This window comes from Tripterygium wilfordii, chromosome 23, assembly GCF_013401445.1.
Source record: "Tripterygium wilfordii isolate XIE 37 chromosome 23, ASM1340144v1, whole genome shotgun sequence".
NCBI classification, from domain to species: Eukaryota; Viridiplantae; Streptophyta; class Magnoliopsida; order Celastrales; family Celastraceae; genus Tripterygium; species Tripterygium wilfordii.
In genome coordinates this window covers 1,011,571-1,231,053 of record NC_052254.1, presented here as the reverse complement: position 1 = coordinate 1,231,053, position 219,483 = coordinate 1,011,571, and the positions used below count along the sequence as shown (strand labels likewise).

The window sequence follows — 219,483 nt, the reverse complement described above, 5'->3', positions numbered from 1 at the left end:
TTTTTTTTTAATACCGTTGAGTAAATTGACATCTTTCCGATAATCATTGTAATAAAAGCATTGCATGATCGGATATAACTGAGTCTGCGGGCCCAAGAAATTGCTGTTGCCACTCACCATTCGCAAATTGTCCAGAACCTCCTTCACTAAACCAGCACTTGTGCTTCTCCTCCAAGTAAAACGATCAGCAATACAATCAACCTCCTGGAGTTCTGTTGCTTCAATACACCGGCGAAAATGATCCATTTGCCACTGTGCCCTCCGCGCTCCACCCTTCTTTTGTCTGACTGCCACATTATTTCATTAAAATCTCCTATACAAACCCAAGGGATAGAAGATTGATGACTTAGTCGCTTTAAAAGATCCCACAACTCCATCCTCCGCCCCACCTCAAAATCTCCATAAAACCCTGTAAATCTCCATTGACTTCTTTAAACCTTTGATTATTGGAAGTTGTTTATAATTGGCGAGAGTCTATTTGATAAATATTTGTCATGTATTACCAAATGAGCTTCAATCATGGTAAATCTTGGTTCATTCACTAATAAATGGGATTCAAAGTGTACTCTTGAATCTTGATGAGTGGTTTGTATGTTGGTTGGTGGTGAGTAACCTTGATCGATTCTCTCCAAATATGTAGAAGACAATGAATTCCTATTTTAGCAATCAAATATTGGGTTTTGTTTTCATTCCTTATTGGACGATAAGATCCAACTCATAAACACCTAATCCCCATTTAACCTAATTTCCAAATTTGGGCATTTCATGGAATTTGATACCAAACGGGCACAAATTTGCCTACATTTGCAATTAGGGTTCTTCGTTGGAAAAAGGTCCGAACTTTTAAATATATATAGGGCATGTCAATAATGCGAATACGTACATAAGTGGCTGCACACATATATACGTATATAGACGGTGTTCATACTTCATAGTTCATGGTGCTCCTGTAGTTTACTTTAAAGTGGATCTGAATCTTCCAATAGAGCGAAAGCGAGAAAGAGGGCAGACGATATATTGAGAGAAACCCAAAAAATAGAAGAAAGAGATAGACTTCACTCTCTCAGTCCCGCTTGTTCACTTCAAAACCCTACTAAAAATCACTTCTCTTTTGGCTTTTTTGTTTCTTTTGTGTGCAGAGGCGAAAAGGAACCGTCCATGGATCCTTATGAAGCAACGAATGTTTTGTTCTCCAAAATCAAGAACATAGACCCAGAACATGCCTCCAAAATCATGGGTTATTTTCTGATACAAGACCTCGCTGAAAGGGATTTGATACGCTTGGCATTTGGCCCGGAAATCATCCTTCGGACCATGATTCTCAAGGCCAAATCTCAGTTGGGACTTCCATCGAATACCTTCTCCACACCCACTGCACCGTCTCCGTTGAACCCCATTTCAAGACCCAACAGCCACAGCCCGTTCTCACAATCTTCTCCTCGAGTTGCGAGCACTGGTGGGCTTCCCTCTTCTCCTTCACCTAATTATTGGCCGCTTGGGTCTCCGAACAACGGCAATAGTGGTAACACCTTTAGCCCCAAATCAAGTCCCTTTCTTTCTTATGATAATATCCGTGCTGCTATGCAACACAGAAATGGTGTTGGCAAGGGGGAAGATGGTGGTAATAGCAGTGATTTCATTGACGAGCTTCAACTGAACGAGTATGTTTCATTCCTTGACGAATCTTCTTCGTCGATGAAGGATGAATTTGTTGATCCAAGGGGTCAGTTGGGTGGTTATGCGATGAATAATGGGGATACCCATTTGCATAGAAGGAGTTTTTCTGCGAGTGACGCGTATATTGGGCTTGAAGAAGCCGGATTTGATGTTGGTTATAAACCTTGCATGTACTTTGCCAGAGGGTTTTGCAAGAATGATGACAATTGCAAATTTATGCACAGTGGTTTTGGTGACATGCTTAATGGTATTGGAGGTGGTGTTTTTGGTTCGCCTAGCAAACTGGAGAATCTTTATCTTCAGCAGAAGCATGAGGAGATGATGAAATTGAAGGCCGCCCAGCAGCATAGATTAGCTGCACAATTTGCTGCTGGCGGCATGTCACCGTTGGCTTTCAGCAAGGACTTGAATTTTCTCTCGCAACAGCAAGATGTCTCCCCAAGGTGTACATTCTAGACGATACATTTAACCTTTCGGCTCACTACCATTAATATCTAGTAAATAGATTTTTTTTTTTCTTTCCATTTGGGTCTGTTATGTTGTCGGAGTTTTGTTCTTGGCCTGCTTATGTGAAGTATACGGTAATATTAATTTTTCCTGATATCAAGCATCCCTTTATTTTGGCATCTGTTGTGAAAGTCTTAGCTTTGAGTTGTTTTTTTGTTTTTGTTTTTGTTGTTGTTGCAAGTTTATGTATTGGATTGTTTAGGTGTTAATTTGGGAACATTTGATGCCTTGCAGATTGGGGGCAGCTGCTCTGATGATGGATGAAGAATTTCACAAGTTTGGCCGTTGCCGCTCTGAAAGGAATGATTTCTTAGCAATGGGTTTGGCAGAAAAGGCAAATGCAGCTTCTAGACAGATATACTTGACATTTCCAGCTGACAGCGCTTTTAGAGATGAAGATGTTTCAAATTATTTCAGGTAAGATACCAAAGTTCTAAAGTATATTTATTCACTAAGTGCATTGTATTTGTTGATCTCTTAGTTATTGAAAAATGTTTAGTTTAAATAACTGCTAATAAAGATTGAGTAGTGAACTATGATTGGTTTATAATGTTGAGGTACTACTAAAGCTTTCCAACTTGTTATGAACTCAAATTTAGAGCCGAAGAGGAATAGATTTTCTTTTTGGATGAATAAACAAGTAGATTTATAGACTTGCGGTTTCCACAACTACAATTTACTTGTAATATGATAACATGAAAATTTGGCAGCTTTTATGCCACCAATTTTTTTTTAAGGTTTCTGTGGTTTGAGAGCTCTCAACTGCTTCTAAGGCTTTTTTTTTTGTTTTTATTTTTTTTGCTTTCCTTAGGTGAGTTCTGATACTCATAGGGCTGTAAGTCTCAGTGTCTGACTGTTTCAAACAATTATCAAAGCCATTTTTTTTTTTCAAAGTACATCTTTCTAACACAAGGTTTTCGACATGCTCTGTGAAATTAGTAAGATTGATATTCGTTTCTTTCATTCAAAGGAAAAAATGTGTTTGTTGATGGATTTTGTGTAGAATATTTGGATTGCCTTTCATCTCAATGAGTGAATGATTAACTTTTTACCTTTTGCTACTTGCCTGATATGATTGACTCTAACCATGAAAATTTTCAGGCTATTTTCTATTGCTACCTCATAGTTGAAATTCTGACCTTGTAGGAGATATTGTACCTCATAGTCAATCGTTGCCAATTCTATAGTGAATTGAATCCTTTGACCACTAAACAAGTTGTCACTTGTCATGAGAAAATAGTCAGCAGTGATATACAGCTGTAGTTTACTTCATTTTATTGGTTAGTGATGGATGAGTGCCTTATTTACGTATATGTAGAAGATCCAATGTTTACACAATCTTTAAGCAAACTGAAAGGTTCATCTAGTATTGAATATTTAGGCACGTCGATTTGACATGTTGTAGTCGTGATACCTTCATTTGAAGATCACAATGGTTATGTACTGCTTTTATTACCACTGAAATATGCAATTCCTTGAAATTGTCCTATTTTTATACACAAAAACATGAGAAGCAGTGCCTATCCCTCAAGTGAGTCTTGTCCATGTTTTATTATTATTTAGAGAATAGAGACTAAAGCAGGATTAGGATGTGCTCTGACAATGATCACTCTGCTCTCAAACATGTGTTTGAAAGGGTAACGAGATTTACTTAACATTTTAAGGATTTCCCTTTATGTCTCATATCATTTCTTAAGTTTTTTGAGTATGAAGTTCAATTTCTAAACTTGGTTTTATTCACACATTCCGTTTTTTTTGAAGCAATTTTGGACCAGTACAAGATGTCAGGATTCCATACCAGCAGAAGCGAATGTTTGGCTTTGTTACCTTTGTTCACCCAGAGACTGTGAAGCTTATATTGGCCAGAGGGAACCCTCATTTTATATGTGATTCACGTGTCCTTGTCAAACCCTACAAGGAAAAGGGGAAAGTCCTGGACAAGTATGGCTCTTTTTTGGTTTTTATTTGGTTCATATGTTGTTGTTGATATTTTACATTATGGAAATTCACAGGAGGCAACAACATCTACAACAACATTTGGAAAGGGGGAGTATTTCCCCCCGCTCAAATCTTTCTGGGGTTGATTCTGCAGAGCTATATGACCTTCACCTTGGTAAGTGAATGAGAAAAATTTTCATTGCCTTTTTGGTAGTCTGAGAATGATGTGGAATTTCTTGAATCAACTCTATTATAAGATCTGATGTTTTTTTCCTCTTTTTCACCTGATATAAATTTTCTGCTTATCGTACCTCTCCATCCACCTACAGGAGCAAGAATGTACTATAATGCGCAGGAGATGGTGATGAGAAGGAAGTTAGAGGAGCAGGCTGAATTGCAGCGAGCTATTGAACTGCAAGGGAGAAGGTTGATAAATCTTCAACTTCCAGACTTGAATGGTGATTTGATTCGTAATCACCAGCGTAGTCTATCTGTTGGTGCTATGGTTTCATTACCTAATCATACGGAGATCAATAAAACAGTCAATCTTCCTTTTGATGGCATTGATAATGAAGTCCCAGAAGGTTAGATATCATTCGAAGTTGTTTAGATTGCGTTGTGGTTTCTGGTATATATGTATTTACTGAGGCAGTTTTCCATTGGTAAATTTTTCTCGTTCTTTTGTGGTGGGGGCAGCAGCAGGTGCTGTTGAGAAGGAGGTGGATATTAATGGCAACAATGGTGGCGGTGATGGCAAGGAGGAGAATTCCAACCGTGAAGGGTGTGATCAGCGTGAATGGTATGGAACAAGACTGACAGGAAAAAGTAGTGCTTTTCCTGGTTTAGCTACTGAAGTAATCTGGTTCTTATTCAAATTCTGTTGGATAATATTTCAGCACTAATTCCATCCTATTTCACCATCTTTGGTGTTTTTTCTCTCATTAATTATTTGTTTAGCTATATATTCATGACTGCAGCTCAGAGCATGTTCTCCCCGATACCCTTTTCATGTCTCCCACAAAATCAGCTGGGAATCAGCAATCTGACTTCACCGCTGCCTTGATGCATGCTAATGAAAGCACCAAATATTCAGTCACTTCGACTTCGACTTCAACTGAGAATAACCTTTCACTGGCCACCACCTCCACTGTTGATGTGGCTTCTCACTAATTAAATTTTTGTAAATGCAAAGGTGATACAGCTGTTCTGTGTTCATTATAGGTCTGCCACTAATCTGAGGCATAAAAGGTGGTCAATGCTGATCGATATTCATTTTCTGTCCCAGGTTTAATTGCAGGCATAAAGCTAGTGAATTGTAGGTAATAATGATGAGCATTCCCGCAGGATTTAATTTGCTTAGATGAGAGGGTTGTTTTCTATTTCTTGAACAATTACTTTTCTCCTCTTTTGCTATAGATCTCGAGCTTTTGAGTTTCCAGTGAAAAGGTTTCTTTTCTGATATCGGGTTGTTATGTTTGTCTTGCAGGAAATTAGTCTACGCAGGAAATAGAGAAGCTTATAAAAAGGGGAGGAAAGTTTTTCAGATGTATAGCAAATCGTATACCAGCACTGAAGAGTAGATCTGTAGACAATATCTGAACGAGATCGCTACCACCATCGTCAATACAAATACTACTGACAGCAAAGGGATATTACATACTTAATGAACAGACCAAATAATTTATAAGTCTGGTTTTTCTTTTTGTTTTTTTTTTAAGCTTGTGTAGGTGTGCTGGACCATAGAGACCAAATCATAACTAAGGAATTACAATCTTTACCATGTTTTCGTTTCTAAATTGTCTCTTATCTATATATATATATATATATGTATATTTCTTTTAGTCTTGAAATTGTAAAGATGATTTAGGGAAAAGATTGTGTAGCCTCTATGTGGGCAGCCCAAGATGGTTACTGAAATAGAGACTATAACCAGCCCACTCTTTCAGATGCCAAAACTAAATGCATTTGGAAGACTAGAATGGATGTGAAGCATGGTTGCTTGCTATTATTTCCTTAGGTTATGTTTATATTTATGTGTTAATAGTTTATGTAAAATCTCATTTTAGTTCATCTACATAGAAAACAGCACAGGCTCTGTAATATATATATATATATATATATGATTGAAAAGTCTACTTTGGGTTACTTTCTTTTTTTGTCGCATCTTGTGTTTGATTAGCTCCCCATGTGAAGGCAGGGCCATATAGTCACATGGGTGCTGACAATATATGAAGATGGTATTGGGGAATCAATATTCTCTCTTTAAGCTTATTGAAAAGGTGTTTTTTTTTTCCCCCTGATTCTGTTTGATATATTATTACTGCTTGAGTGCTTGTGTACTGCCATGTGCTACTCCTGCACTAACCTCTCTGAAGTAGAACAGTTTCAGACTTCTTAGAAGAAGGTGGTACTGGAGCTGGATTTTACTAGCTACACAGAATTGTTTGAGCTCTGTTAATGGGTGCATATGGAAACTTAAGCTCAAGCTTTTCTAGTTAGCTCAATCTGAATTTGAAGCTTGTTTTTATCGTGTCTTTGATAAGGACCAAGATCAAATTGGAACAAGTTTTAAATTGCTAAAATCAGATTATGCTAGTCTAATTGTTAAGACTTTATCCCACATTGAATTGACATAATCTAATGGAGTGACATAAAAATAAAGGTCTAATCGCTCTCACACACCAAATGTATTTTTTGGGCTTAAGATTCAATAGCAATGGCCTTAGAAAAGCAAAGCCGTGCGGGCCTTTGATCTTCAAAGTGAATAGTATTTGTTTATAGTGTATGGATTATATTTTCTAACATGGTATTAGAATAAAGACTCGGTCCATTTGAACATGACCTTTACCTGTTTATTTGTTAGGCCTGACATGACTCATTCCACAAGTACAAGAGAGTGTTAAGATTAAATTATATTTTCTAACATGGTATTAGAATAAAAACACGATCCATTTGGACATGACATTTATCTGTCTATTTGTTAGGTTTGACATAACTCATTCTAGAAGTACAAAAGAGTGTTACGACTTTATCCATATCGGATTAACATAATCCACCGAGTGACATATAAACAAAGGTCTAGCCCTTTACATAACCAAACAATATTAATTTGTAGCGGGTGAGCTAGATTTTCTCCATTCATCTAGCTTTTAACAAATCATTTGCAAATTGCAACCACATTGGTTTGTCTAACCCCCAATTTGGGCTTTGCAACTTGCATGATTGCTTGGCCAGACCTTTTTAGGTGAAGTATCTTTCAATGAAAGTAGGTTGATATTGGATTTTGTTTTGTAGTGTTTTGTCCAATACAGAGAAACATGAATGGACCACCATAGTTGACCGGTTGACATCAATGTCATACACATGGATTTTTGTGGCAGCATTGACTCCTGTCTTTATATATGGTTGTGACGTTAACTTCTCACTGCAATTGTAAACGTGCAGGCCAGGCCCATGTCGATCTGGCCCAATCCAAGCCCATCACTTATCAGTTAACCATGCTGCAACTTGATAGTCAAATCAAGAAAAGACTGGAGGGGAAGTCTGGCATGAAAAGCAATTTCCGACAGATGGGCTCATTCAAGGACCTAAAGTTACTATGCGGCCCAAAGCAGCCCAATAACATCCCAAATCATACTATAAATAGTGATAGGCCTAGAGCCTACCCTAAAAAGCAAGCAAGCCCATATCCACAGTATGGGCCCAAAACCAGTCCATAAAGAGAGAGACTTTTTTATATGCAAGCTGTATACTTCTTTGTTTGCATTAACACTTGAAGAAAAAGATACATACCCTTCAGTTTTCCTGCAAAAAATAAAAAATAAAAAAATCTGATACCAAAATTTCACATCAATGGACCAGCAAATCTTTGTGCAGGAATCTACGGCTGCGATTTTGTTTCCATCAAAAGGAAGATGCCGTGACCATGCCCTGATCTCCTGCATGATTTTTGGCATATATAAAGGTTATTGAATTCACAGTATTCACTCATTCAGATTTCACAACAGTTACACAGGTTCACAGTGAAAGGAAAGCCACAGGAAAAGCAAAAGAAGTGCATTGCCCTGGTAAAATTTATCTGTTTTTCTTTTGTTATTTTTGTCAGTTATGGTCAATTTGTAATGTGAAGGTCAAAGAAAAGGACAAAAAGAGGTTCATGTTAATTGTGACTAATGGAGGTTTCAAGATTGAAATGAAGGCTGATTATGTGTATAATAGGAGTCAACGAGGCATCCACGTAGGCAACATGCCTCGGCCACGTCAGTAAACCGGTCCGGTTTTCGAGAATAAGATCTCTATTTATCATAAGCAACCTAATTTCACTGTTTTCACATAAAAATTCCATAGATTTTTATACTGTCTTCAGCCATACGCATCCAGACTAGTCATGAAAGGTAATTCCATAACTTTGTCTCTTTTGAGTCGTGTAAAATTTTGGCACATATTCATTTAGATTGCACTTGACATCATCAAAGGAAAATCAGGAAGAGGATTACCTTAGATATTTGTTTCTCCCTCCCCATGAATTAGTCCAAATCCTTCAAACATTTCTTCCGGGATGGATTCATCACAATTGCTGCACAATAGAAAGAAATGCTAGTTATCAAATTACATGATCATTCGTGGATGAAATAAAGATGCAGGATTGATGATTAATTTGATTTACCAGCTTCATTTTCAAGGAACGAAGCAAAAGCATATAGAACTGGCAAATACTTTTGTCTGTCATTTATTGCTTTCTTTGTTTTCTTGTTGATAAGTAGTTTCAAGTTACGTGTAATTCTTCTAATGCATCCATTTCTTCAGGATTTCACAGAATCATGGAGAGCGGCAGCAGCAGTTCACACAATCCGCGAGGTATTATGCTGTTCTAGATTTCTGCTTCTTACGATCTTTGAAGTCCCTTATCTCATGAGTTAACATCCATCCTAGAATGTTATTAACATGACTCAATACCTTTCATATTAGACAACTCTAGCCAAAAAAACTAACATTACTGTAGTATAAATTGAAAAGAACTGTTGCTTTTTCTCACATGCATTCCAAACTATTAAAAGTAAGAAACTTGAGGGAAAATGATACTAAGAAGGATGGATTCTAGTCTAATAACAGTTGTGTCTGAACATTTTGTGACATTGTTTTCATAATTCTTTGGAGCAGCAGCCAGGAAGACGTCAGAGTTGGAAACACTTCAGAAGCGGCTTGAGGAGAAAGAACAAAGGATTCAAGAGCTCAAGACGCAGATTGAATCAGTGAAGTTTCAGCTAGAGGAGTTAAAGAATAAGAAAGAAGTTTCACAGGAGAAAAAGGAAGCTTTCAAGATCCTGAGTACACAATACAACAGCCTGAGAGATGAATATGTTGCATTGACAGCTGAAAAGACAAAGGATTTGAAGTGAATGATCTAATCCATTTCTGAACTACTAGGCTTATCTCATTATAGTTAGCTAAAGTACATTGAGCCAAGAAAAAAGAAGGTAATATGCCAGTTTAGAGGTTGGTCGTATTATATATCGTTTTCATTTCCAGTTGCAAATTTCAGTCGTATTAGGCCTCTCAACTCTCATTTCCAGTTGCAAAAGAAACTAAGGCAATAGGTATATATCAAAAAACAAAGGCTATAGGTAGTGATGAAAAACTGGAGTTCAGAAGATCCCTTATGAGAAGCACATTGTTTTTTTGTCTTCCATTATCATTTTCCATGAAAATGAAAACTGGGGGGAGACTTTCTTGCTATTGACAAAAGAAAACAAATTTTTCATCTCTGCTCAAAGCCACTCCATTGAAAGGTTTTTAGTAGTTATGCACACATTATACATTTCAAATACACTATAGGATACAAATAAGACATACAATTGACAAGAATAGCACAACACAACGCTCTATGTCAACTGCCAAAGCACTAAACAAAATTGCTGGTTATATCTATGGACATAAGCCGTAAAGAATCTCATCCAAGGTCGGAAGATCAATTATAAGGTGGCGCAGCTATTTCCAAGTGGTTTGCATTGAGCCTTGACCCATCTAACTTGTTGGACAGGATTGCGCATGCCTAACTTGGCATGAGTTTAGGCTTAGTAGGCTGTCCAAAGGACACGGCTGCTGAGTTCTTCTAGGTTACCCAAAAAAACTAAACAAAATAGTTGTTCATTCAGCCTTTGCGGTACCAATTACCATAATTTTGGGAATGAAAATTGAATTAAATGGACTCACAACTTACCTGCCTGGCTGCCACCATCAGTTGCTAGTATACAATCTAGCTAGCCATTCTGCGGATAACACTTGCACGGCAAAAGCACCCCATCCGGCTTCTGAATAGCCTGCATTAGCAAACCACGAACGAAGACAATTCCTTATTATCATGGGTTCATATAGCTGACCCTGACTATTTGGGATTAGGGCTTTGAGAGCAAAGCCACTTTTGAGGATTCTCTCCAACTAAGTTTTTTTTTGGATCAGCAATTTCAGCTAAACTGAGACCAATTTAATCAAAGCAATTTTATGACCCCAACAAAATATTAGCTGACAATGGATCATTCTCCACGAGTGTCTATGAGGCATAAGGTTCCCCCATTCATCCAAACGAAATATGAACAGATCTTGCATTTCATGAGTTTTGAATCTGTAATCCCTTAGAGAGTTGAGAGGTAGTTAACAAGGGGAAGATCGTTAAACTAATCAATTATAGAAGTACCCCATAACCTTTTTAATGTTTAAAACTATAACCCCTCAAGTTTTTTCTACTCCACATTTACCCAAAATGTTTCAGTATTCATACATGTACTTTTAGTATTTTAAGCCCACATACAAATCACAACAGATGATGAATTTTTTTTGTCTTTATTTTTTAAAGACTAGATGATAAGCTTTTATTGATTAGGCGAACAATCATATTACATAGTGGTGCCTGGTGATCGAGTGCAACTGACTCTTTTGGCACAATTATTTAGCTTAAGTATAAGACCCCCGTTATGTCTCACTCTCAACCAAAACTGATTTGGTATTTGGGCTGTCTATTAGGCAAAAAGAGACCAAAGTGTTGCTCAACTCCTTGGGCTTTCATGTTCTCATCAAACATTGCAAACAAGTATGCCTCTATAGCCCTTCCAGCTCTCCTGGGACTCCCTTGATTCACATGACCAATCAAGTTCTTATAGTAAGTCTCAGCATTACCCACTGTTGCTGCATTGCCTCCTTCAGATGGCCACCCACTCTCAGACACAACAATCACCAAATCAGCTGCTCCTGCCTTCTCAAGAGCAGCATAAACTGAATCCAAAAGTGCATCAAACAGGTTCTGGTATTGATACTGACCGTCAGTCACCACGACTCCCGGTGAAGTGAATAAGGCGTAGGCAAGTTCAATCTGTGCTGTGTTTCCAGTGTAGCTGAAATAAGGGTATATGTTAGCAAGAAGTGGTGCTCCATTGGCTTTTAAGAAGTCCAGAATCGGGCGTAGAAATGAACTAGCACTGTCGGTGAATACGCCATTCGATGGAGGGGAGGAATTGATAATCAAAGTTGTGTCGATTGCTGTTGAAACCTTGATTTGGTTCTGTAAATTTGCTGCCACAAGTGCATTCTGAATGTTCTGCATTACTGGTAAGATGAAACCAGCCTTGGCATCGGTCGGTGGCACTTCATTGCCAACGGCGATGTACTTGAATCTGACATTGGATGAGTAGGCTACAATGTTGTTTTGGACCCAAGTTGTTGCAGCTGAGGCAGCTGTGAGAGATTGAAGGTCGTCATTAGGGACTCCGAGAATGAGTTCGATGTTCGATCCCCTCAGAGCCTGGAGAGTCTCCGGATGTGGATCGTAGATTCTCATTCTTCGAATGTTGTTTGATTGATAGAGACTCACAACTTCTGCTGGAGACGGTAAGTTGTTTCCGTTGCGTCCATTGCAAACACCGATGGACTGTGCACCTGCACAAGATATAGCTGATATTTAGTGAACCATGAGGGAATCTATAGTCACAGTTTCAAACTAACAGAAGGAGATTAACTAAGAAACCTATAGTCAATATAGCATCAGTTACTCGATCGATTATTGTGAAATATAAAACAGTTAATTAGTGGAAACAGATCCACAAATTGATACAAGGGACTCAACTATGCCTATGCAAACAGAATTTGAGAGCAAGACAGACCTGTTAATCCAATGCTTGATATCAACAAGAATCCGAGCAGTAGAAACGTAGAAGCCATAAGTTTCTGAGAAGATGAATAAAGCTCAGCTTGTTCAATGAAATTCAGAATCCAATGACAGAAATATATACAGATCAAAGGTAGGCAAGAGCATTCCTTTGAATTTGACTAGTCTTTCTTATGTTGCAATATCATTATTTTCCTCGTCAAATACAAAAACTTCTTAGTTTTTGTCGAAATGTTATAATCTAGACAAAAACCCAGTTCCATTCATCTAATTTATGGCATAATTTTCCACAATATCTTTGTCTGCATTTCTATTTTCCACTTTGAACTTTCTTCAGGACTTGTTAAGTCCATTCCAAGCTGCCTAACCAGAAGACACCAGCCCAAAATTTAGGGGTCAAGTCATTAGTCCAAAATTTACGGGTCAAGTCATTATACTGACTGATCCAGTTCCTTAATGAGTCCAGTGGTTGAAACTGACCAAATGCCATCCAGTGATTGAAACTGACCAAATGCCATCTTTAGTCCTTGTTCTTATCTAGTTGACAGCCATGGCTGCCCATTGAGGAAGGATAATGCACTAAGAATATTCTGAGTTACTACTAACCAGTACATATGCCCTCTAGTAAGTTCAAGTTTGAAATGTCTTGGAAAATCTTGTCTTGTTAGGGAACCTAAAGATCTTGTCTTGTTTTGTTGTGAGGGTTGAACGGTTCAAGATTTTCAGAGGACTTGCTTTTGCTTAACGTTATTGTTGTGATTTTCGTGCCATCTCAACGCCGATGGCCAGCCCATACTAGTTTGGACTTAAGCAAATTGTTTGTCACTAATTAAAAAGTTTGGATTCAATTATATTCTCCAATCTCCATTGAGTTGCCACCAGCCCATATTAATTTGGGCCTAAAAAGTTAATATTTTATGTGGGCCATACAGAAACTCAAAAAGTTTGATTAACAATGATGATAGGTTAATATTCATCTACTTTTTCTTCGCGCGCTCTCTCTCCTTGCGAATTGCGATTCTCTCATATTCCTTTACCTCCTCGGAGAACACGATCCAGTTGTTCTCTCTACTCGTCCGCAACGAGAGGCCATGCGCGCAAAAAATGGCTCCATAATTCTTTGGTTGAAGTAGGATCTTCGAGTCCGAGTCGACGATCATCCATGGTTCCTCCCTACGTCTTTGGTTGAAGTATGCTTCTTCTGCCTTGTCTTGTAGTTCTCGTTTTTTCTCCTTGCGGCGTTAGAGTTTTTCGTTGTTTTACATTCCAACTCTAATGTATCGTTAAAACCTAGGATCGGAACTCTATTTTCGCTTTCACGAGCTCGCTTTCCTTCAGATTTGTTAGGTTTTTCTCCTTGTGTTGTTAGGTTTTTTCTTTGGTTGAATGAGGATCTTCGAGTCCGAGTCGACGATCATCTGGGCCTTGTAGCCGAACCAGAGTATCGTGGCCGTGGTTCCTCCCTACGTCCTCGATCACGGATTCTTTTTCGTGCGTATGCTTCTTCTGATTTGTCTTGTATTCCTCGTTTTTTTCTCCTTGTGTTGTAGGTTTTTCTTTGTCTTATATTCCAACTCTAATGTCTTGTTAAAACCTAGAATCAGAAGAACCCGATTTTTGCTTTTAGGAGATCGCTCTCCTTCAGATTCTCTTATCTCCATCTGCTCATCTGAGCAAGTTCTCTGTTCGACCAAGCAAGGAGAGGCAATAAGCTAAAGAATGGCTAGGTAATTATCTTGTTCAGCTAGGATCTCCGAGTCTTCTACTATCCTGGCCTTGTAGCCGGCAAGGCAATGCGCCGAGAGTTAGCTATAGAAGTTATTTTTGGCACACCTAGGGAGGTATCCGGTTCTTTGCTAGCTTTAGTTATATAATAAGATCTTTTAAATATCACCATCGTGAGAATATTTTCGTTAACTGCATAATTAAGTGTCTATATTGTTCTATGTTTTTTCTCTTTAACATGTCCTTCAACGTCTAGACAGACTTGTATACCACTCTTGGGCCTTTAGCGGATGCTGTTGGAGCAGAACCGGATCAGGTATATGCTTCTAGAATGGCCTATCCTGATTTATATATCCTCATTTCATTATGCTTTTTTTATGGCAACAACTTTATGTCACATTTGTTAATGTTAGTTCGTGAATGTTATGCCAAGTGCCAAGGCACACACCTAGTGTTATTTGTTTGTTGTTTGCTGTTTGGACCTTAAAGAAATAGCATGATGTACAAGGCCATGATCTTAATGTTCGAGAGCAACTGAGCATTTTATCACTTCAAATCACAGCCTCGACTGGGCTTGGAAGATGTAATTTCGAGCTGGCCCAGCTGAGATCTCTGTTCCTTAGAAATTAGAACAGAACATATACACTGCCAAAAATTCTTTAATATATGGCACATTTGTGTGAAATCCTAAAGTGGAAGCTCTGCAATTCTGCAGGGAAAGTTGGGGAGTGCTGGACCATTTTGTAGGGTGAGAAAAGAACACAGAAGATGGAAGAATGAAAATGCACACAGAGGTTTGCTTTAGATGGTTCAATTTTTTCATAAGTGATCTCATTCTTGATTTATTTGTTCGGGATAATTCATAGTTTTAATGTAAATTTTCCTGTTCTTTCTTTAATATAGTGGAGGAGGATTGCGCCTTGTGCCTTAAGTAGCCCTTGTGCTTTTAATTACACTGCTTGGAGATGAGCTTGGCTCTATAGATTATCATCTCTATGATCCTTGTAACTTTTCTTTAATTTAGGGTGTCTGACTATGAATTCTGAACTCTGCTTCTTGTTTTAGAAGCTGGACATCTCTTGATTCATGGCTGCTCTCCCCACCTCACCGCCAAATGTCTACAAGGTAATACTCCTATGCCAATACATGTATGTTTTTCACTATCTTGTTTTGTCATATATGGTTGACTGAACAATATGATCTGTGTGATGATAAAATAATCTGGTTTGTTTCTTTCAGGCACTGGTTTTAAATATCATCCAGACCTTATAATTGGCAAAGGTTTAACATAGACTTTTCTTGTTTATCCTTTTCTTCTAGCCATTTATCATTGCGTTTTAATTTTTTGCAGTTTTTTTTTCAACATAATTTGTATGTGATGTGATAGGATAAGAACCTGGATGATTCAATGTAGGATAGGGGTAGTGCCAATCAAATTAAGATGCAAGAAAATATGCTAAGATAGCTTTGGCATTACAATGTAGAAGAAATTATTGTGGTATTGCGTAGAGTTGAAAAGAATATAAGTAGGATGTACTGGTTATAAGAAAAGGCATGGACTCTATAGACTCTATAGAATAGATGAAATTGTATATCTTGATAAGAACAAATGGCAAAGGAAAACTCATGGCATGGATGGGTTCATGTAGCCTACCCTTCACATATTGATTATGAATTTATGATGGTTTGGGTTTGGGATAAGACTTTGATGATGATGAATGTGATTGCTGTTTGCAATGGAACTGCATTTGCATGATTATTTATCCATACCTTATGCCTCATTTATCTTTCAAAATTGCGCTGTACTCTGGTATCATCTCTTGGAACATTCTAGTGGTAACAGAAGGGTTGCGAAGTCATACAATAGTTTTGCAATGTTCGAGTCTGCATTGTTTGGGGGTCTGAAATTCATTTTTGGTGGATATAAGCATTGCCACACGGAATGCACATGTGTACTGTAAAAGAGAAAGTGCTATGTTTCCATTGTTTTGGGAAAAAGGTAAAAAAAGTATGGGTCTCTTGCTTTTTTCCCCTCATTGTTGAATTAGTTTGATTTTTTAACCAAAGCTTTGTCTCATTGTCTGCATTTTGGAGCTGATTTTGATTTCGTGGGTGCTATATTTGCACCTTTAGCAAATCAAATTCACTCTAGTAAGATGCTATTTGTCTTCTAACAATTTTGCCTGGTTTTAAGTTTTTGATTCTTGCAATGATTAAATGGCTAGTTAGCAACATCTTGTGTGGATGTATCTCGACTCCTGCAGTCTTTATATTCGAAGTCTTGTCTATGGTATTTTTTTTGGATTGAATTTTGTATGTATGTAAGTATATATATACACGCGTATATATTTGCATTTAAGTCATTATCATACCCCCAAACTTATATATACATACATATATATTTGCATTCAAGTCATTATCATACCCCCAAACTTTTATGAGGCAGCTTTCAAGCTTGTTCTTTCATCTCCTTGAAAAGCATCATATTATAATCTTCTTCGCCAACTTCATTGCACATTTTGCTTCAGGCATTACCCAATTAAAGATATTGGCTGGAAATTTACGCAGTTTGATTCTGTTTCTTCAATATGATAAAGGGCAATATTAATCTGCTTTCTGGACTTGCTGAGGCAATGGGATAGCGAGGTTGGTATATGAACAAGGTTGGTATTTCCCTAACTCTGAACATTATTTGATCATGGAAAAATATATGAGATCAGGCATATTAGCTGTCAAAATTTGTTTATGTTGAGTTGATAAAACTAAAGAATGATATGTGAACTTGCGAGACCGTGCCACATGTTTAAAAAGTTGTAAACAAAGTAACATCTAAGATTAACAAGGAACTGTTGGCACGGTATACTCATTAAGACTTGAATCAGTGATGTCATAAAAATTTGTTTGAAGACACTAGTTGTTCGGCACCATAAGGTCCATATTTATGATTTAAAAACCTAATCAAGATAGAATTTATATTTTTTTACTAATTTCGAGAAGATCTCACCAATATAACATGCCCTTCGTAACCTCTCAAGGATTTGTTAGGAATTTGGGAACTTGTGTTGCCAAGTGTTCTCTTAGTGAGATAATAATGCCCCCTCTTTGATCCATCCGTGCTCTAACCTTGCCAATCGAAACACATCATAAGATCTGTCCAGCCCAGTACCCTACTTAATGTTGATGCTGTTTTGAAATTGTTTCATTTTCTTTGCTAGTAGAGGGATTTCTGTAGTTTTTACTCAAAAGTTTTTCTTGAATTTGAAAATTATGTCTGTCTACAATTGTTTTATGGTGTACTTCATCTGCCATTGTAAAGAAATCTGTGTTCAAAAGTTTACTAGCAGAACTTTTAAAGGATTAGTAGACATAACCTACTGTTAAGCTATTACCCTTCCTGGCTTTTATTTATACACCTCGAAGGTTGAGTCGTCAATATATGTTCTGTTCGATGCTGTTTCTGTAATGGTTATCATGATCATTAGCCATGCTCCACATTAACACTATTGCATCCGTGATGTGCCATATGCTCTTATATAACTTCTTATGCTGGTTTCACAACGAAAAAGCTTGAAAGCTCCAGTTTTGCAATGTTGCATGGGATGCTTTCGCAGTAGGGTATTTTGCTAGAATAGATAGACCTGTGTAGGGGCACGTATTTTCACCATCCTTTTGAGCACTTGTGTTTAGGTTGCATGTTTCTGTGTAGTGTCATGTATCTAATGTGAATGGTGTCATCATAGTAACAAACTTAGCTTCTTCTGGCCGTATGTTTGGAGTGGCTTCGTATTTTGATACCAAGCACTGATTTGAGTGGCTGAGCATATTTAGAACTGCAATCTAGATATTAGCTTCTATTAAGAAAATAAATGTAAAGATTGGTAACACAGCTAAATTATTGGAGATGCAACAAAAATAGGCCTCGAAGTTCAGAGAGCCGAAATTAATAAGAGGCCATAGTAGTTGATCATAGTCCATTGAACAATCTAATTGTTTTTTTCTCTCACATAGGAAAAAAAGTGACGAATAAAGATGACTGGCGCCATGCCAAACTGAATATCAAATTGGCTCGCAGAGAACACGGTTTACCTGGGAAGAGATGAACTTGTCATGTTTTTTTGCGTCTGCTGTATATTTTGTCTTTTGGGTGAGTTTAATTGTGTTAATTTTTGGTTATTTAAGGTGTGGTTAAATATTTTTAAATTTATGTGGGGAGCAGATATGAAGATGAAAAATAATGGGGTGCTCACCTAAAACTTAAAGCCAATCAAGCCCATATAGGCTAGACTTCAGAAACTATCGGCCCAAGTAGAAAGGGCTTGAGAATAGACCCTTATCGGATGGGCTTAAGAAATTATGGGTCCATTTAAGAGATGGGCTTGAAATTGCGAACCATATATAATGGGCCCATTTATGATGGGCCTAAGATTCTGGGCCCATTTATAAATGGGCTTGATATTCTGGGGCCATTTGTTATGGGCTTTTTAGAAATTCCGGGCCCATTTATAGTGGGCCTAGAATTCATGGCCAATAACAATGGGCTTTAGAAATCTGGGCCCATATATGATGGGCTTTATAAATTCTTGGCCCATTTGTGATGGGCGTAAGAAATTCTGGGCCCATTTGTTATGGGCTTTAGAAATCCGGCCCCATTTATAGTGGGCCTATAATTTATGGCCCATAACATTGGGCTTTAGAAATTATGGGCTCATAATCTGGGCATATTTATAAGATGGGCTTATTTTCTGAGCCCATTTACTATGGGCCTGAAATTCTTGCCCATTTATGAGATGGGCGCGATGTTCCATTTATGATAGGTCTAAAAATTCTGGGCCCATTTGTGACGGGCTTTAAAAATATAATATGGGCCGGAATCTTAGGCCTATCATAAATGGGCCCAGAATATTATAGGCCTTATATTCTCTAGAAATTCTCTGCCCAATCAGTTATAGGGCCCTTAAATCCAATCAATTATGGGCGGGAGACTCGATGAATTATGTACCGCTAAATGTCTGGAGTCCTAATTATATCATTATCGTTAAGGCTATCAATTGTGTGCCTCAGGCCCATCAAAATATGATCGTCACGCACCAACAATTCTTAGGCCCAATAAGGTAAGGGCCAATAATTTGTACATCAGTTCAAAATAAACCTCATATCCAATTAAATATGGTCGTCAATTGTCAAGCCCAAACATAAACCAGCCCAATAATATAAGGGCCAATAATTAGTGCCTCAGATCCAATCAAATTCGGCCGATAATTAAGGGCCTCAGGCCCAATCAGATATGAACGTTAAACCAATCAAATGTGATCAATAAGCCCTCATGGACCACGTAAATTGACCATCTGGCCTAGCAAAGTTATTCATCAAGTACTATATAAGTATAATAACCAGGCTAGTCACTCCTTTACGAAATTCGTTGAGAGCATATAAATAAACGTTACTTCGACACAGGACTTTATTATGGCAACATTACCAATTATAATGATAATAAACACAATATTAACAGCCAATAAAAGGTCTAAAACTGGCCATACAACAAAAAATAATATAACCATAAGCAGAACAGAACCTAAAGAGCAGAACTTACCCATGGTTACTCCCCCATATCCCTCGAGCAACTAAAAGGTTGAGTCAACAATTAGACATTATAATAATAAGTAGAAGGATTATATCTACGACACTACACATACGCAACTTAAAAAACAGTTATGTAAAAAGACAGATTGCTGTTACGGGTAAAGTTCCAGATAACATCGGGTATATGGTGTGACTCATTTAGTTACGGAGATCAACCTCATAAAGATGGCCAATTCTTGGACATTCATTACTTCTCTAAGATGCTCTCCAACTAGAAAATGCATTTACTTCCGATGAATGCAATGAAATAAAGAAGGCAAACACAACGACTTGTACCAGAGGCCCTTTGAACAGTTCATAATTGGTAAATTTATAAAAAATAATAATAACTAAAAACTAAATAGCCTAGATCCATGGTCATCTTCCACAAGCAATCCCCTAAAGAATAGTGAAAAGCATTAATCTTACCTTGTCAGATTGCTGATAGTCTGATACTTCAGACATAATAATCTCCCTGTGACGTTATGCTGAAATGCAAATCACCTTACCGACGACCTTCAATAGGTGTGTATAGAAGTTCAAGTCATCCTTTACATGAAGTTAGTTACAAATTGCATTTGCGGAATGTAAGCACTAAGCACCTTATAAATTCTAATCTAGCAAAGGACAGTTGCACTGGCAATAGAGTACTTCGCTTATAGAATGCATGTACTCAAGATGAAGTTTTTTTGGCTTATAAGTGGTTAAAAATTTCTTAAGAAGAGGGAGGAAGGTTAAAAATTTCTTAATGGATGAGAACATATCAAGAGTCACTTTAAATAGAAAACATGGAGGCGAGCTTTGAAGTTAAAAGATTTTGAGACAGCTAGGACTAATACAAAATATATGAAATGTAAGTTCTTTGAAAATCGAAAGATTTACCTATCTGAATTGGTTCCCTCATCTTTCCCTCCATTTTAAGACGGGAAAGAAAAATACTTAAATTCCAGAATTTCACATATTTTTGGGTTTATAATTCAGAATGATGGAGATTAAGTGTGGAAAGATTCAGAAGGAACTCAGAATTCCTTGATAATTGTAAAATAAACCAAACCAAATAATCCTGCCTAAATTTAAATGGGGAAATATGAGTAACATGCTTTGCCTCGCCTGCAATTCCGCATATTGAGAACAATTAAATAAGAGAAACAAGCTAGGTTACCAGAAGGCAGAAACAAATCCCAAAATATCAATGCCTAAAGTTCTGAAACTGATTATTTTGAGTAAGTAATCTTCATTTCAAATAAAAAGGGGGGAAGGGGGAATAGAAGGTAATTAGTATATGCATATCTTACCATACGCTTGAACAAACAAACATGTGAAAAAACAGGAACGAACAATAAATCAGCTACCCAGGTAGCTGGTAGCTAGAAAGAATCATAGACGAAAATACATAGAGATAAGAGGTCCGAAGAAGCTAGCGTATGCTGGACAAAGAGAAGTTAACGCTCATTCCAAAAATAATCAATATGAATATTATATATATATATGATGGATGCATGGGAAACTTAATTGGGTATATAAAATAACCTGCCCTGGTTGTGTAAATAAAAATCAACATCAAATCAGAATATACAAAGGAAACAGTATATACTGATTGATTAGGTGTGTGTGATTAGATATATATCGATTCATCGAATAACTGAATTAGAGTTAATGGGATTATATACTTACTCCATGTGCAGCCAAAATACAGCCACATTAAAATGACATACTTGATCCGGTTTCTCTAATAGCACAAAAAGTAAAAAAAGAGATGCTTATTTTCTGAAACATGGCAATGGCGCTATCATCCTAAGGCCAAACAAAGTCAGACTTAATAAGAGAAATACCAGTGCAAAGATTAACTTCACCCTTTTCAAAGTCAATGTGCAGAGAATGAGCAAACATGTGAGCTTTGGTAGAAAGAAAATCACTATCTCACATTCTTGTGCCAATTCTCTGCCTGCATTGTATAATAATCCTGCATGTCAGCAGTAAAACATGCCAAAGTAATTTCGGGAAATAGCTAATGAGAATCCATAAGTTCGTACAGATAAAACTAAAATAGAAAATGGGCTCTAAAAACTGGAAAACAGAAAACTTGAGTAATCACAAGTTCTTCTTTCAGTGTATTTTTGGAGAATCATCAATCAAACAAACAAAAGGAGAAACATAAGTTATTAGCATGCACAATAATCACATAAATCAAAACTGTTAAAAGTAATTCATCTGAAAACAGAAAGGAAAAAAAAAACCACTAAAGGCTTAGCGAAAAATTAAATAGGAATTCAACCTTCTTTAAAAAGTTGTCATAACTTGCTTTCAGCTACAAACTCGGCTAAGTACAACTACCGCAAATCAGGGCATGGGATAAATGATCCATTTGGTATACGTAATTATTTACCTTGTGCCATCTCAACTAGGATGTTCAATCTCATCTATTCATTGGTTTTGCATTTTCTTAAAGAAAAAGTATAACGATTCCAGGATATTGAACTGTAGGACTCTCCTAATTATGCAATGACTGCCCACTGACAAAGTTATAATTAAGTGACAGGGCAGTAAAGCCTTGCTTCAATAAAATTCATTCAGCGATTCAGCCTTAGTTCAATCTAATTCTACTTTAAATTTACATTTTGATCCTGATAAACAAATCAGAGCCCATCAACCCCTTAGGCCCTTACAGACATTTTCTGCCAATTGCCAGGACAACAAAATCTCCTGTGCCAATTAGCCATGTAGATACATAGGAATGCACATTATATCGATCTTAAATAATAAGAAATATGTTTCTTTGTCACACAAACAAAAGTACTGATTGAGAGTCAAGACTACACAAAAAGCTAATGAGAGTAGTCACTTAACAATCACTGATATTCATTTTCACGGACTCTTTGCTAGCGCGACAAATTCCCCAGTACACAAACAAAACAGTACACTGACTTAGAAGACAATAACAGCAATAGTAATTGTTGATATGCACCCACACACATACATACTATTGAAAATGGAACTTATAAGCTCACTAAAAGAATGTCAACCTATCAGGATGTATATGCTTACAAAATTCCACAGAATCAACAACAGAACAGACCTACAAGACCAAATTGATCACTTCACTAACTACCGCATCTGAATTAATCAGTTTGCCAGAGTTGATGTAGCCAGTTCACCAGATCTAAAAAATTTTACATTCAAGAAGAAAAAAAGAATTGAAACAAAAGAAAACATCTATAAGAACCTGAGTTCCGTCTAGCTAACAAGAAATTCACGATAAGATTCTGATTAAGCTTCTAATCTATAAGCATGTTCAGTTCAGTTTAGTTGTGAAAAGTCGACAAATATTGAAGGATCTTCAATTTCAAGGTATTTAATAAAGATTTCTCAGTTACTGGTACCTTGACATGTTTTCGCAGCAGACGCAACGAAGCCCTTGAGAGTCTTCAAACGGTGAAAGCCGGTAATAGTTCCGTTCTGGAAGGCTCTGGCTCGAGAGTGAAATTGGCGGTCCCTAGATACATCCGAAACGGAATTTTGAACCAGAAGTTGGAGGCAGCGGAAACACTTCCGATTGCTCAGCGGCAGCGGCGATGATCCGCTGAGGTATGTAAAGAGCGTTCAAAGGAGTCTCCAGAACTGAAAGTATTCCTGTCTTTCACTTCTGAGGTAAGAGGAGAAAAGGAGAGGAAATGATGATGATTTAGTTGAAGAGAGAATAGATAGCGAGAAGGATACGAGATGCCAGAGTGATAGAGACACAGTATACAAACCCTAGATCTGAGCGCAGACGACAAAGTGTAGAAACCCTAACAAGTCGGGAGGTCCTGGAGACATTGAAAAAAATTAGACGAGATATCTAAAGCGGAGGTTAGAGGCGGTCCTGCGGATCAAACTTTCCATTGCTCGGCGGCAGCGGCGATGGCTCGCTGGAGCATGATTGAAGAAAGAGCTCGCTGCCTTCGCTTCTAAGGTTAGAGGAGCAGAGAAAGGGAAAGGAGGATCGTTTGATTGGAGGAGCGAACAGAGAGGAGAGGGGATGCGGGAAATGAAATAGTGAGAGAAACAAAAGTAATATAAAACCAAAAGTGGACTGGATCATCTCGGTGGACCAAGTTGAAACTAAATTAACGAGGCCCATCAACTCTAGGCCCAATCATTCGAGTCAGCAAAAAGCTTGAAAATATAATATTTCAGTGGGCCTATTTTTACATCTGGTTGGGCCTTCCAACTCAATCTTTGATATACAAACCTACTGTTGAAGAGAAGCAACCTACCAACCTCTGTGAAGTGTGAACCAACAAACAAACAGGAAAACATACACAAAGCTAATTTCATTAGCTCCCAAGCTACACAACCAACAAATAAAAGCAAACAAAGTGTGAACTCAAAGATATACATAAACCCAAATTTTCTATACAGATTCATCACTTCATAATTTAACCCATGAAAGCATATACATATATATTATATAATATTTAGATGTGTATATATATGTATATCAATCAAGAAAAACACAAACACATATACCCAGAAAGCTATAGAGATGGAAAAAAGCAGAGTCCTCATAGTTGGGGGAACTGGGTACCTAGGCCAGAGGTTGGTGAAGGCAAGTTTAGTCCTAGGACATGAAACATACATACTTCATAGGCCAGTGACTGGTGTTGATATTCAGAAAGTTCAGATGCTATTGTCATTCAAAGAACAAGGAGCACATCTTGTGCCTGGATCTTTCAATGACCACCAGAGCCTTGTCAATGCTGTGAAACTAGTTGATGTTGTTATTTGTGCAATATCTGGTGTCCATATAAGGAGCCACCAAATTCTTCTTCAACTCAAATTGGTTGAAGCCATTAGAGAGGCAGGAAATGTTAAGGTAAATTGATACAATTTCTGCTTCTATAAACAATTTCTAATAAGCAACCAGCATAATGAAATAAAATGTCCTTTTTTTCCAAAAAAATAAGTACTAAAATTCAAACTTACTATGGATATATGTCAGAGATTTTTGCCTTCGGAATTTGGCACTGATCCAGCAAGAATGGAGAATGCAAAGGAGCCTGGAAGAATTACATTCGACGACAAAATGGTTGTGAGGAAAGCTATTGAAGAAGCTGGCATCCCTTTCACATATGTTTCTGCTAATTGCTTTGCGGGTTACTTTCTTGGTGGTTTATGTCAACCTGGTGTGATCCTCCCTTCAAAGGATCGTGTGGTGTTGTATGGTGATGGCAACGTAAAAGGTACTTATGACATATAGAGAGCAGGAAAAAAAAAACACCCAAGAGACTGCACTTGCGTACTCTGAAAATTTTGAGAAAACAAAATTAAAATGAAATAGTACAATAACCGAATGATATCAATGTATAGAAAACTACTTCATAATTTACAAATAAAAGTTCAACATAATTAGGTACCTTATTTTTGTTTCCGATGTCTTGGCAGATTCTGATATTTCTTCTCAATTTGACAGCAATTTATGTTGATGAAGATGACATAGCCATGTACACTATCAAAACCATTGATGATCCACGGACGATCAATAAGACACTGTATATTAGGCCACTCAAAAACATTTTGTCTCAAAGAGAAGTTGTTGAGACTTGGGAAAAATTAATTGGGCAAGAGTTGCATAAGTCCTCAATTTCCGAGCAAGAGTTTCTAGCTTCAATGAAAGGTAATTACACATAATCCTTGATGAGACTGTATAAATATAAAGTAATTAACACCATGAGCCTCACTGTCATAGAAAAGATTTAAGCAAATGGTTAAAATGTTTAGCGAGATTTAACATCCATCATTTCTAATTTCTTTCACTTCTACACAAAAATAGGGCAAACTTATGCAGAGCAAGTTGGAATGACACATTACTATCATGTTTGCTTTGAGGGATGCCTTACAAATTTTGAGATTGGAGATGAGGGAAGGGAAGCAACTAAGCTTTACCCAGAAATTAAGTACACTACAGTCGAAGAGTACTTGAAGCGTTATCTATAACTGCAAATTAGCAAACAACCATGTTACACGGTTTGAACTCAACAACAAGTGCCTTTATTCATGTAATATCTTCAAGTAATATCTACTATATATATATACACATATATTTATTTATATATAAGAAAAGAGCGAGAAGATTCTGCTCTTGATTTTAATGCCTATGCATTTTATTTGTGAATGGTCTCAAATACCTGCTTGATATGTTTTGGATACAAATTATTTTGAAATGGAAAAACCAACTACATAATATGAATGACTCGCAATCTTCGTTTTCATCCAATGCTATGACTCGAGTTTTCATTTAGCCATTCTGTGTCTCCTCCACTTTGCAAGTTATCCTACACTGATTAGGAATATATAGGGATCTCTTGCTCTAAAGCTTATTTTGAGCAAGAGATCCCTATACACACGCATGTGTGCTTGCTAGAAGTGAGAGTATCACTGACTTTTATACCAGACTTGAAGAGCCAAGAGCTCCAAAGCTGACAGACTCTATTACCTCTGAGAAAACAAGTTTGGCTGTCACTAATGGCTTATGGAGAGGAAATTCAAGGTCGAGTAACTAAAAGTCTTGCCATTGGCACACCAAATCCAGCCAACTACATCTACCAAGCTGACTATCCTGACTACTATTTTCATATCACCAAAAGTGAGCACATGACTCATTTGAAGGAGAAGTGGGCACAAATGTAAGTAATCGTTTTTAAATGTAATGCAAAACCTCCATAACCCATCTACAGAGCGTGATATTGATTTTCACGTTAGACATTGGCATTATAGCATGCAGTTTTTAAACTAAATTTCAATACTCGAGCTTCATGAGATCATCACTCAATCATTTGTTCTTGCTAAATATAGGAAGAACTTGAACTTAAACATTGCGAGATGTCTAGTTTGATTACTGACCTGAAAATGGCGTGGCGGTTGAAAATTCAATGATCAATAAACGCCACTTCCACATAACCGAAGGGATCCTCAACAAAAACCAAAACATGTCGCCTATGATGTCCCATCTCTTGACGCCCATCAAGATATTTTTGTTGCAGAGATACCAAAATTCGGGAAGGAACTGTTAAAGGTTTGATTGAAAGTGTGTAGTTTATTCTCTCTCAATGAGGCAATATATATAAGTTACAATTAATCACCAATTAGTGATTCACGGGTATCAATTATCCTTTGATAAGGAAACTGGAAATCAATCATACAATAAGAGAATATTATGTTGACTTGTTTAACACCCCCTCTCAAGTTGGTGCGTAGATATCTACTAAGCCCAACTTGTCCAACGAGTCATGAAATACCCTTGTAGATACTGCATGAGTTAAAACATCTGCTAATTGTTGATCTGATTTTACGAATGGAACCTCCACCAACTTATCTTCTAGTTTCTCCTTGATGAAGTGTCGATCTACCTCAACATGTTTCGTACGGTCATGTTGTACTGGATTATCTGCTATCTCCCTCGCTGCTTGATTGTCACAATATAGGTGCATTGACGCTTTTGGCTTGAACCCAATTTCAGTGAGCAAAATCCTAAGCCACAAAAGTTCACAAATCCCTTGCACCATCCCCCTATACTCAGCTTCTGCAGAGGACCGAGCCACTACATTCTGCCTTTTGCTTCTCCATGTCACCAGGTTGCCTGCCACGAATGTAAAGTAACCAGACGTAGACCGTCGATTAACAATGTCACCAGCCCAGTCTGCATCCGTGTACCCTTCTACTTTCACATGACCATGCTTTCGGAAACTCCAATCTGCATCAGTGTACCCTTCTACTTTCATATGACCATGTTTTCGGAAACATAATCCTTTGCCCGGGATTCCCTTCAAATAACTCAGAATACGAGTAACTGCTTCCATGTGATCTTCGCTTGGTGCATGCATGAACTGACTGACAACACTTACCGCATATGCAATATCGGGTCTCGTCAATGATAAATAGATCAACTTTCCTACCAACTTCTGATATCTTTCTTTGTTTGTAGGAATTTGATCCTCGTAAATACCCAGATGATGATTTTGCACAATTGGAGTATCAGCCGGCTTGCATGCAAGCATACCAGTTTCGGACAGAAGGTCCAAAACATACTTCCGTTGTGATAGACAAATTTCCTTCGGAGAGCGTGCAACTTCAATACCCAAGAAGTACTTGAGTCCTCCTAGGTCTTTCATCTCAAACTCTGACGAAAGGTGCTTTTGCAATCTCTCAATTTCTTGTACATCATCTCCTGTGACGATCATATCATCAACATATATGATAAGCAAGGTTACTTTCTTACCATTATGTTTGATGAATAGTGTATGGTCTGAGTTTCCTTGCCGATATCCATATTTCTTCATAGCTTGTGTAAACCTCCCAAACCACGCTCTGGGCGATTGTTTGAGGCCATATAACGCCTTATGAAGCTTGCAAGCTTTTCCTTTTGAATCAGGAACACCGAATCCTGGTGGAAAATCCATGTATACTTCTTCTTGTAGGTCTCCATGTAGGAAGGCATTTTTTACATCAAACTGTTTAAGAGGCCAATCAAAATTAGCAGCCAAAGACAATAAAACTCGAATAGTATTCATTTTTGCAACAGGAGCAAAAGTTTCCTGATAATCGACTCCGAAAGTCTGTGTGTAGCCCTTAGCTACCAATCTGGCTTTGAACCGATCAACTGACCCATCTGCTTTGTGTTTAACTGTGAACACCCATTTGCAACCTACAGCTTGCTTACCCGAAGGAAGAGAAACTACACTCCAAGTTCTATTCTTCATTAAGGCCTCCATCTCTACTCTCATTGCTGCAGTCCATCGTGGGTCTTGTAAAGCTTCTTCCACTCTTGTAGGAATTTTTATTGCATCAATCAGGTGAACTAAAGCACAATACGATTGTGGTAACCGGTGAGTAGATACATAGTTTGTAATGGAATACTTTACTTTCTCCTCTGGAGAATACCTCTCAGGTGGTTTCCCACGATTTTTTCGAGGAGGTAACACATATGTACTTTCTACAGGACCACAATTGTAACTAGTTTCAGGGTCAGGGATACTTACCTCCGGGATATTGTTAGGACCAGCAGATCTTGGAGGTGATACTGGAGGAGGGGTTTTTTTTTCTTCATCTGCTGCACACGGCACTGCATGCAGAGTCCCTGATGCTGTAGTCTCCGCTTCATGCACTACATCAGGCACGGTCACTGCTTCAATCTCACTCTCGGATGTAATACGTTCCCCAACTTCACTTTCGGCTTCAATCTCAGTTGTGGGTTCTTCTAACACTGTATCGAACTGACTATAATCCTCATCATTACATTGAGGCTCCCCCTGAGGATCATGGTTGGTTCGGGTAGGAGGAAAAAATAATGAATCCTCGGAGAACGTAACATCCATTGAGACATACATGTGACGAGAGGAAGGATGATAGCATCGGTACCCCTTCTGTTGGGGACTAAATCCAAGGAATACACACCGCACTGCACAGGGATCTAGTTTACTTCGTTGATTCTTGGGTAAGTGCACATAAACAACGCAACCAAAAACCCGAGGTTCTAAAGTTAAAGAAGAGCAAATAGAGACATGATCAGCCAATGTTGCCAAAGGAGTTCGAAAATCTAGAACTTTGGAAGGCATCCGATTCATCAGGTAGACTGCGTAGGTGACGGCATAATTCCAATATGTTTGGGGAACACTTGCACCAATCAACAGTGCTCGTGTGGTTTCAAGGATATGCCGATTTTTCCGTTCAGCAATCCCGTTTTGCTGTGGGGTTTGAGGGCATATAGTCTTATGAAGTATGCCTTTGTCCTGGAAAAAATTAACAAGGTCACAATTTATATACTCACCACCATTATCGGAACGAAGCACCTTGATGGGGAGTGAATATTGGTTTTGAACCATGTAGTAGAAAGCTTTGAATATGCCACTGACATCGCTCTTATTTTTCATCGTATAGATCCAAGTCATCCTAGTGCAATCATCCACAAAAGTAATAAACCACCGAATTCCAGACAAAGTAGTAACCGGTGACGGTCCCCACACATCAGAGTGAATTAATTCAAAAGGAATAACTCGTTTATTAAAACTGATAGGATAATGAGTACGATGGCTCTTGGCCAACTTGCAGACATTACAATCTAAAGAAGACTCTGAAATATTCTGAAATAACTTAGGTAATAATTTCCGTAAATATCCAAAGGATGCATGACCCAACCTTCTATGCCAGAGCTGGATGGTTTTGACACCGGCATGATCACTACCTTGGACTTGATAAGCACGCCCTGAAGTAATATCCTCCACGTAATACAACCCCCTCCGTTTAGTACCACGCCCAATGATCTCCTGAGTCCGAATATCCTGGAGTAAGCAAACCTAGGAAACATCAGTACAACACAATTTAACTGAGTAGTAACTTGTCCTACAGACAACAAATTACTGGATAATGCAGGTACAAGTAAGCAATTGTGTAGAGAAAGAGTATGAGTAAGGGCTACAGAACCCGCTGCAGTGACAGGGATAACACTGCCACTTGCTGTAATAATACTATCTCGAGGAGGATGAATTGTGGAATCCAAAAAAGCCGGATTATATGTCACGTGGTCCGTAGCACCAGAGTCAATAATCCATCCTGTATCACGGGCTGCAGAGATAGTTAGGGCAGTGCCCATATTACCTGTATCACGGTTGTCATCTCCTTCGGAAATCATACTGAGGAGAGATAATTCAGAATTGAGACCATCTATCTCGACAGCTGTTGAATTTGAGTGGCCGGTTGCTATGGCTGCCACTCCTGAGCTATTTTTTGCCGGATTTGTTCGCTTGTTACCCTTCCCTCGATTTTGCTTTCTTCGTTCGAGGAACCAATCTGGGTACCCATGGATTTCAAAGCAGGTTTCTTTAGTATGTCGAGTTCCATGGTAGTGGCTACACTTAAGCTTGTCCTTCTCGGCTTCTTCTGAGTCACGTAGAGGCCGAGAGGTGTCTTTAGGAAAAGACTTGGTAACCATGGCCACGGATGAACTACTCTCTTTACCTCCAAGCATAGTTATCTGTCTTTGTGCTTCTCGTCGGACTGTATTGAAGCACTCCTCAATCTTCGGGATTGGCTTCATCCGGAGAAGATCACTCCGGATCGAGTCAAAGCCATCATCTAGTCCTGCAGGGAAATCATATACTCGTTCTTGTTGGATCTCTTCTTTCCGGGTTTTTATGTCTACTGCACACACCATGTTGTTGGGACGTCTCTTATCAATTTCCTGCCAGACTCCCTTTAATTCTGCAAAATAGAGATTTACCTGGCGGCCCGTTTGTCGTGTCCTTGTTGCTTTACAACGTAGTTCATAGTATTGAGATTCATCCTCACCATCATAGAACATCTGAGAGACGCTATCCCATATCTCTTTTGCTGTTGGAAGTTCAATAAACAACCCAAGTATGTGTTGTTCCATGGTCCTCAATAACCATCCACGTACAAGGGCATCCTCTGTTCGCCATCGCAAATAGTCAGGGTCCTTCCCGTCAACCGGTTTTGTATGACCAGTGAGATACCCAAGCTTGTTTTGGCTTGCTGCATGGACCTCCATCATCCTCGACCAGATTTTGAAGTTTGTATCACCTAATCTGAAGCCGAACGCAATCATGTTGGTGGATTCAAGAGGCCCGTTTGAATTACTCATTGTTTCATTAGAACCACTCATCGTGGTAGTTGGAATGGTTAGTGGAAGTACTCCACTGTCATCTGTCATGTCTCTTGTCTTGAGACACTACAGACTATTGTGGTTTGGGTTAAGAAGAATGAAGAAGACGAAGTGGACGGTGAGGGTTAAAGGAAGGCTTCGATACCATGTTAAAGGTTTGATTGAAAGTGTGTAGTTTATTCTCTCTCAATGAGACAATATATATAAGTTACAATTAATCACCAATTAGTGATTCACGGGTATCAATTATCCTTTGATAAGGAAACTGGAAATCAATCATACAATAAGAGAATATTATGTTGACTTGTTTAACAGGAATCTGCCTCAAAGGCCATTGAAGAGTGGGGACAACAGTTATCCAAGATAACCCACCTCATACTCACTGACATTGTTGGCGTAGATATGCCTGATGCGGATTATCAACTAACCAAGCTTCTTTTTGATTCAACCAACCGTCAAGAGATCCATGTCACATCACTAAGGCTGCTACGTCGGAGGCACTGTCCTTCGATTGGCCAAAGACATTGTAGAAAACATTGCCGGTGCCCGAGTCCTTGTCGTGTGCTCCGACATAACTTCCGCAGGAATTTTCGTGGGCCTTCTGACGAACAGGTGGAGGACATGATATCTACTTGACGGCTAAGCAACAGTGGGCGACGGGGCCGCAGCTCTAATCATTGGCACCGATGATGAGCCAGAGGAACTCCGTTGTTCCAGATTCTGTCCACAACGGAGACCATCGTTCCCAACTCAGATGGGGCAATTACCGGACATTTACGCGAAATGGGTCTCACCATTCACTTGTCAAGGAACGGGCCCGCCTTGATTTCTGACCACATAGAGAAGTGCTTGGTCGACGGATTTGAAAGCATCAGACTGGAATTCATCAAAAAATTCAATGCAAAATAAGTTCTTTTCAGTTTTCACTAATATTTTTATTTTGAAGGCTTCAAGAAATCTTTGGACCTTTGATGAATGAATGCAGAATCCTATCGGCTACGATAAATGGCATCCTGTGAGTTCCATAAATGAACTTTTATGAATGAGAACTAAAACGAAATCATCATTACATATTCAAACGTGCTTCACTGCTGCCAAACAATTAAAAGAGGGACAATACATTTCAAGCTAACAAACACGCCCTTAAGATACAAAGACTTAGCTAAACTTCTGTCTGAAATAGCATCCCCTCCCCATGCACAGGAATATTTTTCACTGTAAGGGTTGGACGATTTTTCTGGGTCTCCTACGGCATATCAAGTAGTGGATTATCGAATTTAAATCTTGTACGTTCAGTCTCCAGTTTCTCTAGTTTAGCTCTCAAGTTCTCCACCTCTTGAGAGGCCTCAAGAATCTCTTCTTCACTTTTAGCCTCCTTTAGCTCCTCCAGTCTGGTTTTCATTTTCTGCAAATCATCGTTGGCCTCCTCAATATCATCATCGAATCTAACAAGCTCAGGAGCACGAGTGAGGTGCATCAGTGCATGGTCCCTTTTTCTTCTGGCGGATCACTTTCTTGGTCCAGTTGAGCCTGAGAAATCCCTCCATTTGATGAACCCAACACCTGAATATATTAATTTGTTTGTCAAAATGAAGCGAATAAAAACAAGCTATTAATTCTCATCAAACGTTAAATCTAGAAAAACAACGGGGGAATCCACCAGATAGGATTAATTTCTTCAAATATCAAGGATATTAGGACGGCTACGACCCCGATGAATGGAAAAAAAAAAAAATGTGAAATGTCCCTACGAATCTTAAAAAGCTCATTTGAGGTCGTAGTAGTAGAATTCAACAAAAATAGAGTGGAACTAACGGCTGGTCTTATCAATCACGTCGAAATGAGCTTCGCGGACGTCGGTTTCTTTCTAATTACTCTTACTCCTACATCACAAACAAGGAAAATACTTGCTGATTTTTTCAAACAAGTAAAATCATACCTCAGATAGAACGCATTCAATATGAACTGCAAAATCGCATTCTTCACAATAATACACCAACTGATTTGGGATTCTTCTTTCCTCACAAGCATCACAATAGTGATCCTCTGTTTCATCTTCACCTTCCAATTTCTTAAGGGTCAGGGGATCTATATGACATTCGTGCTTGATGGTTCGCAAGATCGGAGCACAACTGAAATGGAGATTAAAATTGCACTTAACACAACGAAAAATCTGGGCCTTGCAGCGATTTCCACACGCACTGCACTTCATTCCACGAACTTTCTTTTCGAAGTAAGTGAGACTGTGCTTGTGCTGTTCAACCTTCAGACTAGGCTTCAGAAAAGAACAATCAATACCAACTTCCATACCACCTGACTGTCTCATGTACGTGAATCCATGGAAATCTTCTTTGCAGGCACTGCAAATGATTGCAGGTTCAAGACAAGCTAGGAGGCCGAACGTAGTCGCCGTGTCGAAGTGGTGCTTGATCTCTTCGGGCAACTCCACACAAGATTTATGAAGGAAAAATTTGCATCCTCTACAGACATAGGCCTCGCCATCGATATCTAACTTGCACCCAGAGCACCGAATACCTTCAAACCTCCTGAAATTAGCCGGGGTCAAGTGATGGCGGTGGCTACTATGTTTAATATTCTCTTCAGTACCATAGCTAATGAGTGGATGATCATCTTCTGTAGCACATTCAATGTCCAAGACAAAGTTGCATTGTGAACATTGGTACCTGAACCCATAACAGGATTGGTTGCAGCTATGGCATATAAATACTCCTAATCCGTCCTGTGACTTGCGGAGCAAAGTGAGAGGGTGAGATGGGTGAAGAGGGCTTTGTTGGATCTCCATTGGCACTTGAGAGCATGATTTGTGGAGACAAAAATTGCACGAAGAACACTCGTAGGCTGGACCACGGAGAGGCAGATCACAGCCAGCGCACTTGGAGTTGTGAATTCTCTTCTTGTTGCACAGCAACAGTGGGTGTTCGTGGCTGAAATGGACCATACTCTCCTCCATTTCGCTTTAATTGTGTTTGTAACTGATGATCTATCTGTTTATCCTCTGTCTATTTATCTTTGGTGGATGCTCTGTTTCAACTTTCAACCGAGAATTTTATTTTATACACACTTGCATATTTTATGGGAAACAAGAAACGTAGTATAAAATTTAATCTATTTTTCGACATAAGCAAACTTATTTTTATATATGCATCCACGTCAGGATTAGCTGGCGGTTTGTCTATTTTATGCTCGTAACGTATACTGCCAGTTGCCCTGCATTTTAAAAAAAAAAAAATATTATGAATGATGCAGGGGATTGACTTTTGAGGTCTTGATGGATTCCTTTTACTCATTAAATTTCTCCGAGTGAATGATTACTCTGCTTTTGGCTAAAAAAACTTGGCTCGTCTATCCCTCTCTCTGTTTGTCACTTTGTCCCATTTCTTTTAGGGTCACATTGCCAATTATGTTCCAGTATCGCCATCGGTTTCTGGGCTGGGCATTTGGTCGAGTGCTTGGCGAACAAGCAGCAAGCACAACCAAGTATTGTGGGTGAGAGGAAAATATTGTGAGTCTGGTTATAACAATTTTTCAAAAATGATAATTGTGAAACCCCGAGTTTTCATAGGGGTTAAATTGAAATTTCAGTAAGGATTATATTGTACGTATAAATTGTTGAGGGGTGGTATCGAGACTTCTAGAAAACATCTAGAACTTGAAAGAGTTGAGTCTAAAGATATATATAAAATAAAACCACTTTTGCCAAAGTGGGAATCAAGTGGGCTACATATTGAGTGATATTAGGTGTAAAAGATAGGGAAACGGGTATTTTATTAGTTAATGAAATTAGTGGGATAGTGAATAATAATGGAAGATTAGGGGAGTAGATAGCTATTGAGATGGCAGAATGGTAAATAAGTGGTGACTAAATAGTAATTGATTGAAATAAATCATTGTAGGGACACCAGTGGGAGGTTGTGCAACGACTAAATGAAGAAATAATGCGAGTATGGACCCACAAAAATTGTTGGTCAAACTGAACTCCCCAATCCTCACCTAAAAATGCTACATATATATAATATTTATTTTATCGTAAGTCCCACCTATACCGGGGTAATAGCACTTTTGGGTACTGAATAATCTGGCCCAGTTCAACTCGGGAACTCATTTTTGAAACGTTTCAAAGTGGGAACCCAATTTTCATATTTGTTTCGAAACACACACACGGGCAGCTTTCAGCCTATTCGGGCAGTCAACTATCCTAGCTGGCATTTTGACCCAACGGAAAACGTTAAATTCGCACGACGTCTCTTAACAGTGCTTATGTGGGTTAATGGTGCTGACGTGGCTTCGTTTTAGGCGGGCAAAATTAATCCCGTAAACCTCACTCCCGCATATATGTACGAAACCCTAATCAGAAATCTCATTCTCACTCACCCATTCTCAGTCGCTCAAAATCTTCATCTCTTTGCGAGGTTCAACACTTAGGTGAGTTCGATTCAAGGCTTTTTGTGGTGACTGATTACGTTTTTGATGTGTTGGGTATAGTGATGGATGGGTTTTTATATTGTTTGGTTCTCTGTATGTCAACTGTCTTCCACTCACATAAGATTATAGGTAGATGTTCTTGTTTGAATAATCTATGTGATCCCATTTCTTTTCTTTTTTTATTCTTGTTGTGGTCCCATTTTTTTTTGTTTTGTTTTTTATATAGTGTTCATGCCGTTAATCTGGGTTGAATAATCTATGTGGTCCCATTTTTGCAGTTAAGATGAAGCCTACTACAAAGAGACCAGTGACTAGATCAAATTCTGTTAGATTGAACGATGTGGAGGAAGGTGTTAATAATATGGGCAGCCAGTCAGTTAATGATATTGGAATAGTGACTCAGTTGAGTCAGAATGTTTCACCAAATGCTGATTTAACTCTAGATGATGGAGATGATGAAGTTCTAGATGCATATATGTCAAGTTTGGAAAATAATATCAATGTAGGGGGAGTGGATAGTGATGGGAATGAATATAGTGAAGGAGATTTGGAAGGGGATATGGATGGATATAGTGATGGGGCTGGAGATAGTGATAGGGCTGGAGATAATGATGAGGTTGGAGATAGTGATAGGGCTAGAAAAGCTGGGGAACTAAATACCAATAGAAGGGGCAGGGGTGATGCTGATGTAAATGACCCAGAATTGGTCTATGAGTCAGATGATTATGATTGTTTGTTGTATGACAGAGACAGTGATGATGAAGTGAGAATGCGTACAAAGGCTAATCCAAAATTTGATCCTAAGGTTACTCAACAAGAATTTATATTCCAACTTGGAATGGAGTTCACTACTTTGCAGGAATTTAAGGATGCAATTAGAGGTTATGCTGTGGATGGGGGGTATCAAATAAAAATTAAGAGGAATGACCCAATTAGGGTTCAGGCCAAATGTGATAATGGTTGCCCATGGATGATATGGTGCTCTAGGGTCAATAAGGAGGCCACATTTCAAATTAAGACATATGTTCAGAATCATATGTGTAATAGAACACTGTCAAACAAGCAAGCAAGTAGCTCATGGCTTGCTCTGAGATTAGTTGACAAGATTAGAGTTGAGCCCAAAATTAGTGCTGGTCAGATTTGTACATATGTCAAAGAAAACATGCAACTTGCAATATCAAGAACTAATGCATACAGAGCTAAGAAAAAGGCATTAGAAATGGTTCATGGTAAGCATATGGAGCAATATGGTCAACTTAGAAGTTACGTGGCTGAATTATTGAGGACAAACAGGGGCAGTACTTGCAACATAATGGTTGATAGGGAGAGGCCAGAGGACCCTGTTGTATTCAAGAGAGTGTATGTATGCTTGGCAGCATTGAAGAAAGGGTTCATTGAGGGTTGTAGGCCTCTTATTGGGCTTGATGGGTGCTTTTTGAAAACTGTATACTGTTGTTGGGAGGGGCAGAGGTTCTGTGAGGGGCAGAGGTTCTGTGAGGGGTAGAGACGGAGATGGTCATGCTGGTGCAAGCAACCCCTGGATTGGAACTGGCAGTATATTGGAGATTACACGCCATGGCTCAAGTTTCCTTCCTAGAAGACAACTTCGGACATTTGATCCACAACCAACAACCAGCATTGGAAAGAGGACCAAGGAGAGTGCTAGGAGGCTTCCAGACACAAATTTCACACTCCAAGCCACTACATCCACTGCCAGGTACAAGGAAATGATAAACTCAACTCAGGAAAGTGCCACAAACAATGGAAAATAATCTATATAACAATTATTATATAACAGTTGCAGTTAGGATGCAAACTGCTTTTTGTATGTATTTTGGACAACTTTGTTATATTGATGCATTAAAGCTATGTTTTGAGTAATGGATTGATGCTCGATGATTTGGCTTTATTCTATATAAGATTTGGTATTTTGTGACCTATATGGTCCAATTTCACAATTTCAGTGAGTATTTTGGAACAATTGAATTAGTTTGAGGTTGTTAATAATTGATATACAGGTGTATGATGTAGATTTCATCTTCATTTACTTGAACTTAAAAAATACAATATTTTATTCCATGTCAACAACTGTCAGGCCATGTGTGCAACATTTGACAATATTTTGCCAGCTAGGATAGTTGACTGCCCGAATAGGCTGAAAGCTGCCCGTGTCTGTGTTTTGAAACAAATATGAAAATTGGGTTCCCACTTTGAAACGTTTCAAAAATGAGTTCCCGAGTTGAACTGGACCAGATTATTCAATACCCAAAAGTGCTATTACCCCCACCTATACCATATATTGAAATATCATCCATGTGAACTTATGTGTTTCACATGTTATTCATTTGAAATTATGTACATCCATCTCAATCTTTAAAATAATTGAGACAAAAAATACTTGGATTCATAAATCTTTTCATCATCACCATTAGCAAGCAAAAGATAAATCCTTCAAAAAATTGTTTATCTATTTGCGGACTGTAAATAGATATAAGTATATGACATGTAGTATTTATTTGGCTTAAATCTTTTAACTATTTTTTTAACATTAGGGGTATCATACAAGAATTTTGTGAATTTAGGGACTCAAACACAAAAATCAGAAGTTAAAAGGTTCATAGAGAAAATCTGTATTAATTATGAGAGCAGAATGTGTTTATGGACATTCCTTCCCATAGTTTCTTTCCTCCACCAGTGGCTTAAGATGCCGTTATCCAATAGCATCGCAATTGGCGCCAAGGTTCCAATCGCCATTACTTCGCCACCAAATGTGACGGTAAGAAACAATCTTCAAATCTTTCATCCTCAAACACTCTCTTTTTTGCTGTTTGGTTTCCGAGAATATGAAATTGCCGGAAAGAAAACGCGTTTATCTCAATTTGTTCCCCAATTGATTCACATTGTTTAGTGAAATCAACTTGATGTATGCTGCATGCAGTTTCGCTATCAATTTTAGATCGCGTCCTTATGATAGATACAATTAATTAGTTCCTTTATTTTACTGATTTGCTGTCTCAAATTATAGGCTGTCAATTGCAAGATTCCTTCTGTCAAAACAATCAGATTCGCAAAGTTCAAGAGACTCGGATTGTTCACTTGTTCGGCATCGAGTGACGATAGTTCCTTGGTTCAATTGGGCATGCCATTTCCCAGGGATTATTCAGAGCTACTCGAGCAAGTAAGTTTAGGTATTTTTTGAAAGTTATGCAAGCTTTGAGCATTCACATACACATAATTGTCTAGTTCAAAATTTGAATTTCATGGTTGTGTTAATGAATGTGGTTAGTATTGTTTTTGTTCCCGTTTGCATCAGATGGAATAGTATTGCAGCTAACTGGTTTTGTGGTGAAATGGTTTTAGGTTGAGATTTGAATTGGAGCATTTGTGTAGACTGTTTGTTTCTGTGGATTGACTTGGTCTCATTGCTGATGAGAAGGATTTCATTTGTGTCTGTTCTTGATGGAAACTAGAAGAAAATGATGACTCTGAAAGATTTAGATGGTAGTTGAGATTTGTGAAGCATGTAATTGGAAGAAAAACTCCTCCTTCCCAAGTGAAGGTCAAAAAGTTGGTTCAGAAACACCACTTACATGTCTTTGATTTATCATATTAGACTTCCACGCCTTAGATTTGTTGTACTTCAACTCAACCTTTCATTTAGAGAAGTTGTGGTCAAATAATGCTGTCAAAAGTTGCGGTTGTTCTCTCATATACTATCGATATTATGCCTAAAGCATTTATGTGTGCCACCTTTTCTGTTAACGGCTATTTCAGTGTTAAAATCTGCTTATTCTGTGCTTATAACCACTAACAGGCCAAAACAGCAACTGAGTTGGCTCTGAAAGATGACAAAAAGTTAATGGTGAGTCATCTGACTCATCTCAGCTGGTTGATAGTTGGAAAATTATTAGTATGCCGTAACTTTACCTATCAAAATAATTTTGCTAATAATAATTTTAAGAAATGGAAACAGCCTCTTCACGAGATGGTTTCTGATTCTGACTGACAAGTATCCACTGCAGGAAATTGAATTTCCACCATCTGGTCTTGAATCTGTACCAGGTTTAATGAAATTGCCTTCTGGTTTGCTATCTTTTTTTCCGAACTGCATATTTTCACTTACTTAGGTAAATACATATAACTATATCAGGTGATGGTGAAGGAGGAACAGAAATGACTGAAAGCATGCAGCTTATTCGTGAATTTTGTGATCGGCTCATAAGTCCTGAGAAAGCTGCACGAACTAGAATAGTAAGTCTCCTTGCAGCACGTCTTACCATCTTTTTATTTCCTGCTTCCCTCCTCCTTTTCCCCAATCTCTCAGTCGCTCCTTATTCAATTGAACACTCCATTTTGGTGGGTTTCTGTTTGTGGAATTCTTACCACGTAATGTCCCCAAATATGGACCTTCTGTTCTTATCCTCTGTAATCTAGCTAGACTCATGGCTCATATGATGCTTTCGGTATCTATTTCTTTTTCCTTTCTTCTTCCTGGAATGTTTTTTGCACAATCCTTTACAAGTTTGCATCAGTTTTTCCCAGAGGCAAGTGAAGTTAAATTTGCAAGGAATTCAGCTTTTGAAGGAGCCTCCCTTAAGTTGGACTATCTGACAAAGCCATCGTTTTTTGAAGATTTTGGATTTTCTGAAAAGGTCAAGATGTCAGACCGTGTGAAACCAGAAGATGAGCTTTTCTTAGTTGCCTATCCGTATTTCAATGTGAATGGTAGTTTCAAGTTTCAAGTTTCTGTTTCTTGTTGATTCACACAGCATAAGCTTTATGCCTGCTTTTTTTTTTTTTTCTTCTCTCTTCCAGAGATGCTTGTGGTGGAAGAGCTCTATAGAGAAGCTGTTGCAAACACTGCTCGAAAATTGATTATATTTAATGGAGAACTTGACCGCATAAGATCCGGGTGTATCCTTTGCCAAGTATTATCAATATAGCAAAGAAAAAACAAAATGGAGTTTTCAGAAAAAGAAATATGTGTTGCTCTGACCCTAGTTTTCCTTCAACAAACAAAAGATTATCCACCATTCTTCTATCCTAAGCTGGCTAATCTCTCCAAAACCCTCCTGCCTATGATGGAGACTGTCTACTACATTCACAACTTTAAGGGTCGCAATGGAGGCACCCTTTTCAGGTTTGGTTTCTAATGAGTTGATGATCATCTCAAATACAAAAGGAGTTCATTTTTGTTGTTTTCTGATAGTGTCTCTACTCTCTACAAATAGGTGGTTTAGCTTTAAACCAACTTTAACTGCTTAGTGAATTTTATTTTCATTACTATTAGGAGCTACCCTGGTCCTTGGAAAGTCCTTAGGAAAGTGGGGAACAAATATATTTGTCTCCACCACCAGGAAGTTATGCCATCGCTTAAGGAAGTTGCGTTGGATATCCTGCCATCAGGTTGAGGTTTGATAAAGGTTCTGGTAAGCAAAGTCAGTCTCCTATAATGATTGTTGTTGACAAAATGTGCATTTCAATCTATGAACTATGCTCCCATTTGACAAATTAATGCCTCTGAGATGTTTGATTTTACTAGTTGACTTTGCATTATTCTTTCCATGATTTGGCTATATTAGCTATCTCTAAAAGCTGTATCTTGTCATATGCTGAACTTGTTGTGAGACTAACTGATTATTGTCTCGGTTGATGCTCTGTCCATGACATTATCAGTGAAATTGAAATCATTGTTGCGCTTAACGACGAAGATGAGACGGGAGAGTATTATTGTGATGCTTGCAAGACCAGAAGAAGCCCTAACCATTTCATGTATTATTGTGCAGAATGTGACTTTGCAGCTCATATAGTCATATGGATTGTGTATTGTCTGAGGTATGCATGATTCAACGTGTGCTTCTCCTTTTCTGGACGCATGCATGGAATCCTTTCCTATACTTCAAACAGACACAAAATTATGTTGAATGATGTTCAGTCGATGATTTTTAAGTTTATACTGCTTTATTTTGAAATACTCGACTCTTTTTTATCGACTCATTTGTATTTTCAGGTTTATGGGTTTAATGGACACTATCTGTGATTCTTTTGTGGACGTATCTTTATATCCTCATTAGGCTTGCATAGTTTTGGTTTATTCTTGCAGACCTTTGCTGCTAAATGCCCATTTTAGGTTGTAATTTCCTTAACTATGTGGTGCCTCATGCAAATGGAATCATATCCCAGGCTCAACTGGATAAAGGAAGTGACCTGCCATATCCACCAGGGACTAATCCGTCATGACCCTTACCTCACCAGATTCAATGACACTATTGGAGAGGTGATCGAGGATATTCAGAAACTGACTGCCAAACTAGAGGGACTCAAGGAGGCCAATTGCCTAGTCAAGTGGGTCTTGAATCCACACTTTGTACGTATTCCACCATCTCCACTGAACCAGATAAGTAGATTGCCGTGGTCTCCCAGGAATTGCTGATGCTGATGGATAAACTAAAGAAACTTAGGTGGGAACGTTAGTTTTATGAAAACAATTAACTATTGTTCTTTAATAGTAAGATATCATATGAGATATCCCATGGAAGATGGGCGACTCAATTGTGTGTGGCATTGGAAAATAATATGTGTGTGTGTGTGCGCGCTCTCTGTATAAACTGGCTGAATGTTATTGAATAATGGCTGAATGTTATTGACTAATGGTGGCTCAGGATTTTGGCTCGTCTTGTGTTATCTGATGCCTAAAGCTTCAGATATCGGAGCACCTTCTCAAAAGGGTCAAGTCATAGCTTTCCTCTGCCGACGTCCACAAGACGTGTGCTTTAATGGTACTTTTGACGTTGTATAGCAGAACAACAAACAAATTTTATTTTTTTTGTGTGTATCGTACGAAGTTGGTAACCTCTCCAAGCGAATTTCCCTACGCGGAATAAGGAATGACCTACACCTACCAAAGCGAATTTCTCTACACGGGATCAGGGAAGGATCATCAGGGTGCTTTCGTTAATATTTTATCAGGATATAACCTTAAAATGTTGGTTAGAGATTTCGAACCTAAAAAATCATCAAAACTGAAACTGACCGTAATTGAATTGATTGGTCGTTTTTTTTAATTAATCAAAACCAAAACTGCCAAAATCAAAACCGATTATGAAGAGCCTAATGTAAACTGAGGCATTGTGGGTTTACATGGAATGTCGGGAACCAATCCGGTTAACATTTCGTAGTTAAAAAAAGTAATAAAAAATTAATTTTATAGGCACTCAAGCTTCATCAAGTAATGAAAGTCCACGGGCATTTGTTCTGTAAAGTCTGTCGGCAAAATGGAGCATCAATCCCTCAACGGTGATGACACTAATGTTTTAGGCAGAGGTTTCTAAACAGGAATTTCGGTTTTTCTCAACTAACAGTCAACACCCTTGTGCGGCTCTTTCAACGTCACTTCCTTCTAGACTAAGATTTCTTGCTTGTTCTTCTTTAAATAACGGCTTCCGATGCGATACATCAATCCCAAACCCAAAGAAACCTAAATATGGCTTCAGAGATGTCAAGTATTGAAGTATGGGTAGTTCCATTTATTGGGCAAGGCCATCTCTTCCCGTCCATGGAACTCTGCAAGCACTTGGCCTCCGTCCACCTCAAAACCACCCTTGTAATTCCCTCCACTCTTTCCTCCTCCATCCCCTCCTCCTTCCGCCAATACTCTCTCATCGATATCGCTGAGCTACCTTCACCACCTCCACCGCCTCCGTCGCATCCAGGATCGCAGTCACCTCATCACTTCCACGCAGAAAACAACTCAATGGCTGGTTGCCTTGAAAATCTCCTTTCGACTCGATCTGATTTGCACCGACACGTTTTTGCTGTTGTGGATGTCATGATGAGCTGGACCGGCGAAATTTTCAAGAAATCCGGTGTTCCCGTTATTGGGTTTTTCACTTCCGGCGCGGCCTCCGCCGCTATGGAGTATGCTATGTGGAAGGAGCAGGCGAAAGATATCAAACCCGGCGAGGTTCGTCTACTACCCGGATTACCCGAGGAAATGGGTCTTACTGACTCGGATCTAAAACAACGTCCTCATGGGCCTCCCGGTGGTCCTCCCGATGGTCCTCCCGGTGGTCCTCCTGGTGGTAGAGGCAGTCCACCTGGCCTACCACCACCGTTTGCTGGAAAAAAGAGAAAGGGCCCACCTACACCTGGTGGGCCACCACCGTGGCTAGAGGAAACAGAAGGCTTCATCGGCTTAATGATCAATACGTGTCATGAACTTGAGGGTCCATTTCTTGATTACATCGCTAATCAAGTTGGGAAACCGGTTTGGGGTGTGGGCCCTCTTCTGCCTGAACAGTTCTGGAGCTCATCTGGCTCGCTTGTACACGATCATGACATCCGAACCAACAGCAGACCATCCAATGTCACCGAGGATCAGGTGATTGAATGGCTGGATTCAAAGCCACGTGGGTCAACACTCTACGTATCATTCGGCAGTGAAGTGGGTCCCAGTTTAGAAGAATTCCAGCAACTTGCTGATGCACTCGAAGCATCAAACCGTCCATTTATTTGGGTCCTACAACCCGGTTCAGGTAGACAGGGTCCACCACGCCCATTCTCAGAGGACGAACCCGAAGCCGGATACTTTCCTCACGGTTTGAACCAGAAAGTTGGTGAAAAAGGCTTGATAATATGTGGGTGGGCACCACAATTGCTTATACTGAGCCATGAATCAACGGGTGGATTTTTATCACATTGTGGTTGGAATTCAACTGTGGAGGCCATTGGTCGAGGGGTCCCACTTTTGGCATGGCCCATTAGAGGTGACCAATACCACAATGCCAAGTTGGTTGTGAAGCATCTGAAGGCGGGGTACATGATTTGTGAAGATCAGTCTCAAATTGTTGAGAAGGATGACATAGTAAAGGGAATTGAGAAACTAATGGAGGATGAAGACATCAAGAGGAGAGTAACAGTGTTGAGTAATAAGTTCGAGCATCGATTCCCGACAAGTTCAGTGGCTTCTTTCGATGCTTTTAAAGCCTTCGTCAATCAGAAAGTTGCATAAGCTGTTTAACATTTGAATGATTTATCGTTTTTGTATTTTTTTGCTTGATCTGCTATTAAACAATGATGCTTTGCTGCTAAGCAAATTCAATTTCATCCTTATTCACCCAAAATGCTAGTGATAACAATGGAGGGGAAAATGCAATCACTAATCGCAGAGTAATGCAACAATAAAATATACAGTAATTTTTTGGACATATTTTGTGAAGAAATTTAACTACAAAACGGAGACCCAAACTCAACTTAAAATGAGATGAGAAAGAATTTGGGAATCAAATATGTGCATATCTAAAAGAATAACTCGTACAAAATCAGTGTACGGGTTAATGGTTCCCGTAGTCAAGATGGATCTGGTTCGAGTTTGGGAACAATAGCAGAGGACAGCTCTAGATGAGAAACTCGGACAGCACCAATCAGCCGTTCCGGCAATTCATCCACAGCATTTGCCTGTGTGAGAACGACAAAAGGAAGATTAAATACTCTTATAAACTGCCCGTAGTCATAGCGCAGTTCAGAAATCATGCGAGTTCAACCACTTTCCTTGCGTGGCCTTAGACTAGACTCTGGCATACAATTCCATTCCCATTTAAATAGCAGTGCTTGCTCACAACGGAGGGAGCAGTGTCCCTGAATAGTGCTTCTGTCCTATAAATTGAAGACATACCTGTACAAGGAAAGCCATCTCAACCACCAACGATGTTACTACGCCAACTACAAGTCCCAAAACTCCATTAGCCACGGTGGAAGAACCAATGTCAACGTCAACCTACAGAAAGATGAATAAGGTAAACCATATTAATGCAATCATGTATGAATATTCCTACTGATATCAGGTATCAACGACGAGTTTTTACCTCCAAGTACTTAGGACCACGTATGTAGTTGCAATCAACTGCTTTTCCCAATAAACAGGGAGTACTTCCAACACTCTGGCGCACAATCCAAGATCCCTACAATTCATGAGAAACGCAGAAGACTAAATAAAACCAGACTTGGAAAATTTTCCACTGACCCCTATCAGAACTCGATATATTTCAATGTCGCATCCAGTAAGAGTTAAATTCTTCAAGTACTGATAATCAATTCCAAGCATGCAACACATACATGATACGGCAATCTGTCACCACAGTATGAAAATGTCTTTGGTGGCAAACAAGCATTTAGATCCTTGATACAATCAAGACCAGTGGAACACTATCTGGCTTGACTTGGATTGGCAGCAGAAGCATTCTAGCCTGCCAGATCCCTACTAAAGGCTGACATAGCCCAATATTTATGACAACGTGAGACTATTTAACTGGCTGTCTAAAAATAACAATTTTACTAATTCTAAAGGATATCAACAGATAGCACACTACTATCTTATTCAATGACTCTAATGAAAATTTACTATCTGCATACAAGAAACAAGTACTAAATACGCAACTGAAATTTCACACTGCTATTTCCATGTTGTGTAGTTTGTATGCTTCCCAACAACAGGAAAAAAAAAAAACTTTGCCATGTGATAGCAAAGTAACCATTATCATTTATTGTGCTTCACTCATTCCATAACATTCCACCTTTTCAAAGCAAAATTTATGAATCATGAGTCCATTTCTTGCAAGAAGGTAACACCAAGAATAAATTCCCTTACATAGAGTATCTACAATCCAAAGTGTCTGCCACATCCAGCTAACACATTCACATCAACATCTCTAATCACTATACCACCTACAAAGAAAACATCCGATCATTCTTGCTCTACACAAAACCCAAATGTGGGATAGCCTGTTTCCACTTCATGGTTATTTAGTGTCACTATGCCTTAGGGGCAATATTTTTATTGGTTTTCTTTGTTCAAGCTAAAACATAGCAAAGGGTAGTGGTTACAAGTGACTCAAGAAAAAAAGTCCCCGGAGGCTGGAGATGAAATTGAAAGTTGAAACACAAACCATTTTATTACGAAACCTTGTTGCAGTGGAAGATATAAACTCTACTCAGGTGAAGTTTAAACACCCTAGTTTTCTTACTTGAGGTCCACAAATGCCATTGGAAGATAATTCCAGTGCCCAATTTCAAATTGCATGGCACTAGACAACTCCACATTTAATTTAAACCGGAGAGACAAATGGAGAACAAAGCAAGCTGGCACACTTACATGAAATGTAAGTGGAATCCTCTTGTTGCAATGGAAGATATAAACTCTACTCAGGTGAAGATTAAACACCCTAGTTTTCTTACTTGAGGTCCACAAATGCCATTGGAAGACAATTCCAGTGCCCAATTTCCAATTGCATGGCACTAGACAACTCCTCATTTAATTTAAACCGGAGAGACAAATGGAGAACAAAGCAAGCGGGCACACTTACATGAAATGTACCCTGGGTAGCATAATAAATACAACAGGGTGATTTGTGATGTTTTCGGCTAAGAAAACAAACTCCACCCACAAATACGAAGGAAAGCAGGGGGTGGATGGAGATAACTACTCATTCAAATACATTTCATACAGCATAGTATTTGCAATATCATTCACAATTTCTCTCAAACAAGCAAGGCTAGTTATAGATGGAAAAACCAAGTAAAAGAAGCCAAAACTAGATTTGGACCAAAAAAAAATCGTTCAAACTTCAGTGCATGTTCTAAGATGGCTACAACCAAAAAAAAAAATCCGTATGTAAGTCAGTAACTAATATAAAACTAGCTAAACAGTAGATGCCCATGGAAATAAATCAAGTGATTGCTTATTCCTTCTCCAATCGCCATGAACACTCGATTGTCTAATTTAAAACTGATAACATAAGAAAACAATTTAGTTTATATCCACTTTTTTCACCTTCTCAACTCGCAATACAAAATCATATGAAGGGATGATACAATTATCAGTAGGACAACAAAGAGAGGCATAACTCATTTCCACTAAACACCACAAAGATTGCCAACCAGCTTATGGATATAAAGTGGCTGGCCATTGTATCAGGATATTAAATCCTCAATTTTCTGTGTGATGCCTTGCCACATACAAAAAACTTAATTGTTTCACACGCAACCCTTGTAATTCAGGAGATTCACACACGGATTATAAAATTAATAAATGACAGAAGAGATCTAGATGCATGCACCAAGCCCCGAAATCCTATGGGACTGGCAACCTTTTTTTGTGAGCAAATCATGTTGCTTGCTACACAGTAACAAAGAATTATACCTTGGGAACTGATGGGATGAGCTTAAGTCTACTATTACGGAATTCATCATCACCATCCACAAATCGCTGCAAGAGGGATCCAGGCACTAATTCCTTTGTCACAAAATAGAATACCATGCTGTAGTGTGTTGAACCAGGCACCTGAAAGAGAACAGTATCGCTTGTATCCAAACCACATGATGCATCAAGTTTAAATTTCATAATGGAAAATCAGATAAACTTACTTGCAAATTAAAAACCACAGAAAAGAACCCTTTCTCTGAGGCAACCTACACGGACATTCATAAATAAGAGTCACGGAAAGTTGTGGCTTTAAATTCATGAATCACAAATCATATACATTGGTAAATTTTAATTTTAAATAAGAAATACAATTTATCAGGTTATCTCAGTTGAATGTTTCTGATCCAACTGCAAACAAAATTTCTGTTAACTTGATCCTGAATTGGACGGCTCAGAGTACATGAGCAAGCTTACGAACAGGAAAAAAAACTCGCGATCTAAACAAGCTACATTTTGATAAAATCATTGTCAAATGTTCCATGTACTTCCTAAACAGGTAGATAAATGAATGTTGGCATGTCAAAAATGTGGGCTAACATTAAGATGGTTGGGTCAGCGGATCGAAGTAGACTGATCTTCCAACATCTAAGTCTGTCAAGATGGGTCCCATTATCTGTTAAGTTTTTGGCTATAGCCAGACTCTCACTGCCTGAACAGAGTCACAGACTAGTCTATGCTCAAATATGATTCCAACCTTGTCTCAATACTGAGTTCAGTGGATGGGCAGAGAGAAAAAGGAAAAGTAGTTCCGAAGGATACTCACCTAGCTTTAAGATCATCACATCAATACTATACTATTGGCAGTTATAACTAAACCGCTTCAGGAGGGAAGCTACATATTCACTACCTGCAATCACCCTGACGGGCAGACCTGAGTGTATCAAGGGACTTACTGACTGAACCAGTTCACCATTACTATATAACTGAGGCAGAAGAGTCCATCAAAAAAGGTTTGATTTAGATTTAAGTCATGCTTTCGTATTCGATATAACCCCATAATCACAGATTTTCAGGTCTAACGCGTATAAAACAAAACGAAAACACTAACAAAATGTTATCAACAGCAAATAAAAACACTAAGTGGAATCAGAGAGTATCTGATACTCACTTGCGCTGCACATCCTTGACGCCTGGCTACATGGTCCATTCTTTTGGTGTCCTTGAACCAATCTACCGCAACAAGATCCATCAAATGTTTCCCAGCAGGGATCTTCAAATAATACCACACAATATGGACAAGCTCAATAAGATCATAAGGAATAACCTAAAACACTAAGGAACTTATCAAAAATAAACAAGTAAAAGATCCTGGAACCTTTGTTTTGTCATAACAGAAATGCTTGCCGCGAACTCTAAAGTTGTTCCCCTCGGCAATTCTCCAGCAGTCACGAGCAGTATCACGGTCATCATGGCGTAGATTACTCGAAAAACAGGATAAATCGATTTGATCAATTGGTTCTTCTTCTAATGCTTCAATATATTAGCAAGATTGTGATTAGATTCTACAATGACTTCATGAAAGAAGTTTGTTTATTTATACTTTTAGGTACACAATCGCTATCACCCACCTGTTCTCTTAACTTCATTCTCAGTCTTGATTCCCTCAGCCTGAAAAAAAGTTGCAAACCAATGTTTATAAAGAAGACTACAAAGCATGAGAAAAAATGGTGCGGATCAGACCTCTTGCTCTGATTCAGCAATTTGAAATTCTTCATCCTCATCAGAATATTCATCCATCATGGCAGAGTTTCTGCTAGCATTATTAATTTGATCAAGATATGGGGTAGGATGAATAGAAGACTCATGTGACTTTTGACTCTTCTTTGAAGAAACAGAAGCTGAGGCCATGTTGACCATAACAGGGATTCGAGGGGGAGCGCCCCTTTCATCTGTCTGCGCAAACCATTCACGCAGCCCTGTCGTAAAAAAGAAACAAGAAGACTCAATATAAAAGGGAAAGCATTCACTTTGAAAGAGTGGAAACACAATAAAACAAACTAGCTCGTGTCTCATTGTTTCTGTCCATCCTCTCACCAACTAACTTCCCAAATATAAGAATGTATCAATAAAAGGTTAAACAGGTTCCGAGCCGAAGTTTTGATTTTTCAAATTTTTTTCTTTTGGATTTTTACCAATTTCTTTTTTGGTATGGAATTTTTTTTTTTGAAAGCACTAAGAAGGTACAAGCCAGAACTACAGAGTTGATAAGAACAATTTTCACTAAATATAATATGTAAGAAAACTTTTCTTCCCCTGTTTGTTAGATGATGAACATAATCAACAACAATTCTTATTTTCTTCATGAGTACCCTCACGACATCACATTTTTCTGGTTCTACATTATAACGGAGTTGGTGTCTCAAACTCAGTAAAGACCAATTCAGGTGTTATAATTCTATGAGTATAGATGTAAACTATATATGAAGGTCAAATTAAATAAAGATGCAATTCTCTACCCATTTCCCAACTGTTTCTCATCAAAACTGAATAATCAAGATCTTAGAAAATCAAATATAAGAAAAACGACTATGAAGCAAAATGCAGAACTTAACACTAATGAAAAAATTCAGCAAGCAATCACACAAAATTTTAGGCTGGTCGTACCAACTTAGCAGAATTTGTTTTCCCCTTCAAATGTAACTTATTTCCTAAAGAAAAACGATATAGCATTTAATCTGACTCTGCCACTTATGCTTTGCATATAAAACTACAATTCACACATTTGGAATCAACACTGCTTGACAAGTTCCGATTCTCAAGCCTTAGTACAGCTGTACAAGGAATTCTATGTTCATAATGCAAGGAACATATCAATATACAATGCTACAGCTAATCCAAGTAAATACCAAAACGATTTTTCAAATGCAGAAACTCCGGGCCACTTTTTCATTCTCTTGGATAGCTGAGAACTCACAAGAGCCTCAGAGCACAAGAGTCTGTAATCTGTATTATGCAAAGATACACACAAGCGCACAAGGGAGAAAACCATCCAACATTCCGAAGACCAAAGAAGTGGGACGAGAAAAAAATTTGAAGGAAAAGAGCAAGCAAATAACCAAAAACAGGGCATGGTCTTCACTCTTAAAGCACAAGAAAACATCCACATAACAAATTTGACTAAATTTAGAAGTGGGGGATATAGGAACCCACCAGCAACATTGTTTAACATCTGAAGAAGACAATGTTGCTGAAACGATGGCATATAACCTACGCCCCACCCTTTTAGATCAATCTGCATAAGATGCTGCACCTGTGTCCTAGGTCGGCCATTTCGAGGTTTGAGAGGGGAAATGTTGTATCCTCCACCTAAAATTGGTATACCAAATGTTAATTAGATGGCTTACCTTTAATGAAACCAACAAACATAACCTTTAAAATAGGTTTTTAGTCCCGTGCTCTGCAAAAAACCTAAGTGAAAATATGAAACTCACTTTCAACATGAGCTCGCACATATCCAGGTTGTGGACCACAGTTTTCATGCTCTCTAGAACGAAATAGCACAACTGCAAGATGAAGAAAACAAAAACAAAAAATAAAAATAGAAAGGTTACAGTTTAAGAACGACTGAAAATTTTGTAAGTGGACAAACGAAAAAGCTTACCGTAGCTGCCATCATCATTTCGGCGCCAATAACGCACGTAGCAAAAGTCACGTGGCCAAACAAACCTGTAGCCGCTCAACATTGAGGGTATAATAAATATGCAATTAATTTAATTACTGAAAAAGAAAGGAAGAGAATTGCTGAGAAACTTACACAGGAAACCAGTCCAGCTGAAGTCTATGGTAGAGAATTGCTGTATGCCCGTCTACCTCTTCCACTAAGCTACCATACTGGAAACTGCAATCCCACCTGAACAAGAGGGTAAAAGTAGATTATAGAACTCCTGGAGCAAGCTATCATGATTACATCCTATCAATAACCACAAAGTATCTAAGAATCATTTAGTCCCAGTAATGTCAAGGCGCCTTTAATCAATGGATTAGAACTTAGAAGTTTCTAGAGGAATGCACAGGATGTTTAATGAAAAGTTGTGTAGAAAGTATAGAACTCAATGCTGCTATTAATACACTAGCAAATCAATATAAGCATGACAACAAGAGGAAAACAAAGCACTTTCAGAGACACTGGGGAAAAAAACATGGGAAGATAAGTCCAGCACACCATCACAGCAAACAGAAAAGTATCAGCATAAACAGGGCATCAGGGAGAAAACATGATCCATGCAGCCAACTCCAACCAGTTTGAGATTAAGCCTTCATTGAAATGTTGAATTGATCAGCAAAAGAGAAGTCCAATGTAATACAAGTCTTCAGTGAAAAACACTAAGAGTGTCTACCTATATAAATTACTTTCAAATACCATGTGAGAGAATATAGACCAACATCATGCCTTCCTCACAAAATTAGGAGATACAGAAACAAAGGAGGAGGTAGGGTGAGAGAAAATTCAAAGCTTAAACTGGCTAGACTCCATATTCGTATCCAAAATAGCAAGATTTACTTGTCTTAATTCATATTCCTGTAATTATAAAAGGAAACACCATAACACGCAACAGAAATAATTTCATAGTCATTGGCGCAAACCTAGAGAGTAAATAAGACAAAAAGCAGTTGGAGTAGGCCAAACAAGAGTAATTAAGCCAAAACTGACAACATTACATAGAAGTGAAACAATTAGTAAATGTTGAATTCTCATCACAGGACTGACTTGGATCTAAACTGATGGGGACCTTGAGTTACGAAAGGCAGTAATTTCAGTTAAGAGGCTAGCCTCCTACATGTGTAGAGGAAAGTACATACACACGAAGTGATAAGTGGAGACAGAAAGGGTACAAAATTTGGTGCCGAGAATGATGGTACTATATCTGAGATATAAGAATCGTTTAATTCAAAAGGATTGAGAAAAAAGAAAACCCTACTCAAATCGTGTTCCATCCATGCTCATTACAAGCTCAAATATTTCTTCACAGGAGGCTTCCACAACCCCAACAGCTTTCATTGCTCTACTACAGCTCCTCGGCTGAAACAAGAACAAAAAATCGAAATTCGTAACCTACAAGAACTTAATACATAGCAAGACCAAGTCATGCCAATTAAAAAAATAAAAAAGTAAACAGTTCCATACAAGGTAATCAACTTCAAGAAGTTCTTCAAAAATGCGAAGTCCTGCACATCAAAATTTCAAAAGAATTTAAAATGAAAACAACAAAATATGCAATTGTCTTTCATCTATGTCACTGCCAACAGTAAGATATTTTCTCAACTAAAAACTCAAAGAGCGTCCCCTACTATCACCTATATAGATGTATAAAATATAAATAATCCCCATCGTCAAAGCCTTTATCCCAGACTAAGTTGGAGTCGGCCAATGAATCCATATGAGAATAAGAATCCATCACATGAATTTCCTGTCGCCATTCATTCTTATCAAAAGCCTATAATTTTTAATATATATGTATGTATACATGCGTATATAAGTATTTATGCGCACACACTACCATTTTGACACTGAAGAAGACGCCAATGCCTTCTAGAAAATGCTTGATTGATGGCATTTTGGTTAGATACATCTGAGTTGAATTCCCGTGTCCAATCAAATATCAAATCTGGAGGACCTGCCATTAAAAGAAGATGATGAGATCCAAAGGTAAATGGAGCCAAATTAACTCAATCATGAAAGAGGAAAACTAAAGAAAACCATTTCCAATTGTCGTTCTACGTAACAAATTAGGGCGAGCATCATCTTCATCTTCATTTGCACTAAACCTGCAGACAAGTCATAAGTTAAAGCAGCACAAAAGGAAATTGCAGATCTATAGCATAATCTAAATCAGCCACCAAGTAAAATGATGCACATGCGCAATAAATTCCAAAAAGCAAAAGAAAGGACTTTCAAAATTCTTCCCTGTTCAAGTTGCATTTGTGATTTTTAGGTAGCACCCATGCAACTCCATGAATTGGCCACATGTACACTTGTGGACGTCATGAAGATGCAACTCCAAAAAAAAATACGCATAACAAAGAACTAGCACCCTACAGCAATGCAATAAAAGAAGAATCGCAGAATCATATTTATGTTGCATATATCCAGTCTACAAAAGTCCTTGCCAAACCATCCGTAATTCAACGCCAAACAGAAATCTTCAGGAATCACATCTATATCGCAGCATATCCTGGAAACATTAGCACTTAGCACTTTGCTGACAATCAAGCGCAAGCAGTCCTACTGATGAAAGGCACAAAACTAATAAATAAAACAAAATCAATAGTCTTTCAACAATTTCTTTTTCCAAAATTAGCCTTGATTAGAAGCTAAAGTTCAAGCAATTTGTCACTTGCTATTAAGGACCACGACCACATAAAGAAACGAATAAATTTCACACTAAATTCTAACCACAGTTGGTATTACTCAAAAAGTTACACCATAACAAAAGTCAAAACCTGTATGCACAGACTTTAAAATGCCATTGTATCTGCTATTTTCTTATTCTAATTTAGAGATAAATAGGGGAGAAAGAGACTAAATTACATCTCGCCGTTAATATATTTCACATTATGTGCCATAAGGAACAAAAATCAGAGAGGAATACTTATGAAACTTAAGAAAGCATAAAACATATCCTCTACATTTGCTCAATTCAAACCAACACAAGCAGACAAATAATGACTGACAGGTACTTACTGAGCTTCGTGGTCTGATGAGGAAGCAGTCCTGCCACAATCCATCCCAGATTTATACTCAAAAGATACATATTTGTTACCATTTGCAACTTGTGACTCTTGATGCTGCACAGGTTGACATGGGACATCACTCTCGCATCATCTAGATGCAGATAATCATACAGAAGTTGAAAACAATATAAAGAAGAGAGTCAAAATGCACATATTATGTTTCAAGAGTGATGTCTTTCTGGCAATAAATGATTTAATGAATCTAACGAAGCTACAACTTCGTGAAGCATATTGAAAAAATATATATGGCACCCCCACCTCTATGATTGGTGCCTCAGTTCAAGAAAGAGTGCATAAGATAAACAGGTTGAATGATATCAAGTGTGGAACAAGTGCAAGTTCTGCACAATTAGAAGTAAACAAACCTGATCAATCACAAACTCAATCTTTTCCTTCCAGATTAGAGCTTCCTGTATGTTAAAAGCTGCCATCTGAAAACGAAAAACAGCCCATATGACACTTTTATCCACAAAAATTTCATACCAACGAGGAGGGTGTGATACTCATACAACCATTGAATAAGATAAATGAACTCTGCATGACTGCATGTCATTACAGTGTCGAGGCAAGGCCAGTAATATCACCATGGCAATAATCATTACTAATGTCGTTCCAAGAAAAAGGCACTCTTAGAAGTTATGCAAATGAGAAAAATACAAAATTAATTAACAGAAATCTAAAGTGACTTGATTGGTGGCGGAACAAAAAAGAGAGATTCACTGCTTGGAAGTCCAACATGGTAAATCAGGAGAATTTCCAATAAATAATCAAGTAAACAAGTATTTTGGCACCAAGCAGAGGAAGTTGACTGGTTAGGCAGTCATATAACCTCCAAATACTTTTTACATAGTTATTGTAAGCAAATTTTAGCAACAAAAAAGTAACAGTATCATATGAATAGGTAATAAAGTTTACGAAGTGCTTAACTTTTCTAGCCATGAACAGATATACACTCATGACTAAGAGAGCATCAGTGCTTATTATTTGATGGGACGAAATCAGTTTAAGATCCACAATCAAAATTACATTAATAATCTCCTACAGTAATATCGATTTCGAAACACCTACTCTCCTAAATTAACATGAAGAAAATGCATCAAATGAGTATGTCATAACGTTGGAGGCTGAGCATTCATTTCAATGCTTAGGAAATGTAAGCACGGAACACGCACCGTGATTCTGTGGTACTTATCTTTCTTGTTGTAAAGAGACAAAACATATACCATCTGCAGAAACACAAAAAAAAAAATGAATGCTGCAATATTATGTGAGATGATAATAGATATTACAATTCCACATAAAACAATATTATTATTGACCATACTACCACTCTTTGCCCAAAATTGGATTTAAAAGAAAAACAAAATCAACAACTTCCTAGAAATAGTTAAGGTGTGAAGAGCATGTTTAAAAAAGAAGACAAGGAACAGGCATTTGCCAAAACCACACTTTGATACACACACCAGTATTATGACATTGCATGGAATTCATAGAAAACTGTGTTACAATAACCCACATAAGCAGAAAACCTTTCCCTGAAATATAATAGATATTGTGCCCTATTAATGTAAATTGGAATGATAAATTTGATCAAAAGCCCCATTCAGATAAATGATGATGGATAAAAGGATTTTTTTATTACATAATAATTGTTTATAACTTTATATTTATAGTGTTACCAACGTGGCCATTGCAAAAGCTGACACACTTTAGCAGACAACTTAGTATTAGCAATTTTTTACTATATCTGTGCACTAATTGCATAAATAAACTATGGCAATAAATTTTCCAATCACTCATCCGTCAGTAATTACCTACACTCAATATTTTGACCACAGTTCCCATGAAGAGTTAATATACCACATCCAGACGTTCCTCATTAAAAATTATAACTCAAGAATACAAGTCCGATACACAAAAGAGTAAGAATGAAATATTGAAATACTTTTTTTTAGAACTCGTCATCTAGAAAATATACAAAATAGACTAACGCAATGCAGATATTCATGCATCAATCATTCCTGTGTTTATGCATCAATGGTTTCTGTGTTTAAAAAAAATGGAGAAAACTTACGCGTCCATGGTGAGTCTTCAATCCTCTATCCTCAACCCTACAATTTCCATCGATCAACAAGGTCTTGATTGGGACCTAATTAAGCATAACAAACAACTTTAGAGTCACGGTTGCTTATTTACCATAAATTAAACGCTTTGTCTATCAGAGTAGCTATGGATTCTTTAAAACAATTATTCCCAACAAAGATGCTCTACTTTTGCTACAAGCTCATTCCCAAAACATTAACTAGCAAACATTTAGAATCACTCAGAAATAGAATTCAATATTCCTTTTAAGGAGGAAACAAAATTTACCTGATTATCTTGAGGCTTCCTCTTGTAATAAGCGAGAAGCCGCGACTCGAGCACGAAATACCGCATGTGAAGGAAGGATCGGCCGATCTTCCTCCTCCCGTACCGCACCATCCATCCTTCGTACACGACTTTCGACATTTCTCGCCTCCCTCGACAATCCACAAAATTGCACCTAGAATGAAATTCCAAAGAAACAGATATATGTCTCGCACAATAGGAAGCTCAGATTGAGAGAACCTTTCCGCTTCCTGCGAGATCAGGCTATATATAACTATGTCACTTGATCGCTCATGACTGAAACTGAAACCGGCCAGTAAATCCGCGAGTCCAGAATTCGAATTCTCATCCGCAAACACTCTGATTTCTCTCCCTAGAATTCGAGTTTCCGCATTGCGATTATAATCCAAGAATCCAAACAACAAATCCTTTCAATTCAACTGCCAGACAAAACAAATCTAATATGCAAATAGAAAAAGAGAAATGTCTCAGAGAAGATGTGAGAAAATCAAGAAAGTTGAACAGAGAACAAAAAAATTTTGAAGATATTTTTTATGTCTTTCAAAAAGGGAAGAGAGATTTTATTTCTCTTTTCAGTCTATAGTGGTGTAGATGTCAAAGGGAATAAATCTTCAACGAGTGACGAAACGACGTCGTGTGAGAGTGGCACGTGGAAGGCCGTGATTGAATTGTGGCCGAAGCCAAACTTCGTAAAAATGAGGCGGCGTTTGTTATTACGTTCCGGGCTGGCCGCGCAAAATGGCATAAATGACCTCACAGCCCATCACGGTTGCTTGGAACTCGTTCAGGTAATTACATTTGAGTCCACAGATTTCCGAATTTTCTCTACGTTAGGCCCATATGCGTGGTTGCTCGGAACTCTGAACCCAAATAAAAAGTTATGGCATACCAGGGTTAGGCTGCGACCCATGTAGGCCCAAGCCCATACACAGAAAAACAATAAGAGAAACCTTAGAAACTTCCAAACAATTTCATTATTCTCTTCGGCAAAAAATCTTCAACTCAAACAACTCGTATATGTATTGTCTGCTTTGGAGTTCAAAGCCCGCATGATTTTATTCTTAAAAGAGTCATCTTCAATCCAGAGTAGACTCATGAAACATTTTACTTTTCTCTGACTTTTCAATGTGTGACATTTTATCTTTAACACTATGATATTTTAGGGTTTACTTAATACACTTGTATACTCGATTATGTTAAGCCCAACAAATGAACGATATGGGTTAATAATAACCCGGCGTTCAATTCACAAGTAGTTGCAAAATTTGCTGTAATTGCAGCTGGTAGATAATTTCCAAGGCCCTCCATTCACACATTAACAATAGCAATCCCATTTGCTCAATTACGCAAAATATATGCGCAACTTGGGGTGGTCTTCCACAAAAACGCTGAAAGTTGAAATAGTCGACAATAAACCAATGCCCAAGTAGCTTCTACGATCTGACTGGGCTCCATGAATCAATTACTGACGCAGAGCTTCCCCAAGAAAAACTCTCGGCAAGATCTGATTCACATTTCCACCACTCGGTTTTCACAATTGGATTATAATTGGATTATATAAACTGGATCAAGTATACAAAGCTCATAGCAAACCAAACCAAACAAAGTTCAAGAGGGCTCCAAGTCAGTAAAATTACAACATGCATGAACCACCTATACTTGGTCCAAGTTACTGAATTTTTTCTCCGAATTACACGCTGATGGAAGGCGTACACTGCTGTAATAAGGTCAAGATCCAATGGTCCCCTAAGCCACTATCAAGTTCATAAACCACCTCCCAAGTACCAATGCTTCAAGATTGCTACTCTTTCTTTGACGATGCACGGGGAAAAGCCATGGAAAGTGAAGACAAATTTCAGAAATTCAAAACAAGGCAAATTCACAGGAACTTATATTATGAAACAACTAGGAATTCGGTGGAATCAACTACTGATTATAAGTACTTTTGTTTCTCTCTTGATTTATCATGCATTCCCTACTATAAAGTTGTTACGACTTACGTCAACCCCATTCAGTAAGGAATAACAATGGATTCCACAAGCTCTTGAAGCGGCGCAAGCTCTTTTTTGTCAATTAGCCCAAATTCCTGCACAAAATCAGGAATGATCAGAAAAATTCAGCAACCAATTACAGAAATCCTGCATCAATGAAACATCGTGGATACGATATTTTAGAATTGTATCATGCCAGATGGTACATATAAATAATTTAGTTTTAACATACACTGATGTGCTGCTAATGTATTCTAAGATCTTGAATAGTTTTAGAACCATTCAGCAATAAATCCTAAGCATCCATAGAGTAGTACTGTAGTAGTAGTACTTGACACAAGTATCAAATCAAATCTACATGACGCCCTCACAGAACTATCTATTGCTAAAAAGGTTCAGAATTAGGAAGATAACTACCACATCTACCATATGATCATAGTTACACAACGGAATACAGCTGTGAACGTATGATAAATAATGCATCTCGAATGATAGATCAAATAAAATAAATGAGTCCATATTGAAAAGACTTACACAAGTAAAAAGTATGAAGTGTTTAAAGCATGTGTTCAGATGGGCTTCCTCTTTGAGGCTCACAATTTTTTGAAAGTGAGAATGGTAAATGTGGGCATATACACGAAACAATCTTTTGAAGATTGTCTTCACAACCTCCTTGAAGTTGGGAGGAAATGGCGCACCTGCATAATTCGAAATGACCAATTAATATATACATAGAAAAGATACGAGTTAACACTCAATTCAGGTCAAGTGGAGAGTAACAGCACTTCTAAGACTTGTATATATCATCATCAACATGGAGAGAATCCGATCACTTTTTCTCGGACCTTACATACTATGATAGGGAAACATGTAAATATGTATATTACCTAGCCTTTGAGGAAATATGGATTCGTCATCAAGCTGAGATTCAATCCAGTCCATTAGATATTCAACATACTTTGGAGCAGAAACCTCTATAGGTTTCTTGATTTGCACACCATCTGCCCATCTATACTCATACCTGTAAAATTTCATCTGCATCAGTTTAGCAACTCTACAACAACTAAAACTAGAACAGCAACTGATTAGTATGCCATACTTGGGGCCTGCGGTCATTGTTGGACAAGTCTCAGGGGTACAGAACTCTGTTAGGGTGCCATGGAGCAGATTCACTTGATTGAAGAAATCCACAGCTGAAACAGAAAATTTCAACAACCATATTTCAGAACTAGTTTCCATTCACGCATTCAAATCAAAATGGGAGGAAAATATATTACTAACTTAAGTAAAATGAGCTAGAAAAAGTGTTGGTACTTAAATTATCACTAATAAGTAAATATGTTATGCACTAAACTTATACTAAAGATAAAGAGTTCAAACAAAGCGGAAGCTCTAAAATACTCAACAGAAAAATAAAAATGAAAACGGGGAGAAGGGGGAGAGAGGGAGTGTAACTGTTGACAGCGAGCCACTCATTTAAGTCCTCTCCGGGAGGAAGTCTTACTGCTTCCCTCAGGTTTCCACTACCTAGGGTGGCATCAATATGCTTTCTAAGCTGCGCACCCTGCATAAGGACAAGTTAAGAAATTATAAAAGAAATAAAAATAAACTATACATTGAAGTTCAGTTAAAACAAAATTTCCCAAATTTTAGATTTCTAGGTTGACCACCATGCTATTATGAAATTCAAGTATAGTTAAAACAATTTACTGAATGATCATCGAACAAGTAAGAGAATAAGTGAACGAATGACTACTAAAATAAAAACGAAAAAGAACAAGAAACAACCTTACTCCCTGAGGGTGCACTCTTCTTTGGCCGGAATGTCCTTTGGTTTCTGCTTTTATATACCAATTCAAAAGGAGTTCATCAATAAAATGGCCCAAAAAAACCAAGGCATAATAATAAAAATGACATACTACAGTCGCAGTGACAGCTAAGAATGCTAAAATAGCAATTTACACCATGCATATATCTATCCATGCAATAGAAAATATACAACGTAGACAGAAATGGTAGTCACGGAATAGAGTCGCAAAGATTCTGATAAAACGGTATTATCAACCTTCCAAATCCTTAACACTGTTTATGACTTTATGTCATATAACCCTAACTTTTCCTTTGACATACCCAGAAGACAGGCTATGTTTCCTCAGGCGCCACTGTGCGTAACTGATGGACCTGAATTTCATCGTTCAAAATTTACTAATCCCCAAGCATGATCATGTCATATCACAGATTCACTATTTTCCTTGGACTAAATTCACCTATCTTAATTTCTGCAGAATACAAAATCATAATCAAGCATCTATCATAAAATTTGATAGTCGCGAACTTCTTGATGACCAAAGCTATAGTTTCTGCCCTTCATTTCCAAAAACCAAATCTGGTACCCAAATGATAAATCCTTTACATTTTGACACATAAGTTATTCTTTTACATCTTTACCACCTGATCTTTAAACCTGAAGTTCTGAGCCCTCTCAAAGGGACAACAAATTATATGAGACTGAATGGGAGATCATATATCATCATCGTTAGAGTTGTTATATTTAGGGATACATTCATTTGGGTAACCTTTACTTTACCTTCTTTGTGTGTGGAGTAAGGGGAGTATATGTGAGGGGCAACAAAATAAGACACACACACTTCCTCTCTCCTCTTTCACGCCTGTTTCTTTTCCATCTCTCTTCTTGATATTCAACCATCATGATTGATTATCATCATATCTATGTCTCCAAGTCGTCCTTACAGGTGCAATGATACTTGAACATTCTGGTTCTAACGAAACTTACAAACAACTCAAAGGTGTAAGTTGTGTAACTAATAACTATACACATTATGTGTGAAATCAACGGCCAAAGATGTTCTCATCATTCTTGAAAACAAGATAAGCCGTCATTATTTCATCGTCATCATTAAGCTGTCATTATCTTAACCTAAAAATCATCCAAAGTCAAAAGGTCATAATTACATATGTCATCTGCCACTACCAATTCACCCTTGATGCTTTTGTACCCAAGAAAGTCTGTCTCATAACAACCTTGTATATCAACAATAAATGTTTTCAACAGAAACAATATATTCCTCCATATACTCTGTTACCTAAGTATTTGGGTTTCATAAGGACATATTTAATGTCTAACGTATTGTGCTTAGAACCTAAGAAACACTGTTTCAAAACATTGTAGCAAGTGAAGTACAGCTGATTGACCAAAGATGCTTATATCAAATAAAACAGATGCTAAGCCCCAGGAGAGTCTGAAAGCTGCTCAATCACAACATCAACATCACATGCTCAAAAAGCATAAGGCCTTCCTAGATCCACTTGCAGAGTTAGCAGAACTTATGCAATGGGTTTGACAATATACTCAGATCAAACAAGTGGAATATTTCAACAAGTATTAATACAATCCTTAAACTCAACTTTGAAAATTTACCTAAATTCTCACATAAACTTTGACCGAACCACATCACAGTAATGAACCAAAACCTTGATCAGAAACAACACAGACACCCACAAAAATGATTTACACTCATGCTGTAACTAACAACATAAATTCCACAATCAATTAAGCAAGTGACAACAACTTATGAAATTCTCGAAACCTAAATTGTGGCCGAAGGAATATATTCCATATATATCCCCAGAAGATCATTTGATGCCGATAAGTGTTACTCAGAAGATCAGATCTAAAATAAACGATCTAAACGAATATCCAGAAAAGCAGGCTAAACGACGATCGAATTATACAATAAAAAACATGAGCAAAAGAAAGAGATCAACGACGAAGCTTTCACCAACCTGCCAAGTCCGAAGAGACTCATAGCTTATGAGAGCGCGAGAGGACGTCTTTTTCTGGGTTTTTTCTTTTTTAAACGAGTCGGCATAAGGGAGTTTTTCGATATTTTATAGGGTGTTGGTGGGCCCAACATAAACCGAATTGACGTGGCTCCTTCTGATACGTGAACTATAATGGTAATTATGCAATTAGACCCCTTAAACAATTGGACAGTTTACATAAATACCCCTTAAAATTGAGATTGCTGGTGGTAGCTGCGAACTGAATCCTTCAATATTCATATCCATGAGTGGAATCAGAAGCCAAAATGAGCAGTGACTTATCGGCGACAGTGGCGCCGCCCAGATTGTTCGCGGTGGTGCAATGGCAGGAACTTGAGCGGCAGGCTTTCATCTTCAAGTACTTGAAGGCTGGAGTCCCCGTCCCTTATGACCTCCGCACCAGCATCATTTTGCCCAGCTTCCTCTCCCAACAAAATGGTATAACAGTCTTAAAGATTCAATCTGTTGTTTCTTTCTTTTAGAAATTTTGTATATTTTCCCCCATTTTTAGTTGATGTACAAATTACACTATGATCTTTTTTGTTGCTGTTGTTTATGGATTTTCTGTACTTTTAGGAGATTCTGTTGCTTTGGTCTAATTGTTGTAGTAAGTGCTACCCATGGTTTTAGATAACCTGGGTAGCTGTTTAGTGAAATATACGAGAACTGGTAGATGGGTTTGATTAAAAATAGCATCTTTCAATTATGAAGTGCAATGCAGTTCTAAAGAATCCATGATTTGGGACTTTTGGAATGGTGCCATTTCAGGTTTTTTTTAGTCCTCCATTTGTTGTGGATTCGCTCTCTGCTGTTGCTTTGGGTTCTGACATTTTATTTTTGGGAAAGTAGAATTGAATAAGTTTGTTTATTGGACCCTCCAATTGATTCATGGTTCTATTAAAATGCATAAGTGGCACCAATTGAAGACAGAAATGAATGCAATATGACTCTACAGACTTGCAATGTAGACCTACCGATGTACTACCGTGGAGGTCTCACTAGTACTTAAACATAGCAAAAAAAAGCATGTGATAAGTCCCAAAATGACGTGGATATGAAGGATATAAATTATCTTGGGGTTGAAAAAAGGGATTTGTCTCAAGATTAGTGAAATGCTGCAAAATTCCTTGAGTGAGTGCCCATATAGAGTTGGGTTTTGGTTATTGTTAAGTTGAGAGCAAACTTTCTGCTGATCTTCTATGTAATTTATATGAAAATCATAGAGTGGGTTGATTGTTTGCAGACCGCCTTATCAGAAATGGGGGCAGAATTATTTTTTTTTCCTTCTCTCAAAAGTACCGTAGCATGTCAGTCTTTGAGAGTTCTGTGTACTGGCCCATATTTATTTGTCAAAGATTCCATTGAGAACCCAATAAAATTTGTCTTCTTGTTTTCTTTTTGAACATGTTTTTGTGGAAGTTTAAGTGCTTAGCATGTATAGATTCTTGTGTTATTAGTCACATTGTTTTTGCTTGCAGTGGGATATTGTTCCTATTATGGAAAGAGGACAGACCCAGAGCCCGGCAGGTGCAGGAGGACCGATGGCAAGAAGTGGAGGTGCTCCAAAGATGCATGTCCAAATACTGTGAGCAGCACATGAACAAGGGCCGCAACCGTTCAAGAAAGCCTGTGGAATTACAAAATACCTCTCAGTCCTTACCCACTGTGGCATCAAATATTGCTATTGCAAGCAGCAGTGGCACTGGGAGCTTTCAACCCACTCTTGAGCAATAACTTTCAAGCTCTGTGCTTCGGAAGCAATCTGCCACAGTTGCAAATGGAGCCTACACCATATGAAATTTATGCTAAGGAATGCAGGTATAGCATTCCTATTGGATATTGTTTAAACTTCCTGTGGAGTATATGCTGTTTTATTCATGACTGGGTTCATGCTCTAATTCAACCCCATTTCTCCCCTTCATTTTGGTCTTTTGAGATCTGACGTGAAGTATCTACTGAAAAATCTTAGGATACTGATACTGATACTGATACTGATACTGATACTGATACTGATACACCTTCTATATTGGAAATCTTTGAGCAATTTTATTGCTGTAGAAAACTGTACTTTTTTTTACAAATAATTTGTTGTTGCATAGTTTAGATATGTAGGGTGTCTAAAATAACTTCAAGTCTAGAGGTTACGGAGTTCATCATGCCACTAGTTCTTAGATGTTCAATGAATGCACAAAAGATGTGCAAATATTCTTTCATTTGAGGCCAAGACAAAATTCTTTTGTCTTTTTTTCTTTTTTTATTTTCTATCAACATAAGTAAAACATGTTTTTATATTTACAAATTTTGTTGAGTTTGTAAGTAAAAGGTTAACCCAAGTTGTATGTGTTTCTTTACCTGTGATCTTTGTGGGTTGCCTGAGGGAGTCATTGTTATTTAGTTTCTTTCTTGCTTTCCTCTGGTGTGAAAAATGAAGAGAATTCTAGTTGGAGATACTAGAAATAGAGGGAGGCAAAAGAAAAAGACATGGATGGATATGATAAAAAGAATGTGGACTGGAAAATGGCTAAGGAGAATCGGAGAATCCTCTTATTTTGTGCAACTAAATTTTCATAGAGATTCATGTAGCCATCTCCAAATTGTTTGTGATCATCATAGATTTGATGATGATGATGATTTTCTTTACAAGTTTGAGGGGTTGAATGGGTGTTTCTTGGTAGATTATGCTCTACTACTTAGATTTCTCACAGAGTTCGATCCATATTCTCCGTTGGGAATTATTTCACGAGTAGTGAAGTTCAACATAATGCCCCTCATAATTGATAGAATGCGGGCAACATATAGGTATCCTCTCTTTTACGTATTGAAAATGCAGCTTTCTCTATGGACTGCAGCCTGAAGAAGAAATGAGCAATGGAGAAGCTATGGCGGGTCTAGGTTATAGAGACGACAAAAAATTCACAGAAAGTACATGGAACTTGGTGACATCTCCAATTCCATCGCCTTCCTTAGGAGAGCCAAGAAGTGATGCTTTTCCGCAAAATGACCACACCCAACTGCAGATGCTGCAAGATATTGAGCCACTGACTACGTCCGCCGCAATGTCAAAGCAACAGCACCAGCATTGTCTTTTTGGTAGAGATTTCAGCTCTGTTTCGTCTACGAAGCAAGTTCTACAATCACTTGAGCCATATCTTGATTCGTGGCCAATAAATAGGGATTTTGTTTCACATGTTGATGATTCAATCACAACAAAGCTATCAATCTCTACTCCAATGTATGGCTGCCAATCTAATATGAGGAGCGGTCCTCCTTCAAGGGGTGAGTTATTTCCCTCCCCCCCCCCCCTCTGTAGCAGTTTTTTTTGGAACCTTTGGATCAATTTGGACTAAACAGGTTTTAGTTGAGAGTCTTGGGACAAGTAAAAGGACCCTAATCCTCTACATTTCAATGCAGATGGTTGAAAGAAGTATGTACATACAGCAACTTGCTTGGTTTGAATTTGGCATCCACATCTATGAATCTCACCTGCCTGTGCGCGCAGCCGACTTGTTCGTTACTTACGTTTCTGCATGTTCAAAATGAATGTTAAACTTCTCATAACGGGCAGCCTTTTATTCTGCCATCTAGATTCTTCTGTCCATCATAGCAATCTGTAGAAAGTTATCATGCTTAAAGTTGGGGCCCTTGACTAGTCAGCTAGGCAAAAGGGAAATGCCAACGTACATTGATTAAGTTTTATCTTTGTTTTTAGCTTTTCTTATACATCCCTTTCATTTAAGAACAATCACAGCTTCCATGGGTGAGCACCAAGTGGCCACCAGCCTCTGCGTACATTATAGTATACTATCTATGCTCCCGTCTACAGCGGGATCCTCTTGCACAGGCGCTAAAACTTGTTAAGTATAACCACCCTCTGGCTCGAAATGCCTATCCCCGACACCCGGCTTACTGGGACCTCATTACTAGACAAATAGTGAGAAAACCCAGCACAAGGCAAAACAAGCTTCTGCATCTCTTCCATATCAGTGTTCTCTTCTCTTTACCATTTGAATCTTGAACTCCTCGGAGTCAACCGCACCCCCCTGCGAAGTCTTCTTTCTTTATTATCTGGGCTGGTCCCCCTCTTCTTGTAGAGTTAAAATATAAAATAAAACCCACAAAATGAAATAAAGGAAAATTGTCGGAAATTCATTCTCACGGCTGAAGGAGTTAAACGGAATCTTTCACTTGCTCTCTCGTTGTCCAAGTGGAAAGGAATAGACAGTGTTTGTTCAGAGCAAAAGCAGAGGAGGGCCAGAGGCAAAGGGCAAGTTCTGGATGTCCAAAGCTCAGGGGGTCGCTGGTGATCTTTCATCGTAAGTAGTAAGTCCATTTCTTTCTGATGTATTTTTCCTGACAATTGTGTGATTTTTTCCCTGCTTTTTGTCTGCTTCCATGGCTTTTTCTATGAGCTTTTCTTCCCCATTTCTTCAAGAAAAAGAAAAAACAGTCTCCTTACCAAACAAAATAGTATCTTTTAATCATGTGTAGCAAAAACCCATTTGTGAAATATGTAAAGTTGACTAATCCTATTCTGGTCTAGTTAATACTGATCTTTTGAAAGCAAATTAGGTTTGGAAGAAAGTATTGTCCTTTTGTAAGAATGCGTGTTCATCTCCAGATACCATTATTAATAATTAACAATAATGAGAGTATGGGCTGTTTGCTCGTGTTCACATTTCTCAACTACCCATAAAATAGAAAATGACCAAGACTTGCCGCATGTCCCATTAAATTAATCAGTCAACGATTACTGGTATAATACAGCCAAATCCTGCTTTAAAATTGAAAACTGACCAAGACATTACTTTAAGGTCATCTTCATTGCTTTGTAGATCTAGAATAACTGATCAGTGAATAGATCTTCCCCAGGCTATGTACTATTCTTGTTTCAATCTTCAGCAACTACAATACATAAGCAGCTAAACTGTTAAGCTAGGCAAAGGAGAAGGAAAGATATGGTTGCCATCCCAGAAAGCGTCCAGAGGCTATGGGATGCATGGAATATCAGGGGAGTTATCCTAGTGAGTCTCTTCCTTCAGACAACATTGGTTTTGTGTGCTCCAGTTCGGAAACGGTCGGTGCACAAGTTTGTGGTCGCCTTGTTGTGGTCAGCATACCTACTTGCAGACTGGGCTGCAAGCTTTGCTGTTGGACTCATCTCCAGTAGCAAAGGCAACTCTTCAAGCTCCTCTGCATCTCCGGAAAATGAAGCACTTCTGGCATTCTGGGCTCCTTTTCTTTTGTTGCACCTTGGTGGTCCGGACACCATAACTGCTTTCTCTCTCGAGGATAATGAGCTCTGGCTTCGGCACTTACTTGGGCTTGTTACTCAGGCTGTTGCTACTGGATATGTTTTCATTCAAACGGTTCCCGGAGAAAACAATGTATGGATTCCAACAATCCTCATGTTTGTTGCTGGTATCATCAAGTATGCTGAGAGGTCCAGGGCATTGTTTCTCGCAAGCTTGGATCAATTCCGTGATTCCATGATCAAAGATCCCGACGCTGGGCCCAATTATGCCAAACTCATGGAGGAATATGCTTCAAAGAAAGAGGCAAAACTTCCAACGCAAATAATCATGATTCCGGAGCCTGATAAAGATGCCAAGGCTGCTCGTATTGAGGTAAAGAAAGGTGAACTAAGTGATCTTGAGGTGGTACAGTATGCTTATGACTATTTCAATATTTTCAAAGGGCTCATCGTTGATCTCATCTTCAGCTTTAAAGAGCGTGATGAGAGCCGGAAGTTTTTTGATGAGAGAACACCAGAGGATGCTTTCCAAATGATAGAGGTTGAACTAAATTTCATCTATGGAGTTCTCTATACCAAGGTCCAAATTGTGCATTCTAGGTTGTGGTCTTCCTTACGGACGATATCCTTTGGTGCAGTTGTGTCAGCCCTGGTAATCTTCCATTACCGAGTGAAGAAACGTGTTTTTGAGGATATTGATGTTAAAGTCACCTACACTTTGCTAGGGGGTGCCATAGCCCTGGATTTCATAGCCTTGTTCATGGCCGTATTCTCCGATCGGACAGCAGGTTCTCTCAAGAAGCGTGATGGAAAATCCGATAAGGGGAAATCATTCCTGGCTACCCTTCTCAGGCTTCCAGCTACTCTCCTCACTCGCTTTCTCAAGCTAAAGAAAACAAAGTGGAGCAAGTGTGAAACAACTTTTTCAGGTAGCCGTCAAGCATTGGCTACATCAATCTTCTTTCGCAGGTGGTGTGGATCTGTGTCAGGACATAGCTTGATAAGATATTGCCTTAAAGGACGTCCACGAAGGATCTACAAGGTCAAGCATTTTTCAGACCATGTAACTGATGCTATCTTTCAAATTTTGCACATTGATAAAGCTCTCTTCACCAAAGCAGTGAGTGATTTTTTTCATAAAGTCATCAAATCACTCACTTATTTGCCTTTTATCGGCGGTGTTGTTCGCTTCATCAAAACAATCATTCACCTTGTTGGAAGGGGAATCAAAGCAGTTCTTGATTTCATCATCGAATTTTTAGGCCTCACAGATTTGGTTGATGAGATATTATACAAGTCTAGCGAGCCATTGACTAAAGAATTATGGGACTTTATATTCCACGAAGTGAAAAATAAATCCAAGTTTGCGGATGATCCAGAAACCGCCAAGAGGATAAGCTCTGCCAAGGGTGATTGGGTTCTGCAGTATAGCAGTTCAAATGAAGAATACCAAAATCTAATCCGTTATGTTACTGATGTTGCTTATGATCAGAGCATCCTGCTGTGGCACATTGCCACTGATCTCTGCTACCAATCCGATCTCCAGAACAACTTTAAAGGATACGAGGACACCCATTACCTTCATCTAGAATTCAGTAAGATTCTCTCGGATTACTTAGTTTATCTTTTAGTCATGCAACCGACCATGATGTCTGCAGTAGCTGGTATTGGGAAGATAAGATTTCGTGATACTTGTGCCGAGGCTGAAAGATTTTTCAGGAGAAGGAATTTTGGACCAAACGACGAAACAGATGCCTGCAAAAGCATTCTTGAGATCAATACAGATGTATCGCCTATTGCTGTGAAAGGAGATAGAAGCAAATCTGTGTTGTTTGATGCAAGCATCCTGGCCAAAGAGCTGCAAAAACTGAAGCAGGAGAAATGGAAGTTGATGAGCCGAGTGTGGGTGGAGATACTTTCCTACGCTGCAGGTCACTGCGTTGCAAAAACGCATGCTGAACAAGTAAGTAGAGGCGGGGAGCTTATAACATTTGTTTGGTTATTGATGGCTCATTTTGGGATTGGAGAACAGTTCCAAATCAATGAAGGCCATGCAAGAGCAAAGCTGATGGTTGGCAAGTAGCTGAAGCCGAATCTTTCTGTGCCTGATTTGTATTTGGATTTGTGTTAGTATTTCTGGTGTTGTAACGTTGCAGATTTAAAACATGTATTGCATCTTGTAATCTCGCAGAATTGTCTTTGAATTTGTATATGTCTCAACAGACGTCACGGACATATAGACCTCAAAATGACCTTCCTGATATTGGCTTCATAGTAGTATGTATGCAAATACTTTTATTTTTGGTAACCGAGAATTCCCGAGTTCAAAATATTGGAACCAATTCTAAACTCTGACTGCCACCAACTCTGCTCATTCCACGCTGACAACACTCTGACCGCCAACTCTATTTGTTCCACGCTAGCAACAGGCATGTATGCAATTACGAGTTCAAATAGGTTTTTCGGTTTGTTGGAAGGGTAAGCCACCTTACCAAATAATCTTCATTCGCTTGAGACTCATTACAAAGCAGCAGAACTGCACTAAGCCTCTATTGAGTCTAATAGGAGGCTGAGCTCTGTGCTTGATCCTAGCCTATAATTGCTGGCTACCAATCATTATATCAAAGAAGCACCCTACTGTCCAAATTTTGCGACCACCTCCACCAGGGAGCCATCTCTTAATTTCTATGCAATACAAGCAACCCCATGACTCAAATGGTGTTAACATTACCACTTCACTAATCCTATAGTTAATTGTCAACATTTTTAAAGGAAGATAAGTCATCTCTTTCTTTCCAGAAAGCAAGTATTGAAAGGCAAGAAAGAAAATTCAGCAGAAATTATTACTCAAACTCACAATTCACCACTGAAATATATCCTCAACAAGCTTTGGATTGAGTAGTACTATTCAACTGCCAGAACACAATCATAATAATTGTTACAAATTTCCAGAGATTATAGAAGCACTATCAACCATGATACGCTTACCACTTCCAAATGAGCATTGAATGGACGAAATTATCGAGTTAACATATCTCAAAATTGAAGAATGCTCAAAACCACAACTTTCCACAGATAACATCCATTATATAGAGAAAGAAACTAAGAATACCGGAACTGTCATTAAAAAAGGAATCACATCCAAAATTCCAAATCACTAGTCCAATTGAAAGGTTTCCAACAATTCAAACAAACAGAAATAAAAAAACCAAGAGAAATCACGCCTAATAGCCACCCTTGAGATCATTAACAACATCATAAGGAATGGGCGTAACAGTTTCCAATGTTGCACCTTCCACCATAAAACCGGGTTTAGGGCCCTCTGGCTGTCTCTTTGTGCTTATGACCTCACCTCTTGCCTTAGCCTCAGCTTTCAGCTGATCATTCTTCTGCTTCCTCAATTTAAATTCCTCCGTGCACCTTGAAGGCTGCACGTGCTCCACACGAACATGGATTCTCTTTCTGATTATCCTGTTACCCACCTGTGCATTCAAGGATGTTTTACATATCAGATCCAAAATAGCTGTCACATACACATAAAGCAATGCAGCATATCGCCACAGGACTCACACCTAGAGTGACTGGGTCTGATAAAGCATTTTTGGTCTAAGCCAGCAAAAACAGCTTGTGGGCAATGAAACACAATGCTTTAGCTGTAGCTCGCTTAACAATTGCATTTATACATAAACATGACAATAGAAAATTAGGCCTCCCCTGATCAGAAACCAGGAGATCAGCAATCCAATCTGTATCTAATTCTATATTATATACATGCTAATCAGATTATGTTGGTACAGATGAACAAACAATGAAAGGATGACAGTTTATAGAACATAAACTGACCATAGATTGATTACTATAAGGCCTCTCCTGATGAGAAAAACAAAGAGATCAGCAATCCAATCTGTATCTAATTCTTTATACATGCTAATCTGATATTCAGATTATGTTGCTTCAAACAAACAACAAAAGGATGATAGGTTACAGAACATAAACTGATCGGTTCTGGGTGTGTCTCACAAGTCTCTATTTTAGTGCAGTATCCCCAAATATGTAAATTCCAGACATATACTATCCTATATATATCAACCAGAACTTCATGGCCCCTAGTTCACAGATCATTCAGCTTAATTAACTCGAGAAAACAAACAGATCAACAGAATAATCATCCAAAGCGTCAACTAAAGCAACAATAATAGAAGCAGGAAAATAAACCAGAAAAATACTAAGCAGCAAAACACAGTAACACAAACGAAACCCACATAAGCAAATGGAAATGAGAACCAATAGAAGAATTTATACCTGTTTGTTGACCTCGACACCTAGGGCACGCTTGGTGACATTCCAGACGCGGCCAGTGCGACCATGATAGAACTTATGGGGCATACCCTTGTGGATCGCTCCATTGACCTTGACATCAACATGGTCTCCAATCTTGTAGGTCCTCAGGTACGTTGTCAGAGGTATATACCCCTTCTTCCTGAAGGGCCTGGAGAACAGATCCCTAGTCCTCGCTCTCACACCGTGACCCGCCGGCATCTTTTCACTCTCCCTCTCTCTCTGCGGCTCGCGACTGGGGCGAATGGATGCTAGGAAAACCCTAGGTAACGTATTTGAACTCCTCCATTGGACTCCATATCGTTTGGGCCCAATAACGTCTCTTACTCTCTCTTAGTTACTCCATTATTGGGCTTGAACTGCTTTTATTGATGGACCCTATACCATAGGCAATAGCGCAAGCTGTGATATCAATTGGGCCCAACACCTTGCCAACTCCTTCATTGGGCTCAATCTGAAAGTGCTTTTCTTGAGCCCAGTTTTATTTTCCTCCTCTAATTTTCTGGTTGCCAAAACTAAAAAAATATAGGGGTGTTTCGGTCAGTTTTTGGTTGATCCTTTAAAAAATTAAAAAATATGTAAAATTTTTAACCGAAAACCGACCGTGGTTTTGTTGGTAAATTTTTACAACCCTACTAACCAGGTAAATGTACCTTTCTTTACTCCGTCATATTAATTAACCTCTATGCCGAGGCTCATCCCCCGTTGCCTGCAATGGCAGAAAAAGACCATTGCCAAATCGCAGAACAGATATGATATTGGGAGACATGCAGTCCACTTTACAAAAACCAGTCTCTTTATATAATCTGGAAAGAAGGGGAAAAAAAAAAAAAAAAAACAAAAAGAGAAAGAAACAGGACCATAACACTTCCACTCCCGTTGCCTACTTCAATGAACATTGCTGATCATCACACAAGACTTCATAATGGTATCTAAACTTTTGCATTGATGGATAGAGTTCATCCTAAAGTCACAGAAACAGAATAACAGACTGTTTAAGCAAGTAAACTAGAGACTTAAAAGAGAATCAAGATGTAGTGAACTGAAATCTTATTCTGATTCACAAAATAAATTCACAACACACAAAAATTTGAAAGGAAGTTGATTCATCACAAGGATACAAATGTCTTTCTGTTCACATAGTCCAAGAAGAAACTGAGAAGCACAACACAGTTTTAACAGTCTTATCCGCAAATTGGAGTCATTCTTCAGACTTCAGCCACACTCCTTGGCCATCGCAAGGGCAGAGGGTGATCTTAGGACATTTGAATTTCTCCAAGTACTCCAAATGGGGAAACAATTCCTGCAATTGAGTCCAGGTCATCTTCATTTCTTCCAAATACTTCAAATGTAAGATCTTGACCTTCCATTTATCCTGTTCACTTTCCTGAACTTCACCTATACTTGCAAGGCTTCCTCCTCTGATGCAGAGTTTGTTTAGCTTATTCAGATGCTCAGGCATTAGCCAACTGGGTTTTGGTTTCAGAGGGTAACAGCGCAAGTCTAGTTTCTCTAGAGTTTTAGGAAGCACAATTGTTGGCTCTTCACTTTCCTTTGGTCCTGCTAAACCAACAACCCTCCTCATGGTTTCCAATTTTAATAGAGTTGGTCTTTTCGTCATTGAGCCTAATCTTGCTGGTGGTGGAGGACGACTTCCTTGTTGCATTTTGACATCTCTTGTTTCTGAATTTATGGTCTTCGGTTTCGCAGCACCACCATCTTGCTCTGCTTTTTCATCCGTACTCTTTGAATTCCTGGCATTCTGTTCTGTAGGAGCAATGTTTTGTCGCCCCTTCTCATCATCTCTTGTCTCCGGACTCTTGGCGACTTGACCTTCACCCTCTTTTGTCTCTAAAATTGCTACCTTCTTCTTTACATCACCACTCCCTTTTTGTTTCTTGCCCACATCAGTTTCTGCATTTGTGGCCTCTGTATCCGAAGGATGCTGTTCTGCAGCAACATTTTCTTGTTCTTTCTTATGTTCGTGAATCTCTGAACTTCTGGCCTTCTGTTTCTTACCATCTCCAGTTTCTGGCTGTTCTGTATCTTTCATCTCTGGCCTCTTCTTTACAGCACCACTCACTTTGTGCTTTTTTTCTTCTTTGTTCGCAGGATTTTTGACGCTTTGGATTGTTGAAGGCTTGCTTTGCTTTGAAGTGTTTTCTGCTCCCCAGGCTATTGACAGAGTCTTGAGCTCTTCCAAATTCTGAAGAGCATCAAATCCTTGTTCAATTGAGAAGTCCTTGTATACATAGATGCTGAGTTTCCTTAGCTTCTTCAGTTTAGCCAAATCCGCTAGGCTACATGCGTTTTCCTTTTTTTCATCACTGATCACAAACCCTTTAAGAACTTCGAGTTTCAAAAGGGAAACCAAGGCCTTGGGCATGCGATTAAGCAAGACACACTCGGATATATCCAGGTGGGTAAGATTTGTAAGGAACTGTAGCCAATCTGGAAGAACTTCTAAACTTTGACAGGCTCTTAGATCAAGAATTCTCAAGTTAGAGAGCTTGGCATTTGAGGAAACCAATCTGGGGAACTTGCTACTGGAACTTGGGAATTTCTCGAGTCTGGAGACTCCTTGAAGGCTAAGAAGTCTTAAGTTTCTCATATTGATCAACCCTTTTAAGAACTCTGTGCTTTCAACTTCAATATGCTGTTCTGTTGTCTTCTTGACATCCAATTTCTCCCACCTACCTAGGCAGAGAACACTGAGCTCCTTCATCTTTGAAAACAACTCAGATGGTATATCAGGGTATGGTTCATTGACATTGAACAATGTCTGCAATACTTCAGGGTTTTTGATAGACCCACTTCCCCAAATATTCCTTGAAGACTCTCCATTCACTAATGGGTTGCCTGAAGTTCCATCTGCAAGTTTTACCCAGCATGCCTTGTCACACGTTGATGAATCTGCAGTTGGATTCCCATTAGGGTCATAATCGAAGAACATATTTTTCTTCGCAAGCATAATCACCGCAGAGCGCACTAAAGGCTGCATTCTAAAGCTGTTTATAATCAACTCTCTCTTCTTGTTAACAGGCTCAATAAACCCTTTTCTCATCAGCACCTGAAGAACTTCATCCGCCCTTTGCTCCACCGGATGATCCAATAAACGCTCCCCAACCCACCAATACATCAAAAACCTCCTCTTAACAAGGGCATTTTCAGGGAAGACAGCGAAGCACAACAAGCACAGCTTCTCTTCAATCGTGAGCGTCTCAAACAATCTCTCCAGCTCTTCGTAACTAGGGCTGCTGCGAAAAGCTTCATCGAAGTGTAAATTAGGAACTCTTCGGGTTCCAGATCTGTCGCTAGATTGCAAGTACTGATGAGCTCCGACTCTACTGGAAGTCACTTTGCGAGCGGGTGGAATCTGGCTGTTCAAATTTCCTATATCTTTGAGAATTCGGTTAATCTTTTTGTGATCGATTTCCTTGCTTTCAAGGATGCTATCGAGATTGCGTTTCAGAGTCAGGATTGGTTTGCTGACCTCTTTCTCGTACTCTTTCAGATTCTCATAAGCGTATTTCATGTAATTGAGATCATTACATACCTTCTCCAATAATTGAGAGTCGGAGTCGCTGGCGATGTTGTTGTTGTCGGCGCTGATTGTGTTGCTGCCATTGTTGACAGGGAGAGAGCTCCTGAGAGCTGTGAGCGAGCTGGATATAATGTCAACGATTTCTTTGATGGTAAAGATTTCGTCCGGTTTGCTTCCTTGGGATGGATCTGTGGAGGAAGCCATGGTTGAACGAATGAATGAAAGAACAAATATGGGAAGGAAGGAGAATGATGGGGAAGAAAGAACTTTACAGTCGATCAGTTCCAAGAAAAGTGTTTGCTTTAAGGGACTTTTAATTAGGGTACTCTTAACATTATATGCACCCTAAATTCTACTAAGCACGCCCCAATCTTATTAAATCATAATAAAAAAATATAATATTATTTAGTACAACTCATTTAAGAGAGGTATGAACGTCACCATAACGAATGGAAAACTATCCAAATCTCAAATCATCTTATGAGAATGAAACCCTAAACCTCAAGGTTCTGGACAAACAACTTGACCAATCAACAGTGACGTACCTGAGTTTACAAGGGCCCCGGGCGAGCTCTAGAAAAGAGGCACATGTTTTCTTTTTTATTTATTTTAAAATCAATAAAAAAAAAATTTATAACTTTTGTAGTTGAAATATGTGGAGAATTGTTAGTTTTTAATTGATTTTTTGTATTTAGATTAATATAAAATCAATATTTTTTTCAAAAATTTGAGGCCCCAGAGATTTGGGGGTCTGGGGCGACCGCCCATGTCGTCCCACCCCAAGGCCGCCCCTGTCAATCAAATTATCTCACATTCTCCCCATTTATATTTTCTTAAAATGAAAGTCATGTCATATATATTCTTCGTCACATGAGCGTTTTTTAACAAAAAATTGGTATCAAATGCTCATCCAAAATCTAAAATGAAAAGTAGAGGAGTTTGTTTAATTCAAAAAATTGTGCATGACTTACTTAAATTTTTTTGAAAGTACAAGAACTTTTCTAAAATGATCATGTCAAAGGAAAATGTTATTTGTCTCAACACTTTTTGTCCCAAATCTTCCCAATTCCATGTGACATTGCCATTTAAACTTATTGATATGGAAAGCATGCTTACATGGATGAAACACATTTTGAAATTTTAAGTTTCCCTCTTCTCTCTCCACTTCTCTTTTATTCAAATTTTGAAAATCAAATCTCCTTCTTTTATCTCGATATTCTCTCATATGCTTTTATGCACATTGTTTTTTTGCATACAAAATTCGATTACATTGTTTTTGTTGCACACAAACGTTGCGATTACATTGTTTTTTTGCCAATAAATTGTCAAATTTATCAAAACAATATAATTTCCATAATAATTTGAATTGCCAAATTTATCAAAACAATGTAATTTTCAGCAATGTAAATTGTCAAATTTTTAGCACAATATAAATTATCAAATTTCCAGCACAGTGTAAATTGTCAAATTTTCAGAACAATGTAAATAGCTAAATTGATCAAAAACAATGTCATTTCCAGAATAGACATATATAAGATGGAGAAAATGTAAAGCATAAACTAGCAAAGAATAACAAGGTAGCTACATTATGCATATTCATTCAAATAGTTGTCAAACACAGTGCTACATTATTTTCCATAGTGTATCTTCCAAAATATGCAAAAAAAAGCAAGAAAAAAAATTACATTGTTGTTGGAGATGGCCAGAGACATTGTTGGAGGTGCAGATGACCGGAGACGACATTGGAGGTGGTTGGATGCTCGTGCACGACAAATTACATTGTTTTTGTGAACAATGTATTTTGCTAGGGTCGCTAGAGTTCGGTAGCTTTTCGACTGAAAAATGTGTGGGTAAGGTGCCCCTCGACGTGTGGAGTCCAAATATGGGATCAGTTGCCGAAGACGTCGTTGGAGGTGGTCGGATCGACGTGATTTGTGCCGCGATGACCTCTGTTCTTTGGGTTCTTTTTTCCGATGATACAAGCGACAATGGGTGGGATAGAGGGTCAAAGAATGATCGTGGGGGTCGGACGCTTTTGTTTGATGGATCGACAGGTCCAATTGATGGCCGGACGAGAGAGCTCTGGTTGGTGTTGATGGGTGGTATCCGTGAGAGTGAGAGAGAACAAAGAGAAGAGAGAGAAAATGGAAGGTAGAACAAAGAGAAAGTGATATGTAGTGCTTAAATAGGAGTGAAATGCTTATGTGGATTGATGATGTGGCATGCCACATGAGATTGGGAAGAATTGGGACCAATTTCATTGGGCTATTTAGCAGGATTGCATATCAAATGCTCATTCAAAATGAGGCCCACATCTCACACACACTTACATTTTTATCTTTAAATCAATAATGGGTCTTTATCTCTATTACACAAAAATAAGTCAGCGTATTTATATTATTGTACCAATACATTTTGTTGCCCTAACCACATCAACAAAACATATTTACCAATACAATCACATCAATAAAACACAAATCCTTAAACATCACCTATGCTCCAGCAAAAAACCATGATTGTGATTGCTCTTATTAATTAATTGGCACATTTGCAAATAATTAAATAAATAAATAGTATAAAACAAAAGCAGCAAAACTCGTCCAACAAAGACAGACAGATTGGCAAATGAATCTTCCCCGAATGGTGCCCGCATGGGATGACTCCGCAGGTCATTGATTCCCATTTTGCACTCTGACCAAGTCAACAACATTACAAGTAGCATCTGGTGATGAGAACCCACCACATGCAAAGACAAGCAAAAGGGGGAGGGGGGGGTGGGGGGGCTATAATAATGCAAGAGAGAAATGCAGTGTTTTAGTCCGCGTTTCTCATTAAGCATTCATAGAAGAAAATCATCATACATATGTGCATGCTGAACTAGCCATCAAATTAACATTTACATGATTTTATACCTTTGAACCATGGATCAATTCTATGCAGTACGTGAAGCGAAGTCCTGAACTCCTGATTATGAAAAAAAAAAAAAAAAAGTTGACATAGATAGATGGTGACAAGGCAAGTGCGACAATATGCATATGTCAGTCAAAATTATTGAAATTTTAATGAGTATCAAGTGGTTGGGATTAAAAAAGGCAGCAACTTGCTTTCACATGATCTGCTAAATAAGCACTAATCAAAATAAAATGCCAAGCTGCAGGCAAATGAAACCTCCAGAGATGGTGATGGGTTCCCATCTTCACATTGTAAATTCAATGCTCATATATATATATATATATATATCTCAAAATCATGCAATGATGAATGAACATTCCAGTGAAGGTTTTTAAAAAAAGACCAAGACAATTCAACAAGACTTGCCATATCCAACTAAAGCCGAACTCTATTTCCCTGATGGAACGTCTCTGTCTTAGTTAGGCGCATCTTCTGTGGACTAAAATAAACTGGAATAGCCTAAAGAATCAAGCAAAATCTAATGGGCTTGAAAGGCCACATGGTGTGAGCAAAATCTAGTGTGGAAACAGATCACAGGCCCAATTTCTGTAAGCCTAAGCTCGTGAGGCTAAACTCTTATAGACTATAGAGTCATAGACAACCAGACTAAAAGCCCAATATAAATGGGCCTTCAGCCCAAACTTACAGGATATGTAGGCCCAAAGAGATCATAAGGCCCAATATATGAGCCCAATTTCTCTGGGCCTAAGCACCACTTTAATGAGGCATAAAGCCCAAAATGCAGCCAGACTACAAACTTCTTTTTCCTCAAGAGTTTTGTGTTGGGCCGATGAGAAATTACCATTCAAGGTTATCACAAACTACAATATACAGAGAGATAGAGAGACGAACTTGAAGCGTTTGCTGCATGGGAGAAGTGAGGCTTTCTCAGCGTAACTGGTAGATAAGGCTTCCAAGCAAGACAACAGACCACAACGGAGACGGATCTTGAAAACTACGTTATGCTGAAGACGGCATTAGCACAGATCCATCAGCAAGAGCGACACCTAATATGTGGGATTTTGGCGTAGATGTTAGATTTGGGACAAGTATCCAAGGAGACTCGTAGATTACAGTCAATTGCCGCGATCAACAATCCGAAGTTTGTCCTCAAGTGGGCGATGGATCTTGTGAATTGTGATCCAAAATATTGGAGTCGGGCTGAATTGGAACGGATTTGCCCGATTTAGCAAAATGGGCCGATTTAGCAAGATGAGCCGCAAAAGAAATAGTCCGGCCTGGCCCAAATAGTGTGGCCATCACTCATCAGTTCTAGAAATCCAGTCTCAGCCCATCCAAATCGCCATTTACAACTGCGAAGGTGCAAAGGCATAAGCTGCAACCTTATCACTTTCCCAGTTGCGATGGCACTACAGGTCACCTCCAGTGGCTTCTCTTTCATGGGGTTTTAGGTTAGTCTCTGTTGAATCTTGTGATTATCTTGAAGCAAGAATGGCTGCAGTAGCAGGGATAGTGAAGCTATCTTCATCATCAATATCATTAGCATGGCACTACAGGCTGTATCAAGTACATTCGTCTTCCAAGGTGAAATTGCTCTCTCTCTCTCTCTCTCTATATATATATATATATATATATATATCTATTTGTGTGTCTGATTGTATGACGCGTTTGTGTATGCTCAAATTGTTTGAAAATGTATCATCTTGACCTTGATTTTGTGGAAGAATTATGAAGTTTGGAACCAACATCCCCTACAAAACATTTATAAGCTTTCTATAGTGCTTTGGGTATGGCAATTAGAGGCAGTATGTGGATAATATTCTATCAATATTAAGGTGAATTATGATTTATAATGTTATGAAGAAGAAATTTTAAAAAGAAACAAAATTCATGCTGGTTAGGAAATTTGAATCAACTTAGCTTATTTGCGAATCCTGGAAAGGGCAGTCTTTCTCCTTGCAGCAAACAAGAAATCCATTATATTCTAGTTTTCCTGTGTAGTACGGTTTTTTGGTAACGCTCAAATCTTTATACAAAATATTCGCTCAGATCTTTAAGACTATTAATTTGGAAAATGGACTTGTAAAAGGTTCAGCTCTGATAGAGGGATACTACTTGACATGTCATATGATTGTTTAGTTTGAACTTTTGAGCTTCTATTTAGACCACTGTGTTGGTGCTTCTACTTGAATTGCATTTCCATTGGGATTTTGAAGCTAAATTTAGCATTCTTTTATGGAAAATAGGTAGAACTAGCTTCAATTTTGTAGAATAGTTCTAACAAATGTCGCTTAGAGATGAGGAATGTTTAACGCCATGAAAATATCAAGATGCTTTTATTACACCAGAATTTGAAGTTCACTTCTTTGCTTAAACAACTTATGTCAGCTATGAATTATTTTGGCTTCTTACTTCAAATGTTTATTCTTATTAAAATGTCATCTACTGATTTGATATGTGTATGTCTTTGATGTTTATAATATTGAGCACTCACTCGCCTAAGGTGTTGCAGATTGAGTACAGACATGAACAACCATATGCGGATCAAAATTGTTGGACCCTCTACACCAGCAGTTGCTTGGAAAAACTTAGAAATGCCGGCTTCTCTAAATGTAAACCAAAAACCTTGAAGCCCTGCTTATGTTTTGCGCCAAATTACCCTGCTGATTTGCACCAAAATCAAACTCACTTGGCGCTCTTGACACCTCTGTATGCAAGCTTGAAAGGTCCAAGAGGCTTTGGACCAGCTCCTAAGAAAACCAAAAAGGAAAAGATGTCGAGGACTACCAGCATTGATGACGATGACTATGATGAAATGGAAGAACGGGATGGAGGCGTAATTCCAGAGATAGTGACTAACAGAATGATAAGTAGAATGGGTTTGTCGGTGGGGATTCCACTATTTATTGGCCTGCTGTTCTTCCCTTTCTTTTATTATCTGAAGGCGGTTCAAAAGATTGATATTCCTACATGGGTGCCTTTGATAGTGTCCTTCTTCTTCTTTGGAACAGCTCTGCTGGGTGTGAGTTATGGTATTGTGTCCTCCAGCTGGGATCCCATGAGAGAAGGCTCACTCTTGGGTTGGAATGAGGCTCAGAAGAATTGGCCTGTTTTTTGGCAGTCTTTTTGGGGAAGATCTGGCAGAAAGTAGCCTCACTTTTCTCTACCTTGCCTAATTAAAATTTAGCTGCTTCTTCTCATTTTTCATATTTCTTTTATTAGTTACTGACATGTTTATATTTTGCACCAGACATAAAAACTCGAATAGACGTGGGGATTTAAGTCTGTAATTTGTTTGGAAGAAGATCCAGGACCGACCATTCATGCACCCCAACCACATTGTGTATAGAGAGGGCCAAGGGCCCATGCAATAGAAGTAAATAATTGCAGTTTCCTTGTAGTTTTAATTACAGACACATTTTAGTCTATTTATCAGTATGTGTCCACATAATGTTTTGAAAATACACTAGACGTCTGTAATTAAAACTATACAGTGAATTCTAATGTAGGGGCCCTCGTCGGTGTAGGACATTCTCTCTCTCTATTTTCTTAGAATATTTCACTGTATTCATCATGGGATCTTCTACTAAAGCTCGTCACGAACAGAATAAGGCATGATATACTTGTCTGGGTCCAGCATGACTCTCCTAAATTCCTAATGTCGGACATGGTGAGTTTTTAAAAATCAGTTTTACGTTGAAAGACGCAGAGAAGAAAAAGAAGTAGCCGTTGAGACGGTCCAGGCTCCATACTGCTTTGCTTTGTCTCACATGATCAAGATTGTACGGATTTGATTTAAAAAGTTGTGTTAATCTCTGAAACAGGTGAAATCTAAAGAGAAAAAAAATCATCAAGCATTGGAAATGGTGAAAAAAAACACTTGGGAAGTGAGAGACATTGGAAGATCTGCTCAAGGAAGGAGTACATCGCTGAATGGGCTTTTCACAAATCAAACTTTTTCAAACTAGAAACAATTATCATTACTCAGGTCAAAACAGAAAAACAAGTGTATTGTCCATCATACCTTTCATGCTTCTTCATATCCCCACTTTGATTTTGCTCTCTCTTTTTTACTACTTTGGCAAAGATAAAACTCATTAATTAAACGTTCGTCTCTCAATTTGTTAATTTATAGTGTCTGTCTGGTAAAATCTTAGTCATGCATCAATGATGTGACCAAAAGGGAAAAAATCATTGTTCTAGCAAACCAAGAAACAAGAGTCAATTTTGATGGCTCAATACACAGGTAGTCTAGACCAACGAATTTAATTTCCAAGTATTGCCCTAGATTGTACTGTTAATATTTATCCCATATCATATTAGTATAATCCAGTTGAGTGTCATATGGGTAAGAGAATGAAGTCCAACGACGAAGAAGAGATGCATTTTATGAGTTTAAGACTTTGAATACCAACGACGACAGCCCAAGAAGAATGAAATCCGTTCAACTTCTGAATCTAAAAAAGTTATATTTTGAGGCAAATATGAATGGTATGTTAAGATTTGATTGTTTATGAGGAAAGTCCCCCAAGTATAGCTTTTATGTAATAGTTAAAAAGATTAGAGATTCAAATTCTAGTCATGGATTTATTCATCTATGATTTACACTTAGTTGGCTTCCCCAATTAGTGATTTTTCCCTTGCATTGCATAGAGAGATGTGAAAGACAATTATAAAAGTTGCAATTAAAGTGAATTAACAACCCAATAACCAACCAAAAAAAAAAAAAAAACTTAATTAATTGGTAGACCAATGAGGGAGAGGGAGGGAATGGCTTTGGACCTCTTGACTATGCTTTTCTTGCTTAAAACAAGATCTACTAACAACTTCTTTAGCAAAAGCTTCCACCTCCTTCTCTGGCCACGTGGCACAAACCCATATTAGAGAGAGAGAGGGAGAGAATGTGTGTGCATGCTTATATATATGTGTAAGAAATGGTGAGTTGTTTTATTGTTCCTTCATTCCAAGCATTCTTTGCTTAAAGCCGAGGACACAAACCAAAGGATTTGGTTAAAGTGAAAAGCAAAGCACATTCACACATTAGGGTAGATACATATATATGTATATTCGCACATGTATATACATGTATACATACGCACAAAGAGCAAAAATAGAGCAAAAAATAGTAAACAGTGGCAGCGCTGACAAATTTACAGTGGGCAGGCAGTAAACATGTAGCAGAGTATAGAACTCTGCCCAACAAAACCCTAACAATATTGACCATAGATAAGGTGTTTTTGAACTCCATTTATATATATGTATGTATATATATACATATATGTATGCATGGATGTAATGTGACTGTACATGGACACTTAGTGAGATGGCGATGAGACTGTGAGACATGATGGAGACAAATGAACCAGCTGCAGAGTCTAGAGAGAGTAACGAATGGGGCCTTTTTTTTGCTGCTTCTAGTACCTTTTGGTTAGGTTTGACAAGATTTAACATGTTCCAATTCTCCAATTTGGATTTCTACCACTGATTCTACTGTTTGATTCCCTCAGTACCTCCACTTACTAATCGTGCCACCACACCTTGGCATGCACACATATACACCCACAAACATAAAACATTTAACATACAAGTACTTGGCACTTTCTTTTATGCAAAGTCAATGTCGCTTTGGCTACAATGCCTTCATATTGGTCAAACAAACATGAAATGCTCCTTTTTAATTAATTCTAGCTTTGATTTTTATTATTTATTTTTTAACTACTGATCCTAGTACACGAGAATATCGAACACTTTTTTTATATATATAAATGTTCCCTTCTAAACTCATACATCAAACTCGTGCCCATAGGAAATCCCATATATATATATATAAAAGTTGGATCAAAATCTAATGTGTTTGAACACTTTTATATATCTATCCTTATGAAAAGTATGGGAAAGCATGGAGTTTGATTCTCAATGACTAGTACCCATGTCATTATCAACCAAACACATTTGAATGCTGACAAATATAAAACATGCACATAGATATGAATGGTAAGCAATTAAGATTGCACAAAGGTTATGATTTAATTAAGACAAATAACACATTTTCTAGAAAGAAGTGGAAAAAGGTTTGCCAACCATTGGCTTTGGAATCATTAATGGATCATTTATCTACACTACTAGCTAGTTTACCTTTATAATATACAACATTCAACACCTTTTTTAGACTTGTGATGCGGATGTAAGAATATTATTTATTTTTATACTTTTTGAGTGTTGAACTCAATAAAGAAAATAAGTAACAAGTTGATGTTCCATGGGTGTTGGAGTGAATTAACCACTTTAGCGATAGTCTAGTCGTGAATATTTCTAGAATTAAATTGTATGAATTCAGAAGGTCTTGAAATTCGATTTTCACTCAAATCAGTAGTACTCCTGTTATCGCGCACAACCTTAAATAACTCAACTTACCTTGTTGTCAGATGATAAATTTTTGTGCACAACTGCATACTGTTTTGACGGTCCATAGGCCTATATCAAATTTCGAAATGAAAATGTTATATGATGTGCTATGGAATAAAAAAAAAATGTAAGGCGTAAATTCAAAATTAGTTGGACATAGGTAAAATGTGTTTGATGTCAATATGTAAGGAATTACAACCATAATTGGCAATTTTAAGATATTGGAATGAATTTCCATGATCAAATTTTACATAATTGCTTTGCATGTAATTTCATTTTCAAGTGGTTGCACACCTTTATGCATACGGTACAAAACACAAAACCAGCGCGGGGCAATAATGCAATATAAATAATGGAATTTAATGCCTTTGAGCGAATACATCGCAAAATATATTAGCTGATATTTGGTGAATAATTATTTCAATTATTTTGTTTTTTATTTAATAAGGGCGTGCGAATATAACAAGTATTACATGTCCATCTCATATGTACCGAACAAATATCGATGAACTCTCAATCCTATAGCCACCCTAAGCTCGAGAATCTTCACTCAGGTGTAGGGTGACAAAATTTTATCCTGTCAAGATGACTTGAACGTATAATGATCACTACTAAGAATAGTCTAAATCAAGTGATCTATCTCTTGTTGGTTGATAATTAATTTAATCTCTTTTTTTTTTATAAGCAAGAGAATATATAATTAAATCTCTTGAAAACATATAATTAAACAATTTGTTTTAGAGAACTATATTGCTATCTATAAATTCAAATTTAATAATAACATTGAAAGGCAAATATGTTCACATATAGAAACTACGTACCCTGTGATGGGATGGTTCTTCACTTGTCATGATCAAATCATACCCAATATGCATGTCCAGCCAATCATCTCTCGCCACGTACCCTACTTGTAATACACGTAAGAGATCCTTCCCTTTCATTATCCAACACGTGAGCCCCACATGTCCTCACAAATCGAGACCGTTCATTTTATGTCATTCCGCTTACACTCTCTCAAGTGGTCCGTTAAATTAACGGTGTCGCACGAACGCCGTCAAATCGCCGTCCCCTCTCCCCCTCACTTTCTCTATATAAACACCGGAACCTGAATCGGTATTTTTTCTTCTCTTGTCTGTATCTATTGAAACAAAAAAATCCGGAGCCGGAGCTGCACGAATCCACAAATTTACTTTCTGGTGTAATCCGGATCCAGACCCGGGTTCGTCGCCGGAAACAAGTTTTGTCGTTTCTGGGTATAAATTTAGCAAGCAGAGGGGGTTTGATATTGTTGTTCTTGCAAGAGTCGATATTCTCCTGGAAAATTCGAGGGGTATTACTTGAAGATTTTTGGGATTTTTGTCATTTTTCAAAGCTGCAATCAGTCTGAAATGAATTAAACTATTTCATATGCATTAAGGTGAGTTTGCTCATTTTTTCTCTGGTTTTTCCCCTCACTTTCTCAAGAACCAAACAGGAACAGAGACCATGAGCTTGCATTGTATATGACCCAGAAAGAATGGAGTGGTTTCTGGGGATGATTTTAAGCTATTTTTGATAATTTTTTAATCTGCAGGTATTAAAAGGGGACAGCTAAGAGAGACCCAGCAGAGAAGCAGCTGCAGAAGAACACACAGGTTGGGTTGGGTAAGTCGTTTTCAGATCATAATGATTCAATTGAACTTTTTTTCTTTTTTATTTTTGCAAGGAAACACATATCAATGTGAGTCTTCTTTCCCATTATTCTCCTCATCTCCTGTCTCTTTGTCCATTCAACCATTGCTTTCATCTTTTTCAGATTGGTCCATCAAGTATCTTTTCTTTTATATTCTCATCTGTTTTTATTTTCTCATCACAACTTACTTTTTGGGTTCTTGGGTGTTTATATTTTCTTTGAATTTAAAGCTGTTTTGTTGATTCATTGATTAGTGCTTTTGTCAGAAACTTAGTCTTAATACACACAATCTTTGATTCCTTTTATTTTTCTTTCTTTCATCTCTGCTTGTTAATTGTTGTACAATAAAGCAGCTCGACACACAGAGCTGTATTTGTTGCATAATGAGACCGCTTTCATTTCCTTTTCAATTGTTGACTCATTATTATTTCTTTATCTTACTGATCTTCTCTGATCCCGAGTTTCTTTATCTTTTCCTTTTTGTCTTTCTCGAGAAAACCCATTTCCTAACAAAAAGAAAGGATTGATTCTAAGGAAGTTTAACTATCCCTTGAGAATCAAAAACATAACATTATAATTTGTCTCATAGTAATTTTGACCGTAGACTTCTTTAATGCAAATAATGTTTTCTTGGGAACTGTAAAAATCATAGTTGGTGCTCATCACTGCCATGATTCATGACTTACTATACTGCTAATTCTCAGTGTGTCATCGAGTCAATCAACTTCTTCACATATTTTTTCAAAAGCAAGTCAATTTCTTTGCATTTTTTGATTTGATAAATGTATATATATACACACACACATTGCACTATTACATAAATAAAATTCATGATAAACACTATGAATATTTAGTGTTTAATGATATAGTAATAAATTTCCTGCTGTTTGCAGGAGTTGTGAGTAGAGGGTGAAAAGGTAATTCAAGGAAAGAGAACATGTTTACGTGCATAGCTTGTACGAAGCAAGTGGCAGAGGACGGAGGAGAAGAAGATGGAGGTAAGCGTGGCACTGACACTCCCAGGACTAAAGAAGCCGTCAAAAGCCTCACCACTCAGGTTCCTCTCTCTCCCTATACTTTACTGATGTTAATATTTATATATCTCTATGTATGTATGTATTTATGCGTAGGAGATACTATCTTTCTTGGTCCTCAAACTTTGCTTTTCAGTTGCTCTCTTTTTGCCTTGTTTGTGAAAACAAACAAAATCATAAGCTTCATATTTGGATGGTGGGCATGAACCATCCTATTGGCTAGTGTCAAGTGTGTACGTATGTATACGTTAAACCACTTGAGTGATAGTATAATTCGTGAATCTCTCTGGGGCCTAATCTTATGGACTCGGGAGGTCGTGAGTTTAACTCCCACTAAAAGCAATATTCTTGTGGTCATATATTGAGCTTTGATGGAACTTACCATTTCGTTAGACGAGAAACTTCTGTGCATGTAAGTCTGACTGCCTTAATTTAGACCCGAATGTTCAAAAGACAAGCTTATGTGTGTGTTTTTTTTGTTCTTTCTATCTATATATATTATTATTTTAAAGGATAGTTTCACAGTACATTTGAGTTTTGTTTTCAGCTCATTAGGCAATAAACATGTATGTCTGACTATGTTTCTACTTGCTTGGCTTAGGAGTTAGGACACATTACAATAGTGAGTGACATCATAGGATGTAGTTTCACTTGAAGATTAAATGATTTCCATGAATTCAGGAACAGGATTCGCTAATGCAACTTTCACTTTCCCAGTGAATTATAGGCTTATAGCTTAAAGCCAATAACATATATATATATATGGTTAAATCTGTTCTATTTTTCTTGGACCCAAATTCCAAGCACTCTCTAGTGCTCTTCTAGGTCAACATCTTAATGAGTTTGATTTTAAAAACAATGCAATTTTGATTGGATAAAAACAGTGACAAAATATTCCCCCATTAAGCAAAAGTGGGGATCTGTAGGAGAGCCAAGTGATATTTTTAAGAAAAGATACTCATTGTCCTTTATCTGGCCTACCATTGAATTCTGGTCGATCCAATGTCTTCCAAAAGTAAAGAAAAAAGGAAAAAAAAAAGAAGGTAAACAAGCGCAAGATTCTCATAGTAAATGGTGTCGGGGACTCACAGAATGTACGTGGAATTTACCATCCAAAAGTATCATATTAATATAGTTAATTTGGATGAACAAACATTTCGAGTGGATGATGAAGTAAAGTTGGGAGTTGTATTACTCCCAAGACAATGTTTAGACCATCGAAGTTTGAACTTTGACTTTTGCTTAGATTACCCTTTTACTGCAGCTGCAATGAATATATGAATTTTACTGGGAATTCTCATACTGGCTACCTCTTTACCTCTTAATACTTCATGTTGCATTAGCCTAAGAAATCATGTGATATCACTCAAAAGTACCCATATTAATTTATCTTCCAAATGCTTTTCAATTTCCTTGTTTGCATTTTCTACTGCCTCTATATGGCCTAATCAATATGTGAATATTATGGGTATAGGCAGGTGTATAGTCTCTCTTTGAAGGTTGAGTTTCTGCAGTATTGAATGCCAAAGAATAATGTTTCAAGCTCAAATTATGTCTGGCTTGACATGAATTGATACAGAAATGCTGCTAAGATGCATTTGAAAGTGCATCTTTGGCTTGTCCCATCAACTTGATTCGTGTGAATATAGGTATAGCTAATAGCTTCTCTGCTCTTATCCTGTCTCATCTCGGGATTTCAATGATGTGCAGATTAAAGATATGGCATTGAAGTTCAAGCCCTGCGCAGGCTCCAGCAGCTACAAGAAAGGGCATCGACCTTACCCCGATTTCGATGCAGCTTCAGAGGGGGTTCCTTACAGCTCAAGCTCAACTCCTGCTTGGGATTTTACAAGTGGAAGTCACTACCCAGGTGCAAGATTTGACCCGAGATTTACTGGATCATATGGTGGTGACCGAACCCCTGGCGGAAGAGAGTCATGTGATGTTGTACTAGAGGATGAGGATGAGCCTAAGGAGTGGATGGCACAAGTCGAACCAGGCGTTCACATTACCTTTGTATCTCTTCCTCAAGGAGGCAATGATTTAAAACGAATTCGTTTCAGGTATCTACAATCACTTCATGCATATGAAAAGAGAGATCGTTTGAAAGGATTCAACAATTATGTTCAGATTTCTGTTATTGAAACTTTATTGGAGTTGACAATGTTTTTGGTATTTGATCTGAAGCCGGGATATGTTTAATAAGTTGCAAGCGCAACGATGGTGGGGAGAGAATTATGACAGAATTATGGAGCTCTACAATGTCCAAAGATTTAATCGACAAGCTTTTAACGCTCAGTCAGAGGATGAGGTAACTGCTAGTTTTCTACTTCTCTTCTCCACACTGGTTCGACTCTATACTTAACTAACAAAACTGTATTGATCGTCTTATAGCCGAGAGATTCTTGTTACTCGAGACTAGGATCAACGAGAGACAGCCCGATGGCTTCATCGTTAAACAAAGAGTGGACGCCAAGGAACCACTATAAACCCAGTGGAAGTAGAGGGTACTTCCCGTCTGATCATCTAGATCAAGGAGGTGGAGGCCACCACTACAATGCTGGAACAAGTGCTTATGCTTCTGGTGGTCCAAGAGGAGAGTGTTCTATGGAAGCTTCAAGGACAACAACGTCATCAAGAGACGAGGCCTCGGTCTCTGTAAGCAATGCCAGTGAGGTGGAGTCGGAATGGGTGGAGGAAGATGAGCCTGGAGTGTACATCACCATTCGACAATTAATGGACGGCACTAGGGAACTCCGGCGGGTCAGGTTCAGGTATATAAACATCAAATATACGTATCTTCTTTTTACTATTTAACCAGTTGTATGATTTACCTACTCTACTGAAGTTCACAAATTTCTGTGAAGTTGTCAAAAGCCCGCATCATAAACATTTCCCCAATGGCAATAACTTAGTTATATTTTTGGGTTTAAGACGCTTAGTTGGTTATATTTCTGGGTTTAAGACGAATAATGATAAGGTCGAGAGTTCGAACCAACTGAGAGTATTTCTCTAGAGTTTTCCCAACTCCGTTCGTCTGTCCAATTCCGAGAAGGGGGTTAGAAGACTCATTTCTCTCACATGAACTTCTATCAAATCTAACATGTATCATCGTAGTGTGAGCTATTCATGTGGTCCGATATTTACGCTCACTCAACTATGGGTTAGGTGGTTCTTCGGTCACCAAAGCTTATAAGCCATTTGAACGGGTCAAAATTGGATCCATTATATCTATATGATTTGTGGATTGTGTATCTAGAGGAGCTGATAATATTTTCTTCTTGATTTTGTGCAGCCGAGAGAAGTTCGGGGAGGTGAATGCAAAACGGTGGTGGGAAGATAATAGAGAAAGAATACAAGCTCAATACCTTTAGATATACGATCGCCCTTTACACAACCTACTCTATTGGAGGTTAAAAGAATTCAGTGAGGGCAGCGTTGGATGTGTTCTTCATATAGACTCTCCTCCAGTTTTGTTTCATTGAGATAAAGTCCGTACGGAAAACATAAGCTAGAACACATCCCCAACATTCATCACTAGTTTTTATAGAAATTCATTATTTCATTGAAGAGTGCGAATCATGTAAGAACAGTATCATTCTATTGGATTCTTTCTAAGGCCAACCCACTTACTTCTTCAAAGCAACATGAATTTGTTGCCTGTACAACACTCAAAATACCGGTTGTCGGGCTACCCAAATATCCATATCAGATATGCAAGGCACCAACTAGTTCATATTGCAAACGAGCACGGGACAGAAACAAACAAGGCCAACCAATACCGTTGGGACATGTATTCAACACAGGAACAAGAGACTTGCCACAAAACATGAATGCTCGAGACATGTATGCAACAAGGTAACGAAGGACTTGCCACAAAACATGTCTCCTCCAGTTTTGTTTTTGAGAAAAATTCCTTACAGAGAACATAAGCTAGAACACATTCGTTTGAAGGTTTTTTTTATAGAAAATCATTGTTTCATTAAAGAGTGCAAATCATGTAAGAACAGTATCATTCTATTGCATTCTTTAAGGGCCAACTCACTTATTCGGGTTTAGTCTCCGTGACGATACTTTATAGATACCTCATTTTGGCCCCTTTTTTTTTTTTTTTTTTTTTCCTTTCATTTTTTACATTTCAATTCCAGACAGCACACGAGGACGAGGGTTAAGCAGATAGAATAGACAGGACCCACCTGCTTGTCACATCTACAAAGCAACATGAACTTGTTGCCTGTGCAAGTCGCTCAAAATACCGGTTGTCGGCCTCTCGAAATCTCCATACGAACAAAGGACTTGCAACAAGAAGCAAACCCTCGGGACATGTATGCAACACAAGAACAAGGGACTTGCCACAAGACACAACACTTGGGCCATAATTGAAAAAGTGTTTCGAGCACCGACAATTTGGTCCACAACGGAGCCTACCAACCAACTCAACCCAACCAAAACACAACTCACGTATTGTACAAATACGCACAGTTCCACCAAAGCATTCACGAGAAATACGAAAAGCTCACAGAATATCTACAAAGAACAAGAAAATCTTTATTTCATCTGAAGATTTTATAGAAAATATTTATTCCATTAAAGAGTGCAATTATGCACCTGTACCATTTGTGGTGATAACAACATATCCTCTTATTTTCACTCTTCACTTTTCGGTCTCCTGTAAGAACAGTATCATTCTATTGCAGTCTTTAAGGCCAAACCACTTATTCGGGTTTAGTCTCCATGGCAATCCTTCATAGATACGTCATTTTGCCATTCATTTCTTTAATTTTTACATTCCAATTCGAGAGAGCACACAAGGGTTAAAATGGAAGAGTAGACAGGACACCCGTGTTTGTTACATCTTCAAAGCAATGTGAACTTGCTGCCTGTGCAAGTATAACAAGTCTGTCTAAATACAGATTGTCGTACTTTCCAAATCAATATCCTTATCAAACACGCAAGGCATCAACCATGGCACGAGACCAAAAAAAGCAATGAGACAAACCAATATCATCGGGACATGTATGCAACATGGGAACAAAGGACTCGTCACAAGTCCTTTCGGAACACATTCTCAACATCATATGGAACTCTAATAGAAAATCGTTATTTCATCCAAGAGTGAAAATCATGCACCAGCACCATTGGTGGTTATAACTCCATCACCTCTTATTTTCACTCTTCATTTTTCATGTCTACTGTAAGAACATTATCAGTCTAATGCATTCTTTAAGGCCAACCCACTTATTATAGTTTAGTCTCAGGGACGATACTTTATAGATAGACAGGCACGAGGGTTGAGCTCGTAGAGTAGACAGGACACCCCTGGCCCCTGCTTGTTAGTTGTTACATCTTCAAAAGCAAACATCAATTTGTTGATTATGTCTTTCGTGACCAACAAGTTCTCTGCAATTTAAGTAGAAGCAGTATTATTTCACTTCAAAGATATTCATAAACAGAAAAATTAGAAGTTTCAGGTTGGGACCAGAATGCACAAGGAACAAACCACTCCCCTACATGAAAAGAAGAAAGAAAAAAAAAAGAGAGAGAAAAAAAAGATGTAGTTGTGACAAAAAAATGAGAGACGCTCAAAATCACAAAATATCCATAATGGAACAGATCAAATGAAGTCCACTCATTACAAAAAGATTAGCCATTTGATGGTGAAGAGCAAGTAAAAAACATTGGCCAAGAAAAAACAATCATTGCAACTTGCCAGATATCCAATGCGTGATGCAAGAAATCTTTTCCATCTTATTGAATATATTTTTGAGTATAATTGAACTCGAATGCACGTGCAAGATGCACAATAGTAAACAATTCGCACAAAAGACAACTGAAAACTTTGGCCAAATGGCCACGCGAAAGACAATGGAATATCACAGAATACAAAGCTAAGATATATAGGAGGGATGATTGGATGGAGGATAAATTTTCCTCATCCATGACCAGGGCAAACAGCCACAGGTAGGAAATATAATATAAGCTCCCTGCAACACAGTTCACAAACCCTGCTATGAGTGAATGATACAGACAACATACTTACAGTTATTATGAAGATTACCAGGCTTAAGGTCACGGTGAAAACATCCTTGCTGGTGCATATAGGCAAGCCCTTGAAATACTTGAGAATACCATTTCCTCAGTTGAGCTTCTGCAAAAGGCTTCTCTCTGTCCTTCATAAGTTGGTAAAGGTTGCAATCCTGAAAAAAAATTGCAAAACAAAACAATTAACCCCACTCAGACAGCAAACAACTACGACTGAAATGAACAACAAATGAATTGATATGATCATCTTCTTGAAAGTACATCAAAATGACGACAAAAGGTAAAACAAATACCATGTCTTCAAAGACAAAATACAATATGTCATGTTCACGGATGACTTCCTTTAGCTTCACAATGTTAGGGTTATTCATCTTCTGCAAGGACTGCAACAAGAAGCTCATTAGGCCAGAAAATGGTGGACTAAGAAAATGAAACCAACAAGACATCAAACTACCCTACCTTCACTTCTCTTAGGTTTACACAATCCTCCCATGAATAAAATTTCTTCTTCAGTTTCTTAATTGCAACCTGTTAAAAGCAAAATAGGCATGTAGTCATCGAGAAAACATGCCATAGCTTTCAGAAGAACAATATTTACAAGAGGAGCAAACAAACATACCACTTCACTAGATCGCTTATTTATTGCCCGCCAAACACACCCAAATGTTCCATCCTCAACTTCCTTGATTAGTTTGTACCTGGTAGAACACCAAAAAATGAGGTTTAGATCGGTAAAATAAGATCAGATGCAAACAATCAAAATATAGGGAAAAAATAGCCCAGCATCCAGTGCAGGAACCAACCTCTCCATGGTTGTGGAACACCAAGAAGCTCTTTCTTTATTGAAACAAATTATAAAACTGAAAAAAAGGTATATAACATAAATCTTCAGCAGAAGATGTAGAAACTATGAAGGAGTGTAAACAAACTCCCTTGCCGTGCCAACTGATTCTCGTGTTAACCTTCTGTGGCAACATGCAACTATGCAAGAGCTCGAAACTAGTATTCTGATAGATGGGCCATATAGCCTTAGTTGTGACTGAATCCACGGCTTCACAAAAAGTAAGAAGTCAAAGATGGCATAGCAAGACAAGAAATTGGCTGGCTAATCAATCGCATCATCCTATGGCATTAGTAACCAGTAGCCATCAGAGCAAACACTTAGACAATAAACTAACTATAGACTCTGCACAGCTTCGAGGCAGTGGCTTATCTAGTATCAACTTTCCACCCTTACTTGCAAAGCATAGCTCTGTAGGAAAACAGCAAAAATATGATGAAAGTTACATACAAGCCCAGAAGCAAAGTAAATAATAAAAATATAGAAGCATACAAAACAATGAAAAATTATGCATATCTTAAAATAAAATAACATATGGTCAGAGTTGCTTACTTAGACAAGTGCATTGAAAATTCAACACCTATCCCAGAAGTATTTTGCATCACGCCTCCTGTGCTGATATCTTAAAAGCAACCAACCCGCTAAGTACAATTCACAAAGGAAACCAAAAGAAAATCGCCACAGACGACAGACCACCAATCGAGTGCTTCTTGGAAAGAAATAACACGATACTGGAAGTGGTTTGGCCAGAAGCACACCTCAGCCATGTCTTACAGAATGAGACAGAGCCGACTAGATTCAAGTGTGGCACAACCTAACATTAATTAATATGAAGAAAGCCATAAGAATGTCGTCACAATTGAAAAGAATGAGCAATTCAAAACTAAATCTCACACCTAGAAATCTAAATAACTAAGAAAGTCACATATGAGATAAGACATGCAAATTCCCTATGAAATAATGTAGGCAAACCACGTGATACCATAACAATCAAGCGATTGATAAATACCAATGTGAAACAAATCAAATCACTTAAACAAACCCTTAAAACCTAGGAATCAGAAACCGAAATTCAAATTGCCCATACGAGCAACAAGTCCTAAATACAAACAAAAGCTAATCCGTAACGTAAAAGGATCCAACCCAATCACCGAATAAGAAATCTCAACAAAGTCTCACAGATCGGATCTCATGAGGTCTAAAACGTAACCCAACGTTGGTTCTATGAACACCAAAATAGATGGACATATAAAGAGAAACCTGAGAAACAAGCGGCACAAGCACCGTCGCGGACGGAGAGAGAGGAATCCAGAGCTTGGCGAAGAGACCGAAATCCAAACTTTTCCTAATCTCTCTCTTTCCCTTCGAGGAGCCTGTTTCGTATTTATATTGGACCCAAGTTTCGATGCATTCCGTTTATTGGTCGAAATTCGAATCTTGAAATGCCAGCAATGCATTAGAGCATGTCCAACCCAAATCCTCATCTTGGCCCATAGTTTCCCCTGTTTAAACAAAAAAAACTATTTTAGGAGGTCTCTATTTTAATATCACTCCAACCATATCTCCTATTTCACTATTATCTCAAATATTTTAATATTTTTCAACATAACTAATTTTAGTTACTTTCAACTTTAAATTATTATTACAAATGTAACATATTTTTGACTAATATTAATATTGTCTTCATTTATACATTAATTTTAAAAATACGATTAATATATATATATATATTTCTAAATAAATATTTTCTAGTTAATTTAAATATTTTATTCACTCAACCCCTTAAACATTTTAAACATGTATACAGTTTCACTCATCACTTAAAGTCTTAAATATTTTACACATGCACACAGTTTCTCCTACCACTAATATAATTTACCTATAAATAAGCTCATTTGATATATCACATTCATTCAAATTCAATCTTTCTCTCATCTTCACTCATATCCACTTATTGCTTCTTACGAAGTTGAATATTATTTATGGCTCGTCATAATCGTTTAGTGAATATGTTACAAGCACATAAATAGAAGCTGTATATGTCATTTACAGCTGAAAATGTCAAAGCAAAAGAAAGCCTAAACCACAAAGCATTAATATTTCATTTAAAGAGTACAACAATTGGAGGGAAATATCTAGTTTATAGAGTACAACCACAGAAGGTCCACTTACTTTCATAAGCTATTCATGAGCTAGAGAATTCATACCTCACATAATAATTCAAAAATGCAAACAATTGATACACCAAAAATAATAATCCATAAGAATTAACATAGTTAACAAAACAAGATAGCACCATATAAGCTATCCTTACCTTGTCTTGCTCTATAACGCCACTTTGTTGTCTTCCTTCAATTTTTGCATAATTGCCGCAAAATTTATTCACTTCTCTATGTATTTTATCCCACCAATGTTGTAGTGAACCTTTAGTGCGAAAGATGTTATGTTCTTGCTTATATTCATTGAAATATTTCTCGATCTTATCCCAATATGCTCCTAGTTTTTGTTGGTTTCCTTGCACCGCATCTAAGCTTGTATTTAGGTACGCCGAAATGAGCATCAAATCATCCTCTATTGCAAAATTGGATCCTCTTTGACTCTTTCTAGTGTTGGAAGGGTTAATAGTGACATGAGTCATGCTAGGACTATCGGCATTAGGGTCACCATAATCTTCAGTAAGTAAGAGATCATCCGTGCTTGATCATCCACTTCATAGAGAAGTGAAGTATGCATTATTTTGTGAATCCATCTGCATAATTTATATGAAAATACATGTTGAGTAGTTACTAAACAATTCTTCAAAACCCCTATGATCAATTATGCTATAATGCAATGAAGGAAAGGAAAATGCATCTAATATAAGTGAAAAGAGACCAACCAAAGGGGCAAATGGAAAGAAGAGAAGCCAGAGCCTATAACCAAGATTAAAGAGCCCAAGCTCACAACAACACAATTCAAAGCATGACACATTTACCCTGTTAAATAATAAACCCAAACAAATAATAAACCCAAACAACAGCCACCAAATATGCTAAATAATGAGATTATGATTTCAAGCCAAAGCTACCTAATGTAAAGAACAACTATGATTTCAGGTAGATGCATGTACTCAAAAAGCAAAGGAATCAACGTCGCTTACTAGGAATTGGGGCAATCAACGATGAACTACGGATCTTAACTCTTTTGAGATAGAAGAATAGCCACTGCCGATAGTCAAGCTAGGGATTTCACCTCAAAAATAGGTCTTTATCTTCTAGTGCGAATCAAAATCCTACAAACATCAAGCCAATCGCACCCACATAAACATATCACAAACCATTAGGAGAGAAGAAGAATCTACCTTTAGAAGTAGAGGGATGGAAGTCTCGACGGAAGAAGCATTCTGGAAGGAGAGGGATGGAAACCTCGATAGAAGAAACGTTGGTGGTTCGATTCGCGCGTTTGAAGAATTGTGGAGAGAGAAAATAATAAAAAATTATATAGGGGAGAGAGTCAGCTCGCCAAAGTCGGGGCCTGTCATCCGTATATTTCTATTTTAGCTAGAAAATAGGGAATGCGTTGGAAAGGACTTTTTGTATACAGTATCCCTCAAACTAGTTTTTTCCTCAATTTGTTCATTGGGTTGGACATGCTCTTAGGGTCTAGTTAGTAGTTATCAAGTAGCTTGTTGGGCTCACAAAATTGAGGGATCGTTTTGGGGCCTATTGGGCTACCACTTCGAGTATGAAAGAAAGTTAGTTCAAATACATGTTGGATCCATCACATCAAAAGCTTCGGCTTATAGCTACCTGTGGAAAAAAAATGGTTTCGGGTCGGAGAATAACCCGTGTTTAAGAAATATCTACATGTTTGAATCTTAATTCATATTAGATTTTGGACGTACTTATTTGATTAAATTCGGATTGGTTTAAATTTAGACAAGTAGATTGAACAATAACCTAATCAGGGTTAGGGCTCGGACAAGTAAATCGGATAAGATTTATGCGTTTGTATCCATACTCCATTTTAAACCGGACAAAACTATCATGCGTGGACCCGAATTTCAAACATATAACTTATGTCTAGTGGCATACTTGAAGTCTACGGACCCCCTGGGTGAACTCTTAAAAAGGAAGCCAGTGTTTTATTTATTTTAAAATCTATTGATTTTTTAGTTGAAATATGTTGGGAATTATTGATTTTTTAATTGTTTTTTATGTTTGAACTATCATAAACTTAATATTTTTTTTCCAAAAAGTTGGACTCTCAGAATTTGGGAGCTGCAACTATCGCCCACATCGTTCCACCCCAAAACCACCACCGCTTATGTCAAACTTAGTTTAATTTGGGTCACACAAATTCATTTATCTGGCCCGAGAGAGTATTGTCACCACTACTTATAAACCAGCAAAATTGTGTGAACGACACATGGCTCGCACAACCACGTGGGGACCACACCCTTTGGTTTGAAATTGAAAATTGAATTTCATGCAGAGGGAACGTTGACAACGTGGCTTAGAGTAACTTCAGTAGTGTTAATTTGTTAGCCCAACAAAAATTTATATTGGGTCCCACTTCTATTACATAAAAAGTCAAGGCAAACACGTCTCTCAATACAACCACATCAACAAAACACATCTCCCAATATAACCACATCAACAAAACACAAATTCCTATACATTTTCCTTCCCACCCAACATGGTGGACAACAAATTCTCATGCCCTCCATGTTGTCCCCAATAAAACTACACCAAAACACAATCTTTCAATATAAAACACATCTCCCAATATAGCCACATCAGCAAAACACAAAACCCAATACAACCACATCAGCAAAACATAAAACCCCATACATATTTGTTGGTCCAGACAAAATAACACCATTGCAAGTGCTCTTATAAACGACCGTTAATGGCTTTTGCTCTAAATTTAAAAATGCGCGCCGATAGATTTTCCGCTAAAATCTAATTCATTTAAAATCGTGATGAAACAAAATCAAAAGCTTCCCTCTCAACTCTCAAGCCAAGGCTCCTCAGTCCTCGTCCATATCTGAGTTGTGATTTTACCAAATAAGCCCTTGTTTCCTCAATTTACCGCTACATTCATGGGCTAATTTGGAAGGAACCCGCGCCAACATATTCATCCGAATTCCAACATTACCCTCTAATTCAATCTCCGGCAAGCTTCCTTGCATTTCAAATTCCCAGATCTTGTCTCACAAGTTCTATAAAATTCTCAAATTGCCTACGTTTTTCTGCAACAGAAATCCGATTCCTAATCTGCGCTCTTGCTTTCAATCCCAAAAAAAACCCTAAAAGTTAGTTCTAGTCTTCAATATGCCTTCAATTCCAGAGGAGCCACTTCTTGCCCCGAACCCGGATCGGTTCTGTATGTTCCCCATCCAGTACTCGGAAATCTGGGAGATGTACAAGAAGGCGGAGGCGTCCTTCTGGACTGCTGAGGAGGTTGACCTCTCGCAGGACCTCCGTCAATGGGAATCCCTAACTAACGACGAAAGTCATTTCATCAAACACGTGCTTGCGTTCTTCGCAGCCTCTGATGGGATCGTGCTTGAGAACCTCGCCGTCACGTTCATGAAGGAGGTCCAGGTCGCGGAGGCCCGGGCCTTCTACGGCTTTCAGATAGCGATCGAGAATATCCACTCTGAGATGTACAGCCTCCTTCTCGAGACATACATCAAGGACTCGCACGAGAAGAATCGCCTTTTCCACGCCGTGGAGACCATCCCTTGCGTGGCCAAGAAGGCCGAGTGGGCGTTGAAATGGATCGACGGCTCAGAGTCCTTCTCCGAGTCAATACATCGAATTTGTGGCTGATAGGTTGTTGGGTGCGCTCGGGTACGGGAAGATGTACAATGTTGCAAACCCTTTTGATTGGATGGAGCTGATCTCACTGCAAGGAAAGACCAATTTCTTTGAGAAGAGAGTAGGGGATTATCAGAAGGCTCAGGTTATGTCAAGCCTGAATGGCAATGGCGGAACCCATGAGTTCAAGATGGATGAAGATTTCTAGGGTTAGTTGTTGATGTAACATTTTTAGCCTTCTTCGCTGTGCCTTTAATTTTTAAAGATTCTGTGTTATTTATTACTTTATTTTTTTAATTTCTCTTCATTTGAAATAATAAAAAAATAGCATAAATCTCTTTTAGACTGTTCATTCGTACAATTCTCTTTTCAATTTACACTTCCATTCATAGCAGAATTAATTTTATCTCCTTTTGGCCAAAAAATAGTGTTTGTATTTTGATGACGAACGCTTGTGTGGGCTGTGTTGCTTAGTATGGCTGGCAGTTTTCCGTTACAGACCTCTGGAATGCTATCAAGAGAGTAGTTCCTTCACAACTTTGAATGATCGCTTCTCCTTCATCACTTCCCGCTTTGGTAACTTTCCCATTTCAGCCTTGTTATCTTTCACTCTTTCTTTTATGTCCATATTCAGGATTAGTATATTCTGTTTGGTGGATGTAAAGAAAAGGATTGCAGAGGCTCTAAAAGATTAACAGTTCCCTTTACTTAATTTTTTTGTTTCTGGGCTTATCTGCATGATTTTCTATTTCCTTTCCCATGAAGGATTGCAGATTTTTTGGGACATTTTGGGTTGTAATAAAGCTGCATATGGTTGCGGATTTATAAGAAGTACTATCCTTTTCAATGTAGTTTAGGGAAATTCATCAAATATCTTAGGAGTTGGTCCTTTGATGGTTGCGCATCTGCTCATTTTTCTAATGGAGTTTTTATATGATAATATGCAGGAAGCTGTTGCTGCTACGACAGCAATCCAGGAAAAAAAAATTTTTGGAGATAAAGTTTGGTAGGTATGCTGTATGTTTTGATATAAGCCTCCACTTTTTGAAGTTCTATGGGAAGGTTAATGTTTTAAAATGGTTGGCTAGATGAAATAAAGTCATAAACACTTGAAGTTGAAAATGCGTCTTGCTGTACACATAAAACTTCCGAAGTACATCAACTCTCTCTAAGATTCATTTAAAGGGGAATCACAAATCAGAACCCCCTAGTTTAGGGCATAAGATCAACTTCTTTTTCAAACCTCCCCCAGTGTCGAATTTCTATGCTTGGTATGGAACTTTTGATTAGTATAGTTTGTAAATCTGCATTTTGGAGATGATTGCCCCTTCCCCAATCATTATCAGAATGCAGGTTCATATTAGTTCAGCAAAATGAAGGCATTGTGTCTAGTGTCCCTCATTTTGGCGTAATAAGAGCTGACTAAGAGTGTCCCTCATTTTGGCATAATAAGAGCTGACTAAGAGACAATGATCTGTAAATCTCTAGCGAGTATCTCCTTTGGTTTTCTCTTTTGAATTTGAAAGGCAATATTAACTGTTGCAGCAGTCATTTAATCTTGATTTCATTGTTTTCAGAAGCTTTTCCAATATTTAAACTATCAAATTGCTTCCCTGCCCACCATGCGACTGTACATACATGTTTATTGAATGTATATGATAAAAGTTACTCAATCTTTTCTCCTGTACTACAAAAGATCAGATATGACTTAGATATTTTATTGGATTGGTTGAAAGAGTCCTTTTTCTGTTTTTTATCCCTGCTCTGGCATCTTATGCTGCAGATATTGATGCAAGTTATTGCTTGGTTTGAACTTTTTAACACTAGTCAATAAATATTGGCATTCTATAGAAAAGAAAGAGAACCAGTCTGATTTATTTCAGTAAGATTGCTAAAATAGAATGAAAGAAATAATTTATGACACCCTTTTTCTCTATTGCAAATCCAGGATTTGGTCTTTCATGCATGCTTAGTAAAGTTAATACAGCTTACGAGAATTATAGAGATTTGATGGTTCGCTTTTATAAATTTGTTGCAAAGTAAGCCCTCTTTGACTTGTGTTTGGGACGTGCATGGCTGGAGCCTATTGGGTTCATATCTTGTGAAAATGTAGAAGGCTTGAGGTCATGGTGCATTCTTTATCTTTCAGCTGTGTGTGGTGTGAGTTTTTGGCAGACTTCAGGAGGGGAGGTTTGGAGTTTATGATCTTGTATCCTAATACTCTTCGACTCTTCGTTGTGGACTTTTCATGCCGCTACATCATAATTTTGGGTTGTGTTTACCATTTTGTACTTGGATTATGCATTTATGCTTGGTTGTCTTTCTGTCACATTTGGTTTCTCAACGAGATTTAGTGATTCATCAGTATTTGAGCTTCCGTTTATCACTCAGCTAATGCTTGTTGTTTGTTTTGGGCTGAGAATAACCCATTTTCTTGGCAGCTTTTAATCTTAATCTTTACGTATGTACTGGTTTTCCTCTATTGGTAGAGTATCTTGCAATGTGAACAACTTGACATTTATTTCTGTGAAGTTAAATTCAATTGGCATAATGCTAAATGTCAGTGAAGAAATGGTCTGTGAGGAAGCTGAGCTTGGAGCACAAGGATTTAAGGAGAAAATGCATGGTCAACAAAAACTACAGGAACAAGTAATATCTAGCTAAATCTGATCTAAGATGTTGTTTGAAAATTGGTTCTGCTAAGAAAGCGGAATGAATTTTATTTGCAGCAATTGGGAATGCTAAATTACATGTGGAAATTTCACCTGGCCATGCTATTCCCATGTGAATCAGCAAGGATCACCCTACAAGGCTAAATACTCCTGAGTGATTATCATAGATTACTAGCAATTGACTTGCTGAATGATATCGTTATGGTTGTGAAGGTAATCGATAAATCTTCAAATTAATTTTTGCTTTCTGTTAAGTAATTCCAAACTGAGGATATGTATTTAGGTGCATGGATCTGCTAGTGTATATTCACAGATTTTATTTTTTACACCAACACAAGCATCAAGCCATTTCACTTGAAAAGAATGTTTGCCTTTTCTCTTTCCACTGGTTCTTCTTGTTTTTCAGTTGCACCAGCAGATGGAAAATGCCAATTTTGAAGGTGAAGTATCCGTTTTGTCATCAAACAGATTCAAGAGATTGTTCGAGGGAAGGGTGTCACCTTTGTTTAGGCCAAGGTAGATTAGAAACATATATCCCTTTAGTGCACTGTATTGGTGTTGTGGCGAACTTGTGTAATATTCAAGAATCTTCTTTTGCTTTTTGTCCCTAACCTTTATCCTTTTCTGGCATCCTTGGATGTCAACAAGTTGAGATGGTCAAGTTGGTCTAAGAACATCTCCAACAGATCCTCTTCATCCTATTTTACAGGATCGAAGATGAAGAAAGGCCTTAAAAAATCACGCATCAGCTCCTGTATGAAAGTGGATATGTACTTGTAAAATCTAGTATTGCTATAGTGGATCCGCTAGATGTAGTGGATCCTGTATCAAGGTTTTGGTCCGTAAGGGCGTTGGTTTACAAATCCTCCTCCGCATAAACCTTCTCCACCTTCCTATTTACATTATGCAATAAAACATGCGTGAACCCAGGTTACGTCCGCGCATGCGCCATTGCGGCAGTTGTTATGGGCAGCACAATCCGGGTTGGCCTTGTCACAAAACAAGCAGAAAGAAAACTAAAAAATGTGGTCCTTGTCGTTCATTTTTAATCACAAAAATACAAGCACCATTAGTGATATTAATCTAAAAAAAGAATGCAATTTACTTGCCTTTTGTGGCATAAAGGATGCCCACTTGTAACCCTTTTGTTAATTACCTCAAGTAATTACTTAAAATTAGATATAAATCTATGTGTGAAGTTGAAAATTAAGTTCAGAAAATACCACCAATATACATTTTCTGAAAGAATGTTGACAGGAATAATAAGTGGATAATTATATTGGTGTTTATATTATTCATTCTAGGTACGTAAAATGTCGATAACAATAAATTATTTCCAACAAAGGACCTTGTTGAGGGATAAATTTGCATGTGTCTGCGTAAGGGAGCGTGGGAGGCTCCTCAACATCGAAAGAGTCGTGCTTCGGGGGTCGTGGGCCCATGCTAAATTCTCATTGGGCTTAAACCTAGTTGAGCCGTCGGACCATAGGGGTTCCTGCGGGTCCCCCTAGAACTCCAAAGCACAATTCAATAAACCTCAATTGATAGACTACCTAATATATGGGAGTGTGTATATATACATTACTATACTGAATATTGTTATCCATTTTTTCCAATAATTTTCTGGATCACAAATTTTCGGAAACATGCACACCTAACTATATACAGCTACCAAACGTACGTACTGCTAATGATATACCTAATAATAACATCCAAAAACGAGACATCTCGGACCAAATTAAAAATCAAGAGAGGTGACAAGTTAATTAGGCAAAGAGATTAGTCATTAATATCATCTTAATGGTAGATAAATGCCACTTCAGCACCTAAAATTCTGTTATCTCATCATCCAAATACGATTTTGAACTTTGGATCCCCTCCCCCAACACCTAAATATGTGAAGACTAATATCCCACATTGGATTAGCATAACACAACCTAGTGATATATATATATATATATATAAAAGTAAATGTCGAACAGTTATCACGCGAGGACATGTTCTTTGGGCCGAAGAATCAAGATGACGACCCATGAAGAACAAATCCGTACGGGTTGGTGATGTAGAACGGTCAATAACCTTAATGTTTTTGAGCTTAGATTTTAAAGATGATATAAGAGCGAAGACTTGATCCATTTGGACATTACTTGTGCGCTTGTTGAGTTTGGCATAACACTCTCCACACATGGTTTGACATAACCCACCCCACAAGTGCGGAGAGTGTCAAGACTAATATCTCACATTGATTTGGCATAACTCAACGAGTAGTGTATTAGACATCACATCAAGATTCCCAATCCGTATAGAGAGTCTAAGCTACAAGCCTACAATATAAAAAGCATTCAGTTCAGCACTCTTTCATTTCATTCTGATGCACTTAACGCGTAGCCATGATGACTTGTCCTACGTATTTCTCCTTATCAAAACCATGCACGCTCGTTATTCCCTCACTGACACCACCACTAAAACCCACCACCCGCCGCCGCAACAAACTTCTTTCCTTCACCACCACTGCCACCGCTATCCCAGCAACCGTAACAGCCCCGACCCGGAAAGACAACTCCTTGGATACTTTCTTTTCCAGATTTGACCCTCATGAAGCCCGGAAAGGAGCGGATGTCCTCGTCGAAGCCCTTGAACGTGAAGGAGTAAACCGCGTGTTCGCATATCCTGGTGGCGCGTCAATAGAGATCCACCTAGCGTTAACGCGCTCGAAAATTATAAACGTTCTCCCAAGACACGAACAAGGCGGTGCCTTTGCTGCGGAGGGTTATGCACGCGCATCTGGGAGAGTGGGCGTCTGCATGGCAACTTCCGGACCTGGCGCCACAAATCTCGTGACTGGCCTCGCCGACGCAATGCTCGACAGTATCCCTCTTGTTGCTATAACCGGACAGGTCCCGAGGCCGATGATCGGCACCGACGCCTTCCAAGCAACACCAATTGTTGAAGTCACGCGATCGATCACCAAACATAGTTACATAGTCATGGATGTTGAAGATATTCCACGAATTGTTAAAGAAGCGTTTTCTATCGCATCGTCCGGGCGGCCTGGTCCGGTGTTGATCGATGTACCAAAAGATGTGCAGGAAGAGCTCATAGTGCCTAATTGGAATCATAGTCTTAGACTTAGTGGGTATTTCTCAAAACTTTCTAAGAGACCAAAGATCGAACAGTTGGAGATCATAGTGAGACTGATAATGGAGTCCAAGAAACCTGTGTTGTACGTTGGTGGAGGATGCGTCAATGCGAGCGAGGAGTTGAAGCGGTTTGTGGAGATTACTGGGATTCCTGTGGCAATGACACTGATGGGTCTCGGGAATTTCGATTGTACACACGAATTGTCGCTTCATATGCTTGGTATGTACGGGACTATGTATGCAAATTATGCCATTGACAAGTCAGACTTGTTGCTTGCGTTTGGGGTTAGGTTTGATGATCGGGTTACAGGAAAGGTTGAAGCTTTTGCTAGCAGAGCAAAGATAGTTCACATCGATATTGACTCGGCTGAGATTGGAAAGATCAAGCAAGCTCATGTGCCTGTTTGTTCTGATGTGAAATTAGCTCTACAAGGAATAAACATGTTGTTGGAGGAGAAGGGAATGAAGAATAAGCTTAATTTCTGCCCTTGGATAAACGAACTCAAAGAACAGAAACTGAAGAATCCTTTGACATACAGAACATTTGAAGAAGAAATCCGTCCTCAATATGCAGTTCAAGTGCTTGATGAATTGACTAATGGAGAAGCAATTATAACTTCTGGAGTTGGGCAGCACCAAATGTGGTCTGCCCAGTTTTACAATTTCAAAAGGGCTCGTCAATTGATAACCTCAGGAGGACTTGGTGCAATGGGATATGGCCTGCCGGCGGCCATTGGTGCAGCCGTTGCAAACCCGGATGCGGTCGTGGTTGACATTGATGGTGATGGAAGTTTTATGATGAACTTGCAGGAGTTGGCTACCATAAGAGTGGAAAATCTTCCGGTGAAGATGATGATCTTGAACAACCAACATCTTGGTATGATAGTTCAATGGGAGGACTTGTTCTCTAAGGCTAATAAAAGTCGATCATATCTAGGAAATCCATTGAAGCAAGATGAGATATTTCCTAACATGTTGAAATTTGCAGAAGCTTGTGAGATTCCGGGAGCAAGAGTGACCAAGAAGAGCGAACTTAGAGATGCAATAAAGACAATGTTGGATACCCCTGGACCCTACTTACTTGATGTTGTTGTTCCTCATCAAGAACATGTCCTTCCATTTGTTCCAAGTGGAGGGACCTTAAAGGATGCCATAGTATTTCAACATTGTTAACTAATAAAGGTTGGAAATCTCTCGGATTGTACATATTGAAATAATTCAAACGTTTGAACTTGAGTTGGACCTGATCAATTCTTTTAATGATCAAAAGTTACATTATCTCTAAAATATACAAGTGTTCATACTTTCTTGGAATTTTATAACAGGATTGCACGAGTCATGAGCACCAGTCTTGCTAACTACAATCAAGGTGCGTTTATTGGGTATAGTCATCCTTCACAATGAGAAAATATACTATTTTAAAATCTATCAGTTGATCTTTCATGCAACGCAATATTTCTTTCATAAGCAATGTCATATATCTTTAGATACAACCAAAACTCAACGCGTCATCACAAGAGTATTCCTCCCAATAGAAATTGAATCGGATCTCCCGCGTCCATATGAAGATTAGCCATCGCCTTTCATAAATGTCATACTTGAAAGGGTCCACCACTTGGAACCATAGGAAGTACATGTTCTTGTCTTCATGATATCAAGCAAGCAAGGAAATCATATTAGGCCAAGCTGGGCTTCTTGACATTCGAAAAGGCCCATCAGGTGAATCTGAATTCTGAAAGTATAAAGGGCTTATTTGGGCCTCCAATCTAAAAACCCAAATTGATTTAGAAGCCCGAATGATCCCATCTTTGCTGGCTTGCTGCTCGAAGATAAAGCCCCTCTCCCCTTCATCTTCTTCCACTCCAGTACTCCACACTCCTTTTGTTAATCTGACGTGGGATTACAAGTGTTGACACTATTGGTGATGACTGATGTTTCTAATTTCAATCAATTGCTTCTTTGCTTCTTGCTGGGGAGTGAAGGAAATCATATTTGGCCAAGGTGGGATTCTTGACATTCGAAAGGGTCCCTAAAGGTTAATTGAATTCTGAAAGTATGAAGGGCTTATTTGTACTTGGAGGGGGACTAGATTAATAAAACTTAGTTATATTTAAAATAATTTAACCAAAACAGCAGACAAGTCGATATGTCCGAGTGGTTAAGGAGACAGACTTGAAATCTGTTGGGCTTCGCCCGCGCAGGTTCGAACCCTGCTGTCGACGACTTATATTATTTTTTAAACATTTTTACGTTTCGCCTTTTAAGCCCATTCCTCTGAAAGGGCCGTCATATGGTAAATACCCAGCCCATATATAAGTGCAGTGGTTCGGCCCAACAAACGAACCAATTACCAATCATGACGATTTGGCCCTCTTTATGATCCCAAATCCCAATTATTAGAGAACATCATAAAATTCTTTATTAATTATGGTGATTTATAAACACGATTGTTGTGTGATTGTGTTATAAATCCAATTCCAAACAGATGATGTATATTGTTTGCTTTAGTCAATGAGCTCTTATAGATTTATTGTTATTCTTCGACCGTCGTTATTGGTTCTTAGGTCCAGAAAATGTGTACATATATGACAAGTGCAAGACATTTATTTATATGTCACTCGATTGAGTTATATCAATCCGTATATCAATCCGATGCGGGATTGTGTCATGTTTCCATAATAAAAAAAACACGACAAGATCCTCTCTTTGCAGGGAAGTTTCCTTTACATGTGATGATGGTGTAAAAGAAATGTGAATCCTGATTGCTTCACACTCTAACCTTCCACCTTTCCTAGTCATCAATGATTCAATCCCTTTGTCTCTTCCTCTTTCAAGCCACAGACACTAACCTCTTTTATCCCCGTTTTCTTCTTCATTTGCAGTAGGGATCAAAGAGAAGCTTGTGGGTAGGTCTCAAAAATGTCGGATTGGGGGCCGGTTTTCGTGGCAGTGATGCTGTTCATCCTGTTAACTCCAGGGCTATTGATTCAGATTCCGGGTCGTAATCGGAAGGTTGAGTTTGGGAATTTTCAGACAAGTGGTGTGTCTATTCTGGTTCACTCCATTCTGTACTTTTCTCTCATGTGCATCTTCTTATTAGCTATTGGTATTCATATGTACATTGGATAGTAACAAGTGTGAATGGTTTGCAGTTTCTGTTATTTGTTTTCTGGCTATTCAGTTAAATATGAGTTTGGAACTAATTCATTTGCTTTTGACTGGAAATATGAAGATATTCTGGTTCTGGTGTATTGATTGTTAATATATTGTATTCAAAATTGGACTGATTTTTATTTTATCTGTTCATTTGGCACAAATCTCAAGCTTCTCTAGGTTTATGTCCTATATCAGTAGCTGAAGTCTGGTGAACTACGAAAGTAACTATGATGGTTCTAAGGTAGCGAAATTTCTTGTCGGGTAGATATATATTCAATTGAAATCAATAGTCAAAGCCCTCGACAAGGAACGGCGGCGGTAATTATAATGGTCCTCAGGTAGTGAAATTTTAATTGAAATCAGTAGCCGAAGTCCCGGTGAATGGTGACACTAACTATACAGTCTTAATTAAGGTAGTAAAATTCTTTGTCGGGTAGATGAATATATTCAATTGAATGAGTATATGAGTAAAAGATCATGGATAAACATTAAAAAAAAAAAAAAAATTCTTTCTGATAACATAGAAGAATACAACGCTGGATCTTAACTTCTTTAAGTGAGATTGTATCCCCATGTACTATTAGCTAAGTGTGCCGGAGCATGCCCCTGCAGATAATTGTGTCATTGTGCCTTCAAGATTACACTTTCAGACCAATAATCGTTTGAATGCTCATCGAAGCCAGATCTTTAGATGTTGTCTATGATTGAGGATCTGAGAAAATTATGAGATTTCTTGATATTTCTCAAATCTCTCTCAATTGACGAGAAGAAACATAATCAGAGCACTGTATATTTTTTAAGCTAACTTGCTCAGTTGAAAGCCTTATCAATTGCAGAAGACAGATTTTCTCTGGTACTCGAACTATTACTCAACAGAAAATACGAGCTTTGGTTTCGGCTCATTGGGGTAGAGATAGGCAAAATAGAGATTTTTCGTCGTTTGTGGATCACACGAATAAATGCAGTAATTCGCGAGAGGTGGGTATCATATAGTTATAGTATCGTAAAATACTTGCGCAAATGGCAACTACAGAAAATTTAAGGAAAAAAAAATACAAGGTGAAACTCTTCTTGTCCCAATAGAGTAGAAAAGGGTGGAAAGCAGAGCTAATTAACTAGACAAAGAGGTGGGCATGAAGAACAACAAGAAACAAAATAAGAAACAAACCATATAAGACAGCGTGCAGAAATATGGAAGCTATATTAGTCTTCATGTTCATGAAATCGATTGGCCGATTGTTTCCTGGCATTTGAACCACCAAACCCGGCGACAGAAATGCAAACAGTGCTGCGGCTATGAGCGGAGCAGCCCAATCATTCATTCTCGCTTCTCACACAAGGGAAACAATTAAGAACAACAGTCAAGAAACGCATAATATGAAAGGCCTTGGATGCTCTCTCTCTATCCCGTTAAGAGAGCAGAGAATAGGAATCCAAAAAGCAAGGAAAAAAAAAAGCAGATCAATGACCCACTTTTTTTTTTTTAAACTATTCTTTTCCTCATCTTTTAAGCCTCATAGATAAGGTTGAGAATAATTTGCCTTTTTTAAAACCAATTGCAGAACGGGTATGGTGGTGGGCTGTTATCTGATGAAGCACCATTCTTCACCAATTTTTTAAGTTTTTTTTTTATTATAGTTTGAGTCACAAACATTTCCAGAATGGACCAGAGGATTAAGAATTTGGTCAAAAAAAAAAAAGGATCAAAAGATGGTGGTGGGTCTATAGCTTTAATTTCTTTATGGTTACAATTTAAGTTTAGGAGAGATCCATAAAAATGACCAAGTGAATACACCTACCCAAGAGTTAGCCTAACACTTTTGGGCCACACCTTGACACCCCTAGTAAAATGTCAATGACTTATCTTGATTCGTGTAAGAAATTCATGAAACTTAATTACGTGTAGAAAACTTCTGGTACACGAATCGAAGAGTTTACTCAACCGGATGGATTCAATGGGTCCGCTTTGGAGATTCTCACGATTTAAGAAAACTACACCTACCATTCAGCTCCGGAAAATCTGGCTTGATCGGCTCAAAAATGCTATCAATTCCCAAATTTACAATAAAAAAAACCCCACTAATCGAGATTTTAGGCCACTAATCAAAACAGGGAAAGGAAGAATGTTTTGAAACTTGGATGGTGTAGGAATCTTCCTTCTTTATTACGACACCAAAGCAAAAATAAGTGAGAATTGCTTTACTGCACATAGATCAAATCAACCACCGTACAATGCCAAGTGTTGTCTTTCTTGTGCTTCCAAATTGTTTCCAAGTCTCATAACAGAGTTGACAGTCCACATTGAACAGTTTCAAACCCATTAAGGCTATTTCGGCTTTTTTCACTTCAATCCTTATCACCACACTTGCGTCCTCTGTAAGCTATAACCCAAATAGCCATTGTTGTTGAAGACTTGTATCGCTCTGTTTCTCTCTCCTCTCTCAATCTCTCTACTCTTTAATGGCGGATTGGGCGCCTGTGTTAATAGGAGTAGTGTTGTTTGTGCTGCTGCAACCAGGACTACTGTTCCAGTTACCAGGACATCAACGGAGTGTGGATTTTGGATCCTTGAAGACTAATGGCACCGCCATAGCGATCCACACTTTCATCTTCTTCATAATCTATGCTGTCCTGATCTTGGCCGTCCACGTGCACATCTATACCGGATGATCCGGGAGGTTAATTACTTGCTCAAGATCTGTGAGATCCTCTAATTTTACTTGGATCTTGTTTTGTCCATTATTTTCAAATTTGTAGAAAACCCAGATGGTATTTTTCATGTAAGAAATGCCTATGCCTTTCTGTTCTTGAAATCTCTGAAATATAGTTGCTGAGCTTTCCTTTCGCAATTTTAAGGTCATCTGGTGGAGTGAAAGTTTTTGTCCATTTTGCCATTGAAAATGGATTGGCATTGTCAGTAGCAGAGACCTTAATTTTAGTTAGTTCATGTTCCTCATCAGAACTTATTAATAATATGTCTTTTTGCTTCAATAGTTCTCCTCCCCTTTTTACTGGTATTGGTTAGTTTGCTGCTGTGAAAGACCTCAAATTGAGGTTTGATCTGTTTTTTTTGGTAGGATACCTTAATTTGGGAAGCTCTTAGTTGCATCATTACATTATAGATAGAACTTGATAGAAAAAGCTTGGAGTTTTTTCTTAGAGAAAATATTGTTCCTTTTTCATGTATGTAAAAGAAAATCAAACAAGAAGAACATACAAGAAGAGAGAAAAGTTGAAAGACGAAAGAACAGAGAGAAAGATGGAGCAAAAAGAGCCCATCTTTGTAGAATTTTCTGACTAAATAATTAATTTACATGTATATGAATGCCAATAGCAATGACCAAGATAGTGATTATGCAAAAGTAAATGACGGCATGAATTAGAATAGCAATCCCACTTGTAGACATGTTCCCAAACTCCATCACCCTTGTTCTCGCTGGTAGCTGGAATAGTAATCCAGGAGATAAGAGGATGAACAGAACCACAGCAACGGCCACCGGCCCCCAATCTGGACTCATCCCTCTCTGTATAAAACTCTGAATAGAGCTTCTGAAACTTGGGCTTTCTGATTTCTCTCAAAGTATCAATGAGAGGAAAGCAATGGTGGGTTGTTCAAATATGTAGGGAGGGAGGAATGAGGGAAGCTTGGAGCGAATTTCTTGGCGGCTAAGGCGAAGGGGGATGCTAAACTTGGTGAGAAAGAGAGACATTGGGTTCAAAAGGGAGGAAAGGTATTAAGGGAGGTAGTGGGTTTGCTTTATGTAGATATGAAAGGAAGCAAAATACCTTTTGTTTTTATGATTTAATTAAACTGGCAAATAATTGCTCATTCAAAGAGGTTTCTTTTTGCCTGATTTAGAGATTGATGAAGGTGGAAAGCTTTTATTTGAAGAGAGAACAACAAAATAAACAGCGAGCTATGCACTTTTGAATGCTTACTTGGTTGCTTTTGCTTCCTGGCCATAATAACTACAGTGTCATGCGTTCTTATATAGAAGAAGCTTCACAATTCTGTTTAGTTCTGTCATTGTTAGTGGGAGTAATGTACCATAGAGGTTGGTAATCCATGGGAGGTACTCAGTGGCCTAGTTAGTCAAATAGTGTGGCAGTTTATTTTTTTTTTCTTCATTTATGCCTTCCATGGAAGCTACTCCGGCTGTGCAATTACTGCTGAAGGAATCCAAGAATTTAGACCGAAACAACGAGGGGCATTTTCATTTTCCTTCAGCTTTCTGGCTCTTTCGTCATATCTCATTTCTTCTCCTTTTAATGAATGGTGCAAGATTCTTTGGCAACTAGCCGTTCAAAAGTAATAGCGAGTTAAAATGGCTGATTTGGGGCCTGTGGTGATAGCAGCAGTTCTGTTTGTGCTGTTGACGCCGGCCGGGGCTACTGTTCAAGCTTCCCGGGAATAGCCGGGTTAAATCTGAATCTATATCTAATTTAATTTCATTTAATTTAAGCAATCAATAACAATACACCATTTTTTCTTAGCCTTTCATCTACAAGAGGATCTAGAAGGGTTAAAGACCTCAGCATCAGCAGCCATTGATCCACACCAATGACGAATTCCAACGACTCGCTCTACATATAAGAGCGCATGCGAGGCCTTGTTATAGACTGTCCCCCATCCACAAATATAGTCGTCCCAGTCATGTAGCGCGACCCATCACTGATCAGATAGATTACGGTCGAAGCCAGGTCGTTTTTTGCATCAAGCCATCTCTGCCGTGGTATGACATCTGCTGTCAATTTCTCTGCTCTCTCTTTCCCCACCGATACCGGATACGGATCCTGTAATTGCAAGCCACGGGCAATCGCGTTCACTCTGATCTTGTACTTTCCGATTTCCATAGCCGATGCCTGCAAAAATTAAGACATTGAAATTCCCAACTCAAATACATTGAAGATATTGTGATCCGCTCTGGTCTGGATGTGGGATTTTACTGACCTTGACTAAGTGCTGCACGCCAGCTAAACAAGAACCGTATGCAGCAGCTCCCGGATAAAGTCCCCGCTCAGCACCAACGATGGATGTCAAGAACACAATAGAGCCGCCCGAGTTACCCTCGCGCATTCTTCTCCCCACAGCCTTTAACAGAAACCATGAAGCCATGAAATTTATCTTCACTATCTTTTTGAACTCATCTCCACATACCTGTAGAGGGTCTTGCATCTCCCCTGCTGCAATTCACAACACAAAAATGTTCAGTTCGCTTTATTTCAACCTTCTTCACATTCACTTTCCTATGGTATAGATAGTTGAGATGATTAATAATCTGTCAGCAAGCACTAAAATTTTCAGTTTCTCAATGTATTCATCACAAAATCCTCGATCAATTTGCATTCAGGGGAACTGGAAATCTCTGTTCAAGACACAGAGATAGCATGATAAAACCATATATGATGATCTTTTTGTGGAATTGGGAGTCTAATTAAGATTACTACAATCCAAGATGCCAAGCACATCTCACAAAGCTTAGCTTGGATTCAACCATGATGTATAGGCTCACTTTGGGAATGGATGAGATAGCAAGAAAAACAAGACTAGAACAAGAGAATCTAACTACTTTTGAAGTGAGGAAGAACTTGACTTGGGGACAAAGAGAGAACCAATATAGTGCATCTATATGTTCAAAATTGAGTGTCCAATGGGGCATAGAAATTTTAACTGACTTTATCAGCCATTTGTTTTTTAACCGAGAATAACTCAGCATACGTATTTTTTGGATAGTTCACTAAGTCCAAATTCCAATCGGGTTAGGAACACATAAACCACTTGAAAATAGTTGCATCAGTTTAGAATCTAATTCTCGACTTCGGACAAGATTCTTTACGTTCTACGTATTGAGAGATAACAAACTAGACAACCGTCAAGTGATTCATCATCCATTTGTTATTGAAAAAGATACAAAAATAATGTTCCAAATGGAAAAGACACAAGCTGACTCAATTGTATTGGTGACTATAGTCATTTATGGTCTATGGGAGGAAAACTAAGCCTATATGTGCATAGTCAATTGCTATTTAGAAATCCACCCAATTAAAAGATTTCAATTGGTTCCCCTACTTTGACTAAGAATATAATGCTATTTTTTATATGATGGAAATTCCCATGTGAGACTTAATACCTTCATAAGAATAACAGTGCACAAAAGCATCCAAATTTCCAAGCATCTTGCATGCCTTATCCACAGCCATGTCAAAAGCATCTTGGTTCTCCTCTTCCATGTCTATTCCAACCACCTCCACCGGGGCCACACCGTTCAGAGCTCCGGTTAGTTTCTCGGCGACATTGTGTGAATTGTTCTTGTCACCCATCAAAACCAGCCTGATCATGCCAAGAAAACTGTTCTCAGAACTCTGTTTCCGTAACTTTTTAGTCAGGGGAAATCATTCTCAAAATAACCCATCCAATACAAAATAATAAATCAGAGTAGATTCTATTGAAGATCTCTGTTTCATTCACAAGAAGAAAGAAAGATATTTTTTTTATATGAAAAAAGTACTAATCCAGACAAAGAAATCGTAAGATTGGAAGGAAAGAAGATCGTTTTTATTCCTACGTATCGTTAATTTTCTGAGGAACCAAACACAAAAATCAAGATTAGAGAATCAACCTGCAGCCCTGTTTGGCAAGATGAAGCGCTATGTTGTGCGAAATCTCGTCTCCATTTGTGGTAATCAACACTTTCTTCCCTGAATCCTCCATTCTCCCTAGAAAAAGAAAATCAAAACCCCTACAAATAAATGACAGTAACAGAACCTTACCCAAAAAAAAAGAAAAACCGCAACAGGAAATCAACGGCAGCAGATAAATATCTTGACAGAGTAAGCAAAAACAAGAGTGAGATGAAGAGATTGTATGGAGAATGGAAAATGCAAAAAAACCCAGATGGAAATAGAATTAAACAACAGCTCTGAAACATGAAAAAGCAGCGAATAAAGTGAAAAGGCATGCACTAATTACTTCCGTCAGTTGCTCCTGCAAAGCCTTGGAACTGAGAATCTCTCTCTTGACGAACTCTGTAACAATAATAACGTTACGTACAAAAGAACAACAGTGGATAAGATCAAAACACTTAACGATTACTGAAACGGAAAGGATAGAAGATGGAAACGAATAAGGTTCTTGTTCCATTTTATAAGGGAACGCAGTGATATGTGATCATCCAACTATGATTACACGTGGCGGATGCTTGTGCGTAAACGTGTCTGATGACTATTGGTGAATGAACAGAATGGGGGGGCTGCTCGTTCAGATTCAATCGAGTCAAAGGATACAGGCATACAGCAATGGTTGGTTGGGTCTGTACTTTGTAGCCCACTTGCAGTTTCAATTTCAAATCGGCTGCTCTTTCTTTTTCCAATATTAGTCAACAGGGATGCCAATAGCTGGTATCCCGGTTATCCCAATTGTTCGTTCAATTGCTAAGTTACACGCATATGATTTCATGTGTATCATGTAAAACATGTGAAGTCCGGGAATTCACTTGAGACGCACGTCCAACTCAGCTATTGGGATAACCGAGATACCAGCTGCTTGAATCTTTATTATTTTCAAAACAAGCTTTTTGGGTAGATGTTGAGAAGAAAGTTAGTGCAAATTAAAGCAATTAGTATGTATGTATCTATATTTTGGGCCATTCAACATGGCTGGGACCCCACTGTAGCCGAACACTTTGTCGGACCCAAATGTGAAAAAAAAACAGAATGAAATGGTTTTGTTCACATCGCAAGAATCACGTTTGAGAGAATGAGATGTTCGTGGTCATTAGTGCGAGATTTCCCCTGTGAATCACAAGAGAGGAGTGGCTGGAAGGGAAGACCAGATTGGGTGAATGAAGAAATATGCCATCAAGACTCAAAATGAGATAGAGAGAGAGAAAGAAAGAGAGAGGTAGAAAGTCAAGTTGAATTTCGTTTGACCCGGGGAAGGTTTTTTCCCTGGAAAATTTCATGTGGACTAGTGGACCATGCATGTTGATGAGAAGGTATGACTTTCAAAGTGTAAAATGTAAGTGCAACTTCAATGAAATGGTACTAGGGTTTCGTTGTTAACAACTCTTGGGTTGTTGTTATTTATTTATATCCAATCAAAACCATTGATTAATTTTTCTGACACCCTTTTTCTTAAATTTTGTAGAAATTCAAGTTAGTCAAGTGATGACTTGATCCACCATGTTCAACAGCTCCATACAAGGCGGGGGTATATATAAGAATATTGTACCAAGTTGTAATACAGAATAGACAATTATTTTGATGCTTTTTTACGTACCTTTAGCTTGATGCTTTTCGTACAAACCTGTATGGCTCTCAGTCATGAAAATGGCTCGCAAGAAATCGTCATTTTTTTTTAAATATCGTTGAGAAATATGTTTTTCATTAGTTACGAACTTTGGACACACATATGTCTAACTCAGTCAATTGTCAACTGAGCCACCTCTCGTTGGTCAATAAATCACCATCTGTGAGAGGGAAGAAGTTATATAGAATATAAAGGACCTATATATTGAGCCAAATGAGACATAAAATGCATATATGGAAAACTCAATTTCTTTAGGGGGGGGGGGGGGGGGTTAAGCAAGCATATCTGCATATGTGTGGGAAGAAATTATATAAAATGCATGGTTGATATGCATAATAATATAAAGTCAATGCGAATTAAGGAGAATTTAAATTAGTAACTTCTCAATTTGTATTCCTTAGACCTTAGTAATCGCAAGTTTGACTTATATTTTATATTTGTTAGTAACTTCCCATACATGCGTACGAAACCAAATAACGTAATTTTCTTTTGATTTCATGTACCGTTTGACCAAATAAAATACTCTTCACGTAAAAAATCAAGTCAAATGCACACACACAGGGAAGGTCAATGATAAATTCACAATGATTGTTGAAATTTAAATAATATCCATAATTAAAAATAATTTTGTCTTTTTTTTGGCAACTTTAATTTTATCAACGTAATAATATATAAGGGTTACAATTGGTAGTAATTCACAACACATACCACAAAAACAATGTTATAAAAATTGTGCTGAACATTGACTTGTGCGATGAACTGGGTCACTGGTTCAACCAATGGATCATTGGTCGAATTGCAGATTTAATTAAAAAAATAAAAATATATTAGTATTAAAAATAATGTTAAAAATACATATCATAATAATAGTATATGATCATTCATATAAAAAAAAAATTAGAAAATCAAGTTCACATCACATATTTAATACAAAACAATACACCCAATAGGAAATAAAGTTTAATTAGTAAATTAACAAATATCTAATAAATAATTCAAAATTTTAAAAATATTTTTAAAAACCGTCTGATTTGATCGATTTTTCCCGGATCACTTGCATATATGATATTTTGACAGGATCATTCTGGATTGATGATCGGTTCACCGATTTTACGGACCAACCAATCGGCATGTTCTGGTTTTAAGTTTTAATGACACTGGACAAAAATTCCCAGCGACTTTATTGATAAATCAAGCCTAACCATGAAGAATAGCAACGTGAAAACAGTTAACGCGCTTTGAGTGTTGCATGTTTCCCGTTGAGTCATGTTCGCTATATTTTGAATTTTTTTTAGTTTCAATTGTCAAAACTTTCTTAACTCCCGCAAAAAAATAAAACAACAAATAAAATAAAATAAAATAAAATCTAACGAAGACAAAGAGACTCTAACATGAAAATGAAGCACAAAAGGTGGTTTGAATGTGTCAAAACTAATCACATCAATATATATGAAGGATACGAGTAGCTCATATGCCACTTACATGAGTAATGTGTGGTATTTCATAGAGGTCTCAAGTTCGATCATTCTTCATCTCCTCCCCTGTAATCATATATATATAAAAAAGATACAATGTTAAATAAAAGAATGAAAACAATTGAATGATTAAAAATAACATGAATAGGAATGATATATAAACACAGTTGAAATAACCAGATTTGACCTAAAAGCTAGCCAAGCACCCTACCTAAAAGATGATGTATACCAAGAGACAAACAAATATGAAATATCTTGTTTTCATTTTATGCGTGTTTAGTATGCTTAATACATAATTAATAATAATCTAATTTTAAGAACTAAAAATTGGACTGATAACTACTGATAAATGTCTTTAATTGAAATTTTATAATGGATAAAAAAAGTAAAAATAATCCGCATATGAACGTGCTATACTTTGCATAAATAAAGAAAACCCACCAACCATTGTTTTGTCTACATCATATACTTTTTGGTCAGCAACTTTAATATTTTTGGAATCGGGGCCCTCGGGTAGGAATATCGGTGTGTGTTGGCCTGAATGCATAGTGTTATGACAAACAAATGTTTGGTGGAGTGGTCTGTTATGTATCTCGTGATAAGTTTGAGATTTGAAATTGTATGGAATGTAATGGCGTCAAATACTTTTTTGTCACCGCATTCACCCCATCTCATCACGGTTTTAGAATTCAACTCACCTCATATCATGATATCAAAATACAACACACTCTCAAACGGACCCATTAAAATTGCATTTCAAGAATCTTCTTTAAAAAATGGTATCCCGAAAGTTAAATTTTCACTTTTTTTGGATACATTTTCAATTTTCAGTAGTTATAACGCGTTGAAACTTGAAACAAAAAATTAATAAAATTAAAGCTGTTAGCGACAGAAAGTAGGTATATTTACCTAAAATAAAATATATAATTAGGTAGTGTTGTGTTAGGCCCGTGAGCGGAGTCGGGTTAAGGAATTTCCTGACTTTAGTTTTTGGGCCGGGCTTGGACAAAGAAGTAGGCCCGAGAGACCGGGCCTATCATCACTCGGCCTGACATGGCTAGCCCAAAACATGGACCCGTTAATCATCCGCAAGTGCTGAACCGAAGTGGAGCAGACCATCATTTCTGATAAAATTTCCCTTTCTCATCTGCATGTAATCTGGACCTTGACGTAGGAGAGGACCCAGGCCCAACAGTTCAACCCAATGAAGCCTAATTCTTGTGGGGCCCTTCACATAAGCCCATCTTTATCTTTGTGTTTGGTTTTATTCTAAGTGGGATGCTTTTGGAAAAGACACTTTTGGTGATTAAGAAACTTGTCTTTCTGTCAATTTAGTTCTCTGTCCTTAGTTCTGTAATTGAGAGTGAATCTCTGTGCTACTTATTGAGAGTGATTCTCAAAGTTCTGGGAGTGAGTCTCAGTTTGGTACTCGTGGGGAAGTTCCTTGTGAAGAGGATTCCTTCTTGTTCGTAATACTTATATATATAAAGTGATATAAGTTGTGGTGGAGCTTAATTCCTTGTATTGTTGCGTTTTCCTGCCCTTGCTTGCATCAATTTTGGTATCGAAGCCTCCTCGTGCCTTCAATGAGCACGACACGCAGTGGACGTCAGTACGGAGCCCCGGAATCCAGTGTGGAACAACTATTGGGATCAGTGGTTCGCCGGTTAGATCTGATGTCCGACAAGCTGGATGCGTTATGGGAACACAGCTTTCCAGCTAATCAACATGCAGCGGGACCAGATCCCATCGATCCAGCCCCAGATGGTGACGCTGGTGACAATGGTGCCATAGATCGGGGAAGTCAGGCGGATAGTCTCGTGGGTTCTGAAGATCTGGAAGAACCACGCCTTGTTGACGCACCTCTGCCTGGTACTTTGGCCCCTCCTCCACCAGTTCCCCCACCACTACTGCCAGCACAAGCTCACCTACCTCCACCCGGGAATCTGCCGCCACCTCATCCAAAACCCTATTATCGCCCCCCTCCTCCGATGTGGCCCCCACCTCCCCTCCCTGACTACCACCCTCCTCCTTTTCGGGAACACCCTCCACCCAGGACCTACCCACCACCACCAATCCCTTATCCAAACACAAACCTCAACCAACCCCACCCATATTATCCTCATGCTACCTACTCTCATGGAGAAGCTTATAACTCTAGTTACCATTTTCATGAACATCAGGATGCCTCGGGTTCCCACAGAGGCTATGATCGAAACATGGATGTTTCCAGGCGTGTCAAACTTGACGTACCTGATTTCTCTGGTAATATGGAACCCAATGATTTCACCGACTGGTTGACGACTCTTGAGGAATATCTACAATGGTACAGCGTCCCTACCGGGGCCAAGGTTCAGTTGGTCAAAGCAAAACTAAAAGGAGCAGCGAAAGTTTGGTGGCTCAATGTGGAGGAACAACTCTATCGCCTTCAACAACCAGCAATTACAGAGTGGGAAGAGATGAAGGCTAGACTGACTAAGAAGTACCTTCCGAAGAATTATCAGGCCTTGAAATTCCGGGCTCTCCTCAACCTTCGCCAGGATCGATTGTCCGTCGATGAGTACGCTCATCAATTCCACGATCTCAGTGTCCGTAGTGGCGTTACTGAAAGTGAGGAGCAGAGTTTGACACGATTCATCAACGGCCTTAACGACGACATTAAGCGTCACATGTTGTCGATGCAATTGTCTATTACCAGCCTCGAGGAGGCCCACCAGGTCGCCAAGGAGGTAGAGACCCAGTTACGGGTGTCCTCACAGCGGAACCGAGCTACCACCTTTGAGAGTCGTAACGTTGATATGAAGGGTTTGCGTACCAAACAGGAAGTAACCACTACTGTGCCAGTGCGAGCCAACATTCACGGCCGTGCGTTCGATAAAGGGGCTGATGGGTCCGGTCCTAGATGCTACAAATGCAATGGCAGGGGACACTATGCTGTTTTATGTCCTACCAAAAATCAGAGGGTAGCACTTGTTTGTGGTAACGAGTTGACCCAATCTCCTCCAGATGATGTTGAGGAGCAGAGTCCTTCGCAGGACTTGGGCGATGAGGATGAGGAATTGGAGGCTTCCACTTTACCTAGCTGTGTGATGAGGCAACTATTAACAGGGCAATTGCAGGGGGACACCAAAGATGATGCTTGGTTGCGCACCAGTATCTTCCATACGCGAGTGGAATTTCGCGAAGGAGCGTTAGATGTGATTATTGACAGTGGAAGTGGTATGAACGTAGTCGCGGAGGACTTAGTTAATCGTCTGACTCTTACCACAACTCCTCACCCGAAACCGTACCGTGTTAGTTGGGTGAACGATACCTCCATTCCCGTAAAGTCCCAGTGCTTGGTTACTTTCTCCCTTGGAAAGTTTAAAGATACAGTATGTTGTGATGTACTACCGATGACTGCTTGTCACTTACTTCTCGGTCGGCCCTGGCTATACGACCATGACGTGCTCTATCGTGGGAAAGCTAATACCTACACTTTTGCGGATAATGGCAGAAATATTACCCTACGGCCCTCACGCCCTCAGTCGCATAGCACTGCAACCTCACCTCAGGAAAAAGTTCTTACTGTGACTCAGTTTGAAGAAGCATATAATGAATCCCAATTTTGTCTTTTATTGGTTGTGCACCCTGCTCAGTCCCACTTCGAGGCAAATGAAGTTCAGAACACAGCGTTAACACAACTTTTGCACGAGTATGCTCCACTGATGCCAGATGAATTGCCCAACCGATTGCCTCCTATGCGGTCTCTACAGCACGCTATTGATCTTATCCCTGGATCTAGTTTACCAAATCTGCCTGTCTATCGGATGAGCCCCAAGGAGCATGATGAGCTGAAACGCCAAGTAGAAGACTTGTTGCAGAAAGGTTTTGTGCGGGAGAGCATCAGTCCTTGTGCAGTACCAGCCCTCTTGACACCAAAAAAAGACGGAAGCTGGCGCATGTGCGTTGACAGTCGGGCTATTAACAAGCTTACTATCAAGTACCGATTTCCAATACCGCGACTTGATGACCTTGTTGATCAACTATGCGGGGCCGAGATATTTTCTAAAATCGACCTCAAAAGTGGTTATCACCAAGTGCGCATTCGTCCCGGTGATGAGTGGAAGACAGCATTTAAGACCCGAGATGGTCTCTATGAGTGGTTGGTTATGCCCTTCGGGTTATCTAATGCCCCGAGTACTTTCATGCGCCTAATGACACATACTTTCCGGACGCATATTGGAAAATTCGTCGTCATTTATTTTGACGACATTCTTATATTTAGTAAAACTGTTACTGATCATCTTGAGCATCTTCGCACTGTGTTTCAGCTTTTGCAGGAAGAAGAACTCTTTATTAACCGTCAAAAGTGCCTCTTCCTCCAACCACAAGTTACCTTCCTTGGGTTTATTATATCAAGCCAAGGTATTGCAGCGGATCCGGAGAAGGTCCGTGCCATCCGAGAGTGGCCAACTCCAACAAGCCTTCATGACATTCGGAGTTTTCATGGCCTAGCCACCTTCTATCGACGGTTCATTCGAGGATTTAGTTCTATTTTAGCCCCTCTCACTGAGTGCTTGAAATCCGAGAATTTTCAGTGGACTGAAGCTGCAGAGAATGCCTTTGTGGATATCAAGACTCGAATGACACATGCTCCAGTGCTCCGGATGCCCAACTTCGAGGCGGTTTTTGAAGTGTCTTGCGATGCATCCCATGTTGGTATTGGGGGCGTTCTTAGCCAAGGTGGTCATCCTATAGCATTCTTTAGCGAAAAGCTCAATGATTGCCGGAAGCGCTATTCTACCTATGATCTTGAGCTTTATGCCCTCGTTCAAACCATCAAACATTGGAAGCATTATCTAGTCTACAGGGAGTTCGTTTTATTTACGGATCATGATTCCTTGAAGCATCTCCAATCGCAACGTAAACTCAATGCCCGCCACGCTCGATGGTTTGATTTCTTACAACAATTTAACTTCGTGATCCGGCACAAAGCGGGTAAGGATAATCGCGTGGCGGATGCTCTTAGTCGGCGGTCCCATGTCCTGGTAATGTTCACGGCTACAGTGACCGGCTTTGAGCAGTTTTCACAGCAATACTCTACTGATGCGGACTTTGCTAGTGTGTGGAACACTCTCAAAAGTGGTGACTCTACCCCAGGTGATCACTATGTCCTTCATGATGAATTTTTATTTAAAAATTTGAGGTTGTGTGTTCCAGGGGGTTCCATTAGAGAATTCCTTGTCCAAGAGTTGCATGAGGGCGGGTTGGCAGGTCATTTTGGTGTAGACAAGACCCTCGCATTGGTGGAAGATCGTTTTTTTTGGCCCCACTTACGGCGGGATGTCACCAAAGTAGTGAAGCAGTGTCGAGTATGTCAATTGAACAAAGGTACCAAGCGAAACACGGGACTATACGCTCCCTTACCGGTTCCTGACTGCCCGTGGGAACATCTGAGCCTTGATTTTGTCTTGGGCTTACCTAAAACAGCTGCCGGGCATGATTCCATTATGGTTGTGGTTGATCGGTTTTCCAAAATGACTCACTTTATTCCGTGCAGCCGTACCCATGACGCCTCTCATACTGCGTCATTATTCCTCAAGAACGTGGTGCGCTTACATGGGTTGCCGATGAGTTTAGTTTCGGATCGTGATACAAAATTTGTCAGTTATTTCTGGAAGACTTTATGGATCAAACTGGGCACCAAACTCCGATATTCCAGCGCTTTCCATCCACAATCTGACGGGCAGACTGAGGTTGTCAACCGTAGTCTTGGAAACCTGTTGCGCTGCCTTGTTAGTGACCAGGGAAGCACCTGGGATGCAGTGCTTGCATTGGCAGAGTTCGCCTTTAATAGTTCTACCAATCGTACTACAGGGTGTTCTCCGTTTGAAGCAGCCTACGGCCTTCAACCCAAGGCTCCTGTGGATTTGCATTCGCTCCCTAGCAAGCTTCGACCTAGTGAATTGGGCCTGGAGTTAGCAGATCATATACAGTCCGTCCATGCTGAGGTCAAACGTCGCATTGTTCTAAACAACGACAAGTATAAACAGCACGCGGACCTTCGGCGACGCCATGAGGAACTGGTGGAAGGGAGCTGGGCTCTTATTAGAGTGCGTGCTGAGCGTTTTCCAGCCGGCACCTATCACAAGCTTCACGCGCGTAAGATTGGGCCATACCAAATTAAAAAACGATTGGGATCCAATGCATATTTGGTAGACTTGCCCAGTACAGTGAAAATCAGCCCCATCTTCAATATTGAAGACCTCACTCCATGTGATGCCCCACGTGCTCTTGACCATTCCACTCTGAATCTACCTTCCACCCAACTTCCAGCACCTAATCCTGCTGCGATACTTGATCACCAATTTGTCTCGACTCGCCGTGGCGGTTATGACAAATTCCTTGTTCTATGGGATGGTAAACCTCTAACAGAGGCGACGTGGATGACGGATACTCAACTCCAATCAGAATGCCCGGGCCTCCTTGAGCAGTTCCTTGGTGGTAAATCGCCGGAGGCTCTTTCTTCTAACGGGGCGGGAATTGACGTAGGAGAGGACCCAGGCCCAACAGTTCAACCCAATGAAGCCTAATTCTTGTGGGGCCCTTCACATAAGCCCATCTTTATCTTTGTGTTTGGTTTTATTCTAAGTGGGATGCTTTTGGAAAAGACACTTTTGGTGATTAAGAAACTTGTCTTTCTGTCAATTTAGTTCTCTGTCCTTAGTTCTGTAATTGAGAGTGAATCTCTGTGCTACTTATTGAGAGTGATTCTCAAAGTTCTGGGAGTGAGTCTCAGTTTGGTACTCGTGGGGAAGTTCCTTGTGAAGAGGATTCCTTCTTGTTCGTAATACTTATATATATAAAGTGATATAAGTTGTGGTGGAGCTTAATTCCTTGTATTGTTGCGTTTTCCTGCCCTTGCTTGCATCAGACCTTCTTTGAGCAGCTGAAAGATCCACAGGCTTGTTAGTAATTCTTTGTTATCTGAATTTTCTGGTCTAATATTGCAATGATTCTGTTCATAATAATCCAATTGGAGGCTTTGCCTGAATGGAATTAGCAGATTACGATAAGAGGATTGGTGGTCGGTGCCTTGCTGAGTACGCTGTTCGAATCAGCATCCACGAGCTCAATCTGACGGTAGGGGTTCTCCCGGCGCTCAACGTGCCGCTGGTTTGCTCGGGTTCTTCTTTGTGAGATCATGGAGCGGATTACTTCATAGCCTGACAGGTTACTGTTCCGTGTTACTCACTTCACCAAGCAGGAGAATACGGTCATCCAGATCTGTGTTGTGGCTTGTTGCGGAATCGCATTTAGTGGTAATTACAAGCAGAACTACATCTTTTTCATTTGTAGAACTGTAAGAGTCATTACTGGACGAGCTATTGAAGACCCATGTTCCTTGATTTGATAGGTATCGTGATTTGTGAGTTGAATTTGGGATAATTTTGAATCTCATAGGTGTGGTGTGGTATTTTGGTGTTCAATTCGGGTTTGTTTGACGTTCCATTATTGACGGGGGGTTTCGGTTCATGCTTAATTGCAATGGAGGAGTGAATTTACCAACTGATTGGTGCCGATTACCCTGGCAACCACACTAAAGATGTTAAGAACCCAGGCTTGTGGCGGATGATCGGTTTTTCTAGTTCTTTGGCTCCGTAGTGTTGTTCTGGTTTTTCTATTTCTGGGGCTTTTAGCGTTGTTCTGCTTTGTAAGGTAATTGTTAGTGGTAATTACAAGCAGAACTACATATTTTCGTTTGTAGAATTGTAAGAGTCATTACTTGATTAGCTATTGAAGAATACGCATGTTCCTTGATTTGATAGGTATTGTGATATTTGAGTTGAATTTGGGATAATTTTGAATCTCATTGGTGTGGTGTAATATTTTGATGATCAATTCTGGTTTTGTTGACGTTGCATTATTGACTGGGGGGTTTGGTTCGTGCTTAATTGCAATGGACAAGAGAATTTACCAACTGATTGGTGCCGATTACCCTGGCAACCACACTGAAGATGTCAAGAACCCAGGGTTGTGGCGAATGATCGGTTTTTCTATTTCTTGGGCTCTTTAGTGTCGTTCTGCTTTGTAAGGTAACTGTTAGTGGTAATATTACAAGCAGAACTACATATTTTCGTTTGTAGAATTGTAAGTGTCATTACTGGATTAGCTATTGAAGAAGATGCATGTTCCTTGATTTGATAGGTATTGCGATATGTGAGTTGAATTTGGGATAATTTTGAATCTCATAGGTGTGGTATGGTATTTTTGGTGATCAATTCTGGTTTTGTTGACGTTGCATTATTGACTGGGGGGTTTGGTTTGTGCTTAATTGCAATGGACGAGAGAATTTACCAACTGATTGGTGCCGATTACCCTGGCAACCACACTGAAGATGTTAAGAACCCAGGGTTGTGGCGGATGATTGGTCTTTCTATTTCTTGGGCTCTTTAGCATTGTTTTGCTTTGTAAGGTAACTGTTGTTTTAATGAACAATGCTGTTGTTACCTTTCTTGATGTTTGTGATCCTTTGTGTGTGTGTGATAGTCTTATTGTGTTGTCCACTGTTTACAAGTGTTGACAGAAGATCCTGCTTCCACTCCCTTTAAGTATTTGCAAGTATTTGCTTAGGTTGAACCTATGTATCGATCTAACGACATATCTTGACTGTTGGTTACATGGTCCCCATCAACAAATTTTAAAGCACCTAAAGCAAGCATTCATATCAACACCTGCAGGCATGTACGAGCAATGACATTTTATCCTGAGTTCCTGACAATTTGCACAGCTCGAGAAGATATTCAGTGGATATCATTTTGCACTTTTTGTGTGTGTAAATGGAGTGTTTATAGTTCCCTGAATAACATTATAATACGTGCTTTAGCAGATGGCGAGAATTTTAGATTGTTAGTAGAACAGAGAAAAAGAGACTAGGTATTTCTAAAGGACAGGTTATCTTTCTGGTTCGTGGCTTGTGGATATCTGGGGCTTGCTAAAATATCAACAGCAACAGTTCCAATGATCTTTCCGCCCCTCAAGTGGTACTTGGTTCTATGTTCATGCCTTATTGCTTCTGCCCTTACCTTCTGCAACTTGTATGGCGCAGGGCTCACAGACTGGAGCTTGGCTGCAACTTATGGAAAGATAGGCCTTCATAATTTCTTTATTAGTTGGAAGCAATGGTGGGGTCATTGCTGGGTTAGCTGCTTGTATGGTAATGATGTCCATGATCTCAAATGCAGCTGATCTCATGCAGGATTTCAAGACTGGTTACTTTACTCTATTGTGTGCAAAATCAATGTTCATGAATCACTTAGTGGGCTTTTCTGAGCTTCCAAGGCATTGTCTGCCCTTATGCAGTGGGTTTTTTTGTGGCTGCGCTGGTGATAAATCTCTTGGGAGATGTGAGTCCTGATAAAATATTGCAATTCATTCTAATTCCAATGGCCGTGGCAGTCCGGTTCTATATTGGAGCTTATTTTGCAATTGACATGTTTATGCCTTTCTGGGGACTGTAATATTGTATTTCTGGGAGCAAATAAATAATTCGGATGCAGAGGATTATACTGGGGCAGTGGCTTCAGGTATAATATGTGGTGATGGGATTTGGACAATACAATCATCAGTCCTTTCTCTTTTCAGGATCAACCCTCTCGTTTTATGTACTTTAGACCTTCTTTGAGCAGATGAAGGAGCCCTTCCACAGGCTATGTTGTTGCTTTGGGTTTAATATGTGGAGATGCGATGCGGAGAAGGATAACAAAAGGATTCCTCTCTCTTCAGGATCAATCCACCCACCTGCTTCTATGAGTATTTGAACAAGGACTCCACAAGCTTTGCTGCAACTGTGTGTATACTTTGAATTGGAAGATTATCGGATTGTGTACGTATAATTTCTTCATCAGCATGCCTGCCTTTGCCACTCGAGTACCGGATTTGAAGAAAACTAGGTGCTGCTCTCTCCCTCTCTGATTTTCCTTTGAGTGTCTACTTTTTATGTCTTGATATCTGTCATTCACAACTCAACATAAGAGGTTAAGAGTTATTCAGTTAAAAAAAAGAGGAAAAAACCCTCAAAACATGATCATTGAACATTTCTCCCAAACAAGTTTTTCTAAATAAACATTCTCACCTCCCCAACCATTTCCCAACCATCACCCCTCCCTACCATTCTCAATTCTTCCTTTGCGAACTGACTGTTTGGATTCGCAAGTCCTACCCTGTTTTGCTCTGTTTTTGGTATCAAAACACAGACTACTAAAAGTAATTTTGCACAGTTTTTTACGATAAACAGATGATGAGGCCTCTATACTCTGCTTTTATTTTTCTAGGGCCTAATCATGGGTCAAGTTAAATTCAAAATTAATGCAGAGATAAATCGTATATTTAATTTAATCGAAAATCATATCCAGATATAGATTCTCTAGTTGAAAGGGAAATCTAAGATATGACACTCTCTTATTCTTATCAAACAAAGCGAACGTGGCCAAGATTACGACTCCTTATTTGTGCCCTGTATATGCTACCTATCTAAAACTTCAAATAAGTTGATGAATCTAAACCACCCATTTCCTTGCTTTATCGTAATCACATTACATGCAATTTAATTTCCAATTTGACAAATCCAGAAAGCCTGTCTGTTTCTTTCAGGGTGTACATTCGGTGAATTTAGGTTATTTAATGGTTTTTTTTTTTTTTTTTTGGTTTTTGCTTGCAGCTAAAAGTGGAAGATAAAATAATGATGTATGTAACTTGTTGGAGTTTGATGGAAAATTTAAATTTATAATACAATCTTGCCACTCTAGGGGGCTAAATATAACTTTTGAAAAAGATGGGAGTTGCGAGGCATTATAAACTATTAATGATAATTATTATTATTATTGGTGAGTAGCGTAAGTATTAATGATTAGAGAAGAAAATGGGAAATAATTAATAATTTCTTATAAAATCCCTAACAAAGCAAAGATCTCTTTCCCATTAATAATTTGAGAATTCATGTGATATTCGGGTAACGATATATATTTCAAAGAGAGGGGCCTCTCTTGTCTCCTTGATGGGAAGCACTTGTGACTAGCAAAGCAATCACTAACACACACATAGCCATTCTCTCCATAATTATGAGCACATCCAATAAAGGAATTTAGTCAATTTCTCCTCATCAAACAAAAGCCATAAATTCAAAAAGAATAAAAGAGAGAGATTGAATAAAGAGAATTAAATCTATATACAACTATCTTTTAATTATATGATTCATTCATACTAAAACATTAAAGGTAATAAGTAATAAAGTCAAGAGAATGAAAAAGAAACAAAGGTTGATGTGTGTGTGGGTGTGTTTTACGTGTACATGTGTTATTTTATTTCAATTACCCTCACTTTGTTTCCAACTATCATAGGTATTCACTATTCAGTAGTTAAACTAAGGGATCCAATATAATCATACCAACCAGCCTGCTTTTGATTTTTCTTAAAATAAAAGGCAACTCAGGACCATTCACACTAACCAATATACATATAATGGAAGAACAATAATAATAATACTACAAAAAATTTCCAGGTATAGGAGAATAATAATATAAAAAAAGTCCTGGTCTAGGAGATCTCCAACTGGAAATCTTTAATTTTTTAGTTATGGATTGTATCCATGCCCCTGCCTCAACAATTATTGTTCTCTACTTGTCAGCATTTTGGGCTTATTTTCATTCAATAGATATATGCTTATGTAATAATTGATTAATTGAAGAAAAAGACATATATACAGTAATAAATCACTTTCAAGGCATAATTGACAAATGGAGAAATTGGGCATCTTTGTTATGGAAGATATTTAAGGAACTTTCTGTCATTTTTCTTGAGTCTGTCAGTGGTATCCACCACTCAATCTAAGGATTTAATTGCTTTGACAAAAGTGTGCGCATTTGTGATAATTTCATTGCCTGAAAGTATATATGGATTTGGTTCTCTCCCCCTCACACACATGAATTATTATCATCAATATAAGAATTTATCTTGAAAATTGATGAAGATATGTTGATCAAACAAGGTAGCTCTTTTTAGACAAAATGGTTCATGAAAAATATTACTCACATATTTGATCAAGCTTCAGTTGCATGTGACATTTTTTTGTTGAGTATCAACAATTACACTGAAATACGCAGCAATGTGTATTTAATCCCCTCTCTCCAATAATAGAATTGTTACTGCTACACCCACTGAATGGAAATATGTGGTATCTTCAACCAAAACAAATCAAAAGATATTTGTTTCTTTTTATTATTTATCATAGAGAAACAAATCAGAACCTTGCACAGTTCTTCAATGCACCATTCAGCAATCATCCTCTCTTGTCCACTCTTTTTGCATTTTTAAAAGCTTTTCCTTAATTTTTGAGTTTCTAAAATTTATCCAAAATGTGGCCGACCAAGTGTGAACTAGAAGCAAAAGCCCACAAATCCACTCATGAACTGCCAGATGTCATTGCCTGAGGCCTCCACATGGTCATCCTCCCTTTGAGTCTCTTCCAAGAGATGGCAATGGCATGTCATATAATGTTGTTGCAGTAATAGCATACAAGAAATGAGTAGGAGATAAATAATAATGGAGGGAAGGGAGAGAGAAAATTCATCTCTTTCATGGAATTTGGGGAATGGGTTTTTACCAGAAAAGGTTGTTGGTTGAAATCGTGAAGATAGGCAGTTAAAGTTGGCATTTTTATCTGAAAATGTAGTCAAAACAACAGCTACAGTGAAGAAAAAGAGGTAAAAAAAGGGAGGCATGTAAGAAAGAGAAAAAGACAAGACACACTGAGTTAATGGGTTTTGACAATTGGGCGTGTCTCAATATTTTATTGTTAGTTGTTCTCTCATTTCTTGCCAAAAACAGTGAAAATTCAGAAAGTCTAGGACTTTTCAGGGTCACCTTCTTCAATCAAAGAGAAGACCCTTCCCTTCCTACGCCCTTTATTGTGCATTTGTGCCTCCCCTGTTCATGGATCCCAAGAACCCCAAAAACCCACATGAAATCCCCAATTTCTTGACCCAACAACAACAGCAGCAGCAGCATCAACAGCAGAACAACATGGGAGAGGACAAACCAGCAGAAGTCAAGGATTTCCAGATTGTGATTGCGGACAAAGAAGAGAGCAAGAAGCAGTTGGCACCAAAGAGAACCTCAAATAAAGACAGACACACAAAAGTCGAAGGTAGAGGAAGGAGGATAAGGATGCCAGCGCTTTGTGCTGCTAGGATTTTTCAATTGACGAGGGAATTGGGTCATAAATCTGATGGAGAAACTATACAGTGGCTGCTACAGCAAGCTGAACCATCGATTATTGCAGCAACAGGTACTGGGACAATCCCAGCCTCTGCTTTAGCGGCTGCTGGTGGTTCTGTTTCACAGCAAGGGGCCTCTCTTTCAGCAGGACTTCACCAGCAAAAGCTTGATGAATTGGGTGGGTCCAGCAGTGTTAGGACAAGTTGGGGATTGGTAAGTGCCAATTTGGGAAGACCCCATCATGTGGGAACTCCTCCTGGGTTATGGCCCCAAGTGGGTGCTGGTGGTGCGTTTGGATTTGGGTCACCACCTACAACGTCTTCTTCTGGTCCATCAACCGCAAATATAGGGAGTGAAAGTACAAATTATATGCAAAAAATTGGGTTCACTGGCTTTGACTTGCCAGGTGCTAATATGGGTCCTATGAGTTTTAGCTCAATTTTGGGTAGTAACCAGCAGTTGCCTGGGCTGGAGCTTGGGCTGTCGCAGGATGGGCATATTGGGGTTCTGAACCCACATGCTTTGAGCCAGATTTATCAGCAGATGGAACAGGCTAGAATGCACCAGCAACAGCAGCAACATCAACAACACCAGCAGCAGCACCAGCAGCAACAAGGTTCAGCTAAGGATGATTCTCAAGAATCAGGACAGTAGGCCTAAAGTAATCCTTTGCATTGTTTTGAGAAAAAGGCTGATCCTTTCTTGTAATGGATTTCTGTATTGTATAATTGGAAGAAGAAAAAAAAACTGAGAAAAAAAGAGATACAAGAGAATTTTTATAGGAATTGGATTTTGGTTTTGCCCCTTCATTCTTCTCCACTTGCTGTCATCAGCCAAACCTCCATGTTCAGGTGCTGCTTCTTGGCCCTCTTGATTCTTGAATTATCTTTCCGGGTGCAAATTCGTTTATGGTTAATTGTATATGTTGCGCACGTTTTGGTGTACAATTTTGCAGGTGGAATTCCTTCACAGACAAATAGCTTTGAGTTTGGGCTTAACTTCTTGTTTAATTCAGAGGTGTGTGTATTATAGTGTAAGGCATCTTTTAATTGTTTTGGTAATTTTCTTTTCGGTCTGCTTGGGGTGATGATCAGTTTGTTTGTAGCGAGGATTCTTATTTACCAATCTTACATGTTTTGCTGGGATTCTATTCAAATTGTCTTGTCGTTTACTTGTACATAGTGCTTGATGTCTCTATATTGAGCATGTTCTCTAGGTCTAATGGCATCTTAAATGGAAAAAATGGCTTTTTTATTTCATAACTTTTCTCTCAAGGTCCATTTCATACTTTTTGCCATCGCAATGGGTGCTTTTTTTCAATTCAGGGATATACATCTACTTCATTTTAAGAATTACCAAAACTTGTAACAAATGGTTTTCTTTTGTTTTCTTTTTCTGTTTTTTTCCCAGTTTCAGTGTGACAAGATATATTGGTTCTGAGTTACTTTCTTCACAAAAACTAGTCTACTTCAACATCTGATTCGTAACCTCCAGTCTTTTACCGCCGCACCTAATCCTTTGAAGATGTTAGACACCCAATTATATACAGTTTTTATATGTTGAGTTGGAACTCAATGCTCTAGTTCTGTTGCTTGATAGGTTTTTACTGCCTTTGCCATGTGGTGTTGCCAGCTCATCTTATCTGCTATGAATTTGGGTGATTACTATATCGTCAGTTCAAGTTTCAGTCATGTTTCTTTGTTGCAAGGCCCTGGAACCTTGCCAAACTGCATGTATCTGTCAACACTACTGTGTTCCGGAAATTATACCACCATTATGCTAACACGGAGATTGAAATAACGATACTGGTACTGGTTCTTAAAGCATGTATTATGATGCTCTAACATCCTGGATGGAGTATCAAGCAAAAGCAAGTTTTTTTCTGTAGGTTTGACTGCCTTCAAATTACAAGGAATATGTGGATGATGTATTTAGCTATAAGTTTGACGTGGATGGAAGTGATAAGACGGGACAAGAACTCTTTAGAATTGGTGGAGAGCGTTGCTCTAGATAGTAGTGAAGGGGAAAAGAGAATCCACTATGTAGATTCCAACTATTTTTCTTTGTGGATTCTTATAACTGATGCCAGATCGATAAGGATAATGCCATGATGATGACGATGATGATGTGGATTGTGTCTTTTGACTTCAAGATCTGAGAATGAAATTGAATTATACTAAGGTGCGCTCGAAATATCCAATGTTCCCTAGCTTTTCATAATACTTATCTTTCCCCATTATTTCTTGAGGTATAAGAATGGTTTCTGGCCATTATTTTGACGCTTTTAGGACTCTTGCTCGGAAACTATCTTATCATCTCGAAGGCAATATGATCTGGAATATTTTTGTCTTTTCTTTCCTGCTCCTTGTTTAAAATTCTACTACGAAGATGACATCAAAATGTTTAATGACAGTTACCTATTCATTTGTGAAAATGTACAAGAGGTATCATTTAAGTGGTGTTTTGTCAGGCAAGAATAGGTAATGGTAGAATTGAGCCTGACAGAACACTGTAGTTGAGGGGTAGAATGTTTGTTTGGAATGAAAATCTGGAGCTGAGGACGCAAGGAAAAGTGGAAAACATGTAGGAAAACAGAAAATCAGCCACATCGCCAGATGCATATTATCCATAAGAGTTGTATTATTGTCAAGCTTATATGTTTGAGTTCGTTACATGTTTCTCGCGTGTCTTGAAACTTCTTTTCTAGGTGGCATTGGCATCTGTCTTCATCCGTTCTACGAAGGTAATCTCTTTCCACTCTTTTTTTCTCCCACTTTCTATTTATGTGGCAGCCGTTACACTTGAAATGCTATAACATAGACATCACAGCTTTTTTGAGGCATATCATCTCTGTTACATTCCATTTAGTTTGTCTTAGTCCTACACTTTATTGATACTCAGTGCCTTCTTCATTGTCTCGAATGCTTTCACTTTCAACAGCTTGATTCTTCATGTATGATGTTACTGTAGATTCTGCATACCTGTAATTACTGCATATTCCTCTGTTTACTGTCTAGGCCTCATTGACAAGTTAATAACTTTGTAACTTGGAGTAGGCTATACTTGATAATGACAGAATGTCAAAAACCATTGAGGGTCTTGGAGGTTTTCTGCTAGTCCAGTTATGTTGCATCATGTGTTGATCATCTCTGTTTGGTTTTTGTGGTCCAAGAAACTGTGTTTACATGTTTTACTCGGATCAATCAGGTGTGGTGGTTTTTCCCCCAGATTATGTGGTGTGAGACCTATCTAATTCAGACCAATAAATGCAGAGAACAGTCAATTTATTCAGTTTATTGTGATAACCGAATGAAACAAAAATATTTTATTCAAAAAGAATGCAAAAAACAAAAATGACGAGCATCTCTTTCAGCATCTGGGTCAGATAGACATGATCCATTGAATCGTGGATTCCACATGATATACTTGAAATCCGAATGCTGAGATCTCAACATTTTAAAACACTGAAATTCCCAAGGCTGTTAGAAAAAAATAAAAATAAATTAGAGGACACACGACATCCAACGACAAAACACCTATAGGCTTGTATGTAAAAGGAAAGAACCCACTCGTTGCCGAGGAAGCTTTGGCAAAGATGTTATCTTGGAGAGTTACAAATTGTTAAATGTAATTACATGAACCTCCCACATCCACAAGACAGAAGCAAGAGCAACATTCTGCTCCCTCCCGGACTATTAAAGAATGAACGAATTTCAAAACTAAGCTCTACACTCGATCTGTACAGAAAGTTACTAATCTACAAAATTGGATTACAATTTACAAAAGATTTACATCATAGACAACTCATTTTAATCATCAAGGCCTTGGATTTCACCCATCAGGATCCGGTTGCTCGAGACCTTGAAGCCAAGGAGAGCAGGGTCTATTTGCCTTCCTTTTTTCCCTTTCCTTTTGCCACTCTTACCTGCAACCGCACTGGCAGCTCCATCGGAAGAATCCGCAGGGGCAGCATTTAATGCATCAGCCTCCAAAGGAACTGGTTTCTTAAGCATGTCCATGAATGATGTCTCCGATACAACAGCATCATCGCAAGATGAAGTCCTCCGGAAACGACCCTCTCTATTACCAGATGCCTGTGTTCGAGCATTTTGGGCAGCTGCCGAATTCCCAGTAGACTCACGTTTCACGTCTGAAAAGTATCAAAGTTCCCGATTCTAAATCAACCACAATTGCACAATTTGAAAAGAGTATACAGGTTGAAGAGAAATGCTAAATACCATCTGAAGTTGCAACATTGGTTGAATTTTTCAGCTTAATCAGTGGGGAAGAAGCCAGCTCTGATGAAACATCCTGCGAAGCCAGAGCCCGAGATACAGGCGGCCGCCTATGTGAAGCAAGCCCCTTGCTCAAAATTGACGACTGTCTGTTGAAAACAGTAAGTTTTCCTTAAAATCATAAAAAGAAAAAAGCAGAAAACATTGCAATTAAGAGTGCAAGATTATTACCATTAACACTTCCTGAAACATACCAACTTTAAAACCCCATTCCCTAAAGAATTATGTTCCAACAAGTAAATTGGAAGTTCAAACACAGATGAATATCAATGACCACAATCATTATCCACAGCAAAAACAAAAAGGGGGAACAAAAGAATAGCAGAAAGTGAAAAATAGGCATCATAAGAACAGATTTATCCAGACAAGTTACAACTTCCAAACACATCAGGGAGGGAAAAGGAGAGATTTAACGCACTGAAACTCCTGCTCATAAGCAAATAACAACCAATAACAGGTCAAACACCTAACTTAGAACAGAGGACATAAATTCAGAAAGACTACGCTGCAAGACAGCAGAAAAGAATCTTACCTGTCATTGAAAACGTCCTCTTCAACTGATTTATCCAATCCCGAATCATAGTTATACAAGCTTCCATTTCCACCTACGCCATTTAAAGGTAATTCAACCATTGTCATAGGAAAACAAATATATTTAGAAAAGATGAATGTCAAACAAATTACCGGCACTACTTATTGAACTATGCCTGCTATGGGCATTAATAGGTAACTCTCGAAAATCCATGGCACCTTCTGCTTCCGCCATCAAGGCATCTCCCCTCTCTGAAAATGACCTGTTCATCGCAGTTATGCCTGGAGACCCATTCCTCTTCCCCTTATCCATGTCTCTCCCAGTCATATCACAATCACCTGACAAGAACGACTCTTTTAATAATGCTGCAGAATTCAATCTGAGTGGCAACACTTCACTGTTTCCCTGATGGTTAAATTGTCTATTCATTGCCTCAAAGACCAAACGATCTTGCAAGGAAACACCGGAATTAGAATTCTGAAGCCCTTCCACAAATGAGTTATTCATGCTAGCTCCTTTACCTGGGAAACGATTAAAAGGAACACTTGACGAAAATGACTCAGAAATTGGCTTAAGGATTTCCCCAGTATCAGATGATATAGGGCATTCATGATCAACTTCCGATGATTGCATAGACTGAACACCCAATTTCTGGGGAAGGTCCACCAAAGCTTGCTTGGAGTTTTCCTCGTGAGTTCTAGCCAACCCCCACATATCTAAGTCAGGAGAAATTATGGTACTGTCTGGAACTTTTCTTTGCCTCTCAGCTTCAAGATGCAATTGCTGCATCCTTCCTTCAATCGAGCTATTGTCTAGTTTCCTATTATTTTCAGAGATCTGCATCGCCATAGCTTGCGAATAAGAACCACGAAAGTCATCAACAACTTGTTGACCAACAGCTGATGCACCAGAAGAGAAAGAACTCAACTGGTCAGCGGAGTGCATATATAAATGTTCTAAATCTAGACCTTGGGCATTTGCATTGTCCAACTTCATCCCTGAATTAACAGCGGGAAGAGAAATTGACCTCTCAAATGCTTGAGAGTTGGGCTCGTAAAATCCACGTTGATGTTGCTCTTGTAAAATATGACCCCTTTTAAGATGACCCAATTGCTCTTCATGAGAAGGAAGCCTCTGCTGTTGCTGGAAAAAATCTGAAGTACTAATTCCTGCGGAAAAAGAATGATGACTACCGGCAGGATCCCGCTGAAACTGACCAGTTTCACCAACAGACCATGATCCACCAACATGCCTATCCCTGTCCATTCTCAATTGCTGCCTCAGTGCCATAGATATCTGCTGAGCCTGCAACTGTTTCTGCCGTAAACGAAGTTCATGTTCTGAGGGATGCATTTCACCATGCTTCACTTGTGATAGGAGGTCAAAATAATGAGCCTCCTGTTCCCGAAGTGCATTTTGACTAATCTCTGCTTGGAGTATCTGCTCCAATGATGGATCAAAATGACTTGAAGTATGAGAATTTTGTTGTAGTTCATGCAGAAGTAGCATCCTCAACTGCGCCTGATCAAGAAAGTTATCTTTCACGGGATCCACATTTGGCTGCCCATAACCAAGATCAGACATCTGATGCTGCAGCATTTGTTCATAAATCAATTGCTGAACTTGAGATTGCTGTTGCTGTTGTTGTTTCTGCAGTAATTTTATTTGGTGGTGACGGAGTTGCTCTTGTTGCTGTTGCTGCTGCATCAGCATTAGTTTCTGCTGTTGTTGAAGCTCAAATTGTCGCTGCTGCTGCTGAAGCTCAAGTTGCCGCTGCTGCTGAAGTTCAAGTTGCCGCTGCTGTTGAAGCTCAAGTTGCCGCTGCTGTTGAAGCTCAAGTTGCCGCTGCTGTTGAAGCTCAAGTTGCCGCTGCTGCTGTTGAAACTGAAGTTCTAAAAGCCTGTCCCTATTTGGAAATGGATTATGGACCGAAGACTGGAGATTAGGAAGCTTGCTTTGAGTAAAACCTGGAATCTGATCTGCCTCCAACCCAGAGGCTTGTGCAAAAGCATGAGAAGATAAAAGATCATGTGGCTGAAGTTGTTCCTTCTGCAATTTATGAGCCATCAAGTGCTTTGCCAAGTCAAAATCGTTGAATTCTTGTTCCCTGTGAGATAAGTTATGGGCATCAATTGGCCCATAATTTATGTTTGGACCAGAAAAAGGTTTGTTTCTATAATCACTAGACTGCATCCCTACAAGTGGAATTTGGTCAGCCATCACACCAAAAGACCTGTGACTAGTAAAACCAGTGTCTTCCTCAAAGAAGGAATCTCTCCTGTGACCCTGTTCATCCACACCAGTAACAATATTTGATGACTGACCACACATCAAATGAGAATTAGTCCTGAGTTCAGACAATGGTAGACCAAATGGATGCAGCCTATCATCCTGATGTTGAGGCAAGCTAGTTTCTGAAAATTTAGTCCCGAGGGAAGGGTGACCAGTGGGATTGGAAGCTGAACCATGCCTGTTATCAGGTCCCATCAAGGGGATGCCAGTATTACTTCCAGACCTTCCAGGAAAGACGATCTCTGCATAAAACAGAAAATATAAGCAATCGAAATAACAATAGATATAATAGATGACAGTAATGCCATGTTATGTCCACTTACCTTCATCTTGAGCAAGAAAGTTTTTGAAGCTTTGATCATACTGGACATCAGTGCGAAAACTATGGTCAGGTACTTGAGACTGACCACCAACACTTGGCATCACATCAAATCCAGACGAAGACCAATGCTGGTTTTCTGTATAATCCAACCCCTTAAAGTCGAAAGCAGAAGCAGGATCCAGTGCACTTTCCTCCAAACTGCCTTCCACAACATCAGACAGTGTTGGCCTAGTCACTAAATCAGCACTCGAAGCAGACCCAGTTTTGATTTTCAAATGTGGCATGACCTCACCAAGTTCTTGAAAAGACAAGTGCTCAGGGGCATCAGACAAACGGACTAGTAGGTCAGTACCAAAGTAGCCTTGCTCAAACCATGTAATAATGTCAATCCCCAAGTATGGTCCTTGCATATTGCCTTGCGGGTCAAGATAGTACAGACTTAACTCCTCTGGCGGGATACCACTTTCCAATAAATGTCCTTCATCACCGCTCCTTAGACGGAGTGGGTCATCACTCAGATTTTGACGCAGAGATGAAAAGTCAAATAAAGAATTTGAATCATCAGGAAGCTGGCTACCAATTTCAAAAGAAGTAGGCGCATCAATATCTGTCAACTTAGAGTTAGCAGGAAAATCCATATCTACAGCCTTTTCTTTTCCAGACCCCTTGATTGCACGAACACTGTTTCCTGGCACACTCTCTCTTGTATTGTTAGAGACATCATTTGCATCCACACTAACTGCTGCCAAGATTTTCTGTTCTTCTATAAATGAATCCTTCTCTGAAACAGGAATAAATATCATAATTAGCAATGTTGATATCTTCAACTTGATAGGATCTGAATGTTCAAGTAAAAGATAAAAAGTTCCCTTACCCTCAGCCATAACAATCTGAGTACCAGACACATTAGATGCCTCAACACCACCTTTGCAGAACCTATTTACACCGGCCTCGTCAGAAGAATCTAGAGTTACTTCAGCATCAGTTAAGGAAATCTGCTTCTCTTCAGCTAAACGAACATCATGAATACCTGAAAGAATAATAAGAACTGTGTATCAGAATAAAACCAAAGAATTCACTAAAATACAGTCAAAGAAGATGCCACCCCACATACCTGTAATATCATCATTTGATATTTTATACTTGTCTCTAAACGACTCACGAAAAACCCCACTGCTCGTAATTCTTCCCAACCATATTTCTCCAAGGACAGACTGCACAAAGCAAAATACTCCAATTTCAAAAACTCTCGGATTACAAGTTATATAAAAAACAATCCTCTCAGGCTCGCACATTAAGTATCATTCACATACCTCTTCTTCTATATCGGGAACAACAAAAGCCAATGGCTTAACAGGGTCTACTTGAGTTGGTGGCGATAAATGCTCCATCCCTTCAGGCATGGCATGAAAATTCGGTGTAGACTTCTGATTACGGTAGATATCAAGAAGTTTTCCCCTTGGATAGCAGTACTTGCCACTCTTAACCAAACAAAGAGACCCAATAGCAGGAGCACAGGAAGTCCTGCCTATTTGCACGCTCCCATTACCAGTAGCCCTTCCTCGTCCGGGAGCAAAACGCATATTAGAGCCCTCCACTCGTCCTCTCTCCAAGCCAAATCCTGGTCCAGTGCGATACGCAGCAGAGCCAACTGCATGAACTTCCATGCGATGTCGAGGCCTCCACTTGTCACGAGAGTCATTCTCACGTTCATAAGCTGCCCGGCTGTTGCTGACAAAAGATTGTTTGTCATTGTGAGTATCTTCCTTTCCCGCGTCTGTCCTCTTCTCAGTTCGAATATCCTTCTCTTTTTCTTCGGGTCCCCACCTTGATGACCACTTGCCGTCTCGCCGGGATTCATGGCCAGAATTGCGGTTAGCAATGTCATGCCTACGATCTGAAGACATTACTCTGTTCTCAGAGTTATCCCTAGCAGAAATGGCATCAACAAGGAGATCATCTTTTTTGCGATTTCGACCAAGTGGGCCTGTTTCTCTCTCTTCTTCACGCCAGCGACGACTGCTGTCGACCTCAGCGGAAGCCCTCCGCCAGTCTTTCTTTTCCTGAGATCCATCTAAACGCCAGCTGTCTTTCAAATTGGAGTCGGCAAGGTTTCCATGTGCCAAAGCATTTGGTGAATGTGTGTCCTGCCATTATCATGAAAGGAATTAGAAGAGGCGTGTCAAAAATGTAATAAGGAGAAAATGAACCACGAGAATATTAGCGAACATCCTTTAGACTCTACATAGGTATACAGTTTAACATTAGCCCAGGGCATTTCAAATTGCATACTAGAATGAGCTTGTGCTTTACCATTTTTGCAATGATAATACTTATTTAAAAGAAGATTCTACTTCAATGCAAAAATAAAGATAATGTATGAGGAAGTTAGAAAGCAACTCTGTAATATATATGCATTGCGCTTCTATCGATCAATGTCCCTCATTAACAGTACTTAGTCAAATAAATAGTATATTAACCAAGACATGCATCAAAAGTGAAAAGGGTTGAGGAAAAACATACCCCAGTTGTTCCACTACCTAACATCTTAGAATCAACTGGCTTAGCATAAAGCCATTGTGGAGAAAGAGGTATGCTGCTCTCTGAAGTCACTTGATCTGCGATTAAAGTCATCATAAAGCAATAATGCAGTAATTAACTGCATGATCTATGACACAATATGCAACCAAAAGTCTAGAAGCGTACATTATATGAGCCAAGAGGACTAATATAAAGGTCAGTGGCTTGTGTTCCAACAAAACAAAGTTAAGAAGCAGCAAACTACCTTTAGACTCATCAAGCAATCCCATAAGAGTCTTGTCCTCACCATTTCCTCCCCAGGCTTCACCTAGTGGAAAAATTTAGCAAACAATAAATATAAACTTTAGGTGCCCCCCATTAACTACAATGTGAACGCTAAGCTCAATTGATACAAAATACAAGAGTTACATTAACGCTTGAACTAACAATGAAAATAACTACACGGCTACACCTCACTAAAATATAACAATTCCAAAAGGTTTAAACAACACAAAATCACACTCTATCCACCAAATCCACACAATATAGGGAAAAAAATAAACAGTATGCCCAAAGTGAGCAGATAAAACCATAAGTCGCGAGCAAGAAAAAAAAATACTCAAAAACGAATGGTTTAGACGACAGAATAAGTTCCTTCAATAAACCCTGCAAACCATAGCGAGTACGACCACAGGCACAACAACAAGACGAACATTAAAACAGATGATCCTGGAAAACACAAACACACACATATGTGCATATTATTATCATATGTAAAATAAACATAGTACAATTAATCATGAGAGATCACAGATCCGTCGGATATAATCACATTAGCAAGACATATTAATGAACAAGAAGAATTCAAACGATACAGATGCAATTTGTACAAAATATCAAATACGAATTAGGGAGATTAAAGAAAAGTTACAACCAGTACCTTCAACGGAGAAGCGCTCATCAGGAGACTTGGAAGAGATGAGATCTTCCGGGAGATTAAGCTTTCCGTCAGCCATCGCCGTCAAACACAACAAAAACTGCACGGTTATCAAAACGAGAAATCCGATGTTACAAAGACAGAGAGAGCGAAAGAGCAAAGTAGATAGCGATAGCTTGGGAAGAGACCGACAGTGCGAGCGAGAGAGATGTATGGCTTCTAGGGTTCGAGAAAATTGTAGAGGCGAAGGAGGGACAACAAGAGGAAGGTGAGGTTTTGTGTGTGTGTGTATTTTGATGAGAAAAAAGAGACAAACAACCAACCGTAAAAGAAACAAATAAATATTATCTGCTTCACGTTTTAATACATTAGTAATAATAATTAATCAATTAACTATCGTTGGAAAATAAAGAAAGGCTCTATCTGTGTTGTTTTTAGTTTTTACTTTCTGTTTTTCGTTTAATCTATACAAGTTTATCCCAATACATTATTATTCGGATACAATATTTGTTCTTTAATTTTATAATTCTTGTGTTTAAGTTCATAAATTCTTAGGCTATTTGTGACCGCGCACTTAGTTTTAGTTTTAGGCAAATTTTTTGTTCTTGATTGTCAAAAAAATATATAAAAAGGGGAATTGAAATGAGTTATTTTTCACTAAGACTAATTTAAGATAAGGTCTACTTTTATAAGAAAATCAAAAAGGTTGACAATTGGACTTCAATGGAGACAAATAATGTTAAGGACCAAAATGTACAGAAATAGTCCAATTAGATTATTAAAATTACACAGGAACCAGTAACTATTACAACTTGCATTTTCAATAACATAATCCGTGATTATGTAATAACATATATTCTTCTTTATTCTCAGTGACAATGCACCTGCAAATCCATTATTCCATTGAAGGAAATAGGACATTTAGAGTGTATTAGGGTTGAGGGATTTGGAGGGAAGGGAAGAGAAAGGAAATAGAGTTTTCTTCCAATTCCCTTGTTTGGATAGTCTATAAAAAATTGAGGGGAGGGATTTGAGGGGATTTGGAAGGAAGATTTCATTAAATTTTTGTCGAAATTCTTTCCCCCCAAAATGGAGTCATTTGGAGGGAAGAGATTACTAATTAAGTTACTTAGAAGTTTAAAACTTATTTTACCCTTGAACATAACACTTAAACATAAAAAATAAGGATAAACTAGTAAATTAAACTACTTTTCTTTCTTTTCTTTCTTTATTTATCCATACATAAGAAGGGAAATATATTTTCCCTTCCATTCTCTTCCCTTCTCTTCCTTCCCTTTCCTTTTTATTCCCTTCCCCCCAAATCCCTCTATCCAAACACACTCTTAATGAGCTGATCCAAACCTTGGGATTCAATTAAGCCCTATGTGATATAACTATTATTAACTCTTACTTAAATAAGATTCAAAGTTTATAGTAAATAAAAACAAATAGAAATAAGAAGGGCAATCTGGTAAAGAGAAAAAAAGGGTACTCTGAATGGAAAGAAAGGGTGACTGATAGACCTTTCAGGCTTTAAAAAAAGTATCTAAAGGATCAAAGTGACACTACCAAATGCACAAAGCTGATATTTATCAAGCATCTAAAGGTCACTGCAGCAAAAAGGTTCCATTAAAATACAAAAAACTTGTTCAATTAACGTAGTTGGAAACTTGGAATGTACAAGAACAGAGGAAGATCACAAGGTCGCAGCACGAGCAATCAATTGGCACCAGCAAGCCAATTTCATTCCCTACAGTATAATCAAAGATATCATTCCCAAAAGTCACCCAAATTTATGTGGCATTAAAATAGCCATTGATTAAAAACACACATGTAGGGTCCACTTCACATCCAACACTCCACATTAAATGGGGGTCTTTTAGAGTTCACTTTTGGGGGTCTCAAGCATTATTCATAATCAAATGCAGAAACTACCAAGACATCACCGTAAAGTTCAATTCCATCGCGATATGCAAAAGAGTAAAACTACCAATGCATCATTGAATATGACTCGAAAACACACGAAGTGATAACTAGAGTACCCAAAAGAATCTATGAAGATGAAACAGTCTATTTGGGAGGAACAGCTCACAAAGTCAATTTTCAAGAGAGAAAGGGAACATGTAATACTGTCTACTAAGTCATTCTCTGAGCAGCTTGCTTGGCAAGGAGCTTCTCTTTCTGGCCTTGCTCTTCACCTGGGATTTGGAAATGATTGCACCTCCCCACTTTCCTGCATTTGCCATACTTATCAATTTATCATTGAAGTTGGCCTAATAGCACAAGAGAAACCTCCCAAATCAAATTAAACATGCCAACAGAAACAAACCAAGAGCGTCATGTAGAGATCAAACGCCTCTAAGATCCTGCTGAACTCCAGTTTTATCTTCATTCTCGACTCTGTTAAACACAAGACAGATGCAGTTTTTTGTGGACAATCCGTCAGAAAGTCAGCCATTTCAATTATAGCATCAATACATGGATCAGCTTTGCTGCGAAAGTAAAGAAAACTAAGGTTCCAATCACAATTACTGATCCCAAAAGAGATTTTCCCTGGACAATCAACTCCATTGGATCCACATCATGCTTTGTCCTCTAGTCTTTACTTGAGCAGCATCTTACACAGATTTGATGCTGCATATAAATTTGTAGAACGCGACTTTAAACCCATGGTTCACTAAGAAACACAGTGGAACCGATAATATAGTGCAAACAGCCAAGAATAATTCACCAAATGAACGCCACAACTGCTATGCACCATATTGTGTGACAACTGACATAAATTCAACCCACTACAAAACTCTGCACAGGTTGCCATATATCATGAAAGTTCAATTCGCCAAATAGGCCTTGTACACTTAATAAATGATGGTCATATCAATTGAATATTCAATCATCAGCACAATTGTATACACAAGTAAACAACAAGAAGAAATGACCCTAACCGTCCAACTGCTTAGCATGTGTACGACCCTAACCGTCCAATTAGATTTGAATATAGTCATCCTATGTTCACATAACTTCAATATTATAGATGTGTAAATCGCCGAGCATAGCAATAACCATTACAAAGCATAAGAACATCAGCCAATGTCTAGAACCAAACTTAACTAGGTTGCAGCATTCAAATATGACGTAAAAACTGAATTAGACACAGTTTCAACAAAAATGCAGCTCAAGCCAAACTACCATCACTTCAATTCAAATGAAAATGAACAATCAAGTCCATATGAATATCAAGTTAAGTATGATTACCAAGGTTCTTGTCGAGGGTCTTGATGAACTGGTTCAACGCAGGAGGAACTTTCTCCTCTGAATCTGGACCACTTTCAGCCATTTCACGAACCGAGTATGTCCCCTTTAGGGGGCAGCGCACCTTCAATACCAAACGCTTGGGTCGCTTCTCGAACAAAGGGTTCGCCACCTTCTCCTGCATAGCCTACACGAACAAATAAAGCAACAATCAACAAATAAATGAATAAAACGTCTCAAAAGGTCACGATCCATAGTAACATTCACATTCGGTACCTGTTTCTTCTTCGCCGCCGACGGCGCCTTAACACCTCGCTTTGGAGCCTATACAGAGAGTTAGATAATAACCATGTTAAACAAACGAGACACTAACTATGTACAGCCACCAGATCTTAAATATAGAGAGCTTTCAGGGAGGAAGAGACGAAGGCACAGATCTGGCTCCCCATTTTTGTCATTGCAGTTCAAGCTCCTTCGGTTTACTGTGCACTGTAGCCTATCGGCTATCAGTGTGGCAACGCTAAGTCGCTAATTGTGCGGATTGGGCCGAGCCTGAGTAAAAAAAACGAGAGATCTATTGGGCCTTTTGACCCTGTTGGGTTGGGTTGGGTTCAAGGGACTGACTATTTGGGTTAGGGTATTAGCAAGAAATGGGCCGATGTTATTGGCATCAAGGAAACGACATCGTTAAGACGCTAATGACAAAAAGGCCCCCATTAAGGTTTTCCGGTTCGTTAAGCGGGGCAACGTCGTCGTATAATCTGACCAACGACCTTCTTGCCTTCCACTCAACGTCTGCTCGCAGCAAAAGCGGTAGATGGTCGATTAAGCAGCGCACAGAAGTTCCTCCAACATGGACAATAGAAACGTCGTGGTTTGCGACAATGGAACCGGTGTAGATACTCCATCTCTGTTTCTCTATTTTATTGCTATTTACATTTCGCGATGCTTTTAAGTAATCAATATATAATGAGTTGTTATTCTTTTGGATCTGCTCAATTTTCGCAGTGATTTCTAATCACGGCGTTGATTCAGTTTTTAGAGTACGATGAGCTTCATATATTGTAATTTCATAAGGAATTGATTGTATTTATATAGTGTTGAGCAGAATTTTCAGCTTCAGATATTAAAGTTTTGTATATTATGTCGTTATTTGATCTGTCTTTGGTTTCTTTGATGTATCTGAAACTATGAATTGTATGGAAATGCAGTATGTGAAGTGTGGATTTGCTGGGGAGAATTTCCCCACCTCGGTGTTCCCTTGCGTAGTTGGTAGGCCCTTGTTACGATATGAAGAATCTCTGGTGGAACAAGAAATCAAGGTTAAAGAATGCTCAATTAGATTACATTAGTCCATTTATTTTTCGAAATTCGTGACATTATATTTCTATAGAATTGAGTAGCTATTTGAATGATGATGATGATGAGAATTGAGTAGCTATTGGAATGTTACTGTTTGGTTTTTAAGTTACCTGTGTTTGTAGGACGTTGTGATACTGAGAGAATGTTCTCTTCCCTCAAACTTATGTTGTAGGATATCATTGTCGGAGAAGCTTGTGCAGAATTCCGGCATCAACTGGATATATCATATCCTGTTACCAATGGGATTGTGCAGAACTGGGATGAAATGAGCCATGTTTGGGACCATGCATTTTACAGTGAACTGAAAGTATGATCCTGTGCTTGTAATTACTTTGAAAATCTACAATTTAGAACCTTTTATTTTATTGGAAATCTGTCTGATACTGTTTCTCCACAGATAGACCCAACAGAATGCAAAATTCTACTAACAGACCCACCTCTTAATCCCTCCAAAAACCGAGAAAAAATGGTTCGTATTTATCTTTCAGATAATATTGTTTGGCATTTTTCAACACCTTCGTATTTAGCATCTCAGGATTTGTTTTGGACTTGACCATATAGGTGGAGACAATGTTTGAGAAATACAACTTTGCTGGCGTCTTCATTCAAATCCAAGCGGTTTTAACTTTGTACGCCCAAGGTGCATAAGCAGATTTTTGAAGGTTTAAATATCATGAATTGACATTTTTCATGGCGAAATTGTGACCATATTGGGTCTATTATCTTACGAGAAACTTGAAAGTCAATGAGAAAAAGGAGAAAGCACATAGAATGTCTTCTTGAATCTCTTGTACATGCTACTTTTTTAGGTCTACTGCTTTTCTTGCTGCTAATACCACTAGTAACAGAACTTTTATCACCCTTTCATTCTCTCATGCTTCAACATTACCTTGAATTATCGCAGGGTTGCTGACTGGATTAGTCATCGACTCTGGTGATGGAGTCACTCATGTGGTACTTGCTGCCAATCTTACTGCTTGATTTATTTATTTTCTGGATTGATCACTAACTTTGATGTTGCATCGAAACTACATATACGATTAGGTAGCATCTGTACAAACTTTGGGTTGAAATGTTTCTGCTTTGTATAAGCTAGAAGGCATGTCTAAGTAGCATTTCTTGTTAAATGATGAACCTTTTCCCCTAAACGCTAAAACTGATGGAATGATACCACTTTATAGGATGCATCAATTCATCTTAGTTTACAGTTGCGCTTCAATTGCTGCTATATGATTTTCTGCTAAGATCTTCTATAGTCCTCCTATTCTTGTTATTTATTTGTTTTTGGATAAGCAAGCAATTTTATTAGATAAAAAAGTCTGTGCAGCCATGGTTGGTCTTTTGAGTTTTCAGTTGAGACGCCATATCTACCTATTCCATGATATTGTTAGTGTCAGTCAGCTAATGATGGAAAGAACTAAGATATGGTATATGTGCACGGGAGAAAATTTTAATATCTTAGAATGATTTCTCCTACATTTCAATTAAACAGCCCTCTTCTGGTAACACATCTATTGCAGTCTTAGGCTCTTAGCTACTACTAATTAATAAGATTTTTGAGAAAGAAAATTAGGAAGTACCTATGGCAATATGACTCTAGCTTTGCTTTGATAGCAATCTTAGCATTATGCAGATTTATCCTAAATCATGAACTCTTCAGCTTTTATCTCCAGGTTCCAGTTGTTGATGGCTATTCATTCCCTCATCTTACTAAGCGAATGAATGTAGCTGGACGGCACATTACTTCCTATCTCGTTGATTTACTGTCACGAAGAGGGTGAGCATCAATTGTGCTTTTCAAGGAGTAACTTAGCTTTGTAATTTTTTCTTTGTGGATGGCACCAACTTGGTGCATCCCTGCAATAAAATCTCTTTTGCATTCGAGAAAAATGGAGTAACTTAGTGAGTTCAATCTAGTGAATTTGAGTTTTGCTTTGTGAATATTCAGTTTATGGAATATGTTATTGGTTTCATGTAGGTATGCAATGAATAGGACTGCTGATTTTGAGACTGTTAGAGAAATCAAAGAGAAGCTTTGCTATATCAGGTGAATAGACAATGTCATGTAATCTTAATTTTTTGGGTATCATTGCATTACACGGTATAATACTCTTTTCTCCATGCAGTTATGATTACAAGAGGGAATATCAGTTGGGACTTGAGACCACTATCCTTGTTAAAAATTATACAGTAAGCTAATTCTCCTAGCATATTCTGAATGTTATCATGATAATTTTTGCACAAATGCTTGTTTTTATCATACTTTGAACAATTGTTTCATAGAAGAAGCACAATTATGGTTGAAAAAGCATTAGTTGTCATTTGTTTCTGATTTATCCATTCTAGTGCATATTTATTTATAACAGTGAAAATTTACTCGGTTTAAATTTACTTCACTTCTTGTTGGTGCTGGGTTTACATTGTTCAGTTTCCTGTTTTCTGGTATACCACATCTAGTTAGTCTAACAATAATTTATTGGGAAATGGTATTTAAATCAGCTACCAGATGGAAGGGTCATCAAGGTCGGTACTGAACGGTTCCAGGCCCCTGAGGCTCTCTTTACACCAGTAAGATTGTACCTTTAGTTTATGCATCCTCTATGTTATAGATTTTCTATGTTCTATATTTTTAGTGGCCTTTGGTGCTACTCAAACTACATCTTGATGGTGGCAAGTAAGTTTCGTCAACTTTTATTAATTTTTCTTAAAAAAACACTATGCTATATTTAGATCTGTATGTATTTCAAGCCATGGGCTGCCAATATAATGCCCTATGTCTGCTCATGCTGTTTCTATCTCTACTCAACTGCCAGTTAGGGACTTAAAACCACTGTGAATTCATGAAAATATGTGTGACAATGAGTGATAAGTAGTGAGATTCTGTTTGCAGGAACTCATTGACGTCGAAGGGGACGGAATGGCTGACATGGTTTTCCGCTGCATTCAGGAAATGGATATTGACAATAGAATGATGGTACTGTGACTCTTTCTTGATTAAATTGCTTGTGACATTTGTGTTAAACTGTTTAAGTTTTAAATATTCGGTTAATATGTTGGGCAAGGATACTGACTGTGTTTAACAGCACATGATCTAATGAGATGCATCCTTAAGCAAGTAAAGATCCCTTCGTTTTGAGCGCCACTGTTTAGCAGTTGGTTTAGCGCCACGGTTTAGCAGTTGGCTCCTAGCTGTACTGCCCCGTGGACAGGGACTCAAATCCCCCCAAGAAGGAAAAAGGAAAAGGGAAAAAGTCTCAATAAAAAAAAAAAAACACCCTTTAGTTAACCAAAATCTTATATTTTCAAATTCACTACAATTTTACTTCATTCATTTTCATCCTTTCACCAATTGGTGTATTTCCTTATAACATGACAGGAGGTCAGCATGGATCTATATTTCATGGCATACTTGTTTCATTGTCAATTAAGATTTGAATTAGCAAATTAATTATTATATCTTTCTAGATCATTTGGTTTCAACAAGTTACATGTCTTATATGTATTTACCAATTACTAGTCTTTATGCTTCCGCTTTTATGATTTCAAATTATTTGGTCTAGATCTCCCATGATGGCTCACGTGGTTTGGATTGGGGATGAGCTATCTTACGATTGACAATTATAAAATTATTCAATTAATTCAATCATTCTAATTGATGAGTAATCTGCTAGGCTGCTAAAGCTTCGGAAGTTTCCCCTGGCAATTGCATTCTATTTACATTTTACAATATTTTGCTTGTGATCCAGCTAGTGCTTTGCAATTCTGAATGTTAGTCCAATTTCACTTTTACAGCTCTACCAGCATATAGTGTTGAGTGGAGGGAGCACCATGTATCCTGGATTACCGAGTCGGTAATTTTTAAACCTTTTCTTTTTCTTTTGTGTGTGCGTGTGTAAATAACCTTTCCGTTTTTTGAATTAAATATCATTGTGACTCTGCTTTCCATGAAGCATATGAAAACTAGAATATTATTATGACCATAATATCTTTCTCAGCCTTGAGAAAGAAATACTGGACCGATATCTTGACGTGGTTCTGAAGGGTAACAAGGATGGGTTAAAGGTGAGATCCTCGTCCTGTGTAAATCCTTTGTTATAATACATGCTAATGAAAATCTGCTAACCTAAGTCTGTTTTGTTTGTCGTGTTGACAAACAAAACAGGCATGATATTTAAAGTAAATAAAACAGGAGCTACTAATAAATTGTGGGCCTTCAAATAGTACTAAGATCCTTTATAAAACTGAAACCATATATTTCAAAATATTTTGATGGTTTGGGTACTAGTCACTCTAATTTTCTTATCGATTTAGCCATGTAGAGCTAAGTAGTAATATTGTGATTCATCATAACCATGGATGAAACTGAACACATTTGACTTCTCTGAGTTTTGCATTTTCAACTGAAATCTTCACTTTCTTTTTGAAGTTAGAAAAGCATTATGCTGTTTTCAGTGTCTGGAATTCCAGAAAACTTTATGGCTAAGTTTGTTACGCTTGATACTTTTCTGATGTCCTGGGGCTTTCCATGGGTATCAGGATAAGGTAGATGAGAAGAATGATCTTTCACCCAGTACTCAAAAGAGTAGGCAATTATCTGACAGATGACCGTGTGAGTGAATCTTGATTTTGGATGAAGCTTGATACCATTATCACTTTTTCTCTCTCTGTCATGTATTGTGAGCAGAAACTGCGACTGCGGATTGAGGATCCTCCACGAAGAAAGCATATGGTATACCTCGGAGGTGCAGTTCTTGCAGGAATTATGAAGGTTGATTTCTCTCTCTATCTCGCTGTGCTTTACGAGGATATGAATTGGACATCATTACTGTTCCGAGACTGGGTGACACTTCAAACAATTTGTCTTTTCTTTTCTTTTCTTTTCCAACCATTAAATGTGGTGGATAAAATTCATGCAGGATGCTCCTGAATTTTGGATTAGTAGAGAAGATTATCTGGAAGAAGGAATAGCTTGCCTAAGCAAGTGTGGCCAGGCATAAATTTTTCAGCACAGCTTCCATTCTTTTGTGAAAGGAAAGTTCAGGTATGCTTACATCTTGTGTATAAGTGCAGCGATAGGCGAAATGGGATTTGATATACCATGGACTTTCGGGTGCATGTTGTATCCTCATGAGACTTGAAATGTAAATTGTTTCAGTATAAGAGACCGTAGGTCGGATTGAACTGCATTTACTTACTACTGTTATGCTCTTGTTAAGAGTTGAAATATGTCATTCATGTGGGAAATTGTACGCATGAATTATATAGTTCTCCCTTCCTATTCTATCAGCGGCTGTTCTAAAAGAGTCTGCAGTGGCTGTCTTAGTCTCTCTAGATGCTAAGGTTTATTGGTGCCAGTATATGGTCACCTTCATCCTTCAAGTTTTCCATTATCATGCACCATAATTAAGTCATGATATGCAAAGCTACAATTGCCCATATCTAGCCCATGACATCTGATTGTATGAGCTGAAGCCTGATCATGAATGCTCTTAATCTGTTTAAGAGCTGATTGCTCCGAGACGTGTTACATTTATGATCCCACATCGCTTGAAGAATACCAAGTGATGTGATTTATAAGAAAAGTTCAAAAGCTTCTCACGATCAAGAAAGACATTTTCTGAGCTCAAGTACCGTTAATTGAGATGGCCTAAAAGAATAAATTTGTGTGAGCCTGATGTATTCACAGTGAACCGGTAAACCCAAAGCACCTCTATGTTAAAAAGAGCAAGATGATATGTTTGGGTTCCAGATTCCATACATTATGGCATTCTTGAGAGGTGGTTTATCAACATGAGGGTTGTTTTCTACAATAATTTGATTGTTTACTTAGCTGGCCAAAAGGTTTTGGTCTATGGTCCACTTCAATTGGTATCTTATTGCCTATAAGAAGAAAGGAATCGCCAGCTATTGAAGTTAGGGTTTCTTGTTGATCTGATGATGATTTTTAAATCTAGCAAGCCAAAAGACTATGGCTGGTTGCTTGCAACTTCTCAACGAATTTGGTTACTAAAAACAGTAGGTAGTTTTCTTTTTTGGATAACCGAGATCAATATCATACAAGTTTGTCCTTCGGACATTCGATATGGGTTTAAATTCTTGTCATGAAGCCCGCTCTCAATAGTTGATAAAACACAAAACGAATTGCAGCTACAAAAATTACAAGCACTTGCAAGAGGAGTCACTAATAATTAACTACAAAAATGAGAAAACACGAGAATTAGGACAAATGGAAAATTCATATTACATTTGTGAAGAAGATAGCAAGAAAGCAAATTAGGGATGCCAACCCCCACCAAACAAGGACACCCATTTTATTCCCATGATTAGTTGCCTATTCTCACCCACACTCACAGGACCAAAACTAATGCTGTCCAAAAAAGAAAACAACACTTGAGGCATGCACCATCCCCCAACCAGACATTAACACATGTCCTTCAGCATTTTCGTTTACTTGCTCAAAAGATTAAACAACGTGTTCATTTTCTTTCCACATAAATATATAAACATATATTTTACAACGGGGCCGTCTGCCCTTTAAACATTCGATATGGGTCTAAACCCGGATCATATGTCCTTTGGACATTCGATACGGGTCTAAACTTGGGTCGTCAGGTCCATGTGCATAGAAGTTTCTTGCATGATGACAATGTAAATTGGGTCAACACTCAATGGGTGGGTACAAAGATATTGCTCTCAGTAAGATTTGCCCATACAGTTTGGCCTTAAAGATATTAACCCTAGGCTATCACCCAATGTATATATATCACCTAATACATTGCCCTGGAATCAGCATTAAATACAAGGTTTATGTTCTTATAACCACTATAAATTTCAGTTATAGGAATTTCAGGTACTGGAGTTTTTTTGCGCTCTTTTCAGTTGAAAGAACTTCTTCAGCTATTTCACATGGTTTGTTTTGTATCACAATCAATGAATTTTGCATTTACACCCATTAAAATATAGACTACTATATCCTTCATTTTTGTGTAATATTCAGGTTGTGGAGTCTGTAACAATGGAGAAGTACTCTAGTGGCAGGGAAAATATTGAACAACTCATTGTTAAGCAAGGAGAGCCAACTCTAATTCCTCCAGCAGAAGAGACCCCAAAAGGTCTCTATTTTCTCTCTAATCTGGATCAAAACATTGCGGTTATGGTCGGAACCATTTACTGCTTCAAGTCAGATAAGATTGGGAATGAAGAATCAGGAGAAGTGATCAAGAATGCATTGAAAAAGGTTCTTGTTCATTACTATCCGCTCGCCGGAAGATTAACAATAAGCTCTGAGGGAAAACTTGTTGTAGACTGTAATGGAGAAGGCGCTATCTTTCTTGAGGCTGAAGCAAACTATGAAATGGACAAGATTGGTGACATAACCAAGCCAGACCCTAAGACTCTTGGGAAGCTGCTTTATGAAGTTCCTGGTGCAAAAAATATACTAGATATGCCTCCTTTGGTTGCTCAGGTTCTTAAATTTCTCAAAAAATAATTTCCTTTTTCGAATTTTCATATTTTTTGCTGAATTAGAATGCATAGAGGTACATGTCACAAAGATATGTGGCATTTTACAGTTTAAACAGTGCATAAACATGCATAACAGAAACCTTTGTTGATGTTTCTTTTGGATTTTGCAGATACTTTGTGCATAATTTCCTAGATTTTACTAAAAACGATCGGATTATTTGAATATTTTCTGTCTGTTCATCATTTATATGTGGATGACAGATACATATAGTTGTATTATGCAACAGAAATCAAGGAATCAAAAGGTTTCTCTGTTGTCATCTGAGAATTGTTCAATTTGGGTAAGATTGATTTAGTGTTTTCTTTTGATGTTTCAGGTGACAAAATTCAAATGTGGGGGATTTGTTCTTGGACTCAGAATGAACCACTGTATGTTTGATGGCATTGGTGCTATGGAGTTTGTGAATTCATGGGGAGAAACGGCCAGAAACCTGCAGCTAACGATTCCACCATACCTTGACAGAAGCATACTCAAGGCTCGGAACCCACCAAAGATCGATCATATCCACCAAGAATTTGCAGAGATTGAGGACAAATCAAACATTAGTGAACTCTACACTGATGAAAATATTTACAGGTCCTTCTGTTTCGATCCCGAAAAGCTTGGAGAAGTCAAGGCTAGAGCTATCCAACATAAGTATATTGACAAGTGCACCACATTTGAAGCCCTCTCAGCATTCGTGTGGAGGGCTCGAACCAAGGCACTAAATATGCAGCCTGAACAAGAAACAAAGCTCCTATTTGCTGTTGATGGAAGGCCTAAGTTCAATTCACCACTCCCAAAAGGATACTTTGGAAACGGAATTGTATTGACAAATTCTATATGCAAAGCAGGGGAACTACTCGAGAAGCCTCTAGCGTTCGCAGTAGGGCTAGTTCAGGATGCAGTCAAGATGGTTACAGATAGTTACATGAGATCAGCCATAGACTACTTTGAAGTAACAAGAGCTAGGCCATCTTTATCTTGCACTCTTTTAGTGACAACTTGGTCTAGGCTACCTTTCCATACTACGGACTTTGGATGGGGTGAGCCTGTGCTCTCAGGGCCAGTGGCATTGCCAGAGAAGGAAGTCATCTTGTTCTTATCACATGGAAAAGAGAGAAGGAGCATAAATGTGCTTCTGGGTTTGCCAGCTTCTGCCATGAAAACCTTCCAAGAACTCATGGAGGAATAAAAACACACAGAACAAACATCCTTATGCTTCAATGATTTTCAATGTATTTTGTTGTTGTTCTTTAACAGTGTTTGTCATGGAACTGAAAGCTTCTCAAATTTAAATACTTTAGAGTTTAAATTGATTAAGACAAGTGAAATATGTGTTGTCAAGGTTAATATGTATCTACCATCTCAAATATTACAATATTACATTTGATAATTTCAAATGCTAAAAAGAAGCACCAGTTTACTATCCTTGAAGTAGTATTTGACCAGACGGTAATGATAGTAACTTGTACTTGAACCGGTGGTTCTCCTTTTCTAAGTAATGGGGAAAACGACCGAAACATGCCATAGAAAGACTCTACGAGACAAAAGATAGGCTGTCAAAAAAGTAGAGGAGGTATTAAAAGACGCCTCAAGTGTTCAGAAGATAAACCATGTTTATATCAAATCGATGTGGGACATTTAATATTCACTTCTCTAAATTATCGGTTCAAAGCTCTTGATAATGTCTTAACACACTTAACTTGTAAATAAGAAAAATTCACAATTGGACTTTACTGGCACAAGCATCATGGAACAAACAAAGGCAGTAATGATCTCATCTGAGGTGGAAACAGGGTAGAAAAGGACCCATTTTAGATGGTATGAAATTCTGTGATTACTATCTCATCTGAGGTGGTTCTGTAGCCAGGGACATTGCATTTGGCAGATGAACTCCACATCAAGCTTTCCTGGCAAGAAGATGCAATGGCTACTTCTGCATATTGAATCCCATCAACAGAAGGTATTTCCAACTTGTCTATTCCAGGCTTGTTTGTGGTTTCTGTTCCCTGGTCTTTGAAGAAATTTCCCTGAATTTGCGGTCTATTTTGACTTCAGAACCTGGTAAGAAAGCTTTTATAGTATGACAATTATGAATGCAAAAGTTCTGCACATAAAGTGCTCGAAAAAATGTCAACAAAAGACTAGAACTTAATTCTGGGTTCCTGAGATCACTCTCACCTGGCAAGAAGAAGCTGTCGTTGGAGCAGATATCAATGTCCTGTGATCAAAGAAATAGAACAAACAAAGCACCTGGTTTTGTTAAAATCATGATAGAACAAGTGATGAAACAGTGAAACCAAATCTGTTTGGTTTCCAGGAAAAACGGAAGAAAACGAGAGAAAATTGTAGAAGAAGAAAAGAGAAGCAAATCATATGAATGGGCACTAAATAAGTGGTGGATTAATAGAGAAATTGAGAAAAATGAGTAAGCAAGGATGGACTTTCCAAGTTTAGTCGCATTGAGCTCATGCAAAATGGGCTTGGTCTTGAGACTAATTTCTTATGCAAAATGGGCCAGTGGGCTTTTGTCAGTTTGTTGCGGGGGAGTGCCTGTGGGCTTGGCCTTTGGACTAATTTCCTATGTGGAATGGGCCAGTAGGCTTAGTTTGTCTCAAGGAAGTGCTTGTGGGATTGGCCTTTTGAGTAATGGCCTTTTCAAAATGGTCCAGTGGGATTTTGTCAGTTTTGTTGCAGCCTTGCAGGGAAGTGCTTGTGGGCTCGATATTTGGACTAATTTCTTACACAAAATGGGCCAGTGGGCTTTTGTCAGTTTTGTCTCAAGGAAGCGGTTGACGTTTAGTTTACACTTTACACCCCACTTTGTTATGAAATTATTCAGTGATCCGGACACATCATGTGACAAGTTGACGTGGTGTGTCCGGGCCAATAAATTTATGACACGTAAACAAGTTGATGTGGTGTGCGCGGACCAATAAATCTATTTTGTATGGTCGGTATTTACATTCTATTAAGCAAAAGAAATTAAAAAAAAAAAAAAAAGATTGTGGGGAAGCACTAGATGGCACAACTCCATCTGGTCAACGGTCAACCCACAAAACTCTCTCCAGGCCAACCAAGTATGTCCGTACATTTTCTTCCCGCCACGTAAAACACAACAACAACGACCATTTCAAAATCCTTAAATTAAATACTATTAATTATCAATAAAACAACATAATAATTAAAATAAAAAAAGAAAAACCAGACAATTCTGCCTTGTTTTCGCGCATCTCTGCATCTCTCTCGAAACAAACTCCTTTCATTCCCCTTCACAAACAAACAGAAAAACCAAGTTCCACCGTCTTCCAAATGGACCAAAACCATCAACCTGAGAAGATTTCTAGTTTTGCCCGTAAAGAAGACACTGCATCCTCCACCGTCACCGTCCCTGAGTCACCAGGAGCGGACTCGCCAAAGCTAGGGGTTGGCGAGCAAAAAACAGAGGAATCGACATATTCAGAGACCAAGGAGGGGGAAAGTGAGAAATCGGAGGAGAAGACCGATGAGGTTGAAGAGAAACCAGCCGAGGAAGCTCCGCCACGTCCTTACAGTCTCGAGAAGGCCTTGGAGGATATAGATCAGTTTGTCTCAAACTTTCCCGCCAAAAATAAAGACGATAATGACAACCCGTTGGAGATCCCGGCGTTTGTGGAGAAGTTCTTGGATCTCGTGGAGGAAAATATAGGGAGGTACGATTCCAAAGGTGATCTTGTGAAGTCGAAATGGTGTCAGGTTGTGGAGGAGGATGCATTGTTCATTGAGGCCTTAGATCGGATATCGAAGCTTAACGCTGCATTGGTTGAGTTTCGATCGGATGCCACTCACGGTTCGCTGATCAATCAAGCCGGTGGGCTTCAACAGAGAGTAATGTCGTACTTGGAGGAGGAATTCAGGTTGCTTCTAGAAGATTCTAGGAACAATGAGCATGATCGTGGCGGTGGAGGCGATGGAAGTGCCAAATTGAAGCACTCAGAATCCGATCGCTGCAATCTAAAAGAACCAGAGTCCGAGGATGTTGATTTTCCAGGGTATACTGAAGAGGTTTTATCTAGTTTGAATCGGATCGCAAAGGAGATGATATCGGGAGGACACGAATCTGAATGCTGCGAGTTGTATATGATAGCGAGAAGGGAAGCGTTTGATGAGTGCTTGATCAATCTAGAATTCCAGAAGATCAGTATCGACGATGTGCAGAAGATGCAATGGGATGCTCTGGAGACTGAAATTGCCACATGGAGCAAGACCTTCAAGCAATGCGCCACAGTTTATTTCCAAGGCGAGAGAAAACTCGCAGATGTAGTTTTCACGGACTATCCATCAATCGCCGGGAGTCTGTTCAGTAATCTCACCCGCGGCGTGTTGATTCAACTCCTCAATTTTGGGGAGGCGATCGCCATGTCCAAACGCTCTGCAGAGAAGCTGTTCAAGTTTCTTGATATTTATGAGACCTTGCGTGACAGTCTCCCCGCCATGAACGGGTTGTTCGAGGAGGAATCTGCTAAAGAGCTCAAGACTGAGACGACAACAACCAGGTGCCGTATTGGCGAAGCCGCAATTAGTATATTCTGTGATTTGGAGAACTCGATCAAGTCCGATACAGGGAAGACTCCAGTTCCAGGCGGTACCGTTCATCCTCTCACACGATACACCATGAACTATCTAAAATACGCATGTGAATACAAAGACACACTTGAACAAGTCTTCAAGGAGCATTCAAAGATTGAGAGAGCCGACTCTTCAAAGAGGTCACAGTACGATGGCGGCCAAGACAACGAAACACCGGAGCGGTGTCCGTTTTCGAGTCAGTTGATGAGGGTTATGGATTTACTGGACGCGAATCTGGAAGCAAAGTCAAAGCTCTACAGGGACATTTCATTAAGCTCAATTTTCATGATGAACAATGGCCGCTACATCTTGCAGAAGTTCAAAGGGTCGGCGGAGATCTACCAAGTGATGGGGGATACGTGGTGCAGGAAGAGATCGTCAGATCTGAGGAACTACCATAAGGGGTATCAGAGAGAGACGTGGGGTAAGCTTTTGGGTTGTTTGAGTCACGAAGGGTTGCAGGTGAATGGGAAAGTAGTGAAGCCGGTGCTGAAAGAGAGATTCAAAAGCTTCAACGCAATGTTCGATGAAATTCACAGGACACAGAGTTGTTGGATCGTGATTGACAAGCAGCTCCAGTCCGAGCTTCGGGTTTCAATATCGGCGGTGGTGATTCCAGCTTACCGGTCTTTCTTGGGGAGGTTCTCACAGCACTTGGACGCAGGAAGACAAACAGAGAAGTACATAAAGTTCCAAGCTGAAGATATAGAGAACGCCATTGATGAGCTCTTCGAAGGAAACCCGACGTCCATGGCAAGGAGGAAAACGTAGCAGCAGAGCAAGAAGGAGCTGACCAATCAATTGAAGCCACGTCAGTGTTAAGAAGGATGCTTTTGTAGTTTCGGGATGTGGACAAGGGTACATGTAGTCAAACAAATTTTATTTTGGTTTTTAAAATCTATTTTACGGTGAAATGACTCAAGTATCCCTTTTCTGTCAGTGGTATTGTTGCACAGTCCAATTTATTTATCATGTATTAATAATTTTTGTTGTTTTTTTAATCTATAATATTGTACACACTATTTTTGTGGACAGTACATGAACTGGCAAATAGTGGTCTAGACCTTCTTGGCCGAGCACACCTTAGCCCCGTACTCCGTCAAAAAGCCCACTACTCAAAAGTCGGAACATGAGCCCTAGCTTAACGCAAAAATGATAAGCATCTCAATAATAACCATGTCATTTCACACACTGTCATGTTTTTTAGCTCAAGGTATGCATGTCAACTCAAGATTTTCAGCTAAATCTTCACTAACAATGAATCATCTGTCCAATACATATGCATAAATCATCTGTCCAATACAATAAATCCCTGATTTAGTCGGACGTCTTATCCACCAAGTCATATCAAATGGATACGCGTAATTTGCCTCACCACTCGACAAGCCCTCAACGAAGACACCCACCTGAGGGATGTCTTATACTAGACATTCCCTAGAATCATCAAGTCGTGCAACGGCGTCGCTTTTGGGCTAGATTCTGCATAAGTATCTTCTAAAATGCGAGGGTACTTTCGGAATTATAAGAAGAACCAGCATAAAAACACCACCGTACTTCGCGAACTGTAGTGGAGAAGCTAAAGTCTGGAGTACCAAAACCTGCTACGTCTCCCTCCCTCCCTCTTCCTCACGCCCTCTATATTTGTCGGAAGCCAGAGGAGTTTGACGGAGCGTCTGAGCAGGATTCGAATAGCTCCAGTTCGTGAAGTTAGCAATAGAGGACAAAAAAAGAAAGAAAGAAAGAAAAACTTCATTGATTACTTCACAAACCGAATTCTGTTATCCAAATCCGCCCGAATTCTGTCGAATTCCGGGAGCGGAATTGAATAGAGCAAGTAAACCTTGCTGGCTGTTGATTTATCTCTTGCTCCTCCCGCATTATTCTTATCAGGTTCTTTTACGCCACCTTCTTTGTTGTTTTCTTATGATTGAGGTTAGTGTTGATTTCGGCTCATCTTTTGTTCCAAGTTATCTGCTTTTCTCCTGCATGTTGTTGTTAGGGTGTTAGTTCATCTTATTGACATTGAATTTCGCTCTAATTTGCTCTGAACCGCTGATTTTGAATTTAGTTGTTTTGTGGTTTTAGCTAGAAGATATTTAAGCTTCAACCATATGCATTAATTTAAGATAATATCATATTTTTCTGGCTATGATTGTGACAAAAGAGAGTCATAACGCACAAAATTATTTGCCTGTAGATATCACAAGATAAGTGAACCAATGTTCTTCTTTCGATCCCCACAAAATTTCAGTGAGGGAATAAGGGCATTCTGCGCGGTGGGGATTTAATGTGAAAGAAAATTAGAGAAAATGTGAAATGGTATTAATGACAATGTCATCTGCTTGCCTGATGATCTTCGAAAGTTGAAACAAATATTCACTAAATTACTAGGTGATGGGATTTAACCCTAAAAAAATTGGCTGTTTTCTCGCATGTTTACTATTTTGGATTGTTCCCTTCCACTCTTGGTGGTGATACGTTTGGAATACTGGATACAGATCTCCAGTCCACGCTCGAAAACGTTGATAAGTTATGTTCATAGAAATTATGTTGAGATATTTTTCTATTATATGATACACTTACGATATACGATTTGATGTGAAGAAAATTAGAATACCAATAATTTTGATGATACAGAATTCGGCAACTTGCCTGTCGCATTATCAGATTTCTGTTCAAGGTTAGGTACTATTAGCTTTTCATCTAAACATCTGAACATGTTGGAGTTTTTGTACTGCCTTTTTGTTCAGGGCCTTATATAATCTGAACGGGTACCTCTTAAATGACCCCACTGCACTTAATTTACATATATAGAAAGGTGACACCTGGTAGATAAGGCTTGTATAGTGGAGACATGTTCCGGGAAGGGTAGATGTAACCTTACCCCCCCCCCCGACGCATTTAATAGACTGATGCCTGTAGATTTTGTTTCACCTGAGAATTTTTTAATGCTTTGTTTTCCATATAGTGGTATAATTAAATACATAATTCTCTTCGGTTTGTGGCATAACTTCAGCTATCATGCACAATATTCACTTAGCTGACTCTTGTTTATTCAACTACTTATTTTTCTGATGTCAACCATTTTTTTCTTTCTTAAATGTCTCCCTTGCACTTTGCAGTCAATAATTATCAGAATCGATGGGAAGTACATTTAATTCACACATTTTAGTGGAAAAGCTGGCCAAGCTAAACAATTCACAGACGAGTATCGAAAGTATCCTCTTAATATAGGTTGCACATGATGCTCGCTTCCTTCATAACTGTTTTTATATATATATTTTGAGATAATTTTCTTGACTGTTCTCGCTTTACAGTGGTGCCAAATTTCTGTCTGGAAAGCCTTGATTGGTAAAAGCAAATGACTGATATCTTGTTTACTTCTCTGTATTCGAGAATAATTTTATGTTATTGATAGATAGCCATTGTTATTTGTTAAAGCTTCTCTGAAACTCCTTTGAAATGACTACTTGAGCTTCAATCTTTTAGTTCCATTTCAAGTTGCATCTTCATTTGGATTGCAATCAATCATACTACTCATTTTTTAAGCAACTTTTAATGGGTAAAACTCTATCCTACTATTTGTGGCCCCTGAATATTACTTATATTTGCTATCTATTACCCTTTGTTTTGTTTTATGGGGAAAAAACAATACTTTTTTCTGGTATCAGGCATCCTGGTTTTTGTTGAGGAAGCATGCGTATGTATAAACATACATTGCGTATGTATAAACATACATATGTTAATTATCTGTCGCGCTACTGCTGTTGATGATTATTTCTGGTAAATCGTCCTTTGTTCAACCCTTAATGTACCAAGCACTGTCACATTGGTGTATTTTCCATATGCATAAGGCGAAACAAGTTGTTGAGACATGGGCCAGACAATTTCACTGTTCTCCACGTGAGCAAAGATTGGCCTTTCTATTTCTAGCCAACGACATTTTGCAGAATAGCCGGCGAAAGGGTATTGAGTTTGTCGGTGAATTCTGGAGAGTTCTTCCAGACGCTCTTCGTGATGTAATTGAAAATGGGGATGATTTTGGAAGAAATTCAGTATTACGACTGGTAAATAAATCTTTTATCTACAAACGAATATGTGGCTCAATGTAGAGTTGCAATGGTGTAGAGGTCACAATTTCAATTCTTGAAACAGTCTCTCCACATATTATGTGGAGGTAAGATTTGCGTACATCATGTTTGTCCCTGACCCCTACCCACTGGGGAGCCTTATGCATGGGAGTTATTTATCTTTTTTTAAAAATAAATCTTTCATTCGAATAATTGCCTTATGAGCCGTTATGTTGTTGCATGAGTTTTAGTTTGATGATGAATTTTGTGGCCTTGTGTTTGAATGTTTAGAGGAAGATAAACTATGTTTCTTTCTTTTTTCATCATCATCATAAAACTTTATAACATAAAACCTTTGTTAAAAGCATCTTGAGTGAAATAAAATGTAAAAGAAGTAAAGAACCTTACCTTCAAGCTGCAATAATTATTTCATTTTTTAGCATGTGGTCTTGTTCACTCTTCTTTTTATTATTGAGCCAGGAATGGGAAATAATTCTAGCTTTACTAATCCTATTGTAAGAACTGAATCTTCAAATTGCTTAGTAATTACTCTCATGATATGTGTTTTACATGTCTCCCATTTTTAACTACCAATAGCTTGGGGGAGTTGCATACTTGCATTACTGTCAACGCTCTTAATTGTTTTATGTGGTTCCGTGATTCTTAACAGCAAAACTGATATTCTAATCTACGTCCATTTGCCTTGAATTTATAATGGAGAGAAGCATATTCCCAAGGCTGTAACAGAACAATTTGTTGACCTAAATAAACTAAAGGTATTATTGGGGTGTGAGAAAGTTAGAGAGAGAGAAGTATTAGACCCAAACAAATATCCAAACTGTTCATCAGCATTCAATGGAAGTATTTTTTTTCCCTGGATATACCTACAAGTCTACATCTGGCTAACACATCTGAAAATGGAAGTTTGTCGCACCACCTTGTTCTTCATAATTTATCAATAGGCGCAAATTAACATTTTTCTATTTTCATTTTCCTCTTCTTCTTTTTTTTTGTGTATGAAAGTTGATTGGTATATATGTAACCAAGCAATTGGTGTTGGTGATGAAATTTACTGTCCTTAGTTCACATAAAGCCTGAAAACTAATATTCTGTGCACTCTCACTGATATGTTCTGGACCTCTGGTAAGAGTAGTTGATATATTATGCATGTGTTCCCACAACTATATAATGTGATGAGTATAATTTTCTTTTTGTCGCACTGAAACACCTTCATGCAGATTGGTATATGGGAAGAGCGAAAAGTGTTTGGTTCTCGGGCGCAAATGCTAAAGGAAGAGCTCGTGGGAAGGCATGCGGAAAAGATTAATAGAAGTGAGAAGAATTTGAGCCTCAAACTGGTAATTCTAATTTCTCTGCTGACTGTATGTTACTTGGTTGTTCCTTAAAAAAAAGTCTCATTGCTTTCTGTTATTATTTCATCTGGATGAACAGAAGCAGCCTGGTGGAAATACACTGGACAAAATAGTTTCAACTTATCAAGTTGTTTATGGTAGCCAGTTGGATGAAAATGTTATATTGAGAAAATGTAGGAATGCTATTAGCTGTCTTGAAAAAGTTGGCGAGGAACCTAGTGGTGATATTAGCTCAGGTATGACCTGCTTCATCATCTTCAAACCACAACAGAGTTCAGTCAAGTGCGTTTTACTTAATCAAAATTGTCACCACGATTTGTGGTCGTCCTACCCTAATTTTTATTGAGGTTTATATCCTTTATGTGCAATGCATTCTCACCTATATTGCATTCACTTTTCTGTACTACTGGATATGTTGTAGAAACTTCGTTTTTTCAGATCCTTTATGTGCAGTGCATTCTCACCTATATTGCATTCACTTTTCTGTACTACTAGTTATGTTGTAGAAACTTTGTTTTTTCAGAAACTTTGTGGTATAACTTACTTAACGTTGGCATGGACATTAACTATAGCTTCAAGCTCACTGTGACTACATTCTAAGTGATATGACCAAACAGAAAATTGGTCTTGCGTACTGAGTGTTTTAGTTTATATGTTTTTGCCTTGCTAGACTTGGCACAGAAGATGTGATCTTTTGTTGAGGTGGATTTTTCATGAAGCTAAATCAACCTAGGGTTTGAAACTAGAACTTGAACTTTTCAATCTACATCATCGTCTATTTTGTTTGGTGGCTTGTTGTGTGTGTGCATGTTGTTTGGGGTTCTGCAGGGAGAGATACCGTTGTGCCTAAAGGCTATTGGAAAGAGAAAATCATGCTTGTGGTGGTCAAATGCCATAGAATGAAGTAATGATTTCATACTTTCATCAAATGACAATTGAACGTTTTCCCTGTTGTAAAAGTTAACTCCAACTCCTTAAATGAGCACCTCTAGCAATTCACCTACTTCTATAAATTCTCATGAGTATAACTTTGATTTTGAACTGTAAATTACTGTACTTACCTTGTTTGTAACAGGTGGTTTGCATGGAGCTGCATTTATGGATGAGGTGAAGGGGCAGCATGCTATACTGAGGGAGTGTATTGAACAACTGACCACAGTTGAATCATCAAGAGCAAATCTTGTCTCACTTATGAAAGAGACTCTGCGTGAGCAGGTTGGTTTCCAGATTAATTAAAGTTAACAGCTACTCTTTGTAGTTTTTTTTTTAATGGAGCTACTCTTTGTAGTTACAGACTTACAGTTGCTGATATAATTTTTTTCCCTTAACAGGAATTCAAGCTGGAAGAAATTCGTAGTCAGCTTCAGGTTTGTTAGTCTACTCGAGTAATTATCCATTAATTTTTATCCTTTTCTTTGGTGCTTGAATTAGCAACACCATGCATGGATTTTTCATGTTTTGAATGCTTAAGGTCAACCATTGGCAACATCATAGACGGGGATTTTCAATCTTTCAGTCATCCATTTTTTTGAATGCTTGAAATGTTGTTGACAATGGTTGATTTACCGTTGTGGGTTTGCTACTGCCTCATGATAGAGGTTGTTTTGGCTTGCAGCATCAGGCATAGCAGTTATGTTTGACCTACTGAAATTATTCCGACTTAAATCTCGACTTGTACCCTGTGCCTGTGGTCACGTATGATCACTTAGGCAGACCTGATATGGCTCTGATTCCATACAATAATTCTCTCTTTACCCTAGTAGTTTAGTGATATTGATCTTAAAAATGGAGTTTAAAGCCCTTGAGTTTTATATTTAGATTGAATGATAAGCAGTGTCTTGTAGTTAACAATATTTATTTTCACCATGAAAAATTCCTTGCTTTCGGTTTGTTTAGATTTTAGAATGTGCAAATTATCCTATTGTGTTTATGTTGGAAACTGGTAGTTTTGTAGGATTATGGTGTCCTTATAGATACTAAACGCGATGAGCTCCATATCTTTTGTTTTTCAGGTTGCCCAGTCCCAGTCAGAACAGTCTCATCGGTTAATAGATTGCAACGACACAGAATTGCCTGAGCAAGTTTCAAAAGAGGCTTACGATTCCATGGCACCTCCAGGCTTTATATCAGCAGATAAGGAACAAGCAGCACCTGTTATGTACAACCAGGAGCAGATGTCTTATCCTAAACAATCTGGCCCCATCGAGGAAGGGAAATCTGCTGCTGCTGTTGTGGCCGCAAAGTTAATGTCATCTACATCCTCGGCCCATATGCTTTCTTATGTACTCTCCTCTCTCGCATCAGAGGGTGTCATTGGCAATCCAGTGCAAGATTCTTCTGGTGATTACCCTCCTGAAAAGAGGCCTAAGCTTGAAAATGACCAATCTTATGTTTCGCCTCAAAATTCCTCACAACCACCAGCTCCTCCTTTCGTGCATCCTGAATCTGTCCCACAAAATGTGATTACCACCATCCAGCAATTAACCCAGAATGAGCCCCCGCCTCCTCCCCCATCACGTTCTCCACCACCACTGCCGCCATCATTACCCTTTATGTCAGTGGCGTATCCAATGCCCCCTTATATTCAGAGTGTTGGATCTGTCAACGGTGAACAATTCAGGTACGGTATGACCCAACAACTGCCTCCCTCCTTCCCAGGTTATCCACCTACGACTGCTCCTGTCTCCGGCATTTCTCCCTTCTCGATACCTCCGGCAAATCCATATCAGAGTTTTCAAGGTCCTGACGGTAATTTCCACAATCAGCCACCCTCTGTGCCAACAGTGCCCATTTCGCGGCAATAGTCTTCCAAAAGGCTTCTTGGACTGACAAGGTGTCTCTACTGCGAGATATTATCAAGTAGACTGTAAACTGAAGCCAAAGCTTCCCTGTACTGAATGTCTTGTTCTCTTATCTCCCTTAGATTATACACCTAATTATTATAATTGCACATTATAGATGTTTGTAACGATAAAGGTTTGAACTTTGCTCGGCGTTTGGAGCTGAAATTTTTTCATCAAATTGATGCTTAGGATTGTAAGACTACTTTGACATTGCTTGTGTTCAACTATGCGGATGCATAGATGCATCAGTTTCTTCGCTTGCAGGATTGTTTCAGGGATCTACTTGAAAGTTGGTGGCCATGCTTCGGGGCTTATTGGTTGTCTTTACCAGTTGGAGAAACAAGGTTGTTGGATAAGGTGGAGGTCCTGCGCATTCTAATGGTTTTTTGTCTCAGTTATCTCAAGTATTGAGATTGATGCGCACGATTTCACAAGAATCATGTGGGATCTACGATTTCACATTAATCATGGGGCCAAAAACAGGTTAACTAACTTACGTCGTAATGGTATGTGACGTCTAAGAGCATTCGCATTAATGTCTTTTAACATATTATCTATTTTATGTCCTCAAACACCACTTTTTGACAAATTAAGACCAAAACATTTGCAGCAATCGTACACAAATGAGATTGCTATATGATTTGTTTATGCCAAAAGCTATATTATAAGACAAGACATGGACCAGAATCAAACGACCGAGCCAGACATTCCATATACCACAACAACAAAACACAAGGTGAACAACAAAAGAGACAAAAGCACCGTCATTGTCAGAATTCCAAATATAAAAACTTCCTTTATTTATTTAATTTAACTGAAAATATACATCTGTAATAATAATAAATAAATAAATAAACCTTCAAATTTCTAAAAATAACAGCGACATTATTGAACCTTCGAATATGAAGTTATGTTATACATGATTTTTCATAAAGAAACTGAAAGTGGTAACGACAAACAAGAGGTTTGATGGCAGCCAACGGGTTAGGCTAACTTAAGCTAGCCTGAGTCTCTGTGTAATAACAACAAAAGATGTGAAGGTTATAATTTCATATCGGTCTGTCATATGCATGATGCAATCGAATAATTTATAAGCAAAGCACATATCCACTCATATTAATAACACGTTTTATGAATCTAAATACAATTAGTGATGGCTCATGAAGAATAAAGCATTGTAGACCCAATGTAATCACAGTAAATAGATAAATCCAAAGAATATAATATTGTTGTTGTGTTGAGCTTGAGAATTTGAACAAAAGAAAAGTGAGAGAGAGGGAGAGGGAGAGGGAGACAAAGGCCGAGAAAAGCCGTCTATGTTTTGTGGTTGGATGATTTAATAAACGGCCTCAAATGATAAAGTTAGGGTTTGTGGCACTCATATTCTTAGAAAGATGTGTTTGCGTCAGACTTTGCTGGATGAGAAAAAGAATTAACAAAAACAAACAACTTATAATTCTTCTTAGTATAAAAGTGGAAAGTGAAAGAGAGTGAGTGTGTTTATGTGGGCATGAAAATGAATGGTCAAAATGGGAGACCAAAAAGCAGACAAAAATATCACTTGCTGACCTAATCTTCCATGCTTTGTTCTAAAAGGAGTCATGTCTGTCCGAAAGTTTGAGCTGTATGCATCATGCATGCCTTGTTATATATATATACTAGAGAGAGAGAGAGTGTGCTTGATCATTGCTTAAAAGTGGTCAACATGGGAGACCATGAATACAAAAGTAAAATCTCCAGAACCCCATGCTTACTTGTTGACCTAACGTTTGCACCAAGTATTAGAATTTTCAACATATACATATCAAAAATATTATCCGTTTTGAGTTATCCGATTCCCGATGACACATCTAGTCGACAGGGCTGTGCATTTCCAAGATGTCACTCATCCCAATAATACTCTCACAAGAACACGTTTAACTACGAAATTAGTACAGAATGTAGTTCATCTCCTCCAATAAACGGACGGGTTGTTGATATGTTAATACCAAGTCTTATTTCTCTAAGGAAAAAACTTTGTTCAAAAGGTTTTGAGTAATATTATTGTCATAGATGATATATGCATGCCTTGTAATATTTGTGAGTGTTTAGGGCATGAAATGGTCAAATATTTTAAAACAGTTGGTGGTGACCAACAGTGTGTACACAAAACGACAGTATTACCGACTTTATGCGGCGACATGTTTCCTGCCATGCCATGCCTTGCCTTCCCCAACACCATAATCACCATCTCATGTTGATTACTCTTAAAACTTAATTACTTTGTTACACATGCTCAAATTACTTTTTGTCCAACACGAATCCATACTAATTTAAGATTAGGAAAAATGCTTATTACTGTTACACACATCCCACTACTTATAATCTTCTAGTATTACAATTAAGTGCGTGATTAATCTCACATGTTAATTAAAATTTAAAAAAAAATAAAAAATAACTCTACATCTCTCTCTCTCTCTCTCTCTCCCTCAAGCATGCGACCAACTTTATTGCTTTTTCTTTACAGTAACATAATATAATCCCCATACTGGTCTCCTTTGAAATAAAGTCACACCTCTATATATAATCCAATTAACCCTCACCATTTTTGCTCACTCACTACTCACTAGTAAGCTCTCACTCTCTCTGATACCTTAAAATCCCCACAAAATGCATTACCAAACAGAGTCATGGACTTCCTATAACATGATCCCAACAAGAACAACCGCCATTTCCAGCGACCCATTTGAGCGAATTGAGAGAATGGCATCGGAGAATGCAGTGGTGATTTTCAGCATCAGCAGTTGCTGTATGTGCCACGCCATTAAGAGGCTCTTCTGTGGGATGGGTGTGAATCCGACTGTTTACGAGCTCGACGAGGACCCGAGAGGGAATGAGCTCGAGAGGGCTCTGATGAGGCTTTTGGGAAGCTCCACTGCTGTTCCTGTGGTGTTCATTGGAGGTAAACTTGTTGGTTCCATGGACAGAGTCATGGGTTCTCATATTAATGGCACTCTTGTTCCTCTGCTTAAAGAGGCTGGTGCTCTCTGGCTCTGATATTTCTACAAAGTTTGAAAAAACAATGAAGAGACTTATAGAGGTAATTAAAGAAGGAAAATTGAGACAGAGGAAGAGGAGTACTGGTTGTTTTGTTGAAGTGCCTCTCTGTTTTGGGGATTACAGTTGACACTAATCACTATATGTCTTAGTTTAGTTTCAATCTTCTTCTTCTTTCCTTCTTTTGTGTTTTTATTTACTTTTGCTTAGTCTTGCTCTTTGAGAAGTGTAATTGCCCCCTCCTCTGTATAGCAAAGGAAAAAACAATCCATTCCTAAATGAGGTATTTGTTCTATTCTCAAACTTCTCTATATAGTGAATGCGTTTTTGCAATCAAAGGTATTGTTCGTTTTGAGATATTCTATCGATATTTCACCGCTTAAACCCATAACGTCGTAACCTTTTTTTAAGGTGGGAAAATGAGTACCCAAGTGACCAAGTATCACACCATTCGAGCTCATAACCTCTTTAAATTAAGAAGTGAGTTTTCAAGTGACTAATTAGTACTTCAGACACAATATCATTGGATGCAAAATCGTATTGGGTAGTATGTGTAGTTGATAAAAAAAATGGTTGCATAACGTCCGAGAACAATTAACTTAAAAGGTACTTACCACTGTCCAACTCAAAAGGGTCTCTTTTGTTGTTCTTGTAAGCCGAAAGTTCCACTTTTACAGCGTTGGTAGAGGTTAAAATAGTAAATACAAAGAAGTCGGATTTTACGCCGGAAAAATGACTGACCCCATCGTCCTTTCTCACGCACCATCAAAGGAAAGGAACACACCGGATTGTATCCATACATCCGACTATCCGAGTCCGTCTCCATCATCATGCTTCACTCTGCCCTGCCACGTAGAGTTCGAAGATTATGGGCCTTGACCACTTGCATGTTATTCTTTGTGGGCCTCGACTACTTGCATTTTATTAAGGTCGGCCCATAAATAGAGATTAAGATGTCCAAGCCCATTTATTAGATGAGGGAGGTCCACCCAAACCATCATGAGCTTGGGCTCCAACTTGCATTACCGAGGCACTGGTTGATTTGTTTGTGATATGCATGAAATTGGTATGGTTGTGTTGATGGGTCTTGAAGATATCGTTTTCATCTAAAATATTTATAGGAGGAGAAATATTAACTCGAGAGTTCTGCAAAGAATGAAAATCGAACCACAAGTTTGAGATCATGGGATGGGTCACAAACTAGGTTGTGACTCCGAACCAGAATCTCTTGACTGCCTTTTCTTGCGGGGGATGCTTTTCTTAGCTGCGTTTGAATCACGGCCAGGGATCTGATACAGGAATCAAAACCTTATATATTATTTCTCATGCTTTTGTCTTTTTCTTTTCTTTTCTTTTCTTTTTTTTATATGATGTGGGTATCGTATCTAGCTTGCTTGATTTTATTTTTGTTAAGTCCCACATCGATAAGATGTGGGAACAATTTTCTTATTTATAAGAATAAATCTCAGGCTTAATTTATAACAAGACATTTTCCTATGATTTCTTTGATTGGGCTTAGTCCACTTGTTACAAAGCCGTACGGATATGATGTATTCACGGGAATCGAACAAAACGGATAATATTATTGATTTGTATGAGGATATGGATTTACAATAATTTTAATATGTTCATCCTCTGTACTGTTTACTCTTTAAATTTGCCGCGACACTTGCTAACATTTTTTTATCTCCATCAATACTCTTTTTTTTTTTGTCTTAGCCAGTATGAATTTGTTCTCATATAATTATCTTTGTCATCAGGTCGGAAGTATTTATACGTGTGAGTTTGACGGTTTGAATTTAGATCTAACCACAAACCATTTGTACAACGTGACTTGATGTATCCTCTGTACTGTTTACTCTTTAAATTTGCCGCGACACTTGCTAACATTTTTTTATCTCCATCAATACTCTTTTTTTTTTTGTCTTAGCCAGTATGAATTTGTTCTCATATAATTATCTTTGTCATCAGGTCGGAAGTATTTATACGTGTGAGTTTGACGGTTTGAATTTAGATCTAACCACAAACCATTTGTACAACGTGACTTGATGTCATTCTTGGGTAAAACAAAAGACCTATACATTTTTGTGTTCTCAACACTCCATTAATGCAGTTAATCATATCGAACAAGGTAACTAATTTATTTTAAGAAACTAATTAAAGAATATCAAGGCACGACAGCTTATATATTATGTATTAGGGTTAGTGGCACCCCATCACAATGCACGTAATATATAAAATAATGTAAATAAATGGTGACCGTGAATTGTAGCGAATCTCGTGGGCTCAAATTGTCAACTTCAAGAACAGAAACCCAGACACACAAGTTGATGCTGGCATTAAAGGCTTATGAATATATATATATATGTATGTATGTATGTATGTATGTATAATGGTTCTGTCTTGTTCAATTTCAAGTTTTGTTCCTTTCTTGGAGACGAATCCATACATCAATATTGTGTTCAAACTTGGAACACGAATCTAGAGACCTTGTGTTCTTCGAACACTATACACACTGTTCAAGAGAGAAAAAAAACAAACACACAAGCAAACTAAGAGACATGTTTTATTTTGTATTTGAATCCTTAATTAATAACCTTTTTAGTGTTTGAACTTTGAAGAGCTTTGGAATATCTTCATAAACCTAATTAAAACATATATAAAAAAACAAAACAAAAAAAAAAAGAAGCTTGCATGTCTTTGTCATATTGCCTTGCCAGTTTGCCTTGCCAGTCCATATATACTCCTCACAAAAAAGAGGCTCTCCTTTTCTTTCTTTTGGGTTCTCTCTTTGTTTGCAGAGATCATATCATATATTCCATATCTAGTTGGCTACATGGTTTCCTTAGATGTCTTCTTTGCTTCATTTTGAGCATCATGATCATCCTTAACTTGGTTGAGGCATATATATAACACAACATATATATATATATACATATACCTCAACCAAGTTTGACATCTCTCATATATATATTATATACATACATATATATATATATATAGAGAGAGAGAGAGAGATGGAGAGATCACCAAGCAACTTAGTGATGAATGGAGGCCTAGGGGTGAGATTGCCTGTAGGGTACAGGTTCCACCCAACAGATGAGGAGCTTGTTGTTCATTACTTGAAGAAGAAGGTGTTTGGTCTTCCATTACCTGCTTCTATCATTCCTGACCTCGATGTTTTCCATACTCATCCTTGGAGTTTGCCTGGTAATTGATTATTATTCATTAGTCCTATTTCTATATATATTGTTTATTGAATATCAAGTATTTATCAGCTTTTTTTTTTGCTTCCTGGGGTTTTGTTGATGTTAGGTGATTTGAAGGAGAAGAGGTACTTCTTTAACAAGAGAGAGGGGAACATTGACGGCCATGACAAGAAAAGAAAAACTGTCAAAACTGCTGGTTCTGGTTACTGGAAGCCTATTGGAAAAGAAAGGAAAATTGTGGATTCAGTGAGCAATGAATCGGTAGGGTTAAGGAAATCACTGGTTTTCTGCCAATCAACCCCCCACTCCCAATCTGAGTCCACTTCTAACACCAAATGGGTCATGCATGAATACAGCCTATTAGGAAACCAGGTAAAGATTTTAATGATTAAGACCCATATATTGAAATTGTACTATTTTGATAATTGGTTTAATGGGTATATAAATATAAATATAAATATATATATATATATATATATATTTTGCAGATCTCTAAGAAAACATCAATGGAGGAAACATGGGTTGTGTACAGCCTGTTTCAGAAGAAAAGAAAGCCTAACAGACATTGTCATGGCGTCAGAAACTACATTGATGATAAAGTGATTGCTGATAGGCCAAGTTTTATGGATTTTATGGTGGAAGATGGTGATCATGAAGGTCCTCCTCAACCTGCTTCACCATGTTTTAGTGAAGTCACTCATGAAATTCCTTCTTGTGGGTATTTGTTAGATCATGAACAGGAAGAAACCAGCAGCCGTAATGCCAATTACAATAATATTAGCTTTTGTTCTTCATTTTCTAGAATGAGAAATTAGCATTATAAACTTGCAGCAAAAAATTAAGAGAATTAAAATGAATGAAAAGTTTGCATTGATCGACTCTTTATTTGGCTTCATATATGTTGTCTGTGTTTTTTTTTCCCGTATGAATTCATTGTTTTTGACAACCTTCCTATCTCTATAGCTACTTCCTATATATAGTGCATATTATTTCTTGGGAATGGAATTTTTTATGAGAAAAACAAAAAAGATCGAAGGAGAAGAAAATATATATATCCTTTTTATGGGTACTAGCAAATAGCGCATCTTTCCACATGTATGCAGAATAACTTAATGTGTCCACCTAAAATATGCTTCTATTATTGTTCTCTTAACTGGAGGGTTTTTTTTTTTTTAATCGAGGAATCACCTTCACCCGACATGTCTTTCGGATAGTTTAATTAACACAAAATTAAATAAAAAGTGATAAATGGAGGGACTAATGACAACCATTGAAAGGAAACCGCGTGGTTAATTTGATGGCTTTGAACATTACAAAAAGGTGTAGTAATTATATGATACGAGTTATTGCTCTAATTAATCATCAATATTATGTGTTTATTATCTTCATTAATCAGGGATTAGGGACACGTGCAACAAGGAGGAGAGGAGTTAGAGGATTGAGAAGTGTCCTATAAAGGGGAAGTCTAATTTCTTTGTAGAAATTAAGATTGTTATTACACGAGTTATAATATACTGAATGATAAATGTTTGTCACCTATTTGTGAAATTCCATGAAAGACTCAGCCTTCCCATATTATGGGCCAGGTGTATTTTAAGTACTCGGGCCCAGGCCCATTACTTAGGGCCCAAATTGAGTCAGATTCATTGGGCCCACAGCGTGTCTTTGCCACAGACATGACTCATAGACGCGAAGGCCGGAGGATTAAGCTCTCAGAAACCCATAGCGGGTGAAACTAGGGCCTGGTTGGAGGAAGAATAGAAATGAAGCTTCAAATTCCAATACTCGAAGATTACATAAATCAAAGTACTAAAGCATTGTAATGCGGATTTTGTCGGCACTAAACATTAATCAACCAAATGTAACGTTCAAAAAATCATAATTTTTAAAATATACCTATGTTAACAACACCATTCATGAGAATGTATAGCATCATAGAAACACCTCTAGCTTTTTTTTTTTGGGTAACCGTATAAGATTGTGCTTTGCACATTTGATATAGGTCTAAACTCGGGTTGTTAGATCTTCACACACTGAAATTTTCCACTAATGACGTGATAAGTTATGTAACATGCCGCCCCTGTGTACTAGTAACACTTTGTCTGCTTTAGGACAACCCATTATGGCCACAAAGTTTTGTCTTCCCAAGCCCGGCACCATCGCATACTAGTTTGGGTTCAGGAAAAGTTTTTGTTACTAGTTTGAAAGAGAGACTTTGTCCGATTACCACTCGATAGCTCGCCTAACACCACTAAACTTGACATTACAGAGGCAGAGAGGCATGTGGCCTCATCCACTTTGAGCCGGGTGCTACAGACCCCCCTTAAGGGCCCACGTCCCTTTGTGGCCCACATGCTCACAAATGTCTTTGAGTGTCCAGACCTTAAATCCTGGGCTGTCAACTCCGATATCATCTATAAGAATCCGCCCCTCTGCACTAGTAACACTTTGAGCCTAAGAAATAACTTGTTATTAGTTAGTTTGAAAGTTTGACCTATTATATTATGTAGTTCACATCTTCATCTGAACGATGTGGGACAAGAGACCTGGCCTCATTACCACTTTGATGTTGTCCAATATCACCAAACTTGACACTACAGAGACTCATGGGATCTGCCCACTCGAGCCGGGTACTACAAGTTACAATCGATATATGCCTCCTCCAAATGCCCCATCAATGTGTTGTTGCTTCTAACTCAAGTGATGCAACTTTTTTGACCGTTGAAAGTCTATATTCAAACGACTATATATATATCAATGTCTTCCACTTCGAATTCGTCCTCTCTTTCCATCAGCCTTCAAGAATACACTTGTCTCCCGAGATATTTGGTAAACCATAGAATAATTAGATGAAAGAACTACAATTAATAGGAATATAATATTTCTTTAATTGTGCATGTTATCCCCACCTCAATATGTTAATTATATACACTTTTGGGCTTTCTAGAATATCACCATTCATAACAAATTTTTTTTTTATTGAGATAGACAACAGCCTAAATTCTTGAATGTTTGAATTATTACACTTGTAGAATTATTCACAGGTGGTTGTGGTTGGTTTATATGAAATAAAATACCAAATTATTATATAACAATGTTTATTCGCATGCATATTATTAAGAATATTAGCTAGGTAAAAGCTCTTTCGTGGTGGGGATTGAGGCATTTACTCTCTAATCAAAACACTTTTTTTATTGATTTGAAAATGTAGAATTCCCAAAAAATCAACCTCATCTTGATATTTGACAGAGTTAAATTATTGACTAATGGTGTGTATATATATATATAAAGGAATTCTCACATAAAGGTATAATGTAAAGATGTAAAATTAGAGTTTATGTTTACACAATTGATTTAAAACATGTGGAACCCAAAACAATGGATCCTACTTGTCATCTCATTAATTCACACCATTAAAACGTAATCCTTATTTTATACCCTTATATTATACCCTTATGTGAGAATTCATATATATATATATATATATATAAATCTTAACACCTCTCACACAAAAACACATTTTTTGGTGCAATAACCAATAACGATGATTGAAAAAGAATAAATTTGTACAGGCCGTTGTTGGCGCTACATAATATCTAGAGTGATGTTAGATAATTATGGATTTCCCTTCTATGGCCTTTCTACATGAAAACCCAACCCACTTTTCCAGACAGAACGGCAAACTTAGATAGTTTAGATAATAGAAATACCACTCATTTTCTTCTTCGTCCTGCTCCAAACAGGAGGTCAAAATGTGAACAGAGGGGTTGGCCCTGACCCACCCACCACCATTCCATTTGGTCAAAGTCAGATTTTCTCTGGGGATCCTCGTCATCAATATCTGACTTTTGACTCTCCTAATGGGCCCCGTTATTTGCTTGCCACGTCAGGCATCCCTAAATTTCGTTAATTCTTGATCGAACGGCTCTAATCGCGAGTGATTTGACAATCCAACACAGAGCGCGTGAGATATGATATTATTCAAAGGTAGGAGCAGAGATCTCTGACTTGCTAATGTAAAGTAGTCTTCCTTGCCCCTATTATGTAGTAACTAAATATAACAGACTTACCTTCACAGGCACCGACGTGTCGGATTTTAAGAGGGTGTCCGTTTAACGTAACGAGTGATTTTAGACTTACCCCAGCTCGCTCTCTCCCATTCTTCTCTCCGCTTTCTTCCCTTTGATCTGTTACGAGTCGTTTTTGACCCGTGCAAGCAAACACAGAGAGCTCTTCAATGTCGAAAACATCGATTTGAATTCAATATCACAAACTCTGTCGCTCTCTCTGATTTGTGGCTTTGAAGCGTGGAAAATTCGCGTGATCTGAATTTCCAGGAATAGCAAGAGCTCGCATCGTCTCGTAAGTCTCTGTGTGTTTGGCTGGCTCTTCGTGTTACGATTTCTATTGAGGAATGAAGTCTCCACTGGGAAAGTTGAGAAGATTCACACAGCACGCCAAGAATGATGCCAAGGATAAAAGGGACTTTCTCGCTTCCGCTCAGATAGATGAGCTCGCTCAAGCAGCGCAGGTACTTCGCGTTTTGGAAAATCGTTGGTTTTTCAAGTTTGAGCGTCTCCAGTGCTGAGATTTTTTGTTTGGTTTGAAAGATTATAATTCATTTTATTGTATGATATTATCACGTGAACTTGATTATCCTCAAAATTGAGCATCAATTTGAGTTAATTTTAATTATCCAAGTCGAGAATTATCAAATTGAAGTTGATAATTTATCAAATTTAATCTGATTAATTTTGAGGTATTATTTGGGGAAAAATGATCAGTATGGTATCCCGCTAATATTTGTGTGCTCTCATATTATTCCGGTGAATTTGTGTTTCTGTTAGTTTGTGGTATCTTATTCGATTTCTTGTCTTGGAAATCTATTTGCGTCTAAGAAGAGTAAGAGCTTTACATCTATATTTTACTTTCTATGGCATATTTGTTCTGATGAATCATTTGTATTGAAGATACCCAAAGGAGCTAGGTTTTTATGATCTTATATTGTCTTTGGATTCCTTATTTCTAACAGGATATGCAAGAAATGAGAGATTGCTATGACAGCTTACTTTCTGCCGCTGCTGCTACAGCAAACAGTGCATACGGTGAACTTTCTTGCCATGTGATATTATGGTGCCATGTGGGATGCTCAACTTTTTGGAAAATTTTAAATATATCAAAAGACCTAGAAGCAATCCATTCCTTCCATTCCCGAGTTCATATATGAATTGCTCAAAAAATGAAATGATAAAATTATTTCCTGTTAAAAAAGAAGAAGAATTGTTGAAAAACATCAACTTTGATATGCATGTATAGATTTCAATCACATATATAACTTGGAGGACTTAACATATCATTTTGTTCAATATTTAACTCATTTTACTCCTGTAAATTTTCAGAATTCTCAGAATCACTGCGAGAAATGGGTTCTTGTCTAATGGAGAAAACTACACTACATGAAGATGAAGAAAGTTGTAAGTGGATGAATTTTTTTCTCAAGTTACTGCTTAATCTTGCCAGTTTTGGAGCAGATTTTTTAAAATTTTTTTTTTTTGTGGCAGATATTAGTGTTGTTGGAATAATTAATAATATGTCGTGAAGTTTATATTACATATTTCATTAATGTTCATGAGAACCTATTCCATTGGTAGTTTATTTTCTTGTCCTGCATTATTTCCTTGTCCGGAAACAAGTTACAGACTAGGATGCGTATTAAAATTTCCATTAAACCTCTTCTATGTTATCTAGATGGATTTGCTATCAACTGCAAAGCCTTTACTCCTTTATACATGCTAACAAATTCCCATATCCATGGGTTAGTTTTGGTTGCTTATCCGTCAGAATGTTTTATAGTTGGTTCTTATGTTATATCATGTTGCTGAACCAATAATTCACATTATACATTTTTCTTCCCAAGATATTCAGCATTCTATGCGTTCCATTTCTTTGGTAACCGAAACAAATTTGTTTGAAATTGGTCTGGTAATATTGCCTCATGGATCAGGATGACCAAAGTTGATTATATCTGCTCACTGTGGGTGATATTCTGTTGAAGGTCCTCCTTATATATATATAGAGAGAGAGAAAAGATTTCGAATGCAATATTCTCATTTTACTTAAATAGAGATTTATTAGTCTTTACCTGGACCTCAAAAGAATTTAGAGAAGCTGTACCAGGCCTAGTACTTAAGGAATTTCTGTATGTGTGATTGTTGAATTGACTGTGTTCTCTTTATTATTTATCCTTCGAAATGGGACCTTGCAAAGGGTGGTTGCTACCATGGCCACATTGTCACTGATGTGGTATCATCTGAAATGACTTGTAACTTCGCTAAGCTGCTCTATTATTTGCAGATAAACTGTTGTTAACATTGGGAAAAACTCAGTTTGAACTTCAGAAACTTGTTGATAGCTATGTGAGTGGTGCTTATTCTGGTTTATATCGTGGCACGTCTTTTGATATCATTTTGGTCTTTGCAATTCAAGTTGGGATTTACTTACTTCCCTGTGTTTCAGAGGTCTCATATATTTATGACAATTACAAACCCGTCGGAATCTCTTCTCAATGAACTTCGTACAGTTGAGGTTGGTGCCAAGGGATTCATAAACTATTGAATAATATTTATCGATTTTTCATTGAAGATTGCATGATTGCAGTGTGAATATATTGCTTAGTGACTTGTTTCTTGTTTACTGATGTAGGATATGAAGCGCCAGTGCGATGAAAAGAGGTACCTTCCTCCCCAAGTTTAATTTGATTTGATTTTGATTAGATAATGTTCGGCTTCTGAACTCAAAATGTGGTTTTCCAGAACTGTATATGAACACATGATGGCTCAACCAAAAGAAAAAGGACGATCAAAGAGTGGAAAAGGTGAAAGTTTTACTCGACAACAATTACAAACAGCTCATGATGAATACGATGAAGAGGCGACACTTTGTGTATTCCGGTTGAAATCTCTGAAGCAAGGGCAGTCTCGGAGTCTCCTTACACAGGCTGCTCGTCACCATGCTGCACAGGTTTTGTTCGTGATAAGTTTGTTATATCATGTCCTTCGATTTCTCTTGCATAATGAAAATAACTGATTTTTTTGTCTTGGATGCAGTTGAATTTTTTTCGAAAGGGTCTAAAATCACTTGAGGCAGTTGATCCACATGTTAGGCTTGTCACTCAAGAGCAGCACATTGATTATCCATTTTCTGGACTTGATGATGATGGCGCGGAGAATGGTGAGATTGATTTTGAGAATAGCTACAATACTAATGAGGATGGGGAGCTGAGTTTTGACTTCAGATCAAATAAGCGAGGGCTTGATGCTGTTTCTACCTTGAATTATTCAATGGAGGTGAGGATTTAATGTTCTTGGATGCTTGACTCTGTACAGTGGTTGAGTGCTCATGTTCTGTGGCAGACTTCTCCATGACATGATCTCAGATCCTTGTCTGCGTTGGTCCTTTGTGCTGCACTTGAAAAGTAGCATAGGTTGTCTGGTGTTTTTTTATGTTCAAAGTAAAATATTTATCTGCCCGAAAACTGGATTTGTGAAACTGCATCTTCCAACCTCTGATCTTCAAATAGCAAGAGTTATTGGTTTGATGTTTTGGTTGGCACGTAAATGACCTAATCATTAGCTTGCTGTAATTGTCATGTATTTGGTGCATTTAGTGTGATTGGGAATTCTTTCATATGTTTCTACATTCTGATCATGCTTCATTTTATATTCCAGGTTGATGTAGTCGACTCTTCATTTCCTCAAGATTCAGTATCAGAAGATGCAGAGGTATTAAATGCTTGCATCATTTTAACATAGTGCATTGATTATAAAAGATTTTCACATCGTTACTATATTCATCCCTTTTCTCTGTGTCATGATAACACTAGTCATGCCATCAGATTTACCTCTGGTCCTTAACTCTTTGAATAAGTTTTGATGTTATTATACTGAAGTAGTGACAGTTTTAATAATGTTAAGTGTTCATCTGGCCCCTAATTAAAAGGTTTGGGGACTCTATACTTGACCAATCTAACCTATATCGTTTTACAATCTAAAATTGACTTGTTCTGCCTGTAGGTAAAAAGCCAAGGGGATCACAAGGCTATAGGTAGAGAACGTAGAGTTGGCAGCCATTCGGCCCCCATATTCCAAGAAAGGAAATCTGAGCCCCTCGAAAAAATAAGACAAATTCCGCCATCGACAAGGAAATCTAATTCTTATGTTCTGCCCACACCCCTTGATCCAAAGGGTGTTATACCTTCAAGAACAAGTAATGCAATCCCCCAAGCAAAGCCAGCGAACACAAGTGGTCGGGCCTATAACTTGTGGCATTCTTCTCCTTTGGAACAGAGGAAGCATGAGCAAGATTCTAATGATGCCTACTTGTCAGAGCTCGCTGCCTTGAAAACAAATGTGGTACAGAAAGAGAGCAACAATAACATTGCCAACCAGCTACCTCTGCCTTCAAAAGTGGGAATTTCTCTTCCACAGCTTGATAGTTATAATTTGTCTGATACAAAGAAAATCAAAATACAAGCTTTTTCTGGCCCATTAGCTAGTAAGCCGTCCTCTACGCGAGTATCCGCTGAACTTCCTCAACTAGTTTCTGGTGTGCTTTCTCGTGGACCTGTACCTCAACCTTCATCTCCAAAAATATCCCCAAGTGCATCACCTCCTCCTGCTTCACCCAGAATAAATGAGCTTCATGAGCTTCCTAGACCACCAGGTAATTTTGGCAGCAAGGGAGCTAAATCTAAGGGTTTTGTTGGCCACTCTGCTCCATTGGTCTCTCGAAACTCAGAAGTTTCTGCGTCAAATAAAAGTTTTTCAGCAACATCAAACGCTGCATCTCCTCTTCCTACTCCCCCATTGACAGCTTCCCGGAGTTTCTCTGTACGTTCAAGCAATCAGAGAGCTATGGCAATACATGTTTCTAAACAGTTGGAGTCTGCTCAAGTTTCTGGCAAGGTAGAAGAAGTTGATTCCCCTCCATTGACACCGATTTCTCTTATGAGCATCAAGCCAGTATCAACTATAACTGAGTTGGTCTCTCAAGCTGGTCAAATTAGAGGTAATTTAAATGGCATATTCCCATGAGGAATTTTTCATTGCTCTTACTTCATCACTCTTGCATGCACATTACCATGTTAAAAGTTCTGAAGTTTCCCATTTGAATTGAGATGATAGTAACTATTGGCATCCTGGGATACTCTTTCTTTTCCAGTGGAATGTAGCTTTGTGTGAACTAACAAATAATGTTGTATGAGAAATGCACATCTTTCATCAAAACTTTGTACATGGTGGGCTTTTTTACTGCAAATTACTCTGAAATGAAAATAAACATAGAAGAAAATTGGAGAAGAGTTGTACATGATATAAAAGAATATAAAGGCCCAAAAATAAACAAAAAAAGAAAGATGTATTTGTATAGCTTATAATATTTTATCTATTATACTTAATTTTTGTTGTTTGCATGGAGGGAAATAGCTTGTTACTAATTGAACTGCTGACTGCAGGGGGAGCTGATAGGTGAGGGTCGCGACTCGCGAGGCTATAGTTTTTTTTGTTTTCCTTTTTCAGGAATGTTCGGAGTCATCAACATTTATTGGTTGGATTCAGGTTTGTAAATATAACGTTAATGGATTGTTTAGTTCCTCATCTCAATCATTGTTTACCATTTGTGATGGGTTGCGATGAGAACTAAACTCCATGCAATTGTGCATTGAAAAGTGACATGTATATCTTCCAATGAGAAATTTTATTCTTTCATTTTTTTTCCCCACGAAGGATTGTGTGGGGGAAAAAATCTGTGTTAATGCGGGATGATGGTTTTGGAAATTATTCTTCTCAGATCCTAAACCTTGATAATTGTAAAATAACTTGGAGGGTCTGTACATTGTCATGCATATGAAAGTGTTAATTCCATGATTATAAGTTTGAGCTTCTTTGAGTTTGAATTGAATGAGTAAGAAGAAGGCTCTTTTTTATTCACATTTGAACTTGACAAAATGTGGTAATGGGGAAGATTCAACCATCAGCGGCCGCTGCATAAAGCAAGCGGTTCCACTTTTAGCTGTGGATGCTTACTGAGACAAATTTTTTGGGTTTTTGGTATCTGCAAGTGATTCCACTTTTAGCTGAAGATCTGCTCGTCATAAAAGAAGTTGGAATATCCAGGATTAAGTAAAGAAGGTTTCATGAAGAAAAATCTGCAAAATCATGATTTATCCAGATTCTACCAGTTTCCTATCCTTGTGGTTCATTATAAAAAATTAAAAAATAAATTAAACAATTATTATTTTCAGTCCTCCTTACTTCTTGTTCGAGATGTAGAGTGGGTCGGCCCGTCCTACAGTCCGAGCCCTATGGGCCTGGCGTTTTGAGAGCTCAGTAAGTACTAAGTAAAACACATGTGATTACACCCACAAGGTCCACAACATCTTTTTGTGACATTTATTCCTCTATTTAATTTTTAAAATCAGAACGGACCAGCCCGCAAAGAGCAGGCCTTTGTGGGCCGGAAACTCCAGCCCAGACCGTGAAGAGGTGCTGACCCGGCCCGGCCTGTTTGACACCGTTACGTCTTGACATCTTGTTGCCCATCATAAAAAATAAAAAATAAAAATCTCTTACCGTTACCAATATGAGGGGATGATTTACGGCCAACGGGAAGAAGAAAGGTGCGCAGCGGATAGACTGAGAGAGAGGGAGGAATAGAGAGCGTAACCTAAAACCTTCTCAATGGAGATGACAACCACCCTTCAATTTCACAGTCCAATAGTTGCGAGCTTGAGCTCACAACTTTCCCGCTCATTCCCTCCTTGTAATTACAACCAGAAGCAGAATCCAATTCCTTTCCATACGCGGCCTATCGGATCTACCGTCACATCTCGAAAATCGCTCACAGCTGCTTGTTCGCTTCTCGATGGAGCCCCTCTTTGTGAGTTCAATTTCAAAAACCCTAATGTTTGTTAGTGCCAATTGATTTACTAATTCGGTATTTGTCTATGTCACGTTTTCGTTGAAATTCAGCCCCAAATGTTGATGCTGTTGAACGCTCTCTAGCAGTGAAGGTGACACTCTGATTTGCCTTTGTTTTGTTCTTCACTTAGATTGAAATTTTAAAGAACTGTGTTTGTTTTTAAATTTTATTTGATTATGGGTTCTGGTTGGTGGTGACTATCTGGGGGAATTTGAAGTGCTTATTTTAACTGTTCAGTTTTAATTCAGAAGAAAGCTATGGGTGTATCTTCCCAGCTGAAAGGGACTTCAATATTTCTTCTAGGTAACTACTGTCTGTCGCTAACATTTCATGGTGATTCTGGTTCTCGTAGCTATTTATACGGTTCTATGTTTCTTTGGTGTAAAGGGATTAACAATTCTGTAAAGAGCAGTATGGGGAAACTTCTTGCCGACGTATTGAGATATTATTACTTCGATAGGTATTCGTGTATCATTGCCATTGAGACTTGTGGTAAACATCCAATGCTGTTGTCAAAAGATGATTTACCTTTTGGTTGCTCTATGTCCAGTGATAGTTTGGTCATTGAAGCTGCTGGTGGTGAATCTGCTGCAAAATCTCTCAGGGAGAGTGATGCGAAGGGATTTCGTGAGTCTGAGGTGACCATTATGGCTTACTTGGTGTTACTTTATGTCTTCCAAAGGATGCAAGGGAGTTACAAATTTTAAAGGGTTTAGATTGGGGGAATTGATTACCATGAGCATTTCCATCTAATTCACAATGCTCAACTGAACTTCAGTATAATTATAAGAGTTTACTCGTGTTATTGTAGTTGAATTGGGTTTTGATGATGATATGAGTAGGCTAATACTGGACATGATATCTGCAGACTGAAGTACTGAAGCAGTTATCATCCATGGGGCGGCTGGTGGTTTGTGCTGGAGATGGTGCAGTGCAGAGTTCCACTAACTTGTATGAATATAGAATGCACTACTTCCTACCTGCAATAAAATAAATCGATCCATTTCATGCTTGTTCTCTGTTTCATCCTAAATTGTTCTTGGAGTTTCCTAGGGCACTTATAAGGCACGGAATTTCGTTATGGATTGATGTGCCTCTGGATTTGGTAGCCAGAGAAATGATCCAAGACCAGGATCAACATCCAACATCAGATATTTCTATTTCTGAGTCCGAATCTGAGGTCTGGCCTTTCCTCCCAAATTCTTAATCTTGTAGCTTGCTTATTATCGTTTGCACATATGAAAAGCAGTATGCATTTGACCTAATTAGTTGCTGACGAATGATCTGCAGGTGCTAACTCAGCTAATCACTCAATACGAAGAAATGAGAAGTGGATATTCAACAGCAGATGCCACTGTTTCACTCCAAAGTAGTTCCCCACCGTTCTGGGTTACTGGCATGTAATGATTACATAATCTTCTGGTTCTACGTTCTAAATTCTAATACCATTATTTTCATGGCAGAGGTGGCTACCCTAGTAGGTTGTGATGACTTGAATGCAGTGACAGCAGAGGACGTCACAATGGAGGTAAAGAGAAGCATTTTATAATAAGAATGTTTTCACGTATTGAATAAACGAGTTTTGTTCGCTAATTGAGGATTTGTCTTCCATTCTTCTTCCACGATTATCAGGTTCTCAAGGAGATAGAAAGGTTGACTAGGGTAAAAAAGATGATGGAAGCTGCTGCAACTCCTTTTTGACCAGCTGACGGGCAAGCCTGCATCATCAACTACAGTAACTTCCTTCCAGATTGTCTCACCTGTATTTTTTCATGAACGTGTATTCCTGACTCTCAACTCTCAAGGGCTGTTTTTGGATTTTGGTATGCTTTGGTATAACTAGTCCTATCTTAGCAGTCAACCCCGGTAAGGAAAATTCAATCTAATATGAGTCACTAGGCTTCCTTGATACCTGCATCAATAACTAGGCTTTTATGCTACCCCCGGTTAAATAAATCGCACCTTATTTTTGGTGCATACGAAAGGAGATTATCCACAAGGAAGTAGTTTAGCAGTTTTGGTTGGAATGAAGTTGACTATGGTAACTCTCCGTAAATGTGGGAAGGTAGAAAGTTAACTTTTGCCCTTATTTCCTTGCATGGGTCAAAGGTAATTGTTTTTTGTGGGCGGAAACCTGGTCTTGTCTGTAGTTAGCATGGAGTGGATTGGGTTTTTGTCTCAGCTCAGCTGTCCGGTAAGCATGTTGGATTAGGAAATTCTCGATTACTCGAAGAAAAAATTGTCATCTACATGAGCCTAAGCGTTCTGCCATGAGAACTGGGCCGAGACCCACAAAAGAGCTACAAGCCCACTGACCCAAGCTCTTGTTTTGGGCTTAGGCCCTTCTCTTTTGGGCCCGTCGCCTGTGTGATCCGTTTGTGATTTTGCCTTTAGGAAAGGGACCCATTCCCTGCCCCAAAAGCACTGCACATCCTTTCAAACATTAATTAATTACATAATTAGTCATCAAGTGCTAACTTAACTAACTTTTTGGCCACCCCGTTATACTCCACCTACCACGCGCATGTTAGCATTCGGCACCACCTTAACGAACTCAATTATATCAAATTTAAAAATAAAACATAGTAATTTCTTGTTCGGCTTCTGTCGACTGTCTTGGGCTTTGTCCATTGATATGCAAACAAACAAACGAACTCCTCAACCATTCTCGCAGACCCGTCTTACCAATTCGGAACCTACCTTCGGAGCCCCGACATCCCCAACCTCAACCACCACACTCTCTGTGTATGTATACGACTGTAACTTTGTATATATCCCTGTACATGGTTGTTTCTTCTTGTCTTGTAATTCTCTCACTCACTCTTCTGTTCTATTTTCTTTCACTCTGTTTGGCTTAGAGTTTCCTTCTTTGTTTCATGGCATAAATTAGGGCAATTTTGGCTTGACAGTCAGAGTTTGTTGTCGAAATGGTTAAATCCGCCAAGTCTCAACTCGAAGAAGAAGAGCAATCCGATGATTACGATGACCTTGTCGCCCAACACAATCTCTCCTCAAAAGGTATGAGCTTGTATATATTCATTTGCATACGAGAATTTGGGCGAATTTTTGAATATTTATTTTCAATCGTTTGTGATTGTAGGGGAATTGATGAAGGTAGATGGGAAGAGAAATGAACAAAAGTCGAACTCGTATAGGTCTAAACATTCAGAGACTGAACAACGTAGAAGGAGCAAGATTAATGAGAGGTAAGCCTAATTTCAGTCTCTTTATTCTATAATTCAAATCCGTGTTTTTGGGGTTTTTTTTTTTTCCTTTCAATCTCTTGTTTTTGGTTGAAGATTCTCCAGCATGTAATTGTTGTGTGGATCCTGTTTATCTGTTTCCACAACATCACTGCAGTTGGTCTGTGTTAATTCTATACTGAGCAAATGATAGTGAAAGTTATGACCATTAATATCAGAATTCTGTACTTTGTTACTTCTGTTCTAATTTTGTTTTTTTTTATTTTATTTTATGTTTCTTCGAGATAGGTTTCAAATTTTGCGAGATCTCATACCTCAAAATGATCAGAAAAGAGACAAGGCTTCATTCTTGTTAGAGGTTCTCATTCAATCATTTTATTTTTCATCTTTGATATCAAATTATCATTATAGATTTTGAATTCTGTCCTCCCAAACGAATTGATAAAATTTCATCCATGTTTGCAGGTTATCGAATATATTCAGTTTTTACAGGAAAAATTACGGGTACATGAGGGACCGTACCAAGGGTGGAGTCAGGAGCCAACCAAATTGATGCCTTGGGTAAATTCCAATGTTTGATAGATGCATGTTGTTGTGCATATTAAGTTGCTAGTGGATTAAATCGAAACACTGTTTTGATTCAATTTATACCGCTATAATGGTTAGAGAATCTTTTCTTCAAGTGCTGTTAAAGCTTATATTATGTTTTTAGACTTGAATGTGTAAAGAGCGATGCAGAAAACTTTACATGGGGGCAGTTGTGTAGTTAATTGTTGGAGATATCAGTTGCTAGAGTTGTGCCTGAGAAGTCTGCCCAGCTAAGTACTTTGAGGTATCTATAAAGTTGTAACAGAACTCTATTGTGTGCTTTACATGATATAACTCTTTTGCAAGAAATGACTGAGAACCATGCAAATACTTCATTTTACCTTGAAGTAAGGGAGAAGAATAATTGGATTTAAGTGACGCTGCTGCTTTCTGAGGGATTGCCAGTATAAATAGTTTACTTTATGACAGGTTCTATGCCATTTTAAAAATAAGATTAAGGGAGAGGTTTTGGAGGATATTGAAGTTTTACTTTGTCTGTTTGCCTAGCTTCTCTAGGATGAATAAACACCCAAGTAGCTGATTTTGTATTCCATTCCACATAAGATGGGTTTGTTGTGTGTGATACGAAGATGCTTTTATATTTGTAGCTTTTGGATAAATTTGGGTGTTCCGTTCAAGAAAGAAAAAAGAGATAAATTTGTAAAATTTCCTTTGGGGGACCAAGTTTGACGTAGGTCTTGTGGATTTATCTTGTCTTCAACTTGACAATTTATTCTCTTAAGATGAACGTGATTGGTTTTTGGAGATATAAGCTGGAGGAGATATAAAATGGCTTCTGATGGTGGTGACTTGCTTTCTGGATATCTAGGTGACCTGCTCAGTAAGTATAGTAGCATAGCCTTAAATTGATGGTTTAAGTGTTTCACAAGTGGGTGGTGAAAGTTGCCATGTGAAAAACTCAAGGGTAGAAATTTTCTCTTTGATGATGCTCTTCTGGCCATGAGTTGCAATCTCACTATTCTTTTTGTGGCAATATTAATCTACTTATTTCTTATCCCATAAGAAAACTTTTAATGACTCATCCTTCTTTTGTTTGAAACAGAAAAATCATCAAGGACCTCCAGAAAACTTTGTGGATCATTCTCAAGTTATTAAGAATGGTTATTGTGAGAATAATGTTGCACATAACTCAGTGGAATCCGACTTGGGCACATCTTCAATATATGAGGCACTGGAGCATCCCTCTGGGACGACCACTCCTGCACTTCCCCTTAACATACAAATACCGTCAAATATGTATGCAACTGTTGGGAACAGTGCCATGCCTGCTCAATGTCTGCAAGAATCTGTCCCTGATGCTGCAACTATGGCTTTCCAGTCTCCATCCCAGCCGTGGAAGGGTAGACCACTTTTATGCAACCTTGCTGTTCCGGACAATTCATCAAGTGGACAGGAGGATATTAACATTGAAAGTGGATCAATTAACATTTCAAGTGCCTATTCTCAAGGGTGAGCGTTTGCTATTATTCATCCATACTTGCCATAGTATTGCAAACTGCAAAGCTTTCATTAACACTAGTTGCAAAGAAGGAACCTTGCTCTTTTTATCCATCTGAGCATAGTTTTACATTGATATAATGATATTAGTTGGGACTTGGTTGGTAGGAATTCTCTTTACAGCTTTAACCTGATATAATGATATTAGTCGGGACTTGGTTGGTAGGAATTCTCTCTACAACTTTAACCTGACATCATTCATATCTTAGTCTTACTGTTGGTGATTAGTTTCATTTCCCCATAATATTGAATCTCTTAAAATTGTGTCATAGCGACTGTTGCTGGGCTCATCTTAGGGTTCTGATGAATACTTACTCATGGAAACAGATCTTATAAAATTTATTGAAATAGTTGGATTTTGATTCCTGAGCAGGCTATTGAATACGCTGACTCAAGCGTTGCAATCCTCGGGTGTGGATTTGTCGCAAGCCAGCATCTCTGTTCAAATTGATGTTGGTAAAAGGGCGAGTAATGGGTCAACTGCTAAGGCATCCAGTTCAAAGGTTTATATATCTCATCTTGGTTCATCTTTCTAGGACTTCTTCAGTTCAATGGTTTCGGGATAAATGTTATTAAATACTTGTTTTACCCGACAAATTCTTGTCATACCCTGCCATTTGCCATTTGCACGCAGCACACATGCAATCTCTTTCTTTTCCATATATCTTATACTTTAACTGTTTTTTTACCAGGATCATGGAAACCAACATACGAGCAATCAAGTATCGACACAAACTAGAGGTGGGAGCCAGTGACAACTCTAGTAAGGCTCATAAAAGATTGAGAAGAGAAAAAAGCTAGTATTCAACTCTGGTCATCGTCTATCTATACAGTTTGATCAATTGATTCGTTCGTTGGGATGAGGTGTTCATTTTTGCCATGTCATGGTCCACAGATTACTCAGTCCATGTCAATTGTACATGTCTCTGTATCTTGGTTGTCAGGTTACATATTTGCGTGGATTCTCCAATGGGAAGAATTAGAGTCATATGGTCATTTGCTTGTGTTGGGTTTGGAAATAGGGAATCTTTCAATGATGATCTTCGTTAACTTAACCTGAATGACGTCCATCTTGCTTCCATGTTTCTTTAGATTTGTCAACTTCCTCTTCAGTGCCTGTGCCTTAGTTGCTTCAAAGTGGCCTTTCCTGGTTTTTGTGTGATTGATTCAATGATCGACACTTGCCTTGCATCCTGTCATTTGCTTGCTGAGGAAAATGAGTGCATATCTCTCTCATGCAGCTACTGTGTCTGTGTGTTGCAAAGGAATATGTTTGCGGTTGGAATCAAAAGACACACATACCTAGTTCAATCGGGTCTCAGTTAGTTAGTGGAATATATTTGCGGTTGGAATCGAACATCGAGCACACATATGTCTAACCCAACCGCTCGGTCGCTGCATAAACTAACAAATGAAGTTCCTACTAGAGTGTGTATTTTTTAACCCTGCCTTTTCCCCTTAGGCCGTCTCACAAAATCACAATATTTGACACCGACGGTCTTCATAGCTTGACAACTGAAGTAGAAAACAAATGTTCAATACGCTCTTAGGTAAGGATGGATTCAATCCTAACAAGAAAAAATTCGAATTCTACATTAGCATAACACAATACAATGACTACGAGGAAAAATGAATTATTAACGATGGAGCAACACGTGTACAGATTGTTCACATATATATATATATATATATATATATATATATATATATATATATGCATATGAGGACTGGAGTCCTTTTTTGTTTGATGTAATACTAATGACAATCATGTTACACTTGTACAAACATGCTCAAATCATGCTCCAACTTTGGTTCTCAATTCTCAACATTTCCCCGCACTAATTGCAGCATGCACAAAGTCCTCACACTTTGTGACCTCCCCAGATAATACATCAGCCAAAACACCAATAATGTCAAACGCCTCCTGCAAATCGGAGGCAGAATTCATATCATCAAGCCATGACAACGACTCCTTCGAAAACCCCAACATTTCCTTCACGTTCAACAGCCGCTCTCTCATCACGACCTCCCAACATTCCATGCTTTCACTTTCATCCTCCCCCTCCGATCCCATGCAAATTCCTTCTGCTCTGACAGAAGCCACGTTTGCTGATTTTTTTACCTTGAAAAATCGTTGCAGCTGCTCAATCAAACCAGTGTAGACAAGCATTGGACGAACAATTGACAATAGGTCGTCACCACCACTCATTTCTGCTGTAGGGCTTACGCTAGTGCTTCCTGATTCAATTCTGACTATATTTGCTGAAGCAGATGATGCTCGAGCAGTTGACCGGCCATGAGTATGCTGCATGTATGCATGATATATTCCACGCTGCAGGAAGGCACAACGATATTGCAACCAGGATTCATAGGACTCCGATAGAAGTGAATTTACCATCATGAATTGGACGGTTTCTTCTGTTCCAGCAGAAGGTTGTGCGCCAGGTGTGGATGGTCTTGAATCTGAAGCAGCTATATATGTTGAGACAGCCTTCGCCATACTACGGCGGTGGGAAGGGCTCCCTTGTTCAAGAAGGTGACGAGCCATTTGAATCATGAAGGGAAGAAATCGAGAATTGCTTTCCCTTCCACCGCCTCTACATTCTGCACTGAATGATGCCCCTGTCGCAAATCGAGCTAGCATCTACATCACAAGAGATAACAGGATATCAGAAATGTAAACCTTCAATTTTTTAACATTTTAAATTAAGTGATCAATGCCCACATTTATTGCAATGAATAAAGGCATGTCCTGAAAAGAAAGGGATCCTGACCACCAAGAATGATGGGGATTCTGGGCTTAATAATGAATCTTTTTATACACCTCTGGAAAATTTGTAGCCCAGCAGAACAGATGAACCTCTCACAGGAAGAAGGTAAAATCTTACCAGAACAATATCGTAAGTCAAAAGCCTGAGCCTGCTCCCATCAGCACGTCCAAGAGCGTTAAGGTTATCCCAGTACTGGTCAACATAATGAACATACTGAGCTAGTGGAACTGATGGACCTCTCACAGGGAATAAGGAATTGCAAAGAGATTCATTGTTTCTCAAGGTTGCCCCGTCCCACTCTTTCTTAGGATTCTTCAGAGCAGCATCCGCTCTTTTGGCCTCCTGGTGGCATTGAAAATGGATAATATTGAAGTAACTGACAGTAGTATAGACACACTCCCCACGAGCACTGCCTGAAGCTCCAACACCCAGATTTACACGCCTGCTATAAGAGTAGACACCCAATAAGTCTGTAGGCCTCAAACTGTAACCTTCACGGCACACCATGCATGCTAACCCATCTTCCTCTTCCTGTACATCTTCCAAACCTTCCAGAAGTGGCTGGGAGACAACAATTCGTTCACCACCATCTGAAGCTAATTCCTGGTGCATTCCAAGTCCCTGTCACACAGATAATAACAGGAAAAAAAAAGTCGTCACATTAGTTTTTTTTGCTCACCTCTTTAGTTAAGCGAATATGTGAATATAATCTGTTTCACATCTTGTCAGTTACACCATTTTCAGGATTGCTCGTCTTGTTTACTTTGTACCATTAAAAGTTCGTTAGCTCCAAAATCAAAGGTCAGAGGGAGATATACTATCTATCTATTTCATATTTCTATTCAAGATCAGTGGGAGATCTCTGAATGATATAAACCATCAACTTTTGTAACCCTTATAACCTGATATACAGTTGAAAAATGTCATAGACGAGAGCTCTCTCTGGTATAATGCAGGGACCACTGCAAAATGATTCCTAAATGGAGGAGAAGTTTGGAATGTGCAGAGGGGCACAGTTCAGTTGTAGCATTCGTCTCCTGAGTCCAAAATACAAAAATAGGATCTCCACAACGATTTAATCAAATGCATAAATTTGCACTCCTAGTCTTCCCATTGACCAGATCCTTAGCCACAGGAGTCTCTTAATATATAAAATTTCAATCTCAAGATGAGAACTGCAATCTAAAAAGCCATCTAAAAGAGAAAAATAGCATGCAACCATAACAGGGAATGTATATAGAGTTTCAGGTTTCTTTTTAAGCTGAAGGCATTATAACTTGCAAGCAAAGGTGGGAAAACATAATGACAAAATGCAAATGAAATTGTTCCTCTTCTAATTTTCCCCATCAAGAGAGAAACGACCAAACATAGCATTAGATGTGTTAGCAGCAAGCATGTCAACAGAAGGTTACCTGAAGCAATTCCACTCTCCTCCTCAAAGCTCGACTCCTCATCTCATCCCTAGTTGCATGCCGCAATGCACACACCTTCTCCTCCAAGAATCCATCTCCATCTCCCTCTTTATTGGACAAAGTATCCAATAAGTTTTCAGCCCTTGCTCCAATCTCATTTTCCCCAGACACTCCTTCCAAGGCATGAAGCAATGGTAGAATTCCTCCCTGATCGATGCACCTTTGAGTGGCCAAATGTCCTGCAGATAAGCCCCTCAACATAGATAATATATGTGGGATAGATGGCAATTTTAATCCCAATGACCATTCTGTACTAGATTTGAAGCCAGCCTGCCCTGCAGCTGGGAAACTCTCCCTTAGGTGTCCAACAGCAACACCTGTTATACCCATTTCTAAAATAATGTCCTTCAACCTTTCCCCACATAAACTCGTTTTAAGTGATTCTGAAACTCTAACAAAATTTTCCACTGTAAACCTCTGCTTGGCTGCTTCTTGGACAATGCCCTCATCTTTCGAGTTTTCTTGATGCTTCTTTTGCAACTGATCAAATTCACCCCATTTTTGCAAGTACGGATTAAAATGCTCGATAAGTGCTTCCATAGCAGCAGGTTCACCATATGTCAGATAAGGTAAGATTCTAGCAACCATCTCAGTGTTCCTTTGCTGTTTGTTAGATTTCTTAAGGCCTGAAGGATGGCATAACCTTTCTAGGAATATAAGAACAATTTTCTTGGCCTCTTCACCAGTCCCAGTTTCCTCACTAGTAAAAGTAAGAACACTGTTTGTAATGTTAATATTATCACTTTCATTTGCTTCCAACGTGAGGCTCTCAACAATTAAAAGAATTCCTTCAGCCGGCTCCACGGCATCGACAGAGAACGCACGCCTTGCTGTTTCAAGAAGTAGAGCTAAAGCTCCCAGCCTTAACAAGGCCCGTCTGTTCTCCCTTATTTTGCAGCAGTGCATGAGGAGATTAAGAACAGCAACTAACTGATCTTGATTGGACTTAAAATCATCTCTCAAACGCTGCACGTATAAATTCAAGTCAAATATCTAAAACATGGATGGAGTTTCTATCATATTAAAGGGAAGGCTGGAAGAAGAACTAGGAGAAATTAGATTGGGCAGATAAATCTCCAAATTAATAAAATCCAAACCACCAGTAAGCATGATCCTACTAACACTACAGGGACAGCATTTTACATCTCTCAGAAGAACAAGATAATACATGCATTCACCAAAAGAACAAGACCCAAGATGACGTTCTACAAAGTAATTTGAAGCATTGAAAAAAAACTGCGGCAGAATGGAACCAATTTGAAATATGACAAAAATAGAGAAAATTCTTGCATCTCAGGACACTTCCAGAATAGAATTAAAAGCAATGTACATACCTGTATCATGCCCAATAAAATTTCCAGCCCACCATACTCGCGAACGGCACCAGATATTGCAAACTCAACCTCTGGGTCTTGTGACTCCTCTCTATCTTCCTCCAACTCTTTAATCATCGGCTCAGTAGCTTCACCATCCAATCCCTGTCAATCATGATACAAATTAAATTCACAATATATCTCTAACAAACAATACACAATAAACACTCAAATTCTTTTTTTCACAAAACCTTTTGTAACAAAAACAGGGAATCAAAGGTGTACTAATACAAATATAGAGGAATTAAATTACATAACAAAATCATGCATTAGATAGGGGTACGTAATAGGTTACTAACAGACCTGAAGCCTGTAAGTCACTGTCATCGGGAGGCAATCTCGAGCTGATGCTGCAGCACTAGAGGATAACAAGCTAGAATTTCCCGTGCTGCTTGATTGATTATTTGACTTTTTCCAGACTTGCTCATACACTTGCGCAATGCTCAAATCAAGAGATATAATGTTCCCGGCTACTAGCAACTCCATGCCATAGTCATCTTCAAGAAGGCCTAACAGATCCAATTGATGGCATATCTTATTTTTGACATCGCGCATTAGAGGACCAATCTCAGCACTTGAATATGGATTTTTCGTCATTGAACCCCTGATGAACTCTTCTTGTGTGTGTGCCTTGTTTAAAACCAAGTAATACACAGACTCGGGTTTTGATGGGCAGATCAAGTTACAGAGCTGCTCCAGGATAAACTGGCAAAAAGTTAAAAGTAATAGCAAATTAGCATTCAGATCAATCCAACTTCTTAAGAGACGTACATATACCTCAAAAGGAGCAGGGAACCCATGAACACTACAAAATGTAAACCAACAATGCTAACTATATGTAGATGCAAACTACCAACTAACAAATAAGGTAATTTGTTAACAAACTACAGTGTAGTGAGGAGGCCGGACACAGTCAAGATAGGATAAAATCATTACATCTAGAGTTATGTATGCTACAGGCAAATAGTAGAGCAGATTTGAGGAGTAGGAACACAATAAACATTGATTTTTGGGCAGCTCATGCATACCAAACAAGTTCGGTCTTTCCTCCCCTCTCCATGGATTTGCAGACCACAGATACAGGCCCGGATGAACTGACGTTTATTTTCACTACTTTCAAGCAGAAGACCATCTAAAAGATCTTTGAGAAGCCGATTGCAATCGCTAATCAACTTTGTCTTCTGAACAATCAAGCTACGAATGACAATAAGGGCCTCAAGGACTTCAGACAGCAAATTGTCTCGCATGAATCTGGCATCCAGAAAATTACATAAGAGAACAAAGAAATTGTTTGACTCCAAAATAAAAATAACATGGTAAAACCATAAAAATATTACCTGGATCTAATATTTTTGACCTCTAAAAATTTGCCTAGGAGCTCTATAAGCTTGTGAAGGATAAACCCTTGCGAAATATCAATACGCAGACTCCTTTCTAGAGATTCAATATTACCCACTTCTTCAGCAACCAGTTTACAAATCGTAGTTAAACATCCACGTACTGTCAAGAACAGCCGAGCATCTTCTGAATCAATCATCTTGAAGAACAATTCAAAATACTCCGCAGCGCTTTCACCAGCAGCAAGAGTAGCTGGTAGCAAATTCATTAGCAAGTTCAACAACCGAAATTGTCTAGATGAACTCTGGGTGCACAGTAAATTGATTAGTGTGCACATCTCTGACCTTATAGACTGAGAACAGGCACTAAGAACAAGTTCTGTAACCCATGCTCCCAGCTCAAATGCAGGCAAGTCACCTTTAGTTGTCTTACAAGCACGACGCTTCCATCTAAGTGCATATTTGAGGGCCACATAGTCATGTTTCTGTGTCCGAGACCTCTGGCCAGCACCCTTGACTGCCTTAGAAACTCTGTACTGCCTTCTAACAAAATCAAGATATGAAGCTCCCTTCTCCCACTCAGAATAACTCAATAATTGGAGATCCTGAGTCTTGTGAGAAGTATCCCAATTTTTTTCTGCAGTTTCCATTACGTACTTGTTGCCACTAGCAGCACCACTCGACCCAGATAGATTTGAGTTATTTTCATCCTCCTGAGCTGCTGAAGCAGATTTCCCAATAACTTGCTCTTTATCTACTGTCTCAGGTTTTGGAGGAGTACATGCTTGAGATATAATTCTCAGACAAGGCAGTATGATATGCTCAGATATTGCAGGATGTTTGACACCCACTTTAATGGAAGAAAATAACAGCTGAAAAACAACACGTAACCTTGATTCCCAGTACTCATCAGCTAGCGAACACACTTCAGACAGCAATAACAATTCCTCACGAGAGGCCAGGGCAATATCTATGGAGCGATGATGCTCAAGGCAATACATGACTTTCTTCTGCATTAAAGTATTCAACTGAGTCACCGCATTAATATCACCCTCGGAGAAAGCAGAAAGCACTGCCCTGGCTTGGACACGAGCTGCTTTTGGACCTTGATGAATGTTGTTCTCAAACAACTCAGATAGGATGCCAGCTGAAACAAGTTGTTTCTTGCACTTGGAATGCTTTGATAGCACACGCAATATCTCCAGGCACTGAGTCACAAATGTAGTGGCACAGCCATAGCAATTATTAGGAGATCTAGAAACCACAAGTCTTGCCGTGAGATCTGCATTGTCAGAGTGTTTCTGGTGCAAGTAATTCATCAAAACCCGACGAAGCCCCTGCAGTGTCTGAACACTTTTGCTAACAGAATCAAAAGCAGCTTTGCACTTCTCACCATATAGAACACCAAGGAGGGCAATTTTACGGTTTATCTTGCACGAAGGCCCAGGCAAAGAAACCATCATCTGCTGGACAGAGTCCTTCTGTTGTGAATCCATTTCATGTTCACCAATGCTCGACACAATCTTAAGTAGGGGCTTTTTGAAGCCCAAAAGTTGCTGATACCTCCTGTGAGCATTTTCAGATTCAGATTCTATTGCAGCCAACCCTCTCTTCATATCGTCATCATTCTCCATATTATCAAATGTAAAACTTGGCTTCGCCATGAAGTTGAACTCAAAACGACCATATTTGCTATACCCGCACTCATTGCACAGAAAAGAATCTAAATTCTCATAATTGATGTTGCGACATTGCCTGCATTGATATGCATTCTCATGGCAATTGCTACAGATCCCATGCTTATCAGTGACTGGCCGACTGCAACGCGGACACTGCAATGGCTCAAGGGATAACGCCTGAAGATTTTCGTAGAAAGAATCCAGCTCAATCATGAAGTTACACGCAGTGATTGGAATGGGAAACTCCACTTTTAGCTCAGTTTGGTTGAAAACAAGATGGCAACTCTTGGCACGTTTCCACAAGGACCAATTATTTTTTAACTCAGATAAATCAGCAACAGGACGGTTATTGTAGTATAGATTTAAAACTTTCACAGACTTGGACTTGCGAGCGTCATGGACATTCATGGTTACAGTCTGAATGGTGTAACTCCCAGTGCATTTCACTATGATTCGGTTGTCAGTAAATTTCGTTTCTGACTTCAAACTTTCTAACTTCATCCTATTATATGACACCTCCGGAGAGCTGCAGGCCACACAAGGCTCACTCTCAAGATAGTAACCATCAAATTCCACCAAACCACTTAAAGTATTATAAATGCGGGAATTTGGATGATTAGCCAGAAGCTCATTCTGTGAATGAAGTGTTTCAAAGATGAACCTAATTACATCAGAGGTCAAGCAGCGTTCCACAAGTTCAGTGCCCTGTTGCTTCGAAGAATTTTCAGGAGTTTTTCCCAGCAACGAAGTGACCAATTCAGTATACTCCACAATATTCTGGCCATACATTGGTAGGCATTTCACTTTTTGCAGGAGAGATGTTAACATGGCTTCCTTGAATGAATGCTTTCCATGATGCCACACTCCACAAAGAACAAACTTCGCCTCCGCGCGTACAGAGTTTGAGTTCCATTCCAGTAGAAAGCAATCAATAAATTGCCCCAAGATATCATCATTCTTGTCGGTGAAAATATCTACAACTGCCTCCATATCCAAATAGGTCTTCTCTATGCCAGATTCAATACCATCTTCACTTTTTTTCTTCCTCTTTGTTTCTAAAGAATGTGTAACCGTTTTGTTAGAACTAGTTCCTGAGTCCCCAGCATCAGCTTTCTGCAAAAAATGTCCCATGTCCTTCCCTGAATAAAAGGCCAAATTTAAAAGTTTAAGTGTCTGAATAACTGACTCTTCACCAAGATAGAATATTCCATTCATCAGAAAGGGCAAAACATCTCCGTGTCTCAAACAGTACTTCTGCCAATTCCGAGGCCGTGCAGCAGCCACTTCAGCCATAGTAGATAAGCACTTTACTATCTTCACACTTCTCTCATATGGAACAGCATTTTGAAAACCACCAGATTTGCTCACATGCTTATAAAATTTTTTCACCTCATTTGAGAGCTGCCATGAGTCTCGAACACTATAGTAGTGAGTCTTACTTCCACAAAGATGCAGGAAAAGCCGCCTTGCATATCTTCTGACAAATGTTGTATTAGGATTATTGATGTAACTGCAGAGGACATCCTGATATCCGTCTAGCTTCAACTCTTTGCTAGAGGATATCTTGAAAACCTTCTCTTTCTCCCCAGTCTTATCTTGTTTTTCCGGCCTCACCAATGTATACACCAGCCGGAAAGCATTTTCAAGCAGAAGCCTATGATAATCCATAAAAATATCCTTCCTATGCGCTTTCGCATACGAATCTGAGAAGAAGGGAGAAAAATTACCAGCAGGTAAATCTCGCCGAATTGTTAGTAGAGAGCCGCATCCAGAACCAGTGTTCAAACCATGAGATGTTTCAAAATTTACTGCTGGAGACTTAAAAATCTGCATTAGCTGCTGCAGAATATCCATTAGATAATTGATAAAAGCTTGGTTTCTAAGAAAATTGCAGGCTCGGAGCAGCTGAGATGCAAAGTCTCTCTCTTGATCATCCAAGGAAGACTGGGAGCTAACTAAAGAGGAGACCTGGTTAGAATTTTTATCATGTGTATCTGTGTGTCCACTTGCTTTCGTAATGACTCCATCACTGCCAGGCTGGTGCCAGTTCCGGAGCATCAAGGTGAAGAACATGAAAACAAGGATTGTAGCTTCCCCAAAAGAAGAACGGCTTTTGGCTATAAAAGGCTTATTAAGATCAATTTCATCTACAAACCACTTGATCAATTTTTCCAAATCCAGGCTATCAGGCTTTGAGCTGTCTATAAAAGGTCCACTTGCAGCAGATGACAACCTGTAGAAGAGTTGCATGACAGGGATAGCTCGAATACCAGATGTTGTGTCCATCCACCCTTTCAACTGTTCAAGAAGCTCAGAGAGAAGTAACGAATTCACAGCTCGCTTTGAAGCAGAAATTGAAACCGGATCCACCACTGAGGCAGAAAAATCACCAGATTCATTGGGTTCTAAGACATGAATTGAAGGAGCAGAGCTCTGCACAATGACTTCTGCTGTGACTGGTAGTGAGCTTGAATCGCTTGCATCATCAGTAGACAAGTTGATGTCATTGCCATCTCCTAAAGATTCCATCTCTATCGAAATTGCGGTCATAGGATGATCTCTAGAATGGGGTGGAGGAAGCCGATCTGCGTCAAGAACTTGATAACACGCTTCACACAAGTCAAAATCAGGACAAATTGTGCAATGCCATCTCCGCCTAATTATAGGAACAGTGAAGCAACCATCACAAGAGTATTGCACAGATGAGGTCATAGAATCTTCTTCAATCATGATCTGTGTATTTCCACCCATGGTTTCTGCTGGTGCAGAGCTAGTTACAACACTGTCAATAGCATCATCAGTGACCAACATTGTTTGCTTTGGGAAGGGAACTTGAAGCAATCTGGATGATATAGCCAGGCTGAAATGAAGAAAAAGATGTCACTTCACTTGGAGAAAGACATTTGATTAAGATGGCGCAGCACAAGGACCAGCAATTACCTGCTAGAAGTCTGAACAGCCTCATTGGGGAAGAACAGAAGTTTCTTGAGTAAAATGACTGCAGGGGCAACAGAATGCCCCCCCATATCCCTCTTATTTAAAGCCAAACATTCAGCATAACAATAAATGAGTTCAACAGAAGATATGACAATGTTGTTCATAGTTTGGGTCTCGGGCAGCTCTAAATCCAAAATGCCCCACAGGACTTCCATAAGCCCAGCAACGACTTCAGAACCTACATTGATGATGACAATAGGAAACTTAATTAACATGCAGTATGATATATATATATATATATATATATAGGAATTCTCCTATGTGAACCAAAAGTGTGAACCAACTTTGTGAACTTTAAATCCAATGGTTGTAATAAAACAAAACAAAAGTGGGGACCATAAATTTTCTGTGGAACCCATCACATCTATGGTTGAAAAGTAGGTTCACACTTTTGGTTCACATAGGAGAATTGTTCTATTATATATATATATATATATATATATATATATATATATATATATTTCTGTGGAACCCATCACATCTATGGTTGAAAAGTAGGTTCACACTTTTGGTTCACATAGGAGAATTGTTCTATATATATATATATATAATATTATGAGCACAACAAAATGAGTGTCAACAGGGTGATATCTTGTGAACAGAACTCAAGGGATCCGTAGCTACAATGAAGAGACCACCAAAAAATACCATTCTGACTCCCTACTGAGATGCATATGAGAATGCAGTGGTTCTAGGGCTAAAATAATGAAAAAAAAAAAACCCCACTAGTAATCATGAAAAAATGTGAGTTTAAATACCGTTCATCTCCAAAAACAGGGCTAAATTAGACCGACGTTGCAATGCTACTTTGGATACAGCGCGCATCTGAGCAGTAAACTCTTCAATAATCCACCCTCCGGCAGTACCACTGCTTCCCAGCCTTGATGCAAGCACAGATGTTGATTTCACAACCCCAAGAAGGCGCATGGTGTCCTTGACCTAATCAAGAAAATGATTAGTGATAGGGGGGATGCTTACATGCATATATTCACCACACACAGAGCATATCTAAGAAGACTCAAAAAAAATACAGACAAAACTAAGACATCCTTGTAATGATAATGTTTAATCAAGAAACTACAGGAACAAACTATTTGTCAGGTGATTACCTGATAATATGCTTCTTTTCTGGGAAAGACTGCCTGCAGGACACGGCAAGCAGCAGCCTGCAACAAAGGTTCACTGTCACACTCGAATATTGTTTCTAACAATTGTTTGCACCTAAGTTTGCTCAGCTTGGCTTTTATTTCCTCTTCTTCCAATCTGCACAACGTATAAAACCTGGAGAGAAGCTTCAAGCCATCTGCTACCACCTGCTCCTGAACTGGCGCAGACTGCATCGACCGGCACTTTTTCACGGACCCTGAAAGCATGGAGTTGCAACCAATCACGCGAGCTTCCATATCTAACACAGCATCTATCTTTTCCTTCCAACCAAATTCATCTTTAGCTCGGCCATAAACTTCAAGTGCATCTATACGGGGGAGGGTCAAGCGATTGAAAGTTGGCCCGACAGATATTATGAACTCTTCATCAGCAAGGAGAGATTCAGCAACCGTAAATGGTACATCATACCAGGACCGCATGCCCTCATCTAATTTGATTACCCTCTCAAAAATGGAAATTTCAGACGGAATATGGTTGGCTGAGGTAGTTCCCACGTGCACTCGAAAACCAACCATGACAATATCAGGGTTTGAATTGATGACAGATATCTAAAAGAGGAAACAAAATATCATAATGAGAAGTCAAAAACAGAGACAACAATCAAATCCAACAATAATCAACCACAATCAAAACACCAACAACATATATTGCATCTGAACTCCAGCTCAGCTGACAAAGTAGATGAACCCCTCCCTCATGGGCAGGGCTTCCTGTAGGCGTGAAGATTATCCCCCCCCCCTGGGCCCCTGCGTGGGCCTTACTCATAAAAGAAAAAACACCAACACATACAGCAGAACGAGAAAAAACCATTATACAAGTTTGTTTCTGACATAACCCAGAAAGGATGAGATGTGCCCAATAGAAAAGCGGGCAAAACAGTGTGCTGACTCACAACATAATCCAGTTATTCAATGCCATCATATTTTATCCACAGTGCTAAGAAGCAAAACTAATCCTGTTAATTTCGATCTCTATCCCAATAAAAGATAACCAATAAGAAAAATATACAATGCCATCGAATCAGTGACTAGAACCTAGAAAACAATACCTTAAATCCTGTAGCACTGGGACTCTCCAAAAAGCCATCCTCTGAAGCTAGACTCTGCTTTGCTGCTTCAGAATCACCATTCCTAATTGCATCACCACCAAGTTTTATATCTGAAGTTATGCATACTGTTTTCTCAAAGAAATCAAGGGGGAATTCTGGCTTTGTACCACCATAAGCTTTATTGTTAAGGATATCAGGACCCAACTTTTTAACTTTCTCTGCTGTCACATTTGCAGCAGGATCAACTCCTGGAGGGACGTATGAGTATATTTGAAGGCTGCCATCATCATGCAGAGCAAGACAATGGACCTTGTCTTTAGATAAAGGCTTGTAAGCAGTCATCCCAACTAAATGCGACGTTGAGCCCACTGTATGTCGTAAATTCTGTGCAAGCAACTCATGAGTCCCCATGGAGATGGCAACTCCAGTATTTGATTTCACACCTGCGGAGCAAGCAAACAATCCACTACCAACCAGCAACTCATTCCAACGATGCAATCCAGCTGATCTCAACTTACCATCTTGTTCCTCATAAATGGAAGATATCTCACCTAGAGTTGTTGCATCAGAACTTAACCGACCAATTAAAGTAGTTCCATCTTGATATGATAGAAACAGAAGCTTATAAGTACGAGAGAAACTCAAAGATGTGCCCTTAGAATGGATTTCTCTGTCCTGAATCCGTATAACTTCTTTCAAGGGTGTTGCCCCAACATTTCCTTCAACAGACAATTCCAACCTAAACAAGTTTCCATTTTCAGACATAACAATAAGAAACATTCTTCCTTGAGAAGCTGTAATGAGTGTTGCATCAACAATCATGTCGTCAGGCAACATGAAGTAGTGCAGGGGGCTGATATTGTCCAGTGATAGATCATATATTTTGACAAACTTATTGGTAACAACCATCAACTGAACCTGGGAACCTGGAACCCAATCTATACGCCTGATGTAGGCACCTTGCAGTGCAAGTTCAATGGCAAGACGGTCAGACACTTCACCACGAGGATTAAGAGTGAGGACCTGGCAGTCCTCATAACCCGCCACAGCAAGATAGCTCTCCACCACTGGATTAAAACAAAGATGTACAATTTCAAAGCGAACTACATTCCTTGAGAGGGGCTTTACATTGGTCTTGTCTGCTGTTACAGGAGCAACGGAAGCTTGTCCAATTAGTTGTCCTACATCAAACATAGCAACTTTGTCACCTTCTCCAACAGCAAGTCGACCACGAATACTGACACTGAGCAAAGATTTTACAAGAGAACCCAAAGCTAAATGTGATTTCAGATCCTTTGCATTTGAATAGTCAGCCTTAATCTTTAAGTCCAGTGACCCACTTTTGTATGCTTTCTTCAATTGCAATACATCAGTGCCAAAAGAAATCACCTTGTCTTCACCCAGATTAATTTTCTTATCTTTTGTTAAATTTGATTCTCTTCTGCTTGTTATGGAAGGCAATAGCGAAGAGCAAAGTTCAAGCACCCGATCCTCAAGATCAAGATCTTCAAGCAACCTTGGTATCCCATCTTGAAGCTCTCTTGGAATAGATAACCTTAGAGAGTTATCTGTATCTGTATTGCCATCTTCCTCCAGATCCAAATCACTTTCGGGCTCTACGTCCTCTGAGAATGGCAAAAATGACTGAAAATTATTGGCACTACGTACAGGGGCGTTGTCACTTCCGCTGAATTTTCGGGGTTTCAAGCATTGACAGTTGCTACCTCTTACCCCCCCAGCTCCACAATCACAAAAAAATCGGCTTAAGCGGGAATAAACAACACGATGGCCACGATGGCATACCTTTGCACACACAGAACAACAGCCTTTTGACACAGTCAGATCACAAGTATAACAAAAATACCAGTGTTGCTCCATGAAGTTGCTGCCACTGGATGTAAAAGTACAAACTTTTGAGGCAAGCGTCCTTTCACTGTTTGTATCATCTTCATCATCTTTTTCTATGCTTGCTACCTCGCCGTCAGACGTTCCATCATCCTCATCTTCATCTACGGAAGTTGCATCACATTCGAAAGACATGGATCCTCCTTGATTTGCAGAAAGAGCCAACGTCTCTGTATTCTTCCTTGATCCTACTGGTCTAGATACTATAGGACCCGACCTAGGACTATTGCAAGGAATCAACTTCACAGAAGCCTTTTCTGGAATATCCTTACAAGAACCACATTCATTCAGTATAGTACCGAGAAAACCGAAGAGAAACTTGAGTGCTGGAAGCAAGCGTTCTTCACCAGCCATCTTCTCCATCAATATTACTGTCCTTTTCAAGAGGAATTTCATTGAATTCTCACTTCTTGAAAGTTGAACGGCAAAATAAAAAAAGGACTTAGCAATGTGAACATCAAACTGGGAAAATGCAATATCAAGTGATATCAGCGCAGCTTCAAATAAATGATTCTGTAGTTCTCTTGACAATATTTCAGAAGGTGAGGATGAAAGACACAAAACAAAATTCATAGTTGACTCTCTAAGAGAGGGAGAATTTCCCTTGGCAAAATTGACATCAGTAGAAACTTCTGTAATGCAACCTAAAAGCCTCCTCTCCAACCATTTCGACAATGTAAGCACATCCGCACTGAGGAATTTGTTTTGTATCTTCTGTTTGAGATCAGAAAACTGGTGTTCTGATAAGAGATCAACAAAGAAATTGAGTACCTTAACATTTGCCAATTCAGAATGACAACCATCTAGAGAGTCCAAAAGCACCAACAGGTCTCCACAGAGCAAGCTACCAAACTCTTTGAGCTGATCAGGCACATTTTTTGCTCCAAGATAAAAATTCAGTATAGCGTATGAAGAATCTTCTTTCTTGATGCTTTCCATGGTATCAATAAATTTGACAATCACCCATTCAACTATACTGTTGCTATTAACTTGTCCCAAGATAATTCCCCTTAAAAGCTCTTCCATGTGCTTCAGCAGATACAAAGTAGTATAGTCTGACAGTGCCAAGTCAACACTTAAGTTGCAATAAACGGCATCACATTTAACATGAAGATTTTCAAAGATCTTATCGAACTTCATTATCATCAATGAATCAAGAATCCGACAGACAACCTCTTTTTCAACATCATTTTTTCCTTTCAAATCCTCCAGTCTTAGCAGCCCATCAAGAACTGAAATGATACCTTGGATGCTGAGAATACAAGAAAGGAGGAGTCCACTGGGAGTTCGACTGTAAGATGGAAAACCATGCAGCATAGACTCCCAAAACACCTTGCAGAGAATGCCTGGAACTTTCTTGTCAACGGTTGCATCCACCTTTGTTAATAGATCAAAAACAGCCCCAAGCTGCCATGAAGTGTTGCCAGTCTTATCGAGTAGTTCATCTTGCAGGGATTTATCAATTCCAGGATGTTTGAGAAGCAGAAGTGATGAAAACCTATCAGCATTGCAGTGGCCATCTCCGAGGGTGGCAACGAAAGCTTTCTGATAAGTTTTTAAGTATCTGCTCAACAAGGAAGACAACATTCGTAGTACCATTGCAATTTTCCCACCCCCAATTACCGAGGAGATCAGACCTTCTGCAACAGTGATACACCCCTGCGGTGTTTTCTCCATCCGAAATGAATCCACTGGAAATCCTGATTGATTCGCGCAATATCTATCAATGCCAACACTGAATAAGGAGAGTACCTGAGATAGCCACAACCCATTTCTCAGGAAATCCCATCCTAGCTCTTCGACATCCTCTGCTACATGTTCCTCACAGAGATGCTGCAGAATACCGACTAAAGCATCTGGAAAGTTGATTCCCTTTTCACAAGCATCAGGAAGTCCCAAGAGTGAATGGCTGAAGTGGAAGAGATGACTCATACTAGACAAGTCCAGAGTATTGGAATCATTCCATTGTGAAAGTTGAAGGGTGGAAAATGAGGAAATGCTGGGAATATCCAAACAAAGTGAGAAAATGTATCTCTCAGTAATAAGGTCATCCACCTCAACAGCTTTCTTACCATTCCATAATCCCAGAATCCATGAGAAGGTAGCAGTAATATCCTTCCAAGTTAATCCCAAGGACTTAATGCACGATCCATCTTTATAAAGTGGAGGAAGAGCCACAACATCAACCAGTTGATTGATCAAGCAATTGATGACAGGTTCTTCTTCAACCCACATAATACTCTTAACAGCAATGGATACCCAAGATGTAAAATGACCATTTACAGAATTAGGCACCTGAGAAACTGATACTGGAGCCCCTCTCAGCTTTGATCGCAAATCTAGAAGCAACCATGAAGGACAAGTATGTGGGTAAAATAACATGTGACGAAGTAATAATAGCATTCTGGAGATAAGTAAAGCCCAACATGAAAGTTTCCCAGTACTACATCCTACAGTTGGGGCATCAATTGTCTGCAGGGAGGAATATATTAAGCTTGCCAGCGATGCCTTTTCTTCTTCAGATGATAAGTGGAATGCCATTAGAAGGATCTCAATGTGAAACAGGGATGGAAGAGTTCTGAGAAGTTCCTTGAAGCTAAGAAATCCGGAACAAACAGCTTTAGCCTTCTCCCTTATAAATCCAACAAATACTCCATAAAGTTTGGCTCTTAACTTGCTACCAGGCACACCCATCCTACAGAAAAGAGTGTTGGCTAGCAAGGACAAGGTGTGATCATTGTAAATAAAGACACCATCTTCAACATCCATAATTCGCTCCACAAGGTATTCTTCAAGTAAATCAGACAAAACATGGCCCGTTATAAGATTGTGCAGTAGTTCAAAGCAAAGTCCCTCGACACACACAATCTTCCTCTCTTCATGCAAGGTTGCACAGCTATCAGAAGTCTTGTCTTCAGAAAAACACCCCTGGCCATTGAGTATGGAAAGCAATAAGACAATATGATCCTGACCAAGCTTTTTAGAGCCATCCTCAAAGACAGAAGGAAGCCATTCATCAGAGAAAACACAAACTTTAAGAAAGTTCAGCAATTCAATAGCAGCTTGCATTAACATATTGTAATTGCCGGAGCTAGAACTGGCAACAACTTGTGATTGTTCATATCCATCGGTTGACCCCACTGAGCGACCGCCCTCAGAGAAAAGATCCCCAAAAAGGGCTTCATCTTCATGGCAAACTGAAGTTTCCAGCTCCAAGTTGCCATTAGGTTTTGAACAAGAAGGCGGTCTCTCGACCTTGGACCCTGATTTTACCCCTTCAGAATTAAGGAAAAATAAAAGATGCAGCAGATCATCCATCCACTGAGAAGATGGCGGGAATAGAACCTTTGAGAGTTCTTCAATAGTTAATTTCTTTAGCAAAGGAACCTCCACAACACGTGCAATGCAAGACACAGGTCTTGGGGATAAATCAGCACGACTTCCATGGAGCTCAGCATTAAACTCCTGCACATCAAGAGCCACAAGTGTTTGTCTCTTGAGATCCTGAATAGCTTTGAATATATAGACAACAATTCGAGGGAAGTATGCCAAAGGGGGCTTTAGGGTAGCAGCAGATTTGTTGTATCTCCATAACGAAGAATGCAAATTGCCCAATAGAGAAGCTATTATACACACTTGGATATTCTGAAAAAAGAAGCTGTTGCCAAAAATAACTTGGACAAGATGAAGAAACTCCTCTAATAGAAGCAGAGCAAGGCTCTCTACACTAACATCCGCAGCAACATGGATACTTACAAAGTCAAAACCAAGTCTGAACAAGGTGGGCAACACATCAGCAAATGAAGCAAATGCTCGTAACAATGAGACATCATATTCAACATATGGAACATCCTTTGTAATACTTCCGAGTAACTTTAAAATCCTCAAAATGAAAGAAATTATCTTCCGAAAATTTGTTGCTGCCAACTTCTCATCAAACATGTCAGACACTTCAACTATTTTTTGGCAGCACAAAATCAGACGTTTAATACATTCCACATGTGCAACAGCCCAATGCTGGGATACGAAAATAAATTTTTTAGGAAATGTGGTTCCACCAAAACCAGAAGACTGCCAGTCAGGTTGCATACATTCAGATGCTAATGTCATTAAAAGTCGATCCACCGGTTTCTCTTCCCTTGAGCAACTGACTCCTAATCGGAAATCAGAAAATATGTAAGCATATCAGTAGTACAATTTATTTTTTTTTGAATGGATTCTACAAAATTAAATTTCGAGATGAAGACATAAAACAGCTCAAAAGCAATACCTTGAAGACTGCATTTTATGTGGTTATCCAACTCAATACCATCACAATCACTCGACACCATTGGCAACAAGTCTAGAAGGAAACTTATTGAAGAAGGCCTCAAAAGGTCAAATGCTTTATCCATTCCTTCAACCAATGATATCTCCAGAAGTTGTACGATATTGCTCTGAAAAATCAGCAAAATTAAGCTTGCTATGGGTATAAAGATGATAAATCAAGACAGAAAAGTTTGTTTTGCAAATATTCTTTACATAACACCAACACCATAGTTGTCTTGGCAAAAAGTTGAGAGCAAACAAGTGGTAAATGACAAGCCACAATCAGCTCATAATACATCTAACAAAAGTCGAGAGATATCTTTTTGAAAGTTTTTTTTTTTGAAAGGAAAAATCGAGAGATATCCAAAGAAGAAAGCCATGGTTATTTAACTCCTTGAGACAGCTATGCAAAACTTGTAGGCACAAGTAAGGGTTGTAGGGCCTATAGACTATAGTTCCACTCGAAGGCTTAGCATAAAGTAAAAAAATTAACTGAGGTAGAATTGAACTGTTTAATTAACAACTGAAATGCAGCAATATTATTTGGTATAAAATTCATTATGTTTTATTACTTAACCAACCAATATATTATGTACAATATTAGAGAACAAGGCCCCCATATTTGTAGCAAGGTTTGGAAATGACAGATGCTCACTGCCTTACACCTGAATCACAGAGACGCCGTCTTTGTGCATTGACCCATGATACTTAGGCTACAATAGAACATCTTTACCCGTACGCCAAGGTGCACTATCCATGAATGAAACAAAAATAAAGTCCTCAAGGGCGAACGACATCACATAGTTTTGTACAACTAATAAATTTATTAGGTAGAACAAATAGGGTTTGGTAAATCCGTCAGATCCTGTTCATGAACTGGCCCATGAAAGAGTTAAGACTTGACTGAGCAAAACAAGTTTTATTCAAAAGGGCACCAAGAGGATGCCACTCAAGTACACAATAAATGGATGTTAAATTGGTAGCATCAATTAGATTACAAAAAACATGAACTAAATTGACAAAAGTACATAAATTTGAACCCCCCCAAAAAAAAAACCAATTTAACTTGCCAAATAAGCCACAAACCTGTGTACTCAAATCGTCACTTTTGAACTTTGAGTTCTCCAAATAGCAAACAGCAAACTCCAACAACTGGTGCACAAGTGCAAAAACTATTGGATCCACTTGCTCCACTATTCAGGCAATTGCATACCAGCAAGAAATGAAAAACAAGAAAAAAAAAATTAGATACATCTTAACTCTCATAAAACTCCATTAGCCACTACTAAGACTTACTTTTAGAGGCAAAAAATGCTTTTACTCTCTTGTACAAGCATGTACCTCCTAATTACAGCATTAATTCATCAACCATAGTCAAAAGAAATGCCAAAGCAAAATAACAGAGTTATAAAGGAAACAAAAACTTGGGTGATAATAATCCGGAAACTTTTCCCTTGCATTTTGAGCACTTTTCTTGCTTTTGAACCATAAACAGCCACAAATTCCTCTCAAAAGCAATAACATATTTTCAAAACTGCTTAGGTCAGTAAATCTCATAAGAACAGTAATGAAAACAGAATCACTCGTTCATTTCAAGTTAGGGTTGACTGCATGAATCTTCAGTCAAAAACCACTAGGGTTACAACAATCAGGTTTTCTGTCCCAATCAAATCTGACCAAATTCTCTGCTAATAATTTTGTATCCATATTCGTCTTTTTCTTTTCTTTTTTAACGTCCATCAATTTTTAAACCAACTTCTCTTATTTTCTTTACATCTATTTTATACCAACTTCACATATTTTCTTTGGAAGAGCCACTGGGTGTTTATCTTCTTAAGATCTCCTACTTGGATTTTCTCAAATATTTGCATTAAGAAATTTCCAATTATATGATAAGGTTTACCAAACCATCTTAGATTATTTTCTCACCATCCTTTTTGAGATTAAAACTCATGATACCTAACAAAACTTCTTAGGTATGAAAGGTTCCTCCAGCTTAACCAAAGCATCATCTCTTCCCCTACCTTAGTCCAACTTCATCAAAATCCCCCTAATTCTACAGCATATCTCGAATGCATTTTTTAAACTCATTTGCCATTGCAACAAACATGAAAGTCAATACAGATCCTCAATGTCAACCGTCCCTCTTAAAAATTCCATCCTTCACTCTAGCCACTGTCCTTACTTAATCTTGTAGTCATACTAAATCAAATTAACATAGTTAAGAGAAACTCCTCTCTTTCCTAAAACCCATCACATCACTTAAACAATCTTGTATCAAGTTTTGTCCAATTTGATTAAAAAATAAAATAACTTCTCTCTGTATATTTCCATGAAGTCTCCTTAACTTTCTACCCAAAAAAAGGTCTCCTTAGTCCTTAACTAACACCATATCCTGGTATCCGAGGTTATAGCCTGGGGGAATTCAGTTTTAAAAGAACTAAAGGAAGATCTCTGCTAAGCTTACATATGGTCCCCAGCTGCCTTATATGGTTGGAAAGGAACAACCGATTATTTTCTGACAAAGAAGGTGCAATGAACCATTTCACTGACAGCTGGCTTGCTAGTGTAAAGCTTTGGCTCTGGATATGGTAATAGTTTCTTTCATCACATCAGTTTAGGTTTGCCCTAATTCCTTCATCCTTGTTGAGTTTTGTTGGGACTCTTTGCTTTGTTTACGTCTTTTTGCACTCGCCTAGCCACCAACTAGTAAAGTTCTTGCATTCGGAAGCCCCCCCCCCCCCTCCCCTCCGCGCCTTAGATTTCAAAATTTTGCCCCGGACACTTGTGAGTTTAAAATACCATTTTCGCTCCAGAGAAAGATAGGGTACTGATCTTCTTAAGTTTCTGCTTGTAGCTTCTTCTTTTATCAAATTTTGCTCAGATTCCAAGCAAATAGTCACCAAAAGAAAAAAATCAGAAAACAGGAAGCGGAAAACATGAACACGAGATTCGTTCCACAATTAGAAGTAAAATTATTGATTCAAAAGCAGGCAGTGCTACTTCTTGATCACAGTTAATTATTTACCGTCACTAAAACTCAACGACAACAGAACAATGAAACGAAACAGAAGCACTTCTTGACAACTGAAGTCAAATAATATCAGAAACAGAAGAAGAGAGAGTACCTGATAAGGATCGAGAAATTGAAGCGATGGCGCTACCTAACGAGACAACGGCTTCAATCTGCGAATCAGTCCATGATTGGAACCCTAAGCTGCCGTCTCCGATCACCTCGACTGCACTTTTAAGAATCAAATAGAACTGCTCGAGCCCAAGCTTCAACGAAGGATCCCGAGAGCAGAGCCTCTGGGATAGATCGCTCGTAGATGACTTGTCGTCCAAGAAGAATTCACAGAGTTTCCTCAAATGTTCTGCCATGGTAGACAGATGAGAGACGGAGAGGAGTCAATTTGATCGATGGATTGTAGAACAGAGAAGGGGCGAGAGAGAGGGGGGAGGGAGGGTAGTGATTTCTGTGGGAGTATGAGAGCTCAAGAGCTCACGTAGTGAGCGAAGCGTAGAGAAGGGGGGTTTTATAAGGGAAAAGCAAGAGGATAATGCTCGACACCCTCCTCGACAAGTGTTGAAATGGATTTTATATACGTATTTTTAATTAATGGTCACATAAATTTAAAATTTTTAGGGGTCAAATTTTAGAGTCTATCAAACAAAAAATGGTACAAAGGCGGTGAGAGAAGTTCTTTTGTCTTTTGTTTTCGATTTGCTTGCTTTTTAATGCTTCGTATACAAGTGAAAGTTAAAGTGGAAATTATTCTTCACTTTCCAGACTTTTTTTTTTTAATACCGTGGGAATAGAGGATCCTTTGGACTTGACCCAGACCCTCCACCGCACCCTCAGATTCCTCCTTACGTGGGATTAGTGTCGGACAGCGCACCGCACCCCTAGAAATTCTCTATACGGGACAGGATAATTCTCTATACGGGATCAAAGTTCGTTCAGAAATTCCTTGAATGGAATTAGAGCCGGACTCATGCACCACACCCTTTGAAATTATCTACACGAGATCAGAGTAAGTTCAGAAAGTTCCTTACATGGGATTGCGACCAGACCTATGTACCGCACCCTCAGAAATCCTGTACACGGGGATCAGTATTTTAGCAGGATTGGGTCTTAATTTTTCGCTGACTTTTCAAAATTAAATTAATATAACTTTTGAATAGATAATCATTTAGACCTACATATCTATCATTAACAGCAACATAAAAATCAAAACCCTGTAACTCAGTTCCAATTATCACTTCTTCTGAGCAGTTATTGGTGATCAAATCAAGACATTCTCTCAAGACATTCTCTGTGCAGCCTCCTTGGCGAAGAGTCTCTCCTTCGCTTTCATCTTAGCCTGAGATTTGGAACCCATGATGCCACCTCCCCATTTCTTGCGGTGCTCATCATACTTGTCGTTGAAGTTAGCCTGGAGTATAAATGAGTAGAATTGGGTGAGAGATATTTACAAAGAAAATACTGACAAATATAAGTGAATCTTGCACATCAATGCCAAAGGATTATCCTCGATTAGGTAAAAGATTCATTACCACAAATGAAAAATAGACCAGCCCAGGACATCATTCCATTCCCTTTGGTTAGAGAAAATTCCTATATAGATGGCAAGACGATATTAAAGTTGTCACTTGCAAGAATTAGCAACAATATGGGTATTAACCGTTGGTGAAACTGGGTAATCCAATTGAAAAATCATTTTAGAAAGTTTAGAATCCCAACTAAGATTTGCGCTTTCTAGCATGATAGAGCATATGATGCACCATTAAATTTGAGCCACTAGTCTATTCAGAGCCCAAAGTATTACCTTGACTGCCTCCACAATCCTGCTAAATTCCATCTTATCTTCACTCTTCACCGATGTAAGGCACAAAACTGCAGCTGTTTTCTTGTGCACAATCTGATTAGGACCACAGATCTCAAAACAGTTAGAAGGTAGTCAAGATCAGTCAAGAAAAGTAAAATAACTTCGCTCAAAAATAAAGGGAAACAAAATAGCTAATAATATCACTAGTTTTTAATGTATACAGAAATCAAGCAGAAAAATCACCGTTCCAAGCCTTGATTTGCCCTTCACAATTGCATAAGGAACCTCCATTTTCCGGTACAAGGCAGGCAACCAAACAACGAGCTCAATTGGATCAACATCATGAGCAATAACGACCAATTGGGCTTTGTTCTGCATACAATGTATGAATTTCCGTAAGAAATAATAATATGACCAATTGAAGAACTAAGTAACACAACCGTGATAATGCTCAGTCTGCAAGTTAAGACTCGTCATAGAACCATATACATAAAATCTGACAAAGTGATCAACAGAAGACTTCAGAAAATAATAGCTCGGAGATGAATGATCACAAGCCAAATGTAGTAGTTGAAAGTTCACATCGGCTGGCCAAATTAGACTTCTCATCAAAACTGGTCAATCTAATACAGCTAGCTGAACAAACCAACTAAACAAAGCTAGAAGAAACAAGCACTATTCACACACTATTCAGCTGCACCAGACAAGCAATGACCTTTCTCTGAAAAAGCTGATAATGATACCTGCTCAATGAGATAGGTAACTGGATTAAGGCCATATTTAACAACAATGGGTTTCTTTGATTCCACACTTTCCCCCTCAGCTTTAGCTTGTGCTATTTTAAGCAGTCTTTCCCTCTTAGCAGCCTTGTCCTCAGGCCTATATTTGAGCAACAACTTGAAAAGATTTGTAGCTGCGACATGAAACAGAATAAAAGTGGTACATTTAAATACCAGAAAAAAAAAAGAGTAAAAAATATTTGGATTTGGTGGCTCCAATGGTTTTATTTGGCCAGCAATATGACAGTTTAAAGACTTACCAAGGTTCTTATCCAGAGCCTTTGTGAACTGATTGATAGCAGGAGGAACCTTCAATCGTTGCTTCAGAATCCTTCTTTTCCTCTGAATGCGAACAACATGCGGCCATTTGACAAATCTAGTCAAATCCTTCTTTGGTGGTAGTGTACCACCAATTCCGAATTGCTTTGGTCACTTCTCAAACAAAGGGCTCACAACTTTTTCCTGCAATACCCAATTCTTCATGCACTGAGTACTTATAATAGCAAAAGTAAATGAACACCAAATTATGAGATACAAATGAGAGAATAAAACTCAGATACAAAATACTTCAGAAAAATCAATTTATCCCCCCAAACAGGACATGGTTTCTCTGCAACAATTTCACCAAAGATTTTGTTGCTGGGGGTGGGGGCGACCTACCAGAAGTGATGAATGTTAAAAAAAAGGGAATAGCAATCAGGACCATCTATTCATGAAAGTACATATGGTGTATCAACTCGCAAATGTGCATAGGTGTACAATGAGTTGCCATCATAAAACAGTTTATTCTGGAATGAAGACTGATTGGAATAGATGATTCACTTACAGTTTTCTTTTTCGCTGCTACTGGGGCCTTCCCACCTCTTTTGGGAGCCTGCAAGATATAGGAAAATAAATAATCTAAGATAAAAAGAAAATATTACAGCCAAACTACTGCAACATTGCCATAGTTGATAGATATAATGATATATGTGTTCTAAGCATCATAATATCTTGTTCTAATATAGAGGGGAGGTAGGATGGATATTAATATAAGGGAAAGAGTGATTGAATTTCTGCAAACATGATGCACTGCTTGGCACTTTCTAGGTGTCATTTCCCATTTTCCCCTCAGAAAAAATGTGTCCAAAGCATCAAACCATTCAAAATTAACATTACCTCAATGGAAGCTTGCATTCTAGGAGAAAGAAAAAAAAAATTCAATGCCAGATCCACACACAGTTGCACTATCTTTTACTGGGTATTTCCAAGTGCCTAATTTCAAAAATCAAAACCCTCATCTAAATGAAACTCCTCTTGGAGGACACCCTAACTTTTCCAACTAACAGGCTGCAAGTCATTCAATGAACAAAATTTGTTTTGGCTGAGCCTGAGTAAACTTTCTCGTTTCCACAATAATTTTCATCCTTGTCCTAAACTTGCAAATGCAAAAAAAGCATTGAGGTATATCACCACGACTGGTTTTGCTAAATAATTGTTGGCCTGTGGACGAACATGATTGCTGATCACCATTGGCAACTAGTCCATTCCCTACAATGCCAATGTTAACTCATTGACCATCAAGCGGCAGATGACCTTCTAAAGCATGTAGCTAGCACCATTGACAAAGAACATCCATATACACAAGGAAAAGTATTTGCAGAAAGAAATGTGGACTAAAATGATAATCACTAAAGATACCACAAATGGCATTGAATAACTAATTTTTCTTCTTTAATTTATTTATGTACTATGAGTACTAATTCTTCATTAGCCAACACAGTTGCTTCAAGCAGTTCAGATGCTTAGAACTTAACTTTTTCTGCGTTTCCCTTTCCTCCACTTTCCTTCCTACATTACACGAAGCAAACAGCGACCCTATTTATCAATTGTAAAAGTACTTGCATCAAGCATCACATCGACTTCTTCCAGTGATGGACAATAAGATTGCGATAGTAAAACATTATAATTAACAAAAAAAAAAAAGGAAATGAACCATCAAGAACAGCTACTTAATATACTTTCCAACTCCGCAAAGTTAAATCGAGAGCAAATAACAGATCGATTAATTAGGTTTCAAACTTCAAAATCGCTGGAATCCGTAATTGAGTCAAGCTATACATACATAGACAGTTCATACATGCAAAACTTATAGAAAGAGAGAGAAGTACCATGTCTGCTCCGAGATGTCGAAAGCGCGGGGAAGAGAAGAAGCGACAGCTGCTCTGAAGGTTTTATTCTAATGCATAGAGTACTTACTAGTTACAGGGACGTAACCCTGAATTTTGATTTTGCACGAAGTACCTGTATTTACTTTTATTCATATTATATCTTCATTTTTTGAATTTTGTATGCGAAACCATCCTACAAAGAGGTACGCCAAGTCCACATCAATTAGAATGGGCCAAAAGCCCATTGATAATGTTTTGAGATTCCACCTCACCTGTTGGTGCCGTCGTTTTTCCTTCGCAAGGCTGCCCAGCCTAGGCAAATAGAATGGGCCCAAAGTCCAAGTGTTAAGCCCAATGAGTTGGATCCATTTTCAGTTTGATCAGCGAGTGTCCCCACTAACGTAATGATGCCAAGTTCTTTTCAGGCACAATATGC

At 38.6% G+C, this 219,483-nt stretch overlaps 34 protein-coding genes, 4 long non-coding RNA genes, 1 other non-coding gene and 4 pseudogenes across 75 annotated transcripts; 27 read left to right on the top strand and 16 right to left on the bottom strand.

Annotated features, from left to right (window-relative positions):
* The first annotated feature begins 851 nt into the window (after positions 1-851).
* On the top strand, positions 852-5,918 carry LOC119993646 (zinc finger CCCH domain-containing protein 55-like). Of its 4 annotated transcripts, none has more exons than XM_038840847.1 (9): positions 852-2,120; positions 2,419-2,601; positions 3,946-4,125; positions 4,197-4,297; positions 4,452-4,706; positions 4,819-4,921; positions 5,100-5,314; positions 5,408-5,490; positions 5,609-5,918. In XM_038840847.1, exons 1-7 carry the CDS (start codon positions 1,159-1,161, stop codon positions 5,290-5,292), a joined length of 1,977 nt encoding a protein of 658 aa, XP_038696775.1. In that variant the 5' UTR covers positions 852-1,158; the 3' UTR covers positions 5,293-5,314; positions 5,408-5,490; positions 5,609-5,918. The 4 variants fall into 4 exon arrangements, with proteins under 4 accessions (XP_038696775.1, XP_038696777.1, XP_038696774.1 ...); XM_038840849.1 differs by having other exon boundaries at positions 855-2,120; positions 4,825-4,921; positions 5,408-5,441; XM_038840846.1 differs by having other exon boundaries at positions 858-2,120; positions 5,408-5,441.
* Positions 5,919-10,941: 5,023 nt separating this feature from the next.
* LOC119992850 (glucan endo-1,3-beta-glucosidase-like) lies at positions 10,942-12,450 on the bottom strand. The gene is made up of 2 exons (XM_038839637.1): positions 12,276-12,450; positions 10,942-12,051 (listed from the first exon to the last, which is right to left on the bottom strand). Exons 1-2 carry the CDS (start codon positions 12,331-12,333, stop codon positions 11,105-11,107), a joined length of 1,005 nt encoding a protein of 334 aa, XP_038695565.1. The 5' UTR covers positions 12,334-12,450; the 3' UTR covers positions 10,942-11,104.
* Positions 12,451-13,285: 835 nt separating this feature from the next.
* LOC119992414 lies at positions 13,286-18,209 on the top strand. 15 transcript variants are annotated; one of them, XR_005466380.1, is made up of 9 exons: positions 13,286-13,470; positions 13,650-13,771; positions 13,908-14,121; positions 14,262-14,321; positions 14,721-14,799; positions 15,071-15,130; positions 15,245-15,286; positions 16,534-16,668; positions 18,014-18,209. XR_005466380.1 is itself a non-coding variant. In XM_038839088.1 (7 exons), the coding sequence occupies exons 2-7, from the start codon at positions 14,074-14,076 to the stop codon at positions 16,576-16,578; spliced, it is 294 nt and encodes a 97-aa protein (XP_038695016.1). In that variant the 5' UTR covers positions 13,286-13,470; positions 13,650-14,073; the 3' UTR covers positions 16,579-18,209. The 15 variants fall into 15 exon arrangements, 2 of the variants coding, with proteins under 2 accessions (XP_038695016.1, XP_038695015.1); XR_005466379.1 differs by having other exon boundaries at positions 13,879-14,121; XR_005466382.1 differs by having other exon boundaries at positions 13,399-13,409.
* Positions 18,210-19,312: 1,103 nt separating this feature from the next.
* On the bottom strand, positions 19,313-23,661 carry LOC119993573. Of its 2 annotated transcripts, none has more exons than XR_005466549.1 (2): positions 23,005-23,661; positions 19,313-21,587 (listed from the first exon to the last, which is right to left on the bottom strand). It is a non-coding gene; the product is annotated as an uncharacterized LOC119993573 (long non-coding RNA). The 2 variants fall into 2 exon arrangements; XR_005466550.1 differs by having other exon boundaries at positions 19,313-21,569.
* A 479-nt stretch (positions 23,662-24,140) lies between these two features.
* LOC119993294 (bifunctional pinoresinol-lariciresinol reductase 2-like) lies at positions 24,141-25,868 on the top strand. The gene is made up of 4 exons (XM_038840352.1): positions 24,141-24,479; positions 24,606-24,846; positions 25,077-25,280; positions 25,437-25,868. Exons 1-4 carry the CDS (start codon positions 24,150-24,152, stop codon positions 25,598-25,600), a joined length of 939 nt encoding a protein of 312 aa, XP_038696280.1. The 5' UTR covers positions 24,141-24,149; the 3' UTR covers positions 25,601-25,868.
* Positions 25,869-31,293: 5,425 nt separating this feature from the next.
* On the top strand, positions 31,294-32,196 carry LOC119993461 (annotated as a pseudogene).
* Positions 32,197-32,300: 104 nt separating this feature from the next.
* Positions 32,301-34,381, bottom strand: LOC119993293. The gene is made up of 2 exons (XM_038840351.1): positions 33,220-34,381; positions 32,301-32,843 (listed from the first exon to the last, which is right to left on the bottom strand). Exons 1-2 carry the CDS (start codon positions 34,249-34,251, stop codon positions 32,757-32,759), a joined length of 1,119 nt encoding a protein of 372 aa, XP_038696279.1. The 5' UTR covers positions 34,252-34,381; the 3' UTR covers positions 32,301-32,756.
* A 3,970-nt stretch (positions 34,382-38,351) lies between these two features.
* Positions 38,352-42,395, top strand: LOC119992447 (protein LOW PSII ACCUMULATION 3, chloroplastic). 3 transcript variants are annotated; one of them, XR_005466400.1, is made up of 11 exons: positions 38,352-38,499; positions 38,749-38,901; positions 39,538-39,585; positions 39,746-39,785; positions 39,874-39,974; positions 40,256-40,448; positions 40,539-40,637; positions 40,746-40,863; positions 41,014-41,152; positions 41,510-41,558; positions 41,874-42,395. XR_005466400.1 is itself a non-coding variant. In XM_038839132.1 (10 exons), the coding sequence occupies exons 1-9, from the start codon at positions 38,374-38,376 to the stop codon at positions 41,132-41,134; spliced, it is 999 nt and encodes a 332-aa protein (XP_038695060.1). In that variant the 5' UTR covers positions 38,352-38,373; the 3' UTR covers positions 41,135-41,152; positions 41,510-41,867. The 3 variants fall into 3 exon arrangements, 2 of the variants coding, with proteins under 2 accessions (XP_038695060.1, XP_038695059.1); XM_038839132.1 differs by lacking the exon at positions 41,874-42,395 and having other exon boundaries at positions 41,510-41,867; XM_038839131.1 differs by lacking the exon at positions 41,874-42,395 and having other exon boundaries at positions 41,014-41,867.
* Positions 42,396-43,136: 741 nt separating this feature from the next.
* LOC119992577 (anthocyanin 3'-O-beta-glucosyltransferase-like) lies at positions 43,137-44,828 on the top strand. The gene has a single exon (XM_038839351.1). It carries the CDS (start codon positions 43,207-43,209, stop codon positions 44,731-44,733), a length of 1,527 nt encoding a protein of 508 aa, XP_038695279.1. The 5' UTR covers positions 43,137-43,206; the 3' UTR covers positions 44,734-44,828.
* Positions 44,808-57,222, bottom strand: LOC119992576 (protein ENHANCED DISEASE RESISTANCE 2-like). 2 transcript variants are annotated; one of them, XM_038839349.1, is made up of 22 exons: positions 57,085-57,222; positions 56,789-56,863; positions 55,887-55,940; positions 55,080-55,145; positions 54,665-54,768; positions 53,681-53,748; positions 53,481-53,597; positions 53,108-53,148; positions 52,902-53,002; positions 51,737-51,832; positions 51,584-51,648; positions 51,414-51,485; positions 51,133-51,288; positions 49,663-49,898; positions 49,551-49,590; positions 49,298-49,452; positions 49,091-49,192; positions 48,144-48,188; positions 47,920-48,060; positions 45,587-45,682; positions 45,397-45,498; positions 44,808-45,179 (listed from the first exon to the last, which is right to left on the bottom strand). In XM_038839349.1, exons 1-22 carry the CDS (start codon positions 57,220-57,222, stop codon positions 45,072-45,074), a joined length of 2,178 nt encoding a protein of 725 aa, XP_038695277.1. In that variant the 3' UTR covers positions 44,808-45,071. The 2 variants fall into 2 exon arrangements, with proteins under 2 accessions (XP_038695277.1, XP_038695278.1); XM_038839350.1 differs by having other exon boundaries at positions 49,298-49,446.
* Positions 57,223-58,610: 1,388 nt separating this feature from the next.
* On the bottom strand, positions 58,611-62,996 carry LOC119993823 (MOB kinase activator-like 1A). Of its 2 annotated transcripts, XM_038841101.1 has the most exons (8): positions 62,898-62,996; positions 60,882-60,930; positions 60,549-60,657; positions 60,193-60,286; positions 59,981-60,114; positions 59,628-59,791; positions 59,103-59,188; positions 58,611-58,912 (listed from the first exon to the last, which is right to left on the bottom strand). In XM_038841101.1, exons 1-7 carry the CDS (start codon positions 62,918-62,920, stop codon positions 59,114-59,116), a joined length of 648 nt encoding a protein of 215 aa, XP_038697029.1. In that variant the 5' UTR covers positions 62,921-62,996; the 3' UTR covers positions 58,611-58,912; positions 59,103-59,113. The 2 variants fall into 2 exon arrangements, with proteins under 2 accessions (XP_038697029.1, XP_038697028.1); XM_038841100.1 differs by having other exon boundaries at positions 58,631-59,188.
* Positions 62,997-63,150: 154 nt separating this feature from the next.
* On the top strand, positions 63,151-65,778 carry LOC119993149 (annotated as a pseudogene).
* On the top strand, positions 64,617-70,391 carry LOC119993148. 3 transcript variants are annotated; one of them, XM_038840103.1, is made up of 4 exons: positions 64,617-64,754; positions 65,786-66,212; positions 66,348-67,249; positions 67,806-70,391. In XM_038840103.1, exon 4 carries the CDS (start codon positions 67,892-67,894, stop codon positions 70,268-70,270), a length of 2,379 nt encoding a protein of 792 aa, XP_038696031.1. In that variant the 5' UTR covers positions 64,617-64,754; positions 65,786-66,212; positions 66,348-67,249; positions 67,806-67,891; the 3' UTR covers positions 70,271-70,391. The 3 variants fall into 3 exon arrangements, with proteins under 3 accessions (XP_038696031.1, XP_038696029.1, XP_038696030.1); XM_038840101.1 differs by having other exon boundaries at positions 66,348-67,256; XM_038840102.1 differs by having other exon boundaries at positions 66,348-67,256; positions 67,795-70,391.
* Positions 70,392-71,243: 852 nt separating this feature from the next.
* LOC119992530 (60S ribosomal protein L21-1) lies at positions 71,244-72,777 on the bottom strand. Its single transcript, XM_038839265.1, has 2 exons — positions 72,490-72,777; positions 71,244-71,669 (listed from the first exon to the last, which is right to left on the bottom strand). Exons 1-2 carry the CDS (start codon positions 72,724-72,726, stop codon positions 71,412-71,414), a joined length of 495 nt encoding a protein of 164 aa, XP_038695193.1. The 5' UTR covers positions 72,727-72,777; the 3' UTR covers positions 71,244-71,411.
* Positions 72,778-73,558: 781 nt separating this feature from the next.
* LOC119993356 lies at positions 73,559-76,359 on the bottom strand. Its single transcript, XM_038840464.1, has one exon. The coding sequence runs from the start codon at positions 76,271-76,273 to the stop codon at positions 73,727-73,729; it is 2,547 nt and encodes an 848-aa protein (XP_038696392.1). The 5' UTR covers positions 76,274-76,359; the 3' UTR covers positions 73,559-73,726.
* Positions 76,360-80,212: 3,853 nt separating this feature from the next.
* Positions 80,213-82,554, top strand: LOC119993628 (protein PAM68, chloroplastic-like). Its single transcript, XM_038840830.1, has 3 exons — positions 80,213-80,566; positions 81,495-82,129; positions 82,233-82,554. The coding sequence occupies exons 1-3, from the start codon at positions 80,474-80,476 to the stop codon at positions 82,270-82,272; spliced, it is 768 nt and encodes a 255-aa protein (XP_038696758.1). The 5' UTR covers positions 80,213-80,473; the 3' UTR covers positions 82,273-82,554.
* Positions 82,555-86,528: 3,974 nt separating this feature from the next.
* LOC119992981 (protein BREVIS RADIX-like) lies at positions 86,529-91,735 on the top strand. Its single transcript, XM_038839841.1, has 7 exons — positions 86,529-86,804; positions 86,961-87,031; positions 87,953-88,116; positions 89,804-90,156; positions 90,281-90,404; positions 90,488-90,867; positions 91,389-91,735. Exons 3-7 carry the CDS (start codon positions 87,997-87,999, stop codon positions 91,465-91,467), a joined length of 1,056 nt encoding a protein of 351 aa, XP_038695769.1. The 5' UTR covers positions 86,529-86,804; positions 86,961-87,031; positions 87,953-87,996; the 3' UTR covers positions 91,468-91,735.
* A 1,411-nt stretch (positions 91,736-93,146) lies between these two features.
* Positions 93,147-96,390, bottom strand: LOC119992585 (cyclin-dependent kinase F-4-like). 3 transcript variants are annotated; one of them, XM_038839360.1, is made up of 8 exons: positions 96,237-96,390; positions 95,529-95,790; positions 94,939-95,387; positions 94,755-94,833; positions 94,595-94,663; positions 94,429-94,518; positions 94,152-94,290; positions 93,147-93,493 (listed from the first exon to the last, which is right to left on the bottom strand). In XM_038839360.1, the coding sequence occupies exons 3-8, from the start codon at positions 94,944-94,946 to the stop codon at positions 93,348-93,350; spliced, it is 531 nt and encodes a 176-aa protein (XP_038695288.1). In that variant the 5' UTR covers positions 94,947-95,387; positions 95,529-95,790; positions 96,237-96,390; the 3' UTR covers positions 93,147-93,347. The 3 variants fall into 3 exon arrangements, with proteins under 3 accessions (XP_038695288.1, XP_038695289.1, XP_038695287.1); XM_038839361.1 differs by having other exon boundaries at positions 93,355-93,493; positions 94,134-94,290; XM_038839359.1 differs by lacking the exon at positions 93,147-93,493 and adding an exon at positions 93,822-94,077.
* A 660-nt stretch (positions 96,391-97,050) lies between these two features.
* On the bottom strand, positions 97,051-98,443 carry LOC119993642. The gene is made up of 2 exons (XR_005466553.1): positions 98,116-98,443; positions 97,051-97,725 (listed from the first exon to the last, which is right to left on the bottom strand). It is a non-coding gene; the product is annotated as an uncharacterized LOC119993642 (long non-coding RNA).
* A 1,524-nt stretch (positions 98,444-99,967) lies between these two features.
* Positions 99,968-101,349, top strand: LOC119992930 (ribonucleoside-diphosphate reductase small chain B-like). Its single transcript, XM_038839772.1, has 2 exons — positions 99,968-100,989; positions 101,255-101,349. The coding sequence occupies exon 1, from the start codon at positions 100,292-100,294 to the stop codon at positions 100,790-100,792; it is 501 nt and encodes a 166-aa protein (XP_038695700.1). The 5' UTR covers positions 99,968-100,291; the 3' UTR covers positions 100,793-100,989; positions 101,255-101,349.
* Positions 101,350-101,735: 386 nt separating this feature from the next.
* Positions 101,736-104,054, top strand: LOC119992931. The gene is made up of 2 exons (XR_005466456.1): positions 101,736-103,665; positions 103,859-104,054. It is a non-coding gene; the product is annotated as an uncharacterized LOC119992931 (long non-coding RNA).
* Positions 104,055-105,845: 1,791 nt separating this feature from the next.
* Positions 105,846-107,831, top strand: LOC119993038 (acetolactate synthase, chloroplastic-like). Its single transcript, XM_038839936.1, has one exon. The coding sequence runs from the start codon at positions 105,846-105,848 to the stop codon at positions 107,763-107,765; it is 1,920 nt and encodes a 639-aa protein (XP_038695864.1). The 3' UTR covers positions 107,766-107,831.
* A 901-nt stretch (positions 107,832-108,732) lies between these two features.
* On the top strand, positions 108,733-108,814 carry TRNAS-UGA. Its single transcript has one exon. It is a non-coding gene; the product is annotated as a tRNA-Ser (tRNA).
* A 555-nt stretch (positions 108,815-109,369) lies between these two features.
* On the top strand, positions 109,370-112,741 carry LOC119993705. Its single transcript, XM_038840922.1, has 2 exons — positions 109,370-109,708; positions 112,160-112,741. The coding sequence occupies exons 1-2, from the start codon at positions 109,512-109,514 to the stop codon at positions 112,416-112,418; spliced, it is 456 nt and encodes a 151-aa protein (XP_038696850.1). The 5' UTR covers positions 109,370-109,511; the 3' UTR covers positions 112,419-112,741.
* Positions 110,249-111,269, bottom strand: LOC119993704. Its single transcript, XM_038840921.1, has one exon. It carries the CDS (start codon positions 111,068-111,070, stop codon positions 110,864-110,866), a length of 207 nt encoding a protein of 68 aa, XP_038696849.1. The 5' UTR covers positions 111,071-111,269; the 3' UTR covers positions 110,249-110,863.
* Positions 112,742-112,998: 257 nt separating the features above from the next.
* Positions 112,999-113,679, bottom strand: LOC119993702. The gene has a single exon (XM_038840920.1). The coding sequence runs from the start codon at positions 113,264-113,266 to the stop codon at positions 113,054-113,056; it is 213 nt and encodes a 70-aa protein (XP_038696848.1). The 5' UTR covers positions 113,267-113,679; the 3' UTR covers positions 112,999-113,053.
* A 511-nt stretch (positions 113,680-114,190) lies between these two features.
* On the bottom strand, positions 114,191-116,864 carry LOC119993701 (3-oxoacyl-[acyl-carrier-protein] reductase FabG). Of its 2 annotated transcripts, XM_038840918.1 has the most exons (5): positions 116,719-116,864; positions 116,369-116,465; positions 115,880-116,079; positions 114,700-114,932; positions 114,191-114,611 (listed from the first exon to the last, which is right to left on the bottom strand). In XM_038840918.1, the coding sequence occupies exons 2-5, from the start codon at positions 116,458-116,460 to the stop codon at positions 114,333-114,335; spliced, it is 804 nt and encodes a 267-aa protein (XP_038696846.1). In that variant the 5' UTR covers positions 116,461-116,465; positions 116,719-116,864; the 3' UTR covers positions 114,191-114,332. The 2 variants fall into 2 exon arrangements, with proteins under 2 accessions (XP_038696846.1, XP_038696847.1); XM_038840919.1 differs by lacking the exon at positions 116,719-116,864 and having other exon boundaries at positions 116,369-116,652.
* A 10,604-nt stretch (positions 116,865-127,468) lies between these two features.
* LOC119993080 lies at positions 127,469-128,033 on the top strand. Of its 2 annotated transcripts, none has more exons than XR_005466505.1 (2): positions 127,469-127,609; positions 127,722-128,033. It is a non-coding gene; the product is annotated as an uncharacterized LOC119993080 (long non-coding RNA). The 2 variants fall into 2 exon arrangements; XR_005466506.1 differs by having other exon boundaries at positions 127,507-127,609; positions 127,769-128,033.
* Positions 128,034-128,267: 234 nt separating this feature from the next.
* LOC119993460 lies at positions 128,268-129,439 on the top strand (annotated as a pseudogene).
* Positions 129,440-132,349: 2,910 nt separating this feature from the next.
* Positions 132,350-135,010, top strand: LOC119993079 (transcription factor TCP20-like). 2 transcript variants are annotated; one of them, XM_038839996.1, is made up of 3 exons: positions 132,350-133,639; positions 133,744-133,805; positions 134,388-135,010. In XM_038839996.1, exon 1 carries the CDS (start codon positions 132,504-132,506, stop codon positions 133,440-133,442), a length of 939 nt encoding a protein of 312 aa, XP_038695924.1. In that variant the 5' UTR covers positions 132,350-132,503; the 3' UTR covers positions 133,443-133,639; positions 133,744-133,805; positions 134,388-135,010. The 2 variants fall into 2 exon arrangements, with proteins under 2 accessions (XP_038695924.1, XP_038695923.1); XM_038839995.1 differs by lacking the exon at positions 134,388-135,010 and having other exon boundaries at positions 133,744-134,010.
* Positions 135,011-136,308: 1,298 nt separating this feature from the next.
* Positions 136,309-147,433, bottom strand: LOC119992475 (protein ESSENTIAL FOR POTEXVIRUS ACCUMULATION 1-like). 6 transcript variants are annotated; one of them, XM_038839180.1, is made up of 15 exons: positions 147,215-147,433; positions 146,942-147,125; positions 145,779-146,320; positions 143,690-143,786; positions 143,015-143,077; positions 142,753-142,847; positions 141,543-142,376; positions 141,344-141,443; positions 141,104-141,259; positions 140,231-141,010; positions 138,137-140,149; positions 137,768-138,064; positions 137,616-137,688; positions 137,027-137,172; positions 136,309-136,938 (listed from the first exon to the last, which is right to left on the bottom strand). In XM_038839180.1, exons 4-15 carry the CDS (start codon positions 143,763-143,765, stop codon positions 136,598-136,600), a joined length of 4,974 nt encoding a protein of 1,657 aa, XP_038695108.1. In that variant the 5' UTR covers positions 143,766-143,786; positions 145,779-146,320; positions 146,942-147,125; positions 147,215-147,433; the 3' UTR covers positions 136,309-136,597. The 6 variants fall into 6 exon arrangements, with proteins under 6 accessions (XP_038695108.1, XP_038695104.1, XP_038695103.1 ...); XM_038839176.1 differs by having other exon boundaries at positions 137,768-140,149; positions 145,779-145,919; positions 146,016-146,320; XM_038839175.1 differs by having other exon boundaries at positions 137,768-140,149.
* LOC119993459 (60S ribosomal protein L7a-1-like) lies at positions 145,383-147,387 on the bottom strand. Its single transcript, XM_038840611.1, has 8 exons — positions 147,364-147,387; positions 147,215-147,262; positions 146,942-147,125; positions 146,401-146,488; positions 146,016-146,178; positions 145,885-145,959; positions 145,622-145,672; positions 145,383-145,436 (listed from the first exon to the last, which is right to left on the bottom strand). The coding sequence occupies exons 1-8, from the start codon at positions 147,385-147,387 to the stop codon at positions 145,383-145,385; spliced, it is 687 nt and encodes a 228-aa protein (XP_038696539.1).
* A 252-nt stretch (positions 147,434-147,685) lies between the features above and the next one.
* On the top strand, positions 147,686-153,586 carry LOC119992420 (actin-related protein 2). 2 transcript variants are annotated; one of them, XM_038839094.1, is made up of 15 exons: positions 147,686-147,833; positions 148,150-148,260; positions 148,473-148,607; positions 148,698-148,769; positions 148,862-148,940; positions 149,205-149,254; positions 149,974-150,077; positions 150,279-150,347; positions 150,427-150,490; positions 150,800-150,868; positions 151,191-151,274; positions 152,093-152,151; positions 152,296-152,362; positions 152,985-153,068; positions 153,217-153,586. In XM_038839094.1, the coding sequence occupies exons 1-15, from the start codon at positions 147,792-147,794 to the stop codon at positions 153,295-153,297; spliced, it is 1,170 nt and encodes a 389-aa protein (XP_038695022.1). In that variant the 5' UTR covers positions 147,686-147,791; the 3' UTR covers positions 153,298-153,586. The 2 variants fall into 2 exon arrangements, with proteins under 2 accessions (XP_038695022.1, XP_038695023.1); XM_038839095.1 differs by lacking the exon at positions 152,296-152,362.
* Positions 153,587-155,092: 1,506 nt separating this feature from the next.
* On the top strand, positions 155,093-157,235 carry LOC119992419 (omega-hydroxypalmitate O-feruloyl transferase-like). Its single transcript, XM_038839093.1, has 3 exons — positions 155,093-155,209; positions 155,298-155,765; positions 156,142-157,235. Exons 1-3 carry the CDS (start codon positions 155,207-155,209, stop codon positions 156,997-156,999), a joined length of 1,329 nt encoding a protein of 442 aa, XP_038695021.1. The 5' UTR covers positions 155,093-155,206; the 3' UTR covers positions 157,000-157,235.
* A 1,884-nt stretch (positions 157,236-159,119) lies between these two features.
* Positions 159,120-161,332, top strand: LOC119993455 (exocyst complex component EXO70B1-like). The gene has a single exon (XM_038840608.1). The coding sequence runs from the start codon at positions 159,120-159,122 to the stop codon at positions 161,184-161,186; it is 2,067 nt and encodes a 688-aa protein (XP_038696536.1). The 3' UTR covers positions 161,187-161,332.
* A 658-nt stretch (positions 161,333-161,990) lies between these two features.
* Positions 161,991-168,958, top strand: LOC119992416 (regulation of nuclear pre-mRNA domain-containing protein 1B-like). Its single transcript, XM_038839090.1, has 8 exons — positions 161,991-162,305; positions 163,538-163,632; positions 164,235-164,482; positions 165,724-165,843; positions 165,938-166,094; positions 166,934-167,073; positions 167,190-167,225; positions 167,871-168,958. Exons 2-8 carry the CDS (start codon positions 163,557-163,559, stop codon positions 168,660-168,662), a joined length of 1,569 nt encoding a protein of 522 aa, XP_038695018.1. The 5' UTR covers positions 161,991-162,305; positions 163,538-163,556; the 3' UTR covers positions 168,663-168,958.
* Positions 168,959-171,315: 2,357 nt separating this feature from the next.
* Positions 171,316-172,061, top strand: LOC119993714 (glutaredoxin-C1-like). The gene has a single exon (XM_038840932.1). It carries the CDS (start codon positions 171,351-171,353, stop codon positions 171,735-171,737), a length of 387 nt encoding a protein of 128 aa, XP_038696860.1. The 5' UTR covers positions 171,316-171,350; the 3' UTR covers positions 171,738-172,061.
* A 2,663-nt stretch (positions 172,062-174,724) lies between these two features.
* On the top strand, positions 174,725-175,829 carry LOC119993763 (NAC domain-containing protein 83-like). Its single transcript, XM_038840987.1, has 3 exons — positions 174,725-174,947; positions 175,053-175,318; positions 175,435-175,829. The coding sequence occupies exons 1-3, from the start codon at positions 174,755-174,757 to the stop codon at positions 175,759-175,761; spliced, it is 786 nt and encodes a 261-aa protein (XP_038696915.1). The 5' UTR covers positions 174,725-174,754; the 3' UTR covers positions 175,762-175,829.
* A 3,228-nt stretch (positions 175,830-179,057) lies between these two features.
* LOC119993554 (uncharacterized protein At2g33490-like) lies at positions 179,058-184,886 on the top strand. Its single transcript, XM_038840729.1, has 11 exons — positions 179,058-179,477; positions 179,979-180,051; positions 180,346-180,420; positions 181,301-181,362; positions 181,463-181,531; positions 181,649-181,677; positions 181,759-181,966; positions 182,053-182,292; positions 182,674-182,727; positions 183,019-184,012; positions 184,458-184,886. Exons 1-11 carry the CDS (start codon positions 179,361-179,363, stop codon positions 184,472-184,474), a joined length of 1,938 nt encoding a protein of 645 aa, XP_038696657.1. The 5' UTR covers positions 179,058-179,360; the 3' UTR covers positions 184,475-184,886.
* A 685-nt stretch (positions 184,887-185,571) lies between these two features.
* On the top strand, positions 185,572-187,784 carry LOC119993788 (probable inactive shikimate kinase like 1, chloroplastic). Its single transcript, XM_038841024.1, has 10 exons — positions 185,572-185,881; positions 185,974-186,014; positions 186,172-186,226; positions 186,311-186,383; positions 186,474-186,561; positions 186,792-186,874; positions 186,977-187,103; positions 187,214-187,292; positions 187,387-187,451; positions 187,556-187,784. Exons 1-10 carry the CDS (start codon positions 185,683-185,685, stop codon positions 187,622-187,624), a joined length of 879 nt encoding a protein of 292 aa, XP_038696952.1. The 5' UTR covers positions 185,572-185,682; the 3' UTR covers positions 187,625-187,784.
* Positions 187,785-187,923: 139 nt separating this feature from the next.
* On the top strand, positions 187,924-192,300 carry LOC119993787 (transcription factor BIM2-like). Of its 2 annotated transcripts, none has more exons than XM_038841023.1 (8): positions 187,924-188,668; positions 188,833-188,941; positions 189,024-189,129; positions 189,415-189,484; positions 189,592-189,687; positions 190,778-191,184; positions 191,606-191,735; positions 191,925-192,300. In XM_038841023.1, the coding sequence occupies exons 2-8, from the start codon at positions 188,851-188,853 to the stop codon at positions 191,985-191,987; spliced, it is 963 nt and encodes a 320-aa protein (XP_038696951.1). In that variant the 5' UTR covers positions 187,924-188,668; positions 188,833-188,850; the 3' UTR covers positions 191,988-192,300. The 2 variants fall into 2 exon arrangements, with proteins under 2 accessions (XP_038696951.1, XP_038696950.1); XM_038841022.1 differs by having other exon boundaries at positions 188,814-188,941.
* A 501-nt stretch (positions 192,301-192,801) lies between these two features.
* On the bottom strand, positions 192,802-214,807 carry LOC119993311 (auxin transport protein BIG). The gene is made up of 15 exons (XM_038840377.1): positions 214,418-214,807; positions 212,376-212,482; positions 211,252-211,417; positions 205,077-211,135; positions 203,971-204,576; positions 203,620-203,800; positions 202,805-203,039; positions 198,186-202,724; positions 197,877-198,099; positions 197,152-197,553; positions 196,810-196,953; positions 195,416-196,441; positions 194,121-194,624; positions 192,935-193,876; positions 192,802-192,904 (listed from the first exon to the last, which is right to left on the bottom strand). Exons 1-14 carry the CDS (start codon positions 214,668-214,670, stop codon positions 193,055-193,057), a joined length of 15,267 nt encoding a protein of 5,088 aa, XP_038696305.1. The 5' UTR covers positions 214,671-214,807; the 3' UTR covers positions 192,802-192,904; positions 192,935-193,054.
* A 486-nt stretch (positions 214,808-215,293) lies between these two features.
* On the bottom strand, positions 215,294-218,424 carry LOC119992991 (annotated as a pseudogene).
* Between the last annotated feature and the right edge of the window lie 1,059 nt (positions 218,425-219,483).

What these genes read in the sequence shown, in the direction of transcription:
- LOC119992420 (XM_038839094.1), top strand. Translation starts at nt 147,792, where the DNA reads ATGGACAATAGAAACGTCGTGGTTTGCGACAATGGAACCGGT. An exon ending in TCCTTGTTAAAAATTATACA is followed by an intron (nt 150,491 to 150,799) that starts GTAAGCTAATTC and finishes TATTTAAATCAG; the next exon opens with CTACCAGATGGAAGGGTCAT. An exon ending in ATATTGACAATAGAATGATG is followed by an intron (nt 151,275 to 152,092) that starts GTACTGTGACTC and finishes TCACTTTTACAG; the next exon opens with CTCTACCAGCATATAGTGTT.
- LOC119993148 (XM_038840103.1), top strand. Translation starts at nt 67,892, where the DNA reads ATGGTTGCCATCCCAGAAAGCGTCCAGAGGCTATGGGATGCATGGAAT.
- LOC119993704 (XM_038840921.1), bottom strand. Translation starts at nt 111,070, where the DNA reads ATGAATGATTGGGCTGCTCCGCTCATAGCCGCAGCACTGTTTGCATTT.
- LOC119993701 (XM_038840918.1), bottom strand. Translation starts at nt 116,460, where the DNA reads ATGGAGGATTCAGGGAAGAAAGTGTTGATTACCACAAATGGAGACGAG. An exon ending in CTTGCCAAACAGGGCTGCAG is followed by an intron (nt 116,080 to 116,368) that starts GTTGATTCTCTA and finishes TGGCATGATCAG; the next exon opens with GCTGGTTTTGATGGGTGACA. An exon ending in GCGTGCAGCACTTAGTCAAG is followed by an intron (nt 114,612 to 114,699) that starts GTCAGTAAAATC and finishes TAATTTTTGCAG; the next exon opens with GCATCGGCTATGGAAATCGG.
- LOC119993459 (XM_038840611.1), bottom strand. Translation starts at nt 147,387, where the DNA reads ATGGGGAGCCAGATCTGTGCCTTC. An exon ending in GACCCTCGACAAGAACCTTG is followed by an intron (nt 146,489 to 146,941) that starts GTAATCATACTT and finishes CAACCTGTGCAG; the next exon opens with AGTTTTGTAGTGGGTTGAAT. An exon ending in TTGGTGAATTATTCTTGGCT is followed by an intron (nt 146,179 to 146,400) that starts GTTTGCACTATA and finishes TTACTTTCGCAG; the next exon opens with CAAAGCTGATCCATGTATTG.
- LOC119993455 (XM_038840608.1), top strand. Translation starts at nt 159,120, where the DNA reads ATGGACCAAAACCATCAACCTGAGAAGATTTCTAGTTTTGCCCGTAAA.
- LOC119993356 (XM_038840464.1), bottom strand. Translation starts at nt 76,273, where the DNA reads ATGGCTTCCTCCACAGATCCATCCCAAGGAAGCAAACCGGACGAAATC.
- LOC119993038 (XM_038839936.1), top strand. Translation starts at nt 105,846, where the DNA reads ATGACTTGTCCTACGTATTTCTCCTTATCAAAACCATGCACGCTCGTT.
- LOC119992850 (XM_038839637.1), bottom strand. Translation starts at nt 12,333, where the DNA reads ATGGCTTCTACGTTTCTACTGCTCGGATTCTTGTTGATATCAAGCATT. An exon ending in ATCAAGCATTGGATTAACAG is followed by an intron (nt 12,052 to 12,275) that starts GTCTGTCTTGCT and finishes TATCTTGTGCAG; the next exon opens with GTGCACAGTCCATCGGTGTT.
- LOC119993311 (XM_038840377.1), bottom strand. Translation starts at nt 214,670, where the DNA reads ATGGCAGAACATTTGAGGAAACTCTGTGAATTCTTCTTGGACGACAAG. An exon ending in GGAAAGACCGAACTTGTTTG is followed by an intron (nt 197,554 to 197,876) that starts GTATGCATGAGC and finishes ACTTTTTGCCAG; the next exon opens with TTTATCCTGGAGCAGCTCTG. An exon ending in TTTTATTGGGCATGATACAG is followed by an intron (nt 196,442 to 196,809) that starts GTATGTACATTG and finishes TTATACGTGCAG; the next exon opens with CGTTTGAGAGATGATTTTAA.
- LOC119992475 (XM_038839175.1), bottom strand. Translation starts at nt 143,765, where the DNA reads ATGGCTGACGGAAAGCTTAATCTCCCGGAAGATCTCATCTCTTCCAAG. An exon ending in ATTGCTTGATGAGTCTAAAG is followed by an intron (nt 142,848 to 143,014) that starts GTAGTTTGCTGC and finishes CTTTAATCGCAG; the next exon opens with ATCAAGTGACTTCAGAGAGC. An exon ending in CAATGTTGCAACTTCAGATG is followed by an intron (nt 136,939 to 137,026) that starts GTATTTAGCATT and finishes GATACTTTTCAG; the next exon opens with ACGTGAAACGTGAGTCTACT.
- LOC119993788 (XM_038841024.1), top strand. Translation starts at nt 185,683, where the DNA reads ATGGAGATGACAACCACCCTTCAATTTCACAGTCCAATAGTTGCGAGC. An exon ending in GACTTCAATATTTCTTCTAG is followed by an intron (nt 186,227 to 186,310) that starts GTAACTACTGTC and finishes TTTGGTGTAAAG; the next exon opens with GGATTAACAATTCTGTAAAG. An exon ending in AGGGATTTCGTGAGTCTGAG is followed by an intron (nt 186,562 to 186,791) that starts GTGACCATTATG and finishes TGATATCTGCAG; the next exon opens with ACTGAAGTACTGAAGCAGTT.
- LOC119992419 (XM_038839093.1), top strand. An exon ending in TGCCTCCTTTGGTTGCTCAG is followed by an intron (nt 155,766 to 156,141) that starts GTTCTTAAATTT and finishes TTGATGTTTCAG; the next exon opens with GTGACAAAATTCAAATGTGG.
- LOC119992447 (XM_038839132.1), top strand. Translation starts at nt 38,374, where the DNA reads ATGTGTTTATGGACATTCCTTCCCATAGTTTCTTTCCTCCACCAGTGG. An exon ending in AAGATGACAAAAAGTTAATG is followed by an intron (nt 39,586 to 39,745) that starts GTGAGTCATCTG and finishes TATCCACTGCAG; the next exon opens with GAAATTGAATTTCCACCATC. An exon ending in TGGTCTTGAATCTGTACCAG is followed by an intron (nt 39,786 to 39,873) that starts GTTTAATGAAAT and finishes TAACTATATCAG; the next exon opens with GTGATGGTGAAGGAGGAACA.
- LOC119992981 (XM_038839841.1), top strand. Translation starts at nt 87,997, where the DNA reads ATGTTTACGTGCATAGCTTGTACGAAGCAAGTGGCAGAGGACGGAGGA. An exon ending in TCAAAAGCCTCACCACTCAG is followed by an intron (nt 88,117 to 89,803) that starts GTTCCTCTCTCT and finishes AATGATGTGCAG; the next exon opens with ATTAAAGATATGGCATTGAA. An exon ending in TTAAAACGAATTCGTTTCAG is followed by an intron (nt 90,157 to 90,280) that starts GTATCTACAATC and finishes TTTGATCTGAAG; the next exon opens with CCGGGATATGTTTAATAAGT.
- LOC119992530 (XM_038839265.1), bottom strand. Translation starts at nt 72,726, where the DNA reads ATGCCGGCGGGTCACGGTGTGAGAGCGAGGACTAGGGATCTGTTCTCC. An exon ending in GTGTCGAGGTCAACAAACAG is followed by an intron (nt 71,670 to 72,489) that starts GTATAAATTCTT and finishes TTGAATGCACAG; the next exon opens with GTGGGTAACAGGATAATCAG.
- LOC119992577 (XM_038839351.1), top strand. Translation starts at nt 43,207, where the DNA reads ATGGCTTCAGAGATGTCAAGTATTGAAGTATGGGTAGTTCCATTTATT.
- LOC119993823 (XM_038841101.1), bottom strand. Translation starts at nt 62,920, where the DNA reads ATGAGTCTCTTCGGACTTGGCAG. An exon ending in AGTCTCTTCGGACTTGGCAG is followed by an intron (nt 60,931 to 62,897) that starts GTTGGTGAAAGC and finishes ATATAAAAGCAG; the next exon opens with AAACCAAAGGACATTCCGGC. An exon ending in CATATTTCCTCAAAGGCTAG is followed by an intron (nt 59,792 to 59,980) that starts GTAATATACATA and finishes CGAATTATGCAG; the next exon opens with GTGCGCCATTTCCTCCCAAC.
- LOC119993787 (XM_038841023.1), top strand. Translation starts at nt 188,851, where the DNA reads ATGGTTAAATCCGCCAAGTCTCAACTCGAAGAAGAAGAGCAATCCGAT. An exon ending in CAACCAAATTGATGCCTTGG is followed by an intron (nt 189,688 to 190,777) that starts GTAAATTCCAAT and finishes TGTTTGAAACAG; the next exon opens with AAAAATCATCAAGGACCTCC. An exon ending in TCAAGTGCCTATTCTCAAGG is followed by an intron (nt 191,185 to 191,605) that starts GTGAGCGTTTGC and finishes ATTCCTGAGCAG; the next exon opens with GCTATTGAATACGCTGACTC.
- LOC119993646 (XM_038840847.1), top strand. Translation starts at nt 1,159, where the DNA reads ATGGATCCTTATGAAGCAACGAATGTTTTGTTCTCCAAAATCAAGAAC. An exon ending in GCTATATGACCTTCACCTTG is followed by an intron (nt 4,298 to 4,451) that starts GTAAGTGAATGA and finishes ATCCACCTACAG; the next exon opens with GAGCAAGAATGTACTATAAT. An exon ending in GGGTGTGATCAGCGTGAATG is followed by an intron (nt 4,922 to 5,099) that starts GTATGGAACAAG and finishes TCATGACTGCAG; the next exon opens with CTCAGAGCATGTTCTCCCCG.
- LOC119993294 (XM_038840352.1), top strand. Translation starts at nt 24,150, where the DNA reads ATGGAAAAAAGCAGAGTCCTCATAGTTGGGGGAACTGGGTACCTAGGC. An exon ending in GAGAGGCAGGAAATGTTAAG is followed by an intron (nt 24,480 to 24,605) that starts GTAAATTGATAC and finishes GATATATGTCAG; the next exon opens with AGATTTTTGCCTTCGGAATT. An exon ending in GTTTCTAGCTTCAATGAAAG is followed by an intron (nt 25,281 to 25,436) that starts GTAATTACACAT and finishes ACACAAAAATAG; the next exon opens with GGCAAACTTATGCAGAGCAA.
- LOC119992414 (XM_038839087.1), top strand. Translation starts at nt 14,074, where the DNA reads ATGCGCCGAGAGTTAGCTATAGAAGTTATTTTTGGCACACCTAGGGAG. An exon ending in TTGGAGCAGAACCGGATCAG is followed by an intron (nt 14,322 to 14,720) that starts GTATATGCTTCT and finishes GCAATTCTGCAG; the next exon opens with GGAAAGTTGGGGAGTGCTGG. An exon ending in CACCGCCAAATGTCTACAAG is followed by an intron (nt 15,131 to 15,244) that starts GTAATACTCCTA and finishes TGTTTCTTTCAG; the next exon opens with GCACTGGTTTTAAATATCAT.
- LOC119993628 (XM_038840830.1), top strand. Translation starts at nt 80,474, where the DNA reads ATGGCTGCAGTAGCAGGGATAGTGAAGCTATCTTCATCATCAATATCA. An exon ending in AAGTACATTCGTCTTCCAAG is followed by an intron (nt 80,567 to 81,494) that starts GTGAAATTGCTC and finishes AAGGTGTTGCAG; the next exon opens with ATTGAGTACAGACATGAACA. An exon ending in TGGGGAAGATCTGGCAGAAA is followed by an intron (nt 82,130 to 82,232) that starts GTAGCCTCACTT and finishes ATTTTGCACCAG; the next exon opens with ACATAAAAACTCGAATAGAC.
- LOC119993705 (XM_038840922.1), top strand. Translation starts at nt 109,512, where the DNA reads ATGTCGGATTGGGGGCCGGTTTTCGTGGCAGTGATGCTGTTCATCCTG. An exon ending in TTAGCTATTGGTATTCATAT is followed by an intron (nt 109,709 to 112,159) that starts GTACATTGGATA and finishes TTGTTGTTGAAG; the next exon opens with ACTTGTATCGCTCTGTTTCT.
- LOC119993714 (XM_038840932.1), top strand. Translation starts at nt 171,351, where the DNA reads ATGCATTACCAAACAGAGTCATGGACTTCCTATAACATGATCCCAACA.
- LOC119993702 (XM_038840920.1), bottom strand. Translation starts at nt 113,266, where the DNA reads ATGAGTCCAGATTGGGGGCCGGTGGCCGTTGCTGTGGTTCTGTTCATC.
- LOC119992930 (XM_038839772.1), top strand. Translation starts at nt 100,292, where the DNA reads ATGCCTTCAATTCCAGAGGAGCCACTTCTTGCCCCGAACCCGGATCGG.
- LOC119992585 (XM_038839359.1), bottom strand. An exon ending in TAAACCTAAGAGAAGTGAAG is followed by an intron (nt 94,519 to 94,594) that starts GTAGGGTAGTTT and finishes TTCTTGTTGCAG; the next exon opens with TCCTTGCAGAAGATGAATAA. An exon ending in ATTTTGTCTTTGAAGACATG is followed by an intron (nt 94,291 to 94,428) that starts GTATTTGTTTTA and finishes ATTTTTTTTCAG; the next exon opens with GATTGCAACCTTTACCAACT.
- LOC119993079 (XM_038839996.1), top strand. Translation starts at nt 132,504, where the DNA reads ATGGATCCCAAGAACCCCAAAAACCCACATGAAATCCCCAATTTCTTG.
- LOC119992576 (XM_038839349.1), bottom strand. Translation starts at nt 57,222, where the DNA reads ATGTCGAAAGTCGTGTACGAAGGATGGATGGTGCGGTACGGGAGGAGG. An exon ending in TTGAGTTTGTGATTGATCAG is followed by an intron (nt 54,769 to 55,079) that starts GTTTGTTTACTT and finishes CAACCTGTGCAG; the next exon opens with CATCAAGAGTCACAAGTTGC. An exon ending in ATGGATGGAACACGATTTGA is followed by an intron (nt 51,833 to 52,901) that starts GTAGGGTTTTCT and finishes CCTCTTGTTCAG; the next exon opens with GTGGGATTGCAGTTTCCAGT.
- LOC119993763 (XM_038840987.1), top strand. Translation starts at nt 174,755, where the DNA reads ATGGAGAGATCACCAAGCAACTTAGTGATGAATGGAGGCCTAGGGGTG. An exon ending in TCATCCTTGGAGTTTGCCTG is followed by an intron (nt 174,948 to 175,052) that starts GTAATTGATTAT and finishes TGTTGATGTTAG; the next exon opens with GTGATTTGAAGGAGAAGAGG. An exon ending in ACAGCCTATTAGGAAACCAG is followed by an intron (nt 175,319 to 175,434) that starts GTAAAGATTTTA and finishes TATATTTTGCAG; the next exon opens with ATCTCTAAGAAAACATCAAT.
- LOC119993554 (XM_038840729.1), top strand. Translation starts at nt 179,361, where the DNA reads ATGAAGTCTCCACTGGGAAAGTTGAGAAGATTCACACAGCACGCCAAG. An exon ending in ACATGAAGATGAAGAAAGTT is followed by an intron (nt 180,421 to 181,300) that starts GTAAGTGGATGA and finishes TATTATTTGCAG; the next exon opens with ATAAACTGTTGTTAACATTG. An exon ending in CCTTGAATTATTCAATGGAG is followed by an intron (nt 182,293 to 182,673) that starts GTGAGGATTTAA and finishes TTTATATTCCAG; the next exon opens with GTTGATGTAGTCGACTCTTC.
- LOC119992416 (XM_038839090.1), top strand. Translation starts at nt 163,557, where the DNA reads ATGGGAAGTACATTTAATTCACACATTTTAGTGGAAAAGCTGGCCAAG. An exon ending in AGAATTTGAGCCTCAAACTG is followed by an intron (nt 165,844 to 165,937) that starts GTAATTCTAATT and finishes CTGGATGAACAG; the next exon opens with AAGCAGCCTGGTGGAAATAC. An exon ending in AAGAGACTCTGCGTGAGCAG is followed by an intron (nt 167,074 to 167,189) that starts GTTGGTTTCCAG and finishes TTCCCTTAACAG; the next exon opens with GAATTCAAGCTGGAAGAAAT.
- LOC119993293 (XM_038840351.1), bottom strand. Translation starts at nt 34,251, where the DNA reads ATGGAGGAGAGTATGGTCCATTTCAGCCACGAACACCCACTGTTGCTG. An exon ending in TTGAATGCGTTCTATCTGAG is followed by an intron (nt 32,844 to 33,219) that starts GTATGATTTTAC and finishes TAATATATTCAG; the next exon opens with GTGTTGGGTTCATCAAATGG.